We start from the raw sequence: 277,571 nt of genomic DNA, 5'->3' as shown, positions 1-277,571 counted from the left end.
GCTTTACAGCTCATTTGGATAGGATTCTTCCTCTGGAGGCATAAGATAAAAGAATATTGCATACATTCTCTAAAAGGCTCTTTTTTTGCTGCAATGACGTTCATCATGTCACTAAGTATGTAGGTTCCATGGTGTAATGGTTAGCACTCTGGACTCTGAATCCAGCGATCCGAGTTCAAATCTCAGTGGGACCTTGGGAATTACTGTGTTTGTTTTCCTCTCAGTGTCTTGTTTTAATAGCAATGACGCTGCTGTGTCGCCCACTTTCATAGCATTATTCCCTGGGTGCATTTGAAAAAAGAAAGATTTTCCATGGATGACGCTCTTTAGCCACAATGAAACCCACCACTTTCTGTGGTGTGAAAGACCCATGGTGTAATGGTAGCACCCTGGAGGTTGAATCCAATAATTTGCATTCAAATCTCTGTAAGAGCTTACCATCAGTCGAACCTTTCCCTTATCGTTTATTGTGGATGTCTTCTTTGAAGAAAGGTATGATCCAACTAAAGTAAGTACATTCACGAATGGGCCCTTGGTCGGTACAAACAGTATTTATACACCTCAGGCCTTTTGTGAATTAAGGAAAAGTGTGTTCTTTGTTCTATTTTTCATCTCAAACTGATACCTTCATTTTACAAACATGTAAAGACTGTTAAGACGCTTGATTAATATCATTGATTCTGAATATGGTCGCTTTTCATAGGATTAACCCTTTAACAATTTTGAAAGAGAATGGCGATACAATAGAGCTGCTTTTCCCAAAATGGTATTATTAATGTTGTTGCTGCATCTTCAAGTAAAAAGAGAATCCATTGGGTCACAGATTGAGCATGTTTCTTAACATTGAGTTAAGTTTGAAAATTTCAAGTCTTTTATGTATGTTTCCGATGCAGATCTGCCCATCGACTCAGAATGACCTCACTGTTCATACATTTAAAAAAAATGCATAAAGGTTAAGGTGCTAGGCACAAAAGTGGATTTTTATGAAAAGTTATGCCAGAGAGTGAGAGCGAAAATGAATACCCTACACCACTAACCTTATGAATATTACTATCTTTGGCCTATAATTTAAGACAAAAAGGAGACAAAGTGTGTTAGAGCAAGAGAAAGGTTCCACCGAAACTTGAACTCGGATCGCTGGATTCAAAGTCCAAAGTGCTAACCATTACACCATGGAACCCTTGTTGAGCGGAGCTTCATAAAGGCAATGAGAATATAGGGCACAGTCAAGATTTTTACTGACCTATAGTAAGCGTTTACTGATATTATATCGAAGCAGCACTGTTGCTGTTGGATGCTGTGCAATCGCAAAGTATTGGCTTCATGCCTCATTTGGATCAAATTCTTCCTCTGGAGTCTAATGATATAGGAATATTACATATTTTCTCTGATGTGCTCTGTTTTGCCAGAATGAAGTGCATCATGCTACTGATTATGTAGGTTCCATGGTGTAATGGTTAGCACTCTGGACCCTGAATCCAGCGATCCGAGTTCAAATCTCGGTGGGACCTTGGGGCTGCTTCTCTTTTAGAGTTGCCTTTCATTTGCAGATAGATATAACAGCAATAGCTTTGCTTTACAGCCCACTTTGATGGCAGTCTTCTTTGACCAAAGAATATTAATAGTTTCTGGGGATGACTCTCTTTTGCCACAAAGAAACTGCCCACTCTCATATCTCCAAAGCTCCAAGGTATAATGGCTATTAAACTGGCTTTTGATCTCAGCGATTTGCATTCAAAGCCCAGGAGGCCCCTAAAATCAGTTGAATTGTTTCCTGATAATTTAGAGTTTATTTCTTCTTTCCAGAAAGGTGTGATCCAAATAAAGTAAGTACATTTAAACAAGGGCACTTGATCAGTAAATGCACTACTTTCTAGAACTCATAACTCTTGTAAGTTATAAAAAGTTTGCTCTCCATACAGTTTGTCAACTCAAAGAATTACATTTTTTACACATTTAATAAAACCATCAAATTGCTTGAAACATAGGAATGATTGTGAAAGTGAATATGATTCACCAAAATAATTGTATAACATTTTTTAATGTTAATAAAATAGGGCTTTTTCCAATCTTTTCACATCAATGTTGTTTCTGCATGTTCCAGTGAGCAGAGAATCTACATTTTCTTTTCATAGAGTTAAGGTTGGACATTATTCATCTGTGGAAAATGTTTCTGAGAGATATCTGGGTGCCCACTCTGATTGACCTTAGGGATTGTACATTAACGATATGTAGTTGTATCACTGTATTGGTATCAGGCACCAAAGTGCATTTAAATGTAATGTCGTGCAGAGAGAGAGAGAGAGAGTGTGAAAACGGCTACCTGAGTCGACTGAACTTCTGAATATTAACTCTGTTGAATTGTAATTTGAGAAATTAGAAAATGGAGTGTAAGAGCAAGATAATGGTTCCACGATTCAAAGTCCAAAGTGCTAACCATTACACCATGGAACCCTTGCGAGATGCACCTGAGAGCGTTGAATCAGAAATGGCAATATAGAGCACATTTACAATTTTTACAGATTCATAGTCCCAATTGACTGATATCATACAAACACAGCAATGTTGTCGATTGACGTTGTGCTATAGCAATCTCTGTGCTTTATAGATCATGTAGATCAAATTCTTCCTCTTGAGGCATATGATTAAGCAATATTAAATATTGTTTCTGACTGCCTCTGTTTTGGCATAATGAAGTTCAGCATTTGCGTAAGTATTTAGGTTTCATGGTCTAATGGTTAGTAGGCTGGACTCTGAATTTAGTAATCCGACATGTTATAGCTAGATTTTGTTTTCCTTTGGGTGTATTGTCATTTTATGCACATAGATTTCCTAGCAGTGGCTGTGATGAATAGTTCAATTTGATAGCAGCTTCCTTTCGATAATTTGAAAAAAAAAGAATTAAATAGTCTCTCTGGATGACTCTGCTTTGATTTCTATGTGCACATTCCTTTTGCGTTTCAGAGGAATTGACCAACATACACAACAGTGCTTGGAAGACCTCTTCCTCCCTCATGGCATGTAAAGCTAACCTCTCTCCTACCTTGTGTTTTTTTACTTTTTAACTTCCCCTTCCGAGTCATGATCATGTAACTGAATTTACATTTTTAGATTTTAACTGCAGTAGTTGCTTGTTTTTCATTTTTATTTTTTGTGTACGCATACATCCCTTTTTGTGGGGAGGGGGGAGTGATGTCTGTTTACTTATATTAGCTAATATAGGTCATTTTATGTCCGCTTACAATATGTGTCAGTATTTTTTATGTCGTTTCCAATCAATGTCTAATATCAAGTGGTTTGCAGCAGTTATACAAAGGCACGTAACACCCCCAAAACACCTACATAAGTTAGAAATACTCCGGAAGAGTACTCAGTTTATGAAAAGGCGGTGAATCCCAAATAGAACTGTAAATGTAAGCTAGCAAGCAGACCGTGCACCCCTGTTTGGAACTATGACCTGTGTGTTGCCCTCTATTAACAGAACAATGTAACTGCAGCCCATGTCACATAAAATAGAAAGTAGAGATTATGCAAATTAACTCCCAGAAGAGCCTGGTGTCACCCCAAAAGGTGTCATGCTTTTCACACCAAGAAACATCCACACATAGATCCCTGCGAACCTCAAAAACGTGCAGGAAACCCTGTCCAGCGCTTTGCTCCCAGAGGAGATAAGGTTGAAAAACCACCCTATGTTAAAAGTGTCCATAATCCATGCCAGCTGCCCTGTCTATGGAACCTGGCTGTTCGGGGCCTAGGAACATGAGTGGAAGGGTTTAACCTGCTTGGGTTCTTGGGCATGGTTTTCTCATGCCTCAGTTTACAATGGCACTCTGCTGATTTGTCAGGCTTTAAAGAAGCCTGACTCCTGCAGAGCAAACGATCTGATTATTTCCTTACGTGTTTTGTACGTAAGAATGCGGATGGTGCTCTGAACCTCCTATGGTGGTTATTAAGCATGGTATACATACCATAGCATGTAACTGTGCCTACAAATGGAACATTTTGTTCATTTATTAGGGAGTTGTGAAAATGGCAAAATCAAATTGCCATTACTAACACAGACCAGCTGCCGCTGTCCGGACATTTCGTCGAAAGACATTTGGTCGACGTAATTTGGTCGAAAGCCAAATGGTCGATTTTTTTATTTATTTATATATATATTTTTTAGGTTGTAGTTTAGGGAAAAAAAGGGGTTTTTAGAAAAAAAGGGGGTTGGGGGGACCCCCCCAAACCCCCCCCACCAAAAAAAAAAAATGAAAATAAAAAACAAAAGCAATTCGACCATTTGGTTTTCGACCAAATGGTTTCGACCAAATGTCCTGTCGACAAATTATTTTCGACGAAATGTCTGGCAACCCAGCTGCCGACTGTTGCTATTGACAGGAGTTCCAGGTGAATAAACTGAGGAGATCACCAGTTCAATTACCTGTGAATGCATTTTGAAGCTCATTCACAACCAGTTCATGCCCGTTCTCTATATTTTGGCTTTCTGGCTGGCCGAGGGGCCCTTCAGTAATGTTCTTTGCTAACCATTACACCATGGGCCCCTTGCTGGTGCAACCTGACAGAGTTGTAACAGAAATGAGAATCGAGATCTCATGCATCATTTTAACAAACTCATATTCCTAGCCCACGTATATTATGCAAATGTGGAACTGTTTAGTTGGTTGTTGCGCAATAGCAAACTCTTTGCTTTACAGCTCATTTGGATAGGATTCTTCCTCTGGAGGCATAAGATAAAAGAATATTGCATACATTCTCTAAAAGGCTCTTTTTTTGCTGCAATGACGTTCATCATGTCACTAAGTATGTATGTTCCATGGTGTTATGGTTAGCACTCTGGACTCTGAATCCAGCGATCCGAGTTCAAATCTCGGTGGGACCTTGGGAATTACTGTGTTTGTTTTCCTCTCAGTGTCTTGTTTTAATAGCAATGACGCTGCTGTGTCGCCCACTTTCATAGCATTATTCCCTGGGTGCATTTGAAAAAAGAAAGATTTTCCATGGATGACGCTCTTTAGCCACAATGAAACCCACCACTTTCTGTGGTGTGAAAGACCCATGGTGTAATGGTAGCACCCTGGAGGTTGAATCCAATAATTTGCATTCAAATCTCTGTAAGAGATTACCATCAGTCGAACCTTTCCCTTATCGTTTATTGTGGATGTCTTCTTTGAAGAAAGGTATGATCCAACTAAAGTAAGTACATTCACGAATGGGCCCTTGGTCGGTACAAACAGTATTTATACACCTCAGGCCTTTTGTGAATTAAGAAAAGTGTGTTCTTCGTTCTATTTTTCATCTCAAACTGATACCTTCATTTTACAAACATGTAAAGACTGTTAAGACGCTTGATTAATATCATTGATTCTGAATATGGTCGCTTTTCATAGGATTAACCCTTTAACAATTTTGAAAGAGAATGGCGATACAATAGAGCTGCTTTTCCCAAAATGGTATTATTAATGTTGTTGCTGCATCTTCAAGTGAAAAGAGAATCCATTGGGTCACAGATTGAGCATGTTTCTTAACATTGAGTTAAGTTTGAACATTTCAAATCTTTTATGTATGTTTCCGATGCAGATCTGCCCATCGACTCAGAATGACCTCACTGTTCATACATTTAAAAAAAATGCATAAAGGTTAAGGTGCTAGGCACACAAGTGGATTTTTATGAAAAGTTATGCCAGAGAGTGAGAGCGAAAATGAATACCCTACACCACTAACCTTATGAATATTACTATCTTTGGCCTATAATTTAAGACAAAAAGGAGACAAAGTGTGTTTGAGCAAGAGAGAGGTTCCACCGAGACTTGAACTAGGATCGCTGGATTCAAAGTCCAAAGTGCTAACCATTACACCATGGAACCCTTGGTGAGCAGAGCTTCATAAAGGCAGTGAGAATATAGGGCACAGTCAAGATTTTTACTGACCTATAGTAAGCGTTTACTGATATTATATCGAAGCAGCACTGTTGCTGTTGGATGCTGTGCAATCGCAGAGTATTGGCTTCATGCCTCATTTGGATCAAATTCTTCCTCTGGAGTCTAATGATATAGGAATATTACATATTTTCTCTGATGTGCTCTGTTTTGCCAGAATGAAGTGCATCATGCTACTGATTATGTAGGTTCCATGGTGTAATGGTTAGCCCTCTGGACTCTGAATCCAGCGACCTTGGGGCTGCTTCTCTTTTAGAGTTGCCTTTCATTTGCAGATAGATATAACAGCAATAGCTTTGCTTTACAGCCCACTTTGATGGCAGTCTTCTTTGACCAAAGAATATTAATAGTTTCTGGGGATGACTCTCTTTTGCCACAAAGAAACTGCCCACTCTCATATCTCCAAAGCTCCAAGGTATAATGGCTATTAAACTGGCTTTTGATCTCAGCGATTTGCATTCAAAGCCCAGGAGGCCTCTAAAATCAGTTGAATTGTTTCCTGATAATTTAGAGTTTATTTCTTCTTTCCAGAAAGGTGTGATCCAAATAAAGTAAGTACATTTAAACAAGGGCACTTGATCAGTAAATGCACTACTTTCTAGAACTCATAACTCTTGTAAGTTATAAAAAGTTTGCTCTCCATACAGTTTGTCAGCTCAAAGAATTACACTTTTTACACATTTAATAAGACCATCAAATTGCTTGAAACATAGGAATGATTGTGAAAGTGAATATGATTCACCAAAATAATTGTATAACATTTTTTAATGTTAATAAAATAGGGCTTTTTCCAATCTTTTCACATCAATGTTGTTTCTGCATGTTCCAGTGAGCAGAGAATCTACTGCACATAGTGTTTACATTTTTCTTTTCATAGAGTTAAGGTTGGACATTATTCATCGGTGGAAAATGTTTCTGAGAGATATCTGGGTGCCCACTCTGATTGACCTTAGGGATTGTACATTAACGATATGTAGTTGCATCACTGTATTGGTATCAGGCACCAAAGTGCATTTAAATGTAATGTCGTGCAGAGAGAGAGAGAGAGAGAGAGAGAGAGAGTGTGAAAACGGCTACCTGAGTCGACTGAACTTCTGAATATTAACTCTGTTGAATTGTAATTTGAGAAATTAGAAAATGGAGTGTAAGAGCAAGATAATGGTTCCATCGAGACTTGAACTCGGATCGTTGGATTCAAAGTCCAAAGTGCTAACCATTACACCATGGAACCTTGCGAGATGCACCTGAGAGCGTTGAATCAGAAATGGCAATATAGAGCACATTTACAATTTTTACAGATTCATAGTCCCAATTGAGTGATATCATACAAACACAGCAATGTTGTCGATTGACGTTGTGCTATAGCAATCTCTGTGCTTTATAGATCATGTAGATCAAATTCTTCCTCTTGAGGCATATGATTAAGCAATATTAAATATTGTTTCTGACTGCCTCTGTTTTGGCATAATGAAGTTCAGCATTTGCGTATGTATTTAGGTTCCATGGTCTAATGGTTAGTAGGCTGGACTCTGAATTTAGTAATCCGACATGTTATAGCTATATTTTGTTTTCCTTTGGGTGTATTGTCATTTTATGCACATAGATTTCCTAGCAGTGGCTGTGATGAATAGTTCAATTTGATAGCAGCTTCCTTTCGAGAATTTGAAAAAAAAAAATTAAATAGTCTCTCTGGATGACTCTGCTTTGATTTCTATGTGCACATTCCTTTTGCGTTTCAGAGGGATTGACCAACATACACAACAGTGCTTGGAAGACCTCTTCCTCCCTCATGGCATGTAAAGCTAACCTCTCTCCTACCTTGTGTTTTTTTACTTTTTAACTTCCCCTTCCGAGTCATGATCATGTAACTGAATTTACATTTTTAGATTTTAACTGCAGTAGTTGCTTGTTTTTCATTTTTATTTTTTGTGTACGCATACATCCCTTTTTGTGGGGAGGGGGGAGTGATGTCTGTTTACTTATATCAGCTAATATAGGTCATTTTATGTCCGCTTACAATATGTGTCAGGATTTTTTATGTCGTTTCCAATCAATGTCTAATATCAAGTGGTTTGCAGCAGTCATACAAAGGCACGTAACACCCCCAAAACACCTACATAAGTTAGAAATACTCCGGAAGAGTACTCAGTTTATGAAAAGGCGGTGAATCCCAAATAGAACTGTAAATGTAAGCTAGCAAGCAGACCGTGCACCCCTGTTTGGAACTATGACCTGTGTGTTGCCCTCTATTAACAGAACAATGTAACTGCAGCCCATGTCACATAAAATAGAAAGTAGAGATTATGCAAATTAACTCCCAGAAGAGCCTGGTGTCACCCCAAAAGGTGTCATGCTTTTCACACCAAGAAACATCCACACATAGATCCCTGCGAACCTCAAAAACGTACAGGAAACCCTGTCCAGCGCTTTGCTCCCAGAGGAGATAAGGTTGAAAAACCACCCTATGTTAAAAGTGTCCATAATCCATGCCAGCTGCCCTGTCTATAGAACCTGGCCGTTTGGGGGCCTAGGAGCATGAGTGGAAGGGTTTAAACTGCCTGGGTTCTTGGGCATGGTTTCATCATGCCTCAGTTTACAATGGCACTCTGCCGCTTTGTCAAGCTTTAAAGAAGCCTGACTCCTGCAGAGCAAACAATCTGATTATTTCCTTACATGTTTTGTACGTAAGAATGCGGATGGTGCTCTGAACCTCCTATGGTGGTTATTAAGCATGGTATACATACCATAGCATGTAACTGTGCCTACAAATGCAACATTTTGTTCATTTATTAGGGAGTTGTGAAAATGGCAAAATCAAATTGCCATTACTGACACAGACCAGCTGCCGCTGTCCGGACATTTCGTCGAAAGACATTTGGTCGACGTAATTTGGTCGAAAGCCAAATGGTCGATTTTTTTATTTATTTATATATATATTTTTTAAGTTGTAGTTTAGGGAAAAAAAGGGGTTTTTAGAAAAAAAGGGGGTTGGGGGGACCCCCCAAACCCCCCCCCCAAAAAAAAAATATGAAAATAAAAAACAAAAGCAATTCGACCATTTGGTTTTCGACCAAATGGTTTCGACCAAATGTCCTGTCGACAATTTTTTTTTGACGAAATGTCTGGCAACCCAGCTGCCGACTGTTGCTATTGACAGGAGTTCCAGGTGAATAAACTGAGGAGATCACCAGTTCAATTACCTGTGAACGCATTTTGAAGCTCATTCACAACCAGTTCATGCCCGTTCTCTCCATTTTGGCTTTCTGGCTGGCCGAGGGGCCCTTCAGTAATGTTCTTTGCTAACCATTACACCATGGGCCCCTTGCTGGTGCAACCTGACAGAGTTGTAACAGAAATGAGAATCGAGATCTCATGCATCATTTTAACAAACTCATATTCCTAGCCCACGGATATTATGCAAATGTGGAACTGTTTAGTTGGTTGTTGCGCAATAGCAAACTCTTTGCTTTACAGCTCATTTGGATAGGATTCTTCCTCTGGAGGCATAAGATAAAAGAATATTGCATACATTCTCTAAAAGGCTCTTTTTTTGCTGCAATGACGTTCATCATGTCACTAAGTATGTAGGTTCCATGGTGTAATGGTTAGCACTCTGGACTCTGAATCCAGCGATCCGAGTTCAAAAATCTCGGTGGGACCTTGGGAATTACTGTGTTTGTTTTCCTCTCAGTGTCTTGTTTTAATAGCAATGACGCTGCTGTGTCGCCCACTTTCACAGCATTATTCCCTGGGTGCATTTGAAAAAAGAAAGATTTTCCATGGATGACGCTCTTTAGCCACAATGAAACCCACCACTTTCTGTAGTGTGAAAGACCCATGGTGTAATGGTAGCACCCTGGAGGTTGAATCCAATAATTTGCATTCAAATCTCTGTAAGAGCTTACCATCAGTCGAACCTTTCCCTTATCGTTTATTGTGGATGTCTTCTTTGAAGAAAGGTATGATCCAACTAAAGTAAGTACATTCACGAATGGGCCCTTGGTCGGTACAAACAGTATTTATACACCTCAGGCCTTTTGTGAATTAAGAAAAGTGTGTTCTTCGTTCTATTTTTCATCTCAAACTGATACCTTCATTTTACAAACATGTAAAGACTGTTAAGACGCTTGATTAATATCATTGATTCTGAATATGGTCGCTTTTCATAGGATTAACCCTTTAACAATTTTGAAAGAGAATGGCGATACAATAGAGCTGCTTTTCCCAAAATGGTATTATTAATGTTGTTGTTGCATCTTCAAGTAAAAAGAGAATCCATTGGGTCACAGATTGAGCATGTTTCTTAACATTGAGTTAAGTTTGAAAATTTCAAATCTTTTATGTATGTTTCCGATGCAGATCTGCCCATCGACTCAGAATGACCTCACTGTTCATACATTTAAAAAAAATGCATAAAGGTTAAGGTGCTAGGCACAAAAGTGGATTTTTATGAAAAGTTATGCCAGAGAGTGAGAGCGAAAATGAATACCCTACACCACTAACCTTATGAATATTACTATCTTTGGCCTATAATTTAAGACAAAAAGGAGACAAAGTGTGTTAGAGCAAGAGAGAGATTCCACCGAGACTTGAACTCGGATCGCTGGATTCAAAGTCCAAAGTGCTAACCTTTACACAATGGAACCCTTGTTGAGCAGAGCTTCATAAAGGCAATGAGAATATAGGGCACAGTCAAGATTTTTACTGACCTATAGTAAGCGTTTACTGATATTATATCGAAGCAGCACTGTTGCTGTTGGATGCTGTGCAATCGCAAAGTATTGGCTTCATGCCTCATTTGGATCAAATTCTTCCTCTGGAGTCTAATGATATAGGAATATTACATATTTTCTCTGATGTGCTCTGTTTTGCCAGAATGAAGTGCATCATGCCACTGATTATGTAGGTTCCATGGTGTAATGGTTAGCACTCTGGACTCTGAATCCAGCGATCCGAGTTCAAATCTCGGTGGGACCTTGGGGCTGCTTCTCTTTTAGAGTTGCCTTTCATTTGCAGATAGATATAACAGCAATAGCTTTGCTTTGCTTTACAGCCCACTTTGATGGCAGTCTTCTTTGACCAAAGAATATTAATAGTTTCTGGGGATGACTCTCTTTTGCCACAAAGAAACTGCCCACTCTCATATCTCCAAAGCTCCAAGGTATAATGGCTATTAAACTGGCTTTTGATCTCAGCGATTTGCATTCAAAGCCCAGGAGGCCCCTAAAATCAGTTGAATTGTTTCCTGATAATTTAGAGTTTATTTCTTCTTTCGAGAAAGGTGTGATCCAAATAAAGTAAGTACATTTAAACAAGGGCACTTGATCAGTAAATGCACTACTTTCTAGAACTCATAACTCTTGTAAGTTATAAAAAGTTTGCTCTCCATACAGTTTGTCAGCTCAAAGAATTACATTTTTTACACATTTAATAAGACCATCAAATTGCTTGAAACATAGGAATGATTGTGAAAGTGAATATGATTCACCAAAATAATTGTATAACATTTTTTAATGTTAATAAAATAGGGCTTTTTCCAATCTTTTCACATCAATGTTGTTTCTGCATGTTCCAGTGAGCAGAGAATCTACTGCACATAGTGTGTACATTTTTCTTTTCATAGAGTTAAGGTTGGACATTATTCATCTGTGGAAAATTTTTCTGAGAGATATCTGGGTGCCCACTCTGATTGACCTTAGGGATTGTACATTAACGATATGTAGTTGCATCACTGTATTGGTATCAGGCACCAAAGTGCATTTAAATGTAATGTCGTGCAGAGAGAGAGAGAGAGTATGAAAACGGCTACCTGAGTCGACTGAACTTCTGAATATTAACTCTGTTGAATTGTAATTTGAGAAATTAGAAAATGGAGTGTAAGAGCAAGATAATGGTTCCACAGAGACTTGAACTCGGATCGTTGGATTCAAAGTCCAAAGTGCTAACCATTACACCATGGAACCCTTGCGAGATGCACCTGAGAGCGTTGAATCAGAAATGGCAATATAGAGCACATTTACAATTTTTACAGATTCATAGTCCCAATTGACTGATATCATACAAACACAGCAATGTTGTCGATTGACGTTGTGCTATAGCAATCTCTGTGCTTTATAGATCATGTAGATCAAATTCTTCCTCTTGAGGCATATGATTAAGCAATATTAAATATTGTTTCTGACTGCCTCTGTTTTGGCATAATGAAGTTCAGCATTTGCGTAAGTATTTAGGTTCCATGGTCTAATGGTTAGGAGGCTGGACTCTGAATTTAGTAATCCGACATGTTATAGCTATATCTTGTTTTCCTTTGGGTGTATTGTCATTTTATGCACATAAATTTCCTAGCAGTGGCTGTGATGAATAGTTCAATTTGATAGCAGCTTCCTTTCGAGAATTTGAAAAAAAAAGAATTAAATAGTCTCTCTGGATGACTCTGCTTTGATTTCTATGTGCACATTCCTTTTGCGTTTCAGAGGGATTGACCAACATACACAACAGTGCTTGGAAGACCTCTTCCTCCCTCATGGCATGTAAAGCTAACCTCTCTCCTACCTTGTGTTTTTTTACTTTGTAACTTCCCCTTCCGAGTCATGATCATGTAACTGAATTTACATTTTTAGATTTTAACTGCAGTAGTTGCTTGTTTTTCATTTTAATTTTTTGTGTACGCATACATCCCTTTTTGTGGGGAGGGGGGAGTGATGTCTGTTTACTTATATTAGCTAATATAGGTCATTTTATGTCCGCTTACAATATGTGTCAGGATTTTTTATGTCGTTTCCAATCAATGTCTAATATCAAGTGGTTTGCAGCAGTCATACAAAGGCACGTAACACCCCCAAAACACCTACATAAGTTAGAAATACTCCGGAAGAGTACTCAGTTTATGAAAAGGCGGTGAATCCCAAATAGAACTGTAAATGTAAGCTAGCAAGCAGACCGTGCACCCCTGTTTGGAACTATGACCTGTGTGTTGCCCTCTATTAACAGAACAATGTAACTGCAGCCCATGTCACATAAAATAGAAAGTAGAGATTATGCAAATTAACTCCCAGAAGAGCCTGGTGTCACCCCAAAAGGTGTCATGCTTTTCACACCAAGAAACATCCACACATAGATCCCTGCAAACCTCAAAAACGTACAGGAAACCCTGTCCAGCGCTTTGCTCCCAGAGGAGATAAGGTTGAAAAACCACCCTATGTTAAAAGTGTCCATAATCCATGCCAGCTGCCCTGTCTATAGAACCTGGCCGTTCGGGGCCTAGGGGCATGAGTGGAAGGGTTTAACCTGCCTGGGTTTTTGGGCATGGTTTCATCATGCCTCAGTTTACAATGGCACTCTGCCGCTTTGTCAGGCTTTAAAGAAGCCTGACTCCTGCAGAGCAAAAGATCTGATTATTTCCTTACATGTTTTGTAAGTAAGAATGCGGATGGTGCTCTGAACCTCCTATGGTGGTTATTACGCATGGTATACATACCATAGCATATAGCATGTAACTGTGCCTACAAATGGAACATTTTGTTCATTTATTAGGGAGTTGTGAAAATGGCAAAATCAAATTGCCATTACTGACACAGACCAGCTGCCGCTGTCCGGACATTTCGTCGAAAGACATTTGGTCGACGTAATTTGGTCGAAAGCCAAATGGTCGATTTTTTTATTTATTTATATATATATTTTTTAGGTTGTAGTTTAGGGAAAAAAAGGGGTTTTTAGAAAAAAAGGGGGTGGGATCCCCCCCAAAACCCCCCCCCCCAAAAAAAAAAAGTGAAAATAAAAAACAAAAGCAATTCGACCATTTGGTTTTCGACCAAATGGTTTCGACCAAATGTCCTGTCGACAAATTTTTTTTGACGAAATGTCTGGCAACCCAGCTGCCGACTGTTGCTATTGACAGGAGTTCCAGGTGAATAAACTGAGGAGATCACCAGTTCAATTACCTGTGAACGCATTTTGAAGCTCATTCACAACCAGTTCATGCCCGTTCTCTCCATTTTGGCTTTCTGGCTGGCCGAGGGGCCCTTCAGTAATGTTCTTTGCTAACCATTACACCATGGGCCCCTTGCTGGTGCAACCTGACAGAGTTGTAACAGAAATGAGAATCGAGATCTCATGCATCATTTTAACAAACTCATATTCCTAGCCCACGGATATTATGCAAATGTGGAACTGTTTAGTTGGTTGTTGCGCAATAGCAAACTCTTTACTTTACAGCTCATTTGGATAGGATTCTTCCTCTGGAGGCATAAGATAAAAGAATATTGCATACATTCTCTAAAAGGCTCTTTTTTTGCTGCAATGACGTTCATCATGTCACTAAGTATGTAGGTTCCATGGTGTAATGGTTAGCACTCTGGACTCTGAATCCAGCGATCCGAGTTCAAATCTCGGTGGGACCTTGGGAATTACTGTGTTTGTTTTCCTCTCAGTGTCTTGTTTTAATAGCAATGACGCTGCTGTGTCGCCCACTTTCACAGCATTATTCCCTGGGTGCATTTGAAAAAAGAAAGATTTTCCATGGATGACGCTCTTTAGCCACAATGAAACCCACCACTTTCTGTAGTGTGAAAGACCCATGGTGTAATGGTAGCACCCTGGAGGTTGAATCCAATAATTTGCATTCAAATCTCTGTAAGAGCTTACCATCAGTCGAACCTTTCCCTTATCGTTTATTGTGGATGTCTTCTTTGAAGAAAGGTATGATCCAACTAAAGTAAGTACATTCACGAATGGGCCCTTGGTCGGTACAAACAGTATTTATACACCTCAGGCCTTTTGTGAATTAAGAAAAGTGTGTTCTTCGTTCTATTTTTCATCTCAAACTGATACCTTCATTTTACAAACATGTAAAGACTGTTAAGACGCTTGATTAATATCATTGATTCTGAATATGGTCGCTTTTCATAGGATTAACCCTTTAACAATTTTGAAAGAGAATGGCGATACAATAGAGCTGCTTTTCCCAAAATGGTATTATTAATGTTGTTGTTGCATCTTCAAGTAAAAAGAGAATCCATTGGGTCACAGATTGAGCATGTTTCTTAACATTGAGTTAAGTTTGAAAATTTCAAATCTTTTATGTATGTTTCCGATGCAGATCTGCCCATCGACTCAGAATGACCTCACTGTTCATACATTTAAAAAAAATGCATAAAGGTTAAGGTGCTAGGCACAAAAGTGGATTTTTATGAAAAGTTATGCCAGAGAGTGAGAGCGAAAATGAATACCCTACACCACTAACCTTATGAATATTACTATCTTTGGCCTATAATTTAAGACAAAAAGGAGACAAAGTATGTTAGAGCAAGAGAGAGGTTCCACCGAGACTTGAACTCGGATCGCTGGATTCAAAGTCCAAAGTGCTAACCATTACACCATGGAACCCTTGTTGAGCAGAGCTTCATAAAGGCAATGAGAATATAGGGCACAGTCAAGATTTTTACTGACCTATAGTAAGCGTTTACTGATATTATATCGAAGCAGCACTGTTGCTGTTGGATGCTGTGCAATCGCAAAGTATTGGCTTCATGCCTCATTTGGATCAAATTCTTCCTCTGGAGTCTAATGATATAGGAATATTACATATTTTCTCTGATGTGCTCTGTTTTGCCAGAATGAAGTGCATCATGCCACTGATTATGTAGGTTCCATGGTGTAATGGTTAGCACTCTGGACTCTGAATCCAGCGATTCGAGTTCAAATCTCGGTGGGACCTTGGGGCTGCTTCTCTTTTAGAGTTGCCTTTCATTTGCAGATAGATATAACAGCAATAGCTTTGCTTTGCTTTACAGCCCACTTTGATGGCAGTCTTCTTTGACCAAAGAATATTAATAGTTTCTGGGGATGACTCTCTTTTGCCACAAAGAAACTGCCCACTCTCATATCTCCAAAGCTCCAAGGTATAATGGCTATTAAACTGGCTTTTGATCTCAGCGATTTGCATTCAAAGCCCAGGAGGCCCCTAAAATCAGTTGAATTGTTTCCTGATAATTTAGAGTTTATTTCTTCTTTCGAGAAAGGTGTGATCCAAATAAAGTAAGTACATTTAAACAAGGGCACTTGATCAGTAAATGCACTACTTTCTAGAACTCATAACTCTTGTAAGTTATAAAAAGTTTGCTCTCCATACAGTTTGTCAGCTCAAAGAATTACATTTTTTACACATTTAATAAGACCATCAAATTGCTTGAAACATAGGAATGATTGTGAAAGTGAATATGATTCACCAAAATAATTGTATAACATTTTTTAATGTTAATAAAATAGGGCTTTTTCCAATCTTTTCACATCAATGTTGTTTCTGCATGTTCCAGTGAGCAGAGAATCTACTGCACATAGTGTGTACATTTTTCTTTTCATAGAGTTAAGGTTGGACATTATTCATCTGTGGAAAATGTTTCTGAGAGATATCTGGGTGCCCACTCTGATTGACCTTAGGGATTGTACATTAACGATATGTAGTTGCATCACTGTATTGGTATCAGGCACCAAAGTGCATTTAAATGTAATGTCGTGCAGAGAGAGAGAGAGAGTGTGAAAAGGGCTACCTGAGTCGACTGAACTTCTGAATATTAACTCTGTTGAATTGTAATTTGAGAAATTAGAAAATGGAGTGTAAGAGCAAGATAATGGTTCCACCGAGACTTGAACTCGGATTGTTGGATTCAAAGTCCAAAGTGCTAACCATTACACCATGGAACCCTTGCGAGATGCACCTGAGAGCGTTGAATCAGAAATGGAAATATAGAGCACATTTACAATTTTTACAGATTCATAGTCCCAATTGACTGATATCATACAAACACAGCAATGTTGTCGATTGACGTTGTGCTATAGCAATCTCTGTGCTTTATAGATCATGTAGATCAAATTCTTCCTCTTGAGGCATATGATTAAGCAATATTAAATATTGTTACTGACTGCCTCTGTTTTGGCATAATGAAGTTCAGCATTTGCGTAAGTATTTAGGTTCCATGGTCTAATGGTTAGGAGGCTGGACTCTGAATTTAGTAATCCGACATGTTATAGCTATATCTTGTTTTCCTTTGGGTGTATTGTCATTTTATGCACATAAGTTTCCTAGCAGTGGCTGTGATGAATAGTTCAATTTGATAGCAGCTTCCTTTCGAGAATTTGAAAAAAAAAGAATTAAATAGTCTCTCTGGATGACTCTGCTTTGATTTCTATGTGCACATTCCTTTTGCGTTTCAGAGGGATTGACCAACATACACAACAGTGCTTGGAAGACCTCTTCCTCCCTCATGGCATGTAAAGCTAACCTCTCTCCTACCTTGTGTTTTTTTACTTTTTAACTTCCCCTTCCGAGTCATGATCATGTAACTGAATTTACATTTTTAGATTTTAACTGCAGTAGTTGCTTGTTTTTCATTTTTATTTTTTGTGTACGCATACATCCCTTTTTCTGGGGAGGGGGGAGTGATGTCTGTTTACTTATATTAGCTAATATAGGTCATTTTATGTCCGCTTACAATATGTGTCAGGATTTTTTATGTCGTTTCCAATCAATGTCTAATATCAAGTGGTTTGCAGCAGTCATACAAAGGCACGTAACACCCCCAAAACACCTACATAAATTAGAAATACTCCGGAAGAGTACTCAGTTTATGAAAAGGCGGTGAATCCCAAATAGAACTGTAAATGTAAGCTAGCAAGCAGACCGTGCACCCCTGTTTGGAACTATGACCTGTGTGTTGCCCTCTATTAACAGAACAATGTAACTGCAGCCCATGTCACATAAAATAGAAAGTAGAGATTATGCAAATTAACTCCCAGAAGAGCCTGGTGTCACCCCAAAAGGTGTCATGCTTTTCACACCAAGAAACATCCACACATAGATCCCTGCGAACCTCAAAAACGTACAGGAAACCCTGTCCAGCGCTTTGCTCCCAGAGGAGAAAAGGTTGAAAAACCACCCTATGTTAAAAGTGTCCATAATCCATGCCAGCTGCCCTGTCTATAGAACCTGGCCGTTCGGGGCCTAGGGGCATGAGTGGAAGGGTTTAACCTGCCTGGGTTTTTGGGCATGGTTTCATCATGCCTCAGTTTACAATGGCACTCTGCCGCTTTGTCAGGCTTTAAAGAAGCCTGACTCCTGCAGAGCAAAAGATCTGATTATTTCCTTACATGTTTTGTATGTAAGAATGCGGATGGTGCTCTGAACCTCCTATGGTGGTTATTAAGCATGGTATACATACCATAGCATGTAACTGTGCCTACAAATGGAACATTTTGTTCATTTATTAGGGAGTTGTGAAAATGGCAAAATCAAATTGCCATTACTGACACAGACCAGCTGCCGCTGTACGGACATTTCATCGAAAGACATTTGGTCGACGTAATTTGGTCGAAAGCCAAATGGTCGATTTTTTTATTTATTTATATATATATTTTTTAGGTTGTAGTTTAGGGAAAAAAAGGGGGTTGGGGGGACCCCCCCAAACCCCCCTCCCCAAAAAAAAAAGTGAAAATAAAAAACAAAAGCAATTCGACCATTTGGTTTTCGATCAAATGGTTTCGACCAAATGTCCTGTCGACAAATTCTTTTCGACGAAATGTCTGGCAACCCAGCTGCCGACTGTTGCTATTGACAGGAGTTCCAGGTGAATAAACTGAGGAGATCACCAGTTCAATTACCTGTGAACGCATTTTGAAGCTCATTCACAACCAGTTCATGCCCGTTCTCTCCATTTTGGCTTTCTGGCTGGCCGAGGGGCCATTCAGTAATGTTCTTTGCTAACCATTACACCATGGGCCCCTTGCTGGTGCAACCTGACAGAGTTGTAACAGAAATGAGAATCAAGATCTCATGCATCATTTTAACAAACTCATATTCCTAGCCCACGGATATTATGCAAATGTGGAACTGTTTAGTTGGTTGTTGCGCAATAGCAAACTCTTTGCTTTACAGCTCATTTGGATAGGATTCTTCCTCTGGAGGCATAAGATAAAAGAATATTGCATACATTCTCTAAAAGGCTCTTTTTTTGCTGCAATGACTTTCATCATGTCACTAAGTATGTAGGTTCCATGGTGTAATGGTTAGCACTCTGGACTTTGAATCCAGCGATCCGAGTTCAAATCTCAGTGGGACCTTCGGAATTACTGTATTTGTTTTCCTCTCAGTGTCTTGTTTTAATAGCAATGACGCTGCTGTGTCGCCCACTTTCATAGCATTATTCCCTGGGTGCATTTGAAAAAAGAAAGATTTTCCATGGATGACGCTCTTTAGCCACAATGAAACCCACCACTTTCTGTGGTGTGAAAGACCCATGGTGTCATGGTAGCACCCCGGAGGTTGAATCCAATAATTTGCATTCAAATCTCTGTAAGAGCTTACCATCAGTCGAACCTTTCCCTTATCGTTTATTGTGGATGTCTTCTTTGAAGAAAGGTATGATCCAACTAAAGTAAGTACATTCACGAATGGGCCCTTGGTCGGTACAAACAGTATTTATACACCTCAGGCCTTTTGTGAATTAAGAAAAGTGTGTTCTTCGTTCTATTTTTCATCTCAAACTGATACCTTCATTTTACAAACATGTAAAGACCGTTAAGACGCTTGATTAATATCATTGATTCTGAATATAGTCGCTTTTCATAGGATTAACCCTTTAACAATTTTGAAAGAGAATGGCGATACAATAGAGCTGCTTTTCCCAAAATGGTAATATTAATGTTGTTGCTGCATCTTCAAGTAAAAAGAGAATCCATTGGGTCACAGATTGAGCATGTTTCTTAACATTGAGTTAAGTTTGAAAATTTCAAATCTTTTATGTATGTTTCCGATGCAGATCTGCCCATCGACTCAGAATGACCTCACTGTTCATACATTTAAAAAAAAATGCATAAAGGTTAAGGTGCTAGGCACAAAAGTGGATTTTTATGAAAAGTTATGCCAGAGAGTGAGAGCGAAAATGAATACCCTACACCACTAACCTTATGAATATTACTATCTTTGGCCTATAATTTAAGACAAAAAGGAGACAAAGTGTGTTAGAGCAAGAGAGAGGTTCCACCGAGACTTGAACTCGGATCGCTGGATTCAAAGTCCAAAGTGCTAACCATTACACCATGGAACCCTTGTTGAGCAGAGCTTCATAAAGGCAATGAGAATATAGGGCACAGTCAAGATTTTTACTGACCTATAGTAAGCGTTTACTGATATTATATCGAAGCAGCACTGTTGCTGTTGGATGCTGTGCAATCTCAAAGTATTGGCTTCATGCCTCATTTGGATCAAATTCTTCCTCTGGAGTCTAATGATATAGGAATATTACATATTTTCTCTGATGTGCTCTGTTTTGCCAGAATGAAGTGCATCATGCTACTGATTATGTAGGTTCCATGGTGTAATGGTTAGCACTCTGGACTCTGAATCCAGCGATCCGAGTTCAAATCTCGGTGGGACTTTGGGGCTGCTTCTCTTTTAGAGTTGCCTTTCATTTGCAGATAGATATAACAGCAATAGTTTTGCTTTACAGCCCACTTTGATGGCAGTCTTCTTTGACCAAAAAATATTAATTGTTTCTGGGGATGACTCTCTTTTGCCACAAAGAAACTGCCCACTCTCATATCTCCAAAGCTCCAAGGTATAATGGCTATTAAACTGGCTTTTGATCTCAGCGATTTGCATTCAAAGCCCAGAAGGCCCCTAAAATCAGTTGAATTGTTTCCTGATAATTTAGAGTTTATTTCTTCTTTCGAGAAAGGTGTGATCCAAATAAAGTAAGTACATTTAAACAAGGGCACTTGATCAGTAAATGCACTACTTTCTAGAATTCATAACTCTTGTAAGTTATAAAAAGTTTGCTCTCCATACAATTTGTCAGCTCAAAGAATTACATTTATTACACATTTAATAAGACCATCAAATTGCTTGAAACATAGGAATGATTGTGAAAGTGAATATGATTCACCAAAATAATTGTATACCATTTTTTAATGTTAATAAAATTGGGCTTTTTCCAATCTTTTCACATCAATGTTGTTTCTGCATGTTCCAGTGAGCAGAGAATCTACTGCACATAGTGTGTACATTTTTCTTTTCATAGAGTTAAGGTTGGACATTATTCATCTGTGGAAAATGTTTCTGAGAGATATCTGGGTGCCCACTCTGATTGACCTTAGGGATTGTACATTAACGATATGTAGTTGCATCACTGTATTGGTATCAGGCACCAAAGTGCATTTAAATGTAATGTCGTGCAGAGAGAGAGAGAGAGTGTGAAAACGGCTACCTGAGTCGACTGAACTTCTGAATATTAACTCTGTTGAATTGTAATTTGAGAAATTAGAAAATGGAGTGTAAGAGCAAGATAATGGTTCCACCGAGACTTTGGATTCAAAGTCCAAAGTGCTAACCATTACACCATGGAACCCTTGCGAGATGCACCTGAGAGCGTTGAATCAGAAATGGCAATATAGAGCACATTTACAATTTTTACAGATTCATAGTCCCAATTGACTGATATCATACAAACACAGCGATGTTGTCGATTGACGTTGTGCTATAGCAATCTCTGTGCTTTATAGATCATGTAGATCAAATTCTTCCTCTTGAGGCATATGATTAAGCAATATTAAATATTGTTTCTGACTGCCTCTGTTTTGGCATAATGCAGTTCAGCATTTGCGTAAGTATTTAGGTTCCATGGTCTAATGGTTAGTAGGCTGGACTCTGAATTTAGTAATCCGACATGTTATAGCTATATTTTGTTTTCCTTTGGGTGTATTGTCATTTTATGCACATAGATTTCCTAGCAGTGGCTGTGATGAATAGTTCAATTTGATAGCAGCTTCCTTTCGAGAATTTGAAAAAAAAAGAATTAAATAGTCTCTCTGGATGACTCTGCTTTGATTTCTATGCGCACATTCCTTTTGCGTTTCAGAGGGATTGACCAACATACACAACAGTGCTTGGAAGACCTCTTCCTCCCTCATGGCATGCAAAGCTAACCTCTCTCCTACCTTGTGTTTTTTTACTTTTTAACTTCCCCTTCCGAGTCATGATCATGTAACTGAATTTACATTTTTTGATTTTAACTGCAGTAGTTGCTTGTTTTTCATTTTTATTTTTTGTGTACGCATACATCCCTTTTTGTGGGGAGGGGGGAGTGATGTCTGTTTACTTATATTAGCTAATATAGGTCATTTTATGTCCGCTTACAATATGTGTCAGGATTTTTTATGTCGTTTCCAATCAATGTCTAATATCAAGTGGTTTGCAGCAGTCATACAAAGGCACGTAACACCCCCAAAACACCTACATAAGTTAGAAATACTCCGGAAGAGTACTCAGTTTATGAAAAGGCGGTGAATCCCAAATAGAACTGTAAATGTAAGCTAGCAAGCAGACCGTGCACCCCTGTTTGGAACTATGACCTGTGTGTTGTCCTCTATTAACAGAACAATGTAACTGCAGCCCATGTCACATAAAATAGAAAGTAGAGATTATGCAAATTAACTCCCAGAAGAGCCTGGTGTCACCCCAAAAGGTGTCATGCTTTTCACACCAATAAACATCCACACATAGATCCCTGCGAACCTCAAAAACGTACAGGAAACCCTGTCCAGCGCTTTGCTCCCAGAGGAGATAAGGTTGAAAAACCACCCTATGTTAAAAGTGTCCATAATCCATGCCAGCTGCCCTGTCTATAGAACCTGGCCGTTCGTGGCCTAGGGGCATGAGTGGAAGGGTTTAACCTGCCTGGGTTCTTGGGCATGGTTTCATCATGCCTCAGTTTACAATGGCATTCTGCCGCTTTGTCAGGCTTTAAAGAAGCCTGACTCCTGCAGAGCAAACGATCTGATTATTTCCTTACATGTTTTGTACGTAAGAATGCGGATGGTGCTCTGAACCTCCTATGGTGGTTATTAAGCATGGTATACATACCAGAGCATGTAACTGTGCCTACAAATGGAACATTTTGTTCATTTATTAGGGAGTTGTGAAAATGGCAAAATCAAATTGCCATTACTGACACAGACCAGCTGCCGCTGTCCGGACATTTGGTCGAAAGACATTTGGTCGACGTAATTTGGTCGAAAGCCAAATGGTCGATTTTTTTATTTATTTATATATATATTTTTTAGGTTGTAGTTTAGGGAAAAAAAGGGGTTTTTAGAAAAAAAGGGGGTTGGGGGGACCCCCCCAAACCCCCCCCCCCCAAAAAAAAAAGTGAAAATAAAAAACAAAAGCAATTCGACCATTTGGTTTTCGACCAAATGGTTTCGACCAAATGTCCTGTCGACAAATTTTTGTTCGACGAAATGTCTGGCAACCCAGCTGCCGACTGTTGCTATTGACAGGAGTTCCAGGTGAATAAACTGAGGAGATCACCAGTTCAATTACCTGTGAACGCATTTTGAAGCTCATTCACAACCAGTTCATGCCCGTTCTCTCCATTTTGGCTTTCTGGCTGGCCGAGGGGCCCTTCAGTAATGTTCTTTGCTAACCATTAAACCATGGGCCCCTTGCTGGTGCAACCTGACAGAGTTGTAACAGAAATGAGAATCGAGATCTCATGCATCATTTTAACAAACTCATATTCCTAGCCCACGGATATTATGCAAATGTGGAACTGTTTAGTTGGTTGTTGCGCAATAGCAAACTCTTTGCTTTACAGCTCATTTGGATAGGATTCTTCCTCTGGAGGCATAAGATAAAAGAATATTGCATACATTTTCTAAAAGGCTCTTTTTTTGCTGCAATGACGTTGATCATGTCACTAAGTATGTAGGTTCCATGGTGTAATGGTTAGCACTCTGGACTCTGAATCCAGCGATCCGAGTTCAAATCTCGGTGGGACCTTGGGAATTACTGTGTTTGTTTTCCTCTCAGTGTCTTGTTTTAATAGCAATGACGCTGCTGTGTCGCCCACTTTCATAGCATTATTCCCTGGGTGCATTTGAAAAAAGAAAGATTTTCCATGGATGACGCTCTTTAGCCACAATGAAACCCACCACTTTCTGTGCTGTGAAAGACCCATGGTGTAATGGTAGCACCCTGGAGGTTGAATCCAATAATTTGCATTCAAATCTCTGTAAGAGCTTACCATCAGTCGAACCTTTCCCTTATCGTTTATTGTGGATGTCTTCTTTGAAGAAAGGTATGATCCAACTAAAGTAAGTACATTCACGAATGGGACCTTGGTCGGTACAAACAGTATTTATACACCTCAGGCCTTTTGTGAATTAAGAAAAGTGTGTTCTTCGTTCTATTTTTCATCTCAAACTGATACCTTCATTTTACAAACATGTAAAGACTGTTAAGACGCTTGATTAATATCATTGATTCTGAATATGGTCGCTTTTCATAGGATTAACCCTTTAACAATTTTGAAAGAGAATGGCGATACAATAGAGCTGCTTTTCCCAAAATGGTATTATTAATGTTGTTGCTGCATCTTCAAGTAAAAGGAGAATCCATTGGGTCACAGATTGAGCATGTTTCTTAACATTGAGTTAAGTTTGAACATTTCAAATCTTTTATGTATGTTTCCGATGCAGATCTGCCCATCGACTCAGAATGACCTCACTGTTCATACATTTAAAAAAAATGCATAACGGTTAAGGTGCTAGGCACAAAAGTGGATTTTTATGAAAAGTTATGCCAGAGAGTGAGAGCGAAAATGAATACCCTACACCACTAACCTTATGAATATTACTATCTTTGGCCTATAATTTAAGACAAAAAGGAGACAAAGTGTGTTAGAGCAAGAGAGAGGTTTCACCGAGACTTGAACTCGGATCGCTGGATTCAAAGTCCAAAGTGCTAACCATTACACCATGGAACCCTTGTTGAGCAGAGCTTCATAAAGGCAATGAGAATATAGGGCACAGTCAAGATTTTTACTGACATATAGTAAGCGTTTACTGATATTATATCGAAGCAGCACTGTTGCTGTTGGATGCTGTGCAACCGCAAAGTATTGGCTTCATGCCTCATTTGGATCAGATTCTTCCTCTGGAGTCTAATCATATAGGAATATTACATATTTCTCTGATGTGCTCTGTTTTGCCAGAATGAAGTGCATCATGCTACTGATTACGTAGGTTCCATGGTGTAATGGTTAGCACTCTGGACTCTGAATCCAGTGATCCGAGTTCAAATCCCGGTGGGACCTTCGGGCTGCTGCTCTTTTAGAGTTGCCTTTCATTTGCAGATAGATATAACAGCAATAGCTTTGCTTTACAGCCCACTTTGATGGCAGTCTTCTTTGACCAAAGAATATTAATAGTTTCTTGGGATGACTCTCTTTTGCCACAAAGAAACTGCCCACTCTCATATCTCCAAAGCTCCAAGGTATAATGGCTATTAAACTGGCTTTTGATCTCAGCGATTTGCATTCAAAGCCCAGGAGGCCCCTAAAATCAGTTGAATTGTTTCCTGATAATTTAGAGTTTATTTCTTCTTTCCAGAAAGGTCTGATCCAAATAAAGTAAGTACATTTAAACAAGGGCACTTGATCAGTAAATGCACTACTTTCTAGAACTCATAACTCTTGTAAGTTATAAAAAGTTTGCTCTCCATACAGTTTGTCAGCTCAAAGAATTACATTTTTTACACATTTAATAAGACCATCAAATTGCTTGAAACATAGGAATGATTGTGAAAGTGAATATGATTCACCAAAATAATTGTATAACATTTTTTAATGTTAATAAAATAGGGCTTTTTCCAATCTTTTCACATCAATGTTGTTTCTGCATGTTCCAGTGAGCAGAGAATCTACTGCACATAGTGTGTACATTTTTCTTTTCATAGAGTTAAGGTTGGACATTATTCATCTGTGGAAAATGTTTCTGAGAGATATCTGGGTGCCCACTCTGATTGACCTTAGGTATTGTACATTAACGATATGTAGTTGCATCACTGTATTGGTATCAGGCACCAAAGTGCATTTAAATGTAATGTCGTGCAGAGAGAGAGAGAGAGAATGTGAAAACGGCTACCTGAGTCGACTGAATTTCTGAATATTAACTCTGTTGAATTGTAATTTGAGAAATTAGAAAATGGAGTGTAAGAGCAAGATAATGGTTCCACCATCGTTGGATTCAAAGTCCAAAGTGCTAACCATTACACCATGGAACCCTTGCGAGATGCACCTGAGAGAGTTGAATCAGAAATGGCAATATGGAGCACATTTACAATTTTTACAGATTCATAGTCCCAATTGACTGATATCATACAAACACAGCAATGTTGTCGATTGACGTTGTGCTATAGCAATCTCTGTGCTTTATAGATCATGTAGATCAAATTCTTCCTCTTGAGGCATGTGATTAAGCAATATTAAATATTGTTTCTGACTGCCTCTGTTTTGGCATAATGAAGTTCAGCATTTGCGTAAGTATTTAGGTTCCATGGTCTAATGGTTAGTAGGCTGGACTCTGAATTTAGTAATCCGACATGTTATAGCTATATTTTGTTTTCCTTTGGGTGTATTGTCATTTTATGCACATAGATTTCCTAGCAGTGGCCGTGATGAATAGTTCAATTTGATAGCAGCTTCCTTTCGAGAATTTGAAAAAAAAAGAATTAAATAGTCTCTCTGGATGACTCTGCTTTGATTTCTATGTGCACATTCCTTTTGCCTTTCAGAGGGATTGACCAACATACACAACAGTGCTTGGAAGACCTCTTCCTCCCTCATGGCATGTAAAGCTAACCTCTCTCCTACCTTGTGTTTTTTTACTTTTTAACTTCCCCTTCCGAGTCATGATCATGTAACTGAATTTACATTTTTAGATTTTAACTGCAGTAGTTGCTTGTTTTTCATTTTTATTTTTTGTGTACGCATACATCCCTTTTTGTGGGGAGGGGGGAGTGATGTCTGTTTACTTATATTAGCTAATATAGGTCATTTTATGTCCGCTTACAATATGTGTCAGGATTTTTTATGTCGTTTCCAATCAATGTCTAATATCAAGTGGTTTGCAGCAGTCATACAAGGCACGTAACACCCCCAAAACACCTACATAAGTTAGAAATACTCCGGAAGAGTACTCAGTTTATGAAAAGGCGGTGAATCCCAAATAGAACTGTAAATGTAAGCTAGCAAGCAGACCGTGCACCCCTGTTTGGAACTATGACCTGTGTGTTGCCCTCTATTAACAGAACAATGTAACTGCAGCCCATGTCACATAAAATAGAAAGTAGAGATTATGCAAATTAACTCCCAGAAGAGCCTGGTGTCACCCCAAAAGGTGTCATGCTTTTCACACCAAGAAACATCCACACATAGATCCCTGCGAACCTCAAAAACGTACAGGAAACCCTGTCCAGCGCTTTGCTCCCAGAGGAGATAAGGTTGAAAAACCACCCTATGTTAAAAGTGTCCATAATCCATGCCAGCTGCCCTGTCTATAGAACCTGGCCGTTCGGGGCCTAGGAGCATGAGTGGAAGGGTTTAACCTGCCTGGGTTCTTGGGCATGGTTTCATCATGCCTCAGTTTACAATGGCACTCTGCCGCTTTGTCAGGCTTTAAAGAAGCCTGACTCCTGTAGAGCAAACGATCTGATTATTTCCTTACATGTTTTGTACGTAAGAATGCGGATGGTGCTCTGAACCTCCTATGGTGGTTATTAAGCATGGTATACATACCATAGCATGTAACTGTGCCTACAAATGGAACATTTTGTTCATTTATTAGGGAGTTGTGAAAATGGCAAAATCAAATTGCCATTACTGACACAGACCAGCTGCCGCTGTCCGGACATTTGGTCGACGTAATTTGGTCGAAAGCCAAATGGTCGATTTTTTTATTTATTTATATATATATTTTTTAGGTTGTAGTTTAGGGAAAAAAAGGGGTTTTTAGAAAAAAAGGGGGTTGGGGGGACCCCCCCAAACCGCCCCCCCCAAAAAAAAAAGTGAAAATAAAAAACAAAAGCAATTCGACCATTTGGTTTTCGACCAAATGGTTTCGACCAAATGTCCTGTCGACAAATTTTTTTCGACGAAATGTCTGGCAACCCAGCTGCCGACTGTTGCTATTGACAGGAGTTCCAGGTGAATAAACTGAGGAGATTACCAGTTCAATTACCTGTGAACGCATTTTGAAGCTCATTCACAACCAGTTCATGTCCGTTCTCTCCATTTTGGCTTTCTGGCTGGCCGAGGGGCCCTTCAGTAATGTTCTTTGCTAACCATTAAACCATGGGCCCCTTGCTGGTGCAACCTGACAGAGTTGTAACAGAAATGAGAATCGAGATCTCATGCATCATTTTAACAAACTCATATTCCTAGCCCACGGATATTATGCAAATGTGGAACTGTTTAGTTGGTTGTTGCGCAATAGCAAACTCTTTGCTTTACAGCTCATTTGGATAGGATTCTTCCTCTGGAGGCATAAGATAAAAGAATATTGCATGCATTCTCTAAAAGGCTCTTTTTTTGCTGCAATGACGTTCATCATGTCACTAAGTATGTAGGTTCCATGGTGTAATGGTTAGCACTCTGGACTCTGAATCCAGCGATCCGCGCTCAAATCTCGGTGGGACCTTGGGAATTACTGTGTTTGTTTTCCTCTCAGTGTCTTGTTTTAATAGCTGTGTCGCCCACTTTCATAGCATTATTCCCTGGGTGCATTTGAAAAAAGAAAGATTTTCCATGGATGACGCTCTTTAGCCACAATGAAACCCACCACTTTCTGTAGTGTGAAAAACCCATGGTGTAATGGTAGCACCCTGGAGGCTGAATCCAATAATTTGCATTCAAATCTCTGTAAGAGCTTACCATCAGTCGAACCTTTCCCTTATCGTTTATTGTGGATGTCTTCTTTGAAGAAAGGTATGATCCAACTAAAGTAAGTACATTCACGAATGGGCCCTTGGTCGGTACAAACAGTATTTATACACCTCAGGCCTTTTGTGAATTAAGAAAAGTGTGTTCTTCGTTCTATTTTTCATCTCAAACTGATACCTTCATTTTACAAACATGTAAAGACTGTTAAGACGCTTGATTAATATCATTGATTCTGAATGTGGTCGCTTTTCATAGGATTAACCCTTTAACAATTTTGAAAGAGAATGGCGATACAATAGAGCTGCTTTTCCCAAAATGGTATTATTAATGTTGTTGCTGCATCTTCAAGTAAAAAGAGAATCCATTGGGTCACAGATTGAGCATGTTTCTTAACATTGAGTTAAGTTTGAAAATTTCAAATCTTTTATGTATGTTTCCGATGCAGATCTGCCCATCGACTCAGAATGACCTCACTGCCCATACATTTAAAAAAAATGCATAAAGGTTAAGGTGCTAGGCACAAAAGTGGATTTTTATGAAAAGTTATGCCAGAGAGTGAGAGCGAAAATGAATACCCTACACCACTAACCTTATGAATATTACTATCTTTGGCCTATAATTTAAGACAAAAAGGAGACAAAGTGTGTTAGAGCAAGAGAGAAGTTCCACCGAGACTTGAACTCGGATCGCTGGATTCAAAGTCCAAAGTGCTAACCATTACACCATGGAACCCTTGTTGAGCAGAGCTTCATAAAGGCAATGAGAATATAGGGCACAATCAAGATTTTTACTGACCTATAGTAAGCGTTTACTGATATTATATCGAAGCAGCACTGTTGCTGTTGGATGCTGTGCAATCGCAAAGTATTGGCTTCATGCCTCATTTGGATCAAATTCTTCCTCTGGAGTCTAATGATATAGGAATATTACATATTTTCTCTGATGTGCTCTGTTTTGCCAGAATGAAGTGCATCATGCTACTGATTATGTAGGTTCCATGGTGTAATGGTTAGCACTCTGGACTCTGAATCCAGCGATCCGAGTTCAAATCTAGGTGGGACCTTGGGGCTGCTTCTCTTTTAGAGTTGCCTTTCATTTGCAGATAGATATAACAGCAATAGCTTTGCTTTACAGCCCACTTTGATGGCAGTCTTCTTTGACCAAAGAATATTAATAGTTTCTGGGGATGACTCTCTTTTGCCACAAAGAAACTGCCCACTCTCATATCTCCAAAGCTCCAAGGTATAATGGCTATTAAACTGGCTTTTGATCTCAGCGATTTGCATTCAAAGCCCAGGAGGCCCCTAAAATCAGTTGAATTGTTTCCTGATAATTTAGAGTTTATTTCTTCTTTCGAGAAAGGTGTGATCCAAATAAAGTAAGTACATTTAAACAAGGGCACTTGATCAGTAAATGCACTACTTTCTAGAACTCATAACTCTTGTAAGTTATAAAAAGTTTGCTCTCCATACAGTTTGTCAGCTCAAAGAATTACATTTTTTACACATTTAATAAGACCATCAAATTGCTTGAAACATAGGAATGATTGTGAAAGTGAATATGATTCACCAAAATAATTGTATAACATTTTTTAATGTTAATAAAATAGGGCTTTTTCCAATCTTTTCACATCAATGTTGTTTCTGCATGTTCCAGTGAGCAGAGAATCTACTGCACATAGTGTGTACATCTTTCTTTTCATAGAGTTAAGGTTGGACATTATTCATCTGTGGAAAATGTTTCTGAGAGATATCTGGGTGCCCACTCTGATTGACCTTAGGGATTGTATATTAACGATATGTAGTTGCATCACTGTATTGGTATCAGGCACCAAAGTGCATTTAAATGTAATGTCGTGCAGAGAGAGAGAGAGAGAGAGAGAGTGTGAAAACGGCTACCTGAGTCGACTGAACTTCTGAATATTAACTCTGTTGAATTGTAATTTGAGAAATTAGAAAATGGAGAGTAAGAGCAAGATAATGGTTCCACCGAGACTTGAACTCGGATCGTTGGATTCAAAGTCCGAAGTGCTAACCATTACACCATGGAACCCTTATGAAATGCACCTGAGAGCGTTGAATCAGAAATGGCAATATAGAGCACATTTACAATTTTTACAGATTCATAGTCCCAATTGACTGATATCATACAAACACAGCAATGTTGTCGATTGACGTTGTGCTATAGCAATCTCTGTGCTTTATAGATCATGTAGATCAAATTCTTCCTCTTGAGGCATATGATTAAGCAATATTAAATATTGTTTCTGACTGCCTCTGTTTTGGCATAATGAAGTTCAGCATTTGCGTAAGTATTTAGGTTCCATGGTCTAATGGTTAGTAGGCTGGACTCTGAATTTAGTAATCCGACATGTTATAGCTATATTTTGTTTTCCTTTGGGTGTATTGTCATTTTATGCACATAGATTTCCTAGCAGTGGCTGTGATGAATAGTTCAATTTGATAGCAGCTTCCTTTTGAGAATTTGAAAAAAAAAAGAATTAAATAGTCTCTCTGGATGACTCTGCTTTGATTTCTATGTGCACATTCCTTTTGCGTTTCAGAGGGATTGACCAACATACACAACAGTGCTTGGAAGACCTCTTCCTCCCTCATGGCATGTAAAGCTAACCTCTCTCCTACCTTGTGTTTTTTTACTTTTTAACTTCCCCTTCCGAGTCATGATCATGTAACTGAATTTACATTTTTAGATTTTAACTGCAGTAGTTGCTTGTTTTTCATTTTTATTTTTTGTGTACGCATACATCCCTTTTTGTGGGGAGGGGGGAGTGATGTCTGTTTACTTATATTAGCTAATATAGGTCATTTTATGTCCGCTTACAATATGTGTCAGGATTTTTTATGTCGTTTCCAATCAATGTCTAATATCAAGTGGTTTGGAGCAGTCATACAAAGGCACGTAACACCCCCAAAACACCTACATAAGTTAGAAATACTCCGGAAGAGTACTCAGTTTATGAAAAGGCGGTGAATCCCAAATAGAACTGTAAATGTAAGCTAGCAAGCAGACCGTGCACCCCTGTTTGGAACTATGACCTGTGTGTTGCCCTCTATTAACAGAACAATGTAACTGCAGCCCATGTCACATAAAATAGAAAGTAGAGATTATGCAAATTAACTCCCAGAAGAGCCTGGTGTCACCCCAAAAGGTGTCATGCTTTTCACACCAAGAAACATCCACACATAGATCCCTGCGAACCTCAAAAACATACAGGAAACCCTGTCCAGCGCTTTGCTCCCAGAGGAGATAAGGTTGAAAAACCACCCTATGTTAAAAGTGTCCATAATCCATGCCAGCTGCCCTGTCTATAGAACCTGGCTGTTCGTGGCCTAGGGGCATGAGTGGAAGGGTTTAACCTGCCTGGGTTCTTGGGCATGGTTTCATCATGCCTCAGTTTACAATGGCACTCTGCCGCTTTGTCAGGCTTTAAAGAAGCCTGACTCCTGCAGAGCAAAAGATCTGATTATTTTCTTACATGTTTTGTACGTAAGAATGCGGATGGTGCTCTGAGCCTCCTATGGTGGTTATTAAGCATGGTATACATACCATAGCATGTAACTGTGCTTACAAATGGAACATTTTGTTCATTTATTAGGGAGTTGTGAAAGTGGCAAAATCAAATTGCCATTACTGACACAGACCAGCTGCCGCTGTCCGGACATTTCGTCGAAAGACATTTGGTCGACGTAATTTGGTCGAAAGCCAAATGGTCGATTTTTTTATTTATTTATATATATATTTTTTAGGTTGTAGTTTAGGGAAAAAAAGGGGTTTTTAGAAAAAAAGGGGGTTGGGGGGACCCCCCCAAACCCCCCCCCCCCAAAAAAAAAGTGAAAATAAAAAACAAAAGCAATTCGACCATTTGGTTTTCGACCAAATGGTTTCGACCAAATGTCCTGTCGACAAATTCTTTTCGACCAAATGTCTGGCAACCCAGCTGCCGACTGTTGCTATTGACAGGAGTTCCAGGTGAATAAACTGAGGAGATCACCAGTTCAATTACCTGTGAACGCATTTTGAAGCTCATTCACAACCAGTTCATGCCCGTTCTCTCCATTTTGGCTTTCTGGCTGGCCGAGGGGCCCTTCAGTAATGTTCTTTGCTAACCATTACACCATGGGCCCCTTGCTGGTGCAACCTGACAGAGTTGTAACAGAAATGAGAATCGAGATCTCATGCATCAGTTTAACAAACTCATATTCCTAGCCCACGGATATTATGCAAATGTGGAACTGTTTAGTTGGTTGTTGCGCAATAGCAAACTCTTTGCTTTACAGCTCATTTGGATAGGATTCTTCCTCTGGAGGCATAAGATAAAAGAATATTGCATACATTCTCTAAAAGGCTCTTTTTTTGCTGCAATGACGTTCATCATGTCACTAAGTATGTAGGTTCCATGGTGTAATGGTTAGCACTCTGGACTCTGAAGCCAGCCATCCGAGTTCAAATCTCGGTGGGACCTTGGGAATTACTGTGTTTGTTTTCCTCTCAGTGTCTTGTTTTAATAGCAATGACGCTGCTGTGTCGCCCACTTTCATAGCATTATTCCCTGGGTGCATTTGAAAAAAGAAAGATTTTCCATGGATGACGCTCTTTAGCCACAATGAAACCCACCACTTTCTGTGGTGTGAAAGACCCATGGTGTAATGGTAGCACCCTGGAGGTTGAATCCGATAATTTGCATTCAAATCTCTGTAAGAGCTTACCATCAGTCGAACCTTTCCCTTATCGTTTATTGTGGATGTCTTCTTTGAAGAAAGGTATGATCCAACTAAAGTAAGTACATTCACGAATGGGCCCTTGGTCGGTACAAACAGTATTTATACACCTCAGGCCTTTTGTGAATTAAGAAAAGTGTGTTCTTCGTTCTATTTTTCATCTCAAACTGATACCTTCATTTTACAAACATGTAAAGACTGTTAAGACGCTTGATTAATATCATTGATTCTGAATATGGTCGCTTTTCATAGGATTAACCCTTTAACAATTTTGAAAGAGAATGGCGATACAATAGAGCTGCTTTTCCCAAAATGGTATTATTAATGTTGTTGCTGCATCTTCAAGTAAAAAGAGAATCCATTGGGTCACAGATTGAGCATGTTTCTTAACATTGAGTTAAGTTTGAAAATTTCAAATCTTTTATGTATGTTTCCGATGCAGATCTGCCCATCAACTCAGAATTACCTCACTGTTCATACATTTAAAAAAAATGCATAAAGGTTAAGGTGCTAGGCACAAAAGTGGATTTTTATGAAAAGATATGCCAGAGAGTGAGAGCGAAAATGAATACCCTACACCACTAACCTTATGAATATTACTATCTTTGGCCTATAATTTAAGACAAAAAGGAGACAAAGTGTGTTAGAGCAAGAGAGAGGTTCCACCAAGACTTGAACTCGGATCGCTGGATTCAAAGTTCAAAGTGCTAACCATTACACCATGGAACCCTTGTTGAGCAAAGCTTCATAAGGGCAATGAGAATATAGGGCACAGTCAAGATTTTTACTGACCTATAGTAAGCGTTTACTGATATTATATCGAAGCAGCACTGTTGCTGTTGGATGCTGTGCAATCGCAAAGTATTGGCTTCATGCCTCATTTGGATCAAATTCTTCCTCTGGAGTCTAATGATATAGGAATATTACATATTTTCTCTGATGTGCTCTGTTTTGCCAGAATGAAGTGCATCATGCTACTGATTATGTAGGTTCCATGGTGTAATGGTTAGCACTCTGGACTCTGAATCCAGCGATCTCGGTGGGACCTTGGGGCTGCTTCTCTTTTAGAGTTGCCTTTCATTTGCAGATAGATATAACAGCAATAGCTTTGCTTTACAGCCCACTTTGATGGCAGTCTTCTTTGACCAAAGAATATTAATAGTTTCTGGGGATGACTCTCTTTTGCCACAAAGAAACTGCCCACTCTCATATCTCCAAAGCTCCAAGGTATAATGGCTATTAAACTGGCTTTTGATCTCAGCGATTTGCATTCACAGCCCAGGAGGCCCCTAAAATCAGTTGAATTGTTTCCTGATAATTTAGAGTGTATTTCTTCTTTCCAGAAAGGTGTGATCCAAATAAAGTAAGTACATTTAAACAAGGGCACTTGATCAGTAAATGCACTACTTTCTAGAACTCATAACTCTTGTAAGTTATAAAAAGTTTGCTCTCCATACAGTTTGTCAGCTCAAAGAATTACATTTTTTACACATTTAATAAGACCATCAAATTGCTTGAAACATAGGAATGATTGTGAAAGTGAATATGATTCACCAAAATAATTGTATAACATTTTTTAATGTTAATAAAATAGGGCTTTTTCCAATCTTTTCACATCAATGTTGTTTCTGCATGTTCCAGTGAGCAGAGAATCTACTGCACATAGTGTGTACATTTTTCTTTTCATAGAGTTAAGGTTGGACATTATTCATCTGTGGAAAATGTTTCTGAGAGATATCTGGGTGCCCACTCTGATTGACCTTAGGGATTGTACATTAACGATATGTAGTTGCATCACTGTATTGGTATCAGGCACCAAAGTGCATTTAAATGTAATGTCGTGCAGAGAGAGAGAGAGAGAGAGAGAGTGTGAAAACGGCTACCTGAGTCGACTGAACTTCTGAATATTAACTCTGTTGAATTGTAATTTGAGAAATTAGAAAATGGAGTGTAAGAGCAAGATAATGGTTCCACCATCGTTGGATTCAAAGTCCAAAGTGCTAACCATTACACCATGGAACCCTTGCGAGATGCACCTGAGAGCGTTGAATCAGAAATGGCAATATAGAGCACATTTACAATTTTTACAGATTCATAGTCCCAATTGACTGATATCATACAAACACAGCAATGTTGTCGATTGACGTTGTGCTATAGCAATCTCTGTGCTTTATAGATCATGTAGATCAAATTCTTCCTCTTGAGGCATATGATTAAGCAATATTAAATATTGTTTCTGACTGCCTCTGTTTTGGCATAATGAAGTTCAGCATTTGCGTAAGTATTTAGGTTCCATGGTCTAATGGTTAGTAGGCTGGACTCTGAATTTAGTAATCCGACATGTTATAGCTATATTTTGTTTTCCTTTGGGTGTATTGTCATTTTATGCACATAGATTTCCTAGCAGTGGCTGTGATGAATAGTTCAATTTGATAGCAGCTTCCTTTCGAGAATTTGAAAAAAAAAGAATTAAATAGTCTCTCTGGATGACTCTGCTTTGATTTCTATGTGCACATTCCTTTTGCGTTTCAGAGGGATTGACCAACATACACAACAGTGCTTGGAAGACCTCTTCCTCCCTCATGGCATGTAAAGCTAACCTCTCTCCTACCTTGTGTTTTTTTACTTTTTTACTTCCCCTTCCGAGTCATGATCATGTAACTGAATTTACATTTTTAGATTTTAACTGCAGTAGTTGCTTGTTTTTCATTTTTATTTTTTGTGTAAGCATACATCCCTTTTTGTGGGGAGGGGGGAGTGATGTCTGTTTACTTATATTAGCTAATATAGGTCATTTTATGTCCGCTTACAATATGTGTCAGGATTTTTTATGTCGTTTCCAATCAATGTCTAATATCAAGTGGTTTGCAGCAGTCATACAAAGGCACGTAACACCCCCAAAACACCTACATAAGTTAAAAATACTCCGGAAGAGTACTCAGTTTATGAAAAGGCGGTGAATCCCAAATAGAACTGTAAATGTAATCTAGCAAGCAGACCGTGCACCCCTGTTTGGAACTATGACCAGTGTGTTGCCCTCTATTAACAGAACAATGTAACTGCAGCCCATGTCACATTAAATAGAAAGTAGAGATTATGCAAATTAACTCCCAGAAGAGCCTGGTGTCACCCCAAAAGGTGTCATGCTTTTCACACCAAGAAACATCCACACATAGATCCCTGCGAACCTCAAAAACGTACAGGAAACCCTGTCCAGCGCTTTGCTCCCAGAGGAGATAAGATTGAAAAACCACCCTATGTTAAAAGTGTCCATAATCCATGCCAGCTGCCCTGTCTATAGAACCTGGCTGCTCGGGGCCTAGGGGCATGAGTGGAAGGGTTTAACCTTCCTGGGTTCTTGGGCATGGTTTCATCATGCCTCAGTTTACAATGGCACTCTGCCGCTTTGTCAGGCTTTAAAGAAGCCTGACTCCTGCAGAGCAAAAGATCTGATTATTTCCTTACATGTTTTGTACGTAAGAATGTGGATGGTGCTCTGAACCGCCTATGGTGGTTATTAAGCATGGTATACATACCATAGCATGTAACTGTGCCTACAAATGGAACATTTTGTTCATTTATTAGGGAGTTGTGAAAATGGCAAAATCAAATTGCCATTACTGACACAGACCAGCTGCCGCTGTCCGGACATTTCGTCGAAAGACATTTGGTCGACGTAATTTGGTCGAAAGCCAAATGGTCGATTTTTTTATTTATTTATATATATATTTTTTAGGTTGTAGTTTAGGGAAAAAATGGGGTTTTTAGAAAAAAAGGGGGTTGGGGGGACCCCCCCAAACCCCCCCCCCCAAAAAAAAGTGAAAATAAAAAACAAAAGCAATTCGACCATTTGGTTTTCGACCAAATGGTTTCGACCAAATGTCCTGTCGACAAATTTTTTTCGACGAAATGTCTGGCAACCCAGCTGCCGACTGTTGCTATTGACAGGAGTTCCAGGTGAATAAACTGAGGAGATCACCAGTTCAATTACCTGTGAACGCATTTTGAAGCTCATTCACAACCAGTTCATGCCCGATCTCTCCATTTTGGCTTTCTGGCTGGCCGAGGGGCCCTTCAGTAATGTTCTTTGCTAACCATTACACCATGGGCCCCTTGCTGGTGCAACCTGACAGAGTTGTAACAGAAATGAGAATCGAGATCTCATGCATCATTTTAACAAACTCATATTCCTAGCCCACGGATATTATGCAAATGTGGAACTGTTTAGTTGGTTGTTGCGCAATAGCAAACTCTTTGCTTTACAGCTCATTTGGATAGGATTCTTCCTCTGGAGGCATAAGATAAAAGAATATTGCATACATTCTCTAAAAGGCTCTTTTTTTGCTGCAATGACGTTCATCATGTCACTAAGTATGTAGGTTCCATGGTGTAATGGTTAGCACTCTGAATCCAGCGATCCGAGTTCAAATCTCGGTGGGACCTTGGGAATTACTTTGTTTGTTTTCCTCTCAGTGTCTTGTTTTAATAGCAATGACGCTGCTGTGTCGCCCACTTTCATAGCATTATTCCCTGGGTGCATTTGAAAAAAGAAAGTTTTTCCATGGATGACGCTCTTTAGCCACAATGAAACCCACCACTTTCTGTGGTGTGAAAGACCCATGGTGTAATGGTAGCACCCTGGAGGTTGAATCCAATAATTTGCATTCAAATCTCTGTAAGAGCTTACCATCAGTCGAACCTTTGCCTTATCGTTTATTGTGGATGTCTTCTTTGAAGAAAGGTATGATCCAACTAAAGTAAGTACATTCACGAATGGGCCCTTGGTCGGTACAAACAGTATTTATACACCTCAGGCCTTTTGTGAATTAAGAAAAGTGTGTTCTTCGTTCTATTTTTCATCTCAAACTGATACCTTCATTTTACAAACATGTAAAGACTGTTAAGACGCTTGATTAATATCATTGATTCTGAATATGGTCGCTTTTCATAGGATTAACCCTTTAACAATTTTGAAAGAGAATGGCGATACAATAGAGCTGCTTTTCCCAAAATGGTATTATTAATGTTGTTGCTGCATCTTCAAGTAAAAAGAGAATCCATTGGGTCACAGATTGAGCATGTTTCTTAACATTGAGTTAAGTTTGAAAATTTCAAATCTTTTATGTATGTTTCCGATGCAGATCTGCCCATCGACTCAGAATGACCTCACTGTTCATACATTTAAAAAAAATGCATAAAGGTTAAGGTGCTAGGCACAAAAGTGGATTTTTATGAAAAGTTATGCCAGAGAGTGAGAGCGAAAATGAATACCCTAAACCACTAACCTTATGAATATTACTATCTTTGGCCTATAATTTAAGTCAAAAAGTGTTAGAGCAAGAGAGAGGTTCCATCGAGACTTGAACTCAGATCGCTGGATTCAAAGTCCAAAGTGCTAACCATTACACCATTGAACCCTTGTTGAGCAGAGCTTCATAAAGGCAATGAGAATATAGGGCACAGTCAAGATTTTTACTGACCTATAGTAAGCGTTTACTGATATTATATCGAAGCAGCACTGTTGCTGTTGGATGCTGTGCAATCGCAAAGTATTGGCTTCATGCCTCATTTGGATCAAATTCTTCCTCTGGAGTCTAATGATATAGGAATATTACATATTTTCTCTGATGTGCTCTGTTTTGCCAGAATGAAGTGCATCATGCTACTGATTATGTAGGTTCCATGGTGTAATGGTTAGCACTCTGGGCTCTGAATCCAGCGATCAAATCTCGGTGGGACCTTGGGGCTGCTTCTCTTTTAGAGTTGCCTTTCATTTGCAGATAGATATAACAGCAATAGCTTTGCTTTACAGCCCACTTTGATGGCAGTCTTCTTTGACCAAAGAATATTAATAGTTTCTGGGGATGACTCTCTTTTGCCACAAAGAAACTGCCCACTCTCATATCTCCAAAGCTCCAAGGTATAATGGCTATTAAACTGGCTTTTCATCTCAGCGATTTGCATTCAAAGCCCAGGAGGCCCCTAAAATCAGTTGAATTGTTTCCTGATAATTTAGAGTTTATTTCTTCTTTCCAGAAAGGTGTGATCCAAATAAAGTAAGTACATTTAAACAAGGGCACTTGATCAGTAAATGCACTACTTTCTAGAACTCATAACTCTTGTAAGTTATAACAAGTTTGCTCTCCATACAGTTTGTCAGCTCAAAGAATTACATTTTTTACACATTTAATAAGACCATCAAATTGCTTGAAACATAGGAATGATTGTGAAAGTGAATATGATTCACCAAAATAATTGTATAACATTTTTTAATGTTAATAAAATAGGGCTTTTTCCAATCTTTTCACATCAATGTTGTTTCTGCATGTTCCAGTGAACAGAGAATCTACTGCACATAGTGTGTACATTTTTCTTTTCATAGAGTTAAGGTTGGACATTATTCATCTGTGGAAAATGTTTCTGAGAGATATCTGGGTGCCCACTCTGATTGACCTTAGGGATTGTACATTAACGATATGTAGTTGCATCACTGTATTGGTATCAGGCAACAAAGTGCATTTAAATGTAATGTCGTGCAGAGAGAGAGAGAGAGAGAGTGTGAATACGGCTATCTGAGTCGACTGAACTTCTGAATATTAACTCTGTTGAATTGTAATTTGAGAAATTAGAAAATGGAGTGTAAGAGCAAGATAATGGCTCCACCGAGACTTGAACTCGGATCGTTGGATTCAAAGTCCAAAGTGCTAACCATTACACCATGGAACCCTTGCGAGATGCACCTGAGAGCGTTGAATCAGAAATGGCAATATAGAGCACATTTACAATTTTTACAGATTCATAGTCCCAATTGACTGATATCATACAAACACAGCAATGTTGTCGATTGACGTTGTGCTATAGCAATCTCTGTGCTTTATAGATCATGTAGATCAAATTCTTCCTCTTGAGGCATATGATTAAGCAATATTAAATATTGTTTCTGACTGCCTCTGTTTTGGCATAATGAAGTTCAGCATTTGCGTAAGTATTTAGGTTCCATGGTCTAATGGTTAGTAGGCTGGACTCTGAATTTAGTAATCCGACATGTTATAGCTATATTTTGTTTTCCTTTGGGTGTATTGTCATTTCATGCACATAGATTTCCTAGCAGTGGCTGTGATGAATAGTTCAATTTGATAGCAGCTTCCTTTCGAGAATTTGAAAAAAAAAGAATTAAATAGTCTCTCTGGATGACTCTGCTTTGATTTCTATGTGCACATTCCTTTTGCGTTTCAGAGGGATTGACCAACATACACAACAGTGCTTGGAAGACCTCTTCCTCCCTCATGGCATGTAAAGCTAACCTCTCTCCTACCTTGTGTTTTTTTACTTTTTTACTTCCCCTTCCGAGTCATGATCATGTAACTGAATTTACATTTTTAGATTTTAACTGCAGTAGTTGCTTGTTTTTCATTTTTATTTTTTGTGTACGCATACATCCCTTTTTGTGGGGAGGGGGGAGTGATGTCTGTTTACTTATATTAGCTAATATAGGTCATTTTATGTCCCCTTACAATATGTGTCAGGATTTTTTATGTCGTTTCCAATCAATGTCTAATATCAAGTGATTTGCAGCAGTCATACAAAGGCACGTAACATCCCCAAAACACCTACATAAGTTAGAAATACTCCGGAAGAGTACTCAGTTTATGAAAAGGCGGTGAATCCCAAATAGAACTCTAAATGTAAGCTAGCAAGCAGACCGTGCACCCCTGTTTGGAACTATGACCTGTGTGTTGCCCTCTATTAACAGAACAATGTAACTGCAGCCCATGTCACATAAAATAGAAAGTAGAGATTATGCAAATTAACTCCCAGAAGAGCCTGGTGTCACCCCAAAAGGTGTCATGCTTTTCACACCAAGAAACATCCACACATAGATCCCTGCGAACCTCAAACACGTACAGGAAACCCTGTCCAGCGCTTTGCTCCCAGAGGAGATAAGGTTGAAAAACCACCCTATGTTAAAAGTGTCCATAATCCATGCCAGCTGCCCTGTCTATAGAACCTGGCCGTTCGTGGCCATTCGGGGCCTAGGGGCATGAGTGGAAGGGTTTAACCTGCTTGGGTTCTTGGGCATGGTTTCATCATGCCTCAGTTTACAATGGCACTCTGCCGCTTTGTCAGGCTTTAAAGAAGCCTGACTCCTGCAGAGCAAAAGATCTGATTATTTCCTTACATGTTTTGTACGTAAGAATGCGGATGGTGCTCTGAACCTCCTATGGTGGTTATTAAGCATGGTATACATACCATAGCATGTAACTGTGCCTACAAATGGAACATTTTGTTCATTTATTAGGGAGTTGTGAAAATGGCAAAATCAAATTGCCATTACTGACACAGACCAGCTGCCGCTGTCCGGACATTTCGTCGAAAGACATTTGGTCGACGTAATTTGGTCGAAAGCCAAATGGTCGATTTTTTTATTTATTTATATATATATTTTTTAGGTTGTAGTTTAGGGGAAAAAAGTGTTTTTTAGAAAAAAAGGGGGTTGGGGGACCCCCCCAAACCCCCCCCCCAAAAAAAAAGGGAAAATAAAAACAAAAGCAATTCGACCATTTGGTTTTCGACCAAATGGTTTCGACCAAATGTCCTGTCGACAAATTTTTTTCGACAAAATGTCTGGCAACCCAGCTGCCGACTGTTGCTATTGACAGGAGTTCCAGGTGAATAAACTGAGGAGATCACCAGTTCAATTACCTGTGAACGCATTTTGAAGCTCATTCACAACCAGTTCATGCCCGTTCTCTCCATTTTGGCTTTCTGGCTGGCCGAGGGGCCCTTCAGTAATGTTCTTTGCTAACCATTACACCATGGGCCCCTTGCTGGTGCAACCTGACAGAGTTGTAACAGAAATGAGAATCGAGATCTCATGCATCATTTTAACAAACTCATATTCCTAGCCCACGGATATTATGCAAATGTGGAACTGTTTAGTTGGTTGTTGCGCAATAGCAAACTCTTTGCTTTACAGCTCATTTGGATAGGATTCTTCCTCTGGAGGCATAGAATAAAAGAATATTGCATACATTCTCTAAAAGGCTCTTTTTTTGCTGCAATGACGTTCATCATGTCACTAAGTATGTAGGTTCCATGGTGTAATGGTTAGCACTCTGGACTCTGAAGCCAGCCATCCGAATTCAAATCTCGGTGGGACCTTGGGAATTACTGTGTTTGTTTTCCTCTCAGTGTCTTGTTTTAATAGCAATGACGCTGCTGTGTCGCCCACTTTCATAGCATTATTCCCTGGGTGCATTTGAAAAAAGAAAGATTTTCCATGGATGACGCTCTTTAGCCACAATGAAACCCACCACTTTCTGTGGTGTGAAAGACCCATGGTGTAATGGTAGCACCCTGGAGGTTGAATCCAATAATTTGCATTCAAATCTCTGTAAGAGCTTACCATCAGTCGAACCTTTCCCTTATCGTTTATTGTGGATGTCTTCTTTGAAGAAAGGTATGATCCAACTAAAGTAAGTACATTCACGAATGGGCCCTTGGTCGGTACAAACAGTATTTATACACCTCAGGCCTTTTGTGAATTAAGAAAAGTGTGTTCTTCGTTCTATTTTTCATCTCAAACTGATACCTTCATTTTACAAACATGTAAAGACTGTTAAGACGCTTGATTAATATCATTGATTCTGAATATGGTCGCTTTTCATAGGATTAACCCTTTAACAATTTTGAAAGAGAATGGCGATACAATAGAGCTGCTTTTCCCAAAATGGTATTATTAATGTTGTTGCTGCATCTTCAAGTAAAAAGAGAATCCATTGGGTCACAGATTGAGCATGTTTCTTAACATTGAGTTAAGTTTGAAAATTTCAAATCTTTTATGTATGTTTCCGATGCAGATCTGCCCATCGACTCAGAATGACCTCACTGTTCATACATTTAAAAAAAATGCATAAAGGTTAAGGTGCTAGGCACAAAAGTGGATTTTTATGAAAAGATATGCCAGAGAGTGAGAGCGAAAATGAATACCCTACACCACTAACCTTATGAATATTACTATCTTTGGCCTATAATTTAAGACAAAAAGGAGACAAAGTGTGTTAGAGCAAGAGAGAGGTTCCACCAAGACTTGAACTCGGATCGCTGGATTCAAAGTTCAAAGTGCTAACCATTACACCATGGAACCCTTGTTGAGCAAAGCTTCATAAGGGCAATGAGAATATAGGGCACAGTCAAGATTTTTACTGACCTATAGTAAGCGTTTACTGATATTATATCGAAGCAGCACTGTTGCTGTTGGATGCTGTGCAATCGCAAAGTATTGGCTTCATGCCTCATTTGGATCAAATTCTTCCTCTGGAGTCTAATGATATAGGAATATTACATATTTTCTCTGATGTGCTCTGTTTTGCCAGAATGAAGTGCATCATGCTACTGATTATGTAGGTTCCATGGTGTAATGGTTAGCACTCTGGACTCTGAATCCAGCGATCTCGGTGGGACCTTGGGGCTGCTTCTCTTTTAGAGTTGCCTTTCATTTGCAGATAGATATAACAGCAATAGCTTTGCTTTACAGCCCACTTTGATGGCAGTCTTCTTTGACCAAAGAATATTAATAGTTTCTGGGGATGACTCTCTTTTGCCACAAAGAAACTGCCCACTCTCATATCTCCAAAGCTCCAAGGTATAATGGCTATTAAACTGGCTTTTGATCTCAGCGATTTGCATTCACAGCCCAGGAGGCCCCTAAAATCAGTTGAATTGTTTCCTGATAATTTAGAGTGTATTTCTTCTTTCCAGAAAGGTGTGATCCAAATAAAGTAAGTACATTTAAACAAGGGCACTTGATCAGTAAATGCACTACTTTCTAGAACTCATAACTCTTGTAAGTTATAAAAAGTTTGCTCTCCATACAGTTTGTCAGCTCAAAGAATTACATTTTTTACACATTTAATAAGACCATCAAATTGCTTGAAACATAGGAATGATTGTGAAAGTGAATATGATTCACCAAAATAATTGTATAACATTTTTTAATGTTAATAAAATAGGGCTTTTTCCAATCTTTTCACATCAATGTTGTTTCTGCATGTTCCAGTGAGCAGAGAATCTACTGCACATAGTGTGTACATTTTTCTTTTCATAGAGTTAAGGTTGGACATTATTCATCTGTGGAAAATGTTTCTGAGAGATATCTGGATGCCCACTCTGATTGACCTTAGGGATTGTACATTAACGATATGTAGTTGCATCACTGTATTGGTATCAGGCACCAAAGTGCATTTAAATGTAATGTCGTGCAGAGAGAGAGAGAGAGAGAGAGAGTGTGAAAACGGCTACCTGAGTCGACTGAACTTCTGAATATTAACTCTGTTGAATTGTAATTTGAGAAATTAGAAAATGGAGTGTAAGAGCAAGATAATGGTTCCACCATCGTTGGATTCAAAGTCCAAAGTGCTAACCATTACACCATGGAACCCTTGCGAGATGCACCTGAGAGCGTTGAATCAGAAATGGCAATATAGAGCACATTTACAATTTTTACAGATTCATAGTCCCAATTGACTGATATCATACAAACACAGCAATGTTGTCGATTGACGTTGTGCTATAGCAATCTCTGTGCTTTATAGATCATGTAGATCAAATTCTTCCTCTTGAGGCATATGATTAAGCAATATTAAATATTGTTTCTGACTGCCTCTGTTTTGGCATAATGAAGTTCAGCATTTGCGTAAGTATTTAGGTTCCATGGTCTAATGGTTAGTAGGCTGGACTCTGAATTTAGTAATCCGACATGTTATAGCTATATTTTGTTTTCCTTTGGGTGTATTGTCATTTCATGCACATAGATTTCCTAGCAGTGGCTGTGATGAATAGTTCAATTTGATAGCAGCTTCCTTTCGAGAATTTGAAAAAAAAAGAATTAAATAGTCTCTCTGGATGACTCTGCTTTGATTTCTATGTGCACATTCCTTTTGCGTTTCAGAGGGATTGACCAACATACACAACAGTGCTTGGAAGACCTCTTCCTCCCTCATGGCATGTAAAGCTAACCTCTCTCCTACCTTGTGTTTTTTTACTTTTTTACTTCCCCTTCCGAGTCATGATCATGTAACTGAATTTACATTTTTAGATTTTAACTGCAGTAGTTGCTTGTTTTTCATTTTTATTTTTTGTGTAAGCATACATCCCTTTTTGTGGGGAGGGGGGAGTGATGTCTGTTTACTTATATTAGCTAATATAGGTCATTTTATGTCCGCTTACAATATGTGTCAGGATTTTTTATGTCGTTTCCAATCAATGTCTAATATCAAGTGGTTTGCAGCAGTCATACAAAGGCACGTAACACCCCCAAAACACCTACATAAGTTAAAAATACTCCGGAAGAGTACTCAGTTTATGAAAAGGCGGTGAATCCCAAATAGAACTGTAAATGTAATCTAGCAAGCAGACCGTGCACCCCTGTTTGGAACTATGACCAGTGTGTTGCCCTCTATTAACAGAACAATGTAACTGCAGCCCATGTCACATTAAATAGAAAGTAGAGATTATGCAAATTAACTCCCAGAAGAGCCTGGTGTCACCCCAAAAGGTGTCATGCTTTTCACACCAAGAAACATCCACACATAGATCCCTGCGAACCTCAAAAACGTACAGGAAACCCTGTCCAGCGCTTTGCTCCCAGAGGAGATAAGATTGAAAAACCACCCTATGTTAAAAGTGTCCATAATCCATGCCAGCTGCCCTGTCTATAGAACCTGGCTGCTCGGGGCCTAGGGGCATGAGTGGAAGGGTTTAACCTTCCTGGGTTCTTGGGCATGGTTTCATCATGCCTCAGTTTACAATGGCACTCTGCCGCTTTGTCAGGCTTTAAAGAAGCCTGACTCCTGCAGAGCAAAAGATCTGATTATTTCCTTACATGTTTTGTACGTAAGAATGTGGATGGTGCTCTGAACCGCCTATGGTGGTTATTAAGCATGGTATACATACCATAGCATGTAACTGTGCCTACAAATGGAACATTTTGTTCATTTATTAGGGAGTTGTGAAAATGGCAAAATCAAATTTGGTATTACTGACACAGACCAGCTGCCGCTGTCCGGACATTTCGTCGAAAGACATTTGGTCGACGTAATTTGGTCGAAAGCCAAATGGTCGATTTTTTTATTTATTTATATATATATTTTTTAGGTTGTAGTTTAGGGAAAAAATGGGGTTTTTAGAAAAAAAGGGGGTTGGGGGGACCCCCCCAAACCCCCCCCCCCAAAAAAAAGTGAAAATAAAAAACAAAAGCAATTCGACCATTTGGTTTTCGACCAAATGGTTTCGACCAAATGTCCTGTCGACAAATTTTTTTCGACGAAATGTCTGGCAACCCAGCTGCCGACTGTTGCTATTGACAGGAGTTCCAGGTGAATAAACTGAGGAGATCACCAGTTCAATTACCTGTGAACGCATTTTGAAGCTCATTCACAACCAGTTCATGCCCGATCTCTCCATTTTGGCTTTCTGGCTGGCCGAGGGGCCCTTCAGTAATGTTCTTTGCTAACCATTACACCATGGGCCCCTTGCTGGTGCAACCTGACAGAGTTGTAACAGAAATGAGAATCGAGATCTCATGCATCATTTTAACAAACTCATATTCCTAGCCCACGGATATTATGCAAATGTGGAACTGTTTAGTTGGTTGTTGCGCAATAGCAAACTCTTTGCTTTACAGCTCATTTGGATAGGATTCTTCCTCTGGAGGCATAAGATAAAAGAATATTGCATACATTCTCTAAAAGGCTCTTTTTTTGCTGCAATGACGTTCATCATGTCACTAAGTATGTAGGTTCCATGGTGTAATGGTTAGCACTCTGAATCCAGCGATCCGAGTTCAAATCTCGGTGGGACCTTGGGAATTACTTTGTTTGTTTTCCTCTCAGTGTCTTGTTTTAATAGCAATGACGCTGCTGTGTCGCCCACTTTCATAGCATTATTCCCTGGGTGCATTTGAAAAAAGAAAGTTTTTCCATGGATGACGCTCTTTAGCCACAATGAAACCCACCACTTTCTGTGGTGTGAAAGACCCATGGTGTAATGGTAGCACCCTGGAGGTTGAATCCAATAATTTGCATTCAAATCTCTGTAAGAGCTTACCATCAGTCGAACCTTTGCCTTATCGTTTATTGTGGATGTCTTCTTTGAAGAAAGGTATGATCCAACTAAAGTAAGTACATTCACGAATGGGCCCTTGGTCGGTACAAACAGTATTTATACACCTCAGGCCTTTTGTGAATTAAGAAAAGTGTGTTCTTCGTTCTATTTTTCATCTCAAACTGATACCTTCATTTTACAAACATGTAAAGACTGTTAAGACGCTTGATTAATATCATTGATTCTGAATATGGTCGCTTTTCATAGGATTAACCCTTTAACAATTTTGAAAGAGAATGGCGATACAATAGAGCTGCTTTTCCCAAAATGGTATTATTAATGTTGTTGCTGCATCTTCAAGTAAAAAGAGAATCCATTGGGTCACAGATTGAGCATGTTTCTTAACATTGAGTTAAGTTTGAAAATTTCAAATCTTTTATGTATGTTTCCGATGCAGATCTGCCCATCGACTCAGAATGACCTCACTGTTCATACATTTAAAAAAAATGCATAAAGGTTAAGGTGCTAGGCACAAAAGTGGATTTTTATGAAAAGTTATGCCAGAGAGTGAGAGCGAAAATGAATACCCTAAACCACTAACCTTATGAATATTACTATCTTTGGCCTATAATTTAAGTCAAAAAGTGTTAGAGCAAGAGAGAGGTTCCATCGAGACTTGAACTCAGATCGCTGGATTCAAAGTCCAAAGTGCTAACCATTACACCATTGAACCCTTGTTGAGCAGAGCTTCATAAAGGCAATGAGAATATAGGGCACAGTCAAGATTTTTACTGACCTATAGTAAGCGTTTACTGATATTATATCGAAGCAGCACTGTTGCTGTTGGATGCTGTGCAATCGCAAAGTATTGGCTTCATGCCTCATTTGGATCAAATTCTTCCTCTGGAGTCTAATGATATAGGAATATTACATATTTTCTCTGATGTGCTCTGTTTTGCCAGAATGAAGTGCATCATGCTACTGATTATGTAGGTTCCATGGTGTAATGGTTAGCACTCTGGGCTCTGAATCCAGCGATCAAATCTCGGTGGGACCTTGGGGCTGCTTCTCTTTTAGAGTTGCCTTTCATTTGCAGATAGATATAACAGCAATAGCTTTGCTTTACAGCCCACTTTGATGGCAGTCTTCTTTGACCAAAGAATATTAATAGTTTCTGGGGATGACTCTCTTTTGCCACAAAGAAACTGCCCACTCTCATATCTCCAAAGCTCCAAGGTATAATGGCTATTAAACTGGCTTTTCATCTCAGCGATTTGCATTCAAAGCCCAGGAGGCCCCTAAAATCAGTTGAATTGTTTCCTGATAATTTAGAGTTTATTTCTTCTTTCCAGAAAGGTGTGATCCAAATAAAGTAAGTACATTTAAACAAGGGCACTTGATCAGTAAATGCACTACTTTCTAGAACTCATAACTCTTGTAAGTTATAACAAGTTTGCTCTCCATACAGTTTGTCAGCTCAAAGAATTACATTTTTTACACATTTAATAAGACCATCAAATTGCTTGAAACATAGGAATGATTGTGAAAGTGAATATGATTCACCAAAATAATTGTATAACATTTTTTAATGTTAATAAAATAGGGCTTTTTCCAATCTTTTCACATCAATGTTGTTTCTGCATGTTCCAGTGAACAGAGAATCTACTGCACATAGTGTGTACATTTTTCTTTTCATAGAGTTAAGGTTGGACATTATTCATCTGTGGAAAATGTTTCTGAGAGATATCTGGGTGCCCACTCTGATTGACCTTAGGGATTGTACATTAACGATATGTAGTTGCATCACTGTATTGGTATCAGGCAACAAAGTGCATTTAAATGTAATGTCGTGCAGAGAGAGAGAGAGAGAGAGTGTGAATACGGCTACCTGAGTCGACTGAACTTCTGAATATTAACTCTGTTGAATTGTAATTTGAGAAATTAGAAAATGGAGTGTAAGAGCAAGATAATGGCTCCACCGAGACTTGAACTCGGATCGTTGGATTCAAAGTCCAAAGTGCTAACCATTACACCATGGAACCCTTGCGAGATGCACCTGAGAGCGTTGAATCAGAAATGGCAATATAGAGCACATTTACAATTTTTACAGATTCATAGTCCCAATTGACTGATATCATACAAACACAGCAATGTTGTCGATTGACGTTGTGCTATAGCAATCTCTGTGCTTTATAGATCATGTAGATCAAATTCTTCCTCTTGAGGCATATGATTAAGCAATATTAAATATTGTTTCTGACTGCCTCTGTTTTGGCATAATGAAGTTCAGCATTTGCGTAAGTATTTAGGTTCCATGGTCTAATGGTTAGTAGGCTGGACTCTGAATTTAGTAATCCGACATGTTATAGCTATATTTTGTTTTCCTTTGGGTGTATTGTCATTTCATGCACATAGATTTCCTAGCAGTGGCTGTGATGAATAGTTCAATTTGATAGCAGCTTCCTTTCGAGAATTTGAAAAAAAAAGAATTAAATAGTCTCTCTGGATGACTCTGCTTTGATTTCTATGTGCACATTCCTTTTGCGTTTCAGAGGGATTGACCAACATACACAACAGTGCTTGGAAGACCTCTTCCTCCCTCATGGCATGTAAAGCTAACCTCTCTCCTACCTTGTGTTTTTTTACTTTTTTACTTCCCCTTCCGAGTCATGATCATGTAACTGAATTTACATTTTTAGATTTTAACTGCAGTAGTTGCTTGTTTTTCATTTTTATTTTTTGTGTACGCATACATCCCTTTTTGTGGGGAGGGGGGAGTGATGTCTGTTTACTTATATTAGCTAATATAGGTCATTTTATGTCCCCTTACAATATGTGTCAGGATTTTTTATGTCGTTTCCAATCAATGTCTAATATCAAGTGATTTGCAGCAGTCATACAAAGGCACGTAACATCCCCAAAACACCTACATAAGTTAGAAATACTCCGGAAGAGTACTCAGTTTATGAAAAGGCGGTGAATCCCAAATAGAACTCTAAATGTAAGCTAGCAAGCAGACCGTGCACCCCTGTTTGGAACTATGACCTGTGTGTTGCCCTCTATTAACAGAACAATGTAACTGCAGCCCATGTCACATAAAATAGAAAGTAGAGATTATGCAAATTAACTCCCAGAAGAGCCTGGTGTCACCCCAAAAGGTGTCATGCTTTTCACACCAAGAAACATCCACACATAGATCCCTGCGAACCTCAAACACGTACAGGAAACCCTGTCCAGCGCTTTGCTCCCAGAGGAGATAAGGTTGAAAAACCACCCTATGTTAAAAGTGTCCATAATCCATGCCAGCTGCCCTGTCTATAGAACCTGGCCGTTCGTGGCCATTCGGGGCCTAGGGGCATGAGTGGAAGGGTTTAACCTGCTTGGGTTCTTGGGCATGGTTTCATCATGCCTCAGTTTACAATGGCACTCTGCCGCTTTGTCAGGCTTTAAAGAAGCCTGACTCCTGCAGAGCAAAAGATCTGATTATTTCCTTACATGTTTTGTACGTAAGAATGCGGATGGTGCTCTGAACCTCCTATGGTGGTTATTAAGCATGGTATACATACCATAGCATGTAACTGTGCCTACAAATGGAACATTTTGTTCATTTATTAGGGAGTTGTGAAAATGGCAAAATCAAATTGCCATTACTGACACAGACCAGCTGCCGCTGTCCGGACATTTCGTCGAAAGACATTTGGTCGACGTAATTTGGTCGAAAGCCAAATGGTCGATTTTTTTATTTATTTATATATATATTTTTTAGGTTGTAGTTTAGGGGAAAAAAGTGTTTTTTAGAAAAAAAGGGGGTTGGGGGACCCCCCCAAACCCCCCCCCCAAAAAAAAAGGGAAAATAAAAACAAAAGCAATTCGACCATTTGGTTTTCGACCAAATGGTTTCGACCAAATGTCCTGTCGACAAATTTTTTTCGACAAAATGTCTGGCAACCCAGCTGCCGACTGTTGCTATTGACAGGAGTTCCAGGTGAATAAACTGAGGAGATCACCAGTTCAATTACCTGTGAACGCATTTTGAAGCTCATTCACAACCAGTTCATGCCCGTTCTCTCCATTTTGGCTTTCTGGCTGGCCGAGGGGCCCTTCAGTAATGTTCTTTGCTAACCATTACACCATGGGCCCCTTGCTGGTGCAACCTGACAGAGTTGTAACAGAAATGAGAATCGAGATCTCATGCATCATTTTAACAAACTCATATTCCTAGCCCACGGATATTATGCAAATGTGGAACTGTTTAGTTGGTTGTTGCGCAATAGCAAACTCTTTGCTTTACAGCTCATTTGGATAGGATTCTTCCTCTGGAGGCATAGAATAAAAGAATATTGCATACATTCTCTAAAAGGCTCTTTTTTTGCTGCAATGACGTTCATCATGTCACTAAGTATGTAGGTTCCATGGTGTAATGGTTAGCACTCTGGACTCTGAAGCCAGCCATCCGAATTCAAATCTCGGTGGGACCTTGGGAATTACTGTGTTTGTTTTCCTCTCAGTGTCTTGTTTTAATAGCAATGACGCTGCTGTGTCGCCCACTTTCATAGCATTATTCCCTGGGTGCATTTGAAAAAAGAAAGATTTTCCATGGATGACGCTCTTTAGCCACAATGAAACCCACCACTTTCTGTGGTGTGAAAGACCCATGGTGTAATGGTAGCACCCTGGAGGTTGAATCCAATAATTTGCATTCAAATCTCTGTAAGAGCTTACCATCAGTCGAACCTTTCCCTTATCGTTTATTGTGGATGTCTTCTTTGAAGAAAGGTATGATCCAACTAAAGTAAGTACATTCACGAATGGGCCCTTGGTCGGTACAAACAGTATTTATACACCTCAGGCCTTTTGTGAATTAAGAAAAGTGTGTTCTTCGTTCTATTTTTCATCTCAAACTGATACCTTCATTTTACAAACATGTAAAGACTGTTAAGACGCTTGATTAATATCATTGATTCTGAATATGGTCGCTTTTCATAGGATTAACCCTTTAACAATTTTGAAAGAGAATGGCGATACAATAGAGCTGCTTTTCCCAAAATGGTATTATTAATGTTGTTGCTGCATCTTCAAGTAAAAAGAGAATCCATTGGGTCACAGATTGAGCATGTTTCTTAACATTGAGTTAAGTTTGAAAATTTCAAATCTTTTATGTATGTTTCCGATGCAGATCTGCCCATCGACTCAGAATGACCTCACTGTTCATACATTTAAAAAAAATGCATAAAGGTTAAGGTGCTAGGCACAAAAGTGGATTTTTATGAAAAGATATGCCAGAGAGTGAGAGCGAAAATGAATACCCTACACCACTAACCTTATGAATATTACTATCTTTGGCCTATAATTTAAGACAAAAAGGAGACAAAGTGTGTTAGAGCAAGAGAGAGGTTCCACCAAGACTTGAACTCGGATCGCTGGATTCAAAGTTCAAAGTGCTAACCATTACACCATGGAACCCTTGTTGAGCAAAGCTTCATAAGGGCAATGAGAATATAGGGCACAGTCAAGATTTTTACTGACCTATAGTAAGCGTTTACTGATATTATATCGAAGCAGCACTGTTGCTGTTGGATGCTGTGCAATCGCAAAGTATTGGCTTCATGCCTCATTTGGATCAAATTCTTCCTCTGGAGTCTAATGATATAGGAATATTACATATTTTCTCTGATGTGCTCTGTTTTGCCAGAATGAAGTGCATCATGCTACTGATTATGTAGGTTCCATGGTGTAATGGTTAGCACTCTGGACTCTGAATCCAGCGATCTCGGTGGGACCTTGGGGCTGCTTCTCTTTTAGAGTTGCCTTTCATTTGCAGATAGATATAACAGCAATAGCTTTGCTTTACAGCCCACTTTGATGGCAGTCTTCTTTGACCAAAGAATATTAATAGTTTCTGGGGATGACTCTCTTTTGCCACAAAGAAACTGCCCACTCTCATATCTCCAAAGCTCCAAGGTATAATGGCTATTAAACTGGCTTTTGATCTCAGCGATTTGCATTCACAGCCCAGGAGGCCCCTAAAATCAGTTGAATTGTTTCCTGATAATTTAGAGTGTATTTCTTCTTTCCAGAAAGGTGTGATCCAAATAAAGTAAGTACATTTAAACAAGGGCACTTGATCAGTAAATGCACTACTTTCTAGAACTCATAACTCTTGTAAGTTATAAAAAGTTTGCTCTCCATACAGTTTGTCAGCTCAAAGAATTACATTTTTTACACATTTAATAAGACCATCAAATTGCTTGAAACATAGGAATGATTGTGAAAGTGAATATGATTCACCAAAATAATTGTATAACATGTTTTAATGTTAATAAAATAGGGCTTTTTCCAATCTTTTCACATCAATGTTGTTTCTGCATGTTCCAGTGAGCAGAGAATCTACTGCACATAGTGTGTACATTTTTCTTTTCATAGAGTTAAGGTTGGAAATTATTCATCTGTGGAAAATGTTTCTGAGAGATATCTGGGTGCCCACTCTGATTGACCTTAGGGATTGTACATTAACGATATGTAGTTGCATCACTGTATTGGTATCAGGCACCAAAGTGCATTTAAATGTAATGTCGTGCAGAGAGAGAGAGAGAGAGAGAGAGTGTGAAAACGGCTACCTGAGTCGACTGAACTTCTGAATATTAACTCTGTTGAATTGTAATTTGAGAAATTAGAAAATGGAGTGTAAGAGCAAGATAATGGTTCCACCATCGTTGGATTCAAAGTCCAAAGTGCTAACCATTACACCATGGAACCCTTGCGAGATGCACCTGAGAGCGTTGAATCAGAAATGGCAATATAGAGCACATTTACAATTTTTACAGATTCATAGTCCCAATTGACTGATATCATACAAACACAGCAATGTTGTCGATTGACGTTGTGCTATAGCAATCTCTGTGCTTTATAGATCATGTAGATCAAATTCTTCCTCTTGAGGCATATGATTAAGCAATATTAAATATTGTTTCTGACTGCCTCTGTTTTGGCATAATGAAGTTCAGCATTTGCGTAAGTATTTAGGTTCCATGGTCTAATGGTTAGTAGGCTGGACTCTGAATTTAGTAATCCGACATGTTATAGCTATATTTTGTTTTCCTTTGGGTGTATTGTCATTTTATGCACATAGATTTCCTAGCAGTGGCTGTGATGAATAGTTCAATTTGATAGCAGCTTCCTTTCGAGAATTTGAAAAAAAAAGAATTAAATAGTCTCTCTGGATGACTCTGCTTTGATTTCTATGTGCACATTCCTTTTGCGTTTCAGAGGGATTGACCAACATACACAACAGTGCTTGGAAGACCTCTTCCTCCCTCATGGCATGTAAAGCTAACCTCTCTCCTACCTTGTGTTTTTTTACTTTTTTACTTCCCCTTCCGAGTCATGATCATGTAACTGAATTTACATTTTTAGATTTTAACTGCAGTAGTTGCTTGTTTTTCATTTTTATTTTTTGTGTAAGCATACATCCCTTTTTGTGGGGAGGGGGGAGTGATGTCTGTTTACTTATATTAGCTAATATAGGTCATTTTATGTCCGCTTACAATATGTGTCAGGATTTTTTATGTCGTTTCCAATCAATGTCTAATATCAAGTGGTTTGCAGCAGTCATACAAAGGCACGTAACACCCCCAAAACACCTACATAAGTTAAAAATACTCCGGAAGAGTACTCAGTTTATGAAAAGGCGGTGAATCCCAAATAGAACTGTAAATGTAATCTAGCAAGCAGACCGTGCACCCCTGTTTGGAACTATGACCAGTGTGTTGCCCTCTATTAACAGAACAATGTAACTGCAGCCCATGTCACATTAAATAGAAAGTAGAGATTATGCAAATTAACTCCCAGAAGAGCCTGGTGTCACCCCAAAAGGTGTCATGCTTTTCACACCAAGAAACATCCACACATAGATCCCTGCGAACCTCAAAAACGTACAGGAAACCCTGTCCAGCGCTTTGCTCCCAGAGGAGATAAGGTTGAAAAACCACCCTATGTTAAAAGTGTCCATAATCCATGCCAGCTGCCCTGTCTATAGAACCTGGCTGCTCGGGGCCTAGGGGCATGAGTGGAAGGGTTTAACCTGCCTGGGTTCTTGGGCATGGTTTCATCATGCCTCAGTTTATAATGGCACTCTGCCGCTTTGTCAGGCTTTAAAGAAGCCTGACTCCTGCAGAGCAAAAGATCTGATTATTTCCTTACATGTTTTGTACATAAGAATGCGGATGGTGCTCTGAACCTCCTATGGTGGTTATTAAGCATGGTATACATACCATAGCATGTAACTGTGCCTACAAATGGAACATTTTGTTCATTTATTAGGGAGTTGTGAAAATGGCAAAATCAAATTGCCATTACTGACACAGACCAGCTGCCGCTGTCCGGACATTTCGTCGAAAGACATTTGGTCGACGTAATTTGGTCGAAAGCCAAATGGTCGATTTTTTTATTTATTTATATATATATTTTTTAGGTTGTTGTTTAGGGAAAAAATGGGGTTTTTAGAAAAAAAGGGGGTTGGGGGGACCCCCCTAAACCCCCCCCCAAAAAAAAAAGTGAAAATAAAAAACAAAAGCAATTCGACCATTTGGTTTTCGACCAAATGGTTTCGACCAAATGTCCTGTCGACAAATTTTTTTCGACGAAATGTCTGGCAACCCAGCTGCCGACTGTTGCTATTGACAGGAGTTCCAGGTGAATAAACTGAGGAGATCACCAGTTCAATTACCTGTGAACGCATTTTGAAGCTCATTCACAACCAGTTCATGCCGATCTCTCCATTTTGGCTTTCTGGCTGGCCGAGGGGCCCTTCAGTAATGTTCTTTGCTAACCATTACACCATGGGCCCCTTGCTGGTGCAACCTGACAGAGTTGTAACAGAAATGAGAATCGAGATCTCATGCATCATTTTAACAAACTCATATTCCTAGCCCACGGATATTATGCAAATGTGGAACTGTTTAGTTGGTTGTTGCGCAATAGCAAACTCTTTGCTTTACAGCTCATTTGGATAGGATTCTTCCTCTGGAGGCATAAGATAAAAGAATATTGCATACATTCTCTAAAAGGCTCTTTTTTTGCTGCAATGACGTTCATCATGTCACTAAGTATGTAGGTTCCATGGTGTAATGGTTAGCACTCTGGACTCTGAATCCAGCGATCCGAGTTCAAATCTCGGTGGGACCTTGGGAATTACTTTGTTTGTTTTCCTCTCAGTGTCTTGTTTTAATAGCAATGACGCTGCTGTGTCGCCCACTTTCATAGCATTATTCCCTGGGTGCATTTGAAAAAAGAAAGTTTTTCCATGGATGACGCTCTTTAGCCACAATGAAACCCACCACTTTCTGTGGTGTGAAAGACCCATGGTGTAATGGTAGCACCCTGGAGGTTGAATCCAATAATTTGCATTCAAATCTCTGTAAGAGCTTACCATCAGTCGAACCTTTCCCTTATCGTTTATTGTGGATGTCTTCTTTGAAGAAAGGTATGATCCAACTAAAGTAAGTACATTCACGAATGGGCCCTTGGTCGGTACAAACAGTATTTATACACCTCAGGCCTTTTGTGAATTAAGAAAAGTGTGTTCTTCATTCTATTTTTCATCTCAAACTGATACCTTCATTTTACAAACATGTAAAGACTGTTAAGACGCTTGATTAATATCATTGATTCTGAATATGGTCGCTTTTCATAGGATTAACCCTTTAACAATTTTGAAAGAGAATGGCGATACAATAGAGCTGCTTTTCCCAAAATGGTATTATTAATGTTGTTGCTGCATCTTCAAGTAAAAAGAGAATCCATTGGGTCACAGATTGAGCATGTTTCTTAACATTGAGTTAAGTTTGAAAATTTCAAATCTTTTATGTATGTTTCCGATGCAGATCTGCCCATCGACTCAGAATGACCTCACTGTTCATACATTTAAAAAAAATGCATAAAGGTTAAGGTGCTAGGCACAAAAGTGGATTTTTATGAAAAGTTATGCCAGAGAGTGAGAGCGAAAATGAATACCCTACACCACTAACCTTATGAATATTACTATCTTTGGCCTATAATTTAAGACAAAAAGTGTTAGAGCAAGAGAGAGGTTCCACCGAGACTTGAACTCAGATCGCTGGATTCAAAGTCCAAAGTGCTAACCATTACACCATTGAACCCTTGTTGAGCAGAGCTTCATAAAGGCAATGAGAATATAGGGCACAGTCAAGATTTTTACTGACCTATAGTAAGCGTTTACTGATATTATATCGAAGCAGCACTGTTGCTGTTGGATGCTGTGCAATCGCAAAGTATTGGCTTCATGCCTCATTTGGATCAAATTCTTCCTCTGGAGTCTAATGATATAGGAATATTACATATTTTCTCTGATGTGCTCTGTTTTGCCAGAATGAAGTGCATCATGCTACTGATTATGTAGGTTCCATGGTGTAATGGTTAGCACTCTGGGCTCTGAATCCAGCGATCAAATCTCGGTGGGACCTTGGGGCTGCTTCTCTTTTAGAGTTGCCTTTCATTTGCAGATAGATATAACAGCAATAGCTTTGCTTTACAGCCCACTTTGATGGCAGTCTTCTTTGACCAAAGAATATTAATAGTTTCTGGGGATGACTCTCTTTTGCCACAAAGAAACTGCCCACTCTCATATCTCCAAAGCTCCAAGGTATAATGGCTATTAAACTGGCTTTTCATCTCAGCGATTTGCATTCAAAGCCCAGGAGGCCCCTAAAATCAGTTGAATTGTTTCCTGATAATTTAGAGTTTATTTCTTCTTTCCAGAAAGGTGTGATCCAAATAAAGTAAGTACATTTAAACAAGGGCACTTGATCAGTAAATGCACTACTTTCTAGAACTCATAACTCTTGTAAGTTATAAAAAGTTTGCTCTCCATACAGTTTGTCAGCTCAAAGAATTACATTTTTTACACATTTAATAAGACCATCAAATTGCTTGAAACATAGGAATGATTGTGAAAGTGAATATGATTCACCAAAATAATTGTATAACATTTTTTAATGTTAATAAAATAGGGCTTTTTCCAATCTTTTCACATCAATGTTGTTTCTGCATGTTCCAGTGAACAGAGAATCTACTGCACATAGTGTGTACATTTTTCTTTTCATAGAGTTAAGGTTGGACATTATTCATCTGTGGAAAATGTTTCTGAGAGATATCTGGGTGCCCACTCTGATTGACCTTAGGGATTGTACATTAACGATATGTAGTTGCATCACTGTATTGGTATCAGGCAACAAAGTGCATTTAAATGTAATGTCGTGCAGAGAGAGAGAGAGAGAGTGTGAATACTGCTACCTGAGTCGACTGAACTTCTGAATATTAACTCTGTTGAATTGTAATTTGAGAAATTAGAAAATGGAGTGTAAGAGCAAGATAATGGTTCCACCGAGACTTGAACTCGGATCGTTGGATTCAAAGTCCAAAGTGCTAACCATTACACCATGGAACCCTTGCGAGATGCACCTGAGAGCGTTGAATCAGAAATGGCAATATAGAGCACATTTACAATTTTTACAGATTCATAGTCCCAATTGACTGATATCATACAAACACAGCAATGTTGTCGATTGACGTTGTGCTATAGCAATCTCTGTGCTTTATAGATCATGTAGATCAAATTCTTCCTCTTGAGGCATATGATTAAGCAATATTAAATATTGTTTCTGACTGCCTCTGTTTTGGCATAATGAAGTTCAGCATTTGCGTAAGTATTTAGGTTCCATGGTCTAATGGTTAGTAGGCTGGACTCTGAATTTAGTAATCCGACATGTTATAGCTATATTTTGTTTTCCTTTGGGTGTATTGTCATTTTATGCACATAGATTTCCTAGCAGTGGCTGTGATGAATAGTTCAATTTGATAGCAGCTTCCTTTCGAGAATTTGAAAAAAAAAAGAATTAAATAGTCTCTCTGGATGACTCTGCTTTGATTTCTATGTGCACATTCCTTTTGCGTTTCAGAGGGATTGACCAACATACACAACAGTGCTTGGAAGACCTCTTCCTCCCTCATGGCATGTAAAGCTAACCTCTCTCCTACCTTGTGTTTTTTTACTTTTTTACTTCCCCTTCCGAGTCATGATCATGTAACTGAATTTACATTTTTAGATTTTAACTGCAGTAGTTGCTTGTTTTTCATTTTTATTTTTTGTGTACGCATACATCCCTTTTTGTGGGGAGGGGGGAGTGATGTCTGTTTACTTATATTAGCTAATATAGGTAATTTTATGTCCGCTTACAATATGTGTCAGGATTTTTTATGTCGTTTCCAATCAATGTCTAATATCAAGTGATTTGCAGCAGTCATACAAAGGCACGTAACATCCCCAAAACACCTACATAAGTTAGAAATACTCCGGAAGAGTACTCAGTTTATGAAAAGGCGGTGAATCCCAAATAGAACTGTAAATGTAAGCTAGCAAGCAGACCGTGCACCCCTGTTTGGAACTATGACCTGTGTGTTGCCCTCTATTAACAGAACAATGTAACTGCAGCCCATGTCACATAAAATAGAAAGTAGAGATTATGCAAATTAACTCCCAGAAGAGCCTGGTGTCACCCCAAAAGGTGTCATGCTTTTCACACCAAGAAACATCCACACATAGATCCCTGCGAACCTCAAAAACGTACAGGAAACCCTGTCCAGCGCTTTGCTCCCAGAGGAGATAAGGTTGAAAAACCACCCTATGTTAAAAGTGTCCATAATCCATGCCAGCTGCCCTGTCTATAGAACCTGGCCGTTCGTGGCCATTCGGGGCCTAGGGGCATGAGTGGAAGGGTTTAACCTGCCTGGGTTCTTGGGCATGGTTTCATCATGCCTCAGTTTACAATGGCACTCTGCCGCTTTGTCAGGCTTTAAAGAAGCCTGACTCCTGCAGAGCAAAAGATCTGATTATTTCCTTACATGTTTTGTACGTAAGAATGCGGATGGTGCTCTGAACCTCCTATGGTGGTTATTAAGCATGGTATACATACCATAGCATGTAACTGTGCCTACAAATGGAACATTTTGTTCATTTATTAGGGAGTTGTGAAAATGGCAAAATCAAATTGCCATTACTGACACAGACCAGCTGCCGCTGTCCGGACATTTCGTCGAAAGACATTTGGTCGACGTAATTTGGTCGAAAGCCAAATGGTCGATTTTTTTATTTATTTATATATATATTTTTTAGGTTGTAGTTTAGGGGAAAAAAGTGGGTTGGGGGGACCCCCCCCAAACCCCCCCCCCCAAAAAAAAAGGGAAAATAAAAACAAAAGCAATTCGACCATTTGGTTTTCGACCAAATGGTTTCTACCAATTGTCCTGTCGACAAATTTTTTTCGACGAAATGTCTGGCAACCCAGCTGCCGACTGTTGCTATTGACAGGAGTTCCAGGTGAATAAACTGAGGAGATCACCAGTTCAATTACCTGTGAACGCATTTTGAAGCTCATTCACAACCAGTTCATGCCCGTTCTCTCCATTTTGGCTTTCTGGCTGGCCGAGGGGCCCTTCAGTAATGTTCTTTGCTAACCATTACACCATGGGCCCCTTGCTGGTGCAACCTGACAGAGTTGTAACAGAAATGAGAATCGAGATCTCATGCATCATTTTAACAAACTCATATTCCTAGCCCACGGATATTATGCAAATGTGGAACTGTTTAGTTGGTTGTTGCGCAATAGCAAACTCTTTGCTTTACAGCTCATTTGGATAGGATTCTTCCTCTGGAGGCATAAGATAAAAGAATATTGCATACATTCTCTAAAAGGCTCTTTTTTTGCTGCAATGACGTTCATCATGTCACTAAGTATGTAGGTTCCATGGTGTAATGGTTAGCACTCTGGACTCTGAATCCAGCGAACCGAGTTCAAATCTTGGGGGGACCTTGGGAATTACTGTGTTTGATTTCCTCTCAGTGTCTTGTTTTAATAGCAATGACGCTGCTGTGTCGCCCAGTTTCATAGCATTATTCCCTGGGTGCATTTGAAAAAAGAAAGATTTTCCATGGATGACGCTCTTTAGCCACAATGAAACCCACCACTTTCTGTGGTGTGAAAGACCCATGGTGTAATGGTAGCACCCTGGAGGTTGAATCTGAAGTGGGAGAATGGAACAACAGACTCCCGCCAATCCCCTCTCGCGCTTGGCCTAGAGGATCACGGCCTAGGCACCCGCCACGAGATGAGTTTGCCCATCTACCAGACGACCAAATACCTTGGTACAGGAACCTACGGATGTGCCCACCTACCTGCACTACCTGCCCAGCCGCCCGCCCTACCCAGGCCGACACATGCAACATGGATCAACTCGACTAAACCAACACATCGTTAGAGATGCCATGACGACCTAGCCAACGGTCACATCTGTACGACCCTGCACACTGGACACTCCTACACCAACCTACACGAAGAATATACTCAGCGCTATGACATAGGTGACGGACACATCCACGGACGAGCATCTTTATTATTTTTCACATAGGCTTTAAGATGCAGAAACGCAAGACGCACGATGAACCTGATCTAAACGGCTTGCTTACGCTTCACATAAACCTTATAACCTAAAGCACCTGTACATTCAACGGCTCCAGTTATGCGCCTGATTCGAGTAGGCCGCAAGCAAGAGCTTCCATGAACATTAAAATGAACAAGAGTCCGGTTGCTGATCCTGCAGAATGAGCCCGGCGAAAGGCAGACAGCCAAGCCACAATGTTGCAAATCTCGCACGCCGCACACCAACGTCAAAGTCGCACCTGCAAATTAAACAAGGCACACAGTGGAAAAAACAATATTAATTGTGCAGAATTCAGCCTCAAACACGGTCCCGCCTCACGTGACCAAGCCACACCTGAACGAATGCCAAGGCTAGGAGAATGGAGGCGCCTGGATCCCTCGTTACGAGACACAAGCAGATACACATGAAAGACTCAATGGACATCTGCGACAGGAGGAGTAGTCGGCCTTCCAGTCCATGAATAAGTCCTTGCATTGTCTACACATACCCATAGTGAAACATTGTTGCAAATGACAGGGGCACCGCGAGCTGGGAACGGCGATGGTCCCAGGCTGGGAGGCTCGCGACTGCACCAATCAGAACATGGGGCTCTTATCACTGACGCCATTAACATTGACCAATCCTCAGGGGTCTTCATGTAACAATTCTCATGTATCTAATTGTAGGGACAACCCAGGTATACCACCTGACTGACCCTCAGCCACTAATATTCTTCTATATATGTATGCTATACTAACCCTACCACTCGAGTAACCAATCCAGAGTAGCGCGTCATACCAAGGTAAAAAGGGCCTGCGAGCCCCACGATTGTGTGTGTGTCAGGACGGACGCGTACGCTCCTTGACCCATCCCTGCCGTTTGTATAATAAACAGCAGAACCACCTTGCTTCTTGTGTGCGTCTCATACTCATTTTTGTGACACACGGGAGGAGTTGGGGCCTCCCTGCCCGGAGGTCCGCGGACGGCCCAGCCGACCCCGGCAGAATTTCCCCCGACAAGTTGGAGGCACTGCTGAGATCTGTTTAAGGTCTGCTTTTATTTTTATTTTTTTCCGAGTGCTCCCGCTGCGAGGAGGCCTGGCGGCGCGGCCCCCTCTGCCGCTGCCCCCTTCTGAGGACTACAGGACCATCGCGGAACTGCGAGAAGACCGGACGGCGCAATCCGGATATTGGCCTTCGGGAGCCGGTTGAGAAGTATCCCGCCCGCGGTTGGCGAGTGTCCAGACGTGGTCCAGACGAGGGGAGGTGGCGAGCCACTTGGAGGGGTGCACGCAGTCGAGCGACCGCGCATTGAGAGAACTTGGTGAGTATGCCACACCCAACAAGTAATGTGAAATTGTGAGGGAGGGGGAGGAATTAAATAAGGGTGGAGGGAGGTGTTGCACAGATGCGCGGCGAAGGTTTGACAATTTAGTGTTGGCTATGAAATGAATGGTAGCCGAACGAGTGCGAGAGCAGTCGGCTACGTTACACGAGAGAGGGGGGCAGAGCACGAAAACATCACGTGCGGCCGCTCGTAGACACTGATTGGCCTAAGTCGCGACTACGTGTATGGGTGTGTGTGCGCGGTTTCCTACGATTTGGTAATTATTGATCAATGAGTAGATGAGGATCCCTATTGATCGAGCAAGAAACTCGATAGGTAGATGACGTTTCCCTGTAGGCGGTAGCTAGTTGGTTGCCCAATACGGAAGATAATTGGCTGGTTAAGCCCTCCTGTCGAGGGCGAGGCGACGCAGCGTGCGCAGTCCGATTATATATTGTTGGTTACCTTGTTCCAGGCGTGACAGGAAGACAGCTGTGGGGTTAACGGGGATAGAGTGTAGGTGTATTGAGAACTGACTAATAGTTTGAAGAGATCGGTGACGTCACCAGTAGGGCTTTCATAGGATATCCCGAGCACAAGGCATTTATATCTTTTCGGAGGGTGGTGGGGAAGAGAATTGTGGTAAGGGAGTGGAGACGGAGATAAGCAAAAACGAAGCGATCGGGAAAAAGGCGAAACGGGGGACGTGGCTGCGCACGGAGAACGCCGGCCACGACCAGTGTAGAAGAGGGAGGAGGAGCAAATGAAAATAGGACGACTGTATAAGAACGTCACAAAGGGTACGCAGCTGTAGGGGGCTACATGCGCCTCGGCCGCAGGGGGCCGTAAGGGTGTTGTGTAAAGGAAGACAAGGAAGAAAAGAATATGCAAATGTAAATACTATATTTTAATAATTTCCCTTAGCGGACTATCGCAAGTCCCCAAACTCACGGGGGCCAGGTAAAGGTACAAGGTTGTGCATTATAGGTGTTATTTAAATAACAGCTACCAAAAGGGGAAGGATAGCAAGTGGAGCGCTGCTATGTCACACGGAGCAGGATTGGGAGGGTGGGGGAACACCCTCACTACACCACTACAGCACATATGCAAAACACTGTCACCCCATCGGGAGAAATTGATCAAGTATAGCATTGAATGGACACAGGGGACGGACAACAAAATGACAACCCCATGGCCACCTAATGGTAGCTTCGATCCATATACCCAACATTCACTGTTAAACCATCTGCATAATACATACAAGGGGAAGAAATTGACTAACCATGTGGAAATGTTTAACTTATGGCGGATGTTCCAGGGGTCCCGACCAGGACCAAATGGAATGTTCACTGTGGGGGAAACGCTGGAAGAAAAAGAGATTAAGGAGGAAGGAGAGAGTGGGGAGAAGGAGAGTGAAGGCCCAAAGAATACGGGGAACGGACAAGAGGGAGGAGAAAAGAATAACAACCCAAAAGAAAATGAACTAAAAAAGGAAGAGGGCGACGATATAACCCTAGCAAGGGTAGTGAAAATAGAGGGAGGGGGGTTGTACCCTTTAAGGGAACTAGGAGAAATAGGAAGAGAACAACTAAGGGCAGCTGAGGGGTACTCGAACCCAACATACAGCCCACCACCATATGCGGTGACAGGCGTCCACAAGGAAGGGGAACGGACTAGTACGACGGGATCAGCATATAGGAAAATGACAGAAGGGGAGGGGAGGAATGGAGAAGAGCAAAGTGAGGAAATAGGAAATGACGAGTGGGTAGCTGCACAGATACTATTAAAGTTACGAGGTACATTAACCGGAGAAGAGAGGGGGGTAGTGAGGAAGATGGACGAGGATAATACCAGGGAGAGCGAAATAAGGGGAGAAGAGCTGATAAGACGAAAGGAAGAGGTTTTGGAGGAACGGCTCGCAAAGCTAAGGGATGAGCAGAATGAACTAATCAAACAGCTCGAGAGGGAGGAAAGAGAGAGAGCAAGGGAAAGGAAAGAAGGAAGGAACGAGTTGGAAAGAATAAAGGAACGAAATGAGGAGCAAAGGAGAGAAGCAGAAAGGGTGAAAGCAGCAGCAGAAAGGGTATCAAGAGCAGTACTACGAGAGAGGAAAAAGGAAGAAGAAGAGAAAGAAAAAGAAATGTCGATGTGGAAGAAGAGATTACTATCAGAAACAACAAGGAAATATGAAGAGGGGAGGGTGATAGAGAGTATATTAGAAAGGGAGAGGGTGAGGAAGGAAAGGAAGGAAGAGGATGAAAGGGTATTGGGAAGGATGAGTAGTGAAGTAATGGAGGAATTAAAAAGGAAAAGGGAGGGAATTGGTAGAGAGATGGAGGAGAGAAATGAAGAGGAAAGAGAAAATAGGAGAGGAGAGATTGAGGAAAGGAGGTATGTATATAGAGATACAGAGGTAGCAACAACATCAGCACTAAGGGGAGCGGGTGGTAAAGGAGAAAGAGGAGACACAGACCTAATAGACTTAAGAACTGTAACTATCAAGGGGAGAAAGACAGAGTGGGGGGAGCAACATATAGACGACTTTTGTAGTGTGGAAGAAGAAGGAGTGGAGAAGGATGGAAGAAACAGTAACAGGGAAAGCCTAGATAAACTATACACCACTCGGACCAATACAGACTCACCCTGGATATGTATGAGAAAGGATGAACTAGAGAAAAGTAAGGAGGAAGAGCGAGGGATAGCGAAAGGGCAGATAAATGAAGCCACACCCACTCCAACCACTGTCACACCCTCACCATCCTACCATCAGTCAACCGCCCCACGCTCACTACGTACAACTAAACTCGCGCCTTTCTCAAACGAAATAACACCCTATGTAGGTAGGCTTAGAGACCTCCCTAGTCGTAGGCAGGAAGGACAAATACACACGCCCACATTAGCCAAAGGAGATGATGAAAGAAGGGGAAAAGAAAGAGGAGAAGGAGCTACGAGCAGGGGAATTACGGACAGAATAAAAGACATAAGAGAGAGGGAAGAAGAGGAGGGGTGTGGGGACTCAATTTTATGGAACCCAAGGGATACAACGAGACACAACTTAATGCCACTTCTGGAGAGGGGAGGGGTGAGACCACAATATGTCCCTTGGAAGCATGTAGACAAAGAGAACATAAAGTGCAGGCTCCCATCATTAAGTGGAGGTGCAGGTAAATGGATATATGAAATGGAAAAACATACCGCAGGACAGAAACTGGCAGTGGGGGATGTAAAGGGCCTCCTAATATCAATATTAGGGGATGCAGCGGATGACATTTGGAAAAGAGCGGGATTTACTGGGGTAACCATAACCAACACATAACACGATGGGGCACCATTCGCAAACTGCAGGCATGCATTATGGCAGGCACTAAGGGTACAGTACCCAGACACATCAGACATAGGAGCAATTACCTCACGCAAGATGCCTGAGAACGAAGATCCTGTTGATTATATCCAGGAAATTCAAGAGAAGTGGCGCATGGAAACTAGAGAACAATGGGACAAAACACCAGCAATATTTTATCATATATTGGTACAAGGGCTCCCAGAAGGAGTTCAGAAACAACTGAAGAAAGTGGTGGGAATGGAAGCAAAAGCATGGCCAGAAATACAACTGACAATAGTACACCATTGTAGAACATGGCAAGGTAAAATGAAACAAAAGGAAGAGGACAGGAAAGCGGAAGAGGCTAAACTTGTTCAGAAAAAGCTTACTAAATATACAATGGAAGGGGCACTAATTACTACACCTACAACAATGACCCAAAGCCCCACACAAGTAGTGGCTGCACAAGATACCTCCCAAATACAACCTCCCCAGAGTATAACACAACAGATGCCGCCATTCCAACCATACACGACCAACTTGGGAGGAGGATACTCAACGCCAGGTGCTGGGTATTATAACTATAACAGGGGAAGAGGAGGAATAATGAGAGGGAGGGGATACGGATATAACACACAACAACAGGTGGGAGGACTTAGAAATTACTACCCCACCGGTCAACCAGTATACCAGGACAACTCAGGTAGTTTTCCGTGGCAAAGTAGAGAACCACCAGTGTGTTGGATTTGTGGTTTGGTGGGGCACATGTCACGCACGTGCAGAGTAAGACCAGGGACACCATTATGGAACGACCAGGGACAACTAAGGCCCACACAAGAACAGCAGGGGATACAGCAACAGCAGACGTTGCAACAAGGTAATGACCAGCAACAACTAGCAACACAACAACAGCTACAGGAATTTTCACTGCCACAACAACAGGTAGCGACAACACAACAACCCCAAGCACAACAAACACAACTGGGTAAGGTGACAGTACTAGGACACAACCCTTACACAGGAAACGGCCAATCGTTGTACCCTCAATAGGACAGCCCACAGACGGCCTTGGTGTGTCCCATCCTGTCAGTAACCCCTAATAGTGCGGAGGAACCACGCATAGAGGTAACGATAGGTGACAAAAAATTATCATTCCTTGTTGATACCGGGGCGACCCGGTCTTGCATAAGGGAAGGTAAGTTTAAGATGTCAGGCGAAGCCATGAACACCCAAGGATTTTCTGGGGCTAAGGGGTTGGTTCCCTTTACTGATAACGTCCCCTTATCAATAGGGGATTGCGACATGTCAGTCCCACTTTTATATTTTAGGGCCTCACCAGTAAATATATTGGGCAGAGACATCATGAATAGGTTGAATATGACGATCTCCTTTACGGAAAACAGCATAATCTGCTCTACCCCAGGGATCAACATGCTCACAGCACGACAAATCATGCAAGTATACTACGGACAGACAGCGATTAGGGCTGAGCCAGTTGATGGTGAACTATTTCAGTACGGGACAGACATGGCATTTGCATGGATGCCAGGGATAGAAGGAAAGATCTGGAGGAGGCCAGCAGCCTATTTGTTCAGACCAGAAACTCCAGCCAATGAACCAGAAGGAAAGGTGATTTCAGTGAACATAGAGAGCATCATAGCAACAGCTGATTACATTGCAGTGCATGCCCAAGACAGTGAAGGAAGAGCATGGAGAGCAGTAATAGCACTAGCAGAGGGATGTAGACTAACCCAGGTGTCAGACGAGGAGCTCTTCTCAGAAGAAAAGGAGGAAGGTGAAATGGTGTTTATGATGAGTGTGGAGATATGGCTAAGAGTGGCGTATAAACAAGTGGCTCAAAAAATTGCAATGGCACTTGTGGCACCCGCACCCACCCCAGTTCCCTTCTTTGAGGAGGATATGTCAAAGGTACCCACATCACTATGGACTACTAGCCCCTATGACGTAGGATGTATAAAAAGTATAGGGGGTGTGAGGATAAAATTGAAAAAAGGTGCAATACTCCCCAGAGTAAAACAGTACCCACTATCAAAAGAGGCAGATGAGGGCATATATGAAAACATAACGGCCCTCACAAATAACGGCATACTGGTCCCATCAGAATCACCATGTAACACAGCTGTATACCCAGTGCGCAAGGCTAGAGGGGGGTCTTGGCGCTTCATACAGGACCTCAGGCCCTTGAACAACATTGTGGAAGCAGAGTACCCCATAGCAGCAAACCCGGCCACAATATTGTGTGGCATTCCAGCTGAGGCATCACGATTTACAGTGATTGACCTTAAAAATGCTTTTTTCTCAATACCATTGCACCCAGACTCACAAGATTTGACAAGCTTCACATACAGAAACACAAAGTGGAAACACACTAGATTGCCACAAGGATACTGCGAGTCACCCTCTATATTCAACAGAGTAATACAGATGGATTTGGGTAACATTGAAGTAGGAAGCACAGTGTTGCAGTATGTAGATGACATAATAATTTGCAGCACAAGCGAAAATAGATGCAGAGAGGACTCGTTAAAAATGCTGACAATATTGGCTGAAAAAGGTTACAAGGTAGACATGGAAAAGTTACAGTACTGTCAGGAACAGGTATTGTACATTGGTCAGCTCATATCCCAACATGGGAGAAAGATTGCCCCACAAAGAGCACAGGCCATTTCAAAAACACCATTGCCACAAACAGTCAGGGAACTACAGCAGTTTCTAGGTCTGTGTAACTACTGTAGAGCATGGGTATTTGATTACAGCTCATACGTAGGACCCCTGCTTGAGGGGTTAAAAGAAGCTAACAAAGGGGAGAAACAGTTGGGGTGGACAATGGAAATGAAAGAGGATTTTGATGAACTGAAAGATGTGATTTCAATTGCTCCAGTATTGGCCACCCCAGATTATGAGCGCCAATTTTTTATATTCTCACATTGCGACTCAGCAGTAATGAAAGCAGTATTGGCTCAAAAAACCAGCATGGGCTACAAACCAGTAGCATTTTACAGTGGCCACTTAGATCCTGTAATGTTGGGTCATTTCCCTTGTGAACAAGGCCTCGCCGCAGCTGCTTTTGCGGTAGAAAAGGCGTCAACAATAACCATGGGATGCCCAACCACACTATTTGTGGAACATGCACTATTTGCAATATTGATTAAACCCAAGTCCACCCTAACCACGCAGAGGGCATCAGGGTATGAGATAATATTATCCAGAGCTGGATGTAGCATAGTGAACCCTGCAAGGTTTTTGGCAGAAGTAATTGAGGAAGGAGATTATGCCCACGATTGTACGCAAACCACTGAACTGTACTGATGTGCTAGAAAAGTTGAAGAAAACGCACTAGAGGGAGGTGAGCTCCTGTTCATTGATGGGTCATCAACAATTGACCAAAAAGATGGGGTAAGGAGGACTGGGGCAGCGGTGGTAAAAATGATGGAGGTACCGGTGTGTGTGGCAATAAAATGTGTGCAATTACCACAGCATTACTCTGCTCAAGCGGCAGAGCTAATTGCTCTGATCTTGGCGTTGAAGGAAAGCTTTAATAAACGAGTGACCATATAGTCTGACAGCGCATATGTTACATCCACTGTCCACTCAGGGCTGTCAAAATGGAGAAGAAGAGGGTTTAGAAGAGCTGACGGCACTCCAGTGCAACATGCTCTCTTACTGGCTGAACTAATTGAAGTAATAAACAACCCCCAGGAATTAGCCTTGGTCAAATGTACCGCACATACCAATGGAGAAGATCATGTCGCAAGAGGGAATGCAGCGGCAGACGCACATGCGAAGTATGCTGCGTACTTTGGTGAGATATGGGACCCCCCAGAGTCAGAGAGAGGGAGAGGGAGGGGAATGGCTAGGGAGATGTTGATAAGAGAAGGGTACACACATCTCCCCGCCACACAGATAATGGAGCTACAAGCGGCTGCACCAATGGCAGAAAAAGAAATATGGGTCAAAAGAGGATGCACAATGTCACCAACTGACGCCCTATGGCGCCAGGGTAACACTGGAAAGATGGTAATGCCACTGGCACTATTGAATACCGCCCTGAGCCAACTACACCACCCAGCCCATACAGGCAAGGAAATAATTGCAGCACGAATTAGGGAAGACTGGTTTTGCCCCGAGTTAAATTCCCATGTGACAAATTTCATAAGTAACTGTCTCACATGTCAACAGTTTACGGCCGGTCACACTCTGAAGGTGATAAAAGGTACTATACCCCGGCCAGAGGGACCCTTCCGACATCTCCATATTGACTATGTTGATATGATCAACGTATGTCAAGGAAACAGGTATATGATTGTAGTAGTATGCCCATTTTCGAGGTGGATTGAAGCAGGGCCATGCTCCCACCCAGATGCATTCAGAGCAGCTAAATTCCTAGTGAAGGAGGTCTTCCCCAGGTGGGGGGTGTGCGAGGTACTGCGGTCAGACAATGGCCCGCATTTCGCAAACAAAATGTTCCAGCACATCACGTCCTTATTGAGCATCAAACACAAATTTGCATGTGCATACCACCCCCAGGCCAACGGTGTATGCGAACGCCTGAATAGCCTATTAAAGGAAGCAATTGCAAAAATACAGCAAACAACAAAAAAGAGTTGGCTATATTGCCTTCCATTAGCCCTATTCGAACTAAGAAATAGGCCCGGCTCCGATCACCACCTCACACCGCACGAGGTGGTTACCGGACGCCAGATGCGCCTTCCTCTGACGCCAACATCAAGAGCATTCTCGGACCAAGATAGCACTGCCAATGTTTTTGGTGATGAAATGTACCAATATGTGTCTTCTTTGATTACTAGTGTAGTGTTTGTGTCTCAACAGCTCGAGCGCACACGGGGCGGGTCTAACAGCGACCAACAAGAAGACACGGTTAAAGAACTGGAAAAGGAAAGACTGTGTAAAATTGCTAAAGGTGACCACGTGCTACTCCGCAATTTCAACAGAAAGTGGAACGCCCCGCGTTTCACTGGCCCCCATCTGGTAGAGGAGACATCAACGAGAGCAGTAAAGTTACAGGACAAACGTGCCTGGAATCACCTACATGACGTAAAGATCTACAAACTTCTGACCCGCCCCAGCGCCACCGACAGGGCCATCGGAAGAACAACAACAGCGTCGCCAACGGAGGAAGAGACTTCTACCATTACTGACGGCTTAAGTGTCCCCATACCGTGTCAACCCCCAGATCCTCCAGAGACAACTATTGGACCCACCCACCCCATGGTCACCCGATCAAAGAATAAAGAGACTTCCGCCAGCTAAACCCCAAACCCTCTGCCCATTAACCCCCTACCCACTGTAGTAACAACAGAACTGAAGGACATTGTTTTGCACATATACACATGTAAACACTTAAATGTTCTCTCTTTCTTTTCCCTCGCACATGCAGGTACTGCGTATTATTGTACTGTTAAGAAAGTAAGTTAACTAACAAATTCACTGCCCAGGAGTAGATGGTACCCTCAGACGATAACTACCCAGAAGAATTGTCACACCAATTTGTATATGAAGTAAGAAGGCCAACGTACCTGAATAAAAGAAGGGTACGTGTCTACTACACAGCATTCCTCTTGGCCATAGAATATTCAATGCCCCACCTCCACCCATACTTGCCTGCCCTAAGAGATAGATCACTTAGAGTGGCATGGGAACAGCTCTTCGCCTGGGCACTGAATGACTATCTGATAGGGAGGGCTTAAAAATAAAAAACCACTAACACCAGTAACAAGCATAATGAGAAGTTTCAGGCGGGCAACTTAACGTCGCAAGAATAAACTGCCGGACTGCAGCAAGGTAAGAGCAAAATGCCGGTGAAATTAGCTTGTGTAATAAAATTGATAGGGATTTTGATGATCACCGGGTTCTTGGCTGCCTCTGTATGGCAGTATGGCTATGCTATGAATATTGTTGCTGTACCCAAACCTAACATACCCCCGCCCCCAGCTGCAACAGGTGATACGTCAGGTGGTATTAGTGTAATCCCACACAAAGATAATAGAGTTAAACGCAGCACATACTCAGATAATAAAGGTATTGACAACTACATACAAGATTCAGCGCACATCTCAAACAACATGTGGTATCAACACATGACCCACATAGGCAAGCAGACAACAGAAGACAGCTGCTACGTTTGCTCATTGATTCCATATGCCATGAGCGCTTCTCAAACTTTTGTTGCCACGGAAATAGATGAAAAAACAGCACGGTGCATAATATACCTGGCACTGTTCCAAACGAAAGGAAGGTTTCAAGGGACAGTGGTACAACTGGTGTGGAAAACACGTGACTCATATCCATATGAAAACAATTTTCTCAAGACTTATTTAAGTTACCACAAGAAAAGTCTACACACTGAAGATTCAGATACATGACGAGTGGTCCCGAAAAAGGAGAAACAAAGAAGGTAACACTACAGTACCTACCATGTGATTGGTATGCCACTGAAGTTGCTGGTAAAACAGGATGTTGGGAGAGGGCACTGGTGACTATAACAGGGAAGGTGTACTTGGACAACAAATGGGAGATAGGAGTGGTTGGCAGCAACATGATAACAAAAGAAACTATTTCCACTATCGATGGGCACAACCACAGATGTTGGACGACTTGGATCAAGTACGTACCCATGCTCACGTGGATAGAAAAGGATGAAGACCCAATAATAATACTGCCACTAACTGCGCCTAAGGTATGCTACCAACATAAAGGAGAGGTGGACGTAGGATATAACATCAACTGTGCAAACGTGATGGAGTTACCTGAGGGGGGAGCGGGGACAGCAGTGATAATGGACCACTACTGGGCCTGCGGAGACAAAGCATACCACACACTACCCCCGCTGTGGAACGGTATATGTACAATAGTGCACGTCAATGTACCATCACTAGTGGTACCCCAGAAACACGTGAATATGGCCAACTTCCCCAAAATGGATGAAGGGAACAAGAGGAAGAAGAGGTCTGCGCAACCTCAGAAGGGGCCTGAGAACGAAACTAACAGCAATAATACTGTCCTGAATAGAAAGAAAAGACAAGGAGAACCTCTGACAGGAAATTACCTATGGGGTAGATCAGAAACAGCACTCACCTCAATTCCACCAGAACACAGACTGTTTAGCAGAGCAGCAATATTCTTCTCCTCGATAATACATCCGGGATTACAGGCTTACGCAAATGCAAAATGGCTCCAGATAACTAGATGGGAACTAATGATGACCATCAACTCTACAGTGAATGGATTTAACGCCATAAAAGAGGAACTGCGGGCAGTAAGAATGGTGGCACTTCAGAACAGATATGTACTGGACCTCCTCACAGCAATGGAAGGAGGGGTTTGCGCAAAGATAGGACAATCATGCTGTACATTCATCCCTGCCAACGATGCTGACAACGGTACACTGACAGAAGCAGTTTCACAATTGGCCCAGATGCATTCTAAAATGATGGATGAAAGTAAAGGTGTAACAAAGGATGGAAGCTGGTTTTCAATATTATGGTCATGGATGCCATCTTGGCTGTCAGACGGACTGAAAATTATAGTTGGATGTACGATCTTGGCTGGAGCTACATTGATCATAATAAGATTTTGGAAAGCCCGGAAGGAACGCACCACAGATGAAATGATTGAAATGGCCGGTATGCACCCCTTGATGCCAGCAGATGACGGCCAACACACAGGCATGATAATACAAGAGAGAGAGAGGCTGCGCAACCAAATAACCAACAACCACTTGGACCCACCATCTGTGAAACTAGAAAACCCAAGGAACCCAAGGAGCTACATAGGGAAATGGGTATACTGCACTCCTGGAGGGACCTGTGCATACATGTATTGGTCATTTGAAGACCATGTCAACCACTACGGACATTTGGGAGGAATAACTAAAATATGGAGAGTGAGAGGAGATAGAGAAAAGGATATGTTTGCGGTCGACAAGTCGACCAGAGGGGGGACTGAAGTGGGAGAATGGAACAACAGACTCCCGCCAATCCCCTCTCGCGCTTGGCCTAGAGGATCACGGCCTAGGCACCCGCCACGAGATGAGTTTGCCCATCTACCAGACGACCAAATACCTTGGTACAGGAAACTACGGATGTGCCCACCTACCTGCACTACCTGCCCAGCCGCCCGCCCTACCCAGGCCGACACATGCAACATGGATCAACTCGACTAAACCAACACATCGTTAGAGATGCCATGACGACCTAGCCAACGGTCACACCTGTACGACCCTGCACAATGGACACTCCTACACCAACCTACACGAAGAATATACTCAGCGCTATGACATAGGTGACGGACACATCCACGGACGAGCATCTTTATTATTTTTCACATAGGCTTTAAGATGCAGAAACGCAAGACGCACGATGAACCTGATCTAAACGGCTTGCTTACGCTTCACATAAACCTTATAACCTAAAGCACCTGTACATTCAACGGCTCCAGTTATGCGCCTGATTCAAGTAGGCCGCAAGCAAGAGCTTCCATGAACATTAAAATGAACAAGAGTCTGGTTGCTGATCCTGCAGAATGAGCCCGGCGAAAGGCAGACAGCCAAGCCACAATGTTGCAAATCTCACACGCCGCACACCAACGTCAAGGTCGCACCTGCAAATTAAACAAGGCACACAGTGGAAAAAACAATATTAATTGTGCAGAATTCAGCCTCAAACACGGTCCCGCCTCACGTGACCAAGCCACACCTGAACGAATGCCAAGGCTAGGAGAATGGAGGCGCCTGGATCCCTCGTTACGAGACACAAGCAGATACACATGAAAGACTCAATGGACATCTGCGACAGGAGGAGTAGTCGGCCTTCCAGTCCATGAATAAGTCCTCGCATTGTCTACACGTACCCATAGTGAAACATTGTTGCAAATGACAGGGGCACCGCGAGCTGGGAACGGCGATGGTCCCAGGCTGGGAGGCTCGCGACTGCACCAATCAGAACATGGGGCTCTTATCACTGACGCCATTAACATTGACCAATCCTCAGGGGTCTTCATGTAACAATTCTCATGTATCTAATTGTAGGGACAACCCAGGTATACCACCTGACTGACCCTCAGCCACTAATATTCTTCTCTATATGTATGCTATACTAACCCTACCACTCGAGTAACCAATCCAGAGTGGAGATAGGTTTTTTGATAACTTTTCGAGGTGACGCAAGTAGCGCGTCATACCAAGGTAAAAAGGGCCTGCGAGCCCCACGATTGTGTGTGTGTCAGGACGGACGCGTACGCTCCTTGACCCATCCCTGCCATTTGTATAATAAACAGCAGAACCACCTTGCTTCTTGTGTGCGTCTCATACTCATTTTTGTGACACACGGGAGGAGTTGGGGCCTCCCTGCCCGAAGGTCCGCGGACGGCCGAGCCGACCCCGGCAGAATTTCCCCCGACAAATCCAATAATTTGCATTCAAATCTCTGTAAGAGCTTACCATCAGTCGAACCTTTCCCTTATCGTTTATTGTGGATGTCTTCTTTGAAGAAAGGTATGATCCAACTAAAGTAAGTACATTCACGAATGGGCCCTTGGTCGGTACAAACAGTATTTATACACCTCAGGCCTTTTGTGAATTAAGAAAAGTGTGTTCTTCGTTCTATTTTTCATCTCAAACTGATACCTTCATTTTACAAACATGTAAAGACTGTTAAGACGCTTGATTAATATCATTGATTCTGAATATGGTCGCTTTTCATAGGATTAACCCTTTAACAATTTTGAAAGAGAATGGCGATACAATAGAGCTGCTTTTCCCAAAATGGTATTATTGATGTTGTTGCTGCATCTTCAAGTAAAAAGAGAATCCATTGGGTCACAGATTGAGCATGTTTCTTAACATTGAGTTAAGTTTGAAAATTTCAAATCTTTTATGTATGTTTCCGATGCAGATCTGCCCATCGACTCAGAATGACCTCACTGTTCATACATTTAAAAAAAATGCATAACGGTTAAGGTGCTAGGCACAAAAGTGGATTTTTATGAAAAGTTATGCCAGAGAGTGAGAGCGAAAATGAATACCCTACACCACTAACCTTATGAATATTACTATCTTTGGCCTATAATTTAAGACAAAAAGGAGACAAAGGGCCTCATTAGGACCCAGGCGGAGTGGGTTTCCGCCAGCGCTAATCGCGGCGGACCCGTCCGCCGTACTACGAGTTCCCTTAGCGCCATGGAGGTTTTCTCCGCCTGGTTTTACCAGGCGGAGAAAACCATGGCGCTACGGGACCTCGTTGTTAATTACGCCACCGTATTTTACGGTGGCGTAATTAACTCCTTCCCCACTCCCATTATACCCTATGGGGCAAGAATGGGAATGGGGAAGGGCAGAATGGGGATTGGGGATTTACCGCTCCGCCGAGGTCGGAATGGGGCGGTAAATCCGCCAACCCCCATGGCGCTATCGACGGCTTTCCGCCGTGCTTCGCGGTGCATTTAGCACCGCGAAATCCGCCTGGGTCCTAATGAGGCCCAAAGTGTGTTAGAGCAAGAGAGAGGTTCCACCGAGACTTGAACTCGGATCACTGGATTCAAAGTCCAAAGTGCTAACCATTACACCATGGAACCCTTGCGAGATGCACCTGAGAGCGTTGAATCAGAAATGGCAATATAGAGCACATTTACAATTTTTACAGATTCATAGTCCCAATTGACTGATATCATACAAACACAGCAATGTTGTCGATTGACGTTGTGCTATAGCAATCTCTGTGCTTTATAGATCATGTAGATCAAATTCTTCCTCTTGAGGCATATGATTAAGCAATATTAAATATTGTTTCTGACTGCCTCTGTTTTGGCATAATGAAGTTCAGCATTTGCGTAAGTATTTAGGTTCCATGGTCTAATGGTTAGTAGGCTGGACTCTGAATTTAGTAATCCGACATGTTATAGCTATATTTTGTTTTCCTTTGGGTGTATTGTCATTTTATGCACATAGATTTCCTAGCAGTGGCTGTGATGAATAGTTCAATTTGATAGCAGCTTCCTTTCGAGAATTTGAAAAAAAAAGAATTAAATAGTCTCTCTGGATGACTCTGCTTTGATTTCTATGTGCACATTCCTTTTGCGTTTCAGAGGGATTGACCAACATACACAACAGTGCTTGGAAGACCTCTTCCTCCCTCATGGCATGTAAAGCTAACCTCTCTCCTACCTTGTGTTTTTTTACTTTTTAACTTCCCCTTCCGAGTCATGATCATGTAACTGAATTTACATTTTTAGATTTTAACTGCAGTAGTTGCTTGTTTTTCATTTTTATTTTTTGTGTATGCATACATCCCTTTTTGTGGGGAGGGGGGAGTGATGTCTGTTTACTTATATTAGCTAATATAGGTCATTTTATGTCCGCTTACAATATGTGTCAGGATTTTTATGTCGTTTCCAATCAATGTCTAATATCAAGTGGTTTGCAGCAGTCATACAAAGGCACGTAACACCCCCAAAACACCTACATAAGTTAGAAATACTCCGGAAGAGTACTCAGTTTATGAAAAGGCGGTGAATCCCAAATAGAACTGTAAATGTAAGCTAGCAAGCAGACCGTGCACCAATGTTTGGAACTATGACCTGTGTGTTGCCCTCTATTAATAGAACAATTTAACTGCAGCCCATGTCACATAAAATAGAAAGTAGAGATTATGCAAATTAACTCCCAGAAGAGCCTGGTGTCACCCCAAAAGGTGTCATGCTTTTCACACCAAGAAACATCCACACATAGATCCCTGCGAACCTCAAAAACGTACAGGAAACCCTGTCCAGCGCTTTGCTCCCAGAGGAGATAAGGTTGAAAAACCACCCTATGTTAAAAGTGTCCATAATCCATGCCAGCTGCCCTGTCTATAGAACCTGGCCGTTCGTGGCCTAGGGGCATGAGTGGAAGGGTTTAACCTGCCTGGGTTCTTGGGCATGGTTTAATCATGCCTCAGTTTACAATGGCACTCTGCCGCTTTGTCAGGCTTTAAAGAAGCCTGACTCCTGCAGAGCAAAAGATCTGATTATTTCCTTACATGTTTTGTACGTAAGAATGCGGATGGTGCTCTGAACCTCCTATGGTGGTTATTAAGCATGGTATACATACCATAGCATGTAACTGTGCCTACAAATGGAACATTTTGTTCATTTATTAGGGAGTTGTGAAAATGGCAAAATCAAATTGCCATTACTGACACAGACCAGCTGCCGCTGTCCGGACATTTCGTCGAAAGACATTTGGTCGACGTAATTAGGTCGAAAGCCAAATGGTCGATTTTTTTATTTATTTATATATATATTTTTTTGGTTGTAGTTTAGGGAAAAAAAGGGGTTTTTAGAAAAAAAGGGGGTTGGGGGGACCCCCCCAAACACCCCCGCCCCAAAAAAAAAAAAGTGAAAATAAAAAACAAAAGCAATTCGACCATTTGGTTTTCGACCAAATGGTTTCGACCAAATGTCCTGTCGACAAATTTTTTTCGACGAAATGTCTGGCAACCCAGCTGCCGACTGTTGCTTTTGACAGGAGTTCCATGTGTATAAATTGAGGAGATCACCAGTTCAATTACCTGTGAACGCATTTTGAAGCTCATTCACAACCAGTTCATGCCCGTTCTCACCATTTTGGCTTTCTGGCTGGCCGAGGGGCCCTTCAGTAATGTTCTTTGCTAACCATTACACCATGGGCCCCTTGCTGGTGCAACCTGACAGAGTTGTAACAGAAATGAGAATCGAGATCTCATGCATCATTTTAACAAACTCATATTCCTAGCCCACGGATATTATGCAAATGTGGAACTGTTTAGTTGGTTGTTGCGCAATAGCAAACTCTTTGCTTTACAGCTCATTTGGATAGGATTCTTCCTCTGGAGGCATAAGATAAAAGAATATTGCATACATTCTCTAAAAGGCTCTTTTTTTGCTTCAATGACGTTCATCATGTCACTAAGTATGTAGGTTCCATGGTGTAATGGTTAGCACTCTGGACTCTGAATCCAGCGATCCGAGTTCAAATCTCGGTGGGACCGTGGGAATTACTGTGTTTGTTTTCCTCTCAGTGTCTTGTTTTAATAGCAATGACGCTGCTGTGTCGCCCACTTTCATAGCATTATTCTCTGGGTGCATTTGAAAAAAGAAAGATTTTCCATGGATGACGCTCTTTAGCCACAATGAAACCCACCACTTTCTGTGGTGTGAAAAACCCATGGTGTAATGGTAGCACCCTGGAGGTTGAATCCAATAATTTGCATTCAAATCTCTGTAAGAGCTTACCATCAGTCGAACCTTTCCCTTATCGTTTATTGTGGATGTCTTCTTTGAAGAAAGGTATGATCCAACTAAAGTAAGTACATTCACGAATGGGCCCTTGGTCGGTACAAACAGTATTTATACACCTCAGGCCTTTTGTGAATTAAGAAAAGTGTGTTCTTCGTTCTATTTTTCATCTCAAACTGATACCTTCATTTTACAAACATGTAAAGACTGTTAAGACGCTTGATTAATATCATTGATTCTGAATATGGTCGCTTTTCATAGGATTAACCCTTTAACAATTTTGAAAGAGAATGGCGATACAATAGAGCTGCTTTTCCCAAAATGGTATTATTAATGTTGTTGCTGCATCTTCAAGTAAAAAGAGAATCCATTGGGTCACAGATTGAGCATGTTTCTTAACATTGAGTTAAGTTTGAAAATTTCAAATCTTTTATGTATGTTTCCGATGCAGATCTGCCCATCGACTCAGAATGACCTCACTGTTCATACATTTAAAAAAAATGCATAAAGGTTAAGGTGCTAGGCACAAAAGTGGATTTTTATGAAAAGTTATGCCAGAGAGTGAGAGCGAAAATGAATACCCTACACCACTAACCTTATGAATATTACTATCTTTGGCCTATAATTTAAGACAAAAAGGAGACAAAGTGTGTTAGAGCAAGAGAGAGGTTCCACCGAGACTTGAACTTGGATCGCTGGATTCAAAGTCCAAAGTGCTAACCATTACACCATGGAACCCTTGTTGAGCAGAGCTTCATAAAGGCAATGAGAATATAGGGCACAGTCAAGATATTTACTGACCTATAGTAAGCGTTTACTGATATTATATCGAAGCAGCACTGTTGCTGTTGGATGCTGTGCAATCGCAAAGTATTGGCTTCATGCCTCATTTGGATCAAATTCTTCCTCTGGAGTCTAATGATATAGGAATATTACATATTTTCTCTGATGTTCTCTGTTTTGCCAGAATGAAGTGCATCATGCTACTGATTATGTAGGTTCCATGGTGTAATGGTTAGCACTCTGGACTCTGAATCCAGCGATCCGAGTTCAAATCTCGGTGGGACCTTAGGGCTGCTTCTCTTTTAGAGTTGCCTTTCATTTGCAGATAGATATAACAGCAATAGCTTTGCTTTACAGCCCACTTTGATGGCAGTCTTCTTTGACCAAAGAATATTAATAGTTTCTGGGGATGACTCTCTTTTGCCACAAAGAAACTGCCCACTCTCATATCTCCAAAGCTCCAAGGTATAATGGCTATTAAACTGGCTTTTGATCTCAGCGATTTGCATTTAAAGCCCAGGAGGCCCCTAAAATCAGTTGAATTGTTTCCTGATAATTTAGAGTTTATTTCTTCTTTCCAGAAAGGTGTGATCCAAATAAAGTAAGTACATTTAAACAAGGGCACTTGATCAGTAAATGCACTACTTTCTAGAACTCATAACTCTTGTAAGTTATAAAAAGTTTGCTCTCCATACAGTTTGTCAGCTCAAAGAATTGCATTTTTTACACATTTAATAAGACCATCAAATTGCTTGAAACATAGGAATGATTGTGAAAGTGAATATGATTCACCAAAATAATTGTATAACATTTTTTAATGTTAATAAAATAGGGCTTTTTCCAATCTTTTCACATCAATGTTGTTTCTGCATGTTCCAGTGAGCAGAGAATCTACTGCACATAGTGTGTACATTTTTCTTTTCATAGAGTTAAGGTTGGACATTATTCATCTGTGGAAAATGTTTCTGAGAGATATCTGGGTGCCCACTCTGATTGACCTTAGGGATTGTACATTAACGATATGTAGTTGCATCACTGTATTGGTATCAGGCACCAAAGTGCATTTAAATGTAATGTCGTGCAGAGAGAGAGAGAGAGAGTGTGAAAACGGCTACCTGAGTCGACTGAACTTCTGAATATTAACTCTGTTGAATTGTAATTTGAGAAATTAGAAAATGGAGTGTAAGAGCAAGATAATGGTTCCACCGAGATTCAAAGTCCAAAGTGCTAACCATTACACCATGGAACCCTTGCGAGATGCACCTGAGAGCGTTGAATCAGAAATGGCAATATAGAGCACATTTACAATTTTTACAGATTCATAGTCCCAATTGACTGATATCATACAAACACAGCAATGTTGTCGATTGACGTTGTGCTATAGCAATCTCTGTGCTTTATAGATCATGTAGATCAAATTCTTCCTCTTGAGGCATATGATTAAGCAATATTAAATATTGTTTCTGACTGCCTCTGTTTTGGCATAATGAAGTTCAGCATTTGCGTAAGTATTTAGGTTCCATGGTCTAATGGTTAGTAGTCTGGACTCTGAATTTAGTAATCCGACATGTTATAGCTATATTTTGTTTTCCTTTGGGTGTATTGTCATTTTATGCACATAGATTTCCTAGCAGTGGCTGTGATGAATAGTTCAATTTGATAGCAGCTTCCTTTCGAGAATTTGAAAAAAAAAGAATTAAATAGTCTCTCTGGATGACTCTGCTTTGATTTCTATGTGCACATTCCTTTTGCGTTTCAGGGGGATTGACCAACATACACAACAGTGCTTGGAAGACCTCTTCCTCCCTCATGGCATGTAAAGCTAACCTCTCTCCTACCTTGTGTTTTTTTACTTTTTAACTTCCCCTTCCGAGTCATGATCATGTAACTGAATTTACATTTTTAGATTTTAACTGCAGTAGTTGCTTGTTTTTCATTTTTATTTTTTGTGTACGCATACATCCCTTTTTGTGGGGAGGGGGGAGTGATGTCTGTTTACTTATATTAGCTAATATAGGTCATTTTATGTCCGCTTACAATATGTGTCAGGATTTTTTATGTCGTTTCCAATCAATGTCTAATATCAAGTGGTTTGCAGCAGTCATACAAAGGCACGTAACACCCCCAAAACACCTACATAAATTAGAAATACTCCGGAAGAGTACTCAGTTTATGAAAAGGCGGTGAATCCCAAATAGAACTGTAAATGTAAGCTAGCAAGCAGACCGTGCACCCCTGTTTGGAACTATGACCTGTGTGTTGCCCTCTATTAACAGAACAATGTAACTGCAGCCCATGTCACATAAAATAGAAAGTAGAGATTATGCAAATTAACTCCCAGAAGAGCCTGGTGTCACCCCAAAAGGTGTCATGCTTTTCACACCAAGAAACATCCACACATAGATCCCTGCTAACCTCAAAAACGTACAGGAAACCCTGTCCAGCGCTTTGCTCCCAGAGGAGATAAGGTTGAAAAACCACCCTATGTTAAAAGTGTCCATAATCCATGCCACCTGCCCTGTCTATAGAACCTGGCCGTTCGTGGCCGATCGGGGCCTAGGGGCATGAGTGGCCAAGGGGCATGAGTGGAAGGGTTTAACCTGCCTGGGTTCTTGGGCATGGTTTCATCATGCCTCAGTTTACAATGGCACTCTGCTGCTTTGTCAGGCTTTAAAGAAGCCTGACTCCTGCAGAGCAAAAGATCTGATTATTTCCTTACATGTTTTGTACGTAAGAATGCGGATGGTGCTCTGAACCTCCTATGGTGGTTATTAAGCATGGTATACATACCATAGCATGTAACTGTGCCTACAAATGGAACATTTTGTTCATTTATTAGGGAGTTGTGAAAATGGCAAAATCCAATTGCCATTACTGACACAGACCAGCTGCCGCTGTCCGGACATTTCGTCGAAAGACATTTGGTCGACGTAATTTGGTCGAAAGCCAAATGGTCGTTTTTTTTATTTATTTATATATATATTTTTTAGGTTGTAGTTTAGGGAAAAAAAGGGGTTTTTAGAAAAAAAGGGGGTTGGGGGACCCCCCCAAACCCCCCCCATTAAAAAAAAAAGTGAAAATAAAAAACAAAAGCAATTCGACCATTTGGTTTTCGACCAAATGGTTTCGACCAAATGTCCTGTCGACAAATTTTTTTCGACAAAATGTCTGGCAACCCAGCTGCCGACTGTTGCTATTGACAGGAGTTCCAGGTGAATAAACTGAGGAGATCACCAGTTCAATTACCTGTGAACGCATTTTGAAGCTCATTCACAACCAGCCATTTTGGCTTTCTGGCTGGCCGAGGGGCCCTTCAGTAATGTTCTTTGCTAACCATTACACCATGGGCCCCTTGCTGGTGCAACCTGACAGAGTTGTAACAGAAATGAGAATCGAGATCTCATGCATCATTTTAACAAACTCATATTCCTAGCCCACGGATATTATGCAAATGTGGAACTGTTTAGTTGGTTGTTGCGCAATAGCAAACTCTTTGCTTTACAGCTCATTTGGATAGGATTCTTCCTCTGGAGGCATAAGATAAAAGAATATTGCATACATTCTCTAAAAGGCTCTTTTTTTGCTGCAATGACATTCATCATGTCACTAAGTATGTAGGTTCCATGGTGTAATGGTTAGCACTCTGGACTCTGAGTCCAGCGATCCGTGTTCAAATCTCGGTGGGACCTTGGGAATTACTGTGTTTGTTTTCCTCTCAGTGTCTTGTTTTAATAGCAATGACGCTGCTGTGTCGCCCACTTTCATAGCATTATTCCCTGGGTGCATTTGAAAAAAGAAAGATTTTCCATGGATGACGCTCTTTAGCCACAATGAAACCCACCACTTTCTCTGGTGTGAAAGACCCATGGTGTAATGGTAGCACCCTGGAGGTTGAATCCAATAATTTGCATTCAAATCTCTGTAAGAGCTTACCATCAGTCGAACCTTTCCCTTATCGTTTATTGTGGATGTCTTCTTTGAAGAAAGGTATGATCCAACTAAAGTAAGTACATTCATGAATGGGCCCTTGGTCGGTACAAACAGTATTTATACACCTCAGGCCTTTTGTTAATTAAGAAAAGTGTGTTCTTCGTTCTATTTTTCATCTCAAACTGATACCTTCATTTTACAAACATGTAAAGACTGTTAAGACGCTTGATTAATATCATTGATTCTGAATATGGTCGCTTTTCATAGGATTAACCCTTTAACAATTTTGAAAGAGAATGGCGATACAATAGAGCTGCTTTTCCCAAAATGGTATTATTAATGTTGTTGCTGCATCTTCAAGTAAAAAGAGAATCCATTGGGTCACAGATTGAGCATGTTTCTTAACATTGAGTTAAGTTTGAAAATTTCAAATCTTTTATGTATGTTTCCGATGCAGATCTGCCCATCGACTCAGAATGACCTCACTGTTCATACATTTAAAAAAAATGCATAAAGTTTAAGGTGCTAGGCACAAAAGTGGATTTTTATGAAAAGTTATGCCAGAGAGTGAGAGCGAAAATGAATACCCTACACCACTAACCTTATGAATATTACTATCTTTGGCCTATAATTTAAGACAAAAAGGAGACAAAGTGTGTTAGAGCAAGAGAGAGGTTCCACCGAGACTTGAACTCGGATCGCTTGATTCAAAGTCCAAAGTGCTAACCATTACACCATGGAACCCTTGTTGAGCAGAGCTTCATAAAGGCAATGAGAATATAGGGCACAGTCAAGATTTTTACTGACCTATAGTAAGCGTTTACTGATATTATATCGAAGCAGCACTGTTGCTGTTGGATGCTGTGCAATCGCAAAGTATTGGCTTCATGGCTCATTTGGATCAAATTCTTCCTCTGGAGTCTAATGATATAGGAATATTACATATTTTCTCTGATCTGCTCTGTTTTGCCAGAATGAAGTGCATCATGCTACTGATTATGTAGGTTCCATGGTGTAATGGTTAGCACTCTGGACTCTGAATCCAGCGATCCAAGTTCAAATCTCGGTGGGACCTTGGGGCTGCTTCTCTTTTAGAGTTGCCTTTCATTTGCAGATAGATATAACAGCAATAGCTTTGCTTTACAGCCCACTTTGATGGCAGTCTTCTTTGACCAAAGAATATTAATAGTTTCTGGGGATGACTCTCTTTTGCCACAAAGAAACTGCCCACTCTCATATCTCCAAAGCTCCAAGGTATAATGGCTATTAAACTGGCTTTTGATCTCAGCGATTTGCATTCAAAGCCCAGGAGGCCCCTAAAATCAGTTGAATTGTTTCCTGATAATTTAGAGTTTATTTCTTCTTTCCAGAAAGGTGTGATCCAAATAAAGTAAGTACATTTAAACAAGGGCACTTGATCAGTAAATGCACTACTTTCTAGAACTCATAACTCTTGTAAGTTATAAAAAGTTTGCTCTCCATACAGTTTGTCAGCTCAAAGAATTACATTTTTTACACATTTAATAAGACCATCAAATTGCTTGAAACACAGGAATGATTGTGAAAGTGAATATGATTCACCAAAATAATTGTATAACATTTTTTAATGTTAATAAAATAGGGCTTTTTCCAATCTTTTCACATCAATGTTGTTTCTGCATGTTCCAGTGAGCAGAGAATCTACTGCACATAGTGTGTACATTTTTCTTTTCATAGAGTTAAGGTTGGACATTATTCATCTGTGGAAAATGTTTCTGAGAGATATCTGGGTGCCCACTCTGATTGACCTTAGGGATTGTACATTAACGATATGTAGTTGCATCACTGTATTGGTATCAGGCACCAAAGTGCATTTAAATGTAATGTCGTGCAGAGAGAGAGAGAGAGTGTGAAAACGGCTACCTGAGTCGACTGAACTTCTGAATATTAACTCTGTTGAATTGTAATTTGAGAAATTAGAAAATGGAGTGTAAGAGCAAGATAAGGGTTCCACCGAGACTTGAGCTCGGATAGTTGGATTCAAAGTCCAAAGTGCTAACCATTACACCATGGAACCCTTGCGAGATGCACCTGAGAGCTTTGAATCAGAAATGGCAATATAGAGCACATTTACAATTTTTACAGATTCATAGTCCCAATTGACTGATATCATACAAACACAGCAATGTTGTCGATTGACGTTGTGCTATAGCAATCTCTGTGCTTTATAGATCATGTAGATCAAATTCTTCCTCTTGAGGCATATGATTAAGCAATATTAAATATTGTTTCTGACTGCCTCTGTTTTGGCATAATGAAGTTCAGCATTTGCGTAAGTATTTAGGTTCCATGGTCTAATGGTTAGTAGGCTGGACTCTGAATTTAGTAATCCGACATGTTATAGCTATATTTTGTTTTCCTTTGGGTGTATTGTCATTTTATGCACATAGATTTCCTAGCAGTGGCTGTGATGAATAGTTCAATTTGATAGCAGCTTCCTTTCGAGAATTTGAAAAAAAAAGAATTAAATAGTCTCTCTGGATGACTCTGCTTTGATTTCTATGTGCACATTCCTTTTGCGTTTCAGGGGGATTGACCAACATACACAACAGTGCTTGGAAGACCTCTTCCTCCCTCATGGCATGTAAAGCTAACCTCTCTCCTACCTTGTGTTTTTTTACTTTTTAACTTCCCCTTCCGAGTCATGATCATGTAACTGAATTTACATTTTTAGATTTTAACTGCAGTAGTTGCTTGTTTTTCATTTTTATTTTTTGTGTACGCATACATCCCTTTTTGTGGGGAGGGGGGAGTGATGTCTGTTTACTTATATTAGCTAATATAGGTCATTTTATGTCCGCTTACAATATGTGTCAGGATTTTTTATGTCGTTTCCAATCAATGTCTAATATCAAGTGGTTTGCAGCAGTCATACAAAGGCACGTAACACCCCCAAAACACCTACATAAATTAGAAATACTCCGGAAGAGTACTCAGTTTATGAAAAGGCGGTGAATCCCAAATAGAACTGTAAATGTAAGCTAGCAAGCAGACCGTGCACCCCTGTTTGGAACTATGACCTGTGTGTTGCCCTCTATTAACAGAACAATGTAACTGCAGCCCATGTCACATAAAATAGAAAGTAGAGATTATGCAAATTAACTCCCAGAAGAGCCTGGTGTCACCCCAAAAGGTGTCATGCTTTTCACACCAAGAAACATCCACACATAGATCCCTGCTAACCTCAAAAACGTACAGGAAACCCTGTCCAGCGCTTTGCTCCCAGAGGAGATAAGGTTGAAAAACCACCCTATGTTAAAAGTGTCCATAATCCATGCCACCTGCCCTGTCTATAGAACCTGGCCGTTCGTGGCCCATCGGGGCCTAGGGGCATGAGTGGCCAAGGGGCATGAGTGGAAGGGTTTAACCTGGCTGGGTTCTTGGGCATGGTTTCATCATGCCTCAGTTTACAATGGCACTCTGCTGCTTTGTCAGGCTTTAAAGAAGCCTGACTCCTGCAGAGCAAAAGATCTGATTATTTCCTTACATGTTTTGTACGTAAGAATGCGGATGGTGCTCTGAACCTCCTATGGTGGTTATTAAGCATGGTATACATACCATAGCATGTAACTGTGCCTACAAATGGAACATTTTGTTCATTTATTAGGGAGTTGTGAAAATGGCAAAATCCAATTGCCATTACTGACACAGACCAGCTGCCGCTGTCCGGACATTTCGTCGAAAGACATTTGGTCGACGTAATTTGGTCGAAAGCCAAATGGTCGTTTTTTTTATTTATTTATATATATATTTTTTAGGTTGTAGTTTAGGGAAAAAAAGGGGTTTTTAGAAAAAAAGGGGGTTGGGGGACCCCCCCAAACCCCCCCCATTAAAAAAAAAAAGTGAAAATAAAAAACAAAAGCAATTCGACCATTTGGTTTTCGACCAAATGGTTTCGACCAAATGTCCTGTCGACAAATTTTTTTCGACAAAATGTCTGGCAACCCAGCTGCCGACTGTTGCTATTGACAGGAGTTCCAGGTGAATAAACTGAGGAGATCACCAGTTCAATTACCTGTGAACGCATTTTGAAGCTCATTCACAACCAGCCATTTTGGCTTTCTGGCTGGCCGAGGGGCCCTTCAGTAATGTTCTTTGCTAACCATTACACCATGGGCCCCTTGCTGGTGCAACCTGACAGAGTTGTAACAGAAATGAGAATCGAGATCTCATGCATCATTTTAACAAACTCATATTCCTAGCCCACGGATATTATGCAAATGTGGAACTGTTTAGTTGGTTGTTGCGCAATAGCAAACTCTTTGCTTTACAGCTCATTTGGATAGGATTCTTCCTCTGGAGGCATAAGATAAAAGAATATTGCATACATTCTCTAAAAGGCTCTTTTTTTGCTGCAATGACATTCATCATGTCACTAAGTATGTAGGTTCCATGGTGTAATGGTTAGCACTCTGGACTCTGAGTCCAGCGATCCGTGTTCAAATCTCGGTGGGACCTTGGGAATTACTGTGTTTGTTTTCCTCTCAGTGTCTTGTTTTAATAGCAATGACGCTGCTGTGTCGCCCACTTTCATAGCATTATTCCCTGGGTGCATTTGAAAAAAGAAAGATTTTCCATGGATGACGCTCTTTAGCCACAATGAAACCCACCACTTTCTCTGGTGTGAAAGACCCATGGTGTAATGGTAGCACCCTGGAGGTTGAATCCAATAATTTGCATTCAAATCTCTGTAAGAGCTTACCATCAGTCGAACCTTTCCCTTATCGTTTATTGTGGATGTCTTCTTTGAAGAAAGGTATGATCCAACTAAAGTAAGTACATTCATGAATGGGCCCTTGGTCGGTACAAACAGTATTTATACACCTCAGGCCTTTTGTTAATTAAGAAAAGTGTGTTCTTCGTTCTATTTTTCATCTCAAACTGATACCTTCATTTTACAAACATGTAAAGACTGTTAAGACGCTTGATTAATATCATTGATTCTGAATATGGTCGCTTTTCATAGGATTAACCCTTTAACAATTTTGAAAGAGAATGGCGATACAATAGAGCTGCTTTTCCCAAAATGGTATTATTAATGTTGTTGCTGCATCTTCAAGTAAAAAGAGAATCCATTGGGTCACAGATTGAGCATGTTTCTTAACATTGAGTTAAGTTTGAAAATTTCAAATCTTTTATGTATGTTTCCGATGCAGATCTGCCCATCGACTCAGAATGACCTCACTGTTCATACATTTAAAAAAAATGCATAAAGTTTAAGGTGCTAGGCACAAAAGTGGATTTTTATGAAAAGTTATGCCAGAGAGTGAGAGCGAAAATGAATACCCTACACCACTAACCTTATGAATATTACTATCTTTGGCCTATAATTTAAGACAAAAAGGAGACAAAGTGTGTTAGAGCAAGAGAGAGGTTCCACCGAGACTTGAACTCGGATCGCTTGATTCAAAGTCCAAAGTGCTAACCATTACACCATGGAACCCTTGTTGAGCAGAGCTTCATAAAGGCAATGAGAATATAGGGCACAGTCAAGATTTTTACTGACCTATAGTAAGCGTTTACTGATATTATATCGAAGCAGCACTGTTGCTGTTGGATGCTGTGCAATCGCAAAGTATTGGCTTCATGGCTCATTTGGATCAAATTCTTCCTCTGGAGTCTAATGATATAGGAATATTACATATTTTCTCTGATCTGCTCTGTTTTGCCAGAATGAAGTGCATCATGCTACTGATTATGTAGGTTCCATGGTGTAATGGTTAGCACTCTGGACTCTGAATCCAGCGATCCAAGTTCAAATCTCGGTGGGACCTTGGGGCTGCTTCTCTTTTAGAGTTGCCTTTCATTTGCAGATAGATATAACAGCAATAGCTTTGCTTTACAGCCCACTTTGATGGCAGTCTTCTTTGACCAAAGAATATTAATAGTTTCTGGGGATGACTCTCTTTTGCCACAAAGAAACTGCCCACTCTCATATCTCCAAAGCTCCAAGGTATAATGGCTATTAAACTGGCTTTTGATCTCAGCGATTTGCATTCAAAGCCCAGGAGGCCCCTAAAATCAGTTGAATTGTTTCCTGATAATTTAGAGTTTATTTCTTCTTTCCAGAAAGGTGTGATCCAAATAAAGTAAGTACATTTAAACAAGGGCACTTGATCAGTAAATGCACTACTTTCTAGAACTCATAACTCTTGTAAGTTATAAAAAGTTTGCTCTCCATACAGTTTGTCAGCTCAAAGAATTACATTTTTTACACATTTAATAAGACCATCAAATTGCTTGAAACACAGGAATGATTGTGAAAGTGAATATGATTCACCAAAATAATTGTATAACATTTTTTAATGTTAATAAAATAGGGCTTTTTCCAATCTTTTCACATCAATGTTGTTTCTGCATGTTCCAGTGAGCAGAGAATCTACTGCACATAGTGTGTACATTTTTCTTTTCATAGAGTTAAGGTTGGACATTATTCATCTGTGGAAAATGTTTCTGAGAGATATCTGGGTGCCCACTCTGATTGACCTTAGGGATTGTACATTAACGATATGTAGTTGCATCACTGTATTGGTATCAGGCACCAAAGTGCATTTAAATGTAATGTCGTGCAGAGAGAGAGAGAGAGTGTGAAAACGGCTACCTGAGTCGACTGAACTTCTGAATATTAACTCTGTTGAATTGTAATTTGAGAAATTAGAAAATGGAGTGTAAGAGCAAGATAAGGGTTCCACCGAGACTTGAGCTCGGATAGTTGGATTCAAAGTCCAAAGTGCTAACCATTACACCATGGAACCCTTGCGAGATGCACCTGAGAGCTTTGAATCAGAAATGGCAATATAGAGCACATTTACAATTTTTACAGATTCATAGTCCCAATTGACTGATATCATACAAACACAGCAATGTTGTCGATTGACGTTGTGCTATAGCAATCTCTGTGCTTTATAGATCATGTAGATCAAATTCTTCCTCTTGAGGCATATGATTAAGCAATATTAAATATTGTTTCTGACTGCCTCTGTTTTGGCATAATGAAGTTCAGCATTTGCGTAAGTATTTAGGTTCCATGGTCTAATGGTTAGTAGGCTGGACTCTGAATTTAGTAATCCGACATGTTATAGCTATATTTTGTTTTCCTTTGGGTGTATTGTCATTTTATGCACATAGATTTCCTAGCAGTGGCTGTGATGAATAGTTCAATTTGATAGCAGCTTCCTTTCGAGAATTTGAAAAAAAAAGAATTAAATAGTCTCTCTGGATGACTCTGCTTTGATTTCTATGTGCACATTCCTTTTGCGTTTCAGAGGGATTGACCAACATACACAACAGTGCTTGGAAGACCTCTTCCTCCCTCATGGCATGTAAAGCTAACCTCTCTCCTACCTTGTGTTTTTTTACTTTTTAACTTCCCCTTCCGAGTCATGATCATGTAACTGAATTTACATTTTTAGATTTTAACTGCAGTAGTTGCTTGTTTTTCATTTTTATTTTTTGTGTACGCATACATCCCTTTTTGTGGGGAGAGGGGAGTGATGTCTGTTTACTTATATTAGCTAATATAGGTCATTTTATGTCCGCTTACAATATGTGTCAGGATTTTTTATGTCGCTTCCAATCAATGTCTAATATCACGTGGTTTGCAGCAGTCATACAAAGGCACGTAACACCCCCGAAACACCTACATAAGTTAGAAATACTCCGGAAGAGTACTCAGTTTATGAAAAGGCGGTGAATCCCAAATAGAACTGTAAATGTAAGCTAGCAAGCAGACCGTGCACCCCTGTTTGGAACTATGACCTGTGTGTTGCCCTCTATTAACAGAACAATGTAACTGCAGCCCATGTCACATAAAATAGAAAGTAGAGATTATGCAAATTAACTCCCAGAAGAGCCTGGTGTCACCCCAAAAGGTGTCATGCTTTTCACACCAAGAAACATCCACACATAGATCCCTGCGAACCTCAAAAACGTACAGAAAACCCTGTCCAGCGCTTTGCTCCCAGAGGAGATAAGGTTGAAAAACCACCCTATGTTAAAAGTGTCCATAATCCATGCCACCTGCCCTGTCTATAGAACCTGGCCATTTGTGGCCTTGGGGCATTAGTGGAAGGGTTTAACCTGCCTGGGTTCTTGGGCATGGTTTCATCATGCCTCAGTTTACAATGGCACTCTGCCGCTTTGTCAGGCTTTAAAGAAGCCTGACTCCTGCAGAGCAAAAGATCTGATTATTTCCTTACATGTTTTGTATGTAAGAATGCGGATGGTGCTCTGAACCTCCTATGGTGGTTATTAAGCATGGTATACATACCATAGCATGTAACTGTGCCTACAAATGGAACATTTTGTTCATTTATTAGGGAGTTGTGAAAATGGCAAAATCAAATTGCCATTAGTGACACAGACCAGCTGCCGCTGTCCGGACATTTCGTCGAAAGACATTTGGTTGACGAAATTTGGTCGAAAGCCAAATGGTCGATTTTTTTATTTATTTATATATATATTTTTTAGGTTGTAGTTTAGGGAAAAAAAGGGGTTTTTAGAAAAAAAGGGGGTTGGGGGGACCCCCCCAAACCCCTCCCCCCCCAAAAAAAAAGTGAAAATAAAAAACAAAAGCAATTCGACCATTTGGTTTTCGACCAAATGGTTTCGACCAAATGTCCTGTCGACAAATTTTTTTCGACAAAATGTCTGGCAACCCAGCTGCCGACTGTTGCTATTGACAGGAGTTCCAGGTGAATAAACTGAGGAGATCACCAGTTCAATTACCTGTGAACGCATTTTGAAGCTCATTCACAACCAGTTCATGCCCGTTCCCTCCATTTTGGCTTTCTGGCTGGCCGAGGGGCCCTTCAGTAATGTTCTTTGCTAACCATTACACCATGGGCCCCTTGCTGGTGCAACCTGACAGAGTTGTAACAGAAATGAGAATCGAGATCTCATGCAACATTTTAACAAACTCATATTCCTAGCCCACGGATATTATGCAAATGTGGAACTGTTTAGTTGGTTGTTGCGCAATAGCAAACTCTTTGCTTTACAGCTCATTTGGATAGGATTCTTCCTCTGGAGGCATAAGATAAAAGAATATTGCATACATTCTCTAAAAGGCTCTTTTTTTGCTGCAATGACGTTCATCATGTCACTAAGTATGTAGGTTCCATGGTGTAATGGTTAGCACTCTGCACTCTGAATCCAGCGATCCGAGTTCAAATCTCGGTGGGACCTTGGGAATTACTGTGTTTGTTTTCCTCTCAGTGTCTTGTTTTAATAGCAATGACGCTGCTGTGTCGCCCACTTTCATAGCATTATTCCCACTTTCTGTGGTGTGAAAGACCCATGGTGTAATGGTAGCACCCTGGAGGTTGAATCCAATAATTTGCATTCAAATCTCTGTAAGAGCTTACCATCAGTCGAACCTTTCCCTTATCGTTTATTGTGGATGTCTTCTTTGAAGAAAGGTATGATCCAACTAAAGTAAGTACATTCACGAATGGGCCCTTGGTCGGTACAAACAGTATTTATACACCTCAGGCCTTTTGTGAATTAAGAAAAGTGTGTTCTTCGTTCTATTTTTCATCTCAAACTGATACCTTCATTTTACAAACATGTAAAGACTGTTAAAATGCTTGATTAATATCATTGATTCTGAATATGGTCGCTTTTCATAGGATTAACCCTTTAACAATTTTGAAGGAGAATGGCGATACAATAGAGCTGCTTTTCCCAAAATGGTATTATTAATGTTGTTGCTGCATCTTCAAGTAAAAAGAGAATCCATTGGGTCACAGATTGAGCATGTTTCTTAACATTGAGTTAAGTTTGAAAATTTCAAATCTTTTATGTATGTTTCCGATGCAGATCTGCCCATCGACTCAGAATGACCTCACTGTTCATACATTTAAAAAAAATGCATAAAGGTTAAGGTGCTAGGCACAAAAGTGGATTTTTATGAAAAGTTATGCCAGAGAGTGAGAGCGAAAATGAATACCCTACACCACTAACCTTATGAATATTACTATCTTTGGCCTATAATTTAAGACAAAAAGGAGACAAAGTGAAGTGGGAGAATGGCACAACAGACTCCCGCCAACCCCCTCTCGCGCTTGGCCTAGAGGATCACGGCCTAGGCACCCGCCACGAGATGAGTTTGCCCATCTACCAGACGACCAAATACCTTGGTACAGGAACCTACGGATGTGCCCACCTACCTGCACTACCTGCCCAGCAGCCCGCCCCACCCAGGCCGACACATGCAACATGGATCAACTCGACTAAACCAACACATCGTTAGAGATGCCATGTCGACCTAGCCAACGGTCACACCTATACGACTATGCACACTGGACACTCCTACACCAACCTACACGAAGAATATACTCAGCGCTATGACATAGGTGACGGACACATCCACGGACGTGCATCTTTATTATTTTTCACATAGGCTTTAAGATGCAGAAACGCAAGACGCACGATGAACTTGATCTAAATGGCTTGCTTACGCTTCACATAAACCTTATAACCTAAAGCGCCTGTGCACTCAACGGTTCCAGTTATGCGCCTGATTCAAGTAGGCCGCAAGCAAGAGCTTCCATGAACATTAAAATGAACAAGAGTCCGGTTGCTGATCCTGCAGAATGAGCCCGGCGAAAGGCAGACAGCCAAGCCACAATGTTGCAAATCTCGCACGCCGCACACCAACGTCAAGGTCGCACCTGCAAATTAAACAAGGCACACAGTGGAAAAAACAATATTAATTGTGCAGAATTCGGCCTCAAACACGGTCCCGCCTCAGGTGACCAAGCCAAACCTGAACGGATGCCAAGGCTAGGAGAATGGAGGCGCCTGGATCCCACGTTACGAGACACAAGCAGATACACATAAAGGACTCAATGGACATCTGCGACAGTGGGAGTAGTCGGCCTTCCAGCCCATGAATAAGTCCTCGCATTGTCTGCACGTACCCATAGTGAAACATTGTTGCATATGACAGGTACACCGCGAGCTGGGAACGGCGATGGTCCCAGGCTGGGAGGCTCGCGACTGCACCAATCAGAACATGGGGCTCTTATCACTGACGTCATTAAAATTGACCAATCCTCAGTGGTCTTCATGTAACAATTCTCATGTATCTAATTGCAGGGACAACCCAGGTATACCACCTGACTGACCCTCAGCCATTGATATTCTTCTCTATATGTATGCTATACTAACCATACCACTCGAGTAACCAATCCAGAGTGGAGATAGGTTTTTTGATAAACTTTTCAAGGTGACGCAAGTAGCGCGTCATACCACGGTAAAAAGGGCCTGCGAGCCCCACGATTGTATGTGTGTCAGGACGGACGCGTACGCTCCTTGACCCATCCCTGCCGTTTGTATAATAAACAGCAGAACCACCTTGCTTCTTGTGTGCGTCTCATACTAATTTTTGTGACACACGGGAGGAGTTGGGGCCTCCCTGCCCGGAGGTCCGCGGACGGCCCAGCCGACCCCGGCAGAATTTCCCCCCGACAAGTTGGAGGCACTGCTGAGATCTATTTAAGGTCTGCTTTTATTTTTATTTTTCCGAGTGCTCCTGCTGCGAGGAGGCCCGGCGGCGCGGCCCCCTCTGCCGCTGCCCCCTTCTGAGGACTACAGGAGCATCGTGGAACTGCGAGAAGACCGGACAGCGCAATCCGGATAAAGGCTTTCGGGAGCCGATTGAGAAGTATCCCGCCCGCGGTTGGCGAGTGTCCAGACGTGGTCCAGACGAGGGGAGGTGGCGAGCCGCTTGGAGGGGTGCACGCAGTCGAGCGGCCCCGCATCGAGAGAACTTGGTGAGTATGCCACACCCAACAAGCAATGTGAAATTGTGAGGGTGGGGGGAGGAATTAAATAAGGGAGGAGGGAGGTGTTGCACAGGTGCGCGGCGACGGTTTGACAATTTAGTGTTGGCTATGAAATGAATGGTAGCCGAACGAGTACGAGAGCAGTAAGCTACGCTACGCGAGAGAGGGGGGCGGAGCACGAAAACATCACGTGCGGCCGCTCGTAGACACTGATTGGCCTAAGTCGCGACTACGTGTATGGGTGTGTGTGCGCGGTTTCCTACGATTTGGTAATTATTGATCAATGAGTAGATGAGGATCCCTATTGATCGAGCAAGAAACTCGATAGGTAGATGACGTTTCCCTGTAGACGGTAGCTAGTTGGTTGCCCAATACGGAAGATAATTGACTGGTTAAGCCCTCCTGTCGAGGGGCGTATCACACGCGAGGCGACGCAGCGTGCGCAGTCCGGTTATATATTGTTGATTACCTTGTTCCAGGCGTGACAGGAAGACAGCTGTGGGGTTAACGGGGATAGAGTGTAGGTGTATTGAGAACCGACTAATAGTTTGAAGAGATCGGTGACGTCACCAGTAGGGCTTTCATAGGATATCCCGAGCACAAGGCATTTATCTCTTTTCGGAGGGTGGTGGGGAAGAGAATTGTGGTAAGGGAGTGGAGACGGAGATAAGCGGAAACGAGGCGATCGGGAAAAAGGCGAAACGGGGGACGTGGCTGCGCACGGAGAACGCCGGCCACGACCAGTGTAGAAGAGGGAGGAGGAGCAAATGAAAATAGGACGACTGTATAAGAACGTCACAAAGGGTACGCAGCTGTAGGGGGCTACGTACGCCTCGGCCGCAGGGGGCCGTAAGGGTGTTGTGTAAAGGAAGACAAGGAAGAAAAGAATATGCAAATGTAAATACTATATTTTAATAATTTCCCTTAGCGGACTATCGCAAGTCCCCAAACTCACGGGGCCAGGTAAAGGTACAAGGTTGTGAATTATAGGTGTTATTTAAATAACAGCTACCAAAAAGGGAAGGATAGCAAGTGGAGCGCTGCTATGTCACACGGAGCAGGATCGGGAGGGTGGGGGAACACCCTCACTACACCACTACAGCACATATGCAAAACACTGTCACCCCATCGGGAGAAATTGATCAAGTATAGCATTGAATGGACACAGGGGACGGACAACAAAATGACAACCCCATGGCCACCTAATGGTAGCTTCGATCCATATACCCAACATTCACTGTTAAACCATCTGCATAATACATACAAGGGGAAGAAATTGACTAACCATGTGGAAATGTTTAACTTATGGCGAATGTTCCAGGGGTCCCGACCAGGACCAAATGGAATGTTCACTGTGGGGGAAACGCTGGAAGAAAAAGAGATTAAGGAGGAAGGAGAGAGTGGGGAGAAGGAGAGTGAGGGCCCAAAGAATACGGGGAACGGACAAGAGGGAGGAGAAAAGAATAGCAACTCAAAAGAAAATGAAGCAAAAAAGGAACAGGGCGACGATATAACCCTAGCAAGGGTAGTGAAAACAGAGGGAGGGGGGTTGTACCCTTTAAGGGAACTAGAAGAAATAGGAAGAGAACAACTAAGGGCGGCTGAGGGGTACTCCAACCCAACATACAGCCCACCACCATATGCGGTGACAGGCGTCCACAAGGAAGGGGAACGGACTAGTACGACGGAATTAGCATATAGGAAAATGACAGAAGGGGAGGGGAGGAATGGAGAAGAGCAAAGTGAGGAAATAGGAAATGACGAGTGGGTAGCTGCACAGATACTATTAAAGTTACGAGGTACATTAACCGGAGAAGAGAGGGGGGTAGTGAGGAAGATGGACGAGGATAATACCAGGGAGAGCGAAATAAGGGGAGAAGAGCTGATAAGACGAAAGGAAGAGGTTTTGGAGGAACGGCTAGCAAAGCTAAGGGATGAGCAGAATGAACTAATCAAACAGCTCGAGAGGGAGGAAAGAGAGAGAGCAAGGGAAAGGAAAGAAGGAAGGAACGAGTTGGAAAGAATAAAGGAACGAAATGAGGAGCAAAGGAGAGAAGCAGAAAGGGTGAAAGCAGCAGCAGAAAGGGTATCAAGAGCAGTACTACGAGAGCGGAAAAACGAAGAAGAAGAGAAAGAAAAAGAAATGTTGATGTGGAAGAAGAGATTACTATCAGAAACAACAAGGAAATATGAAGAGGGGAGGGTGATAGAGAGTATATTAGAAAGGGAGAGGGTGAGGAAGGAAAGGAAGGAAGAAGATGAAAGGGTATTGGGAAGAACGAATAGTGAAGTAATGGAGGAATTAAAAAGGAAAAGGGAGGGAATTGGTAGAGAGATGGAGGAGAGAAATGAAGAGGAAAGAGAAAATAGGAGAGGAGAGATTGAGGAAAGGAGATATGTATATAGAGATAAAGAGGTAGCAACAACATCAGCACTAAGGGGAGCGGGTGATAAAGGAGAAAGAGGAGACACGGACCTAATAGACTAAAGAACTGTAACTATCAAGGGGAGAAAGACAGAGTGGGGGGAGCAACATATAGACGACTTTTGTAGTGAGGAAGAAGAAGGAATGGAGAAGGATGGAAGAAACAGTAACAGTGAAAGCCTAGATAAACTATACACCACTCGGACCAATACAGACTCCCCCTGGATATGTATGAGAAAGGATGAACTAGAGAAAAGTGAGGAGGAAGAGCGAGGGATAGCGAAAAGGCAGATAAATGAAACCACACCCACTCCAGCCACTGTCACACCCTCATCATCCTACCATCAGTCAACTGCCCCACGCTCACTACGTACAACTAAACTCGCGCCTTTCTCAAACGAAATAACACCCTATGTAGGTAGGCTTAGAGACCTCCCTAGACGTAGGCAGGAAGGACAAATACACACGCCCACATTAGCCAAAGGAGATGATGAAAGAAGGGGAAAAGAAAGAGGAGAAGGAGCTACGAGCAGGGGAATTACGGACAGAATAGAAGACATACGAGAGAGGGAAGAAGAGGAGGGGTGTGGGGACTCAATTTTATGGAACCCAAGGGATATAACGAGACACAACTTAATGCCACTTCTGGAGAGGGGAGGGGTGAGACCACAATATGTCCCTTGGAAGCATGTAGACAAAGAAAACATAAAGTGCAGGCTCCCATCATTAAGTGGAGGTGCAGGTAAATGGATATATGAAATGGAAAAACATACCGCAGGACAGAAGCTGGCAGTGGGGGATGTAAAGGGCCTTCTAATATCAATATTAGGGGATGCAGCGGATGACATTTGGAAAAGAGCGGGATTTACTGGGGTAACCATAACCAACACATCACACGATGGGGCACCATTCGCAAACTGCAGACATGCATTATGGCAGGCACTAAGGGTACAGTACCCAGACACATCAGACATAGGAGCAATTACCTCACGCAAGATGCGTGAGAACGAAGATCCTGTTGACTATATCCAGGAAATTCAAGAGAAGTGGCGCATGGAAACTAGAGAACAATGGGACAAAACACCAGCAATATTTTATCATATATTAGTACAAGGGCTCCCAGAAGGAGTTCAGAAACAACTGAAGAAAGTGGTGGGAATGGAAGCAAAAGCATGGCCGGAAATACAACTGACAATAGTACACCATTGTAGGACATGGCAAGGTAAAATGAAACAAAAGGAACAGGACAGGAAAGCGGAAGAGGCTAAACTTGTTCAGAAAAAACTTACTAAATACACAATGGAAGGGGCACTAATTACTGCACCTACAAAAATGACCCAAAGCCCCACACAAGTAGTGGCTGCACAAGATACCTCCCAAATACAACCTTCCCAGAGTATAACACAACAGATGCCGCCACTCCAACCATACACGACCAACTTGGGAGGAGGATACTCAACGCCAGGTGCTGGGTATTATAACTATAACAGGGGAAGAGGAGGAATAATGAGAGGGAGGGGATACGGATATAACACACAACAACAGGTGGGAGGACTCAGAAATTACTACCCCACCGGTCAACCAGTATACCAGGACAACTCAGGTAGTTTTCCATGGCAAAGTAGAGAACCGCCAGTGTGTTGGATTTGTGGTTTGGTGGGGCACATGTCACGCACGTGTAGGGTAAGACCAGGGACACCATTATGGAACGACCAGGGACAACTAAGGCCCACACAAGAACAGCAGGGGATACAGCAACAGCAAATGTTGCAACAGGGTAATGACCAGCAACAACTAGCAACACAACAACAGGTAGCGACAACACAACAACCCCAAGCACAACAAACACAACTGGGTAGGGTGACAATACTAGGACACAACCCTTACTCAGGGAACGGCCAATCGTTGTACCCTCAATAGGACAGCCCACAGACGGCCTTGGTGTGTCCCATCCTGTCAGTAACCCCTAATAGTGCGGAGGAACCACGCATAGAGGTAACGATAGGTGACAAAAAATTATCATTCCTTGTTGATACCGGGGCGACCCGGTCTTGCATAAGGGAAGGTAAGTTTAAGATGTCAGGCGAAGCCATGAACACCCAAGGATTTTCTGGGGCTAAGGGGTTGGTTCCCTTTACTGATAACGTCCCCTTATCAATAGGGGATTGCGATATGTCAGTCCCACTTTTATATTCCAGGGCCTCACCAGTAAATATATTGGGCAGAGACATCATGAATAGGTTGAATATGACGATCTCCTTTACGGAAAACGGCATAATCTGCTCTACCCCAGGGATCAACATGCTCACCGCACGACAAATCATGCAAGCATACTGCGGACAGACAGCGATTAGGGCTGAGCCAGTTGATGGTGAACTATTTCAGTACGGGACAGACATGGCATTTGCATGGATGCCAGGGATAGAAGGAAAGATCTGGAGGAGGCCAGCAGCCTATTTGTTCAGACCAGAAACTCCAGCCAATGAACCAGAAGGAAAGGTGATTTCACTGAACATAGAGAGTATCATAGCAACAGCTGATTACATTGCAGTGCATGCCCAAGACAGTGAAGGAAGAGCATGGAGAGCAGTAATAGCACTAGCAGAGGGATGTAGGCTAACCCAGGTGTCAGACGAGGAGCTCTTCTCAGAAGAAAAGGAGGAAGGTGAAATGGTGTTTATGATGAGTGTGGAGATATGGCTAAGAGTGGCGTATAAACAAGTGGCACAAAAAATTGCAATGGCACTTGAGGCACCCGCACCCACCCCAGTTCCCTTCTTTAAGGAGGATATGTCAAAGGTACCCACATCACTATGGACTACTAGCCCCTATGACGTAGGATGTATAAAAAGTATAGGGGGTGTGAGGATAAAATTGAAAAAAGGTGCAATACTCCCCAGAGTAAAACAGTACCCACTATCAAAAGAGGCAGATGAGGGCATATATGAAACCATAACGGCCCTCATAAATAACGGCATACTGGTACCATCAGAATCACCATGTAACACAGCTGTATACCCAGTGCGCAAGGCTAGAGGGGGGTCTTGGCGCTTCATACAGGACCTCAGGCCCTTGAACAACATTGTGGAAGCAGAGTACCCCATAGCAGCAAACCCGGCCACAATATTGTGTGGCATTCCAGCTGAGGCATCACGATTTACAGTGATTGACCTTAAAAATGCTTTTTTCTCAATACCATTGCACCCAGACTCACAAGATTTGACAAGCTTCACATACAGAAACACAAAGTGGAAACACACTAGATTGCCACAAGGATACTGCAAGTCACCCTCCATATTCAACAGAGTAATACAGATGGATTTGGGTAACATTGAAGTAGGAAGCACAGTGTTGCAGTATGTAGACGACATAATAATTTGCAGCACAAGCGAAAAGAGATGCAGAGAGGACTCGTTAAAAATGCTGACAATATTGGCTGAAAAAGGTTACAAGGTAGACATGGAAAAGTTACAATACTGTCAGGAACAGGTATTGTACATTGGTCAGCTCATATCACAACATGGAAGAAAGATTGCCCCACAAAGAGCACAGGCCATTTCAAAAACACCATTGCCACAAACAGTGAGGGAACTACAGCAGTTTCTAGGTCTGTGTAACTACTGTAGAGCATGGGTATTTGATTACAGCTCATAGATAGGACCCCTGCTTGAGGGGTTAAAAGAAGCTAACAAAGGGGAGAAACAGTTAGGGTGGACAATGGAAATGAAAGAGGCTTTTGATGAACTGAAAGATGCGATTTCAACTGCTCCAGTATTGGCCACCCCAGATTATGAGCGCCAATTTTTTATATTTTCACATTGCGACTCAGCAGTAATGAAAGCAGTATTGGCTCAAAAAACCAGCATGGGCTACAAACCAGTAGCATTTTACAGTGGCCACCTAGATCCTGTAATGTTGGGTCATTTGCCTTGCGAACAAGGCCTCGCCGCAGCTGCTTTTGCGGTAGAAAAGGCGTCAACAATAACCATGGGATGCCCAACCACACTATTTGTGGAGCATGCGCTATTTGCAATATTGAATAAACCCAAGTCCACCCTAACCACGCAGAGGGCATCAGGGTACGAGATAATATTATCCAGAGCTGAACTATCAATTGTTAGATGTAGCATAGTGAACCCTGCAAGGTTTCTAGCAGAAGTAATTGAGGAAGGAGATTATGCCCACGATTGTACGCAAACCACTGAACTGTACTCATGCGCTAGAAAAGTTGAAGAAAACGCACTAGAGGGAGGTGAGCTCTTGTTCATTGATGGGTCATCAACAATTGACCAAAAGGATGGGATAAGGAGGACTGGGGCAGCGGTGGTAAAAATGATGGAGGTACCGGTGTGTGTGGCAATGAAATGTGTGCAATTACCACAGCATTACTCTGCTCAAGCGGCAGAGCTAATTGCTCTGATCTTGGCATTGAAGGAAAGCTTTAATAAACGAGTGACCATATATTCTGACAGCGCATATGTTACATCCACTGTCCACTCAGGGCTGTCAAAATGGAGAAGAAGAGGGTTTAGAAGAGCTGACGGCACTCCAGTGCAACATGCTCTCTTACTGGCTGAACTAATTGAAGTAATAAATAACCCCCAGGAATTAGCATTGGTCAAATGTACCGCACATACCAATGGAGAAGATCATGTCTCAAGAGGAAATGCAGCGGCAGACGCACATGCGAAGTATGCTGCTTACTTTGGTGAGATATGGAACCCCCAAGAGTCAGAGAGAGGGAGAGGGAGGGGAATGGCTAGGGAGATGTTGATAAGAGAAGGGTACACACATCTCCCCGCCACACAAATAATGGAGCTACAAGCGGCTGCACCAATGGCAGAAAAAGAAATATGGGTAAAAAGAGGATGCACAATGTCACCAACTGACGCCCTATGGCGCCAGGGTAACACTGGAAAGATGGTAATGCCACTGGCACTATTGAACACAACCCTGAGCCAACTACACCACCCAGCCCATACAGGCAAAGAAATAATTGCAGCACGAATTAGGGAAGACTGGTTTTGCCCCAAGTTAAATTCCCATGTGACAAATTTCATAAGTAACTGTCTCACATGTCAACAGTTTACGGCCGGTCACACTCTGAAGGTGATAAAAGGTACTATACCCCGGCCAGAGGGACCCTTCCGACATCTCCATATTGACTATGTTGATATGATCAACGTATGTCAAGGAAACAGGTATATGATTGTAGTAGTATGCCCATTTTCGAGGTGGATTGAAGCAGGGCCATGCTCCCACCCAGATGCATTCAGAGCAGCTAAATTTCTAGTGAAGGAGGTCTTCCCCAGGTGGGGGGTGTGCGAGGTACTGCGGTCAGACAATGGCCCGCATTTCGCAAACGAAATGTTCCAACACATCACGTCCTTATTGAGCATCAAACATAAATTTGCATGTGCATACCACCCCCAGGCCAATGGTGTATGCGAACGCCTGAATGGCCTACTAAAGGAAGCAATTGCAAAAATACAGCAAACAACAAAAAAGAGTTGGCTATATTGCCTTCCATTAGCCCTATTCGAACTGAGAAATAGGCCTGGCTCCGATCACCACCTCACCCCGCACGAGGTGGTTACCGGACGCCAGATGCGCCTTCCTCTGACGCCAACATCAAGAGCATTCTCAGACCAAGATAGCACTGCCAATGTTTTTGGTGATGAAATGTACCAATATGTGTCTTCTTTGATTACTAGTGTAGTGTTTGTGTCTCAACAGCTCGAGCGCACACGGGGCGGGTCTAACAGCGACCAACAAGAAGACGCGGTTAAAGAACTGGAAAAGGAAAGACTGTGTAAAATTGCTAAAGGTGACCACGTGCTACTCCGCAATTTCAATAGGAAGTGGAACGCCCCGCGTTTCACTGGTCCCCATCTGGTAGAGGAGACATCAACAAGAGCAGTAAAGCTACAGGACAAACGTGTCTGGAATCACCTACATGACGTAAAGATCTACAAACTTCTGACCCGCCCCAGCGCCACCGACAGGGCCATCGGAAGAACAACAACAGCGTCGCCAACGGAGGAAGAGACTTCTACCATTACTGACGGCTTAAGTGTCCCCATACCGTGTCAACCCCCAGATCCCCCAGAGACAGCTATTGGACCCACCCACCCCATGGTCACCCGATCAAAGAGTAAAGAGACTTCCGCCAGCTAAGCCCCAAACCCTCTGCCCATTGACCCCCTACCCACTGTAGTAACAACAGAACTGAAGGACATTGTTTTGCACATATACACATGTAAACACTTAAATGTTCTCTCTTTCTTTTCCCTCGCACATGCAGGTACTGCGTATTATTATACTGTTAAGAAAGTAAGTTAACTAACAAATTCACTGCCCAGGAGTAGATGGTACCCTCAGACGATAACTACCCAGAAGAATTGTCACACCAATTTGTTTATGAAGTAAGAAGGCCAAAGTACCTGAATAAAAGAAGGGTACGTGTCTACTACACAGCATTCCTCTTGGCCATAGAATATTTAATGCCCCACCTCCACCCATACTTGCCTGCCCTAAGAGATAGATCACTTAGAGTGGCATGGGAACAGCTCTTCGCCTGGGCACTTAATGACTATCTGATAGGGAGGGCTTAAAAATAAACAACCACTAACACTAGTATCAAGCATATTGAGAAATTTCAGGCGGGCAACTTTAACGTCGCAAGAATAAGCTGCCGGACTGCAGCAAGGTAAGAGCAAAATGCCGGTGAAATTAGCTTGTGTAATAAAATTGATAGGGATTTTGATGATCACTGGGTTCTTGGCTGCCTCTGTATGGCAGTACGGCTATGCTATGAATATTGTTGCTGTACCCAAACCTAACATACCCCCGCCCCCAGCAGCAACAGGTGTTACGTCAGGTGGTATTAGTATAATCCTACACAAAGATAATAGAGTTAAACGCAGCACATACTCAGATAATAAAGGTATTGACAACTACATACAAGATTCAGCGCACATCTCAAACAACATGTGGTATCAACACATGACCCACATAGGCAAGCAGACAACAGAAGACAGCTGCTACGTTTGCTCATTGATTCCATATGCCATGAGCGCTTCTCGAACTTTTGTTGCCACGGAAATAGATGAAAAAACAGCACGGTGCATAATATACCTGGCACTGTTCCAAACGAAAGGAAGGTTTCAAGGGACAGTGGTACAACTGGTGTGGAAAACACGTGACTCATACCCATATGAAAACAATTTTCTCAAGACTTATTTAAGTTACCACAAGAAAAGTCTACACACTGAAGCCTTCAGATACATGACGAGTGGTCCCGAAAAAGGAGAAACAAAGAAGGTAACACTACAGTACCTACCATGTGATTGGTATGCCACTGAAGTCGCTGGTAAAACAGGATGTTGGGAGAGGGCACTGGTGACTATAACAGGGAAGGTGTACTTGGACAACAAATGGGAGATAGGAGTGGTTGGCAGCAACATGATAACAAAAGAAACTATTTCCACTATCGATGGGCACAACCACAGATGTTGGACGACTTGGATCAAGTACGTACCCATGCTCACGTGGATAGAAAAGGATGAAGACCCAATATAATACTGCCACTAACTGCGCCTAAGGTATGCTACCAACATAAAGGAGAGGTGGACGTAGGATATAACATCAACTGTGCAAGCGTGATGGAGCTACCTGAGGGGGGAGCGGGGACAGCAGTGATAATGGACCACTATTGGGCCTGCGGAGACAAAGCATACCACACACTGCCCCCTCTGTGGAATGGTATATGCACAATAGTCCACGTCAATGTACCATCACTAGTGGTACCCCAGAAACATGTGAATATGGCCAACTTCCCCAAAATGAATGAAGGGAACAAGAGGAAGAAGAGGTCTGCGCAACCTCAGAAGGGGCCTGAGAACGAAACTAACAGCAATAATACTGTCCTGAATAGAAAGAAAAGGCAAGGAGAACCTCTGACGGGAAATTACCTATGGGGTAGATCAGAAACAGCACTCACCTCAATTCCACCAGAACACAGACTATTTAGCAGAGCAGCAATGTTCTTCTCCTCGATAATACATCCGGGGTTACAGGCTTACGCAAATGCAAAATGGCTCCAGATAACTAGATGGGAACTAATGATGACCATCAACTCTACAGTGAATGGATTTAACGCCATAAAAGCGGAACTGCGGGCAGTAAGAATGGTGGCACTTCAGAACAGATATGTACTGGACCTCCTCACAGCAATGGAAGGAGGGGTTTGCGCAAAGATAGGACAATCATGCTGTACATTCATCCCTGCCAACGATGCTGACAACGGTACATTGACAGAAGCAGTTTCACAATTGGCCCAGATGCACTCCAAAATGATGGATGAAAGTAAAGGTGTAACAAAGGATGGAAGTTGGTTTTCAATATTATGGTCATGGATGCCATCTTGGCTGTCAGATGGACTGAAAATTATAGTTGGATGTACGATTTTGGCTGGAGCTACATTGATCATAATAAGATTTTGGAAAGCCCGGAAGGCACGCACCACAGATGAAATGATTGAAATGGCCGGTATGCACCCCTTGATGCCAGCAGATGACGGTCAACACACAGGCATGATAATACAAGAGAGAGAGAGACTGCGTAACCAAATCACAACGAACCACCTGGACCCACCATCTGTGAAGCTCGAAAACCCAAGGAGCTACATAGGGAAATGGGTATACTGTACTCCTGGAGGGACCTGTGCATACATGGATTGGTCATTTGAAGACCATGTCAACCACTACGGACATTTGGGAGGAATAACTAAAATATGGAGAGTGAGAGGAGACAGAGAATAGGATATGTTTGTGGTCGACAAGTCGACCAGAGGCGGGACTGAAGTGGGAGAATGGAACAACAGACTCCCGCCAACCCCCTCTCGCGCTTGGCCTAGAGGATCACGGCCTAGGCACCCGCCACGAGATGAGTTTGCCCATCTACCAGACGACCAAATACCTTGGTACAGGAACCTACGGATGTGCCCACCTACCTGCACTACCTGCCCAGCAGCCCGCCCCACCCAGGCCGACACATGCAACATGGATCAACTCGACTAAACCAACACATCGTTAGAGATGCCATGCCGACCTAGCCAACGGTCACACCTATACGACTATGCACACTGGACACTCCTACACCAACCTACACGAAGAATATACTCAGCGCTATGACATAGGTGACGGACACATCCACGGACGTGCATCTTTATTATTTTTCACATAGGCTTTAAGATGCAGAAACGCAAGACGCACGATGAACTTGATCTAAATGGCTTGCTTACGCTTCACATAAACCTTATAACCTAAAGCGCCTGTGCACTCAACGGTTCCAGTTATGCGCCTGATTTAAGTAGGCCGCAAGCAAGAGCTTCCATGAACATTAAAATGAACAAGAGTCCGGTTGCTGATCCTGCAGAATGAGCCCGGCGAAAGGCAGACAGCCAAGCCACAATGTTGCAAATCTCGCACGCCGCACACCAACGACAAGGTTGCACCTGCAAATTAAACAAGGCACACAGTGGAAAAAACAATATTAATTGTGCAGAATTCGGCCTCAAACACGGTCCCGCCTCACGCAACCAAGCCAAACCTGAACGGATGCCAAGGCTAGGAGAATGGAGGCGCCTGGATCCCACGTTACGAGACACAAGCAGATACACATAAAGGACTCAATGGACATCTGCGACAGTGGGAGTAGTCGGCCTTCCAGCCCATGAATAAGTCCTCGCATTGTCTGCACGTACCCATAGTGAAACATTGTTGCATATGACAGGTACACCGCGAGCTGGGAACGGCGATGGTCCCAGGCTGGGAGGCTCGCGACCGCACCAATCAGAACATGGGGCTCTTATCACTGACGTCATTAAAATTGACCAATCCTCAGGGGTCTTCATGTAACAATTCTCATGTATCTAATTGCAGGGACAACCCAGGTATACCACCTGACTGACCCTCAGCCATTGATATTCTTCTCTATATGTATGCTATACTAACCCTACCACTCGAGTAACCAATCCAGAGTGGAGATAGGTTTTTTGATAAACTTTTCAAGGTGACGCAAGTAGCGCGTCATACCACGGTAAAAAGGGCCTGCGAGCCCCACGATTGTGTGTGTGTCAGGACGGACGCGTACGCTCCTTGACCCATCCCTGCCGTTTGTATAATAAACAGCAGAACCACCTTGCTTCTTGTGTGCGTCTCATACTCATTTTTGTGACACACGGGAGGAGTTGGGGCCTCCCTGCCCGGAGGTCCGCGGACGGCCCAGCCGACCCCGGCAGAATTTCCCCCCGACAAAAGTGTGTTAGAGCAAGAGAGAGGTTCCACCGAGACTTGAACTCGGATCGCTGGATTCAAAGTCCAAAGTGCTATCCATTACACCATGGAACCCTTGTTGAGCAGAGCTTCATAAAGGCATTGAGAATATAGGGCACAGTCAAGATTTTTACTGACCTATAGTAAGCGTTTACTGATATTATATCGAAGCAGCACTGTTGCTGTTGGATGCTGTGCAATCGCAAAGTATTGGCTTCATGCCTCATTTGGATCAAATTCTTCCTCTGGAGTCTAATGATATAGGAATATTACATATTTTCTCTGATGTGCTCTGTTTTGCCAGAATGAAGTGCATCATGCTACTGATTACGTAGGTTCCATGGTGTAATGGTTAGCACTCTGGACTCTGAATCCAGCGACCCGAGTTCAAATCTCGGTGGGACCTTGGGGCTGCTTCTCTTTTAGAGTTCCTTTCATTTGCAGATAGATATAACAGCAATAGCTTTGCTTTACAGCCCACTTTGATGGCAGTCTTCTTTGACTAAAGAATATTAATAGTTTCTGGGGATGACTCTCTTTTGCCACAAAGAAACTGCCCACTCTCATATCTCCAAAGCTCCAAGGTATAATGGCTATTAAACTGGCTTTTGATCTCAGCGATTTGCATTCAAAGCCCAGGAGACCCCTAAAATCAGTTGAATTGTTTCCTGATAATTTAGAGTTTATTTCTTCTTTCAGAAAGGTGTGATCCAAATAAAGTAAGTACATTTAAACAAGGGCACTTGATCAGTAAATGCACTACTTTCTAGAACTCATAACTCTTGTAAGTTATAAAAAGTTTGCTCTCCATACAGTTTGTCAGCTCAAAGAATTACATTTTTTACACATTTAATAAGACCATCAAATTGCTTGAAACATAGGAATGATTGTGAAAGTGAATATGATTCACCAAAATAATTGTATAACATTTTTTAATGTTAATAAAATAGGGCTTTTTCCAATCTTTTCACATCAATGTTGTTTCTGCATGTTCCAGTGAGCAGAGAATCTACTGCACATAGTGTGTACATTTTTCTTTTCATAGAGTTAAGGTTGGACATTATTCATCTGTGGAAAATGTTTCTGAGAGATATCTGGGTGCCCACTCTGATTGACCTTAGGGATTGTACATTAACGATATGTAGTTGCATCACTGTATTGGTATCAGGCACCAAAGTGCATTTAAATGTAATGTCGTGCAGAGAGAGAGAGAGAGAGAGAGAGAGAGTGTGAAAACGGCTACCTGAGTCGACTGAACTTCTGAATATTAACTCTGTTGAATTGTAATTTCAGAAATTAGAAAATGGAGTGTAAGAGCAAGATAATGGTTCCACCGAGACTTGAACTCGGATCGTTGGATTCAAAGTCCAAAGTGCTAACCATTACACCATGGAACCCTTGCGAGATACACCTGAGAGCGTTGAATCAGAAATGGCAATATAGAGCACATTTACAATTTTTACAGATTCATAGTCCCAATTGACTGATATCATACAAACACAGCAATGTTGTCGATTGACGTTGTGCTATAGCAATCTCTGTGCTTTATAGATCATGTAGATCAAATTCTTCCTCTTGAGGCATATGATTAAGCAATATTAAATATTGTTTCTGACTGCCTCTGTTTTGGCATAATGAAGTTCAGCATTTGCGTAAGTATTTAGGTTCCATGGTCTAATGGTTAGTAGGCTGGACTCTGAATTTAGTAATCCGACATGTTATAGCTATATTTTGTTTTCCTTTGGGTGTATTGTCATTTTATGCACATAGATTTCCTAGCAGTGGCTGTGATGAATAGTTCAATTTGATAGCAGCTTCCTTTCGAGAATTTGAAAAAAAAATAATTAAATAGTCTCTCTGGATGACTCTGCTTTGATTTCTATGTGCACATTCCTTTTGCGTTTCAGAGGGATTGACCAACATACACAACAGTGCTTGGAAGACCTCTTCCTCCCTCATGGCATGTAAAGCTAACCTCTCTCCTACCTTGTGTTTTTTTACTTTTTAACTTCCCCTTCCGAGTCATGATCATGTAACTGAATTTACATTTTTAGATTTTAACTGCAGTAGTTGCTTGTTTTTCATTTTTATTTTTTGTGTACGCATACATCCCTTTTTGTGGGGAGGGGGGAGTGATGTCGGTTTACTTATATTAGCTAATATAGGTCATTTTATGTCCGCTTACAATATGTGTCAGGATTTTTTATGTCGTTTCCAATCAATGTCTAATATCAAGTGGTTTGCAGCAGTCATACAAAGGCACGTAACACCCCCAAAACACCTACATAAGTTAGAAATACTCCGGAAGAGTACTCAGTTTATGAAAAGGCGGTGAATCCCAAATAGAACTGTAAATGTAAGCTAGCAAGCAGACCGTGCACCCCTGTTTGGAACTATGACCTGTGTGTTGCCCTCTATTAACAGAACAATGTAACTGCAGCCCATGTCACATAAAATAGAAAGTAGAGATTATGCAAATTAACTCCCAGAAGAGCCTGGTGTCACCCCAAAAGGTGTCATGCTTTTCACACCAAGAAACATCCACATATAGATCCCTGCGAACCTCAAAAACGTACAGGAAACCCTGTCCAGCGCTTTTCTCCCAGAGGAGATAAGGTTGAAAAACCACCCTATGTTAAAAGTGTCCATAATCCATGCCAGCTGCCCTGTCTTTAGAACCTGGCCGTTCGTGGCCTAGGGGCATGAGTGGAAGGGTTTAACCTGCCTGGGTTCTTGGGCATGGTTTCATCATGCCTCAGTTTACAATGGCACTCTGCCGCTTTGTCAGGCTTTAAAGAAGCCTGACTCCTGCAGAGCAAAAGATCTGATTATTTCCTTACATGTTTTGTACGTAAGAATGCGGATGGTGCTCTGAACCTCCTATGGTGGTTATTAAGCATGGTATACATACCATAGCATGTAACTGTGCCTACAAATGGAACATTTTGTTCATTTATTAGGGAGTTGTGAAAATGGCAAAATCAAATTGCCATTACTGACACAGACCAGCTGCCGCTGTCCGGACATTTGGTCGACGTAATTTGGTCGAAAGCCAAATGGTCGATTTTTTTATTTATTTATATATATATATTTTAGGTTGTAGTTTAGGGAAAAAAAGGGGTTTTTAGAAAAAAAGGGGGTTGGGGGGACCCCCCCAAACCCCCTCCCCCCAAAAAAAAAGTGAAAATAAAAAACAAAAGCAATTCGACCATTTGGTTTTCGACCAAATGGTTTCGACCAAATGTCCTGTCGACAAATTTTTTTCGACAAAATGTCTGGCAACCCAGCTGCCGACTGTTGCTATTGACAGGAGTTCCAGGTGAATAAACTGAGGAGATTCCAGTTCAATTACCTGTGAACACATTTTGAAGCTCATTCACAACCAGTTCATGCCCGTTCTCTCCATTTTGGCTTTCTGGCTGGCCAAGGGGCCCTTCAGTAATGTTCTTTGCTAACCATTACACCATGGGCCCCTTGCTGGTGCAACCTGACAGAGTTGTAACAGAAATGAGAATCGAGATCTCATGCATCATTTTAACAAACTCATATTCCTAGCCCACGGATATTATGCAAATGTGGAACTGTTTAGTTGGTTGTTGCGCAATAGCAAACTCTTTGCTTTACAGCTCATTTGGATAGGATTCTTCCTCTGGAGGCATAAGATAAAAGAATATTGCATACATTCTCTAAAAGGCTCTTTTTTTGCTGCAATGACGTTCATCATGTCACTAAGTATGTAGGTTCCATGGTGTAATGGTTAGCACTCTGGACTCTGAATCCAGCGATCCGAGTTGAAATCTCGGTGGGACCTTGGGAATTACTGTGTTTGTTTTCCTCTCAGTGTCTTGTTTTAATAGCAATGACGCTGCTGTGTTGCCCACTTTCATAGCATTATTCCCTGGGTGCATTTGAAAAAAGAAAGATTTTCCATGGATGACGCTCTTTAGCCACAATGAAACCCACCACTTTCTGTGGTGTGAAAGACCCATGGTGTAATGGTAGCACCCTGGAGGTTGAATCCAATAATTTGCATTCAAATCTCTGTAAGAGCTTACCATCAGTCGAACCTTTCCCTTATCGTTTATTGTGGATGTCTTCTTTGAAGAAAGGTATGATCCAACTAAAGTAAGTACATTCACGAATGGGCCCTTGGTCGGTACAAACAGTATTTATACACCTCAGGCCTTTTGTGAATTAAGAAAAGTGTGTTCTTCGTTCTATTTTTCATCTCAAACTGATACCTTCATTTTACAAACATGTAAAGACTGTTAAGACGCTTGATTAATATAATTGATTCTGAATATGGTCGCTTTTCATAGGATTAACCCTTTAACAATTTTGAAAGAGAATGGCGATACAATAGAGCTGCTTTTCCCAAAATGGTATTATTAATGTTGTTGCTGCATCTTCAAGTAAAAGGAGAATCCATTGGGTCACAGATTGAGCATGTTTCTTAACATTGAGTTAAGTTTGAAAATTTCAAATCTTTTATGTATGTTTCCGATGCAGATCTGCCCATCGACTCAGAATGACCTCACTGTTCATACATTTAAAAAAAATGCATAAAGGTTAAGGTGCTAGGCACAAAAGTGGATTTTTATGAAAAGTTATGCCAGAGAGTGAGAGCGAAAATGAATACCCTACACCACTAACCTTATGAATATTACTATCTTTGGCCTATAATTTAAGACAAAAAGGAGACAAAGTGTGTTAGAGCAAGAGAGAGGTTCCACCGAGACTTCGGGTTCGCTGGATTCAAAGTCCAAAGTGCTAACCATTACACCATGGATCCCTTGTTGAGCAGAGCTTCATAAAGGCAATGAGAATATAGGGCACAGTCAAGATTTTTACTGACCTATAGTAAGCGTTTACTGATATTATATCGAAGCAGCACTGTTTCTGTTGGATGCTGTGCAATCGCAAAGTATTGGCTTCATGCCTCATTTGGATCAAATTCTTCCTCTGGAGTCTAATGATATAGGAATATTACATATTGTCTCTGATGTGCTCTGTTTTGCCAGAATGAAGTGCATCATGCTACTGATTATGTAGCTTCCATGGTGTAATGGTTAGCACTCTGGACTCTGAATCCAGCGATCCGAGTTCAAATCTCGGTGGGACCTTGGGGCTACTTCTCTTTTAGAGTTGCCTTTCATTTGCAGATAGATATAACAGCAATAGCTTTGCTTTACAGCCCACTTTGATGGCAGTCTTCATTGACCAAAGAATATTAATAGTTTCTGGGGATGACTCTCTTTTGCCACAAAGAAACTGCCCACTCTCATATCTCCAAAGCTCCAAGGTATAATGGCTATTAAACTGGCTTTTGATCTCAGCGATTTGCATTCAAAGCCCAGGAGGCCCCTAAAATCAGTTGAATTGTTTCCTGATAACTTAGAGTTTATTTCTTCTTTCCAGAAAGGTGTGATCCAAATAAAGTAAGTACATTTAAACAAGGGCACTTGATCAGTAAATGCACTACTTTCTAGAACTCATAACTCTTGTAAGTTATAAAAAGTTTGCTCTCCATACAGTTTGTCAGCTCAAAGAATTACATTTTTTACACATTTAAAAAGACCATCAAATTGCTTGAAACATAGGAATGATTGTGAAAGTGAATATGATTCACCAAAATAATTGTATAACATTTTTTAATGTTAATAAAATAGGGCTTTTTCCAATCTTTTCACGTCAATGTTGTTTCTGCATGTTCCAGTGAGCAGAGAATCTACTGCACATAGTGTGTACATTTTTCTTTTCATAGAGTTAAGGTTGGACATTATTCATCTGTGGAAAATGTTTCTGAGAGATATCTGTGTGCCCACTCTGATTGACCTTAGGGATTGTACATTAACGATATGTAGTTGCATCACTGTATTGGTATCAGGCACCAAAGTGCATTTAAATGTAATGTCGTGCAGAGAGAGAGAGAGAGTGTGAAAACGGCTACCTGAGTCGACTGAACTTCTGAATATTAACTCTGTTGAATTGTAATTTGAGAAATTAGAAAATGGAGTGTAAGAGCAAGATAATGGTTCCACCGAGACTTGAACTTGGATCGTTGGATTCAAAGTCCAAAGTGCTAACCATTACACCATGGAACCCTTGCGAGATGCACCTGAGAGCGTTGAATCAGAAATGGCAATATAGAGCACATTTACAATTTTTACAGATTCATAGTCCCAATTGACTGATATCATACAAACACAGCAATGTTGTCGATTGACGTTGTGCTATAGCAATCTCTGTGCTTTATAGATCATGTAGATCAAATTCTTCCTCTTGAGGCATATGATTAAGCAATATTAAATATTGTTTCTGACTGCCTCTGTTTTGGCATAATGAAGTTCAGCATTTGCGTAAGTATTTAGGTTCCATGGTCTAATGGTTAGTAGGCTGGACTCTGAATTTAGTAATCCGACATGTTATAGCTATATTTTGTTTTCCTTTGGGTGTATTGTCATTTTATGCACATAGATTTCCTAGCAGTGGCTGTGATGAATAGTTCAATTTGATAGCAGCTTCCGTTCGAGAATTTGAAAAAAAAAGAATTAAATAGTCTCTCTGGATGACTCTGCTTTGATTTCTATGTGCACATTCCTTTTGCGTTTCAGAGGGATTGACCAACATACACAACAGTGCTTGGAAGACCTCTTCCTCCCTCATGGCATGTAAAGCTAACCTCTCTCCTACGTTGTGTTTTTTTACTTTTTAACTTCCCCTTCCGAGTCATGATCATGTAACTGAATTTACATTTTTAGATTTTAACTGCAGTAGTTGCTTGTTTTTCATTTTTATTTTTTGTGTACGCATACATCCCTTTTTGTGGGGAGGGGGGAGTGATGTCTGTTTACTTATATTAGCTAATATAGGTCATTTTATGTCCGCTTACAATATGTGTCAGGATTTTTTATGTCGTTTCCAATCAATGTCTAATATCAAGTGGTTTGCAGCAGTCATACAAAGGCACGTAACACCCCCAAAACACCTACATAAGTTAGATATACTCCGGAAGAGTACTCAGTTTATGAAAAGTTGGTGAATCCCAAATAGAACTGTAAATGTAAGCTAGCAAGCAGACCGTGCACCCCTGTTTGGAACTATGACCTGTGTGTTGCCCTCTATTAACAGAACAATGTAACTGCAGCCCATGTCACATAAAATAGAAAGTAGAGATTATGCAAATTAACTCCCAGAAGAGCCTGGTGTCACCCCAAAAGGTGTCATGCTTTTCACACCAAGAAACATCCACACATAGATCCCTGCGAACCTCAAAAACGTACAGGAAACCCTGTCCAGCGCTTTGCTCCCAGAGGAGATAAGGTTGAAAAACCACCCTATGTTAAAAGTGTCCATAATCCATGCCAGCTGCCCTGTCTATAGAACCTGGCCGTTCGGGGCCTAGGGGCATGAGTGGAAGGGTTTAACCTGCCTGGGTTCTTGGGCATGGTTTCTTCATGCCTCAGTTTACAATGGCACTCTGCCGCTGTGTCAGGCTTTAAAGAAGCCTGACTCCTGCAGAGCAAAAGATCTGATTATTTCCTTACATGTTTTGTACGTAAGAATGCGGATGGTGCTCTGAACCTCCTATGGTGGTTATTAAGCATGGTATACATACCATAGCATGTAACTGTGCCTACAAATGGAACATTTTGTTCATTTATTAGGGAGTTGTGAAAATGGCAAAATCAAATTGCCATTACTGACACAGACCAGCTGCCGCTGTCCGGACATTTCGTCGAAAGACATTTGGTCGATGTAATTTGGTCGAAAGCCAAATGGTCGATTTTTTTATTTATTTATATATATTTTTTTTAGGTTGTAGTTTGGGGAAAAAAAGGGGTTTTTAGAAAAAAAGGGGGTTGGGGGGACCCCCCCAACCTCCCCCCTCAAAAAAAAAAAAGTGAAAATAAAAAACAAAAGCAATTTGACCATTTGGTTTTCGACCAAATGGTTTCGACCAAATGTCCTGTCGACAAATTTTTTTCGACGAAATGTCTGGCAACCCAGCTGCCAACTGCTGCTATTGACAGGAGTTCCAGGTGAATAAACTGAGGAGATCACCAGTTCAATTACCTGTGAACGCATTTTGAAGCTCATTCACAACCAGTTCATGCCCGTTCTCTCCATTTTGGCTTTCTGGCTGGCCGAGGGGCCCTTCAGTAATGTTCTTTGCTAACCATTACACCATGGGCCCCTTGCTGGTGCAACCTGACAGAGTTGTAACAGAAATGAGAATCGAGATCTCATGCATCATTTTAACAAACTCATATTCCTAGCCCACGGATATTATGCAAATGTGGAACTGTTTAGTTGGTTGTTGCGCAATAGCAAACTCTTTGCTTTACAGCTCATTTAGATAGGATTCTTCCTCTGGAGGCATAAGATAAAAGAATATTGCATACATTCTCTAAAAGGCTCTTTTTTGCTGCAATGACGTTCATCATGTCGCTAAGTATGTAGGTTCCATGGTGTAATGGTTAGCACTCTGGACTCTGAATCCAGCGATCCGAGTTCAAATCTCGGTGGGACCTTGGGAATTACTGTGTTTGTTTTCCTCTCAGTGTCTTGTTTTAATAGCAATGACGCTGCTGTGTCGCCCACTTTCATAGCATTATTCCCTGGGTGCATTTGAAAAAAGAAAGATTTTCCATGGATGACGCTCTTTAGCCACAATGAAACCCACCACTTTCTGTGGTGTGAAAGACCCATGGTGTAATGGTAGCACCCTGGAGGTTGAATCCAATAATTTGCATTCAAATCTCTGTAAGAGCTTACTATCAGTCGAAGCTTTCCCTTATCGTTTATTGTGGATGTCTTCTTTGAAGAAAGGTATGATCCAACTAAAGTAAGTGCATTCACGAATGGGCCCTTGGTCGGTAAAAACAGTATTTATACACCTCAGGCCTTTTGTGAATTAAGAAAAGTGTGTTCTTCGTTCTATTTTTCATCTCAAACTGATACCTTCATTTTACAAACATGTAAAGACTGTTAAGACGCTTGATTAATATCATTGATTCTGAATATGGTCGCTTTTCATAGGATTAACCCTTTAACAATTTTGAAAGAGAATGGCGATACAATAGAGCTGCTTTTCCCAAAATGGTATTATTAATGTTGTTGCTGCATCTTCAAGTAAAAAGAGAATCCATTGGGTCACAGATTGAGCATGTTTCTTAACATTGAGTTAAGTTTGAACATTTCAAATCTTTTATGTATGTTTCCGATGCAGATCTGCCCATCGACTCAGAATGACCTCACTGTTCATACATTTAAAAAAAATGCATAAAGGTTAAGGTGCTAGGCACAAAAGTGGATTTTTATGAAAAGTTATGCCAGAGAGTGAGAGCGAAAATGAATACCCTACACCACTAACCTTATGAATATTACTATCTTTGGCCTATAATTTAAGACAAAAAGGAGACAAAGTGTGTTAGAGCAAGAGAGAGGTTCCACCGAGACTTGAACTCGGATCGCTGGATTCAAAGTCCAAAGTGCTAACCATTACACCATGGAAGCTTTGTTGAGCAGAGCTTCATAAAGGCAATGAGAATATAGGGCACAGTCAAGATTTTTACTGACCTATAGTAAGCGTTTACTGATATTATATCGAAGCAGCACTGTTGCTGTTGGATGCTGTGCAATCGCAAAGTATTGGCTTCATGCCTCATTTGGATCAAATTCTTCCTCTGGAGTCTAATGATATAGGAATATTACATATTTTCTCTGATGTGCTCTGTTTTGCCAGAATGAAGTGCATCATGCTACTGATTATGTAGGTTCCATGGTGTAATGGTTAGCACTCTGGACTCTGAATCCAGCGATCCGAGTTCAGTGCGACCTTGGGGCTGCTTCTCTTTTAGAGTTGCCTTTCATTTGCAGATAGATACAACAGCAATAGCTTTGCTTTACAGCCCACTTTGATGGCAGTCTTCTTTGACCAAAGAATATTAATAGTTTCTGGGGATGACTCTCTTTTGCCACAAAGAAACTGCCCACTCTCATATCTCCAAAGCTCCAAGGTATAATGGCTATTAAACTGGCTTTTGATCTCAGCGATTTGCATTCAAAGCCCAGGAGGCCCCTAAAATCAGTTGAATTGTTTCCTGATAATTTAGAGTTTATTTCTTCTTTCGAGAAAGGTGTGATCCAAATAAAGTAAGTACATTTAAACAAGGGCACTTGATCAGTAAATGCACTACTTTCTAGAACTCATAACTCTTGTAAGTTATAAAAAGTTTGCTCTCCATACAGTTTGTCAGCTCAAAGAATTACATTTTTTACACATTTAATAAGACCATCAAATTGCTTGAAACATAGGAATGATTGTGAAAGTGAATATGATTCACCAAAATAATTGTATAACATTTTTTAATGTTAATAAAATAGGGCTTTTTCCAATCTTTTCACATCAATGTTGTTTCTGCATGTTCCAGTGAGCAGAGAATCTACTGCACATAGTGTGTACATTTTTCTTTTCATAGAGTTAAGGTTGGACATTATTCATCTGTAGAAAATGTTTCTGAGAGATATCTGGGTGCCCACTCTGATTGACCTTAGGGATTGTATATTAACGATATGTAGTTGCATCACTGTATTGGTATCAGGCACCAAAGTGCATTTAAATGTAATGTCGTGCAGAGAGAGAGAGAGTGTGAAAACGGCTACCTGAGTCGACTGAACTTATGAATATTAAAGGATAGTTCCGGGACTTTTTTTTTATTGTCCCTACGGTTCGGCCATGTGTTTTTAAGCATAAATCGGTAGATCGTAGAAAACTTTCCTATGGACCTTACCCGACTTTTCGTCCATTAACGCACTCGAAATCAGCCGCCATTTTGTGATAATCCTATCATTTCCCCCCATCGACCTGGCTCACCTGCGTTTGCGGCACTAAATCATATCCCCGCCCCTGAAACAGACTTTATCAAAACATTCATATTCCCCGCCTCTATCCGTGACGTGACTGTGCCGCGTTGGCAAACGCGCCCAGGCTTCTTCTACGCGACTCCACACAGAACCCGGAAACCAACACAGATCAGCTCACAACACAGCGTGCCACAATTCGGAATATGAAACTGTACTTTAAAATGAAACAGCAACACGGTACATTTGGTAAAGTACATTTATTGGACATCAAATGTTTAGAGAATATTCAGCGATTTGCATTTTTCTTTGCTCTCGATCCAAAATAGTTTGTCTTGAGGCAAGCAATGTTCGTGTGCAGTACACAGGGTGTTGGTTTACGATAAAATAAGCTCTTCGGTCGCACTGATAATCCCATGGCTGTTCCAACAACGAGGCACTAGGCCACCACAACGGTATTTATGTTGCATCTAGCCGTTAGTACCGCGTAAGGGCATACTTGTACTTGGCGATCGTCCCATAAAATGGTCAGGGTGGTAACGTTGTTCACGCGGAGAAGCAACTGGCGGTTGTAGAATCCATCCGCCGGTGTCTGGTACTCGTGACACAGACAATAATGAAGGATGTACCTGTTTTAAAAACATAAAAAATGAAATTAGTCTCACCATCAGATCTTTATTAAAATTATTAATTTTATATATTAGGTCGGGAAATTATTTCATAGCTAGGACAGTGCAACTGGGTATTATACGTCATTTCCAGTAACCCACCCCCTCTCCTCTGCCTTTTTCAGAGCCGCCTGAGCGCCAGTGGACCACTTCGTCACTGATATGATATAATATGGCATTTGCAACGCGCCTATACGCAAGTGCAGTGGTAGGGGGAAGGTAAAAGTGCAAGGGGAAGGGGAGGGGGGAAGTGGAGTACAAGGTAAGTAGCATAAAATAATAAATAATTAGGGCCAGCTGTAAAGACAGTGGACCAGTTGTAGCAGGGGAGAGGGAGAGAGAAAGCAGAAGCAAAGAGGAAGGTTTTGAGGTGCTTCCGTAAAAGGAGATGGTTCTCCTCAAGAAGTGCGCGGTACAAAACAATATGCCACATAGAACGAACAAGTACAACTTAACCCGTCTTTAAAGCTACTGTATAGTAATTAAATTGCGGTATAAACTCATCTAAAGAGTTACTTACATTATATTTGCATTTTCCATTGTGTCTGTGCGTAGGGCAGCCCCGAAATACCACTCCTTCTATGCCGACGTTATTTCTTCTAATGAACGAACATTAAATGGCTATCGTTTCTGAAATTTTATTCATTATCGTTTCTTACGTTATTGCACCACACCCCCAAAAAGAAGTCTTTCGGGATGGTCCCGGCCTGTCAAGGTCAAATAACAATAGAACCTTTTACTGAGTCGTGGGCCATTTCGGCACCCGAGCAAAAAATCAAAGCAGCTGACCTTCACTTTGAACGAGCACACATTCCTAGTTAGCTACATTCAGTGCAAGGCCATCTCACAGGACTTGAAATTTACACTCCATCTTTGCATTTTGTCTGCGTGCTTTGCAGCCCCAGAGAACCATAAATACGGAGACATTCTATATTTTTTGAAAAATGATTTATAATACTGTTTGGTTGAATTTAATGCGCAAATGAACAAGGGTGGAGAGACACATTGCATGTACACTGAGCAATCACTTTTATTTACACATTACATAGATACACATATTCAATGGGCCTGCGACATGAGGAGACTCGAGAGCAAAGTCACAGGTGACACCCGGGTGGTTCGCACTACTGCACGGTGAAGGGAGGGGCAAGGGTGGAGAGACACATTGCATGTACACTGAGCAATCACTTTTATTTACACATTACATAGATACACATATTCAATGGGCCTGCGACATGAGGAGACTCGAGAGCAAAGTCACAGGTGACACCCGGGTGGTTCGCACTACTGCACGGTGAAGGGAGGGGCAAGGGTGGAGAGACACATTGCATGTACACTGAGCAATCACTTTTATTTACACATTGCATAGATACACATATTCAATGGGCCTGCAACATGAGGAGACTCGAGAGAACAGACAATCAAATTACAATCATTTAAACCGTGATGTGTATTTCTCAATGAGCTCTGCTTTAGGTGGACATGGAACAGAGGCAATGTTGGGTGGCAATGCAGTTGTCCCCTGCACAGGTTCGTTCACAACTCCGTGTATGTGCCTATCTAGGACATCAACTATAAGTCTCTCAATAAATTCATATTGCATATCCTCAAACACTGGTTTGATTACCCATTGTTAACTTCTTTTAGTGAAGGCCTTATTGTAGCGAAGCGTCCCTAAAGTTCTGGTCGTCCTACTTTGTTGACGGCCAACATTATGGTTATGTGCCAAGACCGCTAGAAGAGTCCGATTTATCATGCCCTCCATGCCAAAATGCAATCGTTTTGGCCTGTACTTTAGGCACATATTGTGGAACACCTCCAAATCTCCTGTGTGGCAGAATTCCGTGAGTCCCCTCAAATCTCTTGTTATAGTTTTATCAAATACAATCTTTTCAATGGCTTTGTGAGTGGGTGATGAAGGAATCAACCACTTCTTCTTCCGTGCCTCCTCTGTGGACAAATGGCCATGTTCACAATTGTGGAAATGTTGGTTTGTGTTCCAGCGGTGAACGTTGCTACAGTGTAGCATTACTGACCGCCATTTTTCCAGTAGAATTTCCAACGACCCTTCACATGTTTTTGAGCTCCACCAAAGATGGTTGCTGATTGACTTGGACCACTGTGAAATACCTTGCATATCTTTTTTTTTACCTGCAGCCGATATTTTTTTATTGATTGTTTTTGCAAGATGCCATACGTTAAATTGGTGATTTATATTTTTGTACTCTTCTCTCATTGTCTTGGCAATTGAAACGTGTCTGTCCGTGGCTATCAGGTCGATCACCGTTCCCCGCGATTGTAGTTCTTGCAATGATGCTACAAAGCCAACTTTCTCCATGGCCACTGAGGATGTACTTTGTGACACCTGCACGACCACCGAACTCACAATTTTCTTACTTTCCATGTCCTGAAAGTGGTAGGTGCAGTACTTGGCTGAAAATCCTGGGCTGTCGCACTGTCCATCACCGGCTAGCCTGAACCGTTTTCCCGCGAATGTACTTTCAATAGACATTTTTTCCATTCTCCAAGCTTCGCTAATGGCTGGAAATAGATAATCGGTTTGGTATTTGTAGAACTGAGTTTTCGCAATGAAATGGATTCCCACAAACTGAAAGAAATACTCTAACTTTTTAAAACTTGAACCACTAAAAAGTGCGGCAGCTGCACAAAGTAGATTGCCTGCTGGCAGTTGCCCCAGCATGGGTTGTGCAGACCATGAGAACGGATGATATTGTGTACAGGTGGCATGTATTTTAAGGTTAGTGCCTCGAATTGCACGAGTCACATTAATCAATGGCTCCCCACATACTTCCCCACCAACCGAATGCCCACATTTCAGCATAATAATAATATCAATCAAACAACTATCGAATACAATGAATTTGGCCTCTTTCCTTATACTGTCACTCTGCATCCCAGCTGGTTCGGCCTGTAACGTTGAGCACATGTCACTCACATGAAAGGTACAATCTCTGATATCGTCTTCCGCTATGTTCAGTGATATTGATGGTGTTTCATTGTCGTCCATTTCATTCTCTTCCATTGCAACATCTGTTCCTTCTCCGGCGATGGGAGAATAAAACAATTTCTTCAACTTTCTCGCGGTCTTAGTTTTTGCGGGTGTGGATTCTGTGAATTGATCTCCGACTGCATCCGAACTACCAGGAGGACATTCACTATCAATGGCTGGTGGTGGTATAGCTCCATTGTCAATCACTTCATATTCTTCCCATTGGCACGATGCATCTCCAGTCTCAAGTCCCTGCCAAAAGGTTTGACAAGCAACATCTCTCGTTCGCTTCACTGTCTGTGTAGATCTAGTTCGTACACCCACTCGCAACTAGAGGACAGATTGGAAAAGGGATGTTCAGTTTAAACACAACTTACAGTATTGAACTATTAACAGTGAAAAACAACATAATATAGTGACCAGGACACTAACCTTCTTTTGCTTTCTTTTCTTTGAAACTTTCTTGCCTCGAACTTCAACATCTGGACGCTGTTGCTCCGACTCGTGTGTGCATGTCTCCACTTCCTCTTGCGCTGCAACGACTATATTTTCATGATAAGCACATCCATCAGGCACTGACGCTCCATCGACTCCCTGAAACATAGAACTTTCATTAGTATGTATAATAATATTGAAAACACAAAATGTACTTGGGGACCAATACCCACGTACATCTCAATAGCAAAACACGAATGAACGCATTGTGTAGAACATTCAAACGACAATTATCCACGCATTGTTGATCTAGTTAGATGGAACTGTCAAGATCCATACCTCGGGCTCCGCATAGACTTCCATTGATGATATTATTGAAGATGACGCTTCAGCAACTCCCTGAAACACAGTAATTGCATTAGTATGGTTTTCTATTTTGTTAAAAAGAACATAAACTTTGTGCAGGCGTCAACGGCTCATCTAAATAGACCTGCACAAATGATCAGTTGTCTAAAATAAATAATGGATATCTAAATATGATTCGATTTGCTCGATCGTTGGAAGTGTCACCACCCAGATATCTGCATCAACTACTAGGGGTGATGTTCTTGTAGAAGAAGCTCCGTCATCTCCCTGAAACATAGTACTTGCGTTAATAAAGAAGGAAGTATAGCGGATGTAATCACGTCATATGATCTCGCTTGATCGAACTGTCAGTATCCATACCTCGAAATTCATAAGAACATCAAGGGACGCTGTAACTGCGGTGCACACTTCTGCAAGCTGTTGCGCCGACCCGTAACTGCATGCTCCCCCTTCTTCTTGGACTAATGCTCCATCGACTCCCTGAAACATAGGACTTTCATTAGTAATGAACACAATAATGAAAAAAGAAGACACATAGGAGGGCGACGACATGGACATATCAATGGCTAAAAACGAAAGAAACATTGTGTGTAACAATCACGCTACAAGAATGCAAGATCTGATGATCTCCATCGATGGAACTGTCCGGAAACGTACCTCGAGCATCTGAGTGACATCAACGGTTGTCGTCAATGCGTTGGACTCCCCAGCATCTCCCTGAAAGACAGTACTTGCATTATTTTGGATAACAATAATTATAACTGAAAACAAAGACTAGAGGACGAGTACTAGGGTGTACCATTAGGTAAAATAATTACACGATAAATTAAAACTATTGATTTACATGCCTAAAACAAGTCAGTGGCAGAATAGCTAAGTAAGATTACCCGATAGGCGCTTGAAGTGGCTGATGACTGCAATAACGACACGGATGGAGAATCTTCCACCTGCATATTGAGTGGATACATAAATGGGAAATTATTGTTAGCTAATGCTACACACTACCGCAAGGCCGAGAGCTAAATTCGTAAACTTGACTCACCAGTGGAGGGATGTGGACGAATAGAGTGGGAATAGCGGTTGAGAGCAATCTTCGCGTCGCTCGCGGTGTTTTCTTCTTTATTAGCAATGATGTGGAGTACATGTCTGAGCTAAAGTGCCTGCTGCAGATGCGGTATCGATCACCCCTCTTGTCCGCAAAGACTTCTAGGACTCTACTTTCAAGCTCAGATGGTGGATATCCGCAATATCGGACCCATTCCCTTATCTGATCTATTGTCTTAGGGAAAACATGCATTATAGTACCTTCAGATTTATTATGGGTCTTCGAAGGGCAACCGCCAATGCAACAGGCAGGCATTGTGGAAAGTTCTGAAAAGTAAAGATCAACAATTCTCAATGAATACCAATGTGTTAAAAAATTAAATGACACATAAAAGGTCCAATGCAAGGTTCGTTTTGGTTCTTGGAACTATACACGTTATTCACATGCGGATAAGTATTTGAATAACTTTAAAAAAATAGAAAAATAATTTGACTAAACTCAGAACATGTGACTAGTTCCTTGCATGTACTGTCTTGAACGAAAAGTAAACATGGATGCAATTTGATGACTACTAGCAAATAGATATAAATTAAAAAATTGGACGCAAAATGATTATGGTACATGGCCTTACCTTGACGAACAAACAGTTAGATGCAGGGATCAGAGTAGTTTCTTGTCGTAGAACAGGGAGCAGTTCACAGGTTGCAAACTGATGAGTTTGCTCGAAGTGGTCACGGAAGTTCACAGAGACGAAGAGCAGATAACCAGCACCTTCACGGGTTGACTAGCAAAGCGCAAAGAAGTTCCCATTAGAAATATGAAGTGGGTTATAAAGAATTCGAAATAGGGGTGTGTTTGTGAATGAATGACGTGTATATGTCGTGCCATTATGCGGTTTGCAGGGGGGCGTCCAGCGTGAGGGGGGATGCTTGGCAGGAGACACGGGGTCTGGAGGTAGACAATGGGAACAACAACCCATGCTCTATAGACCACTTTGAAGTGCACATGATCTTTGGCACCTCTTGGCCTTTATCGCTCCCTGACAGCTCCACTTGCCAGCGCAAGTACCCCGGTGCGAACTGCCTTTGATAGGGCGGGGGGTGGATTGGGGCGGTGGTCATGCAGACAAGACACAGGAAGACTCGTGAATGGAGACACACTTATGTGGATTGAAGGTGGGCGGCCAGCGTGAGGGGGGATGCTTGGCAGGAGACACGGGGTCTGGAGGTAGACAATGGGAACAACAACCCATGCTCTATAGACCACTTTGAAGTGCACATGGTCTTTGGCACCTCTTGGCCTTTATCGCTCCCTGACAGCTCCACTTGCCAGCGCAAGTACCCCGGTGCGAACTGCCTTTGATAGGGCGGGGGGTGGATTGGGGCGGTGGTCGTGCAGACAAGACACAGGAAGACTCGTGAATGGAGACACACTTATGTGGATTGAAGGTGGGCGGCCAGCGTGAGGGGGGATGCTTGGCAGGAGACACGGGGTCTGGAGGTAGACAATGGGAACAACAAGCCATGCTCTATAGACCACTTTGAAGTGCACATGGTCTTTGGCACCTCTTGGCCTTTATCGCGACCTGACAGCTCCACTTGCCAGCGCAAGTACCCCGGTGAGAACTGCCTTTGATAGGGCGGGGGGTGGATTGGGGCAGTGGTCGTGCAGACAAGACACAGGAAGACTCGTGAATGGAGACACACTTATGTGGATTGAAGGTGGGCGGCCAGCGTGAGGGGGGATGCTTGGCAGGAGACACGGGGTCTGGAGGTAGACAATGGGAACAACAACCCATGCTCTATAGACCACTTTGAAGTGCACATGGTCTTTGGCACCTCTTGGCCTTTATCGCTCCCTGACAGCTCCACTTGCCAGCGCAAGTACCCCGGTGCGAACTGCCTTTGATAGGGCGGGGGGTGGATTGGGGCGGTGGTCGTGCAGACAAGACACAGGAAGACTCGTGAATGGAGATACACTTATGTGGATTGAAGGTGGGCGGCCAGCGTGAGGGAGGATGCTGGCCGGAGACATGTGGTGTGACAAGACAAGGCACAGGAAGACTATTCAATGGAGACACACTAGATTCATTTAAAAAATCAAAACAACCATTGTTAAAATATATGTTGGGTTTTATTTTAGATCTTAATTTCAATTGAACATAAATAATAAACATTACACATTGTAAAGTTCCGGTTGCAGCACATACAGGGAAAATCTGCGGTATTGTCCACTGTCGCTGGGGAAATGTTGTCTAATGGCAAGTACCGCACAGGCAGGTATTACTCTCCGAATGCTGTGTCCGAGCCTCCCGTGAAGCCACCAAGTGAAGCAACGATAGGCCACCAGCCTGTACCACCTGTGAAAAAGAAAGATGCAAACTGTATTAAAATGACAAAACTTTAATCACTGACATCACAACCAGAGTATACTTACTCGTTACTCGGATTACGCGGACAAACAGTGCCGCGAAGTTCGTGCATAAGCACCATCATCATCCTTAACACGGTCCGTGAGAGGCAGGCTTCCCTGAACTCTGGCAGCTCGGTGATGCATTGCGGACTTGGCTCGCCTTCCGAAATGTAGGCTAAGAATTTTCACGGCAGCAGCAGTTCTCCTCCTCAGTTGGCATTAGCTCGCACCGATTGCACGTGCACCAGGTGGAGACGCCGTCCATGCGACATGGTCCAGGCTCTTCATCCGTTGACTGGTCCTCCCAACTGCCGTCCGAATCCCCATCGTTTTCGCGTGCTTGCCTTTCCAGTAGTTCCTCCTCGGTGTACTCGGGCTCGTACATATACGGCATTATTGTAGCCATTGTGTGGTAAAGAAAGTAAAATAATTTACAGAGATGGTACAGGTGTTCACAAGGCCTAGAAGCGGCGAAGGTAGCTGACCAGAGCACAGAAACGAGTCACAGAATACTCAAAGTAACACAGAGAGAGGAATGGAATCGAAAATCTGCTGCTGTGTGTTGTGAAACGGTGTGTTTATACTTATTGAGGAAAGAGGCGTCCTGCCATTTCCATGGCGACACTTCATTAGCTGAGGCGCAGCGATTGTTGACACGAAACGTGCTTTGGCGTTGGGAAATGGGTGGTACGCGTCTGCTGATGTCAGGCTCAGGGGCGGGGGATTTGATTTAGTGCCGCAAAAGCAGGTGAGCCAGGTCGATGGGGGGAAATGATAGGATTATCACAAAATGGCGGCTGATTTCGAGTGCGTTAATGGACGAAAAGTCGGGTAAGGTCCATAGGAAAGTTTTCTACGATCTACCGATTTATGCTTAAAAACACATGGCCGAACCGTAGGGACAATAAAAAAAAAGTCCCGGAACTATCCTTTAACTCTGTTGAATTGTAATTTGAGAAATTAGAAAATGGAGTGTAAGAGCAAGATAATGGTTCCACCGAGACTTGAACTCGGATCGTTGGATTCAAAGTCCAAAGTGCTAACCATTACACCATGGAACCCTTGCGAGATGCACCTGAGAGCGTTGAATCAGAAATGGCAATATAGAGCACATTTACAATTTTTACAGATTCATAGTCCCAATTGACTGATATCATACAAACACAGCAATGTTGTCGATTGACGTTGTGCTATAGCAATCTCTGTGCTTTATAGATCATGTAGATCAAATTCTTCCTCTTGAGGCATATGATTAAGCAATATTAAATATTGTTTCTGACTGCCTCTGTTTTGGCATAATGAAGTTCAGCATTTGCGTAAGTATTTAGGTTCCATGGTCTAATGGTTAGTAGGCTGGACTCTGAATTTAGTAATCCGACATGTTATAGCTATATTTTGTTTTCCTTTGGGTGTATTGTCATTTTATGCACATAGATTTCCTAGCAGTGGCTGTGATGAATAGTTCAATTTGATAGCAGCTTCCTTTTGAGAATTTGAAAAAAAAAGAATTAAATAGTCTCTCTGGATGACTCTGCTTTGATTTCTATGTGCACATCCCTTTTGCGTTTCAGAGGGATTGACCAACATACACAACAGTGCTTGGAAGACCTCTTCCTCCCTCATGGCATGTAAAGCTAACCTCTCTCCTACCTTGTGTTTTTTTACTTTTTAACTTCCCCTTCCGAGTCATGATCATGTAACTGAATTTACATTTTTAGATTTTAACTGCAGTAGTTGCTTGTTTTTCATTTTTATTTTTTGTGTACGCATACATCCCTTTTTGTGGGGAGGGGGGAGTGATGTCTGTTTACTTATATTAGCTAATATAGGTCATTTTATGTCTGCTTACAATATGTGTCAGGATTTTTTATGTCGTTTCCAATCAATGTCTAATATCAAGTGGTTTGCAGCAGTCATACAAAGGCACGTAACACCCCCAAAACACCTACATAAGTTAGAAATACTCCGGAAGAGTACTCAGTTTATGAAAAGGCGGTGAATCCCAAATAGAACTGTAAATGTAAGCTAGCAAGAAGACCGTGCACCCCTGTTTGGAACTATGACCTGTGTGTTGCCCTCTATTAACAGAACAATGTAACTGCAGCCCATGTCACATAAAATAGAAAGTAGAGATTATGCAAATTAACTCCCAGAAGAGCCTGGTGTCACCCCAAAAGGTGTCATGCTTTTCACACCAAGAAACATCCACACATAGATCCCTGCGAACCTCAAAAACGTACAGGAAACCCTGTCCAGCGCTTTGCTCAAAGAGGAGATAAGGTTGAAAAACCACCCTATGTTAAAAGTGTCCATAATCCATGCCAGCTGCCCTGTCTATAGAATCTGGCCATTCGTGGCCGTTCGGGGCCTAGGGGCATGAGTGGAAGGGTTTAACCTGCCTGGGTTCTTGGGCATGGTTTCATCATGCCTCAGTTTACAATGGCACTCTGCCACTTTGTCAGGCTTTAAAGAAGCCTGACTCCTGCAGAGCAAAAGACCTGATTATTTCCTTACATGTTTTGTACGTAAGAATGCGGATGGTGCTCTGAGCCTCCTATGGTGGTTATTAAGCATGGTATACATACCATAGCATGTAACTGTGCCTACAAATGGAACATTTTGCTCATTTATTAGGGAGTTGTGAAAATGGCAAAATCAAATTGCCATTACTGACACAGACCAGCTGCCGCTGTCCGGACATTTCGTCGAAAGACATTTCGTCGAAAGACATTTGGTCGACGTAATTTGGTCGAAAGCCAAATGGTCGATTTTTTTATTTATTTATATATATATTTTTTAGGTTGTAGTTTAGGGAAAAAAAGGGTTTTTTAGAAAAAAAGGGGGTTGGGGGGACCCCCCCAAACCCCCCCCCAAAAAAAAGTGAAAATAAAAAACAAAAGCAATTCGACCATTTGGTTTTCGACCAAATGGTTTCGACCAATTGTCCTGTCGACAAATTTTTTTCGACGAAATGTCTGGCAACCCAGCTGCCGACTGTTGCTTTTGACAGGAGTTCCAGGTGTATAAACTGAGGAGATCACCAGTTCAATTACCTGTGAACGCATTTTGAAGCTCATTCACAACCAGTTCATGCCCGTTCTCTCCATTTTGGCTTTCTGGCTGGCCAAGGGGCCCTTCAGTAATGTTCTTTGCTAACCATTACACCATGGGCCCCTTGCTGGTGCAACCTGACAGAGTTGTAACAGAAATGAGAATCGAGATCTCATGCATCATTTTAACAAACTCATATTCCTAGCCCACGGATATTATGCAAATGTGGAACTGTTTAGTTGGTTGTTGCGCAATAGCAAACTCTTTGCTTTACAGCTCATTTGGATAGGATTCTTCCTCTGGAGGCATAAGATAAAAGAATATTGCATACATTCTCTAAAAGGCTCTTTTTTTGCTGCAATGACGTTCATCATGTTACTATGTTTGTAGGTTCCATGGTGTAATGGTTAGCACTCTGGACTCTGAATCCAGCGATCCGAGTTCAAATCTCGGTGGGACCTTGGGAATTACTGTGTTTGTTTTCCTCTCAGTGTCTTGTTTTTATAGCAATGACGCTGCTGTGTCGCCCACTTTCATAGCATTATTCCCTGGGTGCATTTGAAGAAAGAAAGATTTTCCATGGATGACGCTCTTTAGCCACAATGAAACCCACCACTTTCTGTGGTGTGAAAGACCCATGGTGTAATGGTAGCACCCTGGAGGTTGAATCCAATAATTTGCATTCAAATCTCTGTAAGAGTTTACCATCAGTCGAACCTTTCCCTTATCGTTTATTGTGGATGTCTTCTTTGAAGAAAGGTATGATCCAACTAAAGTAAGTACATTCACGAATGGGCCCTTGGTCGGTACAAACAGTATTTATACACCTCAGGCCTTTTGTGAATTAAGAAAAGTGTGTTCTTCGTTCTATTTTTCATCTCAAACTGATACCTTCATTTTACAAACATGTAAAGACTGTTAAGACGCTTGATTAATATCATTGATTCTGAATGTGGTCGCTTTTCATAGGATTAACCCTTTAACAATTTTGAAAGAGAATGGCGATACAATAGAGCTGCTTTTCCCAAAATGGTATTATTAATGTTGTTGCTGCATCTTCAAGTAAAAAGAGAATCCATTGGGTCACAGATTGAGCATGTTTCTTAACATTGAGTTAAGTTTGAAAATTTCAAATCTTTTATGTATGTTTCCGATGCAGATCTGCCCATCGACTCAGAATGACCTCACTGTTCATACATTTAAAAAAAATGCATAAAGGTTAAGGTGCTAGGCACAAAAGTGGATTTTTATGAAAAGTTATGCCAGAGAGTGAGAGCGAAAATGAATACCCTACACCACTAACCTTATGAATATTACGATCTTTGGCCTATAATTTAAGACAACAAGGAGACAAAGTGTGTTAGAGCAAGAGAGAGGTTCCACCGAGACTTGAACTCGGATCGCTGGATTCAAAGTCCAAAGTGCTAACCATTACACCATGGAACCCTTGTTGAGCAAAGCTTCATAAGGGCAATGAGAATATAGGGCACAGTCAAGATTTTTACTGACCTATAGTAACCGTTTACTGATATTATATCGAAGCAGCACTGTTGCTGTTGGATGCTGTGCAATCACAAAGTATTGGCTTCATGTCTCATTTGGATCAAATTCTTCCTCTGGAGTCTAATGATATAGGAATATTACATATTTTCTCTGATGTGCTATGTTTTTCCAGAATGAAGTGCATCATGCTACTGAATATGTGGGTTCCATGGTGTAATGGTTAGCACTCTGGACTCTGAATCCAGCGATCCGAGTTCAAATCTCGGTGGGACCTTGGGGCTGCTTCTCTTTTAGAGTTGCCTTTCATTTGCAGATAGATATAACAGCAATAGCTTTGTTTTACAGCCCACTTTGATGGCAGTCTTCTTTGACCAAAGAATATTAATAGTTTCTGGGGATGACTCTCTTTTGCCACAAAGAAACTGCCCACTCTCATATCTCCAAAGCTCCAAGGTATAATGGCTATTAAACTGGCTTTTGATCTCAGCGATTTGCATTGAAAGCCCAGGAGGCCCCTAAAATCAGTTGAATTGTTTCCTGATAATTTAGAGTTTATTTCTTCTTTCGAGAAAGGTGTGATCCAAATAAAGTAAGTACATTTAAACAAGGGCACTTGATCAGTAAATGCACTACTTTCTAGAACTCATAACTCTTGTAAGTTATAAAAAGTTTGCTCTCCATACAGTTTGTCAACTCAAAGAATTACATTTTTTACACATTTAATAAGACCATCAAATTGCTTGAAACATAGGAATGATTGTGAAAGTGAATATGATTCACCAAAATAATTGTATAACATTTTTTAATGTTAATAAAATAGGGCTTTTTCCAATCTTTTCACATCAATGTTGTTTCTGCATGTTCCAGTGAGCAGAGAATCTACTGCACATAGTGTGTACATTTTTCTTTTCATAGAGTTAAGGTTGGACATTATTCATCTGTGGAAAATGTTTCTGAGAGATATCTGGGTGCCCACTCTGATTGACCTTAGGGATTGTACATTAACGATATGTAGTTGCATCACTGTATTGGTATCAGGCACCAAAGCGCATTTAAATGTAATGTCGTGCAGAGAGAGAGAGAGTGTGAAAACAGCTACCTGAGTCGACTGAACTTCTGAATATTAACTCTGTTGAATTGTAATTTGAGAAATTAGAAAATGGAGTGTAAGAGCAAGATAATGGTTCCACCGAGACTTGAACTCGGATCGTTGGATTCAAAGTCCAAAGTGCTAACCATTACACCATGGAACCCTTGCAAGCTGCACCTGAGAACGTTGAATCAGAAATGGCAATATAGAGCACATTTACAATTTTTACAGATTCATAGTCCCAATTGACTGATATAATACAAACACAGCGATGTTGTCGATTGACGTTGTGCTATAGCAATCTCTGTGCTTTATAGAGCATGTAGATCAAATTCTTCCTCTTGAGGCATATGATTAAGCAATATTAAATATTGTTTCTGACTGCCTCTGTTTTGGCATAATGAAGTTCAGCATTTGCGGAAGTATTTAGGTTCCATGGTCTAATGGTTAGTAGGCTGGACTCTGAATTTAGTAATCTGACATGTTATAGCTATATTTTGTTTTCCTTTGGGTGTATTGTCATTTTATGCACATAGATTTCCTAGCAGTGGCTGTGATGAATAGTTCAATTTGATAGCAGCTTCCTTTTGAGAATTTGAAAAAAAAAGAATTAAATAGTCTCGCTGGATGACTCTGCTTTGATTTCTATGTGCACATCCCTTTTGCGTTTCAGAGGGATTGACCAACATACACAACAGTGCTTGGAAGACCTCTTCCTCCCTCATGGCATGTAAAGCTAACCTCTCTCCTACCTTGTGTTTTTTTACTTTTTAACTTCCCCTTCCGAGTCATGATCATGTAACTGAATTTACATTTTTAGATTTTAACTGCAGTAGTTGCTTGTTTTTCATTTTTATTTTTTGTGTACGCATACATCCCTTTTTGTGGGGAGGGGGGAGTGATGTCTGTTTACTTATATTAGCTAATATAGGTCATTTTATGTCCGCTTACAATATGTGTCAGGATTTTTTATGTCGTTTCCAATCAATGTCTAATATCAAGTGGTTTGCAGCAGTCATACAAAGGCACGTAACACCCCCAAAACACCTACATAAGTTAGAAATACTCCGGAAGAGTACTCAGTTTATGAAAAGGCGGTGAATCCCAAATAGAACTGTAAATGTAAGCTAGCAAGCAGACCGTGCACCCCTGTTTGGAACTATGACCTGTGTGTTGCCCTCTATTAACAGAACAATGTAACTGCAGCCCATGTCACATAAAATAGAAAGTAGAGATTATGCAAATTAACTCCCAGAAGAGCCTGTGTCATGCTTTTCACACCAAGAAACATCCACACATAGATCCCTGCGAACCTCAAAAACGTACAGGAAACCCTGTCCAGCGCTTTGCTCCCAGAGGAGATAAGGTTGAAAAACCACCCTATGTTAAAAGTGTCCATAATCCACGCCAGCTGCCCTGTCTATAGAACCTGGCCGTTCGGGGCCGTTCGGGGCCTAGGGGCATGAGTGGAAGGGTTTAACCTGCCTGGGTTCTTGGGCATGGTTTCATCATGCCTCAGTTTACAATGGCACTCTGCCACTTTGTCAGGCTGTAAAGAAGCCTGACTCCTGCAGAGCAAAAGATCTGATTATTTCCTTACATGTTTTGTACGTAAGAATGCGGATGGTGCTCTGAGCCTCCTATGGTGATTATTAAGCATGGTATACATACCATAGCATGTAACTGTGCCTACAAATGGAACATTTTGTTCATTTATTAGGGAGTTGTGAAAATGGCAAAATCAAATTGCCATTACTGACACAGACCAGCTGCCGCTGTCCGGACATTTCGTCGAAAGACATTTCGTCGAAAGACATTTGGTCGACGTAATTTGGTCGAAAGCCAAATGGTCGATTTTTTAATTTATTTATATATATATTTTTTAGGTTGTAGTTTAGGGAAAAAAAGGGGTTTTTAGAAAAAAAGGGGGTTGGGGGGACCCCCCCAAACCCCCCCCCAAAAAAAAAAGTGAAAATAAAAAACAAAAGCAATTCGACCATTTGGTTTTCGACCAAATGGTTTCGACCAATTGTCCTGTCGACAAATTTTTTTCGACGAAATGTCTGGCAACCCAGCTGCCGACTGTTGCTTTTGACAGGAGTTCCAGGTGTATAAACTGAGGAGATCACCAGTTCAATTACCTGTGAACGCATTTTGAAGCTCATTCACAACCAGTTCATGCCCGTTCTCTCCATTTTGGCTTTCTGGCTGGCCGAGGGGCCCTTCAGTAATGTTCTTTGCTAACCATTACACCATGGGCCCCTTGCTGGTGCAACCTGACAGAGTTGTAACAGAAATGAGAATCGAGATCTCATGCATCATTTTAACAAACTCATATTCCTAGCCCACGGATATTATGCAAATGTGGAACTGTTTAGTTGGTTGTTGCGCAATAGCAAACTCTTTGCTTTACAGCTCATTTGGATAGGATTCTTCCTCTGGAGGCATAAGATAAAAGAATATTGCATACATTCTCTAAAAGGCTCTTTTTTTGCTGCAATGACGTTCATCATGTCACTAAGTATGTAGGTTCCATGGTGTAATGGTTAGCACTCTGGACTCTGAATCCAGCGATCCGAGTTCAAATCTCGGTGGGACCTTGGGAATTACTGTGTTTGTTTTCCTCTAAGTGTCTTGTTTTAATAGCAATGACGCTGCTGTGTCGCCCACTTTCATAGCATTATTCCCTGGGTGCATTTGAAAAAAGAAAGATTTTCCATGGATGACGCTCTTTAGCCACAATGAAACCCACCACTTTCTGTGGTGTGAAAGACCCATGGTGTAATGGTAGCACCCTGGAGGTTGAATCCAATAATTTGCATTCAAATCTCTGTAAGAGTTTACCATCAGTCGAACCTTTCCCTTATCGTTTATTGTGGATGTCTTCTTTGAAGAAAGGTATGATCCAACTAAAGTAAGTACATTCACGAATGGGCCCTTGGTCGGTACAAACAGTATTTATACACCTCAGGCCTTTTGTGAATTAAGAAAAGTGTGTTCTTCGTTCTATTTTTCATCTCAAACTGATACCTTCATTTTACAAACATGTAAAGACTGTTAAGACGCTTGATTAATATCATTGATTCTGAATGTGGTCGCTTTACATAGGATTAACCCTTTAACAATTTTGAAAGAGAATGGCGATACAATAGAGCTGCTTTTCCCAAAATGGTATTATTAATGTTGTTGCTGCATCTTCAAGTAAAAAGAGAATCCATTGGGTCACAGATTGAGCATGTTTCTTAACATTGAGTTAAGTTTGAAAATTTCAAATCTTTTATGTATGTTTCCGATGCAGATCTGCCCATCGACTCAGAATGACCTCACTGTTCATACATTTAAAAAAAATGCATAAAGGTTAAGGTGCTAGGCACAAAAGTGGATTTTTATGAAAAGTTATGCCAGAGAGTGAGAGCGAAAATGAATACCCTACACCACTAACCTTATGAATATTACTATCTTTGGCCTATAATTTAAGACAAAAAGGAGACAGAGTGTGTTAGAGCAAGAGAGAGGTTCCACCGAGACTTGAACTCGGATCGTTGGACTCAAAGTCCAAAGTGCTAACCATTACACCATGGAACCCTTGTTGAGCAAAGCTTCATAAGGGCAATGAGAATATAGGGCACAGTCAAGATTTTTACTGACCTATAGTAACCGTTTACTGATATTATATCGAAGCAGCACTGTTGCTGTTGGATGCTTTGCAATCGCAAAGTATTGGCTTCATGTCTCATTTGGATCAAATTCTTCCTCTGGAGTCTAATGATATAGGAATATTACATATTTTCTCTGATGTGCTCTGTTTTTTCAGAATGAAGTGCATCATGCTACTGAATATGTGGGTTCCATGGTGTAATGGTTAGCACTCTGGACTCTGAATCCAGCGATCCTCGGTGGGACCTTGGGGCTGCTTCTCTTTTAGAGTTGCCTTTCATTTGCAGATAGATATAACAGCAATAGCTTTGCTTTACAGCCCACTTTGATGGCAGTCTTCTTTGACCAAAGAATATTAATAGTTTCTGGGGATGACTCTCTTTTGCCACAAAGAAACTGCCCACTCTCATATCTCCAAAGCTCCAAGGTATAATGGCTATTAAACTGGCTTTTGATCTCAGCGATTTGCATTGAAAGCCCAGGAGGCCCCTAAAATCAGTTGAATTGTTTCCTGATAATTTAGAGTTTATTTCTTCTTTCGAGAAAGGTGTGATCCAAATAAAGTAAGTACATTTAAACAAGGGCACTTGATCAGTAAATGCACTACTTCTAGAACTCATAACTCTTGTAAGTTATAAAAAGTTTGCTCTCCATACAGTTTGTCAACTCAAAGAATTTCATTTTTTATACATTTAATAAGACCATCAAATTGCTTGAAACATAGGAATGATTGTGAAAGTGAATATGATTCACCAAAATAATTGTATAACATTTTTTAATGTTAATAAAATAGGGCTTTTTCCAATCTTTTCACATCAATGTTGTTTCTGCATGTTCCAGTGAGCAGAGAATCTACTGCACATAGTGTGTACATTTTTCTTTTCATAGAGTTAAGGTTGGACATTATTCATCTGTGGAAAATGTTTCTGAGAGATATCTGGGTGCCCACTCTGATTGACCTTAGGGATTGTACATTAACGATATGTAGTTGCATCACTGTATTGGTATCAGGCACCAAAGTGCATTTAAATGTAATGTCGTGCAGAGAGAGAGAGAGTGTGAAAACGGCTACCTGAGTCGACTGAACTTCTGAATATTAACTCTGTTGAATTGTAATTTGAGAAATTAGAAAATGGAGTGTAAGAGCAAGATAATGGTTCCACCGAGACGTGAACTCGGATTGTTGGATTCAAAGTCCAAAGTGCTAACCATTACACCATGGAACCCTTGCAAGATGCACCTGAGAGCGTTGAATCAGAAATGGCAATATAGAGCACATTTACAATTTTTACAGATTCATAGTCCCAATTGACTGATATCATACAAACACAGCGATGTTGTCGATTGACGTTGTGCTATAGCAATCTCTGTGCTTCATAGAGCATGTAGATCAAATTCTTTCTCTTGAGGCATATGATTAAGCAATATTAAATATTGTTTCTGACTGCCTCTGTTTTGGCATAATGAAGTTCAGCATTTGCGGAAGTATTTAGGTTCCATGGTCTAATGGTTAGTAGACTGGACTCTGAATTTAGTAATCTGACATGTTATATCTATATTTTGTTTTCCTTTGGGTGTATTGTCATTTTATGCACATAGATTTCCTAGCAGTGGCTGTGATGAATAGTTCAATTTGATAGCAGCTTCCTTTTGAGAATTTGAAAAAAAAAGAATTAAATAGTCTCTCTGGATGACTCTGCTTTAATTTCTATGTGCACATCCCTTTTGCGTTTCAGAGGGATTGACCAACATACACAACAGTGCTTGGAAGACCTCTTCCTCCCTCATGGCATGTAAAGCTAACCTCTCTCCTACCTTGTGTTTTTTTACTTTTTAACTACCCCTTCCGAGTCATGATCATGTAACTGAATTTACATTTTTAGATTTTAACTGCAGTAGTTGCTTGTTTTTCATTTTTATTTTTTGTGTACGCATACATCCCTTTTTGTGGGGAGGGGGGAGTGATGTCTGTTTACTTATATTAGCTAATATAGGTCATTTTATGTCCGCTTACAATATGTGTCAGGATTTTTTATGTCGTTTCCAATCAATGTCTAATATCAAGTGGTTTGCAGCAGTCATACAAAGGCACGTAACACTCCCAAAACACCTACATAAGTTAGAAATACTCCGGAAGAGTACTCAGTTTATGAAAAGGCGGTGAATCCCAAATAGAACTGTAAATGTAAGCTAGCAAGCAGACCGTGCACCCCTGTTTGGAACTATGACCTGTGTGTTGCCCTATATTAACAGAACAATGTAACTGCAGCCCATGTCACATAAAATAGAAAGTAGAGATTATGCAAATTAACTCCCAAAAGAGCCTGGTGTCACCCCAAAAGGTGTCATGCTTTTCACACCAAGAAACATCCACACATAGATCCCTGCGAACCTCAAAAACGTACAGGAAACTCTGTCCAGCGCTTTGCTCCCAGAGGAGATAAGGTTGAAAAACCACCCTATGTTAAAAGTGTCCATAATCCATGCCAGCTGCCCTGTCTATAGAACCTGGCCGTTCGGGGCCTAGGGGCATGAGTGGAAGGGTTTAACCTGCCTGGGTTCTTGGGCATGGTTTCATCATGCCTCAGTTTACAATGGCACTCTGCCGCTTTGTCAGGCTTTAAAGAAGCCTGACTCCTGCAGAGCAAAAGATCTGATTATTTCCTTACATGTTTTGTACGTAAGAATGCGGATGGGGCTCTGAACCTCCTATGGTGTTTATTAAGCATGGTATACATACCATAGCATGTAACTGTGCCTACAAATGGAACATTTTGTTCATTTATTAGGGAGTTGTGAAAATGGCAAAATCAAATTGCCATTACTGACACAGACCAGCTGCCGCTGTCCGGACATTTCGTCGAAAGACATTTCGTCGAAAGACATTTGGTCGACGTAATTTGGTCGAAAGCCAAATGGTAGTTTTTTTAATTTATTTATATATATATTTTTTAGGTTGTAGTTTAGGGAAAAAAAGGAAAAAAGGGTTTTTTAGAAAAAAAGGGGGTTGGGGGGAACCCCCCAAACCCCCCCCCAAAAAAAAGTGAAAATAAAAAACAAAAGCAATTCGACCATTTGGTTTTCGACCAAATGGTTTCGACCAATTGTCCTGTCGACAAATTTTTTTCGACGAAATGTCTGGCAACCCAGCTGCCGACTGTTGCTTTTGACAGGAGTTCCAGGTGTATAAACTGAGGAGATCACCAGTTCAATTACCTGTGAACGCATTTTGAAGCTCATTCACAACTGGTTCATGCCCGTTCTCTCCATTTTGGCTTTCTGGCTGGCCGAGGGGCCCTTCAGTAATGTTCTTTGCTAACCATTACACCATGGGCCCCTTGCTGGTGCAACCTGACAGGGTTGTAACAGAAATGAGAATCGAGATCTCATGCATCATTTTAACAAACTCATATTCCTAGCCCACGGATATTATGCAAATGTGGAACTGTTTAGTTGGTTGTTGCGCAATAGCAAACTCTTTGCTTTACAGCTCATTTGGATAGGATTCTTCCTCTGGAGGCATAAGATAAAAGAATATTGCATACATTCTCTAAAAGGCTCTTTTTTTGCTGCAATGACGTTCATCATGTCACTAGGTATGTAGGTTCCATGGTGTAATGGTTAGCACTCTGGACTCTGAATCCAGCGATCCGAGTTCAAATCTCAGTGGGACCTTGGGAATTACTGTGTTTGTTTTCCTCTCAGTGTCTTGTTTTAATAGCAATGACGCTGCTGTGTCGCCCACTTTCATAGCATTATTCCCTGGGTGCATTTGAAGAAAGAAAGATTTTCCATGGATGACGCTCTTTAGCCACAATGAAACCCACCACTTTCTGTGGTGTGAAAGACCCATGGTGTAATGGTAGCACCATGGATGTTGAATCCAATAATTTGCATTCAAATCTCTGTAAGAGTTTACCATCAGTCGAACCTTTCCCTTATCGTTTATTGTGGATGTCTTCTTTGAAGAAAGGTATGATCCAACTAAAGTAAGTACATTCACGAATGGGCCCTTGGTCGGTACAAACAGTATTTATACACCTCAGGCCTTTTGTGAATTAAGAAAAGTGTGTTCTTCGTTCTATTTTTCATCTCAAACTGATACCTTCATTTTACAAACATGTAAAGACTGTTAAGACGCTTGATTAATATCATTGATTCTGAATGTGGTCGCTTTTCATAGGATTAACCCTTTAACAATTTTGAAAGAGAATGGCGATACAATAGAGCTGCTTTTCCCAAAATGGTATTATTAATGTTGTTGCTGCATCTTCAAGTAAAAAGAGAATCCATTGGGTCACAGATTGAGCATGTTTCTTAACATTGAGTTAAGTTTGAAAATTTCAAATCTTTTATGTATGTTTCCGATGCAGATCTGCCCATCGACTCAGAATGACCTCACTGTTCATACATTTAAAAAAATGCATAAAGGTTAAGGTGCTAGGCACAAAAGTGGATTTTTATGAAAAGTTATGCCAGAGAGTGAGAGCGAAAATGAATACCCTACACCACCCTACACCACTAACCTTACGAATATTACTATCTTTGGCCTATAATTTAAGACAACAAGGAGACAAAGTGTGTTAGAGCAAGAGAGAAGTTCCACCGAGACTTGAACTCGGATCGCTGGATTCAAAATCCAAAGTGCTAACCATTACACCATGGAACCCTTGTTGAGTAGAGCTTCATAAGGGCAATGAAAATATAGGGCACAGTCAAGATTTTTACTGACCTATAGTAACCGTTTACTGATATTATATCGAAGCAGCACTGTTGCTGTTGGATGCTGTGCAATCGCAAAGTATTGGCTTCATGTCTCATTTGGATCAAATTCTTCCTCTGGAGTCTAATGATATAGGAATATTACATATTTTCTCTGATGTGCTCTGTTTTTCCAGAATGAAGTGCATCATGCTACTGAATATGTGGGCTCCATGGTGTAATGGTTAGCACTCTGGACTCTGAATCCAGCGATCCGAGTTCAAGTCTCGGTGGGACCTTCGGGCTGCTTCTCTTTTAGAGTTGCCTTTCATTTGCAGATAGATATAACAGCAATAGCTTTGCTTTACAGCCCACTTTGATGGCAGTCTTCTTTGACCAAAGAATATTAATAGTTTCTGGGGATGACTCTCTTTTGCCACAAAGAAACTGCCCACTCTCATATCTCCAAAGCTCCAAGGTATAATGGTTATTAAACTGGCTTTTGATCTCAGCGATTTGCATTGAAAGCCCAGGAGGCCCCTAAAATCAGTTGAATTGTTTCCTGATAATTTAGAGTTTATTTCTTCTTTCGAGAAAGGTGTGATCCAAATAAAGTAAGTACATTTAAACAAGGGCACTTGATCAGTAAATGCACTACTTTCTAGAACTCATAACTCTTGTAAGTTATAAAAAGTTTGCTCTCCATACAGTTTGTCAACTCAAAGAATTACATTTTTTACACATTTAATAAGACCATCAAATTGCTTGAAACATAGGAATGATTGTGAAAGTGAATATGATTCACCAAAATAATTGTATAACATTTTTTAATGTTAATAAAATAGGGCTTTTTCGAATCTTTTCACATCAATGTTGTTTCTGCATGTTCCAGTGAGCAGAGAATCTACTGCACATAGTGTGTACATTTTTCTTTTCATAGAGTTAAGGTTGGACATTATTCATCTGTGGAAAATGTTTCTGAGAGATATCTGGGTGCCCACTCTGATTGACCTTAGGGATTGTACATTAACGATATGTAGTTGCATCACTGTATTGGTATCAGGCACCAAAGCGCATTTAAATGTAATGTCGTGCAGAGAGAGAGAGAGTGTGAAAACGGCTACCTGAGTCGACTGAACTTCTGAATATTAACTCTGTTGAATTGTAATTTGAGAAATTAGAAAATGGAGTGTAAGAGCAAGATAACGGTTCCACCGAGACTTGAACTCGGATCGTTGGATTCAAAGTTCAAAGTGCTAACCATTACACCATGGAACCCTTGCAAGATGCACCTGGGAGCGTTGAATCAGAAATGGCAATATAAAGCACATTTACAATTTTTACAGATTCATAGTCCCAATTGACTGATATCATACAAACACAGTGATGTTGTCGATTGACGTTGTGCTATAGCAATCTCTGTGCTTTATAGAGCATGTAGATCAAATTCTTCCTCTTGAGGCATATGATTAAGCAATATTAAATATTGTTTCTGACTGCCTCTGTTTTGGCATAATGAAGTTCAGCATTTGCGGAAGTATTTAGGTTCCATGGTCTAATGGTTAGTAGGCTGGACTCTGAATTTAGTAATCTGACATGTTATAGCTATATTTTGTTTTCCTTTGGGTGTATTGTCATTTTATGCACATAGATTTCCTAGCAGTGGCTGTGATGAATAGTTCAATTTGATAGCAGCTTCCTTTTGAGAATTTGAAAAAAAAAGAATTAAATAGTCTCTCTGGATGACTCTGCTTTGATTTCTATGTGCACATCCCTTTTGCGTTTCAGAGGGATTGACCAACATACACAACAGTGCTTGGAAGACCTCTTCCTCCCTCATGGCATGTAAAGCTAACCTCTCTCCTACCTTGTGTTTTTTTACTTTTTAACTTCCCCTTCCGAGTCATGATCATGTAACTGAATTTACATTTTTAGATTTTAACTGCAGTAGTTGCTTGTTTTTCATTTTTATTTTTTGTGTACGCATACATCCCTTTTTGTGGGGAGGGGGGAGTGATGTCTGTTTACTTATATTAGCTAATATAGGTCATTTTATGTCTGCTTACAATATGTGTCAGGATTTTTTATGTCGTTTCCAATCAATGTCTAATATCAAGTGGTTTGCAGCAGTCATACAAAGGCACGTAACACCCCCAAAACACCTACATAAGTTAGAAATACTCCGGAAGAGTACTCAGTTTATGAAAAGGCGGTGAATCCCAAATAGAACTGTAAATGTAAGCTAGCAAGAAGACCGTGCACCCCTGTTTGGAACTATGACCTGTGTGTTGCCCTCTATTAACAGAACAATGTAACTGCAGCCCATGTCACATAAAATAGAAAGTAGAGATTATGCAAATTAACTCCCAGAAGAGCCTGGTGTCACCCCAAAAGGTGTCATGCTTTTCACACCAAGAAACATCCACACATAGATCCCTGCGAACCTCAAAAACGTACAGGAAACCCTGTCCAGCGCTTTGCTCAAAGAGGAGATAAGGTTGAAAAACCACCCTATGTTAAAAGTGTCCATAATCCATGCCAGCTGCCCTGTCTATAGAATCTGGCCATTCGTGGCCGTTCGGGGCCTAGGGGCATGAGTGGAAGGGTTTAACCTGCCTGGGTTCTTGGGCATGGTTTCATCATGCCTCAGTTTACAATGGCACTCTGCCACTTTGTCAGGCTTTAAAGAAGCCTGACTCCTGCAGAGCAAAAGACCTGATTATTTCCTTACATGTTTTGTACGTAAGAATGCGGATGGTGCTCTGAGCCTCCTATGGTGGTTATTAAGCATGGTATACATACCATAGCATGTAACTGTGCCTACAAATGGAACATTTTGCTCATTTATTAGGGAGTTGTGAAAATGGCAAAATCAAATTGCCATTACTGACACAGACCAGCTGCCGCTGTCCGGACATTTCGTCGAAAGACATTTCGTCGAAAGACATTTGGTCGACGTAATTTGGTCGAAAGCCAAATGGTCGATTTTTTTATTTATTTATATATATATTTTTTAGGTTGTAGTTTAGGGAAAAAAAGGGTTTTTTAGAAAAAAAGGGGGTTGGGGGGACCCCCCCAAACCCCCCCCCCAAAAAAAGGGAAAATAAAAAACAAAAGCAATTCGACCATTTGGTTTTCGACCAAATGGTTTCGACCAATTGTCCTGTCGACAAATTTTTTTCGACGAAATGTCTGGCAACCCAGCTGCCGACTGTTGCTTTTGACAGGAGTTCCAGGTGTATAAACTGAGGAGATCACCAGTTCAATTACCTGTGAACGCATTTTGAAGCTCATTCACAACCAGTTCATGCCCGTTCTCTCCATTTTGGCTTTCTGGCTGGCCAAGGGGCCCTTCAGTAATGTTCTTTGCTAACCATTACACCATGGGCCCCTTGCTGGTGCAACCTGACAGAGTTGTAACAGAAATGAGAATCGAGATCTCATGCATCATTTTAACAAACTCATATTCCTAGCCCACGGATATTATGCAAATGTGGAACTGTTTAGTTGGTTGTTGCGCAATAGCAAACTCTTTGCTTTACAGCTCATTTGGATAGGATTCTTCCTCTGGAGGCATAAGATAAAAGAATATTGCATACATTCTCTAAAAGGCTCTTTTTTTGCTGCAATGACGTTCATCATGTCACTATGTTTGTAGGTTCCATGGTGTAATGGTTAGCACTCTGGACTCTGAATCCAGCGATCCGAGTTCAAATCTCGGTGGGACCTTGGGAATTACTGTGTTTGTTTTCCTCTCAGTGTCTTGTTTTAATAGCAATGACGCTGCTGTGTCGCCCACTTTCATAGCATTATTCCCTGGGTGCATTTGAAGAAAGAAAGATTTTCCATGGATGACGCTCTTTAGCCACAATGAAACCCACCACTTTCTGTGGTGTGAAAGACCCATGGTGTAATGGTAGCACCCTGGAGGTTGAATCCAATAATTTGCATTCAAATCTCTGTAAGAGTTTACCATCAGTCGAACCTTTCCCTTATCGTTTATTGTGGATGTCTTCTTTGAAGAAAGGTATGATCCAACTAAAGTAAGTACATTCACGAATGGGCCCTTGGTCGGTACAAACAGTATTTATACACCTCAGGCCTTTTGTGAATTAAGAAAAGTGTGTTCTTCGTTCTATTTTTCATCTCAAACTGATACCTTCATTTTACAAACATGTAAAGACTGTTAAGACGCTTGATTAATATCATTGATTCTGAATGTGGTCGCTTTTCATAGGATTAACCCTTTAACAATTTTGAAAGAGAATGGCGATACAATAGAGCTGCTTTTCCCAAAATGGTATTATTAATGTTGTTGCTGCATCTTCAAGTAAAAAGAGAATCCATTGGGTCACAGATTGAGCATGTTTCTTAACATTGAGTTAAGTTTGAAAATTTCAAATCTTTTATGTATGTTTCCGATGCAGATCTGCCCATCGACTCAGAATGACCTCACTGTTCATACATTTAAAAAAAATGCATAAAGGTTAAGGTGCTAGGCACAAAAGTGGATTTTTATGAAAAGTTATGCCAGAGAGTGAGAGCGAAAATGAATACCCTACACCACTAACCTTATGAATATTACTATCTTTGGCCTATAATTTAAGACAACAAGGAGACAAAGTGTGTTAGAGCAAGAGAGAGGTTCCACTAAGACTTGAACTCGGATCGCTGGATTCAAAGTCCAAAGTGCTAACCATTACACCATGGAACCCTTGTTGAGCAAAGCTTCATAAGGGCAATGAGAATATAGGGCACAGTCAAGATTTTTACTGACCTATAGTAACCGTTTACTGATATTATATCGAAGCAGCACTGTTGCTGTTGGATGCTGTGCAATCACAAAGTATTGGCTTCATGTCTCATTTGGATCAAATTCTTCCTCTGGAGTCTAATGATATAGGAATATTACATATTTTCTCTGATGTGCTCTGTTTTTCCAGAATGAAGTGCATCATGCTACTGAATATGTGGGTTCCATGGTGTAATGGTTAGCACTCTGGACTCTGAATCCAGCGATCCGAGTTCAAATCTCGGTGGGACCTTGGGGCTGCTTCTCTTTTAGAGTTGCCTTTCATTTGCAGATAGATATAACAGCAATAGCTTTGTTTTACAGCCCACTTTGATGGCAGTCTTCTTTGACCAAAGAATATTAATAGTTTCTGGGGATGACTCTCTTTTGCCACAAAGAAACTGCCCACTCTCATATCTCCAAAGCTCCAAGGTATAATGGCTATTAAACTGGCTTTTGATCTCAGCGATTTGCATTGAAAGCCCAGGAGGCCCCTAAAATCAGTTGAATTGTTTCCTGATAATTTAGAGTTTATTTCTTCTTTCGAGAAAGGTGTGATCCAAATAAAGTAAGTACATTTAAACAAGGGCACTTGATCAGTAAATGCACTACTTTCTAGAACTCATAACTCTTGTAAGTTATAAAAAGTTTGCTCTCCATACAGTTTGTCAACTCAAAGAATTACATTTTTTACACATTTAATAAGACCATCAAATTGCTTGAAACATAGGAATGATTGTGAAAGTGAATATGATTCACCAAAATAATTGTATAACATTTTTTAATGTTAATAAAATAGGGCTTTTTCCAATCTTTTCACATCAATGTTGTTTCTGCATGTTCCAGTGAGCAGAGAATCTACTGCACATAGTGTGTACATTTTTCTTTTCATAGAGTTAAGGTTGGACATTATTCATCTGTGGAAAATGTTTCTGAGAGATATCTGGGTGCCCACTCTGATTGACCTTAGGGATTGTACATTAACGATATGTAGTTGCATCACTGTATTGGTATCAGGCACCAAAGCGCATTTAAATGTAATGTCGTGCAGAGAGAGAGAGAGTGTGAAAACAGCTACCTGAGTCGACTGAACTTCTGAATATTAACTCTGTTGAATTGTAATTTGAGAAATTAGAAAATGGAGTGTAAGAGCAAGATAATGGTTCCACCGAGACTTGAACTCGGATCGTTGGATTCAAAGTCCAAAGTGCTAACCATTACACCATGGAACCCTTGCAAGCTGCACCTGAGAACGTTGAATCAGAAATGGCAATATAGAGCACATTTACAATTTTTACAGATTCATAGTCCCAATTGACTGATATAATACAAACACAGCGATGTTGTCGATTGACGTTGTGCTATAGCAATCTCTGTGCTTTATAGAGCATGTAGATCAAATTCTTCCTCTTGAGGCATATGATTAAGCAATATTAAATATTGTTTCTGACTGCCTCTGTTTTGGCATAATGAAGTTCAGCATTTGCGGAAGTATTTAGGTTCCATGGTCTAATGGTTAGTAGGCTGGACTCTGAATTTAGTAATCTGACATGTTATAGCTATATTTTGTTTTCCTTTGGGTGTATTGTCATTTTATGCACATAGATTTCCTAGCAGTGGCTGTGATGAATAGTTCAATTTGATAGCAGCTTCCTTTTGAGAATTTGAAAAAAAAAGAATTAAATAGTCTCGCTGGATGACTCTGCTTTGATTTCTATGTGCACATCCCTTTTGCGTTTCAGAGGGATTGACCAACATACACAACAGTGCTTGGAAGACCTCTTCCTCCCTCATGGCATGTAAAGCTAACCTCTCTCCTACCTTGTGTTTTTTTACTTTTTAACTTCCCCTTCCGAGTCATGATCATGTAACTGAATTTACATTTTTAGATTTTAACTGCAGTAGTTGCTTGTTTTTCATTTTTATTTTTTGTGTACGCATACATCCCTTTTTGTGGGGAGGGGGGAGTGATGTCTGTTTACTTATATTAGCTAATATAGGTCATTTTATGTCCGCTTACAATATGTGTCAGGATTTTTTATGTCGTTTCCAATCAATGTCTAATATCAAGTGGTTTGCAGCAGTCATACAAAGGCACGTAACACCCCCAAAACACCTACATAAGTTAGAAATACTCCGGAAGAGTACTCAGTTTATGAAAAGGCGGTGAATCCCAAATAGAACTGTAAATGTAAGCTAGCAAGCAGACCGTGCACCCCTGTTTGGAACTATGACCTGTGTGTTGCCCTCTATTAACAGAACAATGTAACTGCAGCCCATGTCACATAAAATAGAAAGTAGAGATTATGCAAATTAACTCCCAGAAGAGCCTGTGTCATGCTTTTCACACCAAGAAACATCCACACATAGATCCCTGCGAACCTCAAAAACGTACAGGAAACCCTGTCCAGCGCTTTGCTCCCAGAGGAGATAAGGTTGAAAAACCACCCTATGTTAAAAGTGTCCATCATCCACGCCAGCTGCCCTGTCTATAGAACCTGGCCGTTCGGGGCCGTTCGGGGCCTAGGGGCATGAGTGGAAGGGTTTAACCTGCCTGGGTTCTTGGGCATGGTTTCATCATGCCTCAGTTTACAATGGCACTCTGCCACTTTGTCAGGCTGTAAAGAAGCCTGACTCCTGCAGAGCAAAAGATCTGATTATTTCCTTACATGTTTTGTACGTAAGAATGCGGATGGTGCTCTGAGCCTCCTATGGTGATTATTAAGCATGGTATACATACCATAGCATGTAACTGTGCCTACAAATGGAACATTTTGTTCATTTATTAGGGAGTTGTGAAAATGGCAAAATCAAATTGCCATTACTGACACAGACCAGCTGCCGCTGTCCGGACATTTCGTCGAAAGACATTTCGTCGAAAGACATTTGGTCGACGTAATTTGGTCGAAAGCCAAATGGTCGATTTTTTAATTTATTTATATATATATTTTTTAGGTTGTAGTTTAGGGAAAAAAAGGGGTTTTTAGAAAAAAAGGGGGTTGGGGGGACCCCTCCAAACCCCCCCCCAAAAAAAAAAGTGAAAATAAAAAACAAAAGCAATTCGACCATTTGGTTTTCGACCAAATGGTTTCGACCAATTGTCCTGTCGACAAATTTTTTTCGACGAAATGTCTGGCAACCCAGCTGCCGACTGTTGCTTTTGACAGGAGTTCCAGGTGTATAAACTGAGGAGATCACCAGTTCAATTACCTGTGAACGCATTTTGAAGCTCATTCACAACCAGTTCATGCCCGTTCTCTCCATTTTGGCTTTCTGGCTGGCCGAGGGGCCCTTCAGTAATGTTCTTTGCTAACCATTACACCATGGGCCCCTTGCTGGTGCAACCTGACAGAGTTGTAACAGAAATGAGAATCGAGATCTCATGCATCATTTTAACAAACTCATATTCCTAGCCCACGGATATTATGCAAATGTGGAACTGTTTAGTTGGTTGTTGCGCAATAGCAAACTCTTTGCTTTACAGCTCATTTGGATAGGATTCTTCCTATGGAGGCATAAGATAAAAGAATATTGCATACATTCTCTAAAAGGCTCTTTTTTTGCTGCAATGACGTTCATCATGTCACTAAGTATGTAGGTTCCATGGTGTAATGGTTAGCACTCTGGACTCTGAATCCAGCGATCCAAGTTCAAATCTCGGTGGGACCTTGGGAATTACTGTGTTTGTTTTCCTCTCAGTGTCTTGTTTTAATAGCAATGACGCTGCTGTGTCGCCCACTTTCATAGCATTATTCCCTGGGTGCATTTGAAGAAAGAAAGATTTTCCATGGATGACGCTCTTTAGCCACAATGAAACCCACCACTTTCTGTGGTGTGAAAGACCCATGGTGTAATGGTAGCACCCTGGAGGTTGAATCCAATAATTTGCATTCAAATCTCTGTAAGAGTTTACCATCAGTCGAACCTTTCCCTTATCGTTTATTGTGGATGTCTTCTTTGAAGAAAGGTATGATCCAACTAAAGTAAGTACATTCACGAATGGGCCCTTGGTCGGTACAAACAGTATTTATACACCTCAGGCCTTTTGTGAATTAAGAAAAGTGTGTTCTTCGTTCTATTTTTCATCTCAAACTGATACCTTAATTTTACAAACATGTAAAGACTGTTAAGACGCTTGATTAATATCATTGATTCTGAATGTGGTCACTTTTCATAGGATTAACCCTTTAACAATTTTGAAAGAGAATGGCGATACAATAGAGCTGCTTTCCCAAAATGGTATTATTAATGTTGTTGCTGCATCTTCAAGTAAAAAGAGAATCCATTGGGTCACAGATTGAGCATGTTTCTTAACATTGAGTTAAGTTTGAAAATTTCAAATCTTTTATGTATGTTTCCGATGCAGATCTGCCCATCGACTCAGAATGACCTCACTGTTCATACATTTAAAATAAATGCATAAAGGTTAAGGTGCTAGGCACAAAAGTGGATTTTTATGAAAAGTTATGCCAGAGAGTGAGAGCGAAAATGAATACCCTACACCACTAACCTTATGAATATTACTATCTTTGGCCTATAATTCAAGACAACAAGGAGACAAAGTGTGTTAGAGCAAGAGAGAGGTTCCACCGAGACTTGAACTCGGATCTCTGGATTCAAAGTCCAAAGTGCTAACCATTACACCATGGAACCATTGTTGATCAGAGCTTCATAAGGGCAATGAGAATATAGGGCACAGTCAAGATTTTTACTGACCTATAGTAACCGTTTACTGATATTATATCGAAGCAGCACTGTTGCTGTTGGATGCTGTGCAATCGCAAAGTATTGGCTTCATGTCTCATTTGGATCAAATTCTTCCTCTGGAGTCTAATGATATAGGAATATTACATATTTTCTCTGATGTGCTCTGTTTTTCCAGAATGAAGTGCATCATGCTACTGAATATGTGGGTTCCATGGTGTAATGGTTAGCACTCTGGACTCTGAATCCAGCGATCCGAGTTCAAGTCTCAGTGGGACCTTGGGGCTGCTTCTCTTTTAGAGTTGCCTTTCATTTGCAGATAGATATAACAGCAATAGCTTTGCTTTACAGCCCACTTTGATGGCAGTCTTCTTTGACCAAAGAATATTAATAGTTTCTGGGGATGACTCTCTTTTGCCAAAAAGAAACTGCCCACTCTCATATCTCCAAAGCTCCAAGGTATAATGGCTATTAAACTGGCTTTTGATCTCAGCGATTTGCATTGAAAGCCCAGGAGGCCCCTAAAATCAGTTGAATTGTTTCCTGATAATTTAGAGTTTATTTCTTCTTTCGAGAAAGGTGTGATCCAAATAAAGTAAGTACATTTAAACAAGGGCACTTGATCAGTTAATGCACTACTTTCTAGAACTCATAACTCTTGTAAGTTATAAAACGTTTGCTCTCCATACAGTTTGTCAACTCAAAGAATTACATTTTTTACACATTTAATAAGACCATCAAATTGCTTGAAACATAGGAATGATTGTGAAAGTGAATATGATTCACCAAAATAATTGTATAACATTTTTTAATGTTAATAAAATAGGGCTTTTTCCAATCTTTTCACATCAATGTTGTTTCTGCATGTTCCAGTGAGCAGAGAATCTACTGCACATAGTGTGTACATTTTTCTTTTCATAGAGTTAAGGTTGGACATTATTCATCTGTGGAAAATGTTTCTGAGAGATATCTGGGTGCCCACTCTGATTGACCTTAGGGATTGTACATTAACGATATGTAGTTGCATCACTGTAGTGGTATCAGGCACCAAAGTGCATTTAAATGTAATGTCGTGCAGAGAGAGAGAGAGTGTGAAAACGGCTACCTGAGTCGACTGAACTTCTGAATATTAACTCTGTTGAATTGTAATTTGAGAAATTAGAAAATGGAGTGTAAGAGCAAGATAACGGTTCCACGGAGACTTGAACTCGGATCGTTGGATTCAAAGTCCTAACCATTACACCATGGAACCCTTGCAAGAGGCACCTGAGAGCGTTGAATCAGAAATGGCAATATAGAGCACATTTACAATTTTTACAGATTCATAGTCCCAATTGACTGATATCATACAAACACAGCGATGTTGTCGATTGACGTTGTGCTATAGCAATCTCTGTGCTTTATAGAGCATGTAGATCAAATTCTTCCTCTTGAGGCATATGATTAAGCAATATTAAATATTGTTTCTGACTGCCTCTGTTTTGGCATAATGAAGTTCAGCATTTGCGGAAGTATTTAGGTTCCATGGTCTAATGGTTAGTAGGCTGGACTCTGAATTTAGTAATCTGACATGTTATAGCTATATTTTGTTTTCCTTTGGGTGTATTGTCATTTTATGCACATAGATTTCCTAGCAGTGGCTGTGATGAATAGTTCAATTTGATAGCAGCTTCCTTTTGAGAATTTGAAAAAAAAAGAATTAAATAGTCTCGCTGGATGACTCTGCTTTGATTTCTATGTGCACATCCCTTTTGCGTTTCAGAGGGATTGACCAACATACACAACAGTGCTCGGAAGACCTCTTCCTCCCTCATGGCATGTAAAGCTAACCTCTCTCCTACCTTGTGTTTTTTTACTTTTTAACTTCCCCTTCCGAGTCATGATCATGTAACTGAATTTACATTTTTAGATTTTAACTGCAGTAGTTGCTTGTTTTTCATTTTTATTTTTTGTGTACGCATACATCCCTTTTTGTGGGGAGGGGGGAGTGATGTCTGTTTACTTATATTAGCTAATATAGGTCATTTTATGTCCGCTTACAATATGTGTCAGGATTTTTTATGTCGTTTCCAATCAATGTCTAATATCAAGTGGTTTGCAGCAGTCATACAAAGGCACGTAACACCCCCAAAACACCTACATAAGTTAGAAATACTCCGGAAGAGTACTCAGTTTATGAAAAGGCGGTGAATCCCAAATAGAACTGTAAATGTAAGCTAGCAAGCAGACCGTGCACCCCTGTTTGGAACTATGACCTGTGTGTTGCCCTCTATTAACAGAACAATGTAACTGCAGCCCATGTCACATAAAATAGAAAGTAGAGATTATGCAAATTAACTCCCAGAAGAGCCTGGTGTCACCCCAAAAGGTGTCATGCTTTTCACACCAAGAAACATCCACACATAGATCCCTGCGAACCTCAAAAACGTACAGGAAACCCTGTCCAGCGCTTTGCTCCCAGAGGAGATAAGGTTGAAAAACCACCCTATGTTAAAAGTGTCCATAATCCATGCCAGCTGCCCTGTCTATAGAACCTCGCCGTTCGGGGCCGTTCGGGGCCTAGGGGCATGAGTGGAAGGGTTTAACCTGCCTGGGTTCTTGGGCATGGTTTCATCATGCCTCAGTTTACAATGGCACTCTGCCACTTTGTCAGGCTTTAAAGAAGCCTGACTCCTGCAGAGCAAAAGATCTGATTATTTCCTTACATGTTTTGTACGTACGAATGCGGATGGTGCTCTGAGCCTCCTATGGTGGTTATTAAGCATGGTATACATACCATAGCATGTAACTGTGCCTACAAATGGAACATTTTGTTCATTTATTAGGGAGTTGTGAAAATGGCAAAATCAAATTGCCATTACTGACACAGACCAGCTGCCGCTGTCCGGCCATTTCGTCGAAAGACATTTGGTCGAAAGACATTTGGTCGACGTAATTTGGTCGAAAGCCAAATGGTCGATTTTTTAATTTATTTATATATATCTTTTTTAGGTTGTAGTTTAGGGAAAAAAAGGGTTTTTTAGAAAAAAAGGGGGTTGGGGGGACCCCCCAAACCCCCCCCCAAAAAAAAAGTGAAAATAAAAAACAAAAGCAATTCGACCATTTGGTTTTCGACCAAATGGTTTCGACCAATTGTCCTGTCGACAAATTTTTTTCGACGAAATGTCTGGCAACCCAGCTGCCGACTGTTGCTTTTGACAGGAGTTCCAGGTGTATAAACTGAGGAGATCACCAGTTCAATTACCTGTGAACGCATTTTGAAGCTCATTCTCAACCAGTTCATGCCCGTTCTCTCCATTTTGGCTTTCTGGCTGGCCGAGGGGCCCTTCAGTAATGTTCTTTGCTAACCATTACACCATGGGCCCCTTGCTGGTGCAACCTGACAGAGTTGTAACAGAAATGAGAATCGAGATCTCATGCATCATTTTAACAAACTCATATTCCTAGCCCACGGATATTATGCAAATGTGGAACTGTTTAGTTGGTTGTTGCGCAATAGCAAACTCTTTGCTTTACAGCTCATTTGGATAGGATTCTTCCTCTGGAGGCATAAGATAAAAGAATATTGCATACATTCTCTAAAAGGCTCTTTTTTTGCTGCAATGACGTTCATCATGTCACTAAGTATGTAGGTTCCATGGTGTAATGGTTAGCACTCTGGACTCTGAATCCAGCGATCCAAGTTCAAATCTCGGTGGGACCTTGGGAATTACTGTGTTTGTTTTCCTCTCAGTGTCTTGTTTTAATAGCAATGACGCTGCTGTGTCGCCCACTTTCATAGCATTATTCCCTGGGTGCATTTGAAGAAAGAAAGATTTTCCATGGATGACGCTCTTTAGCCACAATGAAACCCACCACTTTCTGTGGTGTGAAAGACCCATGGTGTAATGGTAGCACCCTGGAGGTTGAATCCAATAATTTGCATTCAAATCTCTGTAAGAGTTTACCATCAGTCGAACCTTTCCCTTATCGTTTATTGTGGATGTCTTCTTTGAAGAAAGGTATGATCCAACTAAAGTAAGTACATTCACGAATGGGCCCTTGGTCGGTACAAACAGTATTTATACACCTCAGGCCTTTTGTGAATTAAGAAAAGTGTGTTCTTCGTTCTATTTTTCATCTCAAACTGATACCTTCATTTTACAAACATGTAAAGACTGTTAAGACGCTTGATTAATATCATTGATTCTGAATGTGGTCGCTTTTCATAGGATTAACCCTTTAACAATTTTGAAAGAGAATGGCGATACAATAGAGCTGCTTTCCCAAAATGGTATTATTAATGTTGTTGCTGCATCTTCAAGTAAAAAGAGAATCCATTGGGTCACAGATTGAGCATGTTTCTTAACATTGAGTTAAGTTTGAAAATTTCAAATCTTTTATGTATGTTTCCGATGCAGATCTGCCCATCGACTCAGAATGACCTCACTGTTCATACATTTAAAATAAATGCATAAAGGTTAAGGTGCTAGGCACAAAAGTGGATTTTTATGAAAAGTTATGCCAGAGAGTGAGAGCGAAAATGAATACCCTACACCACTAACCTTATGAATATTACTATCTTTGGCCTATAATTTAAGACAACAAGGAGACAAAGTGTGTTAGAGCAAGAGAGAGGTTCTACCGAGACTTGAACTCGGATCGCTGGATTCAAAGTCCAAAGTGCTAACCATTACACCATGGAACCATTGTTGAGCAGAGCTTCATAAGGGCAATGAGAATATAGGGCACAGTCAAGATTTTTACTGACCTATAGTAACCGTTTACTGATATTATATCGAAGCAGCACTGTTGCTGTTGGATGCTGTGCAATCGCAAAGTATTGGCTTCATGTCTCATTTGGATCAAATTCTTCCTCTGGAGTCTAATGATATAGGAATATTACATATTTTCTCTGATGTGCTCTGTTTTTCCAGAATGAAGTGCATCATGCTACTGAATATGTGTGTTCCATGGTGTAATGGTTAGCACTCTGGACTCTGAATCCAGCGATCCGAGTTCAAGTCTCAGTGGGACCATGGGGCTGCTTCTCTTTTAGAGTTGCCTTTCATTTGCAGATAGATATAACAGCAATAGCTTTGCTTTACAGTCCACTTTGATGGCAGTCTTCTTTGACCAAAGAATATTAATAGTTTCTGGGGATGACTCTCTTTTGCCACAAAGAAACTGCCCACTCTCATATCTCCAAAGCTCCAAGGTATAATGGCTATTAAACTGGCTTTTGATCTCAGCGATTTGCATTGAAAGCCCAGGAGGCCCCTAAAATCAGTTGAATTGTTTCCTGATAATTTAGAGTTTATTTCTTCTTTCGAGAAAGGTGTGATCCAAATAAAGTAAGTACATTTAAACAAGGGCACTTGATCAGTAAATGCACTACTTTCTAGAACTCATAACTCTTGTAAGTTATAAAAAGTTTGCTCTCCATACAGTTTGTCAACTCAAAGAATTACATTTTTTACACATTTAATAAGACCATCAAATTGCTTGAAACATAGGAATGATTGTGAAAGTGAATATGATTCACCAAAATAATTGTATAACATTTTTTAATGTTAATAAAATAGGGCTTTTTCCAATCTTTTCACATCAATGTTTGATTCTGCATGTTCCAGTGAGCAGAGAATCTACTGCACATAGTGTGTACATTTTTCTTTTCATAGAGTTAAGGTTGGACATTATTCATCTGTGGAAAATGTTTCTGAGAGATATCTGGGTGCCCACTCTGATTGACCTTAGGGATTGTACATTAACGATATGTAGTTGCATCACTGTAGTGGTATCAGGCACCAAAGTGCATTTAAATGTAATGTCGTGCAGAGAGAGAGAGAGTGTGAAAACGGCTACCTGAGTCGACTGAACTTCTGAATATTAACTCTGTTGAATTGTAATTTGAGAAATTAGAAAATGGAGTGTAAGAGCAAGATAACGGTTCCACCGAGACTTGAACTCGGATCGTTGGATTCAAAGTCCTAACCATTACACCATGGAACCCTTGCAAGAGGCACCTGAGAGCGTTGAATCAGAAATGGCAATATAGAGCACATTTACAATTTTTACAGATTCATAGTCCCAATTGACTGATATCATACAAACACAGCGATGTTGTCGATTGACGTTGTGCTATAGCAATCTCTGTGCTTTATAGAGCATGTAGATCAAATTCTTCCTCTTGAGGCATATGATTAAGCAATATTAAATATTGTTTCTGACTGCCTCTGTTTTGGCATAATGAAGTTCAGCATTTGCGGAAGTATTTAGGTTCCATGGTCTAATGGTTAGTAGGCTGGACTCTGAATTTAGTAATCTGACATGTTATAGCTATATTTTGTTTTCCTTTGGGTGTATTGTCATTTTATGCACATAGATTTCCTAGCAGTGGCTGTGATGAATAGTTCAATTTGATAGCAGCTTCCTTTTGAGAATTTGAAAAAAAAAGAATTAAATAGTCTCGCTGGATGACTCTGCTTTGATTTCTATGTGCACATCCCTTTTGCGTTTCAGAGGGATTGACCAACATACACAACAGTGCTCGGAAGACCTCTTCCTCCCTCATGGCATGTAAAGCTAACCTCTCTCCTACCTTGTGTTTTTTTACTTTTTAACTTCCCCTTCCGAGTCATGATCATGTAACTGAATTTACATTTTTAGATTTTAACTGCAGTAGTTGCTTGTTTTTCATTTTTATTTTTTGTGTACGCATACATCCCTTTTTGTGGGGAGGGGGGAGTGATGTCTGTTTACTTATATTAGCTAATATAGGTCATTTTATGTCCGCTTACAATATGTGTCAGGATTTTTTATGTCGTTTCCAATCAATGTCTAATATCAAGTGGTTTGCAGCAGTCATACAAAGGCACGTAACACCCCCAAAACACCTACATAAGTTAGAAATACTCCGGAAGAGTACTCAGTTTATGAAAAGGCGGTGAATCCCAAATAGAACTGTAAATGTAAGCTAGCAAGCAGACCGTGCACCCCTGTTTGGAACTATGACCTGTGTGTTGCCCTCTATTAACAGAACAATGTAACTGCAGCCCATGTCACATAAAATAGAAAGTAGAGATTATGCAAATTAACTCCCAGAAGAGCCTGGTGTCACCCCAAAAGGTGTCATGCTTTTCACACCAAGAAACATCCACACATAGATCCCTGCGAACCTCAAAAACGTACAGGAAACCCTGTCCAGCGCTTTGCTCCCAGAGGAGATAAGGTTGAAAAACCACCCTATGTTAAAAGTGTCCATAATCCATGCCAGCTGCCCTGTCTATAGAACCTCGCCGTTCGGGGCCGTTCGGGGCCTAGGGGCATGAGTGGAAGGGTTTAACCTGCCTGGGTTCTTGGGCATGGTTTCATCATGCCTCAGTTTACAATGGCACTCTGCCACTTTGTCAGGCTTTAAAGAAGCCTGACTCCTGCAGAGCAAAAGATCTGATTATTTCCTTACATGTTTTGTACGTAAGAATGCGGATGGTGCTCTGAGCCTCCTATGGTGGTTATTAAGCATGGTATACATACCATAGCATGTAACTGTGCCTACAAATGGAACATTTTGTTCATTTATTAGGGAGTTGTGAAAATGGCAAAATCAAATTGCCATTACTGACACAGACCAGCTGCCGCTGTCCGGCCATTTCGTCGAAAGACATTTGGTCGAAAGACATTTGGTCGACGTAATTTGGTCGAAAGCCAAATGGTCGATTTTTTAATTTATTTATATATATCTTTTTTAGGTTGTAGTTTAGGGAAAAAAAGGGTTTTTTAGAAAAAAAGGGGGTTGGGGGGACCCCCCAAACCCCCCCCCAAAAAAAAAGTGAAAATAAAAAACAAAAGCAATTCGACCATTTGGTTTTCGACCAAATGGTTTCGACCAATTGTCCTGTCGACAAATTTTTTTCGACGAAATGTCTGGCAACCCAGCTGCCGACTGTTGCTTTTGACAGGAGTTCCAGGTGTATAAACTGAGGAGATCACCAGTTCAATTACCTGTGAACGCATTTTGAAGCTCATTCTCAACCAGTTCATGCCCGTTCTCTCCATTTTGGCTTTCTGGCTGGCCGAGGGGCCCTTCAGTAATGTTCTTTGCTAACCATTACACCATGGGCCCCTTGCTGGTGCAACCTGACAGAGTTGTAACAGAAATGAGAATCGAGATCTCATGCATCATTTTAACAAACTCATATTCCTAGCCCACGGATATTATGCAAATGTGGAACTGTTTAGTTGGTTGTTGCGCAATAGCAAACTCTTTGCTTTACAGCTCATTTGGATAGGATTCTTCCTCTGGAGGCATAAGATAAAAGAATATTGCATACATTCTCTAAAAGGCTCTTTTTTTGCTGCAATGACGTTCATCATGTCACTAAGTATGTAGGTTCCATGGTGTAATGGTTAGCACTCTGGACTCTGAATCCAGCGATCCAAGTTCAAATCTCGGTGGGACCTTGGGAATTACTGTGTTTGTTTTCCTCTCAGTGTCTTGTTTTAATAGCAATGACGCTGCTGTGTCGCCCACTTTCATAGCATTATTCCCTGGGTGCATTTGAAGAAAGAAAGATTTTCCATGGATGACGCTCTTTAGCCACAATGAAACCCACCACTTTCTGTGGTGTGAAAGACCCATGGTGTAATGGTAGCACCCTGGAGGTTGAATCCAATAATTTGCATTCAAATCTCTGTAAGAGTTTACCATCAGTCGAACCTTTCCCTTATCGTTTATTGTGGATGTCTTCTTTGAAGAAAGGTATGATCCAACTAAAGTAAGTACATTCACGAATGGGCCCTTGGTCGGTACAAACAGTATTTATACACCTCAGGCCTTTTGTGAATTAAGAAAAGTGTGTTCTTCGTTCTATTTTTCATCTCAAACTGATACCTTCATTTTACAAACATGTAAAGACTGTTAAGACGCTTGATTAATATCATTGATTCTGAATGTGGTCGCTTTTCATAGGATTAACCCTTTAACAATTTTGAAAGAGAATGGCGATACAATAGAGCTGCTTTCCCAAAATGGTATTATTAATGTTGTTGCTGCATCTTCAAGTAAAAAGAGAATCCATTGGGTCACAGATTGAGCATGTTTCTTAACATTGAGTTAAGTTTGAAAATTTCAAATCTTTTATGTATGTTTCCGATGCAGATCTGCCCATCGACTCAGAATGACCTCACTGTTCATACATTTAAAATAAATGCATAAAGGTTAAGGTGCTAGGCACAAAAGTGGATTTTTATGAAAAGTTATGCCAGAGAGTGAGAGCGAAAATGAATACCCTACACCACTAACCTTATGAATATTACTATCTTTGGCCTATAATTTAAGACAACAAGGAGACAAAGTGTGTTAGAGCAAGAGAGAGGTTCTACCGAGACTTGAACTCGGATCGCTGGATTCAAAGTCCAAAGTGCTAACCATTACACCATGGAACCATTGTTGAGCAGAACTTCATAAGGGCAATGAGAATATAGGGCACAGTCAAGATTTTTACTGACCTATAGTAACCGTTTACTGATATTATATCGAAGCAGCACTGTTGCTGTTGGATGCTGTGCAATCGCAAAGTATTGGCTTCATGTCTCATTTGGATCAAATTCTTCCTCTGGAGTCTAATGATATAGGAATATTACATATTTTCTCTGATGTGCTCTGTTTTTCCAGAATGAAGTGCATCATGCTACTGAATATGTGTGTTCCATGGTGTAATGGTTAGCACTCTGGACTCTGAATCCAGCGATCCGAGTTCAAGTCTCAGTGGGACCTTGGGGCTGCTTCTCTTTTAGAGTTGCCTTTCATTTGCAGATAGATATAACAGCAATAGCTTTGCTTTACAGTCCACTTTGATGGCAGTCTTCTTTGACCAAAGAATATTAATAGTTTCTGGGGATGACTCTCTTTTGCCACAAAGAAACTGCCCACTCTCATATCTCCAAAGCTCCAAGGTATAATGGCTATTAAACTGGCTTTTGATCTCAGCGATTTGCATTGAAAGCCCAGGAGGCCCCTAAAATCAGTTGAATTGTTTCCTGATAATTTAGAGTTTATTTCTTCTTTCGAGAAAGGTGTGATCCAAATAAAGTAAGTACATTTAAACAAGGGCACTTGATCAGTAAATGCACTACTTTCTAGAACTCATAACTCTTGTAAGTTATAAAAAGTTTGCTCTCCATACAGTTTGTCAACTCAAAGAATTACATTTTTTACACATTTAATAAGACCATCAAATTGCTTGAAACATAGGAATGATTGTGAAAGTGAATATGATTCACCAAAATAATTGTATAACATTTTTTAATGTTAATAAAATAGGGCTTTTTCCAATCTTTTCACATCAATGTTTGATTCTGCATGTTCCAGTGAGCAGAGAATCTACTGCACATAGTGTGTATATTTTTCTTTTCATAGAGTTAAGGTTGGACATTATTCATCTGTGGAAAATGTTTCTGAGAGATATCTGGGTGCCCACTCTGATTGACCTTAGGGATTGTACATTAACGATATGTAGTTGCATCACTGTATTGGTATCAGGCACCAAAGTGCATTTAAATGTAATGTCGTGCAGAGAGAGAGAGAGTGTGAAAACGGCTACCTGAGTCGACAGAACTTCTGAATATTAACTCTGTTGAATTGTAATTTGAGAAATTAGAAAATGGAGTGTAAGAGCAAGATAACGGTTCCACCGAGACTTGAACTCGGATCGTTGGATTCAAAGTCCAAAAGTGCTAACCATTACACGATGGAACCCTTGCAAGCTGCACCTGAGAGCGTTGAATCAGAAATGGCAATATAGAGCACATTTACAATTTTTACAGATTCATAGTCCCAATTGACTGATATCATACAAACACAGCGATGTTGTCGATTGACGTTGTGCTATAGCAATCTCTGTGCTTTATAGAGCATGTAGATCAAATTCTTCCTCTTGAGGCATATGATTAAGCAATATTAAATATTGTTTCTGACTGCCTCTGTTTTGGCATAATGAAGTTCAGCATTTGCGGAAGTATTTAGGTTCCATGGTATAATGGTTAGTAGGCTGGACTCTGAATTTAGTAATCTGACATGTTATAGCTATATTTTGTTTTCCTTTGGGTGTATTGTCATTTTATGCACATAGATTTCCTAGCAGTGGCTGTGATGAATAGTTCAATTTGATAGCAGCTTCCTTTTGAGAATTTGAAAAAAAAAGAATTAAATAGTCTCGCTGGATGACTCTGCTTTGATTTCTATGTGCACATCCCTTTTGCGTTTCAGAGGGATTGACCAACATACACAACAGTGCTTGGAAGACCTCTTCCTCCCTCATGGCATGTAAAGCTAACCTCTCTCCTACCTTGTGTTTTTTTACTTTTTAACTTCCCCTTCCGAGTCATGATCATGTAACTGAATTTACATTTTTAGATTTTAACTGCAGTAGTTGCTTGTTTTTCATTTTTATTTTTTGTGTACGCATACATCCCTTTTTGTGGGGAGGGGGGAGTGATGTCTGTTTACTTATATTAGCTAATATAGGTCATTTTATGTCCGCTTACAATATGTGTCAGGATTTTTTATGTCGTTTCCAATCAATGTCTAATATCAAGTGGTTTGCAGCAGTCATACAAAGGCACGTAACACCCCCAAAACACCTACATAAGTTAGAAATACTCCGGAAGAGTACTCAGTTTATGAAAAGGCGGTGAATCCCAAATAGAACTGTAAATGTAAGCTAGCAAGCAGACCGTGCACCCCTGTTTGGAACTATGACCTGTGTGTTGCCCTCTATTAACAGAACAATGTAACTGCAGCCCATGTCACATAAAATAGAAAGTAGAGATTATGCAAATTAACTCCCAGAAGAGCCTGGTGTCACCCCAAAAGGTGTCATGCTTTTCACACCAAGAAACATCCACACATAGATCCCTGCGAACCTCAAACACGTACAGGAAACCCTGTCCAGCGCTTTGCTCCCAGAGGAGATAAGGTTGAAAAACCACCCTATGTTAAAAGTGTCCATAATCCATGCCAGCTGCCCTGTCTATAGAACCTGGCCGTTCGGGGCCTGAGTGGAAGGGTTTAACCTGCCTGGGTTCTTGGGCATGGTTTCATCATGCCTCAGTTTACAATGGCACTCTGCCACTTTGTCAGGCTTTAAAGAAGCCTGACTCCTGCAGAGCAAAAGATCTGATTATTTCCTTACATGTTTTGTACGTAAGAATGCGGATGGTGCTCTGAGCCTCCTATGGTGGTTATTAAGCATGGTATACATACCATAGCATGTAACTGTGCCTACAGATGGAACATTTTGTTCATTTATTAGGGAGTTGTGAAAATGGCAAAATCAAATTGCCATTACTGACACAGACCAGCTGCCGCTGTCCGGACATTTCGTCGAAAGACATTTAGTCGAAAGACATTTGGTCGACGTAATTTGGTCGAAAGCCAAATGGTCGATTTTTTAATTTATTTATATATATATTTTTTAGGTTGTAGTTTAGGGAAAAAAGGGGTTTTTAGAAAAAAAGGGGGTTGGGGGGACCCCCCCAAACCCCCCCCAAAAAAAAAAGTGAAAATAAAAAACAAAAGCAATTCGACCATTTGGTTTTCGACCAAATGGTTTCGACCAATTGTGCTGTCGACACATTTTTTTCAACGAAATGTCTGGCAACCCAGCTGCCGACTGTTGCTTTTGACAGGAGTTCCAGGTGTATAAACTGAGGAGATCACCAGTTCAATTACCTGTGAACGCATTTTGAAGCTCATTCACAACCAGTTCATGCCCGTTCTCTCCATTTTGGCTTTCTGGCTGGCCGAGGGGCCCTTCAGTAATGTTCTTTGCTAACCATTACACCATGGGCCCCTTGCTGGTGCAACCTGACAGAGTTGTAACAGAAATGAGAATCGAGATCTCATGCATCATTTTAACAAACTCATATTCCTAGCCCACGGATATTATGCAAATGTGGAACTGTTTAGTTGGTTGGTGCGCAATAGCAAACTCTTTGCTTTACAGCTCATTTGGATAGGATTCTTCCTCTGGAGGCATAAGATAAAAGAATATTGCATACATTCTCTAAAAGGCTCTTTTTTTGCTGCAATGACGTTCATCATGTCACTAAGTATGTAGGTTCCATGGTGTAATGGTTAGCACTCTGGACTCTGAATCCAGCGATCCAAGTTCAAATCTCGGTGGGACCTTGGGAATTACTGTGTTTGTTTTCCTCTCAGTGTCTTGTTTTAATAGCAATGACGCTGCTGTGTCGCCCACTTTCATAGCATTATTCCCTGGGTGCATTTGAAGAAAGAAAGATTTTCCATGGATGACCCTCTTTAGCCACAATGAAACCCACCACTTTCTGTGGTGTGAAAGACCCATGGTGTAATGGTAGCACCCTGGAGGTTGAATCCAATAATTTGCATTCAAATCTCTGTAAGAGTTTACCATCAGTCGCACCTTTCCCTTATCGTTTATTGTGGATGTCTTCTTTGAAGATAGGTATGATCCAACTAAAGTAAGTACATTCACGAATGGGCCCTTGGTCGGTACAAACAGTATTTATACACCTCAGGCCTTTTGTGAATTAAGAAAAGTGTGTTCTTCGTTCTATTTTTCATCTCAAACTGATACCTTCATTTTACAAACATGTAAAGACTGTTAAGACGCTTGATTAATATCATTGATTCTGAATGTGGTCGCTTTTCATAGGATTAACCCTTTAACAATTTTGAAAGAGAATGGCGATACAATAGAGCTGCTTTCCCAAAGTGGTATTATTAATGTTGTTGCTGCATCTTCAAGTAAAAAGAGAATCCATTGGGTCACAGATTGAGCATGTTTCTTAACATTGAGTTAAGTTTGAAAATTTCAAATCTTTTATGTATGTTTCCGATGCAGATCTGCCCATCGACTCAGAATGACCTCACTGTTCATACATTTAAAATAAATGCATAAAGGTTAAGGTGCTAGGCACAAAAGTGGATTTTTATGAAAAGTTATGCCAGAGAGTGAGAGCGAAAATGAATACCCTACACCACTAACCTTATGAATATTACTATCTTTGGCCTATAATTTAAGACAACAAGGAGACAAAGTGTGTTAGAGCAAGAGAGAGGTTCCACCGAGACTTGAACTCGGATCGCTGGATTCAAAGTCCAAAGTGCTAACCATTACACCATGGAACCCTTGTTGAGCAGAGCTTCATAAGGGCAATGAGAATATAGGGCACAGTCAAGATTTTTACTGACCTATAGTAACCGTTTACTGATATTATATCGAAGCAGCACTGTTGCTGTTGGATGCTGTGCAATCGCAAAGTATTGGCTTCATGTCTCATTTGGATCAAATTCTTCCTCTGGAGTCTAATGATATAGGAATATTACATATTTTCTCTGATGTGCTCTGTTTTTCCAGAATGAAGTGCATCATGCTACTGAATATGTGTGTTCCATGGTGTAATGGTTAGCACTCTGGACTCTGAATCCAGCGATCCGAGTTCAAGTCTCAGTGGGACCTTGGGGCTGCTTCTCTTTTAGAGTTGCCTTTCATTTGCAGATAGATATAACAGCAATAGCTTTGCTTTACAGCCCACTTTGATGGCAGTCTTCTTTGACCAAAGAATATTAATAGTTTCTGGGGATGACTCTCTTTTGCCACAAAGAAACTGCCCACTCTCATATCTCCAAAGCTCCAAGGTATAATGGCTATTAAACTGGCTTTTGATCTCAGCGATTTGCATTGAAAGCCCAGGAGGCCCCTAAAATCAGTTGAATTGTTTCCTGATAATTTAGAGTTTATTTCTTCTTTCGAGAAAGGTGTGATCCAAATAAAGTAAGTACATTTAAACAAGGGCACTTGATCAGTAAATGCACTACTTTCTAGAACTCATAACTCTTGTAAGTTATAAAAAGTTTGCTCTCCATACAGTTTGTCAACTCAAAGAATTACATTTTTTACACATTTAATAAGACCATCAAATTGCTTGAAACATAGGAATGATTGTGAAAGTGAATATGATTCACCAAAATAATTGTATAACATTTTTTAATGTTAATAAAATAGGGCTTTTTCCAATCTTTTCACATCAATGTTGTTTCTGCATGTTCCAGTGAGCAGAGAATCTACTGCACATAGTGTGTACATTTTTCTTTTCATAGAGTTAAGGTTGGACATTATTCATCTGTGGAAAATGTTTCTGAGAGATATCTGGGTGCCCACTCTGATTGACCTTAGGGATTGTACATTAACGATATGTAGTTGCATCACTGTATTGGTATCAGGCACCAAAGTGCATTTAAATGTAATGTCGTGCAGAGAGAGAGAAAGTGTGAAAACGGCTACCTGAGTCGACTGAACTTCTGAATATTAACTCTGTTGAATTGTAATTTGAGAAATTAGAAAATGGAGTGTAAGAGCAAGATAACGGTTCCACCGGGACTTGAACTCGGATCGTTGGATTCAAAGTCCAAAGTGCTAACCATTACACCATGGAACCCTTGCAAGCTGCACCTGAGAGCGTTGAATCAGAAATGGCAATATAGAGCACATTTACAATTTTTACAGATTCATAGTCCCAATTGACTGATAGCATACAAACACAGCGATGTTGTCGATTGACGTTGTGCTATAGCAATCTCTGTGCTTTATAGAGCATGTAGATCAAATTCTTCCTCTTGAGGCATATGATTAAGCAATATTAAATATTGTTTCTGACTGCCTCTGTTTTGGCATAATGAAGTTCAGCATTTGCGGAAGTATTTAGGTTCCATGGTCTAATGGTTAGTAGGCTGGACTCTGAATTTAGTAATCTGACATGTTATAGCTATATTCTGTTTTCCTTTGGGTGTTTTGTCATTTTATGCACATAGATTTCCTAGCAGTGGCTGTGATGAATAGTTCAATTTGATAGCAGCTTCCTTTTGAGAATTTGAAAAAAAAAGAATTAAATAGTCTCGCTGGATGACTCTGCTTTGATTTCTATGTGCACATCCCTTTTGCGTTTCAGAGGGATTGACCAACATACACAACAGTGCTTGGAAGACCTCTTCCTCCCTCATGGCATGTAAAGCTAACCTCTCTCCTACCTTGTGTTTTTTTACTTTTTAACTTCCCCTTCCGAGTCATGATCATGTAACTGAATTTACATTTTTAGATTTTAACTGCAGTAGTTGCTTGTTTTTCATTTTTATTTTTTGTGTACGCATACATCCCTTTTTGTGGGGAGGGGGGAGTGATGTCTGTTTACTTATATTAGCTAATATAGGTCATTTTATGTCCGCTTACAATATGTGTCAGGATTTTTTATGTCGTTTCCAATCAATGTCTAATATCAAGTGGTTTGCAGCAGTCATACAAAGGCACGTAACACCCCCAAAACACCTACATAAGTTAGAAATACTCCGGAAGAGTACCCAGTTTATGAAAAGGCGGTGAATCCCAAATAGAACTGTAAATGTAAGCTAGCAAGCAGACCGTGCACCCCTGTTTGGAACTATGACCTGTGTGTTGCCCTCTATTAACAGAACAATGTAACTGCAGCCCATGTCACATAAAATAGAAAGTAGAGATTATGCAAATTAACTCCCAGAAGAGCCTGGTGTCACCCCAAAAGGTGTCATGCTTTTCACACCAAGAAACATCCACACATAGATCCCTGCGAACCTCAAAAACGTACAGGAAACCCTGTCCAGCGCTTTGCTCCCAGAGGAGATAAGGTTGAAAAACCACCCTATGTTAAAAGTGTCCATAATCCATGCCAGCTGCGCTGTCTATAGAACCTGGCCGTTCGGGGCCTAGGGGCATGAGTGGAAGGGTTTAACCTGCCTGGGTTCTTGGGCATGGTTTCATCATGCCTCAGTTTACAATGGCACTCTGCCACTTTGTCAGGCTTTAAAGAAGCCTGACTCCTGCAGAGCAAAAGATCTGATTATTTCCTTACATGTTTTGTACGTAAGAATGCGGATGGTGCTCTGAGCCTCCTATGGTGGTTATTAAGCATGGTATACATACCATAGCATGTAACTGTGCCTACAAATGGAACATTTTGTTCATTTATTAGGGAGTTGTGAAAATGGCAAAATCCAATTGCCATTACTGACACAGACCAGCTGCCGCTGTCCGGACATTTCGTCGAAAGACATTTCGTCGAAAGACATTTGGTCGACGTAATTTGGTCGAAAGCCAAATGGTCGATTTTTTAATTTATTTATATATATATTTTTTAGGTTGTAGTTTAGGGAAAAAAAGGGGTTTTTAGAAAAAAAGGGGGTTGGGGGGACCCCCCCAAACCCCCCCCCCCAAAAAAAAAGTGAAAATAAAAAACAAAAGCAATTCGACCATTTGGTTTTCGACCAAATGGTTTCGACCAATTGTCCTGTCGACAAATTTTTTTCGACGAAATGTCTGGCAACCCAGCTGCCGACTGTTGCTTTTGACAGGAGTTCCAGGTGTATAAACTGAGGAGATCACCAGTTCAATTACCTGTGAACGCATTTTGAAGCTCATTCACAACCAGTTCATGCCCGTTCTCTCCATTTTGGCTTTCTGGCTGGCCGAGGGGCCCTTCAGTAATGTTCTTTGCTAACCATTACACCATGGGCCCCTTGCTGGTGCAACCTGACAGAGTTGTAACAGAAATGAGAATCGAGATCTCATGCATCATTTTAACAAACTCATATTCCTAGCCGACGGATATTATGCAAATGTGGAACTGTTTAGTTGGATGTTGCGCAATAGCAAACTCTTTGCTTTACAGCTCATTTGGATAGGATTCTTCCTTTGGAGGCATAAGATAAAAGAATATTGCATACATTCTCTAAAAGGCTCTTTTTTTGCTGCAATGACGTTCATCATGTCACTAAGTATGTAGGTTCCATGGTGTAATGGTTAGCACTCTGGACTCTGAATCCAGCGATCCAAGTTCAAATCTCGGTGGGACCTTGGGAATTACTGTGTTTGTTTTCCTCTCAGTGTCTTGTTTTAATAGCAATGACGCTGCTGTGTCGCCCACTTTCATAGCATTATTCCCTGGGTGCATTTGAAGAAAGAAAGATTTTCCATGGATGACGCTCTTTAGCCACAATGAAACCCACCACTTTCTGTGGTGTGAAAGACCCATGGTGTAATGGTAGCACCCTGGAGGTTGAATCCAATAATTTGCATTCAAATCTCTGTAAGAGTTTACCATCAGTCGAACCTTTCCCTTATCGTTTATTGTGGATGTCTTCTTTGAAGAAAGGTATGATCCAACTAAAGTAAGTACATTCACGAATGGGCCCTTGGTCGGTACAAACAGTATTTATACACCTCAGGCCTTTTGTGAATTAAGAAAAGTGTGTTCTTCGTTCTATTTTTCATCTCAAACTGATACCTTCATTTTACAAACATGTAAAGACTGTTAAGACGCTTGATTAATATCATTGATTCTGAATGTGGTCGCTTTTCATAGGATTAACCCTTTAACAATTTTGAAAGAGAATGGCGATACAATAGAGCTGCTTTCCCAAAATGGTATTATTAATGTTGTTGCTGCATCTTCAAGTAAAAAGAGAATCCATTGGGTCACAGATTGAGCATGTTTCTTAACATTGAGTTAAGTTTGAAAATTTCAAATCTTTTATGTATGTTTCCGATGCAGATCTGCCCATCGACTCAGAATGACCTCACTGTTCATACATTTAAAATAAATGCATAAAGGTTAAGGGATAGGCACAAAAGTGGATTTTTATGAAAAGTTATGCCAGAGAGTGAGAGCGAAAATGAATACCCTACACCACTAACCTTATGAATATTACTATCTTTGGCCTATAATTTAAGACAACAAGGAGACAAAGTGTGTTAGAGCAAGAGAGAGGTTCCACCGAGACTTGAACTCGGATCGCTGGATTCAAAGTCCAAAGTGCTAACCATTACACCATGGAACCATTGTTGAGCAGAGCTTCATAAGGGCAATGAGAATATAGGGCACAGTCAAGATTTTTACTGACCTATAGTAACCGTTTACTGATATTATATCGAAGCAGCACTGTTGCTGTTGGATGCTGTGCAATCGCAAAGTATTGGCTTCATGTCTCATTTGGATCAAATTCTTCCTCTGGAGTCTAATGATATAGGAATATTACATATTTTCTCTGATGTGCTCTGTTTTTCCAGAATGAAGTGCATCATGCTACTGAATATGTGGGTTCCATGGTGTAATGGTTAGCACTCTGGACTCTGAATCCAGCGACCCGAGTTCAAGTCTCAGTGGGACCTTGGGGCTGCTTCTCTTTTAGAGTTGCCTTTCATTTGCAGATAGATATAACAGCAATAGCTTTGCTTTACAGCCCACTTTGATGGCAGTCTTCTTTGACCAAAGAATATGAATAGTTTCTGGGGATGACTCTCTTTTGCCAAAAAGAAACTGCCCACTCTCATATCTCCAAAGCTCCAAGGTATAATGGCTATTAAACTGGCTTTTGATCTCAGCGATTTGCATTGAAAGCCCAGGAGGCCCCTAAAATCAGTTGTATTGTTTCCTGATAATTTAGAGTTTATTTCTTCTTTCGAGAAAGGTGTGATCCAAATAAAGTAAGTACATTTAAACAAGGGCACTTGATCAGTAAATGCACTACTTTCTAGAACTCATAACTCTTGTAAGTTATAAAAAGTTTGCTCTCCATACAGTTTGTCAACTCAAAGAATTACATTTTTTACACATTTAATAAGACCATCAAATTGCTTGAAACATAGGAATGATTGTGAAAGTGAATATGATTCACCAAAATAATTGTATAACATTTTTTAATGTTAATAAAATAGGGCTTTTTCCAATCTTTTCACATCAATGTTTGATTCTGCATGTTCCAGTGAGCAGAGAATCTACTGCACATAGTGTGTACATTTTTCTTTTCATAGAGTTAAGGTTGGACATTATTCATCTGTGGAAAATGTTTCTGAGAGATATCTGGGTGCCCCCTCTGATTGACCTTAGGGATTGTACATTAACTATATATAGTTGCATCACTGTATTGGTATCAGGCACCAAAGTGCATTTAAATGTAATGTCGTGCAGAGAGAGAGAGAGAGTGAAAACGGCTACCTGAGTAGACTGAACTTCTGAATATTAACTCTTTTGAATTGTAATTTGAGAAATTAGAAAATGGAGTGTAAGAGCAAGATAACGATTCCACTGAGACTTGAACTCGGATCGTTGGATTCAAAGTCCAAAGTGCTAACCATTACACCATGGAACCCTTGCAAGATGCACCTGAGAGCGTTGAATCAGAAATGGCAATATAGAGCACATTTACAATTTTTACAGATTCATAGTCCCAATTGACTGATATCATACAAACACAGCGATGTTGTCGATTGACGTTGTGCTATAGCAATCTCTGTGCTTTATAGAGCATGTAGATCAAATTCTTCCTCTTGAGGCATATGATTAAGCAATATTAAATATTGTTTCTGAGTGCCTCTGGTTTGGCATAATGAAGTTCAGCATTTGCGGAAGTATTTAGGTTCCATGGTCTAATGGTTAGTAGGCTGTACTCTGAATTTAGTAATCTGACATGTTATAGCTATATTTTGTTTTCCTTTGGGTGTATTGTCATTTTATGCACATAGATTTCCTAGCAGTGGCTGTGATGAATAGTTCAATTTGATAGCAGCTTCCTTTTGAGAATTTGAAAATAAAAGAATTAAATAGTCTCTCTGGATGACTCTGCTTTGATTTCTATGTGCACATCCCTTTTGCGTTTCAGAGGGATTGACCAACATACACAACAGTGCTTGGAAGACCTCTTCCTCCCTCATGGCATGTAAAGCTAACCTCTCTCCTACCTTGTGTTTTTTTACTTTTTAACTTCCCCTTCCGAGTCATGATCATGTAACTGAATTTACATTTTTAGATTTTAACTGCAGTAGTTGCTTGTTTTTCATTTTTATTTTTTGTGTACGCATACATCCCTTTTTGTGGGGAGGGGGAGTGATGTCTGTTTACTTATATTAGCTAATATAGGTCATTTTATGTCCGCTTACAATATGTGTCAGGATTTTTTATGTCGTTTCCAATCAATGTCTAATATCAAGTGGTTTGCAGCAGTCATACAAAGGCACGTAACACCCCCAAAACACCTACATAAGTTAGAAATACTCCGGAAGAGTACTCAGTTTATGAAAAGGCGGTGAATCCCAAATAGAACTGTAAATGTAAGCTAGCAAGCAGACCGTGCACCCCTGTTTGGAACTATGACCTGTGTGTTGCCCTCTATTAACAGAACAATGTAACTGCAGCCCATGTCACATAAAATAGAAAGTAGAGATTATGCAAATTAACTCCCAGAAGAGCCTGGTGTCACCCCAAAAGGTGTCATGCTTTTCACACCAAGAAACATCCACACATAGATCCCTGCGAACCTCAAAAACGTACAGGAAACCCTGTCCAGCGCTTTGCTCCCAGAGGAGATAAGGTTGAAAAACCACCCTATGTTAAAAGTGTCCATAATCCATGCCAGCTGCCCTGTCTATAGAACCTGGCCGTTCATGGCCGTTCGGGGCCTAGGGGCATGAGTGGAAGGGTTTAACCTGCCTGGGTTCTTGGGCATGGTTTCATCATGCCTCAGTTTACAATGGCACTCTGCCACTTTGTCAGGCTACAAAGAAGCCTGACTCCTGCAGAGCAAAAGATCTGATTATTTCTTTACATGTTTTGTACGTAAGAATGCGGATGGTGCTCTGAGCCTCCTATGGTGGTTATTAAGCATGGTATACATACCATAGCATGTAACTGTGCCTACAGATGGAACATTTTGTTCATTTATTAGGGAGTTGTGAAAATGGCAAAATCAAATTGCCATTACTGACACAGACCAGCTGCCGCTGTCCGGACATTTCGTCGAAAGACATTTAGTCGAAAGACATTTGGTCGACGTAATTTGGTCGAAAGCCAAATGGTCGATTTTTTAATTTATTTATATATATATTTTTTAGGTTGTAGTTTAGGGAAAAAAGGGGTTTTTAGAAAAAAAGGGGGTTGGGGGGACCCCCCCAAACCCCCCCCAAAAAAAAAAGTGAAAATAAAAAACAAAAGCAATTCGACCATTTGGTTTTCGACCAAATGGTTTCGACCAATTGTGCTGTCGACACATTTTTTTCAACGAAATGTCTGGCAACCCAGCTGCCGACTGTTGCTTTTGACAGGAGTTCCAGGTGTATAAACTGAGGAGATCACCAGTTCAATTACCTGTGAACGCATTTTGAAGCTCATTCACAACCAGTTCATGCCCGTTCTCTCCATTTTGGCTTTCTGGCTGGCCGAGGGGCCCTTCAGTAATGTTCTTTGCTAACCATTACACCATGGGCCCCTTGCTGGTGCAACCTGACAGAGTTGTAACAGAAATGAGAATCGAGATCTCATGCATCATTTTAACAAACTCATATTCCTAGCCCACGGATATTATGCAAATGTGGAACTGTTTAGTTGGTTGGTGCGCAATAGCAAACTCTTTGCTTTACAGCTCATTTGGATAGGATTCTTCCTCTGGAGGCATAAGATAAAAGAATATTGCATACATTCTCTAAAAGGCTCTTTTTTTGCTGCAATGACGTTCATCATGTCACTAAGTATGTAGGTTCCATGGTGTAATGGTTAGCACTCTGGACTCTGAATCCAGCGATCCAAGTTCAAATCTCGGTGGGACCTTGGGAATTACTGTGTTTGTTTTCCTCTCAGTGTCTTGTTTTAATAGCAATGACGCTGCTGTGTCGCCCACTTTCATAGCATTATTCCCTGGGTGCATTTGAAGAAAGAAAGATTTTCCATGGATGACCCTCTTTAGCCACAATGAAACCCACCACTTTCTGTGGTGTGAAAGACCCATGGTGTAATGGTAGCACCCTGGAGGTTGAATCCAATAATTTGCATTCAAATCTCTGTAAGAGTTTACCATCAGTCGCACCTTTCCCTTATCGTTTATTGTGGATGTCTTCTTTGAAGATAGGTATGATCCAACTAAAGTAAGTACATTCACGAATGGGCCCTTGGTCGGTACAAACAGTATTTATACACCTCAGGCCTTTTGTGAATTAAGAAAAGTGTGTTCTTCGTTCTATTTTTCATCTCAAACTGATACCTTCATTTTACAAACATGTAAAGACTGTTAAGACGCTTGATTAATATCATTGATTCTGAATGTGGTCGCTTTTCATAGGATTAACCCTTTAACAATTTTGAAAGAGAATGGCGATACAATAGAGCTGCTTTCCCAAAGTGGTATTATTAATGTTGTTGCTGCATCTTCAAGTAAAAAGAGAATCCATTGGGTCACAGATTGAGCATGTTTCTTAACATTGAGTTAAGTTTGAAAATTTCAAATCTTTTATGTATGTTTCCGATGCAGATCTGCCCATCGACTCAGAATGACCTCACTGTTCATACATTTAAAATAAATGCATAAAGGTTAAGGTGCTAGGCACAAAAGTGGATTTTTATGAAAAGTTATGCCAGAGAGTGAGAGCGAAAATGAATACCCTACACCACTAACCTTATGAATATTACTATCTTTGGCCTATAATTTAAGACAACAAGGAGACAAAGTGTGTTAGAGCAAGAGAGAGGTTCCACCGAGACTTGAACTCGGATCGCTGGATTCAAAGTCCAAAGTGCTAACCATTACACCATGGAACCCTTGTTGAGCAGAGCTTCATAAGGGCAATGAGAATATAGGGCACAGTCAAGATTTTTACTGACCTATAGTAACCGTTTACTGATATTATATCGAAGCAGCACTGTTGCTGTTGGATGCTGTGCAATCGCAAAGTATTGGCTTCATGTCTCATTTGGATCAAATTCTTCCTCTGGAGTCTAATGATATAGGAATATTACATATTTTCTCTGATGTGCTCTGTTTTTCCAGAATGAAGTGCATCATGCTACTGAATATGTGTGTTCCATGGTGTAATGGTTAGCACTCTGGACTCTGAATCCAGCGATCCGAGTTCAAGTCTCAGTGGGACCTTGGGGCTGCTTCTCTTTTAGAGTTGCCTTTCATTTGCAGATAGATATAACAGCAATAGCTTTGCTTTACAGCCCACTTTGATGGCAGTCTTCTTTGACCAAAGAATATTAATAGTTTCTGGGGATGACTCTCTTTTGCCACAAAGAAACTGCCCACTCTCATATCTCCAAAGCTCCAAGGTATAATGGCTATTAAACTGGCTTTTGATCTCAGCGATTTGCATTGAAAGCCCAGGAGGCCCCTAAAATCAGTTGAATTGTTTCCTGATAATTTAGAGTTTATTTCTTCTTTCGAGAAAGGTGTGATCCAAATAAAGTAAGTACATTTAAACAAGGGCACTTGATCAGTAAATGCACTACTTTCTAGAACTCATAACTCTTGTAAGTTATAAAAAGTTTGCTCTCCATACAGTTTGTCAACTCAAAGAATTACATTTTTTACACATTTAATAAGACCATCAAATTGCTTGAAACATAGGAATGATTGTGAAAGTGAATATGATTCACCAAAATAATTGTATAACATTTTTTAATGTTAATAAAATAGGGCTTTTTCCAATCTTTTCACATCAATGTTGTTTCTGCATGTTCCAGTGAGCAGAGAATCTACTGCACATAGTGTGTACATTTTTCTTTTCATAGAGTTAAGGTTGGACATTATTCATCTGTGGAAAATGTTTCTGAGAGATATCTGGGTGCCCACTCTGATTGACCTTAGGGATTGTACATTAACGATATGTAGTTGCATCACTGTATTGGTATCAGGCACCAAAGTGCATTTAAATGTAATGTCGTGCAGAGAGAGAGAAAGTGTGAAAACGGCTACCTGAGTCGACTGAACTTCTGAATATTAACTCTGTTGAATTGTAATTTGAGAAATTAGAAAATGGAGTGTAAGAGCAAGATAACGGTTCCACCGGGACTTGAACTCGGATCGTTGGATTCAAAGTCCAAAGTGCTAACCATTACACCATGGAACCCTTGCAAGCTGCACCTGAGAGCGTTGAATCAGAAATGGCAATATAGAGCACATTTACAATTTTTACAGATTCATAGTCCCAATTGACTGATAGCATACAAACACAGCGATGTTGTCGATTGACGTTGTGCTATAGCAATCTCTGTGCTTTATAGAGCATGTAGATCAAATTCTTCCTCTTGAGGCATATGATTAAGCAATATTAAATATTGTTTCTGACTGCCTCTGTTTTGGCATAATGAAGTTCAGCATTTGCGGAAGTATTTAGGTTCCATGGTCTAATGGTTAGTAGGCTGGACTCTGAATTTAGTAATCTGACATGTTATAGCTATATTCTGTTTTCCTTTGGGTGTTTTGTCATTTTATGCACATAGATTTCCTAGCAGTGGCTGTGATGAATAGTTCAATTTGATAGCAGCTTCCTTTTGAGAATTTGAAAAAAAAAGAATTAAATAGTCTCGCTGGATGACTCTGCTTTGATTTCTATGTGCACATCCCTTTTGCGTTTCAGAGGGATTGACCAACATACACAACAGTGCTTGGAAGACCTCTTCCTCCCTCATGGCATGTAAAGCTAACCTCTCTCCTACCTTGTGTTTTTTTACTTTTTAACTTCCCCTTCCGAGTCATGATCATGTAACTGAATTTACATTTTTAGATTTTAACTGCAGTAGTTGCTTGTTTTTCATTTTTATTTTTTGTGTACGCATACATCCCTTTTTGTGGGGAGGGGGGAGTGATGTCTGTTTACTTATATTAGCTAATATAGGTCATTTTATGTCCGCTTACAATATGTGTCAGGATTTTTTATGTCGTTTCCAATCAATGTCTAATATCAAGTGGTTTGCAGCAGTCATACAAAGGCACGTAACACCCCCAAAACACCTACATAAGTTAGAAATACTCCGGAAGAGTACCCAGTTTATGAAAAGGCGGTGAATCCCAAATAGAACTGTAAATGTAAGCTAGCAAGCAGACCGTGCACCCCTGTTTGGAACTATGACCTGTGTGTTGCCCTCTATTAACAGAACAATGTAACTGCAGCCCATGTCACATAAAATAGAAAGTAGAGATTATGCAAATTAACTCCCAGAAGAGCCTGGTGTCACCCCAAAAGGTGTCATGCTTTTCACACCAAGAAACATCCACACATAGATCCCTGCGAACCTCAAAAACGTACAGGAAACCCTGTCCAGCGCTTTGCTCCCAGAGGAGATAAGGTTGAAAAACCACCCTATGTTAAAAGTGTCCATAATCCATGCCAGCTGCGCTGTCTATAGAACCTGGCCGTTCGGGGCCTAGGGGCATGAGTGGAAGGGTTTAACCTGCCTGGGTTCTTGGGCATGGTTTCATCATGCCTCAGTTTACAATGGCACTCTGCCACTTTGTCAGGCTTTAAAGAAGCCTGACTCCTGCAGAGCAAAAGATCTGATTATTTCCTTACATGTTTTGTACGTAAGAATGCGGATGGTGCTCTGAGCCTCCTATGGTGGTTATTAAGCATGGTATACATACCATAGCATGTAACTGTGCCTACAAATGGAACATTTTGTTCATTTATTAGGGAGTTGTGAAAATGGCAAAATCCAATTGCCATTACTGACACAGACCAGCTGCCGCTGTCCGGACATTTCGTCGAAAGACATTTCGTCGAAAGACATTTGGTCGACGTAATTTGGTCGAAAGCCAAATGGTCGATTTTTTAATTTATTTATATATATATTTTTTAGGTTGTAGTTTAGGGAAAAAAAGGGGTTTTTAGAAAAAAAGGGGGTTGGGGGGACCCCCCCAAACCCCCCCCCCCAAAAAAAAAGTGAAAATAAAAAACAAAAGCAATTCGACCATTTGGTTTTCGACCAAATGGTTTCGACCAATTGTCCTGTCGACAAATTTTTTTCGACGAAATGTCTGGCAACCCAGCTGCCGACTGTTGCTTTTGACAGGAGTTCCAGGTGTATAAACTGAGGAGATCACCAGTTCAATTACCTGTGAACGCATTTTGAAGCTCATTCACAACCAGTTCATGCCCGTTCTCTCCATTTTGGCTTTCTGGCTGGCCGAGGGGCCCTTCAGTAATGTTCTTTGCTAACCATTACACCATGGGCCCCTTGCTGGTGCAACCTGACAGAGTTGTAACAGAAATGAGAATCGAGATCTCATGCATCATTTTAACAAACTCATATTCCTAGCCGACGGATATTATGCAAATGTGGAACTGTTTAGTTGGATGTTGCGCAATAGCAAACTCTTTGCTTTACAGCTCATTTGGATAGGATTCTTCCTTTGGAGGCATAAGATAAAAGAATATTGCATACATTCTCTAAAAGGCTCTTTTTTTGCTGCAATGACGTTCATCATGTCACTAAGTATGTAGGTTCCATGGTGTAATGGTTAGCACTCTGGACTCTGAATCCAGCGATCCAAGTTCAAATCTCGGTGGGACCTTGGGAATTACTGTGTTTGTTTTCCTCTCAGTGTCTTGTTTTAATAGCAATGACGCTGCTGTGTCGCCCACTTTCATAGCATTATTCCCTGGGTGCATTTGAAGAAAGAAAGATTTTCCATGGATGACGCTCTTTAGCCACAATGAAACCCACCACTTTCTGTGGTGTGAAAGACCCATGGTGTAATGGTAGCACCCTGGAGGTTGAATCCAATAATTTGCATTCAAATCTCTGTAAGAGTTTACCATCAGTCGAACCTTTCCCTTATCGTTTATTGTGGATGTCTTCTTTGAAGAAAGGTATGATCCAACTAAAGTAAGTACATTCACGAATGGGCCCTTGGTCGGTACAAACAGTATTTATACACCTCAGGCCTTTTGTGAATTAAGAAAAGTGTGTTCTTCGTTCTATTTTTCATCTCAAACTGATACCTTCATTTTACAAACATGTAAAGACTGTTAAGACGCTTGATTAATATCATTGATTCTGAATGTGGTCGCTTTTCATAGGATTAACCCTTTAACAATTTTGAAAGAGAATGGCGATACAATAGAGCTGCTTTCCCAAAATGGTATTATTAATGTTGTTGCTGCATCTTCAAGTAAAAAGAGAATCCATTGGGTCACAGATTGAGCATGTTTCTTAACATTGAGTTAAGTTTGAAAATTTCAAATCTTTTATGTATGTTTCCGATGCAGATCTGCCCATCGACTCAGAATGACCTCACTGTTCATACATTTAAAATAAATGCATAAAGGTTAAGGGATAGGCACAAAAGTGGATTTTTATGAAAAGTTATGCCAGAGAGTGAGAGCGAAAATGAATACCCTACACCACTAACCTTATGAATATTACTATCTTTGGCCTATAATTTAAGACAACAAGGAGACAAAGTGTGTTAGAGCAAGAGAGAGGTTCCACCGAGACTTGAACTCGGATCGCTGGATTCAAAGTCCAAAGTGCTAACCATTACACCATGGAACCATTGTTGAGCAGAGCTTCATAAGGGCAATGAGAATATAGGGCACAGTCAAGATTTTTACTGACCTATAGTAACCGTTTACTGATATTATATCGAAGCAGCACTGTTGCTGTTGGATGCTGTGCAATCGCAAAGTATTGGCTTCATGTCTCATTTGGATCAAATTCTTCCTCTGGAGTCTAATGATATAGGAATATTACATATTTTCTCTGATGTGCTCTGTTTTTCCAGAATGAAGTGCATCATGCTACTGAATATGTGGGTTCCATGGTGTAATGGTTAGCACTCTGGACTCTGAATCCAGCGACCCGAGTTCAAGTCTCAGTGGGACCTTGGGGCTGCTTCTCTTTTAGAGTTGCCTTTCATTTGCAGATAGATATAACAGCAATAGCTTTGCTTTACAGCCCACTTTGATGGCAGTCTTCTTTGACCAAAGAATATGAATAGTTTCTGGGGATGACTCTCTTTTGCCAAAAAGAAACTGCCCACTCTCATATCTCCAAAGCTCCAAGGTATAATGGCTATTAAACTGGCTTTTGATCTCAGCGATTTGCATTGAAAGCCCAGGAGGCCCCTAAAATCAGTTGTATTGTTTCCTGATAATTTAGAGTTTATTTCTTCTTTCGAGAAAGGTGTGATCCAAATAAAGTAAGTACATTTAAACAAGGGCACTTGATCAGTAAATGCACTACTTTCTAGAACTCATAACTCTTGTAAGTTATAAAAAGTTTGCTCTCCATACAGTTTGTCAACTCAAAGAATTACATTTTTTACACATTTAATAAGACCATCAAATTGCTTGAAACATAGGAATGATTGTGAAAGTGAATATGATTCACCAAAATAATTGTATAACATTTTTTAATGTTAATAAAATAGGGCTTTTTCCAATCTTTTCACATCAATGTTTGATTCTGCATGTTCCAGTGAGCAGAGAATCTACTGCACATAGTGTGTACATTTTTCTTTTCATAGAGTTAAGGTTGGACATTATTCATCTGTGGAAAATGTTTCTGAGAGATATCTGGGTGCCCCCTCTGATTGACCTTAGGGATTGTACATTAACTATATATAGTTGCATCACTGTATTGGTATCAGGCACCAAAGTGCATTTAAATGTAATGTCGTGCAGAGAGAGAGAGAGAGTGAAAACGGCTACCTGAGTAGACTGAACTTCTGAATATTAACTCTTTTGAATTGTAATTTGAGAAATTAGAAAATGGAGTGTAAGAGCAAGATAACGATTCCACTGAGACTTGAACTCGGATCGTTGGATTCAAAGTCCAAAGTGCTAACCATTACACCATGGAACCCTTGCAAGATGCACCTGAGAGCGTTGAATCAGAAATGGCAATATAGAGCACATTTACAATTTTTACAGATTCATAGTCCCAATTGACTGATATCATACAAACACAGCGATGTTGTCGATTGACGTTGTGCTATAGCAATCTCTGTGCTTTATAGAGCATGTAGATCAAATTCTTCCTCTTGAGGCATATGATTAAGCAATATTAAATATTGTTTCTGAGTGCCTCTGGTTTGGCATAATGAAGTTCAGCATTTGCGGAAGTATTTAGGTTCCATGGTCTAATGGTTAGTAGGCTGTACTCTGAATTTAGTAATCTGACATGTTATAGCTATATTTTGTTTTCCTTTGGGTGTATTGTCATTTTATGCACATAGATTTCCTAGCAGTGGCTGTGATGAATAGTTCAATTTGATAGCAGCTTCCTTTTGAGAATTTGAAAATAAAAGAATTAAATAGTCTCTCTGGATGACTCTGCTTTGATTTCTATGTGCACATCCCTTTTGCGTTTCAGAGGGATTGACCAACATACACAACAGTGCTTGGAAGACCTCTTCCTCCCTCATGGCATGTAAAGCTAACCTCTCTCCTACCTTGTGTTTTTTTACTTTTTAACTTCCCCTTCCGAGTCATGATCATGTAACTGAATTTACATTTTTAGATTTTAACTGCAGTAGTTGCTTGTTTTTCATTTTTATTTTTTGTGTACGCATACATCCCTTTTTGTGGGGAGGGGGAGTGATGTCTGTTTACTTATATTAGCTAATATAGGTCATTTTATGTCCGCTTACAATATGTGTCAGGATTTTTTATGTCGTTTCCAATCAATGTCTAATATCAAGTGGTTTGCAGCAGTCATACAAAGGCACGTAACACCCCCAAAACACCTACATAAGTTAGAAATACTCCGGAAGAGTACTCAGTTTATGAAAAGGCGGTGAATCCCAAATAGAACTGTAAATGTAAGCTAGCAAGCAGACCGTGCACCCCTGTTTGGAACTATGACCTGTGTGTTGCCCTCTATTAACAGAACAATGTAACTGCAGCCCATGTCACATAAAATAGAAAGTAGAGATTATGCAAATTAACTCCCAGAAGAGCCTGGTGTCACCCCAAAAGGTGTCATGCTTTTCACACCAAGAAACATCCACACATAGATCCCTGCGAACCTCAAAAACGTACAGGAAACCCTGTCCAGCGCTTTGCTCCCAGAGGAGATAAGGTTGAAAAACCACCCTATGTTAAAAGTGTCCATAATCCATGCCAGCTGCCCTGTCTATAGAACCTGGCCGTTCATGGCCGTTCGGGGCCTAGGGGCATGAGTGGAAGGGTTTAACCTGCCTGGGTTCTTGGGCATGGTTTCATCATGCCTCAGTTTACAATGGCACTCTGCCACTTTGTCAGGCTACAAAGAAGCCTGACTCCTGCAGAGCAAAAGATCTGATTATTTCTTTACATGTTTTGTACGTAAGAATGCGGATGGTGCTCTGAGCCTCCTATGGTGGTTATTAAGCATGGTATACATACCATAGCATGTAACTGTGCCTACAGATGGAACATTTTGTTCATTTATTAGGGAGTTGTGAAAATGGCAAAATCAAATTGCCATTACTGACACAGACCAGCTGCCGCTGTCCGGACATTTCGTCGAAAGACATTTTGTCGAAAGACATTTGATCGACGTAATTTGGTCGAAAGCCAAATGGTCGATTTTTTTATTTATTTATATATATATTTTTTAGGTTGTAGTTTAGGGGAAAAAAGGGGTTTTTACAAAAAAAGGGGGTTGGGGGGACCCCCCCAAACCCCCCCCCAAAAAAAAAGTGAAAATAAAAAACAAAAGCAATTCGACCATTTGGTTTTCGACCAAATGGTTTCGACCAATTGTCCTGTCGACACATTTTTTTCGACGAAATGTCTGGCAACCCAGCTGCCGACTGTTGCTATTGACAGGAGTTCCAGGTGTATAAACTGAGGAGATCACCAGTTCAATTACCTGTGAACGCATTTTGAAGCTCATTCACAACCAGTTCATGCCCGTTCTCTCCATTTTGGCATTCTGGCTGGCCGAGGGGCCCTTCAGTAATCTTCTTTGCTAACCATTACACCATGGGCCCCTTGCTGGTGCAACCTGACAGAGTTGTAACAGAAATGAGAATCGAGATCTCATGCATCATTTTAACAAACTCATATTCCTAGCCCACGGATATTATGCAAATGTGGAACTGTTTAGTTGGTTGTTGCGCAATAGCAAACTCTTTGCTTTACAGCTCATTTGGATAGGATTCTTCCTCTGGAGGCATAAGATAAAAGAATATTGCATACATTCTCTAAAAGGCTCTTTTTTTGCTGCAATGACGTTCATCATGTCACTATGTTTGTAGGTTCCATGGTGTAATGGTTAGCACTCTGGACTCTGAATCCAGCGATCCGAGTTCAAATCTCGGTGGGACCTTGGGAATTACTGTGTTTGTTTTCCTCTCAGTGTCTTGTTTTAATAGCAATGACGCTGCTGTGTCGCCCACTTTCATAGCATTATTCCCTGGGTGCATTTGAAGAAAGAAAGATTTTCCATGGATGACGCTCTTTAGCCACAATGAAACCCACCACTTTCTGTGGTGTGAAAGACCCATGGTGTAATGGTAGCACCCTGGAGGTTGAATCCAATAATTTGCATTCAAATCTCTGTAAGAGTTTACCATCAGTCGAACCTTTCCCTTATCGTTTATTGTGGATGTCTTCTTTGAAGAAAGGTATGATCCAACTAAAGTAAGTACATTCACGAATGGGCCCTTGGTCGGTACAAACAGTATTTATACACCTCAGGCCTTTTGTGAATTAAGAAAAGTGTGTTCTTCGTTCTATTTTTCATCTCAAACTGATACCTTCATTTTACAAACATGTAAAGACTGTTAAGACGCTTGATTAATATCATTGATTCTGAATGTGGTCGCTTTTCATAGGATTAACCCTTTAACAATTTTGAAAGAGAATGGCGATACAATAGAGCTGCTTTTCCCAAAATGGTATTATTAATGTTGTTGCTGCATCTTCAAGTAAAAAGAGAATCCATTGGGTCACAGATTGAGCATGTTTCTTAACATTGAGTTAAGTTTGAAAATTTCAAATCTTTTATGTATGTTTCCGATGCAGATCTGCCCATCGACTCAGAATGACCTCACTGTTCATACATTTAAAAAAAATGCATAAAGGTTAAGGTGCTAGGCACAAAAGTGGATTTTTATGAAAAGTTATGCCAGAGAGTGAGAGCGAAAATGAATACCCTACACCACTAACCTTATGAATATTACTATCTTTGGCCTATAATTTAAGACAACAAGGAGACAAAGGGCCTCATTACGACCCTGGCGCTAAGGGGTCTGCGCCAGCGTTAGCTGCGCGGACCCCTTACCGCCAACTACGAGTTCCCGGAGCGCCATGGTCATTTTTCCGCCCGCTTTTTGCGGGCGGAAAAATCCATGGCGCTCTGGGACCTTGGTGTTAATTACGCCACCGTACTTTACGGTGGCGTAATTAACTCCTTCCCCACTCCCATTGATCCCTATGGGGCCGAAATGGGAATGGGGAAGGGTAAATGGGTCAATGGGGACTTACCGCCCCGCCGACCTCGGAATGGGGCGGTAAGTCCGCCATCCGCCATGGCGTAAAGGGACTTTGCGCCATGGCGGAAAAGTCCGCCGATGGCGGAAAAAAACCGCCAGGGTCGTAATGAGGGCCAAAGTGTGTTAGAGCAAGAGAGAGGTTCCACCGAGACTTGAACTCGGATCGCTGGATTCAAAGTCCAAAGTGCTAACCATTACACCATGGAACCCTTGTTGAGCAAAGCTTCATAAGGGCAATGAGAATATAGGGCACAGTCAAGATTTTTACTGACCTATAGTAACCGTTTACTGATATTATATCGAAGCAGCACTGTTGCTGTTGGATGCTGTGCAATCACAAAGTATTGGCTTCATGTCTCATTTGGATCAAATTCTTCCTCTGGAGTCTAATGATATAGGAATATTACATATTTTCTCTGATGTGCTCTGTTTTTCCAGAATGAAGTGCATCATGCTACTGAATATGTGGGTTCCATGGTGTAATGGTTAGCACTCTGGACTCTGAATCCAGCGATCCGAGTTCAAATCTCGGTGGGACCTTGGGGCTGCTTCTCTTTTAGAGTTGCCTTTCATTTGCAGATAGATATAACAGCAATAGCTTTGTTTTACAGCCCACTTTGATGGCAGTCTTCTTTGACCAAAGAATATTAATAGTTTCTGGGGATGACTCTCTTTTGCCACAAAGAAACTGCCCACTCTCATATCTCCAAAGCTCCAAGGTATAATGGCTATTAAACTGGCTTTTGATCTCAGCGATTTGCATTGAAAGCCCAGGAGGCCCCTAAAATCAGTTGAATTGTTTCCTGATAATTTAGAGTTTATTTCTTCTTTCGAGAAAGGTGTGATCCAAATAAAGTAAGTACATTTAAACAAGGGCACTTGATCAGTAAATGCACTACTTTCTAGAACTCATAACTCTTGTAAGTTATAAAAAGTTTGCTCTCCATACAGTTTGTCAACTCAAAGAATTACATTTTTTACACATTTAATAAGACCATCAAATTGCTTGAAACATAGGAATGATTGTGAAAGTGAATATGATTCACCAAAATAATTGTATAACATTTTTTAATGTTAATAAAATAGGGCTTTTTCCAATCTTTTCACATCAATGTTGTTTCTGCATGTTCCAGTGAGCAGAGAATCTACTGCACATAGTGTGTACATTTTTCTTTTCATAGAGTTAAGGTTGGACATTATTCATCTGTGGAAAATGTTTCTGAGAGATATCTGGGTGCCCACTCTGATTGACCTTAGGGATTGTACATTAACGATATGTAGTTGCATCACTGTATTGGTATCAGGCACCAAAGTGCATTTAAATGTAATGTCGTGCAGAGAGAGAGAGAGTGTGAAAACGGCTACCTGAGTCGACTGAACTTCTGAATATTAACTCTGTTGAATTGTAATTTGAGAAATTAGAAAATGGAGTGTAAGAGCAAGATAACGGTTCCACCGAGACTTGAACTCAGATCGTTGGATTCAAAGTCCAAAGTGCTAACCATTACACCATGGAACCCTTGCAAGATGCACCTGAGAGCGTTGAATCAGAAATGGCAATATAGAGCACATTTACAATTTTTACAGATTCATAGTCCCAATTGACTGATATCATACAAACACAGCGATGTTGTCGATTGACGTTGTGCTATAGCAATCTCTGTGCTTTATAGAGCATGTAGATCAAATTCTTCCTCTTGAGGCATATGATTAAGCAATATTAAATATTGTTTCTGAGTGCCTCTGTTTTGGCATAATGAAGTTCAGCATTTGCGGAAGTATTTAGGTTCCATGGTCTAATGGTTAGTAGGCTGGACTCTGAATTTAGTAATCTGACATGTTATAGCTATATTTTGTTTTCCTTTGGGTGTATTGTCATTTTATGCACATAGATTTCCTAGCAGTGGCTGTGATGAATAGTTCAATTTGATAGCAGCTTCCTTTTGAGAATTTGAAAAAAAAAGAATTAAATAGTCTCTCTGGATGACTCTGCTTTGATTTCTATGTGCACATCCCTTTTGCGTTTCAGAGGGATTGACCAACATACACAACAGTGCTTGGAAGACCTCTTCCTCCCTCATGGCATGTAAAGCTAACCTCTCTCCTACCTTGTGTTTTTTTTACTTTTTAACTTCCCCTTCCGAGTCATGATCATGTAACTGAATTTACATTTTTAGATTTTAACTGCAGTAGTTGCTTGTTTTTCATTTTTATTTTTTGTGTACGCATACATCCCTTTTTGTGGGGAGGGGCGAGTGATGTCTGTTTACTTATATTAGCTAATATAGGTCATTTTATGTCCGCTTACAATATGTGTCAGGATTTTTTATGTCGTTTCCAATCAATGTCTAATATCAAGTGGTTTGCAGCAGTCATACAAAGGCACGTAACACCCCCAAAACACCTACATAAGTTAGAAATACTCCGGAAGAGTACTCAGTTTATGAAAAGGCGGTGAATCCCAAATAGAACTGTAAATGTAAGCTAGCAAGCAGACCGTGCACCCCTGTTTGGAACTATGACCTGTGTGTTGCCCTCTATTAACAGAACAATGTAACTGCAGCCCATGTCACATAAAATAGAAAGTAGAGATTATGCAAATTAACTCCCAGAAGAGCCTGGTGTCACCCCAAAAGGTGTCATGCTTTTCACACCAAGAAACATCCACACATAGATCCCTGCGAACCTCAAAAACGTACAGGAAACCCTGTCCAGCGCTTTGCTCCCAGAGGAGATAAGGTTGAAAAACCACCCTATGTTAAAAAAGTCCATAATCCATGCCAGCTGCCCTGTCTATAGAACCTGGCCGTTCATGGCCGTTCGGGGCCTAGGGGCATGAGTGGAAGGGTTTAACCTGCCTGGGTTCTTGGGCATGGTTTCATCATGCCTCAGTTTACAATGGCACTCTGCCACTTTGTCAGACTTCAAAGAAGCCTGACTCCTGCAGAGCAAAAGATCTGATTATTTCTTTACATGTTTTGTACGTAGGAATGCGGATGGTGTTCTGAGCCTCCTATGGTGGTTATTAAGCATGGTATACATACCATAGCATGTAACTGTGCCTACAAATGGAACATTTTGTTCATTTATTAGGGAGTTGTGAAAATGGCAAAATCAAATTGCCATTACTGACACAGACCAGCTGCGCTGTCCGGACATTTCGTCGAAAGACATTTCGTCGAAAGACATTTGGTCGACGTAATTTGGTCGAAAGCCAAATGGTCGATTTTTTAATTTATTTATATATATATTTTTTAGGTTGTAGTTTAGGGGAAAAAAGGGGTTTTTAGAAAAAAAGGGGGTTGGGGGGACCCCCCCAAACCCCCCCCAAAATAAAAGTGAAAATAAAAAACAAAAGCAATTCGACCATTTGGTTTTCGACCAAATGGTTTCGACTAATTGTCCTGTCGACAAATTTTTTCGACGAAATGTCTGGCAACCCAGCTGCCGACTGTTGCTATTGACAGGAGTTCCAGGTGTATAAACTGAGGAGATCACCAGTTCAATTACCTGTGAACGCATTTTGAAGCTCATTCACAACCAGTTCATGCCCGTTCTCTCCATTTTGGCATTCTGGCTGGCCGAGGGGCCCTTCAGTAATGTTCTTTGCTAACCATTACACCATGGGCCCCTTGCTGGTGCAACCTGACAGAGTTGTAACAGAAATGAGAATCGAGATCTCATGCATCATTTTAACAAACTCATATTCCTAGCCCACGGATATTATGCAAATGTGGAACTGTTTAGTTGGTTGTTGCGCAATAGCAAACTCTTTGCTTTACAGCTCATTTGGATAGGATTCTTCCTCTGGAGGCATAAGATAAAAGAATATTGCATACATTCTCTAAAAGGCTCTTTTTTTGCTGCAATGACGTTCATCATGTCACTAAGTATGTAGGTTCCATGGTGTAATGGTTAGCACTCTGGACTCTGAATCCAGCGATCCGAGTTCAAATCTCGGTGGGACCTTGGGAATTACTTTGTTTGTTTTCCTCTCAGTGTCTTGTTTTAATAGCAATGACGCTGCTGTGTCGCCCACTTTCATAGCATTATTCCCTGGGTGCATTTGAAGAAAGAAAGATTTTCCATGGATGATGCTCTTTAGCCACAATGAAACCCACCACTTTCTGTGGTGTGAAAGACCCATGGTGTAATGGTAGCACCCTGGAGGTTGAATCCAATAATTTGCATTCAAATCTCTGTAAGAGTTTACCATCAGTCGAACCTTTCCCTTATCGTTTATTGTGGATGTCTTCTTTGAAGAAAGGTATGATCCAACTAAAGTAAGTACATTCACGAATGGGCCCTTGGTCGGTACAAACAGTATTTATACACCTCAGGCCTTTTGTGAATTAAGAAAAGTGTGTTCTTCGTTCTATTTTTCATCTCAAACTGATACCTTCATTTTACAAACATGTAAAGACTGTTAAGACGCTTGATTAATATCATTGATTCTGAATGTGGTCGCTTTTCATAGGATTAACCCTTTAACAATTTTGAAAGAGAATGGCGATACAATAGAGCTGCTTTCCCAAAATGGTATTATTAATGTTGTTGCTGCATCTTCAAGTAAAAAGAGAATCCATTGGGTCACAGATTGCGCATGTTTCTTAACATTGAGTTAAGTTTGAAAATTTCAAATCTTTTATGTATGTTTCCGATGCAGATCTGCCCATCGACTCAGAATGACCTCACTGTTCATACATTTAAAATAAATGCATAAAGGTTAAGGTGCTAGGCACAAAAGTGGATTTTTATGAAAAGTTATGCCAGAGAGTGAGAGCGAAAATGAATACCCTACACCACTAACCTTATGAATATTACTATCTTTGTCCTATAATTTAAGACAACAAGGAAACAAAGTGTGTTAGAGCAAGAGAGAGGTTCCACCGAGACTTGAATTCGGATCACTGGATTCAAAGTCCAAAGTGCTAACCATTACACCATGGAACCCTTGTTGAGCAGAGCTTCATAAGGGCAATGAGAATATAGGGCACAGTCAAGATTTTTACTGACCTATAGTAACCGTTTACTGATATTATATCGAAGCAGCACTGTTGCTGTTGGATGCTGTGCAATCGCAAAGTATTGGCTTCATGTCTCATTTGGATCAAATTCTTCCTCTGGAGTCTAATGATATAGGAATATTACATATTTTCTCTGATGTGCTCTGTTTTTCCAGAATGAAGTGCATCATGCTACTGAATATGTGGGTTCCATGGTGTAATGGTTAGCATTCTGGACTCTGAATCCAACGATCCGAGTTCAAGTCTCAGTGGGACCTTGGGGCTGCTTCTCTTTTAGAGTTGCCTTTCATTTGCAGATAGATATAACAGCAATAGCTTTGCTTTACAGCCCACTTTGATGGCTGTCTTCTTTGACCAAAGAATATTAATAGTTTCTGGGGATGACTCTCTTTTGCCACAAAGAAACTGCCCACTCTCATATCTCCAAAGCTCCAAGGTATAATGGCTATTAAACTGGCTTTTGATCTCAGCGATTTGCATTGAAAGCCCAGGAGGCCCCTAAAATCAGTTGAATTGTTTCCTGATAATTTAGAGTTTATTTCTTCTTTCGAGAAAGGTGTGATCCAAATAAAGTAAGTACATTTAAACAAGGGCACTTGATCAGTAAATGCACTACTTTCTACAACTCATAACTCTTGTAAGTTATAAAAAGTTTGCTCTCCATACAGTTTGTCAACTCAAAGAATTACATTTTTTACACATTTAATAAGACCATCAAATTGCTTGAAACATAGGAATGATTGTGAAAGTGAATATGATTCACCAAAATAATTGTATAACATTTTTTAATGTTAATAAAATAGGGCTTTTTCCAATCTTTTCACATCAATGTTGTTTCTGCATGTTCCAGTGAGCAGAGAATCTACTGCACATAGTGTGTACATTTTTCTTTTCATAGAGTTAAGGTTGGACATTATTCATCTGTGGAAAATGTTTCTGAGAGATATCTGGGTGCCCACTCTGATTGACCTTAGGGATTGTACATTAACGATATGTAGTTGCATCACTGTATTGGTATCAGGCACCAAAGTGCATTTAAATGTAATGTCGTGCAGAGAGAGAGAGAGTGTGAAAACGGCTACCTGAGTCGACTGAACTTCTGAATATTAACTCTGTTGAATTGTAATTTGAGAAATTAGAAAATGGAGTGTAAGAGCAAGATAACGGTTCCACTGAGACTTGAACTCGGATCGTTGGATTCAAAGTCCAAAGTGCTAACCATTACACCATGGAACCCTTGCAAGCTGCACCTGAGAGCGTTGAATCAGAAATGGCAATATAGAGCACATTTACAATTTTTACAGATTCATAGTCCCAATTGACTGATATCATACAAACACAGCGATGTTGTCGATTGACGTTGTGCTATAGCAATCTCTGTGCTTTATAGAGCATATAGATCAAATTCTTCCTCTTGAGGCATATGATTAAGCAATATTAAATATTGTTTCTGACTGCCTCTGTTTTGGCATAATGAAGTTCAGCATTTGCGGAAGTATTTAGGTTCCATGGTCTAATGGTTAGTAGGCTGGACTCTGAATTTAGTAATCTGACATGTTATAGCTATATTTTGTTTTCCTTTGGGTGTATTGTCATTTTATGCACATAGATTTCCTAGCAGTGGCTGTGATGAATAGTTCAATTTGATAGCAGCTTCCTTTTGAGAATTTGAAAAAAAAAGAATTAAATAGTCTCTCTGGATGACTCTGCTTTGATTTCTATGTGCACATCCCTTTTGCGTTTCAGAGGGATTGACCAACATACACAACAGTGCTTGGAAGACCTCTTCCTCCCTCATGGCATGTAAAGCTAACCTCTCTCCTACCTTGTGTTTTTTTACTTTTTAACTTCCCCTTCCGAGTAATGATCATGTAACTGAATTTACCGTTTTAGATTTTAACTGCAGTAGTTGCTTGTTTTTCATTTTTATTTTTTGTGTACGCATACATCCCTTTTTGTGGGGAGGGGGGAGTGATGTCTGTTTACTTATATTAGCTAATATAGGTCATTTTATGTCCGCTTACAATATGTGTCAGGATTTTTTATGTCGTTTCCAATCAATGTCTAATATCAAGTGGTTTGCAGCAGTCATACAAAGGCACGTAACACCCCCAAAACACCTACATAAGTTAGAAATACTCCGGAAGAGTGCTCAGTTTATGAAAAGGCGGTGAATCCCAAATAGAACTGTAAATGTAAGCTAGCAAGCAGACCGTGCACCCCTGTTTGGAACAATGACCTGTGTGTTGCCCTCTATTAACAGAACAATGTAACTGCAGCCCATGTCACATAAAATAGAAAGTAGAGATTATGCAAATTAACTCCCAGAAGAGCCTGGTGTCACCCCAAAAGGTGTCATGCTTTTCACACCAAGAAACATCCACACATAGATCCCTGCGAACCTCAAAAACGTACAGGAAACCCTGTCCAGCGCTTTGCTCCCAGAGGAGATAAGGTTGAAAAACCACCCTATGTTAAAAGTGTCCATAATCCATGGCAGCTGCCCTGTCTATAGAACCTGGCCGTTCGGGGCCTAGGGGCATGAGTGGAAGGGTTTAACCTGCCTGGGTTCTTGGGCATGGTTTCATCATGCCTCAGTTTACAATGGCACTCTGCCACTTTGTCAGGCTTTAAAGAAGCCTGACTCCTGCAGAGCAAAAGATCTGATTATTTCCTTACATGTTTTGTACGTAAGAATGCGGATGGTGCTCTGAGCCTCCTATGGTGGTTATTAAGCATGGTATACATACCATAGCATGTAACTGTGCCTACAAATGGAACATTTTGTTCATTTATTAGGGAGTTGTGAAAATGGCAAAATCAAATTGCCATTACTGACACAGACCAGCTGCCGCTGTCCGGACATTTCGTCGAAAGACATTTGGTCGACGTAATTTGGTCGAAAGCCAAATGGTCGATTTATTAATTTATTTATATATATATTTTTTAGGTTGTAGTTTAGGGAAAAAAAGGGGTTTTTAGAAAAAAAGGGGGTTGGGGGGACCCCCCCAAAACCCCCCCCCCAAAAAAAAAAAGTGAAAATAAAAAACAAAAGCAATTCGACCATTTGGTTTTCGACCAAATGGTTTTGACCAATTGTCCTGTCGACAAATTTTTTTCGACGAAATGTCTGGCAACCCAGCTGCCGACTGTTGCTTTTGACAGGAGTTCCAGGTGTATAAACTGAGGAGATCACCAGTTCAATTACCTGTGAACGCATTTTGAAGCTCATTCACAGCCAGTTCATGCCCGTTCTCTCCATTTTGGCTTTCTGGCTGGCCGAGGGGCCCTTCAGTAATGTTCTTTGCTAACCATTACACCATGGGCCCCTTGATGGTGCAACCTGACAGAGTTGTAACAGAAATGAGAATCGAGATCTCATGCATCATTTTAACAAACTCATATTCCTAGCCCACGGATATTATGCAAATGTGGAACTGTTTAGTTGGTTGTTGCGCAATAGCAAACTCTTTGCTTTACAGCTCATTTGGATAGGATTCTTCCTCTGGAGGCATAAGATAAAAGAATATTGCATACATTCTCTAAAAGGCTCTTTTTTTGCTGCAATGACGTTCATCATGTCACTAAGTATGTAGGTTCCATGGTGTAATGGTTAGCACTCTGGACTCTGAATCCAGCGATCCGAGTTCAAATCTCGGTGGGACCTTGGGAATTACTGTGTTTGTTTTCCTCTCAGTGTCTTGTTTTAATAGCAATGACGCTGCTGTGTCGCCCACTTTCATAGCATTATTCCCTGGGTGCATTTGAAGAAAGAAAGATTTTCCATGGATGACGCTCTTTAGCCACAATGAAACCCACCACTTTCTGTGGTGTGAAAGACCCATGGTGTAATGGTAGCACCCTGGAGGTTGAATCCAATAATTTGCATTCAAATCTCTGTAAGAGTTTACCATCAGTCGAACCTTTCCCTTATCGTTTATTGTGGATGTCTTCTTTGAAGAAAGGTATGATCAAACTAAAGTAAGTACATTCACGAATGGGCCCTTGGTCGGTACAAACAGTATTTATACACCTCAGGCCTTTTGTGAATTAAGAAAAGTGTGTTCTTCGTTCTATTTTTCATCTCAAACTGATACCTTCATTTTACAAACATGTAAAGACTGTTAAGACGCTTGATTAATATCATTGATTCTGAATGTGGTCGCTTTTCATAGGATTAACCCTTTAACAATTTTGAAAGAGAATGGCGATACAATAGAGCTGCTTTCCCAAAATGGTATTATTAATGTTGTTGCTGCATCTTCAAGTAAAAAGAGAATCCATTGGGTCACAGATTGAGCATGTTTCTTAACATTGAGTTAAGTTTGAAAATTTCAAATCTTTTATGTATGTTTCCGATGCAGATCTGCCCATCGACTCAGAATGACCTCACTGTTCATACATTTAAAAAAAATGCATAAAGGTTAAGGTGCTAGGCACAAAAGTGGATTTTTATGAAAAGTTATGCCAGAGAGTGAGAGCGAAAATGAATACCCTACACCACTAACCTTATGAATATTACTATCTTTGGCCTATAATTTAAGACAAAAAGTGTTAGAGCAAGAGAGAGGTTCCACCGAGACTTGAACTCGGATTGCTGGATTCAAAGTCCAAAGTGCTAACCATTACACCATGGAACCCTTGTTGAGCAGAGCTTCATAAGGGCAATGAGAATATAGGGCACAGTCAAGATTTTTACTGACCTATAGTAACCGTTTACTGATATTATATCGAAGCAGCACTGTTGCTGTTGGATGCTGTGCAATCGCAAAGTATTGGCTTCATGTCTCATTTGGATCAAATTCTTCCTCTGGAGGCTAATGATATAGGAATATTACATATTTTCTCTGATGTGCTCTGTTTTTCCAGAATGAAGTGCATCATGCTACTGAATATGTGGGTTCCATGGTGTAATGGTTAGCACTCTGGACTCTGAATCCAGCGATCCAAGTTCAAGTCTCAGTGGGACCTTGGGGCTGCTTCTCTTTTAGAGTTGCCTTTCATTTGCAGATAGATATAACAGCAATAGCTTTGCTTTACAGCCCACTTTGATGGCAGTCTTCTTTGACCAAAGAATATTAATAGTTTCTGGGGATGACTCTCTTTTGCCACAAAGAAACTGCCCACTCTCATATCTCCAAAGCTCCAAGGTATAATGGCTATTAAACTGGCTTTTGATCTCAGCGATTTGCATTGAAAGCCCAGGAGGCCCCTAAAATCAGTTGAATTGTTTCCTGATAATTTAGAGTTTATTTCTTCTTTCGAGAAAGGTGTGATCCAAATAAAGTAAGTACATTTAAACAAGGGCACTTGATCAGTAAATGCACTACTTTCTAGAACTCATAACTCTTGTAAGTTATAAAAAGTTTGCTCTCCATACAGTTTGTCAACTCAAAGAATTACATTTTTTACACATTTAATAAGACCATCAAATTGCTTGAAACGTAGGAATGATTGTGAAAGTGAATATGATTCACCAAAATAATTGTATAACATTTTTTAATGTTAATAAAATAGGGCTTTTTCCAATCTTTTCACATCAATGTTGTTTCTGCATGTTCCAGTGAGCAGAGAATCTACTGCACATAGAGTGTACATTTTTCTTTTCATAGAGTTAAGGTTGGACATTATTCATCTGTGGAAAATGTTTCTGAGAGATATCTGGGTGCCCACTCTGATTGACCTTAGGGATTGTACATTAACGATATGTAGTTGCATCACTGTATTGGTATCAGGCACCAAAGTGCATTTAAATGTAATGTCGTGCAGAGAGAGAGAGAGTGTGAAAACGGCTACCTGAGTCGACTGAACTTCTGAATATTAACTCTGTTGAATTGTAATTTGAGAAATTAGAAAATGGAGTGTAAGAGCAAGATAACGGTTCCACCGAGACTTGAACTCGGATCGTTGGATTCAAATCCAAAGTGCTAACCATTACACCATGGAACCCTTGCAAGATGCACCTGAGAGCGTTGAATCAGAAATGGCAATATAGAGCACATTTACAATTTTTACAGATTCATAGTCCCAATTGACTGATATCATACAAACACAGCGATGTTGTCGATTGACGTTGTGCTATAGCAATCTCTGTGCTTTATAGAGCATGTAGATCAAATTCTTCCTCTTGAGGCATATGATTAAGCAATATTAAATATTGTTTCTGACTGCCTCTGTTTTGGCATAATGAAGTTCAGCATTTGCGGAAGTATTTAGGTTCCATGGTCTAATGGTTAGTAGGCTGGACTCTGAATTTAGTAATCTGACATGTTATAGCTATATTTTGTTTTCCTTTGGGTGTATTGTCATTTTATGCACATAGATTTCCTAGCAGTGGCTGTGATGAATAGTTCAATTTGATAGCAGCTTCCTTTTGAGAATTTGAAAAAAAAAGAATTAAATAGTCTCTCTGGATGACTCTGCTTTGATTTCTATGTGCACATCCCTTTTGCGTTTCAGAGGGATTGACCAACATACACAACAGTGCTTGGAAGACCTCTTCCTCCCTCATGGCATGTAAAGCTAACCTCTCTCCTACCTTGTGTTTTTTTACTTTTTAACTTCCCCTTCCGAGTCATGATCATGTAACTGAATTTACATTTTTAGATTTTAACTGCAGTAGTTGCTTGTTTTTCATTTTTATTTTTTGTGTACGCATACATCCCTTTTTGTGGGGAGGGGGGAGTGATGTCTGTTTACTTATATTAGCTAATATAGGTCATTTTATGTCCGCTTACAATATGTGTCAGGATTTTTTACGTCGTTTCCAATCAATGTCTAATATCAAGTGGTTTGCAGCAGTCATACAAAGGCACGTAACACCCCCAAAACACCTACATAAGTTAGAAATACTCCGGAAGAGTACTCAGTTTATGAAAAGGCGGTGAATCCCAAATAGAACTGTAAATGTAAGCTAGCAAGCAGACCGTGCACCCCTGTTTGGAACTATGACCTGTGTGTTGCCCTCTATTAACAGAACAATGTAACTGCAGCCCATGTCACATAAAATAGAAAGTAGAGATTATGCAAATTAACTCCCAGAAGAGCCTGGTGTCACCCCAAAAGGTGTCATGCTTTTCACACCAAGAAACATCCACACATAGATCCCTGCGAACCTCAAAAACGTACAGGAAACCCTGTCCAGCGCTTTGCTCCCAGAGGAGATAAGGTTGAAAAACCACCCTATGTTAAAAGTGTCCATAATCCATGCCAGCTGCCCTGTCTATAGAACCTGGCCGTTCGGGGCCTAGGGGCATGAGTGGAAGGGTTTAACCTGCCTGGGTTCTTGGGCATGGTTTCATCATGCCTCAGTTTACAATGGCACTCTGCCACTTTGTCAGGCTTTAAAGAAGCCTGACTCCTGCAGAGCAAAAGATCTGATTATTTCCTTACATGTTTTGTACGTAAGAATGCGGATGGTGCTCTGAGCCTCCTATGGTGGTTATTAAGCATGGTATACATACCATAGCATGTAACTGTGCCTACAAATGGAACATTTTGTTCATTTATTAGGGAGTTGTGAAAATGGCAAAATCAAATTGCTATTACTGACACAGACCAGCTGCCGCTGTCCGGACATTTCGTCGAAAGACATTTCGTCGAAAGACATTTGGTCGACGTAATTTGGTCGAAAGCCAAATGGTCGATTTTTTAATTTATTTATATATATATTTTTTAGGTTGTAGTTTAGGGGAAAAAATGATTTTTTAGAAAAAAAGGGGGTTGGGGGGACCCCCCCAAGCCCCCCCCCCAAAAAAAAAGTGAAAATAAAAAACAAAAGCAATTCGACCATTTGGTTTGCGGCCAAATGGTTTCGACCAATTGTCCTGTCGACAAATTTTTTTCGACGAAATGTCTGGCAACCCAGCTGCCGACTGTTGCTATTGACAGGAGTTCCAGGTGTATAAACTGAGGAGATCACCAGTTCAATTACCTGTGAACGCATTTTGAAGCGCATTCACAACCAGTTCATGCCCGTTCTCTCCATTTTGGCATTCTGGCTGGCCGAGGGGCCCTTCAGTAATGTTCTTTGCTAACCATTACACCATGGGCCCCTTGCTGGTGCAACCTGACAGAGTTGTAACAGAAATGAGAATCGAGATCTCATGCATGTTTTTAACAAACTCATATTCCTAGGCCACGGATATTATGCAAATGTGGAACTGTTTAGTTGGTTGTTGCGCAATAGCAAACTCTTTGCTTTACAGCTCATTTGGATAGGATTCTTCCTCTGGAGGCATACGATAAAAGAATATTGCATACATTCTCTAAAAGGCTCTTTTTTTGCTGCAATGACGTTCATCATGTCACTAAGTATGTAGGTTCCATGGTGTAATGGTTAGCACTCTGGACTCTGAATCCAGCGATCCGAGTTCAAATCTCGGTGGGACCTTGGGAATTACTGTGTTTGTTTTCCTCTAAGTGTCTTGTTTTAATAGCAATGACGCTGCTGTGTCGCCCACTTTCATAGCATTATTCCCTGGATGCATTTGAAAAAAGAAAGATTTTCCATGGATGACGCTCTTTAGCCACAATGAAACCCACCACTTTCTGTGGTGTGAAAGACCCATGGTGTAATGGTAGCACCCTGGAGGTTGAATCCAATAATTTGCATTCAAATCTCTGTAAGAGTTTACCATCAGTCGAACCTTTCCCTTATCGTTTATTGTGGATGTCTTCTTTGAAGAAAGGTATGATCCAACTAAAGTAAGTACATTCACGAATGGGCCCTTGGTCGGTACAAACAGTATTTATACACCTCAGGCCTTTTGTGAATTAAGAAAAGTGTGTTCTTCGTTCTATTTTTCATCTCAAACTGATACCTTCATTTTACAAACATGTAAAGACTGTTAAGACGCTTGATTAATATCATTGATTCTGAATGTGGTCGCTTTTCATAGGATTAACCCTTTAACAATTTTGAAAGAGAATGGCGATACAATAGAGCTGCTTTTCCCAAAATGGTATTATTAATGTTGTTGCTGCATCTTCAAGTAAAAAGAGAATCCATTGGGTCACAGATTGAGCATGTTTCTTAACATTGAGTTAAGTTTGAAAATTTCAAATCTTTTATGTATGTTTCCGATGCAGATCTGCCCATCGACTCAGAATGACCTCACTGTTCATACATTTAAAAAAAATGCATAAAGGTTAAGGTGCTAGGCACAAAAGTGGATTTTTATGAAAAGTTATGCCAGAGAGTGAGAGCGAAAATGAATACCCTACACCACTAACCTTATGAATATTACTATCTTTGGCCTATAATTTAAGACAACAAGGAGACAAAGTGTGTTAGAGCAAGAGAGAGGTTCCACCGAGACTTGAACTCGGATCTCTGGATTCAAAATCCAAATTGCTAACCATTACACCATGGAACCCTTGTTGAGTAGAGCTTCATAAGGGCAATGAGAATATAGGGCACAGTCAAGATTTTTACTGACCTATAGTAACCGTTTACTGATATTATATCGAAGCAGCACTGTTGCTGTTGGATGCTGTGCAATCGCAAAGTATTGGCTTCATGTCTCATTTGGATCAAATTCTTCCTCTGGAGTCTAATGATATAGGAATATTACATATTTTCTCTGATGTGCTCTGTTTTTCCAGAATGAAGTGCATCATGCTACTGAATATGTGGGTTCCATGGTGTAATGGTTAGCATTCTGGACTCTGAATCCAACGATCCGAGTTCAAGTCTCAGTGGGACCTTGGGGCTGCTTCTCTTTTAGAGTTGCCTTTCATTTGCAGATAGATATAACAGCAATAGCTTTGCTTTACAGCCCACTTTGATGGCTGTCTTCTTTGACCAAAGAATATTAATAGTTTCTGGGGATGACTCTCTTTTGCCACAAAGAAACTGCCCACTCTCATATCTCCAAAGCTCCAAGGTATAATGGCTATTAAACTGGCTTTTGATCTCAGCGATTTGCATTGAAAGCCCAGGAGGCCCCTAAAATCAGTTGAATTGTTTCCTGATAATTTAGAGTTTATTTCTTCTTTCGAGAAAGGTGTGATCCAAATAAAGTAAGTACATTTAAACAAGGGCACTTGATCAGTAAATGCACTACTTTCTACAACTCATAACTCTTGTAAGTTATAAAAAGTTTGCTCTCCATACAGTTTGTCAACTCAAAGAATTACATTTTTTACACATTTAATAAGACCATCAAATTGCTTGAAACATAGGAATGATTGTGAAAGTGAATATGATTCACCAAAATAATTGTATAACATTTTTTAATGTTAATAAAATAGGGCTTTTTCCAATCTTTTCACATCAATGTTGTTTCTGCATGTTCCAGTGAGCAGAGAATCTACTGCACATAGTGTGTACATTTTTCTTTTCATAGAGTTAAGGTTGGACATTATTCATCTGTGGAAAATGTTTCTGAGAGATATCTGGGTGCCCACTCTGATTGACCTTAGGGATTGTACATTAACGATATGTAGTTGCATCACTGTATTGGTATCAGGCACCAAAGTGCATTTAAATGTAATGTCGTGCAGAGAGAGAGAGAGTGTGAAAACGGCTACCTGAGTCGACTGAACTTCTGAATATTAACTCTGTTGAATTGTAATTTGAGAAATTAGAAAATGGAGTGTAAGAGCAAGATAACGGTTCCACTGAGACTTGAACTCGGATCGTTGGATTCAAAGTCCAAAGTGCTAACCATTACACCATGGAACCCTTGCAAGCTGCACCTGAGAGCGTTGAATCAGAAATGGCAATATAGAGCACATTTACAATTTTTACAGATTCATAGTCCCAATTGACTGATATCATACAAACACAGCGATGTTGTCGATTGACGTTGTGCTATAGCAATCTCTGTGCTTTATAGAGCATATAGATCAAATTCTTCCTCTTGAGGCATATGATTAAGCAATATTAAATATTGTTTCTGACTGCCTCTGTTTTGGCATAATGAAGTTCAGCATTTGCGGAAGTATTTAGGTTCCATGGTCTAATGGTTAGTAGGCTGGACTCTGAATTTAGTAATCTGACATGTTATAGCTATATTTTGTTTTCCTTTGGGTGTATTGTCATTTTATGCACATAGATTTCCTAGCAGTGGCTGTGATGAATAGTTCAATTTGATAGCAGCTTCCTTTTGAGAATTTGAAAAAAAAAGAATTAAATAGTCTCTCTGGATGACTCTGCTTTGATTTCTATGTGCACATCCCTTTTGCGTTTCAGAGGGATTGACCAACATACACAACAGTGCTTGGAAGACCTCTTCCTCCCTCATGGCATGTAAAGCTAACCTCTCTCCTACCTTGTGTTTTTTTACTTTTTAACTTCCCCTTCCGAGTAATGATCATGTAACTGAATTTACCGTTTTAGATTTTAACTGCAGTAGTTGCTTGTTTTTCATTTTTATTTTTTGTGTACGCATACATCCCTTTTTGTGGGGAGGGGGGAGTGATGTCTGTTTACTTATATTAGCTAATATAGGTCATTTTATGTCCGCTTACAATATGTGTCAGGATTTTTTATGTCGTTTCCAATCAATGTCTAATATCAAGTGGTTTGCAGCAGTCATACAAAGGCACGTAACACCCCCAAAACACCTACATAAGTTAGAAATACTCCGGAAGAGTGCTCAGTTTATGAAAAGGCGGTGAATCCCAAATAGAACTGTAAATGTAAGCTAGCAAGCAGACCGTGCACCCCTGTTTGGAACAATGACCTGTGTGTTGCCCTCTATTAACAGAACAATGTAACTGCAGCCCATGTCACATAAAATAGAAAGTAGAGATTATGCAAATTAACTCCCAGAAGAGCCTGGTGTCACCCCAAAAGGTGTCATGCTTTTCACACCAAGAAACATCCACACATAGATCCCTGCGAACCTCAAAAACGTACAGGAAACCCTGTCCAGCGCTTTGCTCCCAGAGGAGATAAGGTTGAAAAACCACCCTATGTTAAAAGTGTCCATAATCCATGGCAGCTGCCCTGTCTATAGAACCTGGCCGTTCGGGGCCTAGGGGCATGAGTGGAAGGGTTTAACCTGCCTGGGTTCTTGGGCATGGTTTCATCATGCCTCAGTTTACAATGGCACTCTGCCACTTTGTCAGGCTTTAAAGAAGCCTGACTCCTGCAGAGCAAAAGATCTGATTATTTCCTTACATGTTTTGTACGTAAGAATGCGGATGGTGCTCTGAGCCTCCTATGGTGGTTATTAAGCATGGTATACATACCATAGCATGTAACTGTGCCTACAAATGGAACATTTTGTTCATTTATTAGGGAGTTGTGAAAATGGCAAAATCAAATTGCCATTACTGACACAGACCAGCTGCCGCTGTCCGGACATTTCGTCGAAAGACATTTGGTCGACGTAATTTGGTCGAAAGCCAAATGGTCGATTTATTAATTTATTTATATATATATTTTTTAGGTTGTAGTTTAGGGAAAAAAAGGGGGGTTGGGGGGACCCCCCCAAAACCCCCCCCCCAAAAAAAAAAAGTGAAAATAAAAAACAAAAGCAATTCGACCATTTGGTTTTCGACCAAATGGTTTTGACCAATTGTCCTGTCGACAAATTTTTTTCGACGAAATGTCTGGCAACCCAGCTGCCGACTGTTGCTTTTGACAGGAGTTCCAGGTGTATAAACTGAGGAGATCACCAGTTCAATTACCTGTGAACGCATTTTGAAGCTCATTCACAGCCAGTTCATGCCCGTTCTCTCCATTTTGGCTTTCTGGCTGGCCGAGGGGCCCTTCAGTAATGTTCTTTGCTAACCATTACACCATGGGCCCCTTGATGGTGCAACCTGACAGAGTTGTAACAGAAATGAGAATCGAGATCTCATGCATCATTTTAACAAACTCATATTCCTAGCCCACGGATATTATGCAAATGTGGAACTGTTTAGTTGGTTGTTGCGCAATAGCAAACTCTTTGCTTTACAGCTCATTTGGATAGGATTCTTCCTCTGGAGGCATAAGATAAAAGAATATTGCATACATTCTCTAAAAGGCTCTTTTTTTGCTGCAATGACGTTCATCATGTCACTAAGTATGTAGGTTCCATGGTGTAATGGTTAGCACTCTGGACTCTGAATCCAGCGATCCGAGTTCAAATCTCGGTGGGACCTTGGGAATTACTGTGTTTGTTTTCCTCTCAGTGTCTTGTTTTAATAGCAATGACGCTGCTGTGTCGCCCACTTTCATAGCATTATTCCCTGGGTGCATTTGAAGAAAGAAAGATTTTCCATGGATGACGCTCTTTAGCCACAATGAAACCCACCACTTTCTGTGGTGTGAAAGACCCATGGTGTAATGGTAGCACCCTGGAGGTTGAATCCAATAATTTGCATTCAAATCTCTGTAAGAGTTTACCATCAGTCGAACCTTTCCCTTATCGTTTATTGTGGATGTCTTCTTTGAAGAAAGGTATGATCAAACTAAAGTAAGTACATTCACGAATGGGCCCTTGGTCGGTACAAACAGTATTTATACACCTCAGGCCTTTTGTGAATTAAGAAAAGTGTGTTCTTCGTTCTATTTTTCATCTCAAACTGATACCTTCATTTTACAAACATGTAAAGACTGTTAAGACGCTTGATTAATATCATTGATTCTGAATGTGGTCGCTTTTCATAGGATTAACCCTTTAACAATTTTGAAAGAGAATGGCGATACAATAGAGCTGCTTTCCCAAAATGGTATTATTAATGTTGTTGCTGCATCTTCAAGTAAAAAGAGAATCCATTGGGTCACAGATTGAGCATGTTTCTTAACATTGAGTTAAGTTTGAAAATTTCAAATCTTTTATGTATGTTTCCGATGCAGATCTGCCCATCGACTCAGAATGACCTCACTGTTCATACATTTAAAAAAAATGCATAAAGGTTAAGGTGCTAGGCACAAAAGTGGATTTTTATGAAAAGTTATGCCAGAGAGTGAGAGCGAAAATGAATACCCTACACCACTAACCTTATGAATATTACTATCTTTGGCCTATAATTTAAGACAAAAAGTGTTAGAGCAAGAGAGAGGTTCCACCGAGACTTGAACTCGGATTGCTGGATTCAAAGTCCAAAGTGCTAACCATTACACCATGGAACCCTTGTTGAGCAGAGCTTCATAAGGGCAATGAGAATATAGGGCACAGTCAAGATTTTTACTGACCTATAGTAACCGTTTACTGATATTATATCGAAGCAGCACTGTTGCTGTTGGATGCTGTGCAATCGCAAAGTATTGGCTTCATGTCTCATTTGGATCAAATTCTTCCTCTGGAGGCTAATGATATAGGAATATTACATATTTTCTCTGATGTGCTCTGTTTTTCCAGAATGAAGTGCATCATGCTACTGAATATGTGGGTTCCATGGTGTAATGGTTAGCACTCTGGACTCTGAATCCAGCGATCCAAGTTCAAGTCTCAGTGGGACCTTGGGGCTGCTTCTCTTTTAGAGTTGCCTTTCATTTGCAGATAGATATAACAGCAATAGCTTTGCTTTACAGCCCACTTTGATGGCAGTCTTCTTTGACCAAAGAATATTAATAGTTTCTGGGGATGACTCTCTTTTGCCACAAAGAAACTGCCCACTCTCATATCTCCAAAACTCCAAGGTATAATGGCTATTAAACTGGCTTTTGATCTCAGCGATTTGCATTGAAAGCCCAGGAGGCCCCTAAAATCAGTTGAATTGTTTCCTGATAATTTAGAGTTTATTTCTTCTTTCGAGAAAGGTGTGATCCAAATAAAGTAAGTACATTTAAACAAGGGCACTTGATCAGTAAATGCACTACTTTCTAGAACTCATAACTCTTGTAAGTTATAAAAAGTTTGCTCTCCATACAGTTTGTCAACTCAAAGAATTACATTTTTTACACATTTAATAAGACCATCAAATTGCTTGAAACGTAGGAATGATTGTGAAAGTGAATATGATTCACCAAAATAATTGTATAACATTTTTTAATGTTAATAAAATAGGGCTTTTTCCAATCTTTTCACATCAATGTTGTTTCTGCATGTTCCAGTGAGCAGAGAATCTACTGCACATAGAGTGTACATTTTTCTTTTCATAGAGTTAAGGTTGGACATTATTCATCTGTGGAAAATGTTTCTGAGAGATATCTGGGTGCCCACTCTGATTGACCTTAGGGATTGTACATTAACGATATGTAGTTGCATCACTGTATTGGTATCAGGCACCAAAGTGCATTTAAATGTAATGTCGTGCAGAGAGAGAGAGAGTGTGAAAACGGCTACCTGAGTCGACTGAACTTCTGAATATTAACTCTGTTGAATTGTAATTTGAGAAATTAGAAAATGGAGTGTAAGAGCAAGATAACGGTTCCACCGAGACTTGAACTCGGATCGTTGGATTCAAATCCAAAGTGCTAACCATTACACCATGGAACCCTTGCAAGATGCACCTGAGAGCGTTGAATCAGAAATGGCAATATAGAGCACATTTACAATTTTTACAGATTCATAGTCCCAATTGACTGATATCATACAAACACAGCGATGTTGTCGATTGACGTTGTGCTATAGCAATCTCTGTGCTTTATAGAGCATGTAGATCAAATTCTTCCTCTTGAGGCATATGATTAAGCAATATTAAATATTGTTTCTGACTGCCTCTGTTTTGGCATAATGAAGTTCAGCATTTGCGGAAGTATTTAGGTTCCATGGTCTAATGGTTAGTAGGCTGGACTCTGAATTTAGTAATCTGACATGTTATAGCTATATTTTGTTTTCCTTTGGGTGTATTGTCATTTTATGCACATAGATTTCCTAGCAGTGGCTGTGATGAATAGTTCAATTTGATAGCAGCTTCCTTTTGAGAATTTGAAAAAAAAAGAATTAAATAGTCTCTCTGGATGACTCTGCTTTGATTTCTATGTGCACATCCCTTTTGCGTTTCAGAGGGATTGACCAACATACACAACAGTGCTTGGAAGACCTCTTCCTCCCTCATGGCATGTAAAGCTAACCTCTCTCCTACCTTGTGTTTTTTTACTTTTTAACTTCCCCTTCCGAGTCATGATCATGTAACTGAATTTACATTTTTAGATTTTAACTGCAGTAGTTGCTTGTTTTTCATTTTTATTTTTTGTGTACGCATACATCCCTTTTTGTGGGGAGGGGGGAGTGATGTCTGTTTACTTATATTAGCTAATATAGGTCATTTTATGTCCGCTTACAATATGTGTCAGGATTTTTTACGTCGTTTCCAATCAATGTCTAATATCAAGTGGTTTGCAGCAGTCATACAAAGGCACGTAACACCCCCAAAACACCTACATAAGTTAGAAATACTCCGGAAGAGTACTCAGTTTATGAAAAGGCGGTGAATCCCAAATAGAACTGTAAATGTAAGCTAGCAAGCAGACCGTGCACCCCTGTTTGGAACTATGACCTGTGTGTTGCCCTCTATTAACAGAACAATGTAACTGCAGCCCATGTCACATAAAATAGAAAGTAGAGATTATGCAAATTAACTCCCAGAAGAGCCTGGTGTCACCCCAAAAGGTGTCATGCTTTTCACACCAAGAAACATCCACACATAGATCCCTGCGAACCTCAAAAACGTACAGGAAACCCTGTCCAGCGCTTTGCTCCCAGAGGAGATAAGGTTGAAAAACCACCCTATGTTAAAAGTGTCCATAATCCATGCCAGCTGCCCTGTCTATAGAACCTGGCCGTTCGGGGCCTAGGGGCATGAGTGGAAGGGTTTAACCTGCCTGGGTTCTTGGGCATGGTTTCATCATGCCTCAGTTTACAATGGCACTCTGCCACTTTGTCAGGCTTTAAAGAAGCCTGACTCCTGCAGAGCAAAAGATCTGATTATTTCCTTACATGTTTTGTACGTAAGAATGCGGATGGTGCTCTGAGCCTCCTATGGTGGTTATTAAGCATGGTATACATACCATAGCATGTAACTGTGCCTACAAATGGAACATTTTGTTCATTTATTAGGGAGTTGTGAAAATGGCAAAATCAAATTGCTATTACTGACACAGACCAGCTGCCGCTGTCCGGACATTTCGTCGAAAGACATTTCGTCGAAAGACATTTGGTCGACGTAATTTGGTCGAAAGCCAAATGGTCGATTTTTTAATTTATTTATATATATATTTTTTAGGTTGTAGTTTAGGGGAAAAAATGATTTTTTAGAAAAAAAGGGGGTTGGGGGGACCCCCCCAAGCCCCCCCCCAAAAAAAAAAGTGAAAATAAAAAACAAAAGCAATTCGACCATTTGGTTTGCGGCCAAATGGTTTCGACCAATTGTCCTGTCGACAAATTTTTTTCGACGAAATGTCTGGCAACCCAGCTGCCGACTGTTGCTATTGACAGGAGTTCCAGGTGTATAAACTGAGGAGATCACCAGTTCAATTACCTGTGAACGCATTTTGAAGCGCATTCACAACCAGTTCATGCCCGTTCTCTCCATTTTGGCATTCTGGCTGGCCGAGGGGCCCTTCAGTAATGTTCTTTGCTAACCATTACACCATGGGCCCCTTGCTGGTGCAACCTGACAGAGTTGTAACAGAAATGAGAATCGAGATCTCATGCATGTTTTTAACAAACTCATATTCCTAGGCCACGGATATTATGCAAATGTGGAACTGTTTAGTTGGTTGTTGCGCAATAGCAAACTCTTTGCTTTACAGCTCATTTGGATAGGATTCTTCCTCTGGAGGCATACGATAAAAGAATATTGCATACATTCTCTAAAAGGCTCTTTTTTTGCTGCAATGACGTTCATCATGTCACTAAGTATGTAGGTTCCATGGTGTAATGGTTAGCACTCTGGACTCTGAATCCAGCGATCCGAGTTCAAATCTCGGTGGGACCTTGGGAATTACTGTGTTTGTTTTCCTCTAAGTGTCTTGTTTTAATAGCAATGACGCTGCTGTGTCGCCCACTTTCATAGCATTATTCCCTGGATGCATTTGAAAAAAGAAAGATTTTCCATGGATGACGCTCTTTAGCCACAATGAAACCCACCACTTTCTGTGGTGTGAAAGACCCATGGTGTAATGGTAGCACCCTGGAGGTTGAATCCAATAATTTGCATTCAAATCTCTGTAAGAGTTTACCATCAGTCGAACCTTTCCCTTATCGTTTATTGTGGATGTCTTCTTTGAAGAAAGGTATGATCCAACTAAAGTAAGTACATTCACGAATGGGCCCTTGGTCGGTACAAACAGTATTTATACACCTCAGGCCTTTTGTGAATTAAGAAAAGTGTGTTCTTCGTTCTATTTTTCATCTCAAACTGATACCTTCATTTTACAAACATGTAAAGACTGTTAAGACGCTTGATTAATATCATTGATTCTGAATGTGGTCGCTTTTCATAGGATTAACCCTTTAACAATTTTGAAAGAGAATGGCGATACAATAGAGCTGCTTTTCCCAAAATGGTATTATTAATGTTGTTGCTGCATCTTCAAGTAAAAAGAGAATCCATTGGGTCACAGATTGAGCATGTTTCTTAACATTGAGTTAAGTTTGAAAATTTCAAATCTTTTATGTATGTTTCCGATGCAGATCTGCCCATCGACTCAGAATGACCTCACTGTTCATACATTTAAAAAAAATGCATAAAGGTTAAGGTGCTAGGCACAAAAGTGGATTTTTATGAAAAGTTATGCCAGAGAGTGAGAGCGAAAATGAATACCCTACACCACTAACCTTATGAATATTACTATCTTTGGCCTATAATTTAAGACAACAAGGAGACAAAGTGTGTTAGAGCAAGAGAGAGGTTCCACCGAGACTTGAACTCGGATCTCTGGATTCAAAATCCAAATTGCTAACCATTACACCATGGAACCCTTGTTGAGTAGAGCTTCATAAGGGCAATGAGAATATAGGGCACAGTCAAGATTTTTACTGACCTATAGTAACCGTTTACTGATATTATATCGAAGCAGCACTGTTGCTGTTGGATGCTGTGCAATCGCAAAGTATTGGCTTCATGTCTCATTTGGATCAAATTCTTCCTCTGGAGTCTAATGATATAGGAATATTACATATTTTCTCTGATGTGCTCTGTTTTTCCAGAATGAACTGCATCATGCTACTGAATATGTGGGTTCCAAGGTGTAATGGTTAGCACTCTGGACTCTGAATCCAGCGATCCGAGTTCAAGTCTCGGTGAGACCTTGGGGCTGCTTCTCTCTTAGAGTTGCCTTTCATTTGCAGATAGATATAACAGCAATAGCTTTGCTTTACAGCCCACTTTGATGGCAGTCTTCTTTGACCAAAGAATATTAATAGTTTCTGGGGATGACTCTCTTTTGCCACAAAGAAACTGCCCACTCTCATATCTCCAAAGCTCCAAGGTATAATGGCTATTAAACTGGCTTTTGATCTCAGCGATTTGCATTGAAAGCCCAGGAGGCCCCTAAAATCAGTTGAATTGTTTCCTGATAATTTAGAGTTCATTTCTTCTTTCGAGAAAGGTGTGATCCAAATAAAGTAAGTACATTTAAACAAGGGCACTTGATCAGTAAATGCACCACTTTCTAGAACTCATAACTCTTGTAAGTTATAAAAAGTTTGCTCTCCATACAGTTTGTCAACTCAAAGAATTACATTTTTTACACATTTAATAAGACCATCAAATTGCTTGAAACATAGGAATGATTGTGAAAGTGAATATGATTCACCAAAATAATTGTATAACATTTTTTAATGTTAATAAAATAGGGCTTTTTCCAATCTTTTCACATCAATGTTGTTTCTGCATGTTCCAGTGAGCAGAGAATCTACTGCACATAGTGTGTACATTTTTCTTTTCATAGAGTTAAGGTTGGTCATTATTCATCTGTGGAAAATGTTTCTGAGAGATATCTGGGTGCCCACTCTGATTGACCTTAGGGATTGTACATTAACGATATGTAGTTGCATCACTGTATTGGTATCAGGCACCAAAGTGCATTTAAATGTAATGTCGTGCAGAGAGAGAGAGAGTGTGAAAACGGCTACCTGAGTCGACTGAACTTCTGAATATTAACTCTGTTGAATTGTAATTTGAGAAATTAGAAAATGGAGTGTAAGAGCAAGATAACGGTTCCACCGAGACTTGAACTCGGATTGTTGGATTCAAAGTCAAAAGTGCTAACCATTACACCATGGAACCCTTGCAAGATGCACCTGAGAGCGTTGAATCAGAAATGGCAATATAGAGCACATTTACAATTTTTACAGATTCATAGTCCCAATTGACTGATATCATACAAACACAGCGATGTTGTCGATTGACGTTGTGCTATAGCAATCTCTGTGCTTTATAGAGCATGTAGATCAAATTCTTCCTCTTGAGGCATATGATTAAGCAATATTAAATATTGTTTCTGACTGCCTCTGTTTTGGCATAATGAAGTTCAGCATTTGCGGAAGTATTTAGGTTCCATGGTCTAATGGTTAGTAGGCTGGACTCTGAATTTAGTAATCTGACATGTTATAGCTATATTTTGTTTTCCTTTGGGTGTATTGTCATTTTATGCACATAGATTTCCTAGCAGTGGCTGTGATGAATAGTTCAATTTGATAGCAGCTTCCTTTTGAGAATTTGAAAAAAAAAGAATTAAATAGTCTCTCTGGATGACTCTGCTTTGATTTCTATGTGCACATCCCTTTTGCGTTTCAGAGGGATTGACCAACATACACAACAGTGCTTGGAAGACCTCTTCCTCCCTCATGGCATGTAAAGCTAACCTCTCTCCTACCTTGTGTTTTTTTACTTTTTAACTTCCCCTTCCGAGTCATGATCATGTAACTGAATTTACATTTTTAGATTTTAACTGCAGTAGTTGCTTGTTTTTCATTTTTATTTTTTGTGTACGCATACATCCCTTTTTGTGGGGAGGGGGGAGTGATGTCTGTTTACTTATATTAGCTAATATAGGTCATTTTATGTCCGCTTACAATATGTGTCAGGATTTTTTATGTCGTTTCCAATCAATGTCTAATATCAAGTGGTTTGCAGCAGTCATACAAAGGCACGTAACACCCCCAAAACACCTACATAAGTTAGAAATACTCCGGAAGAGTACTCAGTTTATGAAAAGGCGGTGAATCCCAAATAGAACTGTAAATGTAAGCTAGCAAGCAGACCGTGCACCCCTGTTTGGAACTATGACCTGTGTGTTGCCCTCTATTAACAGAACAATGTAACTGCAGCCCATGTCACATAAAATAGAAAGTAGAGATTATGCAAATTAACTCCCAGAAGAGCCTGGTGTCACCCCAAAAGGTGTCATGCTTTTCACACCAAGAAACATCCACACATAGATCCCTGCGAACCTCAAAAACGTACAGGAAACCCTGTCCAGCGCTTTGCTCCCAGAGGAGATAAGGTTGAAAAACCACCCTATGTTAAAAGTGTCCATAATCCATGCCAGCTGCCCTGTCTATAGAACCTGGCCGTTCGGGGCCTAGGGGCATGAGTGGAAGGGTTTAACCTGCCTGGGTTCTTGGGCATGGTTTCATCATGCCTCAGTTTACAATGGCACTCTGCCACTTTGTCAGGCTTTAAAGAAGCCTGACTCCTGCAGAGCAAAAGATCTGATTATTTCCTTACATGTTTTGTACGTAAGAATGCGGATGGTGCTCTGAGCCTCCTATGGTGGTTATTAAGCATGGTATACATACCATAGCATGTAACTGTGCCTACAAATGGAACATTTTGTTCATTTATTAGGGAGTTGTGAAAATGGCAAAATCAAATTGCTATTACTGACACAGACCAGCTGCCGCTGTCCGGACATTTCGTCGAAAGACATTTCGTCGAAAGACATTTGGTCGACGTAATTTGGTCGAAAGCCAAATGGTCGATTTTTTAATTTATTTATATATATATTTTTTAGGTTGTAGTTTAGGGGAAAAAATGATTTTTTAGAAAAAAAGGGGGTTGGGGGGACCCCCCCAAGCCCCCCCCAAAAAAAAAAGTGAAAATAAAAAACAAAAGCAATTCGACCATTTGGTTTGCGGCCAAATGGTTTCGACCAATTGTCCTGTCGACAAATTTTTTTCGACGAAATGTCTGGCAACCCAGCTGCCGACTGTTGCTATTGACAGGAGTTCCAGGTGTATAAACTGAGGAGATCACCAGTTCAATTACCTGTGAACGCATTTTGAAGCGCATTCACAACCAGTTCATGCCCGTTCTCTCCATTTTGGCATTCTGGCTGGCCGAGGGGCCCTTCAGTAATGTTCTTTGCTAACCATTACACCATGGGCCCCTTGCTGGTGCAACCTGACAGAGTTGTAACAGAAATGAGAATCGAGATCTCATGCATGTTTTTAACAAACTCATATTCCTAGGCCACGGATATTATGCAAATGTGGAACTGTTTAGTTGGTTGTTGCGCAATAGCAAACTCTTTGCTTTACAGCTCATTTGGATAGGATTCTTCCTCTGGAGGCATACGATAAAAGAATATTGCATACATTCTCTAAAAGGCTCTTTTTTTGCTGCAATGACGTTCATCATGTCACTAAGTATGTAGGTTCCATGGTGTAATGGTTAGCACTCTGGACTCTGAATCCAGCGATCCGAGTTCAAATCTTGGTGGGACCTTGGGAATTACTGTGTTTGTTTTCCTCTAAGTGTCTTGTTTTAATAGCAATGACGCTGCTGTGTCGCCCACTTTCATAGCATTATTCCCTGGATGCATTTGAAAAAAGAAAGATTTTCCATGGATGACGCTCTTTAGCCACAATGAAACCCACCACTTTCTGTGGTGTGAAAGACCCATGGTGTAATGGTAGCACCCTGGAGGTTGAATCCAATAATTTGCATTCAAATCTCTGTAAGAGTTTACCATCAGTCGAACCTTTCCCTTATCGTTTATTGTGGATGTCTTCTTTGAAGAAAGGTATGATCCAACTAAAGTAAGTACATTCACGAATGGGCCCTTGGTCGGTACAAACAGTATTTATACACCTCAGGCCTTTTGTGAATTAAGAAAAGTGTGTTCTTCGTTCTATTTTTCATCTCAAACTGATACCTTCATTTTACAAACATGTAAAGACTGTTAAGACGCTTGATTAATATCATTGATTCTGAATGTGGTCGCTTTTCATAGGATTAACCCTTTAACAATTTTGAAAGAGAATGGCGATACAATAGAGCTGCTTTTCCCAAAATGGTATTATTAATGTTGTTGCTGCATCTTCAAGTAAAAAGAGAATCCATTGGGTCACAGATTGAGCATGTTTCTTAACATTGAGTTAAGTTTGAAAATTTCAAATCTTTTATGTATGTTTCCGATGCAGATCTGCCCATCGACTCAGAATGACCTCACTGTTCATACATTTAAAAAAAATGCATAAAGGTTAAGGTGCTAGGCACAAAAGTGGATTTTTATGAAAAGTTATGCCAGAGAGTGAGAGCGAAAATGAATACCCTACACCACTAACCTTATGAATATTACTATCTTTGGCCTATAATCTAAGACAACAAGGAGACAAAGTGTGTTAGAGCAAGAGAGAGGTTCCACCGAGACTTGAACTCGGATCTCTGGATTCAAAATCCAAAGTGCTAACCATTACACCATGGAACCCTTGTTGAGTAGAGCTTCATAAGGGCAATGAGAATATAGGGCACAGTCAAGATTTTTACTGACCTATAGTAACCGTTTACTGATATTATATCGAAGCAGCACTGTTGCTGTTGGATGCTGTGCAATCGCAAAGTATTGGCTTCATGTCTCATTTGGATCAAATTCTTCCTCTGGAGTCTAATGATATAGGAATATTACATATTTTCTCTGATGTGCTCTGTTTTTCCAGAATGAACTGCATCATGCTACTGAATATGTGGGTTCCAAGGTGTAATGGTTAGCACTCTGGACTCTGAATCCAGCGATCCGAGTTCAAGTCTCGGTGAGACCTTGGGGCTGCTTCTCTCTTAGAGTTGCCTTTCATTTGCAGATAGATATAACAGCAATAGCTTTGCTTTACAGCCCACTTTGATGGCAGTCTTCTTTGACCAAAGAATATTAATAGTTTCTGGGGATGACTCTCTTTTGCCACAAAGAAACTGCCCACTCTCATATCTCCAAAGCTCCAAGGTATAATGGCTATTAAACTGGCTTTTGATCTCAGCGATTTGCATTGAAAGCCCAGGAGGCCCCTAAAATCAGTTGAATTGTTTCCTGATAATTTAGAGTTCATTTCTTCTTTCGAGAAAGGTGTGATCCAAATAAAGTAAGTACATTTAAACAAGGGCACTTGATCAGTAAATGCACTACTTTCTAGAACTCATAACTCTTGTAAGTTATAAAAAGTTTGCTCTCCATACAGTTTGTCAACTCAAAGAATTACATTTTTTACACATTTAATAAGACCATCAAATTGCTTGAAACATAGGAATGATTGTGAAAGTGAATATGATTCACCAAAATAATTGTATAACATTTTTTAATGTTAATAAAATAGGGCTTTTTCCAATCTTTTCACATCAATGTTGTTTCTGCATGTTCCAGTGAGCAGAGAATCTACTGCACATAGTGTGTACATTTTTCTTTTCATAGAGTTAAGGTTGGTCATTATTCATCTGTGGAAAATGTTTCTGAGAGATATCTGGGTGCCCACTCTGATTGACCTTAGGGATTGTACATTAACGATATGTAGTTGCATCACTGTATTGGTATCAGGCACCAAAGTGCATTTAAATGTAATGTCGTGCAGAGAGAGAGAGAGTGTGAAAACGGCTACCTGAGTCGACTGAACTTCTGAATATTAACTCTGTTGAATTGTAATTTGAGAAATTAGAAAATGGAGTGTAAGAGCAAGATAACGGTTCCACCGAGACTTGAACTCGGATCGTTGGATTCAAAGTCAAAAGTGCTAACCATTACACCATGGAACCCTTGCAAGATGCACCTGAGAGCGTTGAATCAGAAATGGCAATATAGAGCACATTTACAATTTTTACAGATTCATAGTCCCAATTGACTGATATCATACAAACACAGCGATGTTGTCGATTGACGTTGTGCTATAGCAATCTCTGTGCTTTATAGAGCATGTAGATCAAATTCTTCCTCTTGAGGCATATGATTAAGCAATATTAAATATTGTTTCTGACTGCCTCTGTTTTGGCATAATGAAGTTCAGCATTTGCGGAAGTATTTAGGTTCCATGGTCTAATGGTTAGTAGGCTGGACTCTGAATTTAGTAATCTGACATGTTATAGCTATATTTTGTTTTCCTTTGGGTGTATTGTCATTTTATGCACATAGATTTCCTAGCAGTGGCTGTGATGAATAGTTCAATTTGATAGCAGCTTCCTTTTGAGAATTTGAAAAAAAAAGAATTAAATAGTTTCTCTGGATGACTCTGCTTTGATTTCTATGTGCACATCCCTTTTGCGTTTCAGAGGGATTGACCAACATACACAACAGTGCTTGGAAGACCTCTTCCTCCCTCATGGCATGTAAAGCTAACCTCTATCCTACCTTGTGTTTTTTTACTTTTTAACTTCCCCTTCCGAGTCATGATCATGTAACTGAATTTACATTTTTAGATTTTAACTGCAGTAGTTGCTTGTTTTTCATTTTTATTTTTTGTGTACGCATACATCCCTTTTTGTGGGGAGGGGGGAGTGATGTCTGTTTACTTATATTAGCTAATATAGGTCATTGTATGTCCGCTTACAATATGTGTCAGGATTTTTTATGTCGTTTCCAATCAATGTCTAATATCAAGTGGTTTGCAGCAGTCATACAAAGGCACGTAACACCCCCAAAACACCTACATAAGTTAGAAATACTCCGGAAGAGTACTCAGTTTATGAAAAGGCGGTGAATCCCAAATAGAACTGTAAATGTAAGCTAGCAAGCAGACCGTGCACCCCTGTTTGGAACTATGACCTGTGTGTTGCCCTCTATTAACAGAACAATGTAACTGCAGCCCATGTCACATAAAATAGAAAGTAGAGATTATGCAAATTAACTCCCAGAAGAGCCTGGTGTCACCCCAAAAGGTGTCATGCTTTTCACACCAAGAAACATCCACACATAGATCCCTGCGAACCTCAAAAACGTACAGGAAACCCTGTCCAGCGCTTTGCTCCCAGAGGAGATAAGGTTGAAAAACCACCCTATGTTAAAAGTGTCCATAATCCATGCCAGCTGCCCTGTCTATAGAACCTGGCCGTTCGGGGCCTAGGGGCATGAGTGGAAGGGTTTAACCTGCATGGGTTCTTGGGCATGGTTTCATCATGCCTCAGTTTACAATGGCACTCTGCCACTTTGTCAGGCTTTAAAGAAGCCTGACTCCTGCAGAGCAAAAGATCTGATTATTTCCTTACATGTTTTGTACGTAAGAATGCGGATGGTGCTCTGAGCCTCCTATGGTGGTTATTAAGCATGGTATACATACCATAGCATGTAACTGTGCCTACAAATGGAACATTTTGTTCATTTATTAGGGAGTTGTGAAAATGGCAAAATCAAATTGCCATTACTGACACAGACCAGCTGCCGCTGTCCGGACATTTCGTCGAAAGACATTTCGTCGAAAGACATTTGGTCGATGTAATTTGGTCGAAAGCCAAATGGTCGATTTTGTAATTTATTTATATATATATTTTTTAGGTTGTAGTTTAGGGGAAAAAAGGGGTTTTTAGAAAAAAATGGGGTTGGGGGGACCCCCCCAAACCCCCTCCCAAAAAAAAAAGTGAAAATAAAAAACAAAAGCAATTCGACCATTTGGTTTTCGACCAAATGGTTTCGACCAATTGTCCTGTCGACAAATTTTTTTCGACGAAATGTCTGGCAACCCAGCTGCCGACTGTTGCTATTGACAGGAGTTCCAGGTGTATAAACTGAGGAGATCACCAGTTCAATTACCTGTGAACGCATTTTGAAGCTCATTCACAACCAGTTCATGCCCGTTCTCTCTATTTTGGCATTCTGGCTGGCCGAGGGGCCCTTCAGTAATGTTCTTTGCTAACCATTACACCATGGGCCCCTTGCTGGTGCAACCTGACAGAGTTGTAACAGAAATGAGAATCGAGAACTCATGCATCATTTTAACAAACTCATATTCCTAGCCCACGGATATTATGCAAATGTGGAACTGTTTAGTTGGTTGTTGCGCAATAGCAAACTCTTTGCTTTACAGCTCATTTGGATAGGATTCTTCCTCTGGAGGCATAAGATAAAAGAATATTGCATACATTCTCTAAAAGGCTCTTTTTTTGCTGCAATGACGTTCATCATGCCACTAAGTACGTAGGTTCCATGGTGTAATGTTTACCACTCTGGACTCTGAATCCAGCGATCCGAGTTCAAATCTCGGTGGGACCTTGGGAATTACTGTGTTTGTTTTCCTCTCAGTGTCTTGTTTTAATAGCAATGACGCTGCTGTGTCGCCCACTTTCATAGCATTATTCCCTGGGTGCATTTGAAAAAAGAAAGATTTTCCATGGATGACGCTCTTTAGCCACAATGAAACCCACCACTTTCTGTGGTGTGAAAGACCCATGGTGTAATGGTAGCACCCTGGAGGTTGAATCCAATAATTTGCATTCAAATCTCTGTAAGAGTTTACCATCAGTCGAACCTTTCCCTTATCGTTTATTGTGGATGTCTTCTTTGAAGAAAGGTATGATCCAACTAAAGTAAGTACATTCACGAATGGGCCCTTGGTCGGTACAAACAGTATTTATACACCTCAGGCCTTTTGTGAATTAAGAAAAGTGTGTTCTTCGTTCTATTTTTCATCTCAAACTGATACCTTCATTTTACAAACATGTAAAGACTGTTAAGACGCTTGATTAATATCATTGATTCTGAATGTGGTCGCTTTTCATAGGATTAACCCTTTAACAATTTTGAAAGAGAATGGCGATACAATAGAGCTGCTTTTCCCAAAATGGTATTATTAATGTTGTTGCTGCATCTTCAAGTAAAAAGAGAATCCATTGGGTCACAGATTGAGCATGTTTCTTAACATTGAGTTAAGTTTGAAAATTTCAAATCTTTTATGTATGTTTCCGATGCAGATCTGCCCATCGACTCAGAATGACCTCACTGTTCATACATTTAAAAAAAATGCATAAAGGTTAAGGTGCTAGGCACAAAAGTGGATTTTTATGAAAAGTTATGCCAGAGAATGAGAGCGAAAATGAATACCCTACACCACTAACCTTATGAATATTACTATCTTTGGCCTATAATTTAAGACAACAAGGAGACAAAGTGTGTTAGAGCAAGAGAGAGGTTCCACCGAGACTTGAACTCGGATCTCTGGATTCAAAATCCAAAGTGCTAACCATTACACCATGGAACCCTTGTTGAGTAGAGCTTCATAAGGGCAATGAGAATATAGGGCACAGTCAAGATTTTTACTGACCTATAGTAACCGTTTACTGATATTATATCGAAGCAGCACTGTTGCTGTTGGATGCTGTGCAATCGCAAAGTATTGGCTTCATGTCTCATTTGGATCAAATTCTTCCTCTGGAGTCTAATGATATAGGAATATTACATATTTTCTCTGATGTGCTCTGTTTTTCCAGAATGAAGTGCATCATGCTACTGAATATGTGGGTTCCATGGTGTAATGGTTAGCACTCTGGACTCTGAATCCAGCGATCCGAGTTCAAGTCTCGGTGGGACCTTGGGGCTGCTTCTCTTTTAGAGTTGCCTTTCATTTGCAGATAGATATAACAGCAATAGCTTTGCTTTACAGCCCACTTTGATGGCAGTCTTCTTTGACCAAAGAATATTAATAGTTTCTGGGGATGACTCTCTTTTGCCACAAAGAAACTGCCCACTCTCATATCTCCAAAGCTCCAAGGTATAATGGCTATTAAACTGGCTTTTGATCTCAGCGATTTGCATTGAAAGCCCAGGAGGCCCCTAAAATCAGTTGAATTGTTTCCTGATAATTTAGAGTTTATTTCTTCTTTCGAGAAAGGTGTGATCCAAATAAAGTAAGTACATTTAAACAAGGGCACTTGATCAGTAAATGCACTACTTTCTAGAACTCATAACTCTTGTAAGTTATAAAAAGTTTGCTCTCCATACAGTTTGTCAACTCAAAGAATTACATGTTTTACACATTTAATAAGACCATCAAATTGCTTGAAACATAGGAATGATTGTGAAAGTGAATATGATTCACCAAAATAATTGTATAACATTTTTTAATGTTAATAAAATAGGGCTTTTTCCAATCTTTTCACATCAATGTTGTTTCTGCATGTTCCAGTGAGCAGAGAATCTACTGCACATAGTGTGTACATTTTTCTTTTCATAGAGTTAAGGTTGGACATTATTCATCTGTGGAAAATGTTTCTGAGAGATATATGGGTGCCCACTCTGATTGACCTTAGGGATTGTACATTAACGATATGTAGTTGCATCACTGTATTGGTATCAGGCACCAAAGTGCATTTAAATGTAATGTCGTGCAGAGAGAGAGAGAGAGTGTGAAAACGGCTACCTGAGTCGACTGAACTTCTGAATATTAACTCTGTTGAATTGTAATTTGAGAAATTAGAAAATGGAGTGTAAGAGCAAGATAACGGTTCCACCGAGACTTGAACTCGGATCATTGGATTCAAAGTCCAAAGTGCTAACCATTACACCATGGAACCCTTGCAAGATGCACCTGAGAGCGTTGAATCAGATATGGCAATATAGAGCACATTTACAATTTTTACAGATTCATAGTCCCAATTGACTGATATCATACAAACACAGCGATATTGTCGATTGACGTTGTGCTATAGCAATCTCTGTGCTTTATAGAGCATGTAGATCAAATTCTTCCTCTTGAGGCATATGATTAAGCAATATTAAATATTGTTTCTGACTGCCTCTGTTTTGGCATAATGAAGTTCAGCATTTGCGGAAGTATTTAGGTTCCATGGTCTAATGGTTAGTAGGCTGGACTCTGAATTTAGTAATCTGACATGTTATAGCTATGTTTTGTTTTCCTTTGGGTGTATTGTCATTTTATGCACATAGATTTCCTAGCAGTGGCTGTGATGAATAGTTCAATTTGATAGCAGCTTCCTTTTGAGAATTTGAAAAAAAAAGAATTAAATAGTCTCTCTGGATGACTCTGCTTTGATTTCTATGTGCACATCCCTTTTGCGTTTCAGAGGGATTGACCAACATACACAACAGTGCTTGGAAGACCTCTTCCTCCCTCATGGCATGTAAAGCTAACCTCTCTCCTACCTTGTGTTTTTTTTACTTTTTAACTTCCCCTTCCGAGTCATGATCATGTAACTGAATTTACATTTTTAGATTTTAACTGCAGTAGTTGCTTGTTTTTCATTTTTATTTTTTGTGTACGCATACATCCCTTTTTGTGGGGAGGGGGGAGTGATGTCTGTTTACTTATATTAGCTAATATAGGTCATTTTATGTCCGCTTACAATATGTGTCAGGATTTTTTATGTCGTTTCCAATCAATGTCTAATATCAAGTGGTTTGCAGCAGTCATACAAAGGCACGTAACACCCCCAAAACACCTACATAAGTTAGAAATACTCCGGAAGAGTACTCAGTTTATGAAAAGGCGGTGAATCCCAAATAGAACTGTAAATGTAAGCTAGCAAGCAGACCGTGCACCCCTGTTTGGAACTATGACCTGTGTGTTGCCCTCTATTAACAGAACAATGTAACTGCAGCCCATGTCACATAAAATAGAAAGTAGAGATTATGCAAATTAACTCCCAGAAGAGCCTGGTGTCACCCCAAAAGGTGTCATGCTTTTCACACCAAGAAACATCCACACATAGATCCCTGCGAACCTCAAAAACGTACAGGAAACCCTGTCCAGCGCTTTGCTCCCAGAGGAGATAAGGTTGAAAAACCACCCTATGTTAAAAGTGTCCATAATCCATGCCAGCTGCCCTGTCTATAGAACCTGGCCGTTCGGGGCCTAGGGGCATGAGTGGAAGGGTTTAACCTGCATGGGTTCTTGGGCATGGTTTCATCATGCCTCATTTTACAATGGCACTCTGCCACTTTGTCAGGCTTTAAAGAAACCTGACTCCTGCAGAGCAAAAGATCTGATTATTTCCTTACATGTTTTGTACGTAAGAATGCGGATGGTGCTCTGAGCCTCCTATGGTGGTTATTAAGCATGGTATACATACCATAGCATGTAACTGTGCCTACAAATGGAACATTTTGTTCATTTATTAGGGAGTTGTGAAAATGGCAAAATCAAATTGCCATTACTGACACAGACCAGCTGCCGCTGTCCGGACATTTCGTCGAAAGACATTTCGTCGAAAGACATTTGGTCGACGTAATTTGGTCGAAAGCCAAATGGTCTATTTTGTAATTTATTTATATATATATTTTTTAGGTTGTAGTTTAGGGGAAAAAAGGGGTTTTTAGAAAAAAAGGGGGTTGGGGGGACCCCCCCAAAAAAAAAAGTGAAAATAAAAAACAAAAGCAATTCGACCATTTGGTTTTCGACCAAATGGTTTCGACCAATTGTCCTGTCGACAAATTTTTTTCGACGAAATGTCTGGCAACCCAGCTGCCGACTGTTGCTATTGACAGGAGTTCCAGGTGTATAAACTGAGGAGATCACCAGTTCAATTACCTGTGAACGCATTTTGAAGCTCATTCACAACCAGTTCATGCCCGTTCTCTCTATTTTGGCATTCTGGCTGGCCGAGGGGCCCTTCAGTAATGTTCTTTGCTAACCATTACACCATGGGCCCCTTGCTGGTGCAACCTGACAGAGTTGTAACAGAAATGAGAATCGAGATCTCATGCATCATTTTAACAAACTCATATTCCTAGCCCACGGATATTATGCAAATGTGGAACTGTTTAGTTGGTTGTTGCGCAATAGCAAACTCTTTGCTTTACAGCTCATTTGGATAGGATTCTTCCTCTGGAGGCATAAGATAAAAGAATATTGCATACATTCTCTAAAAGGCTCTTTTTTTGCTGCAATGACGTTCATCATGTCACTAAGTACGTAGGTTCCATGGTGTAATGGTTAGCACTCTGGACTCTGAATCCAGCAATCCGAGTTCAAATCTCGGTGGGACCATGGGAATTACTGTGTTTGTTTTCCTCTCAGTGTCTTGTTTTAATAGCAATGACGCTGCTGTGTCGCCCACTTTCATAGCATTATTCCCTGGGTGCATTTGAAAAAAGAAAGATTTTCCATGGATGACGCTCTTTAGCCACAATGAAACCCACCACTTTCTGTGGTGTGAAAGACCCATGGTGTAATGGTAGCACCCTGGAGGTTGAATCCAATAATTTGCATTCAAATCTCTGTAAGAGTTTACCATCAGTCGAACCTTTCCCTTATCGTTTATTGTGGATGTCTTCTTTGAAGAAAGGTATGATCCAACTAAAGTAAGTACATTCACGAATGGGCCCTTGGTCGGTACAAACAGTATTTATACACCTCAGGCCTTTTGTGAATTAAGAAAAGTGTGTTCTTCGTTCTATTTTTCATCTCAAACTGATACCTTCATTTTACAAACATGTAAAGACTGTTAAGACGCTTGATTAATATCATTGATTCTGAATGTGGTCGCTTTTCATAGGATTAACCCTTTAACAATTTTGAAAGAGAATGGCGATACAATAGAGCTGCTTTTCCCAAAATGGTATTATTAATGTTGTTGCTGCATCTTCAAGTAAAAAGAGAATCCATTTGGTCACAGATTGAGCATGTTTCTTAACATTGAGTTAAGTTTGAAAATTTCAAATCTTTTATGTATGTTTCCGATGCAGATCTGCCCATCGACTCAGAATGACCTCACTGTTCATACATTTAAAAAAAATGCATAAAGGTTAAGGTGCTAGGCACAAAAGTGGATTTTTATGAAAAGTTATGCCAGAGAGTGAGAGCGAAAATGAATACCCTACACCACTAACCTTATGAATATTACTATCTTTGGCCTATAATTTAAGACAACAAGGAGACAAAGTGTGTTAGAGCAAGAGAGAGGTTCCACCGAGACTTGAACTCGGATGGCTGGATTCAAAATCCAAAGTGCTAACCATTACACCATGGAACCCTTGTTGAGTAGAGCTTCATAAGGGCAATGAGAATATAGGGCACAGTCAAGATTTTTACTGACCTATAGTAACCGTTTACTGATATTATATCGAGGCAGCACTGTTGCTGTTGGATGCTGTGCAATCGCAAAGTATTGGCTTCATGTCTCATTTGGATCAAATTCTTCCTCTGGAGTCTAATGATATAGGAATATTACATATTTTCTCTGATGTGCTCTGTTTTTCCAGAATGAAGTGCATCATGCTACTGAATATGTGGGTTCCATGGTGTAATGGTTAGCACTCTGGACTCTGAATCCAGCGATCCGAGTTCAAGTCTCGGTGGGACCTTGGGGCTGCTTCTCTTTTAGAGTTGCCTTTCATTTGCAGATAGATATAACAGCAATAGCTTTGCTTTACAGCCCACTTTGATGGCAGTCTTCTTTGACCAAAGAATATTAATAGTTTCTGGGGATGACTCTCTTTTGCCACAAAGAAACTGCCCACTCTCATATCTCCAAAGCTCCAAGGTATAATGGCTATTAAACTGGCTTTTGATCTCAGCGATTTGCATTGAAAGCCCAGGAGGCCCCTAAAATCAGTTGAATTGTTTCCTGATAATTTAGAGTTTATTTCTTCTTTCGAGAAAGGTGTGATCCAAATAAAGTAAGTACATTTAAACAAGGGCACTTGATCAGTAAATGCACTACTTTCTAGAACTCATAACTCTTGTAAGTTATAAAAAGTTTGCTCTCCATACAGTTTGTCAACTCAAAGAATTACATTTTTTACACATTTAATAAGACCATCAAATTGCTTGAAACATAGGAATGATTGTGAAAGTGAATATGATTAACCAAAATAATTGTATAACATTTTTTAATGTTAATAAAATAGGGCTTTTTCCAATCTTTTCACATCAATGTTGTTTCTGCATGTTCCAGTGAGCAGAGAATCTACTGCACATAGTGTGTACATTTTTCTTTTCATAGAGTTAAGGTTGGACATTATTCATCTGTGGAAAATGTTTCTGAGAGATATATGGGTGCCCACTCTGATTGACCTTAGGGATTGTACATTAACAATATGTAGTTGCATCACTGTATTGGTATCAGGCACCAAAGTGCATTTAAATGTAATGTCGTGCAGAGAGAGAGACCGTGTGAAAACGGCTACCTGAGTCGACTAAACTTCTGAATATTAACTCTGTTGAATTGTAATTTGAGAAATTAGAAAATGGAGTGTAAGAGCAAGATAACGGTTCCACCGAGACTTGAACTCGGATCGTTGGATTCAAAGTCCAAAGTGCTAACCATTACACCATGGAACCCTTGCAAGATGCACCTGAGAGCGTTGAATCAGAAATGGCAATATAGAGCACATTTACAATTTTTACAGATTCATAGTCCCAATTGACTGATATCATACAAACACAGCGATATTGTCGATTGACGTTGTGCTATAGCAATCTCTGTGCTTTATAGAGCATGTAGATCAAATTCTTCCTCTTGAGGCATATGATTAAGCAATATTAAATATTGTTTCTGACTGCCTCTGTTTTGGCATAATGAAGTTCAGCATTTGCGGAAGTATTTAGGTTCCATGGTCTAATGGTTAGTAGGCTGGACTCTGAATTTAGTAATCTGACATGTTATAGCTATATTTTGTTTTCCTTTGGGTGTATTGTCATTTTATGCACATAGATTTCCTAGCAGTGGCTGTGATGAATAGTTCAATTTGATAGCAGCTTCCTTTTGAGAATTTGAAAAAAAAAGAATTAAATAGTTTCTCTGGATGACTCTGCTTTGATTTCTATGTGCACATCCCTTTTGCGTTTCAGAGGGATTGACCAACATACACAACAGTGCTTGGAAGACCTCTTCCTCCCTCATGGCATGTAAAGCTAACCTCTCTCCTACCTTGTGTTTTTTTTACTTTTTAACTTCCCCTTCCGAGTCATGATCATGTAACTGAATTTACATTTTTAGATTTTAACTGCAGTAGTTGCTTGTTTTTCATTTTTATTTTTTGTGTACGCATACATCCCTTTTTGTGGGGAGGGGGGAGTGATGTCTGTTTACTTATATTAGCTAATATAGGTCATGTTATGTCCGCTTCCAATATGTGTCAGGATTTTTTATGTCGTTTCCAATCAATGTCTAATATCAAGTGGTTTGCAGCAGTCATACAAAGGCACGTAACACCCCCAAAACACCTACATAAGTTAGAAATACTCCGGAAGAGTACTCAGTTTATGAAAAGGCGGTGAATCCCAAATAGAACTGTAAATGTAAGCTAGCAAGCAGACCGTGCACCCCTGTTTGGAACTATGACCTGTGTGTTGCCCTCTATTAACAGAACAATGTAACTGCAGCCCATGTCACATAAAATAGAAAGTAGAGATTATGCAAATTAACTCCCAGAAGAGCCTGGTGTCACCCCAAAAGGTGTCATGCTTTTCACACCAAGAAACATCCACACATAGATCCCTGCGAACCTCAAAAACGTACAGGAAACCCTGTCCAGCGCTTTGCTCCCAGAGGAGATAAGGTTGAAAAACCACCCTATGTTAAAAGTGTCCATAATCCATGCCAGCTGCCCTGTCTATAGAACCTGGCCGTTCGGGGCCTAGGGGCATGAGTGGAAGGGTTTCATCATGCCTCAGTTTACAATGGCACTCTGCCACTTTGTCAGGATTTAAAGAAACCTGACTCCTGCAGAGCAAAAGATCTGATTATTTCCTTACATGTTTTGTACGTAAGAATGCGGATGGTGCTCTGAGCCTCCTATGGTGGTTATTAAGTATGGTATACATACCATAGCATGTAACTGTGCCTACAAATGGAACATTTTGTTCATATATTAGGGAGTTGTGAAAATCGCAAAATCAAATTGCCATTACTGACACAGACCAGCTGCCGCTGTCCGGACATTTCGTCGAAAGACATTTAGTCGAAAGACATTTGGTCGACGTAATTTGGTCGAAAGCCAAATGGTCGATTTTTTAATTTATTTATATATATATTTTTTAGATTGTAGTTTAGGGAAAAAAAGGGTTTTTTAGAAAAAAGGGGGTTGGGGGGGCCCCCCCAAACCCCCCCCCCCAAAAAAAAATGTGAAAATAAAAAACAAAAGCAATTCGACCATTTGGTTTTCGACCAAATGGTTTCGACCAATTGTCCTGTCGACAAATTTTTTTCGACGAAATGTCTGGCAACCCAGCTGCCGACTGTTGCTATTGACAGGAGTTCCAGGTGTATAAACTGAGGAGATCACCAGTTCAATTACCTGTGAACGCATTTTGAAGCTCATTCACAACCAGTTCATGCCCGTTCTCTCCATTTTGGCTTTCTGGCTGGCCGAGGGGCCCTTCAGTAATGTTCTTTGCTAACCATTACACCATGGGCCCCTTGCTGGTGCAACCTGACAGAGTTGTAACAGAAATGAGAATCGAGATCTCATGCATCATTTTAACAAACTCATATTCCTAGCCCACGGATATTATGCAAATGTGGAACTGTTTAGTTGGTTGTTGCGCAATAGCAAACTCTTTGCTTTACAGCTCATTTGGATAGGATTCTTCCTCTGGAGGCATAAGATAAAAGAATATTGCATACATTCTCTAAAAGGCTCTTTTTTTGCTGCAATGACGTTCATCATGTCACTAAGTATGTAGGTTCCATGGTGTAATGGTTAGCACTCTGGACTCTGAATCCAGCGATCCGAGTTCAAATCTCGGTGGGACCTTGGGAATTACTGTGTTTGTTTTCCTCTCAGTGTCTTGTTTTAATAGCAATGACGCTGCTGTGTCGCCCACTTTCATAGCAATGGTGGGTGCATTTGAAAAAAGAAAGATTTTCCATGGATGACGCTCTTTAGCCACAATGAAACCCACCACTTTCTGTGGTGTGAAAGACCCATGGTGTAATGGTAGCACCCTGGAGGTTGAATCCAATAATTTGCATTCAAATCTCTGTAAGAGTTTACCATCAGTCGAACCTTTCCCTTATCGTTTATTGTGGATGTCTTCTTTGAAGAAAGGTATGATCCAACTAAAGTAAGTACATTCACGAATGGGCCCTTGGTCGGTACAAACAGTATTTATACACCTCAGGCCTTTTGTGAATTAAGAAAAGTGTGTTCTTCGTTCTATTTTTCATCTCAAACTGATACCTTCATTTTACAAACATGTAAAGACTGTTAAGACGCTTGATTAATATCATTGATTCTGAATGTGGTCGCTTTTCATAGGATTAACCCTTTAACAATTTTGAAAGAGAATGGCGATACAATAGAGCTGCTTTTCCCAAAATGGTATTATTAATGTTGTTGCTGCATCTTCAAGTAAAAAGAGAATCCATTGGGTCACAGATTGAGCATGTTTCTTAACATTGAGTTAAGTTTGAAAATTTCAAATCTTTTATGTATGTTTCCGATGCAGATCTGCCCATCGACTCAGAATGACCTCACTGTTCATACATTTAAAAAAAATGCATAAAGGTTAAGGTGCTAGGCACAAAAGTGGATTTTTATGAAAAGTTATGCCAGAGAGTGAGAGCGAAAATGAATACCCTACACCACTAACCTTATGAATATTACTATCTTTGGCCTATAATTTAAGACAACAAGGAGACAAAGTGTGTTAGAGCAAGAGAGAGGTTCCACCGAGACTTGAACTCGGATCTCTGGATTCAAAGTCCAAAGTGCTAACCATTACACCATGGAACCCTTGTTGAGCAGAGCTTCATAAGGGCAATGAGAATATAGGGCACAGTCAAGATTTTTACTGACCTATAGTAACCGTTTACTGATATTATATCGAAGCAGCACTGTTGCTGTTGGATGCTGTGCAATCGCAAAGTATTGGCTTCATGTCTCATTTGGATCAAATTCTTCCTCTGGAGTCTAATGATATAGGAATATTACATATTTTCTCTGATGTGCTCTGTTTTTCCAGAATGAAGTGCATCATGCTACTGTATATGTGGGTTCCATGGTGTAATGGTTAGCACTGTGGACTCTGAATCCAGCGATCCGAGTTCAACTCTCAGTGGGACCTTGGGGTTGCTTCTCTTTTAGAGTTGCCTTTCATTTGCAGATAGATATAACAGCAATAGCTTTGCTTTACAGCCCACTTTGATGGCAGTCTTCCTTGACCAAAGAATATTAATAGTTTCTGGGGATGACTCTCTTTTGCCACAAAGAAACTGCCCACTCTCATATCTCCAAAGCTCCAAGGTATAATGGCTATTAAACTGGCTTTTGATCTCAGCGATTTGCATTGAAAGCCCAGGAGGCCCCTAAAATCAGTTGAATTGTTTCCTGATAATTTAGAGTTTATTTCTTCTTTCGAGAAAGGTGTGATCCAAATAAAGTAAGTACATTTAAACAAGCGCACTTGATCAGTAAATGCACTACTTTCTAGAACTCATAACTCTTGTAAGTTATAAAAAGTTTGCTCTCCACACAGTTTGTCAACTCAAAGAATTACATTTTTTACACATTTAATAAGACCATCAAATTGCTTGAAACATAGGAATGATTGTGAAAGTGAATATGATTCACCAAAATAATTGTATAACATTTTTTAATGTTAATAAAATAGGGCTTTTTCCAATCTTTTCACATCAATGTTGTTTCTGCATGTTCCAGTGAGCAGAGAATCTACTGCACATAGTGTGTACATTTTTCTTTTCATAGAGTTAAGGTTGGACATTATTCATCTGTGGAAAATGTTTCTGAGAGATATATGGGTGCCCACTCTGATTGACCTTAGGGATTGTACATTAACGATATGTAGTTGCATCACTGTATTGGTATCAGGCACCAAAGTGCATTTAAATGTAATGTCGTGCAGAGAGAGAGAGAGTGTGAAAACGGCTACCTGAGTCGACTGAACTTCTGAATATTAACTCTGTTGAATTGTAATTTGAGAAATTAGAAAATGGAGTGTAAGAGCAAGATAACGGTTCCACCGAGACTTGAACTCGGATCGTTGGATTCAAAGTCCAAAGTGCTAACCATTACACCATGGAACCCTTGCAAGATGCACCTGAGAGCGTTGAATCAGAAATGGCAATATAGAGCACATTTACAATTTTTACAGATTCATAGTCCCAATTGACTGATATCATACAAACACAGCGATGTTGTCGATTGACGTTGTGCTATAGCAATCTCTGTGCTTTATAGAGCATGTAGATCAAATTCTTCCTCTTGAGGCATATGATTAAGCAATATTAAATATTGTTTCTGACTGCCTCTGTTTTGGCATAATGAAGTTCAGCATTTGCGGAAGTATTTAGGTTCCATGGTCTAATGGTTAGTAGGCTGGACTCTGAATTTAGTAATCTGACATGTTATAGCTATATTTTGTTTTCCTTTGGGTGTATTGTCATTTTATGCACATAGATTTCCTAGCAGTGGCTGTGATGAATAGTTCAATTTGATAGCAGCTTCCTTTTGAGAATTTGAAAAAAAAAGAATTAAATAGTCTCTCTGGATGACTCTGCTTTGATTTCTATGTGCACATCCCTTTTGCGTTTCAGAGGGATTGACCAACATACACAACAGTGCTTGGAAGACCTCTTCCTCCCTCATGGCATGTAAAGCTAACCTCTCTCCTACCTTTTGTTTTTTTACTTTTTAACTTCCCCTTCCGAGTCATGATCATGTAACTGAATTTACATTTTTAGATTTTAACTGCAGTAGTTGCTTGTTTTTCATTTTTATTTTTTGTGTACGCATACATCCCTTTTTGTGGGGAGGGGGGAGTGATGTCTGTTTACTTATATTAGCTAATATAGGTCATTTTATGTCCGCTTACAATATGTGTCAGGATTTTTTATGTCATTTCCAATCAATGTCTAATATCAAGTGGTTTGCAGCAGTCATACAAAGGCACGTAACACCCCCAAAACACCTACATAAGTTAGAAATACTCCGGAAGAGTACTCCGTTTATGAAAAGGCGGTGAATCCCAAATAGAACTGTAAATGTAAGCTAGCAAGCAGACCGTGCACCCCTATTTGGAACTATGACCTGTGTGTTGCCCTCTATTAACAGAACAATGCAACTGCAGCCCATGTCACATAAAATAGAAAGTAGAGATTATGCAAATTAACTCCCAGAAGAGCCTGGTGTCACCCCAAAAGGTGTCATGCTTTTCACACCAAGAAACATCCACACATAGATCCCTGCGAACCTCAAAAACATACAGGAAACCCTGTCCAGCGCTTTGCTCCCAGAGGAGATAAGGTTGAAAAACCACCCTATGTTAAAAGTGTCCATAATCCATGCCAGCTGCCCTGTCTATAGAACCTGGCCGTTCGGGGCCTAGGGGCATGAGTGGAAGGGTTTAACCTGCCTGGGTTCTTGGGCATGGTTTCATCATGCCTCAGTTTACAATGGCACTCTGCCACTTTGTCAGGCTTTAAAGAAACCTGACTCCTGCAGAGCAAAAGATCTGATTATTTCCTTACATGTTTTGTACGTAAGAATGCGGATGGTGCTCTGAGCCTCCTATGGTGGTTATTAAGCATCGTATACATACCATAGCATGTAACTGTGCCTACAAATGGAACATTTTGTTCATTTATTAGGGAGCTGTGAAAATGGCAAAATCAAATTGCCATTACTGACACAGACCAGCTGCCGCTGTCCGGACATTTCGTCGAAAGACATTTAGTCGAAAGACATTTGGTCGACGTAATTTGGTCGAAAGCCAAATGGTCGATTTTTTAATTTATTTATATATATATTTTTTAGATTGTAGTTTAGGGAAAAAAAGGGGTTTTTAGAAAAAAGGGGGTTGGGGGGGCCCCCCCAAACCCCCCCCCCCCCAAAAAAAAATGTGAAAATAAAAAACAAAAGCAATTCGACCATTTGGTTTTCGACCAAATGGTTTCGACCAATTGTCCTGTCGACAAATTTTTTTCGACGAAATGTCTGGCAACCCAGCTGCCGACTGTTGCTATTGACAGGAGTTCCAGGTGTATAAACTGAGGAGATCACCAGTTCAATTACCTGTGAACGCATTTTGAAGCTCATTCACAACCAGTTCATGCCCGTTCTCTCCATTTTGGCTTTCTGGCTGGCCGAGGGGCCCTTCAGTAATGTTCTTTGCTAACCATTACACCATGGGCCCCTTGCTTGGGCAACCTGACAGAGTTGTAACAGAAATGAGAATCGAGATCTCATGCATCATTTTAACAAACTCATATTCCTAGCCCACGGATATTATGCAAATGTGGAACTGTTTAGTTGGTTGTTGCGCAATAGCAAACTCTTTGCTTTACAGCTCATTTGGATAGGATTCTTCCTCTGGAGGCATAAGATAAAAGAATATTGCATACATTCTCTAAAAGGCTCTTTTTTTGCTGCAATGACGTTCATCATGTCACTAAGTATGTAGGTTCCATGGTGTAATGGTTAGCACTCTGGACTCTGAATCCAGTGATCCGAGTTCAAATCTCGGTGGGACCTTGGGAATTACTGTGTTTGTTTTCCTCTCAGTGTCTTGTTTTAATAGCAATGACGCTGCTGTGTTGCCCACTTTCATAGCATTATTCCCTGGGTGCATTTGAAAAAAGAAAGATTTTCCATGGATGACGCTCTTTAGCCACAATGAAACCCACCACTTTCTGTGGTGTGAAAGACCCATGGTGTAATGGTAGCACCCTGGAGGTTGAATCCAATAATTTGCATTCAAATCTCTGTAAGAGTTTACCATCAGTCGAACCTTTCCCTTATCGTTTATTGTGGATGTCTTCTTTGAAGAAAGGTATGATCCAACTAAAGTAAGTACATTCACGAATGGGCCCTTGGTCGGTACAAACAGTATTTATACACCTCAGGCCTTTTGTGAATTAAGAAAAGTGTGTTCTTCGTTCTATTTTTCATCTCAAACTGATACCTTCATTTTACAAACATGTAAAGACTGTTAAGACGCTTGATTAATATCATTGATTCTGAATGTGGTCGCTTTTCATAGGATTAACCCTTTAACAATTTTGAAAGAGAATGGCGATACAATAGAGCTGCTTTTCCCAAAATGGTATTATTAATGTTGTTGCTGCATCTTCAAGTAAAAAGAGAATCCATTGGGTCACAGATTGAGCATGTTTCTTAACATTGAGTTAAGTTTGAAAATTTCAAATCTTTTATGTATGTTTCCGATGCAGATCTGCCCATCGACTCAGAATGACCTCACTGTTCATACATTTAAAAAAAATGCATAAAGGTTAAGGTGCTAGGCACAAAAGTGGATTTTTATGAAAAGTTATGCCAGAGAGTGAGAGCGAAAATGAATACCCTACACCACTAACCTTATGAATATTACTATCTTTGGCCTATAATTTAAGACAACAAGGAGACAAAGTGTGTTAGAGCAAGAGAGAGGTTCCACCGAGACTTGAACTCGGATCTCTGGATTCAAAGTCCAAAGTGCTAACCATTACACCATGGAACCCTTGTTGAGCAGAGCTTCATAAGGGCAATGAGAATATAGGGCACAGTCAAGATTTTTACTGACCTATAGTAACCGTTTACTGATATTATATCGAAGCAGCACTGTTGCTGTTGGATGCTGTGCAATCGCAAAGTATTGGCTTCATGTCTCATTTGGATCAAATTCTTCCTCTGGAGTCTAATGATATAGGAATATTACATATTTTCGCTGATGTGCTCTGTTTTTCCAGAATGAAGTGCATCATGCTACTGTATATGTGGGTTCCATGGTGTAATGGTTAGCACTCTGGACTCTGAATCCAGCGATCCGAGTTCAACTCTCAGTGGGACCTTGGGGCTGCTTCTCTTTTAGAGTTGCCTTTCATTTGCAGATAGATATAACAGCAATAGCTTTGCTTTACAGCCCACTTTGATGGCAGTCTTCTTTGACCAAAGAATATTAATAGTTTCTGGGGATGACTCTCTTTTGCCACAAAGAAACTGCCCACTCTCATATCTCCAAAGCTCCAAGGTATAATGGCTATTAAACTGGCTTTTGATCTCAGGAATTTGCATTGAAAGCCCAGGAGGCCCCTAAAATCAGTTGAATTGTTTCCTGATAATTTAGAGTTTATTTCTTCTTTCGAGAAAGGTGTGATCCAAATAAAGTAAGTACATTTAAACAAGCGCACTTGATCAGTAAATGCACTACTTTCTAGAACTCATAACTCTTGTAAGTTATAAAAAGTTTGCTCTCCATACAGTTTGTCAATTCAAAGAATTACATTTTTTACACATTTAATAAGACCATCAAATTGCTTGAAACATAGGAATGATTGTGAAAGTGAATATGATTCACCAAAATAATTGTATAACATTTTTTAATGTTAATAAAATAGGGCTTTTTCCAATCTTTTCACATCAATGTTGTTTCTGCATGTTCCAGTGAGCAGAGAATCTACTGCACATAGTGTGTACATTTTTCTTTTCATAGAGTTAAGGTTGGACATTATTCATCTGTGGAAAATGTTTCTGAGAGATATATGGGTGCCCACTCTGATTGACCTTAGGGATTGTACATTAACGATATGTAGTTGCATCACTGTATTGGTATCAGGCACCAAAGTGCATTTAAATGTAATGTCGTGCAGAGAGAGAGAGAGTGTGAAAACGGCTACCTGAGTCGACTGAACTTCTGAATATTAACTCTGTTGAATTGTAATTTGAGAAATTAGAAAATGGAGTGTAAGAGCAAGATAACGGTTCCACTGAGACTTGAACTCGGATCGTTGGATTCAAAGTCCAAAGTGCTAACCATTACACCATGGAACCCTTGCAAGATGCACCTGAGAGCGTTGAATCAGAAATGGCAATATAGAGCACATTTACAATTTTTACAGATTCATAGTCCCAATTGACTGATATCATACAAACACAGCGATGTTGTCGATTGACGTTGTGCTATAGCAATCTCTGTGCTTTATAGAGCATGTAGATCAAATTCTTCCTCTTGAGGCATATGATTAAGCAATATTAAATATTGTTTCTGACTGCCTCTGTTTTGGCATAATGAAGTTCAGCATTTGCGGAAGTATTTAGGTTCCATGGTCTAATGGTTAGTAGGCTGGACTCTGAATTTAGTAATCTGACATGTTATAGCTATATTTTGTTTTCCTTTGGGTGTATTGTCATTTTATGCACATAGATTTCCTAGCAGTGGCTGTGATGAATAGTTCAATTTGATAGCAGCTTCCTTTTGAGAATTTGAAAAAAAAAGAATTAAATAGTCTCGCTGGATGACTCTGCTTTGATTTCTATGTGCACATCCCTTTTGCGTTTCAGAGGGATTGACCAACATACACAACAGTGCTCGGAAGACCTCTTCCTCCCTCATGGCATGTAAAGCTAACCTCTCTCCTACCTTGTGTTTTTTTACTTTTTAACTTCCCCTTCCGAGTCATGATCATGTAACTGAATTTACATTTTTAGATTTTAACTGCAGTAGTTGCTTGTTTTTCATTTTTATTTTTTGTGTACGCATACATCCCTTTTTGTGGGGAGGGGGGAGTGATGTCTGTTTACTTATATTAGCTAATATAGGTCATTTTATGTCCGCTTACAATATGTGTCAGGATTTTTTATGTCGTTTCCAATCAATGTCTAATATCAAGTGGTTTGCAGCAGTCATACAAAGGCACGTAACACCCCCAAAACACCTACATAAGTTAGAAATACTCCGGAAGAGTACTCCGTTTATGAAAAGGCGGTGAATCCCAAATAGAACTGTAAATGTAAGCTAGCAAGCAGACCGTGCACCCCTATTTGGAACTATGACCTGTGTGTTGCCCTCTATTAACAGAACAATGCAACTGCAGCCCATGTCACATAAAATAGAAAGTAGAGATTATGCAAATTAACTCCCAGAAGAGCCTGGTGTCACCCCAAAAGGTGTCATGCTTTTCACACCAAGAAACATCCACACATAGATCCCTGCGAACCTCAAAAACATACAGGAAACCCTGTCCAGCGCTTTGCTCCCAGAGGAGATAAGGTTGAAAAACCACCCTATATTAAAAGTGTCCATAATCCATGCCAGCTGCCCTGTCTATAGAACCTGGCCGTTCGGGGCCTAGGGGCATGAGTGGAAGGGTTTAACCTGCCTGGGTTCTTGGGCATGGTTTCATCATGCCTCAGTTTACAGTGGCACTCTGCCACTTTGTCAGGCTTTAAAGAAACCTGACTCCTGCAGAGCAAAAGATCTGATTATTTCCTTACATGTTTTGTACGTAAGAATGCGGATGGTGCTCTGAGCCTCCTATGGTGGTTATTAAGCATGGTATACATACCATAGCATGTAACTGTGCCTACAAATGGAACATTTTGTTCATTTATTAGGGAGCTGTGAAAATGGCAAAATCAAATTGCCATTACTGACACAGACCAGCTGCCGCTGTCCGGACATTTCGTCGAAAGACATTTAGTCGAAAGACATTTGGTCGACGTAATTTGGTCGAAAGCCAAATGGTCGATTTTTTAATTTATTTATATATATATTTTTTAGGTTGTAGTTTAGGGGAAAAAAGGGGTTTTTAGAAAAAAAGGGGGTTGGGGGGGCCCCCCCAAACCCCCCCCCCAAAAAAAAAATGTGAAAATAAAAAACAAAAGCAATTCGACCATTTGGTTTTCGACCAAATGGTTTCGACCAATTGTCCTGTCGACAAATTTTTTTCGACGAAATGTCTGGCAACCCAGCTGCCGACTGTTGCTATTGACAGGAGTTCCAGGTGTATAAACTGAGGAGATCACCAGTTCAATTACCTGTGAACGCATTTTAAAGCTCATTCACAACCAGTTCATGCCCGTTCTCTCCATTTTGGCTTTCTGGCTGGCCGAGGGGCCCTTCAGTAATGTTCTTTGCTAACCATTACACCATGGGCCCCTTGCTGGTGCAACCTGACAGAGTTGTAACAGAAATGAGAATCGAGATCTCATGCATCATTTTAACAAACTCATATTCCTAGCCCACGGATATTATGCAAATGTGGAACTGTTTAGTTGGTTGTTGCGCAATAGCAAACTCTTTGCTTTACAGCTCATTTGGATAGGATTCTTCCTCTGGAAGCATAAGATAAAAGAATATTGCATACATTCTCTAAAAGGCTCTTTTTTTGCTGCAATGACGTTCATCATGTCACTAAGTATGTAGGTTCCATGGTGTAATGGTTAGCTCTCTGGACTCTGAATCCAGCGATCCGAGTTCAAATCTCGGTGGGACCTTGGGAATTACTGTGTTTGTTTTCCTCTCAGTGTCTTGTTTTAATAGCAATGACGCTGCTGTGTCGCCCACTTTCATAGCATTATTCCCTGGGTGCATTTGAAAAAAGAAAGATTTTCCATGGATGACGCTCTTTAGCCACAATGAAACCCACCACTTTCTGTGGTGTGAAAGACCCATGATGTAATGGTAGCACCCTGGAGGTTGAATCCAATAATTTGCATTCAAATCTCTGTAAGAGTTTACCATCAGTCGAACCTTTCCCTTATCGTTTATTGTGGATGTCTTCTTTGAAGAAAGGTATGATCCAACTAAAGTAAGTACATTCACGAATGGGCCCTTGGTCGGTACAAACAGTATTTATACACCTCAGGCCTTTTGTGAATTAAGAAAAGTGTGTTCTTCGTTCTATTTTTCATCTCAAACTGATACCTTCATTTTACAAACATGTAAAGACTGTTAAGACGCTTGATTAATATCATTGATTCTGAATGTGGTCGCTTTTCATAGGATTAACCCTTTAACAATTTTGAAAGAGAATGGTGATACAATAGAGCTGCTTTTCCCAAAATGGTATTATTAATGTTGTTGCTGCATCTTCAAGTAAAAAGAGAATCCATTGGGTCACAGATTGAGCATGTTTCTTAACATTGAGTTAAGTTTGAAAATTTCAAATCTTTTATGTATGTTTCCGATGCAGATCTGCCCATCGACTCAGAATGACCTCACTGTTCATACATTTAAAAAAAATGCATAAAGGTTAAGGTGCTAGGCACAAAAGTGGATTTTTATGAAAAGTTATGCCAGAGAGTGAGAGCGAAAATGAATACCCTACACCACTAACCTTATGAATATTACTATCTTTGGCCTATAATTTAGGACAACAAGGAGACAAAGTGTGTTAGAGCAAGAGAGAGGTTCCACCGAGACTTGAACTCGGATCGCTGGATTCAAAGTCCAAAGTGCTAACCATTACACCATGGAACCCTTGTTGAGCAGCGCTTCATAAGGGCAATGAGAATATAGGGCACAGTCAAGATTTTTACTGACCTATAGTAACCGTTTACTGATATTATATCGAAGCAGCACTGTTGCTGTTGGATGCTGTGCAATCGCAAAGTATTGGCTTCATGTCTCATTTGGATCAAATTCTTCCTCTGGAGTCTAATGATATAGGAATATTACATATTTTCTCTGATGTGCTCTGTTTTTCCAGAATGAAGTGCATCATGCTACTGAATATGTGGGTTCCATGGTGTAATGGTTAGCACTCTGGACTCTGAATCCAGCGATCCGAGTTCAACTCTCAGTGGGACCTTGGGGCTGCTTCTCTTTTAGAGTTGCCTTTCATTTGCAGATAGATATAACAGCAATAGCTTTGCTTTACAGCCCACTTTGATGGCAGTCTTCTTTGACCAAAGAATATTAATAGTTTCTGGGGATGACTCTCTTTTGCCACAAAGAAACTGCCCACTCTCATATCTCCAAAGCTCCAAGGTATAATGGCTATTAAACTGGCTTTTGATCTCAGCGATTTGCATTGAAAGCCCAGGAGGCCCCTAAAATCAGTTGAATTGTTTCCTGATAATTTAGAGTTTATTTCTTCTTTCGAGAAAGGTGTGATCCAAATAAAGTAAGTACATTTAAACAAGGGCACTTGATCAGTAAATGCACTACTTTCTAGAACTCATAACTCTTGTAAGTTATAAAAAGTTTGCTCTCCATACAGTTTGTCAACTCAAAGAATTACATTTTTTACACATTTTATAAGACCATCAAATTGCTTGAAACATAGGAATGATTGTGAAAGTGAATATGATTCACCAAAATAATTGTATAACATTTTTTAATGTTAATAAAATAGGGCTTTTTCCAATCTTTTCACATCAATGTTGTTTCTGCATGTTCCAGTGAGCAGAGAATCTACTGCACATAGTGTGTACATTTTTCTTTTCATAGAGTTAAGGTTGGACATTATTCATCTGTGGAAAATGTTTCTGAGAGATATCTGGGTGCCCACTCTGATTGACCTTAGGGATTGTACATTAACGATATGTAGTTGCATCACTGTATTGGTATCAGGCACCAAAGTGCATTTAAATGTAATGTCGTGCAGAGAGAGAGAGAGTGTGAAAACGGCTACCTGAGTCGACTGAACTTCTGAATATTAACTCTGTTGAATTGTAATTTGAGAAATTAGAAAATGGAGTGTAAGAGCAAGATAACGGTTCCACCGAGACTTGAACTCGGATAGTTGGATTCAAAGTCCAAAGTGCTAACCATTACACCATGGAACCCTTGCAAGATGCACCTGAGAGCGTTGAATCAGAAATGGCAATATAGAGCACATTTACAATTTTTACAGATTCATAGTCCCAATTGACTGATATCATACAAACACAGCGATGTTGTCGATTGACGTTGTGCTATAGCAATCTCTGTGCTTTATAGAGCATGTAGATCAAATTCTTCCTCTTGAGGCATATGATTAAGCAATATTAAATATTGTTTCTGACTGCCTCTGTTTTGGCATAATGAAGTTCAGCATTTGCGGAAGTATTTAGGTTCCATGGTCTAATGGTTAGTAGGCTGGACTCTGAATTTAGTAATCTGACATGTTATAGCTATATTTTGTTTTCCTTTGGGTGTATTGTCATTTTATGCACATAGATTTCCTAGCAGTGGCTGTGATGAATAGTTCAATTTGATAGCAGCTTCCTTTTGAGAATTTGAAAAAAAAAGAATTAAATAGTCTCGCTGGATGACTCTGCTTTGATTTCTATGTGCACATCCCTTTTGCGTTTCAGAGGGATTGACCAACATACACAACAGTGCTCGGAAGACCTCTTCCTCCCTCATGGCATGTAAAGCTAACCTCTCTCCTACCTTGTGTTTTTTTACTTTTTAACTTCCCCTTCCGAGTCATGATCATGTAACTGAATTTACATTTTTAGATTTTAACTGCAGTAGTTGCTTGTTTTTCATTTTTATTTTTTGTGTACGCATACATCCCTTTTTGTGGGGAGGGGGGAGTGATGTCTGTTTACTTATATTAGCTAATATAGGTCATTTTATGTCCGCTTACAATATGTGTCAGGATTTTTTATGTCGTTTCCAATCAATGTCTAATATCAAGTGGTTTGCAGCAGTCATACAAAGGCACGTAACACCCCCAAAACACCTACATAAGTTAGAAATACTCCGGAAGAGTACTCCGTTTATGAAAAGGCGGTGAATCCCAAATAGAACTGTAAATGTAAGCTAGCAAGCAGACCGTGCACCCCTATTTGGAACTATGACCTGTGTGTTGCCCTCTATTAACAGAACAATGCAACTGCAGCCCATGTCACATAAAATAGAAAGTAGAGATTATGCAAATTAACTCCCAGAAGAGCCTGGTGTCACCCCAAAAGGTGTCATGCTTTTCACACCAAGAAACATCCACACATAGATCCCTGCGAACCTCAAAAACATACAGGAAACCCTGTCCAGCGCTTTGCTCCCAGAGGAGATAAGGTTGAAAAACCACCCTATATTAAAAGTGTCCATAATCCATGCCAGCTGCCCTGTCTATAGAACCTGGCCGTTCGGGGCCTAGGGGCATGAGTGGAAGGGTTTAACCTGCCTGGGTTCTTGGGCATGGTTTCATCATGCCTCAGTTTACAGTGGCACTCTGCCACTTTGTCAGGCTTTAAAGAAACCTGACTCCTGCAGAGCAAAAGATCTGATTATTTCCTTACATGTTTTGTACGTAAGAATGCGGATGGTGCTCTGAGCCTCCTATGGTGGTTATTAAGCATGGTATACATACCATAGCATGTAACTGTGCCTACAAATGGAACATTTTGTTCATTTATTAGGGAGCTGTGAAAATGGCAAAATCAAATTGCCATTACTGACACAGACCAGCTGCCGCTGTCCGGACATTTCGTCGAAAGACATTTAGTCGAAAGACATTTGGTCGACGTAATTTGGTCGAAAGCTAAATGGTCGATTTTTTAATTTATTTATATATATATATTTTTTAGGTTGTAGTTTAGGGGAAAAAAGGGGTTTTTAGAAAAAAAGGGGGTTGGGGGGGCCCCCCCAAACCCCCCCCCCAAAAAAAAAATGTGAAAATAAAAAACAAAAGCAATTCGACCATTTGGTTTTCGACCAAATGGTTTCGACCAATTGTCCTGTCGACAAATTTTTTTCGACGAAATGTCTGGCAACCCAGCTGCCGACTGTTGCTATTGACAGGAGTTCCAGGTGTATAAACTGAGGAGATCACCAGTTCAATTACCTGTGAACGCATTTTAAAGCTCATTCACAACCAGTTCATGCCCGTTCTCTCCATTTTGGCTTTCTGGCTGGCCGAGGGGCCCTTCAGTAATGTTCTTTGCTAACCATTACACCATGGGCCCCTTGCTGGTGCAACCTGACAGAGTTGTAACAGAAATGAGAATCGAGATCTCATGCATCATTTTAACAAACTCATATTCCTAGCCCACGGATATTATGCAAATGTGGAACTGTTTAGTTGGTTGTTGCGCAATAGCAAACTCTTTGCTTTACAGCTCATTTGGATAGGATTCTTCCTCTGGAGGCATAAGATAAAAGAATATTGCATACATTCTCTAAAAGGCTCTTTTTTTGCTGCAATGACGTTCATCATGTCACTAAGTATGTAGGTTCGATGGTGTAATGGTTAGCTCTCTGGACTCTGAATCCAGCGATCCGAGTTCAAATCTCGGTGGGACCTTGGGAATTACTGTGTTTGTTTTCCTCTCAGTGTCTTGTTTTAATAGCAATGACGCTGCTGTGTCGCCCACTTTCATAGCATTATTCCCTGGGTGCATTTGAAAAAAGAAAGATTTTCCATGGATGACGCTCTTTAGCCACAATGAAACCCACCACTTTCTGTGGTGTGAAAGACCCATGGTGTAATGGTAGCACCCTGGAGGTTGAATCCAATAATTTGCATTCAAATCTCTGTAAGAGTTTACCATCAGTCGAACCTTTCCCTTATCGTTTATTGTGGATGTCTTCTTTGAAGAAAGGTATGATCCAACTAAAGTAAGTACATTCACGAATGGGCCCTTGGTCGGTACAAACAGTATTTATACACCTCAGGCCTTTTGTGAATTAAGAAAAGTGTGTTCTTCGTTCTATTTTTCATCTCAAACTGATACCTTCATTTTACAAACATGTAAAGACTGTTAAGACGCTTGATTAATATCATTGATTCTGAATGTGGTCGCTTTTCATAGGATTAACCCTTTAACAATTTTGAAAGAGAATGGCGATACAATAGAGCTGCTTTTCCCAAAATGGTATTATTAATGTTGTTGCTGCATCTTCAAGTAAAAAGAGAATCCATTGGGTCACAGATTGAGCATGTTTCTTAACATTGAGTTAAGTTTGAAAATTTCAAATCTTTTATGTATGTTTCCGATGCAGATCTGCCCATCGACTCAGAATGACCTCACTGTTCATACATTTAAAAAAAATGCATAAAGGTTAAGGTGCTAGGCACAAAAGTGGATTTTTATGAAAAGTTATGCCAGAGAGTGAGAGCGAAAATGAATACCCTACACCACTAACCTTATGAATATTACTATCTTTGGCCTATAATTTAAGACAACAAGGAGACAAAGTGTGTTAGAGCAAGAGAGAGGTTCCACCGAGACTTGAACTCGGATCGCTGGATTCAAAGTCCAAAGTGCTAACCATTACACCATGGAACCCTTGTTGAGCAGAGCTTCATAAGGGCAATGAGAATATAGGGCACAGTCAAGATTTTTACTGACCTATAGTAACCGTTTACTGATATTATATCGAAGCAGCACTGTTGCTGTTGGATGCTGTGCAATCGCAAAGTATTGGCTTCATGTCTCATTTGGATCAAATTCTTCCTCTGGAGTCTAATGATATAGGAATATTACATATTTTCTCTGATGTGCTCTGTTTTTCCAGAATGAAGTGCATCATGCTACTGAATATGTGAGTTCCATGGTGTAATGGTTAGCACTCTGGACTCTGAATCCAGCGATCCAAGTTCAAGTCTCAGTGGGACCTTGGGGCTGCTTCTCTTTTAGAGTTGCCTTTCATTTGCAGATAGATATAACAGCAATAGCTTTGCTTTACAGCCCACTTTGATGGCAGTCTTCTTTGACCAAAGAATATTAATAGTTTCTGGGGATGACTCTCTTTTGCCACAAAGAAACTGCCCACTCTCATATCTCCAAAGCTCCAAGGTATAATGGCTATTAAACTGGCTTTTGATCTCAGCGATTTGCATTGAAAGCCCAGGAGGCCCCTAAAATCAGTTGAATTGTTTCCTGATAATTTAGAGTTTATTTCTTCTTTCGAGAAAGGTGTGATCCAAATAAAGTAAGTACATTTAAACAAGGGCACTTGATCAGTAAATGCACTACTTTCTAGAACTCATAACTCTTGTAAGTTATAAAAAGTTTGCTCTCCATACAGTTTGTCAACTCAAAGAATTACATTTTTTACACATTTTATAAGACCATCAAATTGCTTGAAACATAGGAATGATTGTGAAAGTGAATATGATTCACCAAAATAATTGTATAACATTTTTTAATGTTAATAAAATAGGGCTTTTTCCAATCTTTTCACATCAATGTTGTTTCTGCATGTTCCAGTGAGCAGAGAATCTACTGCACATAGTGTGTACATTTTTCTTTTCATAGAGTTAAGGTTGGACATTATTCATCTGTGGAAAATGTTTCTGAGAGATATCTGGGTGCCCACTCTGATTGACCTTAGGGATTGTACATTAACGATATGTAGTTGCATCACTGTATTGGTATCAGGCACCAAAGTGCATTTAAATGTAATGTCGTGCAGAGAGAGAGAGAGTGTGAAAACGGCTACCTGAGTCGACTGAACTTCAGAATATTAACTCTGTTGAATTGTAATTTGAGAAATTAGAAAATGGAGTGTAAGAGCAAGATAACAGTTCCACCGAGACTTGAACTCGGATAGTTGGATTCAAAGTCCAAAGTGCTAACCATTACACCATGGAACCCTTGCAAGATGCACCTGAGAGCGTTGAATCAGAAATGGCAATATAGAGCACATTTACAATTTTTACAGATTCATAGTCCCAATTGACTGATATCATACAAACACAGCGATGTTGTCGATTGACGTTGTACTATAGCAATCTCTGTGCTTTATAGAGCATGTAGATCAAATTCTTCCTCTTGAGGCATATGATTAAGCAATATTAAATATTGTTTCTGACTGCCTCTGTTTTGGCATAATGAAGTTCAGCATTTGCGGAAGTATTTAGGTTCCATGGTCTAATGGTTAGTAGGCTGGACTCTGAATTTAGTAATCTGACATGTTATAGCTATATTTTGTTTTCCTTTGGGTGTATTGTCATTTTATGCACATAGATTTCCTAGCAGTGGCTGTGATGAATAGTTCAATTTGATAGCAGCTTCCTTTTGAGAATTTGAAAAAAAAAGAATTAAATAGTCTCTCTGGATGACTCTGCTTTGATTTCTATGTGCACATCCCTTTTGCGTTTCAGAGGGATTGACCAACATACACAACAGTGCTTGGAAGACCTCTTCCTCCCTCATGGCATGTAAAGCTAACCTCTCTCCTACCTTGTGTTTTTTTACTTTTTAACTTCCCCTTCCGAGTCATGATCATGTAACTGAATTTACATTTTTAGATTTTAACTGCAGTAGTTGCTTGTTTTTCATTTTTATTTTTTGTGTACGCATACATCCCTTTTTGTGGGGAGTGGGGAGTGATGTCTGTTTACTTATATTAGCTAATATAGGTCATTTTATGTCCGTTTACAATATGTGTCAGGATTTTTTATGTAGTTTCCAATCAATGTCTAATATCAAGTGGTTTGCAGCAGTCATACAAAGGCACGTAACACCCCCAAAACACCTACATAAGTTAGAAATACTCCGGAAGAGTACTCCGTTTATGAAAAGGCGGTGAATCCCAAATAGAACTGTAAATGTAAGCTAGCAAGCAGACCGTGCACCCCTATTTGGAACTATGACCTGTGTGTTGCCCTCTATTAACAGAACAATGCAACTGCAGCCCATGTCACATAAAATAGAAAGTAGAGATTATGCAAATTAACTCCCAGAAGAGCCTGGTGTCACCCCAAAAGGTGTCATGCTTTTCACACCAAGAAACATCCACACATAGATCCCTGCGAACCTCAAAAACATACAGGAAACCCTGTCCAGCGCTTTGCTCCCAGAGGAGATAAGGTTGAAAAACCACCCTATGTTAAAAGTGTCCATAATCCATGCCAGCTGCCCTGTCTATAGAACCTGGCCGTTCGGGGCCTAGGGGCATGAGTGGAAGGGTTTAACCTGCCTGGGTTCTTGGGCATGGTTTCATCATGCCTCAGTTTACAATGGCACTCTGCCACTTTGTCAGGCTTTAAAGAAACCTGACTCCTGCAGAGCAAAAGATCTGATTATTTCCTTACATGTTTTGTACGTAAGAATGCGGATGGTGCTCTGAGCCTCCTATGGTGGTTATTAAGCATGGTATACATACCATAGCATGTAACTGTGCCTACAAATGGAACATTTTGTTCATTTATTAGGGAGCTGTGAAAATGGCAAAATCAAATTGCCATTACTGACACAGACCAGCTGCCGCTGTCCGGACATTTCGTCGAAAGACATTTAGTCGAAAGACATTTGGTCGACGTAATTTGGTCGAAAGCCAAATGGTCGATTTTTTTATTTATTTATATATATATTTTTTAGGTTGTAGTTTAGGGGAAAAAAGGGGTTTTTAGAAAAAAAGGGGGTTGGGGGGGCCCCCCCAACCCCCCCCCCAAAAAAAATGTGAAAATAAAAAACAAAAGCAATTCGACCATTTGGTTTTCGACCAAATGGTTTCGACCAATTGTCCTGTCGACAAATTTTTTTCGACGAAATGTCTGGCAACCCAGCTGCCGACTGTTGCTATTGACAGGAGTTCCAGGTGTATAAACTGAGGAGATCACCAGTTCCATTACCTGTGAACGCATTTTGAAGCTCATTCACAACCAGTTCATGCCCGTTCTCTCCATTTTGGCTTTCTGGCTGGCCGAGGGGCCCTTCAGTAATGTTCTTTGCTAACCATTACACCATGGGCCCCTTGCTGGTGCAACCTGACAGAGTTGTAACAGAAATGAGAATCGAGATCTCATGCATCATTTTAACAAACTCATATTCCTAGCCCACGGATATTATGCAAATGTGGAACTGTTTAGTTGGTTGTTGCGCAATAGCAAACTCTTTGCTTTACAGCTCATTTGGATAGGATTCTTCCTCTGGAGGCATAAGATAAAAGAATATTGCATACATTCTCTAAAAGGCTCTTTTTTTGCTGCAATGACGTTCATCATGTCACTAAGTATGTAGGTTCCATGGTGTAATGGTTAGCTCTCTGGACTCTGAATCCAGCGATCCGAGTTCAAATCTCGGTGGGACCTTGGGAATTACTGTGTTTGTTTTCCTCTCAGTGTCTTGTTTTAATAGCAATGACGCTGCTGTGTCGCCCACTTTCATAGCATTATTCCCTGGGTGCATTTGAAAAAAGAAAGATTTTCCATGGATGACGCTCTTTAGCCACAATGAAACCCACCACTTTCTGTGGTGTGAAAGACCCATGGTGTAATGGTAGCACCCTGGAGGTTGAATCCAATAATTTGCATTCAAATCTCTGTAAGAGTTTACCATCAGTCGAACCTTTCCCTTATCGTTTATTGTGGATGTCTTCTTTGAAGAAAGGTATGATCCAACTAAAGTAAGTACATTCACGAATGGGCCCTTGGTCGGTACAAACAGTATTTATACACCTCAGGCCTTTTGTGAATTAAGAAAAGTGTGTTCTTCGTTCTATTTTTCATCTCAAACTGATACCTTCATTTTACAAACATGTAAAGACTGTTAAGACGCTTGATTAATATCATTGATTCTGAATGTGGTCGCTTTTCATAGGATTAACCCTTTAACAATTTTGAAAGAGAATGGCGATACAATAGAGCTGCTTTTCCCAAAATGGTATTATTAATGTTGTTGCTGCATCTTCAAGTAAAAAGAGAATCCATTGGGTCACAGATTGAGCATGTTTCTTAACATTGAGTTAAGTTTGAAAATTTCAAATCTTTTATGTATGTTTCCGATGCAGATCTGCCCATCGACTCAGAATGACCTCACTGTTCATACATTTAAAAAAAATGCATAAAGGTTAAGGTGCTAGGCACAAAAGTGGATTTTTATGAAAAGTTATGCCAGAGAGTGAGAGCGAAAATGAATACCCTACACCACTAACCTTATGAATATTACTATCTTTGGCCTATAATTTAAGACAACAAGGAGACAAAGTGTGTTAGAGCAAGAGAGAGGTTCCACCGAGACTTGAACTCGGATCGCTGGATTCAAAGTCCAAAGTGCTAACCATTACACCATGGAACCCTTGCTGAGTAGAGCTTCATAAGGGCAATGAGAATATAGGGCACAGTCAAGATTTTTACTGACCTATAGTAACCGTTTACTGATATTATATCGAAGCAGCACTGTTGCTGTTGGATGCTGTGCAATCGCAAAGTATTGGCTTCATGTCTCATTTGGATCAAATTCTTCTTCTGGAGTCTAATGATATAGGAATATTACATATTTTCTCTGATGTGCTCTGTTTTTCCAGAATGAAGTGCATCATGTTACTGAATATGTGGGTTCCATGGTGTAATGGTTAGCACTCTGGACTCTGAATCCAGCGATCCGAGTTCAAGTCTCGGTGGGACCTTGGGGCTGCTTCTCTTTTAGAGTTGCCTTTCATTTGCAGATAGATATAACAGCAATAGCTTTGCTTTACAGCCCACTTTGATGGCAGTCTTCTTTGACCAAAGAATATTAATAGTTTCTGGGGATGACTCTCTTTTGCCACAAAGAAACTGCCCACTCTCATATCTCCAAAGCTCCAAGGTATAATGGCTATTAAACTGGCTTTTGATCTCAGTGATTTGCATTGAAAGCCCAGGAGGCCCCTAAAATCAGTTGAATTGTTTCCTGATAATTTAGAGTTTATTTCTTCTTTCGAGAAAGGTGTGATCCAAATAAAGTAAGTACATTTAAACAAGGGCACTTGATCAGTAAATGCACTACTTTCTAGAACTCATAACTCTTGTAAGTTATAAAAAGTTTGCTCTCCATACAGTTTGTCAACTCAAAGAATTACATTTTTTACACATTTAATAAGACCATAAAATTGCTTGAAACATAGGAATGATTGTGAAATTGAATATGATTCACCAAAATAATTGTATAACATTTTTTAATGTTAATAAAATAGGGCTTTTTCGAATCTTTTCACATCAATGTTGTTTCTGCATGTTCCAGTGAGCAGAGAATCTACTGCACATAGTGTGTACATTTTTCTTTTCATAGAGTTAAGGTTGGACATTATTCATCTGTGGAAAATGTTTCTGAGAGATATCTGGGTGCCCACTCTGATTGACCTTAGGGATTGTACATTAACGATATGTAGTTGCATCACTGTATTGGTATCAGGCACCAAAGTGCATTTAAATGTAATGTCGTGCAGAGAGAGAGAGAGTGTGAAAACGGCTACCTGAGTCGACTGAACTTCTGAATATTAACTCTGTTGAATTGTAATTTGAGAAATTAGAAAATGGAGTGTAAGAGCAAGATAACGGTTCCACCGAGACTTGAACTCGGATCGTTGGATTCAAAGTCCAAAGTGCTAACCATTACACCATGGAACCCTTGCAAGATGCACCTGAGAGCGTTGAATCAGAAATGGCAATATAGAGCACATTTACAATTTTTACAGATTCATAGTCCCAATTGACTGATATCATACAATCACAGCGATGTTGTCGATTGACGTTGTGCTATAGCAATCTCTGTGCTTTATAGAGCATGTAGATCAAATTCTTCCTCTTGAGGCATATGATTAAGCAATATTAAATATTGTTTCTGACTGCCTCTGTTTTGGCATAATGAAGTTCAGCATTTGCGGAAGTATTTAGGTTCCATGGTCTAATGGTTAGTAGGCTGGACTCTGAATTTCGTAATCTGACATGTTATAGCTATATTTTGTTTTCCTTTGGGTGTATTGTCATTTTATGCACATAGATTTCCTAGCAGTGGCTGTGATGAATAGTTCAATTTGATAGCAGCTTCCTTTTGAGAATTTGAAAAAAAAAGAATTAAATAGTCTCTCTGGATGACTCTGCTTTGATTTCTATGTGCACATCCCTTTTGCGTTTCAGAGGGATTGACCAACATACACAACAGTGCTTGGAAGACCTCTTCCTCCCTCATGGCATGTAAAGCTAACCTCTCTCCTACCTTGTGTTTTTTTACTTTTTAACTTCCCCTTCCGAGTCATGATCATGTAACTGAATGTACATTTTTAGATTTTAACTGCAGTAGTTGCTTGTTTTTCATTTTTATTTTTTGTGTACGCATACATCCCTTTTTGTGGGGAGGGGGGAGTGATGTCTGTTTACTTATATTAGCTAATATAGGTCATTTTATGTCCGCTTACAATATGTGTCAGGATTTTTTATGTCGTTTCCAATCAATGTCTAATATCAAGTGGTTTGCAGCAGTCATACAAAGGCACGTAACACCCCCAAAACACCTACATAAGTTAGAAATACTCCGGAAGAGTACTCAGTTTATGAAAAGGCGGTGAATCCCAAATAGAACTGTAAATGTAAGCTAGCAAGCAGACCGTGCACCCCTGTTTGGAACTATGACCTGTGTGTTGCCCTCTATTAACAGAACAATGTAACTGCAGCCCATGTCACATAAAATAGAAAGTAGAGATTATGCAAATTAACTCCCAGAAGAGCCTGGTGTCACCCCAAAAGGTGTCATGCTTTTCACACCAAGAAACATCCACACATAGATCCCTGCGAACCTCAAAAACGTACAGGAAACCCTGTCCAGCGCTTTGCTCCCAGAGGAGATAAGGTTGAAAAACCACCCTATGTTAAAAGTGTCCATAATCCATGCCAGCTGCTCTGTCTATAGAACCTGGCCGTTCGGGGCCTAGGGGCATGAGTGGAAGGGTTTAACCTGCCTGGGTTCTTGGGCATGGTTTCATCATGCCTCAGTTTACAATGGCACTCTGCCACTTTGTCAGGCTTTAAAGAAGCCTGACTCCTGCAGAGCAAAAGATCTGATTATTTCCTTACATGTTTTGTACGTAAGAATGCGGATGGTGCTCTGAGCCTCCTATGGTGGTTATTAAGCATGGTATACATACCATAGCATGTAACTGTGCCTACAAATGGAACATTTTGTTCATTTATTAGGGAGTTGTGAAAATGGCAAAATCAAATTGCCATTACTGACACAGACCAGCTGCCGCTGTCCGGACATTTCGTCGAAAGACATTTGGTCGAAAGACATTTGGTCGACGTAATTTGGTCGAAAGCCAAATGGTCGATTTTTTAATTTATTTATATATATATTTTTTAGGTTGTAGTTTAGGGGAAAAAAAGGGGTTTTTAGAAAAAAAGGGGGTTGGGGGGCCTCCCCCCCGAAAAAAAAATGTGAAAATAAAAAACAAAAGCAATTCGACCATTTGGTTTTCGACCAAATGGTTTCGACCAATTGTCCTGTCGACAAATTTTTTTCGACGAAATGTCTGGCAACCCAGCTGCCGACTGTTGCTATTGACAGGAGTTGCAGGTGTATAAACTGAGGAGATCACCAGTTCAATTACCTGTGAACGCATTTTGAAGCTCATTCACAACCAGTTCATGCCCGTTCTCTCCATTTTGGCTTTCTGGCTGGCCGAGGGGCCCTTCAGTAATGTTCTTTGCTAACCATTACACCATGGGCCCCTTGCTGGTGCAACCTGACAGAGTTGTAACAGAAATGAGAATCGAGATCTCATGCATCATTTTAACAAACTCATATTCCTAGCCCACGGATATTATGCAAATGTGGAACTGTTTAGTTGGTTGTTGCGCAATAGCAAACTCTTTGCTTTACAGCTCATTTGGATAGGATTCTTCCTCTGGAGGCATAAGATAAAAGAATATTGCATACATTCTCTAAAAGGCTCTTTTTTTGCTGCAATGACGTTCATCATGTCACTAAGTATGTAGGTTCCATGGTGTAATGGTTAGCACTCTGGACTCTGAATCCAGCGATCCGAGTTCAAATCTCGGTGGGACCGTGGGAATTACTGTGTTTGTTTTCCTCTCAGTGTCTTGTTTTAATAGCAATGACGCTGCTGTGTCGCCCACTTTCATAGCATTATTCCCTGGGTGCATTTGAAAAAAGAAAGATTTTCCATGGATGACGCTCTTTAGCCACAATGAAAACCACCACTTTCTGTGGTGTGAAAGACCCATGGTGTAATGGTAGCACCCTGGAGGTTGAATCCAATAATTTGCATTCAAATCTCTGTAAGAGTTTACCATCAGTCGAACCTTTCCCTTATCGTTTATTGTGGATGTCTTCTTTGAAGAAAGGTATGATCCAACTAAAGTAAGTACATTCACGAATGGGCCCTTGGTCGGTACAAACAGTATTTATACACCTCAGGCCTTTTGTGAATTAAGAAAAGTGTGTTCTTCGTTCTATTTTTCATCTCAAACTGATACCTTCATTTTACAAACATGTAAAGACTATTAAGATGCTTGATTAATATCATTGATTCTGAATGTGGTCGCTTTTCATAGGATTAACCCTTTAACAATTTTGAAAGAGAATGGCGATACAATAGAGCTGCTTTTCCCAAAATGGTATTATTAATGTTGTTGCTGCATCTTCAAGTAAAAAGAGAATCCATTGGGTCACAGATTGAGCATGTTTCTTAACATTGAGTTAAGTTTGAAAATTTCAAATCTTTTATGTATGTTTCCGATGCAGATCTGCCCATCGACTCAGAATGACCTCACTATTCATACATTTAAAAAAAATGCATAAAGGTTAAGGTGCTAGGCACAAAAGTGGATTTTTATGAAAAGTTATGCCAGAGAGTGAGAGCGAAAATGAATACCCTACACCACTAACCTTATGAATATTACTATCTTTGGCCTATAATTTAAGACAACAAGGAGACAAAGTGTGTTAGAGCAAGAGAGAGGTTCCACCGAGACTTGAACTCGGATCGCTGGATTCAAAATCCAAAGTGCACCATGGAACCCTTGCTGAGTAGAGCTTCATAAGGGCAATGAGAATATAGGGCACAGTCAAGATTTTTACTGACCTATAGTAACCGTTTACTGATATTATATCGAAGCAGCACTGTTGCTGTTGGATGCTGTGCAATCGCAAAGTATTGGCTTCATGTCTCATTTGGATCAAATTCTTCCTCTGGAGTCTAATGATATAGGAATATTACATATTTTCTCTGATGTGCTCTGTTTTTCCAGAATGAAGTGCATCATGTTACTGAATATGTGGGTTCCATGGTGTAATGGTTAGCTCTCTGGACTCTGAATCCAGCGATCCGAGTTCAAGTCTCGGTGGGACCTTGGGGCTGCTTCTCCTTTAGAGTTGCCTTTCATTTGCAGATAGATATAACAGCAATAGCTTTGCTTTACAGCCCACTTTGATGGCAGTCTTTTTTGACCAAAGAATATTAATAGTTTCTGGGGATGACTCTCTTTTGCCACAAAGAAACTGCCCACTCTCATATCTCCAAAGCTCCAAGGTATAATGGCTATTAAACTGGCTTTTGATCTCAGCGATTTGCATTGAAAGCCCAGGAGGCCCCTAAAATCAGTTGAATTGTTTCCTGATAATTTAGAGTTTATTTCTTCTTTCGAGAAAGGTGTGATCCAAATAAAGTAAGTACATTTAAACAAGGGCACTTGATCAGTAAACGCACTACTTTCTAGAACTCATAACTCTTGTAAGTTATAAAAAGTTTGCTCTCCATACAGTTTGTCAACTCAAAGAATTACATTTTTTACACATTTAATAAGACCATCAAATTGCTTGAAACATAGGAATGATTGTGAAAGTGAATATGATTCACCAAAATAATTGTATAACATTTTTTAATGTTAATAAAATAGGGCTTTTTCCAATCTTTTCACATCAATGTTGTTTCTGCATGTTCCAGTGAGCAGAGAATCTACTGCACATAGTGTGTACATTATTCTTTTCATAGAGTTAAGGTTGGACATTATTCATCTGTGGAAAATGTTTCTGAGAGATATCTGGGTGCCCACTCTGATTGACCTTAGGGATTGTACATTAACGTTATGTAGTTGCATCACTGTATTGGTATCAGGCACCAATGTGCATTTAAATGTAATGTCGTGCAGAGAGAGAGAGAGTGTGAAAACGGCTACCTGAGTCGACTGAACTTCTGAATATTAACTCTGTTGAATTGTAATTTGAGAAATTAGAAAATGGAGTGTAAGAGCAAGATAACGGTTCCACCGAGACTTGAACTCGGATCGTTGGATTCTAAGTCCAAAGTGCTAACCATTACATCATGGAACCCTTGCAAGATGCACCTGAGAGCGTTGAATCAGAAATGGCAATATAGAGCACATTTACAATTTTTACAGATTCATAGTCCCAATTGACTGATATCATACAAACACAGCGATGTTGTCGATTGACGTTGTGCTATAGCAATCTCTGTGCTTTATAGAGCATGTAGATCAAATTCTTCCTCTTGAGGCATATGATTAAGCAATATTAAATATTGTTTCTGACTGCCTCTGTTTTGGCATAATGAAGTTCAGCATTTGCGGAAGTATTTAGGTTCCATGGTCTAATGGTTAGTAGGCTGGACTCTGAATTTAGTAATCCGACATGTTATAGCTATATTTTGTTTTCCTTTGGGTGTATTGTCATTTTATGCACATAGATTTCCTAGCAGTGGCTGTGATGAATAGTTCAATTTGATAGCAGCTTCCTTTTGAGAATTTGAAAAAAAAAGAATTAAATAGTCTCTCTGGATGACTCTGCTTTGATTTCTATGTGCACATCCCTTTTGCGTTTCAGAGGGATTGACCAACATACACAACAGTGCTTGGAAGACCTCTTCTTCCCTCATGGCATGTAAAGCTAACCTCTCTCCTACCTTGTGTTTTTTTACTTTTTAACTTCCCCTTCCGAGTCATGATCATGTAACTGAATGTACATTTTTAGATTTTAACTGCAGTAGTTGCTTGTTTTTCATTTTTATTTTTTGTGTACGCATACATCCCTTTTTGTGGGGAGGGGAGAGTGATGTCTGTTTACTTATATTAGCTAATATAGGTCATTTTATGTCCGCTTACAATATGTGTCAGGATGTTTTATGTCGTTTCCAATCAATGTTTAATATCAAGTGGTTTGCAGCAGTCATACAAAGGCACGTAACACCCCCAAAACACCTACATAAGTTAGAAATACTGCGGAAGAGTACTCAGTTTATGAAAAGGCGGTGAATCCCAAATAGAACTGTAAATGTAAGCTAGCAAGCAGACCGTGCACCCCTGTTTGGAACTATGACCTGTGTGTTGCCCTCTATTAACAGAACAATGTAACTGCAGCCCATGTCACATAAAATAGAAAGTAGAGATTATGCAAATTAACTCCCAGAAGAGCCTGGTGTCACCCCAAAAGGTGTCATGCTTTTCACACCAAGAAACATCCACACATAGATCCCTGCGAACCTCAAAAACGTACAGGAAACCCTGTCCAGCGCTTTGCTCCCAGAGGAGATAAGGTTGAAAAACCACCCTATGTTAAAAGTGTCCATAATCCATGCCAGCTGCCCTGTCTATAGAACCTGGCCTTTCGGGGCCTAGGGCATGAGTGGAAGGGTTTAACCTGCCTGGGTTCTTGGGCATGGTTTCATCATGCCTCAGTTTACAATGGCACTCTGCCACTTTGTCAGGCTTTAAAGAAACCTGACTCCTGCAGAGCAAAAGATCTGATTATTTCCTTACATGTTTTGTACGTAAGAATGCGGATGGTGCTCTGAGCCTCCTATGGTGGTTATTAAGCATGGTATACATACCATAGCATGTAACTGTGCCTACAAATGGAACATTTTGTTCATTTATTAGGGAGTTGTGAAAATGGCAAAATCAAATTGCCATTACTGACACAGACCAGCTGCCGCTGTCCGGACATTTCGTCGAAAGACATTTCGTCGACGTAATTTGGTCGAAAGCCAAATGGTCGATTTTTTAATTTATTTATATATATATTTTTTAGGTTGTAGTTTATGGAAAAAAGGGGTTTTTAGAAAAAAGGGGGTTGGGGGGGCCCCCCCCAAAAAAAAAGTGAAAATAAAAAACAAAAGCAATTCGACCATTTGGTTTTCGACCAAATGGTTTCGACCAATTGTCCTGTCGACAAATTTTTTTCGACGAAATGTCTGGCAACCCAGCTGCCGACTGTTGCTATTGACAGGAGTTCCAGGTGTATAAACTGAGGAGATCACCAGTTCAATTACCTGTGAACGCATTTTGAAGCTCATTCACAACCGGTTCATGCCCGTTCTCTCCATTTTGGCTTTCTGGCTGGCCGAGGGGCCCTTCAGTAATGTTCTTTGCTAACCATTACACCATGGGCCCCTTGCTGGTGCAACCTGACAGAGTTGTAACAGAAATGAGAATCGAGATCTCATGCATCATTTTAACAAACTCATATTCCTAGCCCACGGATATTATGCAAATGTGGAACTGTTTAGTTGGTTGTTGCGCAATAGCAAACTCTTTGCTTTACAGCTCATTTGGATAGGATTCTTCCTCTGGAGGCATAAGATAAAAGAATATTGCATACATTCTCTAAAAGGCTCTTTTTTTGCTGCAATGACGTTCATCATGTCACTAAGTATGTAGGTTCCATGGTGTAATGGTTAGCACCCTGGACTCTGAATCCAGCGATCCGAGTTCAAATCTCGGTGGGACCTTGGGAATTACTGTGTTTGTTTTCCTCTCAGTGTCTTGTTTTAATAGCAATGACGCTGCTGTGTCGCCCACTTTCATAGCATTATTCCCTGGGTGCATTTGAAAAAAGAAAGATTTTCCATGGATGACGCTCTTTAGCCACAATGAAACCCACCACTTTCTGTGGTGTGAAAGACCCATGGTGTAATGGTAGCACCCTGGAGGTTGAATCCAATAATTTGCATTCAAATCTCTGTAAGAGTTTACCATCAGTCGAACCTTTCCCTTATCGTTTATTGTGGATGTCTTCTTTGAAGAAAGGTATGATCCAACTAAAATAGGTACATTCACGAATGGGCCCTTGGTCGGTACAAACAGTATTTATACACCTCAGGCCTTTTGTGAATTAAGAAAAGTGTGTTCTTCGTTCTATTTTTCATCTCAAACTGATACCTTCATTTTACAAACATGTAAAGACTGTTAAGACGCTTGATTAATATCATTGATTCTGAATGTGGTCGCTTTTCATAGGATTAACCCTTTAACAATTTTGAAAGAGAATGGCGATACAATAGAGCTGCTTTTCCCAAAATGGTATTATTAATGTTGTTGCTGCATCTTCAAGTAAAAAGAGAATCCATTGGGTCACAGATTGAGCATGTTTCTTAACATTGAGTTAAGTTTGAAAATTTCAAATCTTTTATGTATGTTTCCGATGCATATCTGCCCATCGACTCAGAATGACCTCCCTGTTCATACATTTAAAAAAAATGCATAAAGGTTAAGGTGCTAGGCACAAAAGTGGATTTTTATGAAAAGTTATGCCAGAGAGTGAGAGCGAAAATGAATACCCTACACCACTAACCTTATGAATATTACTATCTTTGGCCTATAATTTAAGACAACAAGGAGACAAAGTGTGTTAGAGCAAGACAGAGGTTCCACCGAGACTTGAACTCGGATCGCTGGATTCAAAGTCCAAAGTGCTAACCATTACACCATGGAACCCTTGTTGAGCAGAGCTTCATAAGGGCAATGAGAATATAGGGCACAGTCAAGATTTTTACTGACCTATAGTAACCGTTTACTGATATTATATCGAAGCAGCACTGTTGCTGTTGGATGCTGTGCAATCGCAAAGTATTGGCTTCATGTCTCATTTGGATCAAATTCTTCCTCTGGAGTCTAATGATATAGGAATATTACATATTTTCTCTGATGTGCTCTGTTTTTCCAGAAGGAAGTGCATCATGATACTGAATATGTGGGTTCCACGGAGTAATGGTTAGCACTCTGGACTCTGAATCCAGCGATCCGAGTTCAAGTCTCGGTGGGACCTTGGGGCTGCTTCTCTTTTAGTGTTGCCTTTCATTTGCAGATAGATATAACAGCAATAGCTTTGCTTTACAGCCCACTTTGATGGCAGTCTTCTTTGACCAAAGAATATTAATAGTTTCTGGGCATGACTCTCTTTTGCCACAAAGAAACTGCCCACTCTCATATCTCCAAAGCTCCAAGGTATAATGGCTATTAAACTGGCTTTTGATCTCAGCGATTTGCATTGAAAGCCCAGGAGGCCCCTAAAATCAGTTGAATTGTTTCCTGATAATTTAGAGTTTATTTCTTCTTTCGAGAAAGGTGTGATCCAAATAAAGTAAGTACATTTAAACAAGGGCACTTGATCAGTAAATGCAATACTTTCTAGAACTCATAACTCTTGTAAGTTATAAAAAGTTTGCTCTCCATACAGTTTGTCAACTCAAAGAATTACATTTTTTACACATTTAATAAGACCATCAAATTGCTTGAAACATAGGAATGATTGTGAAAGTGAATATGATTCACCAAAATAATTGTATAACATTTTTTAATGTTAATAAAATAGGGCTTTTTCCAATCTTTTCACATCAATGTTGTTTCTGCATGTTCCAGTGAGCAGAGAATCTACTGCACATAGTGTGTACATTTTTCTTTTCATAGAGTTAAGGTTGGACATTATTCATCTGTGGAAAATGTTTCTGAGAGATATCTGGGTGCCCACTCTGATTGACCTTAGGGATTGTACATTAACAATATGTAGTTGCATCACTGTATTGGTATCAGGCACCAAAGTGCATTTAAATGTAATGTCGTGCAGAGAGAGAGAGAGAGTGTGAAAACGGCTACCTGAGTCGACTGAACTTCTGAATATTAACTCTGTTGAATTGTAATTTGAGAAATTAGAAAATGGAGTGTAAGAGCAAGATAACGGTTCCACCGAGACTTGAACTCGGATCGTTGGATTCAAAGTCCAAAGTGCTAACCATTACACCATGGAACCCTTGCAAGATGCACCTGAGAGCGTTGAATCAGAAATGGCAATATAGAGCACATTTACAATTTTTACAGATTCATAGTCCCAATTGACTGATATCATACAAACACAGCGATGTTGTCGATTGACGTTGTGCTATAGCAATCTCTGTGCTTTATAGAGCATGTAGATCAAATTCTTCCTCTTGAGGCATATGATTAAGCAATATTAAATATTGTTTCTGACTGCCTCTGTTTTGGCATAATGAAGTTCAGCATTTGCGGAAGTATTTAGGTTCCATGGTCTAATGGTTAGTAGGCTGGACTCTGAATTTAGTAATCTGACATGTTATAGCTATATTTTGTTTTCCTTTGGGTGTATTGTCATTTTATGCACATAGATTTCCTAGCAGTGGCTGTGATGAATAGTTCAATTTGATAGCAGCTTCCTTTTGAGAATTTGAAAAAAAAAGAATTAAATAGTCTCTCTGGATGACTCTGCTTTGATTTCTATGTGCACATCCCTTTTGCGTTTCAGAGGGATTGACCAACATACACAACAGTGCTTGGAAGACCTCTTCCTCCCTCATGGCATGTAAAGCTAACCTCTCTCCTACCTTGTGTTTTTTTACTTTTTAACTTCCCCTTCCGAGTCATGATCATGTAACTGAATTTACATTTTTAGATTTTAACTGCAGTAGTTGCTTGTTTTTCATTTTTATTTTTTGTGTACGCATACATCCCTTTTTGTGGGGAGGGGGGAGTGATGTCTGTTTACTTATATTAGCTAATATAGGTCATTTTATGTCCGCTTACAATATGTGTCAGGATTTTTTATGTCGTTTCCAATCAATGTCTAATATCAAGTGGTGTGCAGCAGTCATACAAAGGCACGTAACACCCCCAAAACACCTACATAAGTTAGAAATACTCCGGAAGAGTACTCAGTTTATGAAAAGGCGGTGAATCCCAAATAGAACTGTAAATGTAAGCTAGCAAGCAGACCGTGCACCCCTGTTTGGAACTATGACCTGTGTGTTGCCCTCTATTAACAGAACAATGTAACTGCAGCCCATGTCACATAAAATAGAAAGTAGAGATTATGCAAATTAACTCCCAGAAGAGCCTGGTGTCACCCCAAAAGGTGTCATGCTGTTCACACCAAGAAACATCCACACATAGATCCCTGCGAACCTCAAAAACGTACAGGAAACCCTGTCCAGCGCTTTGCTCCCAGAGGAGATGAGGTTGAAAAACCACCCTATGTTAAAAGTGTCCATAATCCATGCCAGCTGCCCTGTCTATAGAACCTGGCCGTTCGTGGCCATTCGGGGCCTAGGGGCATGAGTGGAAGGGTTTAACCTGCCTGGGTTTTTGGGCATGGTTTCATCATGCCTCAGTTTACAATGGCACTCTGCCACTTTGTCAGGCTTTAAAGAAGCCTGACTCCTGCAGAGCAAAAGATCTGATTATTTCCTTACATGTTTTGTACGTAAGAATGCGGATGGTGCTCTGAGCCTCCTATGGTGGTTATTAAGCATGGTATACATACCATAGCATGTAACTGTGCCTAAAAATGGAACATTTTGTTCATTTATTAGGGAGTTGTGAAAATGGCTAAATCAAATTGCCATTACTGACACAGACCAGCTGCCGCTGTCCGGACATTTCGTCGAAAGACATTTCGTCGAAAGACATTTGGTCGACGTAATTTGGTCGAAAGCCAAATGGTCGATTTTTTAATTTATTTATATATATATTTTTTAGGTTGTAGTTTAGGGAAAAAAAGGGGTTTTTAGAAAAAAAGGGGGTTGGGGGGACCCCCCCAAACCCCCCCCCAAACAAAAAAAAATGTGAAAATAAAAAACAAAAGCAATTCGACCATTTGGTTTTCGACCAAATGGTTTCGACCAATTGTCCTGTCGACACATTTTTTTCGACGAAATGTCTGGCAACCCAGCTGCCGACTGTTGCTATTGACAGGAGTTCCAGGTGTATAAACTGAGGAGATCACCAGTTCAATTACCTGTGAACGCATTTTGAAGCTCATTCACAACCAGTTCATGCCCGTTCTCTCCATTTTGGCTTTCTGGCTGGCCGAGGGGCCCTTCAGTAATGTTCTTTGCTAACCATTACACCATGGGCCCCTTGCTGGTGCAACCTGACAGAGTTGTAACAGAAATGAGAATCGAGATCTCATGCATCATTTTAACAAACTCATATTCCTAGCCCACGGATATTATGCAAATGTGGAACTGTTTAGTTGGTTGTTGCGCAATAGCAAACTCTTTGCTTTACAGCTCATTTGGATAGGATTCTTCCTCTGGAGGCATAAGATAAAAGAATATTGCATACATTCTCTAAAAGGCTCTTTTTTTGCTGCAATGACGTTCATCATGTCACTAAGTATGTAGGTTCCATGGTGTAATGGTTAGCACCCTGGACTCTGAATCCAGCGATCCGAGTTCAAATCTCGGTGGGACCTTGGGAATTACTGTGTTTGTTTTTCTCTCAGTGTCTTGTTTTAATAGCAATGACGCTGCTGTGTCGCCCACTTTCATAGCATTATTCCCTGGGTGCATTTGAAAAAAGAAAGATTTTCCATGGATGACGCTCTTTAGCCACAATGAAACCCACCACTTTCTGTGGTGTGAAAGACCCATGGTGTAATGGTAGCACCCTGGAGGTTGAATCCAATAATTTGCATTCAAATCTCTGTAAGAGTTTACCATCAGTCGAACCTTTCCCTTATCGTTTATTGTGGATGTCTTCTTTGAAGAAAGGTATGATCCAACTAAAATAAGTACATTCACGAATGGGCCCTTGGTCGGTACAAACAGTATTTATACACCTCAGGCCTTTTGTGAATTAAGAAAAGTGTGTTCTTCGTTCTATTTTTCATCTCAAACTGATACCTTCATTTTACAAACATGTAAAGACTGTTAAGACGCTTGATTAATATCATTGATTCTGAATGTGGTCGCTTTTCATAGGATTAACCCTTTAACAATTTTGAAAGAGAATGGCGATACAATAGAGCTGCTTTTCCCAAAATGGTATTATTAATGTTGTTGCTGCATCTTCAAGTAAAAAGAGAATCCATTGGGTCACAGATTGAGCATGTTTCTTAACATTGAGTTAAGTTTGAAAATTTCAAATCTTTTATGTATGTTTCCGATGCATATCTGCCCATCGACTCAGAATGACCTCACTGTTCATACATTTAAAAAAAATGCATAAAGGTTAAGGTGCTAGGCACAAAAGTGGATTTTTATGAAAAGTTATGCCAGAGAGTGAGAGCGAAAATGAATACCCTACACCACTAACCTTATGAATATTACTATCTTTGGCCTATAATTTAAGACAACGTGTGTTAGAGCAAGACAGAGGTTCCACCAAGACTTGAACTCGGATCTCTGGATTCAAAGTCCAAAGTGCTAACCATTACACCATGGAACCCTTGTTGAGCAGAGCTTCATAAGGGCAATGAGAATATAGGGCACAGTCAAGATTTTTACTGACCTATAGTAACCGTTAACTGATATTATATCGAAGCAGCACTGTTGCTGTTGGATGCTGTGCAATCGCAAAGTATTGGCTTCATGTCTCATTTGGATCAAATTCTTCCTCTGGAGTCTAATGATATAGGAATATTACATATTTTCCCTGATGTGCTCTGTTTTTCCAGAAGGAAGTGCATCATGATACTGAATATGTGGGTTCCACGGAGTAATGGTTAGCACTCTGGACTCTGAATCCAGCGATCCGAGTTCAAGTCTCGGTGGGACCTTGGGGCTGCTTCTCTTTTAGTGTTGCTTTTCATTTGCAGATAGATATAACAGCAATAGCTTTGCTTTACAGCCCACTTTGATGGCAGTCTTCTTTGACCAAAGAATATTAATAGTTTCTGGGCATGACTCTCTTTTGCCACAAAGAAACTGCCCACTCTCATATCTCCAAAGCTCCAAGGTATAATGGCTATTAAACTGGCTTTTGATCTCAGCGATTTGCATTGAAAGCCCAGGAGGCCCCTAAAATCAGTTGAATTGTTTCCTGATAATTTAGAGTTTATTTCTTCTTTCGAGTAAGGTGTGATCCAAATAAAGTAAGTACATTTAAACAAGGGCACTTGATCAGTAAATGCACTACTTTCTAGAACTCATAACTCTTGTAAGTTATAAAAAGTTTGCTCTCCATACAGTTTGTCAACTCAAAGAATTACATTTTTTACACATTTAATAAGACCATCAAATTGCTTGAAACATAGGAATGATTGTGAAAGTGAATATGATTCACCAAAATAATTGTATAACATTTTTTAATGTTAATAAAATAGGGCTTTTTCCAATCTTTTCACATCAATGTTGTTTCTGCATGTTCCAGTGAGCAGAGAATCTACTGCACATAGTGTGTACATTTTTCTTTTCATAGAGTTAAGGTTGGACATTATTCATCTGTGGAAAATGTTTCTGAGAGATATCTGGGTGCCCACTCTGATTGACCTTAGGGATTGTACATTAACAATATGTAGTTGCATCACTGTATTGGTATCAGGCACCAAAGTGCATTTAAATGTAATGTCGTGCAGAGAGAGAGAGAGTGTGAAAACGGCTACCTGAGTCGACTGAACTTCTAAATATTAACTCTGTTGAATTGTAATTTGAGAAATTAGAAAATGGAGTGTAAGAGCAAGATAACGGTTCCACCGAGACTTGAACTCGGATCGTTGGATTCAAAGTCCAAAGTGCTAACCATTACACCATGGAACCCTTGCAAGATGCACCTGAGAGCGTTGAATCAGAAATGGCAATATAGAGCACATTTACAATTTTTACAGATTCATAGTTCCAATTGACTGATATCATACAAACACAGCGATGTTGTCGATTGACGTTGTGCTATAGCAATCTCTGTGCTTTATAGAGCATGTAGATCAAATTCTTCCTCTTGAGGCATATGATTAAGCAATATTAAATATTGTTTCTGACTGCCTCTGTTTTGGCATAATGAAGTTCAGCATTTGCGGAAGTATTTAGGTTCCATGGTCTAATGGTTAGTAGGCTGGACTCTGAATTTAGTAATCTGACATGTTATAGCTATATTTTGTTTTCCTTTGGGTGTATTGTCATTTTATGCACATAGATTTCCTAGCAGTGGCTGTGATGAATAGTTCAATTTGATAGCAGCTTCCTTTTGAGAATTTGAAAAAAAAAGAATTAAATAGTCTCTCTGGATGACTCTGCTTTGATTTCTATGTGCACATCCCTTTTGCGTTTCAGAGGGATTGACCAACATACACAACAGTGCTTGGAAGACCTCTTCCTCCCTCATGGCATGTAAAGCTAACCTCTCTCCTACCTTGTGTTTTTTTACTTTTTAACTTCCCCTTCCGAGTCATGATCATGTAACTGAATTTACATTTTTAGATTTTAACTGCAGTAGTTGCTTGTTTTTCATTTTTATTTTTTGTGTACGCATACATCCCTTTTTGTGGGGAGGGGGGAGTGATGTCTGTTTACTTATATTAGCTAATATAGGTCATTTTATGTCCGCTTACAATATGTGTCAGGATTTTTTATGTCGTTTCCAATCAATGTCTAATATCAAGTGGTGTGCAGCAGTCATACAAAGGCACGTAACACCCCCAAAACACCTACATAAGTTAGAAATACTCCGGAAGAGTACTCAGTTTATGAAAAGGCGGTGAATCCCAAATAGAACTGTAAATGTAAGCTAGCAAGCAGACCGTGCACCCCTGTTTGGAACTATGACCTGTGTGTTGCCCTCTATTAACAGAACAATGTAACTGCAGCCCATGTCACATAAAATAGAAAGTAGAGATTATGCAAATTAACTCCCAGAAGAGCCTGGTGTCACCCCAAAAGGTGTCATGCTGTTCACACCAAGAAACATCCACACATAGATCCCTGCGAACCTCAAAAACGTACAGGAAACCCTGTCCAGCGCTTTGCTCCCAGAGGAGATGAGGTTGAAAAACCACCCTATGTTAAAAGTGTCCATAATCCATGCCAGCTGCCCTGTCTATAGAACCTGGCCGTTCGTGGCCATTCGGGGCCTAGGGGCATGAGTGGAAGGGTTTAACCTGCCTGGGTTTTTGGGCATGGTTTCATCATGCCTCAGTTTACAATGGCACTCTGCCACTTTGTCAGGCTTTAAAGAAGCCTGACTCCTGCAGAGCAAAAGATCTGATTATTTCCTTACATGTTTTGTACGTAAGAATGCGGATGGTGCTCTGAGCCTCCTATGGTGGTTATTAAGCATGGTATACATACCATAGCATGTAACTGTGCCTAAAAATGGAACATTTTGTTCATTTATTAGGGAGTTGTGAAAATGGCTAAATCAAATTGCCATTACTGACACAGACCAGCTGCCGCTGTCCGGACATTTCGTCGAAAGACATTTCGTCGAAAGACATTTGGTCGACGTAATTTGGTCGAAAGCCAAATGGTCGATTTTTTAATTTATTTATATATATATTTTTTAGGTTGTAGTTTAGGGAAAAAAAGGGGTTTTTAGAAAAAAAGGGGGTTGGGGGGACCCCCCCAAACCCCCCCCCAAACAAAAAAAAATGTGAAAATAAAAAACAAAAGCAATTCGACCATTTGGTTTTCGACCAAATGGTTTCGACCAATTGTCCTGTCGACACATTTTTTTCGACGAAATGTCTGGCAACCCAGCTGCCGACTGTTGCTATTGACAGGAGTTCTAGGTGTATAAACTGAGGAGATCACCAGTTCAATTACCTGTGAACGCATTTTGAAGCTCATTCACAACCAGTTCATGCCCGTTCTCTCCATTTTGGCTTTCTGGCTGGCCGAGGGGCCCTTCAGTAATGTTCTTTGCTAACCATTACACCATGGGCCCCTTGCTGGTGCAACCTGACAGAGTTGTAACAGAAATGAGAATCGAGATCTCATGCATCATTTTAACAAACTCATATTCCTAGCCCACGGATATTATGCAAATGTGGAACTGTTTAGTTGGTTGTTGCGCAATAGCAAACTCTTTGCTTTACAGCTCATTTGGATAGGATTCTTCCTCTGGAGGCATAAGATAAAAGAATATTGCATACATTCTCTAAAAGGCTCTTTTTTTGCTGCAATGACGTTCATCATGTCACTAAGTATGTAGGTTCCGTGGTGTAATGGTTAGCACCCTGGACTCTGAATCCAGCGATCCGAGTTCAAATCTCGGTGGGACCTTGGGAATTACTGTGTTTGTTTTTCTCTCAGTGTCTTGTTTTAATAGCAATGACGCTGCTGTGTCGCCCACTTTCATAGCATTATTCCCTGGGTGCATTTGAAAAAAGAAAGATTTTCCATGGATGACGCTCTTTAGCCACAATGAAACCCACCACTTTCTGTGGTGTGAAAGACCCATGGTGTAATGGTAGCACCCTGGAGGTTGAATCCAATAATTTGCATTCAAATCTCTGTAAGAGTTTACCATCAGTCGAACCTTTCCCTTATCGTTTATTGTGGATGTCTTCTTTGAAGAAAGGTATGATCCAACTAAAATAAGTACATTCACGAATGGGCCCTTGGTCGGTACAAACAGTATTTATACACCTCAGGCCTTTTGTGAATTAAGAAAAGTGTGTTCTTCGTTCTATTTTTCATCTCAAACTGATACCTTCATTTTACAAACATGTAAAGACTGTTAAGACGCTTGATTAATATCATTGATTCTGAATGTGGTCGCTTTTCATAGGATTAACCCTTTAACAATTTTGAAAGAGAATGGCGATACAATAGAGCTGCTTTTCCCAAAATGGTATTATTAATGTTGTTGCTGCATCTTCAAGTAAAAAGAGAATCCATTGGGTCACAGATTGAGCATGTTTCTTAACATTGAGTTAAGTTTGAAAATTTCAAATCTTTTATGTATGTTTCCGATGCATATCTGCCCATCGACTCAGAATGACCTCACTGTTCATACATTTAAAAAAAATGCATAAAGGTTAAGGTGCTAGGCACAAAAGTGGATTTTTATGAAAAGTTATGCCAGAGAGTGAGAGCGAAAATGAATACCCTACACCACTAACCTTATGAATATTACTATCTTTGGCCTATAATTTAAGACAACGTGTGTTAGAGCAAGACAGAGGTTCCACCAAGACTTGAACTCGGATCTCTGGATTCAAAGTCCAAAGTGCTAACCATTACACCATGGAACCCTTGTTGAGCAGAGCTTCATAAGGGCAATGAGAATATAGGGCACAGTCAAGATTTTTACTGACCTATAGTAACCGTTTACTGATATTATATCGAAGCAGCACTGTTGCTGTTGGATGCTGTGCAATCGCAAAGTATTGGCTTCATGTCTCATTTGGATCAAATTCTTCCTCTGGAGTCTAATGATATAGGAATATTACATATTTTCTCTGATGTGCTCTGTTTTTCCAGAAGGAAGTGCATCATGATACTGAATATGTGGGTTCCACGGAGTAATGGTTAGCACTCTGGACTCTGAATCCAGCGATCCGAGTTCAAGTCTCGGTGGGACCTTGGGGCTGCTTCACTTTTAGTGTTGCCTTTCATTTGCAGATAGATATAACAGCAATAGCTTTGCTTTACAGCCCACTTTGATGGCAGTCTTCTTTGACCAAAGAATATTAATAGTTTCTGGGCATGACTCTCTTTTGCCACAAAGAAACTGCCCACTCTCATATCTCCAAAGCTCCAAGGTATAATGGCTATTAAACTGGCTTTTGATCTCAGCGATTTGCATTGAAAGCCCAGGAGGCCCCTAAAATCAGTTGAATTGTTTCCTGATAATTTAGAGTTTATTTCTTCTTTCGAGTAAGGTGTGATCCAAATAAAGTAAGTACATTTAAACAAGGGCACTTGATCAGTAAATGCACTACTTTCTAGAACTCATAACTCTTGTAAGTTATAAAAAGTTTGCTCTCCATACAGTTTGTCAACTCAAAGAATTACATTTTTTACACATTTAATAAGACCATCAAATTGCTTGAAACATAGGAATGATTGTGAAAGTGAATATGATTCACCAAAATAATTGTATAACATTTTTTAATGTTAATAAAATAGGGCTTTTTCCAATCTTTTCACATCAATGTTGTTTCTGCATGTTCCAGTGAGCAGAGAATCTACTGCACATAGTGTGTACATTTTTCTTTTCATAGAGTTAAGGTTGGACATTATTCATCTGTGGAAAATGTTTCTGAGAGATATCTGGGTGCCCACTCTGATTGACCTTAGGGATTGTACATTAACAATATGTAGTTGCATCACTGTATTGGTATCAGGCACCAAAGTGCATTTAAATGTAATGTCGTGCAGAGAGAGAGAGAGTGTGAAAACGGCTACCTGAGTCGACTGAACTTCTGAATATTAACTCTGTTGAATTGTAATTTGAGAAATTAGAAAATGGAGTGTAAGAGCAAGATAACGGTTCCACCGAGACTTGAACTCGGATCGTTGGATTCAAAGTCCAAAGTGCTAACCATTACACTATGGAACCCTTGCAAGATGCACCTGAGAGCGTTGAATCAGAAATGGCAATATAGAGCACATTTACAATTTTTACAGATTCATAGTCCCAATTGACTGATATCATACAAACACAGCGATGTTGTCGATTGACGTTGTGCTATAGCAATCTCTGTGCTTTATAGAGCATGTAGATCAAATTCTTCCTCTTGAGGCATATGATTAAGCAATATTAAATATTGTTTCTGACTGCCTCTGTTTTGGCATAATGAAGTTCAGCATTTGCGGAAGTATTTAGGTTCCATGGTCTAATGGTTAGTAGGCTGGACTCTGAATTTAGTAATCTGACATGTTATAGCTATATTTTGTTTTCCTTTGGGTGTATTGTCATTTTATGCACATAGATTTCCTAGCAGTGGCTGTGATGAATAGTTCAATTTGATAGCAGCTTCCTTTTGAGAATTTGAAAAAAAAAGAATTAAATAGTCTCTCTGGATGACTCTGCTTTGATTTCTATGTGCACATCCCTTTTGCGTTTCAGAGGGATTGACCAACATACACAACAGTGCTTGGAAGACCTCTTCCTCCCTCATGGCATCTAAAGCTAACCTCTCTCCTACCTTGTGTTTTTTTACTTTTTAACTTCCCCTTCCGAGTCATGATCATGTAACTGAATTTACATTTTTAGATTTTAACTGCAGTAGTTGCTGGTTTTTCATTTTTATTTTTTGTGTACGCATACATCCCTTTTTGTGGGGAGGGGGGAGTGATGTCTGTTTACTTATATTAGCTAATATAGGTCATTTTATGTCCGCTTACAATATGTGTCAGGATTTTTTATGTCGTTTCCAATCAATGTCTAATATCAAGTGGTTTGCAGCAGTCATACAAAGGCACGTAACACCCCCAAAACACCTACATATGTTAGAAATACTCCGGAAGAGTACTCAGTTTATGAAAAGGCGGTGAATCCCAAATAGAACTGTAAATGTAAGCTAGCAAGCAGACCGTGCACCCCTGTTTGGAACTATGACCTGTGTGTTGCCCTCTATTAACAGAACAATGTAACTGCAGCCCATGTCACATAAAATAGAAAGTAGAGATTATGCAAATTAACTCCCAGAAGAGCCTGGTGTCACCCCAAAAGGTGTCATGCTGTTCACACCAAGAAACATCCACACATAGATCCCTGCGAACCTCAAAAACGTACAGGAAACCCTGTCCAGCGCTTTGCTCCCAGAGGAGATGAGGTTGAAAAACCACCCTATGTTAAAAGTGTCCATAATCCATGCCAGCTGCCCTGTCTATAGAACCTGGCCGTTCGGGGCCTAGGGCATGAGTGGAAGGGTTTAACCTGCCTGGGTTCTTGGGCATGGTTTCATCATGCCTCAGTTTACAATGGCACTCTGCCACTTTGTCAGGCTTTAAAGAAACCTGACTCCTGCAGAGCAAAAGATCTGATTATTTCCTTACATGTTTTGTACGTAAGAATGCGGATGGTGCTCTGAGCCTCCTATGGTGGTTATTAAGCATGGTATACATACCATAGCATGTAACTGTGCCTACAAATGGAACATTTTGTTCATTTATTAGGGAGTTGTGAAAATGGCAAAATCAAATTGCCATTACTGACACGGACCAGCTGCCGCTGTCCGGACATTTCGTCGAAAGACATTTCGTCGACGTAATTTGGTCGAAAGCCAAATGGTCGATTTTGTAATTTATTTATATATATATTTTTTAGGTTGTAGTTTATGGAAAAAAGGGGTTTTTAGAAAAAAGGGGGTTGGGGGGGCCCCCCCAAAAAAAAAGTGAAAATAAAAAACAAAAGCAATTCGACCATTTGGTTTTCGACCAAATGGTTTCGACCAATTGTCCTGTCGACAAATTTTTTTCGACGAAATGTCTGGCAACCCAGCTGCCGACTGTTGCTATTGACAGGAGTTCCAGGTGTATAAACTGAGGAGATCACCAGTTCAATTACCTGTGAACGCATTTTGAAGCTCATTCACAACCAGTTCATGCCCGTTCTCTCCATTTTGGCTTTCTGGCTGGCCGAGGGGCCCTTCAGTAATGTTCTTTGCTAACCATTACACCATGGGCCCCTTGCTGGTGCAACCTGACAGAGTTGTAACAGAAATGAGAATCGAGATCTCATGCATCATTTTAACAAACTCATATTCCTAGCCCACGGATATTATGCAAATGTGGAACTGTTTAGTTGGTTGTTGCGCAATAGCAAACTCTTTGCTTTACAGCTCATTTGGATAGGATTCTTCCTCTGGAGGCATAAGATAAAAGAATATTGCATACATTCTCTAAAAGGCTCTTTTTTTGCTGCAATGACGTTCATCATGTCACTAAGTATGTAGGTTCCATGGTGTAATGGTTAGCACCCTGGACTCTGAATCCAGCGATCCGAGTTCAAATCTCGGTGGGACCTTGGGAATTACTGTGTTTGTTTTCCTCTCAGTGTCTTGTTTTAATAGCAATGACGCTGCTGTGTCGCCCACTTTCATAGCATTATTCCCTGGGTGCATTTGAAAAAAGAAAGATTTTCCATGGATGACGCTCTTTAGCCACAATGAAACCCACCACTTTCTGTGGTGTGAAAGACCCATGGTGTAATGGTAGCACCCTGGAGGTTGAATCCAATAATTTGCATTCAAATCTCTGCAAGAGTTTACCATCAGTCGAACCTTTCCCTTATCGTTTATTGTGGATGTCTTCTTTGAAGAAAGGTATGATCCAACTAAAATAAGTACATTCACGAATGGGCCCTTGGTCGGTACAAACAGTATTTATACACCTCAGGCCTTTTGTGAATTAAGAAAAGTGTGTTCTTCGTTCTATTTTTCATCTCAAACTGATACCTTCATTTTACAAACATGTAAAGACTGTTAAGACGCTTGATTAATATCATTGATTCTGAATGTGGTCGCTTTTCATAGGATTAACCCTTTAACAATTTTGAAAGAGAATGGCGATACAATAGAGCTGCTTTTCCCAAAATGGTATTATTAATGTTGTTGCTGCATCTTCAAGTAAAAAGAGAATCCATTGGGTCACAGATTGAGCATGTTTCTTAACATTGAGTTAAGTTTGAAAATTTCAAATCTTTTATGTATGTTTCCGATGCATATCTGCCCATCGACTCAGAATGACCTCACTGTTCATACATTTAAAAAAAATGCATAAAGGTTAAGGTGCTAGGCACAAAAGTGGATTTTTATGAAAAGTTATGCCAGAGAGTGAGAGCGAAAATGAATACCCTACACCACTAACCTTATGAATATTACTATCTTTGGCCTATAATTTAAGACAACAAAGAGACAAAGTGTGTTAGAGCAAGACAGAGGTTCCACCAAGACTTGAACTCGGATCGCTGGATTCAAAGTCCAAAGTGCTAACCATTACACCATGGAACCCTTGTTGAGCAGAGCTTCATAAGGGCAATGAGAATATAGGGCACAGTCAAGATTTTTACTGACCTATAGTAACCGTTAACTGATATTATATCGAAGCAGCACTGTTGCTGTTGGATGCTGTGCAATCGCAAAGTATTGGCTTCATGTCTCATTTGGATCAAATTCTTCCTCTGGAGTCTAATGATATAGGAATATTACATATTTTCCCTGATGTGCTCTGTTTTTCCAGAAGGAAGTGCATCATGATACTGAATATGTGGGTTCCACGGAGTAATGGTTAGCACTCTGGACTCTGAATCCAGCGATCCGAGTTCAAGTCTCGGTGGGACCTTGGGGCTGCTTCTCTTTTAGTGTTGCCTTTCATTTGCAGATAGATATAACAGCAATAGCTTTGCTTTACAGCCCACTTTGATGGCAGTCTTCTTTGACCAAAGAATATTAATAGTTTCTGGGCATGACTCTCTTTTGCCACAAAGAAACTGCCCACTCTCATATCTCCAAAGCTCCAAGGTATAATGGCTATTAAACTGGCTTTTGATCTCAGCGATTTGCATTGAAAGCCCAGGAGGCCCCTAAAATCAGTTGAATTGTTTCCTGATAATTTAGAGTTTATTTCTTCTTTCGAGTAAGGTGTGATCCAAATAAAGTAAGTACATTTAAACAAGGGCACTTGATCAGTAAATGCACTACTTTCTAGAACTCATAACTCTTGTAAGTTATAAAAAGTTTGCTCTCCATACAGTTTGTCAACTCAAAGAATTACATTTTTTACACATTTAATAAGACCATCAAATTGCTTGAAACATAGGAATGATTGTGAAAGTGAATATGATTCACCAAAATAATTGTATAACATTTTTTAATGTTAATAAAATAGGGCTTTTTCCAATCTTTTCACATCAATGTTGTTTCTGCATGTTCCAGTGAGCAGAGAATCTACTGCACATAGTGTGTACATTTTTCTTTTCATAGAGTTAAGGTTGGACATTATTCATCTGTGGAAAATGTTTCTGAGAGATATCTGGGTGCCCACTCTGATTGACCTTAGGGATTGTACATTAACAATATGTAGTTGCATCACTGTATTGGTATCAGGCACCAAAGTGCATTTAAATGTAATGTCGTGCAGAGAGAGAGAGAGTGTGAAAACGGCTACCTGAGTCGACTGAACTTCTAAATATTAACTCTGTTGAATTGTAATTTGAGAAATTAGAAAATGGAGTGTAAGAGCAAGATAACGGTTCCACCGAGACTTGAACTCGGATCGTTGGATTCAAAGTCCAAAGTGCTAACCATTACACCATGGAACCCTTGCAAGATGCACCTGAGAGCGTTGAATCAGAAATGGCAATATAGAGCACATTTACAATTTTTACAGATTCATAGTTCCAATTGACTGATATCATACAAACACAGCGATGTTGTCGATTGACGTTGTGCTATAGCAATCTCTGTGCTTTATAGAGCATGTAGATCAAATTCTTCCTCTTGAGGCATATGATTAAGCAATATTAAATATTGTTTCTGACTGCCTCTGTTTTGGCATAATGAAGTTCTGCATTTGCGGAAGTATTTAGGTTCCATGGTCTAATGGTTAGTAGGCTGGACTCTGAATTTAGTAATCTGACATGTTATAGCTATATTTTGTTTTCCTTTGGGTGTATTGTCATTTTATGCACATAGATTTCCTAGCAGTGGCTGTGATGAATAGTTCAATTTGATAGCACCTTCCTTTTGAGAATTTGAAAAAAAAGAATTAAATAGTCTCTCTGGATGACTCTGCTTTGTTTTCTATGTGCACATCCCTTTTGCGTTTCAGAGGGATTGACCAACATACACAACAGTGCTTGGAAGACCTCTTCCTCCCTCATGGCATGTAAAGCTAACCTCTCTCCTACCTTGTGTTTTTTTACTTTTTAACTTCCCCTTCCGAGTCATGATCATGTTGAAGTGGGAGAATGGAAGACCAGGCTCCCGTCCTTCACCTCTCGCGCTTGGCCTAGAGGGTCACGGCCCAGACACCCGCCGCGAGAAGAGTTTGTCCATTTACCAGACGACCAGGTACCCTGGTACAGGAACATACGGATGTGTCCATCTGCCTGCCCAGCAGCCCGCACTGGCCATGCCGACACCTGCGGCTCGGATCAGCTAGACTAAAATCCACACGTCGTTAGAGATGCCATGACGACCTAGACAACGGGAAGCACATCTGTACAAATATACACACTGAACATTTCCACACCAATCTACACGAAGAACATACTCAGTGCTCTGACGTAGGCGACAGGCATATTCACGGACGTGCATCTTTATTATTTTTACATAGGCTTTCAGAATGCAGAAACGCAAGACGCATCATGAACTCATCTATAACGCTTGCTCACGCTTCTCTTGAAACCCGTTACCACCATGAGAGGTATAATGGAAACACGATACTGGTCATGGAAATATATGCCATTATAACCTAAAAGCACCTATGCACCAAACAGACTACTTAAGCACCAGGCCCGAGTAGGCCTCAAACAAGAGCTCCCGTGGACATTAACAAAGCAAGAGTCAGGTTGCTGATCCTGCAGAAAGAACCCGGTGGAGCAACCAGCCAAGGTCGCAATGTTGCAAACCCACATCCAAGAACAAATCATCAAAGGTACGATGTTGCAACCTCGCACTCCGCGCCTCAACGATAAAGGCACGCCGGCAAATTAAACCAGACGCGCAGTAGAAAAAACAATATTAATTGTGCAGAATTCTGCCTCTTTCACGGTCCCTCCCCACGTGACCAAGCCGAACCTGACGAGATGCCAAAACCCAGGAGAGAAAAGGCGTCTGGGTCCCTCACTACGAGACACAGGCCGATACACTTGAAAGGCTCAATGGACATCTGCTACAGTGGGAGCGGTCAGCCTTCCACCTATGAATAAATCCTCACATTGTCTGCACGTACCCATATTGAAACATTGTTGCAATCACAGGTACACCGAGAGCTGGGAACAACGGTGGTCCCAGGCTGGGAAGCTCACGGATGCACCAATCAGAACATGGGGCTCTTATCTCAGACGTCAGTAATACTAGCCAATCCTCAGGAGTCTTCATGTAACAATTCTTATGTATCTAATTGTAGGGACAACCCAGATATACCACCTGACTACACCTTGTCTACTAATATCATTCTCTATATGTGTACTATACTAACCCTACCACTCGAGCAACCAATTAAGAGTGGCGATAGGTTTTTTGTTAACTTTCTGAAGTGACGCAAGTAGCGCGTCATAATGCAGTAAAAAGGGCCTGCGAGCCCCACGATTGTTTGTGTCAGGACGAACGCGTACGCTCCTTGACCCATCCCTGCTGTTTTGTCTAAATAAACAGCAGAGTCACCTTGCTCCTTGTGTGTGTCTCATACTCTATCTCATCTGGGATATACGGGAGGAGTTGGGGCCTCCCTGCCCGGAGGTCTGCGGACGGCCCGGCCGACCCCGGCAGAATTTCCCCCCGACAAGTTGGAGGCACTGCTGAGATCTGTTTAAGATCGACTTTTATTTTTAATTTTTCCAGGCACTCCCGTTGCGAGGAGGCCCGGCGGCGCGGCCCCCTCTGCCGTTGCCCCCTTCTGAGGACTACAGGACAATCGCGGAGCTACGAGAAGACCGGACAGCGCAATCCGGATATTGGCCCTCGGGAGCCGGTTGAGAAGTATCCCGCCCGCGGTCGGCGAGTGTCCAGACGTGGTCCAGACGAGGGGAGGTGGCAAGCCGCTTGGAGGGGTGCACGCAGTCGAGCGGCCCTGCATCGAGAGAACTTGGTGAGCATGACACGCACAACAAGCAATGCGAAATTGTGAGGGAGGGGGAGGAAGTAAATAAGGGAGGAGGGAGGTATTGTACAGATGTGCGGCGAAGGTTTAACTGAGTGTTGCCAATGGAATGAATGGTAGCGAAATGAGTGCGAGAACAGTCGGCTAACGTTACGCGAAAGAGGGGGGCGGGGAACGAAAACATCACGTGCAGCCGCTCGTAAGACACTGATGGCCTAAATTGCGACTACGTGTGAGGGTGGGTGTGTGTGGTTTCCTACGATTTGACATTTATTGATCAATGAGTAGATGAGGTTTCCTATTGTTCGAGCAAGAAACTCGATAGGTAGATGACGTTTCCCTGTGGGTGGTAGCTAGTTACATAGTTGCCCAAAACGGAAGATAATTGGCTGGTTAAGCCCTCCTGTTGAGGGGCGTATCACACGCGAGGCGACGCAGCGTGCGCAGTCCGGTTATATTATTGATGAGATTACCTTGTTCCAGGAGAGACAGGAAGACAGCTGTAGGGTTAGCGGGGTAGATTGCAAGTGTATTTTGAACTTAAAGAACATAACAAGAATATATCAGTAGCTCGAAGAAATCGGTGACGTCACCAGTAGGGATTTAATAGGATATCGCTAGCACAAGGAACTTTGGGTTTGAGAGTGGTGGGGAAGAGAAACATGATAAAGGAGCGGATACGGAGATAAACGATAAACGAGTGGACCGAAAGAGGAGAAGGGGAAAAGGGCGTGGCTGCGCACGAAGAACGCCGGCCACGGCAAGTGTAAAAGGGGGAAGAGAACGGAGAAACAGGACGACTGTATAAGATCGTCGTAAGGGGTACGCAGCCGCAGGGGGCTGCGTGCGCTTCGGCCGCAGGGGGCCGTAGGGGAAGGAATATAATATAACATCATATTTATTATTATTGCATAATTTGTCAAAGGATTGTCGTAAGTCCCCACACTTGCGGGGCAAGGTAAGCAATACAAGGTTGTATATTGAAAACTGGTAGTAAAGGGAAGGGTAACAAGGGGAGTGCCACTATGTCATACGGGAGAGGGTCGGGAGGGTGGGGGAACTCCCTCACTACCCCATTACAACACATATGCACCACACTGCCACCACATAGGGAGAAATTAATTAAGTACAGCATAGAGTGGACCCAGAGGACGGACAACAAAATGTTAACACCATGGCCGCCTAATGGTAGTTTCGATCCATACGCCCAACATTCACTACTAAACCATCTGCACAATACATACAAGGGGAAGAAGTTGGCAAACCATGTGGAGGTGTTTAACTTATGGAGGATGTTCCAGGGGTCCCGACCAGGACCAAATGGAATGTTCACTATGGGGGAAACACCGGAAGAAAAGGAGATTAAGAAAGAAGGAACGGATGGGGAAAAGGGGTGCGAAACCACAAAGAATACGGGGAACGGAGGACAGGGAGGAGAAAAGATTGATAAATCAAACGACATAAAAAAGGAACCGAACAATGAGACACCCATAACACCGGGAGTGAAAACAGAGGGAGGAGGGTTGTACCCTTTAAGAGAATTAGGAGAAATAGAAGGACAGTTCAGGGCGGCTGAAGGATACTCGAACCCGGCATACAGCCCTCCACCATATGTGGCTCATAGGAAGATACCAATGGGGGAAGAGAGGATTGGAGAAGAGCAGACTGTAGAGATAGGAAACGATGAGTGGGTAGCTGCACAGATATTATTGAAATTACGAGGCTCACTAACTGGAGAAGAAAGGGAGGCGGTAAGGAGAACAAACGAGGATAGTGCCAGAGAGAGTGAAATGAGGGGAGAGGAGCTACTATGGCAGAAGGAAGAGATTTTGGAGGAAAGATTAGCAAAACTAAGGGATGAGCAGAATGAATTGATCAAACAACTTGAGAGGGAGGAAAGAGAGAGAGTGAGGAAAAGGAAAGAAGGTAAGAACGAATTGGAAAAATTAAGGGAACGAAATGAGGAGCAAAAGAGAGAAGCTGAAAGGGTAAAAGCAGCAGCAGATAGGGTATCAAGAGTAGTGCTGAGGGAGAAGAAGAAGGAAGAAGAAGAAAAGGAAAAGGAAATGGAAATATGGAGGAGGAGGGTACTATCAGAGACAGCTAAGAAATATGAAGAGGGGAAGGTAATAGAGAGTATAGTAGAAAGAGAAAGGGTGAAATGGGAAAGGAAGAAAGAGGATGAAAGAATATTGGAACAGATGAGCAACGAAGTAATGGAGGAATTGAAAAGGAAAAGGGAGGAAAATAGTAGGGAAATGGAGGAGAGAAGTGAAGGGGGAAGAGAAGGGAGGAGTAGGGAGAGTGAAAGATGGGGAGATGTATATAAAAGTAGAGAGGTAGCAACAACATCAGCACTAGGGGGAACAGTTGGTAACAACGAAAGGGGAGAAAGAGACCTAATAGACTTAAAAACAGTAACAATAAAAGGAAAAAAGGCAGAGTGGGGGGTGCCATTTATGAATGACTTTTGCAGTGAGGAGGAAGAAGGAGTGGAGAAGGATGGAAGAAAGAGTGAAAGGGAAAGCTTAGATAAGCTATACCTCACTAGAACAAACATAGATTCGCCCTGGATGAGTAGAAGATGGGAGGAGCTGGAGAGAAGTAAGGAGGGAGTGAAAAGAATAGGGGAAACACAAACCCATGAAACCACGCCACCCACATCTCCATCACGCCCTCCCACGTCACACCCTACATGTTCAACCACCGCACGCTCACTGCACAGAATAAAGCTCGCGCCCTTCATGAACGAACTTACACCTTATGCATGTCGGCTTAGGGACCTCCCTAGTCGCAGGCAAGACAGACAAATAAACATACCCATATTGAACACAGGAAATGACGAAAAAAGGGGAAAGGAAGAAGAGGGAGGTAGGAGCAGAGGTAGTAAGGAAGAATTTGAAGTAGTAAAGGAAACGGGGGAAGAGGAGGGGTGTGAAGACTCAATATTATGGAGCGTAAAGGGTGACACAAGACAGAATTTAATGCCACTGTTGGAGAGAGGAGGGGTTAGACCACAGTATGTACCTTGGAAACATACGGATAAAGAAAATATAAAATGTAGGCTCCCATCACTAAGTGGAGGTGCGGGTAAGTGGATATATGAAATGGAAAAACACACCGCAGGACAGAAACTAGCAGTAAGAGATGTGAAGGGCCTGTTAATATCAATATTAGGGGATAGAGCGGATGACATTTGGAAAAGAGCGGGATTCCATGGGGTAACAATAACGAACACATCGCATGATGGGGCACCATTTGCAAACTGTAGACATGCGCTATGGCAGGCACTGAGAGTGCAGTACCCAGACACATCAGACATAGGAGCCAATACTTCCCGTAAGATGGGTGAAAATGAGGACCCTGTTGATTATATCCAGGATATTCAAGAGAAGTGGCGCATGGAAACTAGAGAACAATGGGACAAAACACCAGCCATATTTTATCATATACTAGTACAAGGGCTCCCAGAAGGGGTTCAGAAACAACTAAAGAAAGTAGTGGGGATGGAAGCAAAACCATGGCCAGAAATACAAC

General features: G+C 40.5%; 147 non-coding genes across 147 annotated transcripts; 65 read left to right on the top strand and 82 right to left on the bottom strand.

The window, feature by feature from the left end:
* Positions 1-122: 122 nt before the first annotated feature.
* Positions 123-194, top strand: TRNAQ-CUG (transfer RNA glutamine (anticodon CUG)). Its single transcript has one exon. It is a non-coding gene; the product is annotated as a tRNA-Gln (tRNA).
* A 914-nt stretch (positions 195-1,108) lies between these two features.
* TRNAQ-UUG (transfer RNA glutamine (anticodon UUG)) lies at positions 1,109-1,180 on the bottom strand. The gene has a single exon. It is a non-coding gene; the product is annotated as a tRNA-Gln (tRNA).
* Positions 1,181-1,439: 259 nt separating this feature from the next.
* Positions 1,440-1,511, top strand: TRNAQ-CUG (transfer RNA glutamine (anticodon CUG)). The gene has a single exon. It is a non-coding gene; the product is annotated as a tRNA-Gln (tRNA).
* A 4,287-nt stretch (positions 1,512-5,798) lies between these two features.
* TRNAQ-UUG (transfer RNA glutamine (anticodon UUG)) lies at positions 5,799-5,870 on the bottom strand. The gene has a single exon. It is a non-coding gene; the product is annotated as a tRNA-Gln (tRNA).
* Positions 5,871-7,101: 1,231 nt separating this feature from the next.
* Positions 7,102-7,173, bottom strand: TRNAQ-UUG (transfer RNA glutamine (anticodon UUG)). Its single transcript has one exon. It is a non-coding gene; the product is annotated as a tRNA-Gln (tRNA).
* A 2,356-nt stretch (positions 7,174-9,529) lies between these two features.
* Positions 9,530-9,603, top strand: TRNAQ-CUG (transfer RNA glutamine (anticodon CUG)). Its single transcript has one exon. It is a non-coding gene; the product is annotated as a tRNA-Gln (tRNA).
* Positions 9,604-10,847: 1,244 nt separating this feature from the next.
* On the top strand, positions 10,848-10,919 carry TRNAQ-CUG (transfer RNA glutamine (anticodon CUG)). Its single transcript has one exon. It is a non-coding gene; the product is annotated as a tRNA-Gln (tRNA).
* A 914-nt stretch (positions 10,920-11,833) lies between these two features.
* Positions 11,834-11,905, bottom strand: TRNAQ-UUG (transfer RNA glutamine (anticodon UUG)). Its single transcript has one exon. It is a non-coding gene; the product is annotated as a tRNA-Gln (tRNA).
* A 2,364-nt stretch (positions 11,906-14,269) lies between these two features.
* TRNAQ-CUG (transfer RNA glutamine (anticodon CUG)) lies at positions 14,270-14,341 on the top strand. The gene has a single exon. It is a non-coding gene; the product is annotated as a tRNA-Gln (tRNA).
* A 913-nt stretch (positions 14,342-15,254) lies between these two features.
* Positions 15,255-15,326, bottom strand: TRNAQ-UUG (transfer RNA glutamine (anticodon UUG)). Its single transcript has one exon. It is a non-coding gene; the product is annotated as a tRNA-Gln (tRNA).
* A 259-nt stretch (positions 15,327-15,585) lies between these two features.
* Positions 15,586-15,657, top strand: TRNAQ-CUG (transfer RNA glutamine (anticodon CUG)). Its single transcript has one exon. It is a non-coding gene; the product is annotated as a tRNA-Gln (tRNA).
* Positions 15,658-16,571: 914 nt separating this feature from the next.
* TRNAQ-UUG (transfer RNA glutamine (anticodon UUG)) lies at positions 16,572-16,643 on the bottom strand. Its single transcript has one exon. It is a non-coding gene; the product is annotated as a tRNA-Gln (tRNA).
* A 2,340-nt stretch (positions 16,644-18,983) lies between these two features.
* TRNAQ-UUG (transfer RNA glutamine (anticodon UUG)) lies at positions 18,984-19,055 on the top strand. Its single transcript has one exon. It is a non-coding gene; the product is annotated as a tRNA-Gln (tRNA).
* A 914-nt stretch (positions 19,056-19,969) lies between these two features.
* TRNAQ-UUG (transfer RNA glutamine (anticodon UUG)) lies at positions 19,970-20,041 on the bottom strand. Its single transcript has one exon. It is a non-coding gene; the product is annotated as a tRNA-Gln (tRNA).
* A 259-nt stretch (positions 20,042-20,300) lies between these two features.
* TRNAQ-CUG (transfer RNA glutamine (anticodon CUG)) lies at positions 20,301-20,372 on the top strand. Its single transcript has one exon. It is a non-coding gene; the product is annotated as a tRNA-Gln (tRNA).
* Positions 20,373-23,700: 3,328 nt separating this feature from the next.
* On the top strand, positions 23,701-23,772 carry TRNAQ-CUG (transfer RNA glutamine (anticodon CUG)). Its single transcript has one exon. It is a non-coding gene; the product is annotated as a tRNA-Gln (tRNA).
* A 913-nt stretch (positions 23,773-24,685) lies between these two features.
* TRNAQ-UUG (transfer RNA glutamine (anticodon UUG)) lies at positions 24,686-24,757 on the bottom strand. Its single transcript has one exon. It is a non-coding gene; the product is annotated as a tRNA-Gln (tRNA).
* A 258-nt stretch (positions 24,758-25,015) lies between these two features.
* On the top strand, positions 25,016-25,087 carry TRNAQ-CUG (transfer RNA glutamine (anticodon CUG)). Its single transcript has one exon. It is a non-coding gene; the product is annotated as a tRNA-Gln (tRNA).
* A 4,284-nt stretch (positions 25,088-29,371) lies between these two features.
* Positions 29,372-29,443, bottom strand: TRNAQ-UUG (transfer RNA glutamine (anticodon UUG)). Its single transcript has one exon. It is a non-coding gene; the product is annotated as a tRNA-Gln (tRNA).
* A 259-nt stretch (positions 29,444-29,702) lies between these two features.
* On the top strand, positions 29,703-29,774 carry TRNAQ-CUG (transfer RNA glutamine (anticodon CUG)). The gene has a single exon. It is a non-coding gene; the product is annotated as a tRNA-Gln (tRNA).
* A 917-nt stretch (positions 29,775-30,691) lies between these two features.
* TRNAQ-UUG (transfer RNA glutamine (anticodon UUG)) lies at positions 30,692-30,763 on the bottom strand. The gene has a single exon. It is a non-coding gene; the product is annotated as a tRNA-Gln (tRNA).
* Positions 30,764-33,122: 2,359 nt separating this feature from the next.
* Positions 33,123-33,194, top strand: TRNAQ-CUG (transfer RNA glutamine (anticodon CUG)). Its single transcript has one exon. It is a non-coding gene; the product is annotated as a tRNA-Gln (tRNA).
* Positions 33,195-34,107: 913 nt separating this feature from the next.
* On the bottom strand, positions 34,108-34,179 carry TRNAQ-UUG (transfer RNA glutamine (anticodon UUG)). Its single transcript has one exon. It is a non-coding gene; the product is annotated as a tRNA-Gln (tRNA).
* A 5,925-nt stretch (positions 34,180-40,104) lies between these two features.
* On the bottom strand, positions 40,105-40,176 carry TRNAQ-UUG (transfer RNA glutamine (anticodon UUG)). The gene has a single exon. It is a non-coding gene; the product is annotated as a tRNA-Gln (tRNA).
* A 3,349-nt stretch (positions 40,177-43,525) lies between these two features.
* On the bottom strand, positions 43,526-43,597 carry TRNAQ-UUG (transfer RNA glutamine (anticodon UUG)). Its single transcript has one exon. It is a non-coding gene; the product is annotated as a tRNA-Gln (tRNA).
* A 5,926-nt stretch (positions 43,598-49,523) lies between these two features.
* TRNAQ-UUG (transfer RNA glutamine (anticodon UUG)) lies at positions 49,524-49,595 on the bottom strand. The gene has a single exon. It is a non-coding gene; the product is annotated as a tRNA-Gln (tRNA).
* Positions 49,596-52,944: 3,349 nt separating this feature from the next.
* TRNAQ-UUG (transfer RNA glutamine (anticodon UUG)) lies at positions 52,945-53,016 on the bottom strand. The gene has a single exon. It is a non-coding gene; the product is annotated as a tRNA-Gln (tRNA).
* A 3,648-nt stretch (positions 53,017-56,664) lies between these two features.
* Positions 56,665-56,736, top strand: TRNAQ-CUG (transfer RNA glutamine (anticodon CUG)). The gene has a single exon. It is a non-coding gene; the product is annotated as a tRNA-Gln (tRNA).
* A 902-nt stretch (positions 56,737-57,638) lies between these two features.
* TRNAQ-UUG (transfer RNA glutamine (anticodon UUG)) lies at positions 57,639-57,710 on the bottom strand. Its single transcript has one exon. It is a non-coding gene; the product is annotated as a tRNA-Gln (tRNA).
* A 1,235-nt stretch (positions 57,711-58,945) lies between these two features.
* TRNAQ-UUG (transfer RNA glutamine (anticodon UUG)) lies at positions 58,946-59,017 on the bottom strand. Its single transcript has one exon. It is a non-coding gene; the product is annotated as a tRNA-Gln (tRNA).
* Positions 59,018-77,233: 18,216 nt separating this feature from the next.
* Positions 77,234-77,305, bottom strand: TRNAQ-UUG (transfer RNA glutamine (anticodon UUG)). The gene has a single exon. It is a non-coding gene; the product is annotated as a tRNA-Gln (tRNA).
* A 2,360-nt stretch (positions 77,306-79,665) lies between these two features.
* TRNAQ-CUG (transfer RNA glutamine (anticodon CUG)) lies at positions 79,666-79,737 on the top strand. The gene has a single exon. It is a non-coding gene; the product is annotated as a tRNA-Gln (tRNA).
* A 913-nt stretch (positions 79,738-80,650) lies between these two features.
* On the bottom strand, positions 80,651-80,722 carry TRNAQ-UUG (transfer RNA glutamine (anticodon UUG)). Its single transcript has one exon. It is a non-coding gene; the product is annotated as a tRNA-Gln (tRNA).
* Positions 80,723-80,981: 259 nt separating this feature from the next.
* Positions 80,982-81,053, top strand: TRNAQ-CUG (transfer RNA glutamine (anticodon CUG)). Its single transcript has one exon. It is a non-coding gene; the product is annotated as a tRNA-Gln (tRNA).
* A 4,316-nt stretch (positions 81,054-85,369) lies between these two features.
* TRNAQ-UUG (transfer RNA glutamine (anticodon UUG)) lies at positions 85,370-85,441 on the bottom strand. Its single transcript has one exon. It is a non-coding gene; the product is annotated as a tRNA-Gln (tRNA).
* A 259-nt stretch (positions 85,442-85,700) lies between these two features.
* Positions 85,701-85,772, top strand: TRNAQ-CUG (transfer RNA glutamine (anticodon CUG)). Its single transcript has one exon. It is a non-coding gene; the product is annotated as a tRNA-Gln (tRNA).
* Positions 85,773-86,681: 909 nt separating this feature from the next.
* On the bottom strand, positions 86,682-86,753 carry TRNAQ-UUG (transfer RNA glutamine (anticodon UUG)). Its single transcript has one exon. It is a non-coding gene; the product is annotated as a tRNA-Gln (tRNA).
* Positions 86,754-90,107: 3,354 nt separating this feature from the next.
* Positions 90,108-90,179, bottom strand: TRNAQ-UUG (transfer RNA glutamine (anticodon UUG)). The gene has a single exon. It is a non-coding gene; the product is annotated as a tRNA-Gln (tRNA).
* Positions 90,180-90,438: 259 nt separating this feature from the next.
* TRNAQ-CUG (transfer RNA glutamine (anticodon CUG)) lies at positions 90,439-90,510 on the top strand. Its single transcript has one exon. It is a non-coding gene; the product is annotated as a tRNA-Gln (tRNA).
* A 909-nt stretch (positions 90,511-91,419) lies between these two features.
* Positions 91,420-91,491, bottom strand: TRNAQ-UUG (transfer RNA glutamine (anticodon UUG)). Its single transcript has one exon. It is a non-coding gene; the product is annotated as a tRNA-Gln (tRNA).
* Positions 91,492-93,850: 2,359 nt separating this feature from the next.
* TRNAQ-CUG (transfer RNA glutamine (anticodon CUG)) lies at positions 93,851-93,922 on the top strand. Its single transcript has one exon. It is a non-coding gene; the product is annotated as a tRNA-Gln (tRNA).
* Positions 93,923-109,290: 15,368 nt separating this feature from the next.
* On the bottom strand, positions 109,291-109,362 carry TRNAQ-UUG (transfer RNA glutamine (anticodon UUG)). Its single transcript has one exon. It is a non-coding gene; the product is annotated as a tRNA-Gln (tRNA).
* Positions 109,363-109,621: 259 nt separating this feature from the next.
* Positions 109,622-109,693, top strand: TRNAQ-CUG (transfer RNA glutamine (anticodon CUG)). The gene has a single exon. It is a non-coding gene; the product is annotated as a tRNA-Gln (tRNA).
* Positions 109,694-110,612: 919 nt separating this feature from the next.
* TRNAQ-UUG (transfer RNA glutamine (anticodon UUG)) lies at positions 110,613-110,684 on the bottom strand. The gene has a single exon. It is a non-coding gene; the product is annotated as a tRNA-Gln (tRNA).
* A 2,342-nt stretch (positions 110,685-113,026) lies between these two features.
* On the top strand, positions 113,027-113,098 carry TRNAQ-CUG (transfer RNA glutamine (anticodon CUG)). The gene has a single exon. It is a non-coding gene; the product is annotated as a tRNA-Gln (tRNA).
* Positions 113,099-114,338: 1,240 nt separating this feature from the next.
* On the top strand, positions 114,339-114,410 carry TRNAQ-CUG (transfer RNA glutamine (anticodon CUG)). The gene has a single exon. It is a non-coding gene; the product is annotated as a tRNA-Gln (tRNA).
* A 909-nt stretch (positions 114,411-115,319) lies between these two features.
* On the bottom strand, positions 115,320-115,391 carry TRNAQ-UUG (transfer RNA glutamine (anticodon UUG)). Its single transcript has one exon. It is a non-coding gene; the product is annotated as a tRNA-Gln (tRNA).
* A 2,358-nt stretch (positions 115,392-117,749) lies between these two features.
* TRNAQ-CUG (transfer RNA glutamine (anticodon CUG)) lies at positions 117,750-117,821 on the top strand. Its single transcript has one exon. It is a non-coding gene; the product is annotated as a tRNA-Gln (tRNA).
* A 913-nt stretch (positions 117,822-118,734) lies between these two features.
* Positions 118,735-118,806, bottom strand: TRNAQ-UUG (transfer RNA glutamine (anticodon UUG)). The gene has a single exon. It is a non-coding gene; the product is annotated as a tRNA-Gln (tRNA).
* A 10,272-nt stretch (positions 118,807-129,078) lies between these two features.
* TRNAQ-UUG (transfer RNA glutamine (anticodon UUG)) lies at positions 129,079-129,150 on the bottom strand. Its single transcript has one exon. It is a non-coding gene; the product is annotated as a tRNA-Gln (tRNA).
* A 2,379-nt stretch (positions 129,151-131,529) lies between these two features.
* TRNAQ-CUG (transfer RNA glutamine (anticodon CUG)) lies at positions 131,530-131,601 on the top strand. The gene has a single exon. It is a non-coding gene; the product is annotated as a tRNA-Gln (tRNA).
* A 913-nt stretch (positions 131,602-132,514) lies between these two features.
* Positions 132,515-132,586, bottom strand: TRNAQ-UUG (transfer RNA glutamine (anticodon UUG)). The gene has a single exon. It is a non-coding gene; the product is annotated as a tRNA-Gln (tRNA).
* A 259-nt stretch (positions 132,587-132,845) lies between these two features.
* On the top strand, positions 132,846-132,917 carry TRNAQ-CUG (transfer RNA glutamine (anticodon CUG)). Its single transcript has one exon. It is a non-coding gene; the product is annotated as a tRNA-Gln (tRNA).
* A 907-nt stretch (positions 132,918-133,824) lies between these two features.
* Positions 133,825-133,896, bottom strand: TRNAQ-UUG (transfer RNA glutamine (anticodon UUG)). Its single transcript has one exon. It is a non-coding gene; the product is annotated as a tRNA-Gln (tRNA).
* A 2,365-nt stretch (positions 133,897-136,261) lies between these two features.
* On the top strand, positions 136,262-136,333 carry TRNAQ-CUG (transfer RNA glutamine (anticodon CUG)). The gene has a single exon. It is a non-coding gene; the product is annotated as a tRNA-Gln (tRNA).
* Positions 136,334-137,246: 913 nt separating this feature from the next.
* TRNAQ-UUG (transfer RNA glutamine (anticodon UUG)) lies at positions 137,247-137,318 on the bottom strand. The gene has a single exon. It is a non-coding gene; the product is annotated as a tRNA-Gln (tRNA).
* Positions 137,319-138,544: 1,226 nt separating this feature from the next.
* TRNAQ-UUG (transfer RNA glutamine (anticodon UUG)) lies at positions 138,545-138,616 on the bottom strand. The gene has a single exon. It is a non-coding gene; the product is annotated as a tRNA-Gln (tRNA).
* Positions 138,617-140,993: 2,377 nt separating this feature from the next.
* TRNAQ-CUG (transfer RNA glutamine (anticodon CUG)) lies at positions 140,994-141,065 on the top strand. The gene has a single exon. It is a non-coding gene; the product is annotated as a tRNA-Gln (tRNA).
* A 922-nt stretch (positions 141,066-141,987) lies between these two features.
* Positions 141,988-142,059, bottom strand: TRNAQ-UUG (transfer RNA glutamine (anticodon UUG)). Its single transcript has one exon. It is a non-coding gene; the product is annotated as a tRNA-Gln (tRNA).
* A 259-nt stretch (positions 142,060-142,318) lies between these two features.
* Positions 142,319-142,390, top strand: TRNAQ-CUG (transfer RNA glutamine (anticodon CUG)). Its single transcript has one exon. It is a non-coding gene; the product is annotated as a tRNA-Gln (tRNA).
* Positions 142,391-143,297: 907 nt separating this feature from the next.
* TRNAQ-UUG (transfer RNA glutamine (anticodon UUG)) lies at positions 143,298-143,369 on the bottom strand. The gene has a single exon. It is a non-coding gene; the product is annotated as a tRNA-Gln (tRNA).
* A 2,379-nt stretch (positions 143,370-145,748) lies between these two features.
* Positions 145,749-145,820, top strand: TRNAQ-CUG (transfer RNA glutamine (anticodon CUG)). The gene has a single exon. It is a non-coding gene; the product is annotated as a tRNA-Gln (tRNA).
* Positions 145,821-147,064: 1,244 nt separating this feature from the next.
* On the top strand, positions 147,065-147,136 carry TRNAQ-CUG (transfer RNA glutamine (anticodon CUG)). The gene has a single exon. It is a non-coding gene; the product is annotated as a tRNA-Gln (tRNA).
* Positions 147,137-148,043: 907 nt separating this feature from the next.
* Positions 148,044-148,115, bottom strand: TRNAQ-UUG (transfer RNA glutamine (anticodon UUG)). Its single transcript has one exon. It is a non-coding gene; the product is annotated as a tRNA-Gln (tRNA).
* Positions 148,116-150,480: 2,365 nt separating this feature from the next.
* Positions 150,481-150,552, top strand: TRNAQ-CUG (transfer RNA glutamine (anticodon CUG)). The gene has a single exon. It is a non-coding gene; the product is annotated as a tRNA-Gln (tRNA).
* Positions 150,553-151,464: 912 nt separating this feature from the next.
* On the bottom strand, positions 151,465-151,536 carry TRNAQ-UUG (transfer RNA glutamine (anticodon UUG)). Its single transcript has one exon. It is a non-coding gene; the product is annotated as a tRNA-Gln (tRNA).
* Positions 151,537-151,795: 259 nt separating this feature from the next.
* Positions 151,796-151,867, top strand: TRNAQ-CUG (transfer RNA glutamine (anticodon CUG)). Its single transcript has one exon. It is a non-coding gene; the product is annotated as a tRNA-Gln (tRNA).
* A 3,351-nt stretch (positions 151,868-155,218) lies between these two features.
* On the top strand, positions 155,219-155,290 carry TRNAQ-CUG (transfer RNA glutamine (anticodon CUG)). The gene has a single exon. It is a non-coding gene; the product is annotated as a tRNA-Gln (tRNA).
* A 912-nt stretch (positions 155,291-156,202) lies between these two features.
* Positions 156,203-156,274, bottom strand: TRNAQ-UUG (transfer RNA glutamine (anticodon UUG)). The gene has a single exon. It is a non-coding gene; the product is annotated as a tRNA-Gln (tRNA).
* A 259-nt stretch (positions 156,275-156,533) lies between these two features.
* On the top strand, positions 156,534-156,605 carry TRNAQ-CUG (transfer RNA glutamine (anticodon CUG)). The gene has a single exon. It is a non-coding gene; the product is annotated as a tRNA-Gln (tRNA).
* A 3,352-nt stretch (positions 156,606-159,957) lies between these two features.
* TRNAQ-CUG (transfer RNA glutamine (anticodon CUG)) lies at positions 159,958-160,029 on the top strand. The gene has a single exon. It is a non-coding gene; the product is annotated as a tRNA-Gln (tRNA).
* Positions 160,030-160,941: 912 nt separating this feature from the next.
* Positions 160,942-161,013, bottom strand: TRNAQ-UUG (transfer RNA glutamine (anticodon UUG)). Its single transcript has one exon. It is a non-coding gene; the product is annotated as a tRNA-Gln (tRNA).
* A 1,239-nt stretch (positions 161,014-162,252) lies between these two features.
* TRNAQ-UUG (transfer RNA glutamine (anticodon UUG)) lies at positions 162,253-162,325 on the bottom strand. The gene has a single exon. It is a non-coding gene; the product is annotated as a tRNA-Gln (tRNA).
* Positions 162,326-164,686: 2,361 nt separating this feature from the next.
* On the top strand, positions 164,687-164,758 carry TRNAQ-CUG (transfer RNA glutamine (anticodon CUG)). Its single transcript has one exon. It is a non-coding gene; the product is annotated as a tRNA-Gln (tRNA).
* Positions 164,759-165,670: 912 nt separating this feature from the next.
* TRNAQ-UUG (transfer RNA glutamine (anticodon UUG)) lies at positions 165,671-165,742 on the bottom strand. Its single transcript has one exon. It is a non-coding gene; the product is annotated as a tRNA-Gln (tRNA).
* Positions 165,743-166,980: 1,238 nt separating this feature from the next.
* TRNAQ-UUG (transfer RNA glutamine (anticodon UUG)) lies at positions 166,981-167,052 on the bottom strand. The gene has a single exon. It is a non-coding gene; the product is annotated as a tRNA-Gln (tRNA).
* A 2,372-nt stretch (positions 167,053-169,424) lies between these two features.
* Positions 169,425-169,496, top strand: TRNAQ-CUG (transfer RNA glutamine (anticodon CUG)). Its single transcript has one exon. It is a non-coding gene; the product is annotated as a tRNA-Gln (tRNA).
* A 911-nt stretch (positions 169,497-170,407) lies between these two features.
* TRNAQ-UUG (transfer RNA glutamine (anticodon UUG)) lies at positions 170,408-170,479 on the bottom strand. The gene has a single exon. It is a non-coding gene; the product is annotated as a tRNA-Gln (tRNA).
* A 259-nt stretch (positions 170,480-170,738) lies between these two features.
* TRNAQ-CUG (transfer RNA glutamine (anticodon CUG)) lies at positions 170,739-170,810 on the top strand. The gene has a single exon. It is a non-coding gene; the product is annotated as a tRNA-Gln (tRNA).
* Positions 170,811-171,718: 908 nt separating this feature from the next.
* On the bottom strand, positions 171,719-171,790 carry TRNAQ-UUG (transfer RNA glutamine (anticodon UUG)). The gene has a single exon. It is a non-coding gene; the product is annotated as a tRNA-Gln (tRNA).
* A 2,378-nt stretch (positions 171,791-174,168) lies between these two features.
* Positions 174,169-174,240, top strand: TRNAQ-CUG (transfer RNA glutamine (anticodon CUG)). Its single transcript has one exon. It is a non-coding gene; the product is annotated as a tRNA-Gln (tRNA).
* A 912-nt stretch (positions 174,241-175,152) lies between these two features.
* Positions 175,153-175,224, bottom strand: TRNAQ-UUG (transfer RNA glutamine (anticodon UUG)). The gene has a single exon. It is a non-coding gene; the product is annotated as a tRNA-Gln (tRNA).
* Positions 175,225-176,462: 1,238 nt separating this feature from the next.
* TRNAQ-UUG (transfer RNA glutamine (anticodon UUG)) lies at positions 176,463-176,534 on the bottom strand. Its single transcript has one exon. It is a non-coding gene; the product is annotated as a tRNA-Gln (tRNA).
* Positions 176,535-178,906: 2,372 nt separating this feature from the next.
* TRNAQ-CUG (transfer RNA glutamine (anticodon CUG)) lies at positions 178,907-178,978 on the top strand. Its single transcript has one exon. It is a non-coding gene; the product is annotated as a tRNA-Gln (tRNA).
* A 911-nt stretch (positions 178,979-179,889) lies between these two features.
* Positions 179,890-179,961, bottom strand: TRNAQ-UUG (transfer RNA glutamine (anticodon UUG)). The gene has a single exon. It is a non-coding gene; the product is annotated as a tRNA-Gln (tRNA).
* A 259-nt stretch (positions 179,962-180,220) lies between these two features.
* On the top strand, positions 180,221-180,292 carry TRNAQ-CUG (transfer RNA glutamine (anticodon CUG)). Its single transcript has one exon. It is a non-coding gene; the product is annotated as a tRNA-Gln (tRNA).
* Positions 180,293-181,200: 908 nt separating this feature from the next.
* TRNAQ-UUG (transfer RNA glutamine (anticodon UUG)) lies at positions 181,201-181,272 on the bottom strand. The gene has a single exon. It is a non-coding gene; the product is annotated as a tRNA-Gln (tRNA).
* Positions 181,273-183,651: 2,379 nt separating this feature from the next.
* Positions 183,652-183,723, top strand: TRNAQ-CUG (transfer RNA glutamine (anticodon CUG)). Its single transcript has one exon. It is a non-coding gene; the product is annotated as a tRNA-Gln (tRNA).
* A 1,305-nt stretch (positions 183,724-185,028) lies between these two features.
* TRNAQ-UUG (transfer RNA glutamine (anticodon UUG)) lies at positions 185,029-185,100 on the bottom strand. Its single transcript has one exon. It is a non-coding gene; the product is annotated as a tRNA-Gln (tRNA).
* A 259-nt stretch (positions 185,101-185,359) lies between these two features.
* On the top strand, positions 185,360-185,431 carry TRNAQ-CUG (transfer RNA glutamine (anticodon CUG)). The gene has a single exon. It is a non-coding gene; the product is annotated as a tRNA-Gln (tRNA).
* Positions 185,432-186,338: 907 nt separating this feature from the next.
* Positions 186,339-186,410, bottom strand: TRNAQ-UUG (transfer RNA glutamine (anticodon UUG)). The gene has a single exon. It is a non-coding gene; the product is annotated as a tRNA-Gln (tRNA).
* A 2,378-nt stretch (positions 186,411-188,788) lies between these two features.
* Positions 188,789-188,860, top strand: TRNAQ-CUG (transfer RNA glutamine (anticodon CUG)). The gene has a single exon. It is a non-coding gene; the product is annotated as a tRNA-Gln (tRNA).
* A 912-nt stretch (positions 188,861-189,772) lies between these two features.
* Positions 189,773-189,844, bottom strand: TRNAQ-UUG (transfer RNA glutamine (anticodon UUG)). Its single transcript has one exon. It is a non-coding gene; the product is annotated as a tRNA-Gln (tRNA).
* Positions 189,845-191,082: 1,238 nt separating this feature from the next.
* Positions 191,083-191,154, bottom strand: TRNAQ-UUG (transfer RNA glutamine (anticodon UUG)). The gene has a single exon. It is a non-coding gene; the product is annotated as a tRNA-Gln (tRNA).
* Positions 191,155-193,513: 2,359 nt separating this feature from the next.
* On the top strand, positions 193,514-193,585 carry TRNAQ-CUG (transfer RNA glutamine (anticodon CUG)). The gene has a single exon. It is a non-coding gene; the product is annotated as a tRNA-Gln (tRNA).
* Positions 193,586-194,486: 901 nt separating this feature from the next.
* Positions 194,487-194,558, bottom strand: TRNAQ-UUG (transfer RNA glutamine (anticodon UUG)). Its single transcript has one exon. It is a non-coding gene; the product is annotated as a tRNA-Gln (tRNA).
* Positions 194,559-198,238: 3,680 nt separating this feature from the next.
* On the top strand, positions 198,239-198,310 carry TRNAQ-CUG (transfer RNA glutamine (anticodon CUG)). Its single transcript has one exon. It is a non-coding gene; the product is annotated as a tRNA-Gln (tRNA).
* Positions 198,311-199,223: 913 nt separating this feature from the next.
* On the bottom strand, positions 199,224-199,295 carry TRNAQ-UUG (transfer RNA glutamine (anticodon UUG)). The gene has a single exon. It is a non-coding gene; the product is annotated as a tRNA-Gln (tRNA).
* A 1,238-nt stretch (positions 199,296-200,533) lies between these two features.
* Positions 200,534-200,605, bottom strand: TRNAQ-UUG (transfer RNA glutamine (anticodon UUG)). Its single transcript has one exon. It is a non-coding gene; the product is annotated as a tRNA-Gln (tRNA).
* A 2,342-nt stretch (positions 200,606-202,947) lies between these two features.
* Positions 202,948-203,019, top strand: TRNAQ-CUG (transfer RNA glutamine (anticodon CUG)). Its single transcript has one exon. It is a non-coding gene; the product is annotated as a tRNA-Gln (tRNA).
* Positions 203,020-203,920: 901 nt separating this feature from the next.
* On the bottom strand, positions 203,921-203,992 carry TRNAQ-UUG (transfer RNA glutamine (anticodon UUG)). Its single transcript has one exon. It is a non-coding gene; the product is annotated as a tRNA-Gln (tRNA).
* A 3,680-nt stretch (positions 203,993-207,672) lies between these two features.
* Positions 207,673-207,744, top strand: TRNAQ-CUG (transfer RNA glutamine (anticodon CUG)). Its single transcript has one exon. It is a non-coding gene; the product is annotated as a tRNA-Gln (tRNA).
* Positions 207,745-208,657: 913 nt separating this feature from the next.
* On the bottom strand, positions 208,658-208,729 carry TRNAQ-UUG (transfer RNA glutamine (anticodon UUG)). Its single transcript has one exon. It is a non-coding gene; the product is annotated as a tRNA-Gln (tRNA).
* Positions 208,730-209,967: 1,238 nt separating this feature from the next.
* On the bottom strand, positions 209,968-210,039 carry TRNAQ-UUG (transfer RNA glutamine (anticodon UUG)). The gene has a single exon. It is a non-coding gene; the product is annotated as a tRNA-Gln (tRNA).
* A 2,370-nt stretch (positions 210,040-212,409) lies between these two features.
* On the top strand, positions 212,410-212,481 carry TRNAQ-CUG (transfer RNA glutamine (anticodon CUG)). The gene has a single exon. It is a non-coding gene; the product is annotated as a tRNA-Gln (tRNA).
* A 913-nt stretch (positions 212,482-213,394) lies between these two features.
* Positions 213,395-213,466, bottom strand: TRNAQ-UUG (transfer RNA glutamine (anticodon UUG)). The gene has a single exon. It is a non-coding gene; the product is annotated as a tRNA-Gln (tRNA).
* A 1,238-nt stretch (positions 213,467-214,704) lies between these two features.
* On the bottom strand, positions 214,705-214,776 carry TRNAQ-UUG (transfer RNA glutamine (anticodon UUG)). The gene has a single exon. It is a non-coding gene; the product is annotated as a tRNA-Gln (tRNA).
* A 3,356-nt stretch (positions 214,777-218,132) lies between these two features.
* On the bottom strand, positions 218,133-218,204 carry TRNAQ-UUG (transfer RNA glutamine (anticodon UUG)). Its single transcript has one exon. It is a non-coding gene; the product is annotated as a tRNA-Gln (tRNA).
* Positions 218,205-218,463: 259 nt separating this feature from the next.
* TRNAQ-CUG (transfer RNA glutamine (anticodon CUG)) lies at positions 218,464-218,535 on the top strand. Its single transcript has one exon. It is a non-coding gene; the product is annotated as a tRNA-Gln (tRNA).
* A 909-nt stretch (positions 218,536-219,444) lies between these two features.
* On the bottom strand, positions 219,445-219,516 carry TRNAQ-UUG (transfer RNA glutamine (anticodon UUG)). The gene has a single exon. It is a non-coding gene; the product is annotated as a tRNA-Gln (tRNA).
* A 2,360-nt stretch (positions 219,517-221,876) lies between these two features.
* TRNAQ-CUG (transfer RNA glutamine (anticodon CUG)) lies at positions 221,877-221,948 on the top strand. The gene has a single exon. It is a non-coding gene; the product is annotated as a tRNA-Gln (tRNA).
* A 913-nt stretch (positions 221,949-222,861) lies between these two features.
* Positions 222,862-222,933, bottom strand: TRNAQ-UUG (transfer RNA glutamine (anticodon UUG)). The gene has a single exon. It is a non-coding gene; the product is annotated as a tRNA-Gln (tRNA).
* A 259-nt stretch (positions 222,934-223,192) lies between these two features.
* On the top strand, positions 223,193-223,264 carry TRNAQ-CUG (transfer RNA glutamine (anticodon CUG)). Its single transcript has one exon. It is a non-coding gene; the product is annotated as a tRNA-Gln (tRNA).
* A 907-nt stretch (positions 223,265-224,171) lies between these two features.
* TRNAQ-UUG (transfer RNA glutamine (anticodon UUG)) lies at positions 224,172-224,243 on the bottom strand. The gene has a single exon. It is a non-coding gene; the product is annotated as a tRNA-Gln (tRNA).
* A 2,345-nt stretch (positions 224,244-226,588) lies between these two features.
* TRNAQ-CUG (transfer RNA glutamine (anticodon CUG)) lies at positions 226,589-226,660 on the top strand. Its single transcript has one exon. It is a non-coding gene; the product is annotated as a tRNA-Gln (tRNA).
* Positions 226,661-227,569: 909 nt separating this feature from the next.
* On the bottom strand, positions 227,570-227,641 carry TRNAQ-UUG (transfer RNA glutamine (anticodon UUG)). The gene has a single exon. It is a non-coding gene; the product is annotated as a tRNA-Gln (tRNA).
* A 1,238-nt stretch (positions 227,642-228,879) lies between these two features.
* On the bottom strand, positions 228,880-228,951 carry TRNAQ-UUG (transfer RNA glutamine (anticodon UUG)). The gene has a single exon. It is a non-coding gene; the product is annotated as a tRNA-Gln (tRNA).
* A 2,374-nt stretch (positions 228,952-231,325) lies between these two features.
* Positions 231,326-231,397, top strand: TRNAQ-CUG (transfer RNA glutamine (anticodon CUG)). The gene has a single exon. It is a non-coding gene; the product is annotated as a tRNA-Gln (tRNA).
* A 913-nt stretch (positions 231,398-232,310) lies between these two features.
* TRNAQ-UUG (transfer RNA glutamine (anticodon UUG)) lies at positions 232,311-232,382 on the bottom strand. The gene has a single exon. It is a non-coding gene; the product is annotated as a tRNA-Gln (tRNA).
* A 259-nt stretch (positions 232,383-232,641) lies between these two features.
* On the top strand, positions 232,642-232,713 carry TRNAQ-CUG (transfer RNA glutamine (anticodon CUG)). The gene has a single exon. It is a non-coding gene; the product is annotated as a tRNA-Gln (tRNA).
* A 907-nt stretch (positions 232,714-233,620) lies between these two features.
* TRNAQ-UUG (transfer RNA glutamine (anticodon UUG)) lies at positions 233,621-233,692 on the bottom strand. Its single transcript has one exon. It is a non-coding gene; the product is annotated as a tRNA-Gln (tRNA).
* A 2,373-nt stretch (positions 233,693-236,065) lies between these two features.
* On the top strand, positions 236,066-236,137 carry TRNAQ-CUG (transfer RNA glutamine (anticodon CUG)). The gene has a single exon. It is a non-coding gene; the product is annotated as a tRNA-Gln (tRNA).
* Positions 236,138-237,050: 913 nt separating this feature from the next.
* Positions 237,051-237,122, bottom strand: TRNAQ-UUG (transfer RNA glutamine (anticodon UUG)). Its single transcript has one exon. It is a non-coding gene; the product is annotated as a tRNA-Gln (tRNA).
* Positions 237,123-237,381: 259 nt separating this feature from the next.
* Positions 237,382-237,453, top strand: TRNAQ-CUG (transfer RNA glutamine (anticodon CUG)). The gene has a single exon. It is a non-coding gene; the product is annotated as a tRNA-Gln (tRNA).
* Positions 237,454-238,360: 907 nt separating this feature from the next.
* TRNAQ-UUG (transfer RNA glutamine (anticodon UUG)) lies at positions 238,361-238,432 on the bottom strand. Its single transcript has one exon. It is a non-coding gene; the product is annotated as a tRNA-Gln (tRNA).
* A 2,375-nt stretch (positions 238,433-240,807) lies between these two features.
* TRNAQ-CUG (transfer RNA glutamine (anticodon CUG)) lies at positions 240,808-240,879 on the top strand. Its single transcript has one exon. It is a non-coding gene; the product is annotated as a tRNA-Gln (tRNA).
* A 913-nt stretch (positions 240,880-241,792) lies between these two features.
* TRNAQ-UUG (transfer RNA glutamine (anticodon UUG)) lies at positions 241,793-241,864 on the bottom strand. Its single transcript has one exon. It is a non-coding gene; the product is annotated as a tRNA-Gln (tRNA).
* A 1,238-nt stretch (positions 241,865-243,102) lies between these two features.
* TRNAQ-UUG (transfer RNA glutamine (anticodon UUG)) lies at positions 243,103-243,174 on the bottom strand. The gene has a single exon. It is a non-coding gene; the product is annotated as a tRNA-Gln (tRNA).
* A 2,370-nt stretch (positions 243,175-245,544) lies between these two features.
* On the top strand, positions 245,545-245,616 carry TRNAQ-CUG (transfer RNA glutamine (anticodon CUG)). Its single transcript has one exon. It is a non-coding gene; the product is annotated as a tRNA-Gln (tRNA).
* A 913-nt stretch (positions 245,617-246,529) lies between these two features.
* TRNAQ-UUG (transfer RNA glutamine (anticodon UUG)) lies at positions 246,530-246,601 on the bottom strand. Its single transcript has one exon. It is a non-coding gene; the product is annotated as a tRNA-Gln (tRNA).
* Positions 246,602-246,860: 259 nt separating this feature from the next.
* On the top strand, positions 246,861-246,932 carry TRNAQ-CUG (transfer RNA glutamine (anticodon CUG)). Its single transcript has one exon. It is a non-coding gene; the product is annotated as a tRNA-Gln (tRNA).
* A 907-nt stretch (positions 246,933-247,839) lies between these two features.
* Positions 247,840-247,911, bottom strand: TRNAQ-UUG (transfer RNA glutamine (anticodon UUG)). The gene has a single exon. It is a non-coding gene; the product is annotated as a tRNA-Gln (tRNA).
* A 2,363-nt stretch (positions 247,912-250,274) lies between these two features.
* On the top strand, positions 250,275-250,346 carry TRNAQ-CUG (transfer RNA glutamine (anticodon CUG)). Its single transcript has one exon. It is a non-coding gene; the product is annotated as a tRNA-Gln (tRNA).
* Positions 250,347-251,580: 1,234 nt separating this feature from the next.
* On the top strand, positions 251,581-251,652 carry TRNAQ-CUG (transfer RNA glutamine (anticodon CUG)). The gene has a single exon. It is a non-coding gene; the product is annotated as a tRNA-Gln (tRNA).
* Positions 251,653-252,559: 907 nt separating this feature from the next.
* On the bottom strand, positions 252,560-252,631 carry TRNAL-UAG (transfer RNA leucine (anticodon UAG)). Its single transcript has one exon. It is a non-coding gene; the product is annotated as a tRNA-Leu (tRNA).
* A 2,341-nt stretch (positions 252,632-254,972) lies between these two features.
* TRNAQ-CUG (transfer RNA glutamine (anticodon CUG)) lies at positions 254,973-255,044 on the top strand. Its single transcript has one exon. It is a non-coding gene; the product is annotated as a tRNA-Gln (tRNA).
* Positions 255,045-255,957: 913 nt separating this feature from the next.
* TRNAQ-UUG (transfer RNA glutamine (anticodon UUG)) lies at positions 255,958-256,029 on the bottom strand. Its single transcript has one exon. It is a non-coding gene; the product is annotated as a tRNA-Gln (tRNA).
* A 1,240-nt stretch (positions 256,030-257,269) lies between these two features.
* TRNAQ-UUG (transfer RNA glutamine (anticodon UUG)) lies at positions 257,270-257,341 on the bottom strand. The gene has a single exon. It is a non-coding gene; the product is annotated as a tRNA-Gln (tRNA).
* Positions 257,342-259,726: 2,385 nt separating this feature from the next.
* Positions 259,727-259,798, top strand: TRNAQ-CUG (transfer RNA glutamine (anticodon CUG)). The gene has a single exon. It is a non-coding gene; the product is annotated as a tRNA-Gln (tRNA).
* A 902-nt stretch (positions 259,799-260,700) lies between these two features.
* TRNAQ-UUG (transfer RNA glutamine (anticodon UUG)) lies at positions 260,701-260,772 on the bottom strand. The gene has a single exon. It is a non-coding gene; the product is annotated as a tRNA-Gln (tRNA).
* A 1,238-nt stretch (positions 260,773-262,010) lies between these two features.
* Positions 262,011-262,082, bottom strand: TRNAQ-UUG (transfer RNA glutamine (anticodon UUG)). The gene has a single exon. It is a non-coding gene; the product is annotated as a tRNA-Gln (tRNA).
* Positions 262,083-264,467: 2,385 nt separating this feature from the next.
* TRNAQ-CUG (transfer RNA glutamine (anticodon CUG)) lies at positions 264,468-264,539 on the top strand. The gene has a single exon. It is a non-coding gene; the product is annotated as a tRNA-Gln (tRNA).
* Positions 264,540-265,441: 902 nt separating this feature from the next.
* On the bottom strand, positions 265,442-265,513 carry TRNAQ-UUG (transfer RNA glutamine (anticodon UUG)). The gene has a single exon. It is a non-coding gene; the product is annotated as a tRNA-Gln (tRNA).
* Positions 265,514-266,751: 1,238 nt separating this feature from the next.
* Positions 266,752-266,823, bottom strand: TRNAQ-UUG (transfer RNA glutamine (anticodon UUG)). The gene has a single exon. It is a non-coding gene; the product is annotated as a tRNA-Gln (tRNA).
* A 2,340-nt stretch (positions 266,824-269,163) lies between these two features.
* Positions 269,164-269,235, top strand: TRNAQ-CUG (transfer RNA glutamine (anticodon CUG)). The gene has a single exon. It is a non-coding gene; the product is annotated as a tRNA-Gln (tRNA).
* A 913-nt stretch (positions 269,236-270,148) lies between these two features.
* On the bottom strand, positions 270,149-270,220 carry TRNAQ-UUG (transfer RNA glutamine (anticodon UUG)). Its single transcript has one exon. It is a non-coding gene; the product is annotated as a tRNA-Gln (tRNA).
* A 1,238-nt stretch (positions 270,221-271,458) lies between these two features.
* On the bottom strand, positions 271,459-271,530 carry TRNAQ-UUG (transfer RNA glutamine (anticodon UUG)). Its single transcript has one exon. It is a non-coding gene; the product is annotated as a tRNA-Gln (tRNA).
* Between the last annotated feature and the right edge of the window lie 6,041 nt (positions 271,531-277,571).

This window comes from Ambystoma mexicanum, chromosome 5p (assembly GCF_040938575.1).
Source record: "Ambystoma mexicanum isolate Mex_15411 chromosome 5p, UKY_AmexF1_1, whole genome shotgun sequence".
In the NCBI taxonomy this organism is placed as follows: domain Eukaryota; kingdom Metazoa; phylum Chordata; class Amphibia; order Caudata; family Ambystomatidae; genus Ambystoma; species Ambystoma mexicanum.
Note: the sequence above shows the minus strand (reverse complement) of the source record. Positions and strands in the feature narration are given on the sequence as shown.